This window comes from Saimiri boliviensis, chromosome 11, assembly GCF_048565385.1.
Source record: "Saimiri boliviensis isolate mSaiBol1 chromosome 11, mSaiBol1.pri, whole genome shotgun sequence".
NCBI classification, from domain to species: Eukaryota; Metazoa; Chordata; class Mammalia; order Primates; family Cebidae; genus Saimiri; species Saimiri boliviensis.
In genome coordinates, this window is record NC_133459.1 from 50,793,850 (window position 1) to 51,082,207 (window position 288,358).

Genomic DNA, 288,358 nt, shown 5'->3' on the forward strand with positions numbered 1-288,358 from the left:
GATTTGAAATTTTGCCTCTGTAAGTTCCCATGTCTTGTCTTCTCCCAGCCACAGTGGTTCCTGAACACTGGTGAGCCCAAGATTTTCAGTTAAATTTACTTCTAGATAACTGGTCACCTGTGAAATAATTTAGCATTTAACGCATTTCAAACAACAGTCAGTCTGCTGAACACTGTTTCTGGGATTAGTAAGTTTGTAATGATGTTTCTTTTCTTTTTTTGAGATGGAGTTTTATTCTTGTTGCCCAGGATGGAATGCAGTGGTGAGATCTCAGCTCACTGCAGTCTCCACCTTCCAGGTTCAAGCAATTCTCTGGCTTCAGCTTCCACAGTATCTGGGATTACAGGAGCGTGCCACCACACCTGGCTAATTTTTTATTTTTAGTAGAGATGGGGATTCACCATATTGGTCAGTCTGGTCTTGAAATCCTGTCCTCAGGTGATCCACCCAGTTTGGCCTCCCAGAATGCTGGGATTATAGGCACAAGTCACTGTGCCTGGCTGGTTTCTGTTTTTATAATGCTAAAATAATAATAATGGCAGTGGAAATTCAGGGATCGTATGTAGTCAGAAGAGCTAAGGAGAGAAATGCCATTTTAGAGCCTGGGGAGCTGAGGCAGAGAAGAAATGAATCCATCTGTGGAACCGAATCAGGTGCAAGCTCCCAGGATCTGCCAGTCTTAAGTCGCTTGGTTTCATCCTGAAAGCAGCTGCCCATACTTAAGGGGCAAAGTTTTAGGAGCTGCCCACAAATATTTGGAAAACAAGCCTTCAAAATTCGGAAGCAATAATGCAGATTTCAAAATGGTGCTATGAGAAAGAAAAAATGTTCAAGTCACAGGAATTTGCCTTTTAATTGTAAGCAAGACTTACTGAATTTGCCTTTTAATTGTAAGCAAGACTTACTAAGAAAATTTAATAGTTTATTCAGTTCGATAATACAGAAGAAAGTGTGCATTGCATGATATCAAAGAACTGAAAATTTTAAAATGATTGGGGTTGTAGCTGGCTCCCAACTGCAGGTGAGTTACTAACCTACAATGTTTGGTTACTCTATTTGTGCTTTTTTGTTTGAGACCGAGTCTTGGTCTGTCATCCAGGCTGGAGTGTAGTGGTGCAATCTTAGCTCACTGCAACCTGTTTTGTGGGCTCAAGCGGTTCTTGTCTCAGCCTCCCTAGTACTGGCATTACAGGTGCCCACTACCATGCCCAGATAATTTTTTTACTTTTAGTGGAGATGGGGTTTTACCATGTTGGCCAGGCTGGTCTTGAATTCCTGACCTCAGGTGATCCACCCGCCTCAGCCTCCCAAAGTGTTGGGATTACAGGCATGAGCCACCCCATCAGGCCTGATTACTGTATGTGGATAAATCTCAAGATAAGGTGAGGCTGGGACAGGCTCCTCCCACTACCAGTGACCCATGCATGCCTTTGGCTACAATAAAGGCCTTTTAAGAACCTCAGTCTCCAAGGGTAGTGGGAGGCTTTGTTTTGCCTTCTCAGCCTGGAGGTTCTGTTTTGCAAAGAAGCAGACTGGAATTGAATGGGTTGCAAAGGAGAAATCTTTGGATCCATAGAAACCTTCCTATCTATTAAAATAGGCCATTTCCAGCAGAGGCCTGAATTTAGAAACTGCTAGGGCTGTCTGGAACTTTGGAGGATAACCACAGTGTTCCCTAACCCTCTTAGGAAGCACTGGTTGGATGCACACCCTAAGGGGAGTAGGTTGGGTCAGGAACCCTTCCAGCCACCTTTCTTTGCTCTATGGGTCATCTAATGAAGGCTGACTGTCCCCCTTTTCATTTTAGATTGAAATGATTTGCTGTCTCTCACACAGGTGACTGGAATTAAGTATTAAATTATATCTCACATCTGTTGAAGTTTTGGTAGCTCACTTCTGATAAGATTGGCCAGAGGTATCCTGGGGAAAAAAGTCACTTGTGTGTAGTTCCCACTATGTGACCCACTAAAATCTTTCCTTTTAAGGGCAGGGAAGCATGATCCAGCCCTGTTATGGCCCAAAACGACACACACACACCAAGGCTCAATTCTTGAGCTGTGTTTATGCAATACTCTAGTGATCAGTAAGCTGAATGTATTTGCTTCAACCTTTTTTAAAGGTGATCTTGAGGAATGCTTTGTTGATCTTGAATTAATGCTTCAAAAAGGGTGTTGGGAAAGATGGGGTATTTCTAAGAAATGTGGAATATTTCAGTTTTGAATATTAAATCTATTACCACTACAAACCCCTTCATAGTCTCCATCCATTCAGAAAAACAAAGCCAAAGGAGAATTTCTTAGAAAAAACTAAGTCCTCCAGGTAACGAGCTGAAGAGGAAAGGCTTTCCCTGCCCTCTCAAGAGGAAGGTAGCAGCAGTTTGTCACGTTACTGCTACCCTAGCTTTTAAAAAGTGACAGGGAGCAGGACTTTGATGGATATTCTGTGTAGTTGAGTATAAAATCCCTACAATGAATTAGATTTAGTTTCCTAAATAAATAAAAATGGCTACATAAAATTATATGTATATATTTTCCTTCCAGTTAACAGTCTTTTTTCTTGGGTGGACCAAACCCAAGATCCAACCTTCCCCTTACTTCCCACCAAGTAGTACCAAAAACAACTTTCCTCCCCCACTAAGTCCTTAGGGAAGCAGGAAGGCTGGCGCAGCAGCTGTCAGGGACAAAGGCACACGCAGAGCTGGGGCAACAGAGGTGTCTGGGACAGGCTAGCACTGGCCCACAGGAGTCATGGAACCCTGACCCCACCCTCAGGGGAGGTTCCCAATCATCCTCAAGTTCTCCCATCCCAGTTATATCTTTTAAAGGCACATCTAGAAATGGCGCAACTGGAGGCAGATGTAAGCTGCACACAATTGCCACGCAGGAATTAAGGGGCTGCAGGACTCCATGGCATACAGCAACAAAGGTGTCCTTGCCCTCATCCAGACTGGGGGCAGGGGGAGACAGAGGGGAGATGGGTGCCTGGAAACCCAGCCTCTTTCTGTAGAAGCCCGAGAGGGGCCAATAACAGGAAAGACCAGGGTCGTGGTCAGTAGTGCACATGCTTAACAGGTCTTTGGTGCTTGGGTAGCAGCATCTCTCTTATGTACAAAAGCTTCTGAAGCCAGCAAAGCTGGGAAAGTCAACTCCTCCACAGTCGCGGCCTGACTTCTCTCCTGGTGCTCACCATCGGCTATACAGGGGTGCAAAGCACAGGAAGTCAGTCTAAACTGTAGTGAAGACGTGAAGATTTTAGAAAGGTTTCCTGACGACAGCTAAACCTTGGAAGGTTACCTTCTCTTCCCAGTTGTACTGAGGAACATCAGAAACTCAGCCCATTAAGCCCTAACAGTTTGGCCTCTTGGTCTTTCTCAAAGATGAGAAACTCCTAGGTTTTCTTTTCAGATACCAGTTGAAGATACGGAGTAAAAGGGGGCAAAGGTTCTGGAGGCCCAGAGAGCTGCCCACCTCACAAGCCCCTGGGATCCAGGACCAGCCAGTTCTCAGTGACCGTCTGCATGTCCTGGCCACTCAGAGGCTCCCGCAGCCTCACCTTCACCTCCAGCTTTCCCCCGGTGGGCTTCCTTCCATCTAGGACCTGTGAGAACCACAGAGAGGGAGATGGTAACTAAGGGGACACAGAACGGGGAGAGGCTGGTCCCTACATTCCCAGGAAAGATGTGAGAGGAGCTAAGATGTCCCGTGGTGTGAACACAACAGTCTCCATTCCTGACAACCCTATCCTCCCAGTGTTTGGAGGAGGAGGTGGTGGTTTTAGGTAAGTCTTATTTTAAAAAATAAAAAATAATCTAGACAGGCATCCTAGAGCTCTGTTCACTTCATTTTCTCCTCAATCCCCACAGCAACTTCTGGAAGAAACACTGGCTTGAAGAAAGCCGCCTTCCACTGACCCCAAACCCTCACTTCACAGATGGCCAAAAGAGAAGTAGATGACGCTGGCAGAGTCAGCACTAGAGCCCCATGCCCAGGGTTCCTTCCCATTCAACACAATACTCCTCCTCCTGGGCAGAAGATGGGGCAGGTAGGATGCAAAGCAGTACAATAGGCCCAAGAAGTCCAACCACTCTCAGTGGCTCTAATAGAGACCACGGCCCACATAAGAACAAGTCATCCAGGCAGTGGGGGCAGGTGTGCTGCAGTGGGAAACGTCCATCAGTAAAGGGCTGGTCGTGGCTCTGCCAAGGATAGACCATTTGAGCTTACAGAACCCCCTTTCCTCTCAGACCTGAGTTTCCTCATTTGTCAGTGGCAAGCTTGTATAGTCCTTGCCTGTGGAATCCTTCAGTTCATGGAAACTTAAGGAGGCTGCCTTCTGTTGGGTCCCTCTAGAAATTTCTCAGACCTTCTGAACCTCTCCATCTGTGAAATGAGGATTCCACCTACTCTAAGCAAACTTGTGAAGAATTTCAAATTAAGTAATGAGCACAAAAACCTACAACACGTGTGGTGTTCAGTGCATACTGGCTCTTCTCGTACCAAGCTCTTTGGCTTGCCCACACCCCAGGCCCTACCTCCACAATTTCTCTGATCTCACACTCATTCTCCAGCCGCTCCAGTTTCAGGTGTGCTGTGCCAACCAGCTTGTCGCTTCTGAAGAAGGACCTGGGGAGCCAAGAGGCAGCAGGGGATTGGACTGGGCAGGGAAGGCAGAGACGTGCTGGCTGAGCTTATACAGGGGCAGCAGTCACAAATGCTCTTCCCTCCTCCCGGCCCGTGTGGCAGTGTGACCCATGGGAGCCTCACCCCTTGTGGAAGATCTCAAACTTGATGCCTTTGCTCTGGATCACCCTCTTGAAGCTCCGGTGGTTTCGGTTGATGTTTAGTTTGAAGAGTTGATCAAATTCTGGAAAAGTGGGAGAAAGCAAGGAGGAGCTTGGCTATTGGGATTTCACGAGGAAGTAGAAATAGAGGCCCTGAAGTTCGGGGTGACTACCTCCAAAGGGTGGTAGACCATTGAGGTCCTGGCCTTGGAAGTGAGGTTTTTTGTTTTTTTTTTTTTAATTACTCTTTTTAAGCATAGATTATAACAAAGTAGGAAAGACTTGGAATTGGGATACAGAATTCCTGGGTTCATGTACCATTTCTACCACCTCCTTGCCATGAGGCCCCAGGCAAGTCCCTGTACCTCTGCATGTTTCTCCAACAACACAAGAGGCATGTTAATAGCACCTTTAACTCCCAAGTGGGGTGGATCAAGTAAGGGCACAGAAGGGAACCCGTTCTGGAAACACCAGTGCTGCCCACATACTTTGAGAGGGAGGAGGAAGAGATCCGCGTGTGGCCCTCACCTGGAGAGTTTGTGTTCTTCACCACAGCTGTTTTGCTTTTTTGAGCCTGCTCCTAAGCAGTGAGGAGAGAGAAGTCAGGACAGTGAATAAACACAGAGGCACACAGGGCAGGCACTGCAGCCAGGCCTCCCAGGGATGGGAAGAAAGCACAGGGTCCTGGAACGTAACGTGGGTTTCAGAGCATCTACTTCTACCTGAACCTCACCGAGTTAGGGTAGTGAAACTCAAACCGCACAAAAGCATCCAGGTCATCAGGAGTCACCCCTGGGAAGGAGAAAAGGGAGTAGCATCAGAGGGAGTGGTCAGGAGCCTAGCACTTGGGGTGGAGTGTCCGGGCAAGAGCCTCCTGGAGTAGGAGCAGCCCTTGGGTTACCTGGAGGGGCTGGTAGGTTCATTCCCCGGACAATGATCAGATGCATTTCTGTGCTGTTGAGTTCTGAGAAGATCCTAGAGCCAAGAGGAAAGGAGGACATGCTCAAAGTGAAGGACAGTGGTGGAACAAGGTCCCTACTTCCAGGGCCTGTCTGCCCAGGTGGGTGGTGACAGAAGGGGCATGGGCCCAGGGAGGGAAGCCAGAGCTGGTATGCAAACCTTGGTCTCGTGACTTCTGGTCCAGAGCTCTTTAAATAGCACCCAGACAGCTGTGCGCTCTTCACTGGCAGGCACCTTGCCCTACTCCTCGGCAGCCCCAGTGCCCACAAGAGGTAGGGCCAGGCTTAGGAAGCCTCACTAAAGGGGTATAAGTCTCTGGCCTGGGCTCCCAGCCTCCTGCCCCTCCCTGCCTGGAGCCCCTGTTTCCCTAGGCCTTGGTACCTCACAGTCTGGAATGTCTTCAACTCAAAGTGGTGGCTGGGAGGGTCGAGGCCCTGAGCCTGGGCCAGCTGCAGTATCTCCAGCTGTTTCTTGCAGTCTTGAGCAAGCTTCTCAAATCTAATGGGGATGGGTACACCAGCATAATGGTGCATTTTCTGCTCCCTACCCCAGGAGCTAAGCCCCAGCCCTTGCACTTACCGGGTGGTCTCAACCACGTTGCCCTGGTGCATGAACTGCTTGGAGAACAGCAGGCACTTCTGAAAACAGGGACCCACAGTGACTCCCGAGCCCAGAGCAGGACCTATCTTGGTTGGCATTCAAGGATTGATTCTCAAAGCTTATTTTCCTTTGTAGCTTCACTTCTCTTCTGACACAACACATCCCCCAGAGCACTACTCCCAAGTCCCACCACACTTCTCTCCCTACACTTGGTATTTCCTCTTCTGAGGACAGCCATTCCTCATATTAGCAACTCTTTCTGTCAAAACCTAATTCAAACATCCCCTCAGAAGGCAGACTTTCCAGAACAGGCAGCAGTTCAGATAGATACATAAACAAACATACACACACATCACAGCCTTCTTTCCCTCAACTCTTACCGTTTGAACTCATAACCACCCCAAAAAAGGGGTATTATCATCCCAACTCATAGATAAGGAAAATGCAGTTCAGAGAGGAAAGTGCCTTATGCAAGTCACATAGTAAGTGGAAGAGCTAAGAATCTGAGTCCAGAGCCGTGTGGTCTGAGCTCCAGGCCTTCCTCCACAGGGGGCTGTGGGCACAGAGGGGAGGAACAGAAGAGGGGCCTGCTGACCTCTTGTTGCTCCAGAAGCATTTTTTGCAGCTGGGCATACACCTCCTCGGCCTTCTGGGAGAGTCGCAGGTCCTCGTGGTGGATGAGGATGAAGTCACCCTCCTCATCCGTCAAGGGTGAAGGCACCTACCCAGGTCACAAGGCCCCTCGGGCCCCAAGAGTCAGATTACTCCTCTACCGAGTCAAACAAAGGCATGAATCCAAACTAAACAATTCTTCAGCTTCTCCTAAACTCCAGTGATGGCAACTCATCGCTTCCCACTCTATCCTAAGATAACACTCTGCCTCCCACGGCCTAACCTTGCCTTGCCATCTCTGACAACGGGCAGCCCACTTTCCCTTCCCCTGGCTGTGAGGTAGAGGGGCATAAGCAAAAGGCTCTTTCCCAGCTGTCATTATGTCCTGTCCAAATCCCACCTCATCCCAGAAGCTGCCTTCGTTCAGTCTGTCAAGCCTGCCCCCAACCTTCTCCACCTGAGAAGTCCTGGTGGTTAACCAGGTGGGACTCACCTTGGATAGATCAATGGGTCTGCCAGCTCGGGCCTGGATGATCTGAGCCTCAAGACGTTTGGCCACTCGCAGATGGGCTTTGGCCTGCTCCAGGTCCTGGCTTCGCTTGGCCTGCAGGGCTGCCCGCTGGTACTGCAGTTTCCGTGCCTCCAGCAGTGCCAGCTGCTCCCGCACTGAAGGGAGGCCACTGGTTAGGGCCACACCTGCCCTCACCAGGCCCTCAGTTCTTCACCCTGCTTGTCCCCAACTCACCAGATGGACTTGGTGACTCCTTAGAACTTGAGGCCTTGGGCTCAGGCAGGGGCTGGGATGAAGGGACTGCAGGCCGTGCAGGTCTCTTGGCCACTGGGGCCTGTGCTGGGGGTTCGCCCTGCAGGTGCCCGGGAGGCTGTTAGGAGGGGATCTACTCCCTAGCATGGCCATGGCAGCTCCCAGACTTGGGCTGTCTTTCTAATGCTGCACTAAATCGCTGTGTAACCTGAGATGGGTAGCTTCTCTTCCTGGGTCCTAAAAGATCTGAGAGCTAGAAGCAGCCTCAGAAGCTCTCACAGCTAGCCTCCCCAAACAGGAGAAAGACTGTAGGGTAATGCGGATAGAGCCAGAGCTCTGGATTCAGAAAGACCTTGGTTTGGATCCTAGCTCTGCTATTTCCTAGCTAGGTGTCCTTGGGTGAGTTTTTTTTCTCTATACAATGGGAGAAAAAATATGTACCTTACTGGGCTTCTAAGTATGGACAACAGGGTCTGGGTTTACCCCTCACCTGCTGTTCTCCCCACCAGCCCTGGAGTCAAGCCCTCAGCCAAACCTCATCTTCATCTTCATCAGCCGGGGCTGCATCCTCTGCAGAGGCCAGTTTCTCTGCAGCTGCCAATGTTGCTGCCACTGTGTCCTCCTTAACACCCATAGTGGGCTCCAGGCCAGGGATGGGGGGAAATCCTGCGGGAGAGAGACAGAAGAAGGAGGGGCAGGGGAGCAGCCTCAGAGAAGCACAAAGCTACCCTGGCTCAGCTGCGGCATGGCTGGGATAGGTGGCTCCATAGCAGGAAGGCACACGCATGAGAAGTCATCCCCACTCGCCGTCCCCCAGTCCCTTCTTGCCCAGGGACCACCTCCTTAACAGAGCCCCTAGGCCATGCCCCACTCACCTGGAGGAACAGGCAACTCAGCAAAGTTGACTTTCCGTCCTGCTCGGTGTGCTCGAATAGCATCTTGATATTGCTACGAGGGAAGGAAGGGAGGTCAGCAGCAACCCGCACAGCACCTCAACCCCCGCGACCCCCACCCCGCACCATGATACACAGTAGGGCAAGGAGAGGGAGACTGGTGGAAAGACAGAAGCCCTGGGAGAAGAAAAGAGCCCTGAGGCAGCAAGAGCCCCAGAGGGACAGACAGATGAAGGTTCAGAAAAGAACAGGGCTAGCCAGAAGACCAGGGAAACAGAGCACCCAGCCAGGGAAGAGACCACACGGGCCGGGGCTGCACAGCTGCAGGCCCACCTTGGCAATGCGCTCATGCATTCGCGCCTTGCGCTCATCGCCACCACTCCGGGCCTGGAGGCCCGCCTCACAGTACTTGTTCAGTCTCTGTTGCAGGGCATCCAGCACTGTCTGTGACTCTGTAGGGGCCACTTGAAGGGGAGAAGAAAGGAATGGGCATCAGCTCAGCCTGCCCCTGCAATGCCCACAGGTCCCCACGCCACAGTCCCACCATCCTGCCCTACCTGGGGTTGCCGGGACGTCAGGGGCCATCACTGGTTGCACTCGCTCCACGGTTGGGGCAATGACTGAGGGTGCTGTGGGGGCCTGAGAAGCCTGCCAGGGATTCAGATCTGGGGGACCCAGAGCAGAAGTATAGGTACTCCTTCCCAATCCCACCCAAGCCTGAGCAGATCCCTGCACTGTCCCCATACTGACCCTCAGGTGCCGGGGGCATGGCACTCAGATCCACCGGCTGCCCCTTCTCCAGGGCCTCCAGGACAGCACCAAATCTCTGCAGAAGTCAGAAAAGCAAGTGTGGGTGGAAGCCAGAGGGCCCCAAGAGCCTGAGCTGAAACAACCGCCCCTCAAGCCAATCTCACTCAAGCCCAGTCTAGCTCCCTTTCTGAGCCTCAATTTCCCCCATCTATAAAATGAGGTGTGGGACACAAGCCCTGAGCCAGATGCCATACCTTCCCAATCCTCATGAGCTCTCGGGCACGGTCTAGATCTCCAGCCCGCTTGGCACTGAGGGCAGCCACTTGGTACTCTCTCTGTCGGGATGACAGTAGGGCCCGAGGGTCTGGGTCTGAATTGGGCTGGGCAGAAATGCCAGGGAGGCTGGTCTCAGGTTGGGAGGGGTTGTCTATAGGAAAACAAACAGTCCACAGAGAGCACATGAGGATCACAGAAGAACATGCCCACAGACCTCGCTGACCTGACAACATCCTGGGGAGGGTGTCACCAATGGTAATGAACATGGTGGCAGGCTGGGAAGACAGCTGTGAGCTAAAACCTGGGAACTAGGACAGGATTTGGGCATCTGTAATACCTGACTCCAAGACGGGGGGAGCTGGAGGGTCTGCCTCAGGTCTTCTGTTGGCTGGTTCCTCAGGGACCGGGGGCCTCTTTCCTAAGGCCACTGGTGGTGGGATCTCATCCTCATTGATCTTTCTGCCTCTTCTCACAGCGGCTAGCTGTGACTCCAAGGTCTGAGGGAGAGAACTGGTCCAGAAACCCAGCCAGCCATCTCAGCCAAGTCCCTGCTCCAAGACAAGCCAGGGGTGGCTCCTCCAACCCCCAAAGTCTAGTGGGGTAATTTCCCCTCCACTGGGGCAATCTCCACCAGCTGCCTTCCAGGCAGCCCCCTCCCCTGCCCTGCTCCCAGCCTGGCCTGACTCACCTTCAGGCCACGGTCACAGCGCCTGGCTTTGGCCGCTTCGCCTGCCTCCTTGGCGCTGGCTGCAGCCTCCCGGTAGTTGCGAATCCGTTCCTCCAGCAAACTGTGTAGCCCCTTAGATGCTCCGGCCTATGAACAATTCAGCTAAGGGCCTGGCTACTCCAAGGCCTGCTAGGCCTACCATTCTCCTTGTGCAGAAGCTGCCCCAGAAGATGGAGCTCTGGGACTCCAGGAGAAAGAAGAGCCTAAAAGTCTCAAGGAAGGAAGCAAAGGCTCACTGGAGAGGCATAGGCCATGGCAGAGGCAAATACAGAGGCCCAATTGGTGGAAGCCAGGAAATGGCTTCCGGGGGTGGTCTGGGAGAACAGAGAGGCCTTTGAGGCTGGCGGCCACGGAGGAGTTTCTTGTGCTGTTTCTGCTTGGGGCAGCTGCTGGAGGAGGGTCCTGGAAAGGGTGACTGCAGCCTTGCTGTGCAGACCAGGCCACACACATTATATCTGGGCACACAGAAGCATCAGAGGCACAGAGCCCCTCCTCCAGAACCCACCTGAGCTGCTGGGGCTGAGGCTGTCAGGATGGCTGTCTGCACTGGAGGTTCAGTGTCTTCCAGGCCCTTCTCCTCAGAGCTGCCTGGATCAGCTGCCTCATCACCATCCAGGGGCTCAGTCTCCTCTTCCACACCTAAGACCTCCTGTAGCTCCGTCTAGGGAGACAAAACACAGCCCAGAGCTTGTGGGCCTCAAGACAGTACCCACAACACAACCTGAGAGCAAAGGACCCTCTTTCCCAGCAATATTGCCCAACATTAGTCACTGTGCCTGAGTCCCCTTCACCAAAACATTTCTTTAATCTGACTGAGGATAGCCTTGAAAACAGTAATGACTCCAAATCTGCGAATCCCCAACTGCAGAGCTTAGACCAGAGGTCAAAGAGACATGCTGCCCACTGTACAGCCAGGAGGGGCAGGCCCTCATTCAGAGTCAGAGAACAGAGGGGCACCGCCGCCCTCCTCTCCACTGCTCTCTCCTCTGCCAGGCCTGAGCTTGCCACAGGGCCCTGGGATACCAGCCTGGCAGACGCACCAGCAGCTCTGCATCTTCCTCCAGCCCTTCCTCCTCCTCCTCCTCCTCCTCCTCCTCCACATCCTCCACATCCTGCATACAGTCTGCTGCCAACTTCTCAATGTGGGCCATGGGCAGGGGGGCTGGGGGAAGAAGGTCACGGCAGGTCAGCACAACTCAGATAAGGTCTGGGATCAGTAATGGAGGGGCTTGGTAGATCCACCCAGGCAGAAATCCCCCGTCCCTCCCACAGCAGAGTCCCACATGGAAAACTGCCCTTCCTTATAAGACCCAGTTCAAAAGACCCTCAGGAGGGAAACCTTCCCGGGCCCCCCACCAAGCAACGAGCTGCTCCTTTCTCTGCACCTCCACCTACAGTAGCCTGACATGCCATCCACTTTCTCCAACCACACCTGTCACATCTGTAAAGATTTTCAAAGTCCAATTGAGCTTCACAACAAATCTGCAAGATGGATAATATCCCCTTTTCATATATTAAATAAACTGAGAAACTTTCAACATTAATTTTCCTGTCATTGCAATCCTACTAAGCGGCAGAGCTAGGATTCAAACCTAGTCTTGTGCCACCCCAAAGCAGGAGCAGTGAGTCCCTTCCCAGGTCCTCCCATTATCCTCAGCTCAGGGACACACCGAATGGTGGGGGATGAGTGGAGGGATTCTCTCTCGAGAGTTCCAGGTGAAAAGAGGAAGATTTCGACCTCCTGATCCTCCCAGGCCTAAAGTCTCTGTTCTCATATGGGCTGTGGAGGGAGATTCCACTTACTCATTATACATAATTTCCATGTGCTTCCTATTTACTCAGTTCAGTCTGGCTAACTGGGCCCCTACTCTACACCAGTACCCTGGCTAGGGCTAAGGATGGAGACCTGAGTCAGTCTGAGAATCTGATTTATCCATAATGAGGAGGGGCCAGCCCAGGCTATGACACAAGGTGAGGAAGCAGGGCGGGGCTGCCTCTTAGCAAGAAGGCTGCAGAAGGCACATGGGTACTGGAAGGACAATGGGATCAGGCTGGCTCCCTCCAGCTGCAACGGAACCCCTCTACCACCAGCCTGTGCCCATCTGGTCCCAGCCCCAAGCCCAGTGCGGTGTCCAAACTCACCCTGCCCCTTGGGTGCTGGCTTCTTGCCCGTGGGTTGTGCTTCCCCTGTGAGGGCCAGCAGCTCAGCCTCCAGGTCCTCATCATCTTCAGCCTCATCCATGCCCAGCAGCATGTCCTCAGGGCCAAACTCCACAAAGAGCCCCAGCTGAGAGCAGAGTAGGACTCTTAGGTACCACACAACAAGCAGGGCAGAGCCCAGCTCCAGAGCCAGACTTGGGCTCTCAATGTCCCAATCAGTGGCTCCCTCAGTCTGTGAGGCCCAAAATGTGCAAAAAGAAACTGAGGCCTTCAACATTATTACTCCTTGAGACACTTAACTCCCTAGGGACTCAACAAAAAAACCCAGTAAGACCATATTACCATTATTAGTACTAACAGCAATAGCTGCCATGCCCTGTTCTTAGTGTTCTATGTGATTATCTTAACTATCCCAGTTAATTCTCACAATTCTGAAGGGTAGGTCGTATTTTTAAAAACTGTAAAACACATACAACATGAATTTTAACATCTTAACCATTGTTAAGGGTGAGTTCAATGGTATAAGAACATTCACACTATCCTGCTACCATTGCCATCATTCATCTACAGAACTCTTGTCATGTTGTAAAACACACTTTCTACCCATTAAACATTAACTCCCCTTCCTCCCCTCCTTCCAGCTTCTGGTAAGCACCATCATTCAGTTTCTATGAATCTGACTACTCTAGGTAGAGGTACATCCTGTGTTTTTTGTTTTTTGTTTTTAAGACAGAGTCTTGCTCTGTCACCAAAGCTGGAGTACAGTGGCACTATCTTGGCTCACTGCAACCTCCGCCTCCTGGGTTCAAGGGATTCTCCTGCCTCGGCCTCCTAAGTAGCTGGGACTACAGGCACATGCCACCACACCTGGGTAATTTTGTATTTTTAGTAGAGACAAGGTTTCACCATATTGGCCAGGCTGGTCTCAAACTCCTGACCTCAGGTGATCCACCAGCCTCGGCCTCCCAAAGTGCTGGATTACAGGTGTGAGCCACCGCACCTGGCCCACATCCTATTTTTATCCAATGTTCAGATGAAACTGAGACAGTCTGAAATTTAAAACAAGCTCTTTGTGACTTGAGTCTATGCCCTTTATCTCACCTCCTTTCTTACCTGCCTTTTTAAAGACATTAAAAATGGACTAAGAAGTCTTGAGACGTAGGCCCAGAAGAAATAAAGGAAGAAAACTGGAGAGGAGACCACCCTGTTCTTCCACTTGGGCCACAGCCATCTCTGTCCCTAGGCAGTAAAGTCTTCCCACTGACTACAGCCCTCACGCCCTGGCATCCCTAGCTAACAAGTGAAGTTGTGATGCTAGCTGAGGAATCTGAGAGCACTGATGTCCCTCCCATCAGAACATTCTAAACTTTGGAGATTCCTGAACTCTCTCCCCACTTGTGTGTGGCAGGGACCAGAAGGAGGGTGTCTAAGGACTCTGCTACCTCCAGGAGGCACTGCTCCAAGTCTTTGAACTAATGGGGAACTAAATGTGATCCAGTATGCCTAAGCTGTCTAGAGACCCCCACTCCCAAACTGACCCAGGAGCCTAGAAGGCTAAGTTCCATACCTGCTTGGCAGTGGCCACGCCTTGGCCACTGGCCTGAGGGCCCTTCCGAGGTCTTGGCCCTGGCATCGTGGAGGCCTAGATACCTATCTGGTGGAAGAGTTACAGAGATTCAGGCTGGAGTAGCCCATAAGCACCGCCGCCAACAGTGCTGTTTGTGGTAAGGTGCAGATAGTAAACTCCCAAAGAAGGCAATGCTGAACACCAAAGGATGGGTTATTTTTAATGAAAGCAGTGAAGCAGCCCAGGCCATCGGAGGGATGGGGATCACTGTTAATGGGTTTACTGGGGAGTGTTCTGAATGAACTCAAATTTAAAAAGCACATTCAGGGAAGTAACTCTAGGTTCAGGGTGGGTGGAAGGCTGCGTAGAATTCAGAAAGGCTCCAAAACTGTGCTGTTATGAAGCCATAGGTGGCTATTTAATTTTAAATTTCAATGATTTAAAATGAAATAAAGCTAAAAATCCAGTCCCTCAGCCACAAGACACATTCCAAGTGTTTAACAGCCATATGTGGTGAGGGGCTACCACCAGACAGCGCAGACACAGAACATTCTCATCATCCAAAGACATTTCATCAAAGCTCCATCTCACAGCTGTACTCTGGAGAAAGCTGGCTCAGCATTCTGATTCCCATAAAGATCTCAGTCATTCACAGGACCTCCTGTGTCAGACCCTGTGCTGGGCACTGGGAGTGCAGAAACGAATCTAACACGGTCTCAGCCCTCAAGGACCATTTACATGGATGGTGGAGGAGGACTACACGGGCTTGTCCCAAGGGCCACGGGTGACCTGAGCTGCCCCTTCTTCAGCACTGGGAGAAAAGGGACTTCGAGGCGGTGACGCCTGGGCTGAGTCACGCAAAGGAGCTGGGGGAAGGAGGGGACTAGAATTCCAAGCCGAGGGAACACCTGATGGCTCTGAGGTGGGGACCAACTTGGCCTGCGCAAGGACACCTGAGGCCTGGTATGACGGGGATAAGCGGTGAGGCCCGAATACACAAGCCGGGGTAGGAATGTGAGCAAGCGGCACAACAGGAAAACCTCTAAGCCGAAAGGAGTTTGGGCATTATTCTGAAGGCGCTGGGAAAGAAGTGGCGGGATGGTATCGGTGTTTCAGACACCCGACTCTGGCAGCAAAGCGAAGGTGCACAGGAAGCAGGGGGAGGAGGCAGGAAGCCGGCGCATCTCGCCACAGCCCAGGCCGGCTGGCCGGCGGCGGGAAGCGGGCGGAGGAGCTGACTGGACGCGGGTGCGCGGCCGGGCGGGCGGGCGCTGGGGAACTCCGAGGGTCCGATTTCGGAACTCGGGGGAGCCGCACGGCCCCGGAAGTGACCCCTGCACAGGTGAAAGCGAGGCGGGTCAGACACTCCAAGGCTGCGGCCCAGATGCCAGAGCCAGGCCTCAGGAGAGGTGGGACGCGGAGTCCGTAGCGGGAGGCGACACCGGACCCCCACTCCCCCGCCGCGGGGCGCGCCGCCCTGCCCTGCCCACGCCGCCTCTATCTCCCCCGCGGTCCACAGAGCTCCCCACGCCAAGGGGTGGGGACGCGGCATACCTCGCGGTGGATCCGAGCCAAACCCCGGCCTTCTCCCACCCGGCACCGCCCTGGGCTCCCGTGGGCCCTGGGCCGCCCCGGTAGCGACAGGAAGCGCCCGCCGGGGAGGCGGCTCGCGCGCAACACGTGACCCCACTGGCCGGCGGCTGGCAGTGCGCATGTGCACGGCTACGCGGGCCTGGGGCTCCGACAGGTGATATCAGGGCGGGGTTCTCAGCGCGCAGGCGCCTTCGGGCAGGTAGCGCGGGACAGCAGCGCGGGGCAGTTCCGCCGGGGCGTCCACCGGCTGGCGCAAATGAGGTCGCTCGGCCCAGACTTCGCCCGCTGGCAGCCTCTCTGACGAACCTCCTCCTTCACTCAGCCCGAGGCGCTGGGCATTCGCGCGCCGAACCTAACCCACTTCCAGCCCTCGCCCCGCCCCGCCCCGCCCCGCCCCGCCCCACCGGGTGAGGGGCGGGGCCGGTCCAAGCTCCGCCCTAGAAGCGAGACAGGGGCGGGGCTCGCCTGCTTGCCCGTGTCCTTTAAATCTGGGGAAATGGAAATGGGGCCCACCACATTTTTCTTAATAATTCAGCACCTTAAAGTATTCTTTTCCTGTCCGTTGAAAACTTCAGACAGGCAGAACTCGCTGCACATCTTAAATACTTGAGAAAGTTAACACTAAATTCTCACCTACCCTTATGCACAATCAAATGGCGTGGGGTGTATTAAGGAGAGAAATGGAGTGTGCTCGTTTTCTGCCAGGCTGTGCCAATTACTTTTCATAATGAAGCTTATCCAGTTCTCAATCCTGCAAGATGGACATGTCTCTAGAAGAATGGAGGCTCAGAGAAAATAATTTGCCCAGGGAAATACAAAACCAACCTCTTTAGTATCAGTAAATATGCTTTAGTCTAGTTTTGTAAGGAGCGCAGATTTCTCCCTGCAGCTTGCAGAGTGCAGTTAACAAGAGATTGAACTCAGGAGTCTGAGACCAGTCTGGGCAACACGGCGAAACCCTGTCTCTACAAAAAATAACAATAATTAGCTGGATGCAGTGGCGCGTACCTGTAGTCCCAGATACTGGAAAGGCTGAGGAAGGAGAATCGCTTTAGCCCGGGAGGTCCAGGCTGCAATGAGCTGTCAACTGCACTCCAACCCAGGTGACACAATGAGACCCTGTCTCAAACCAAAACAAAAAAAACCGAGTGAGGAGTAATGGGGAAGTGGCCTGATTCCCATCTAAAGTAACCGCTTAGATTTTGGTGGGGAAGAGAAGGTCTTAAAAGGAAAATTTGATACGGAAAGCATGCAAGAATTACGCAGAGTACAACATCTGCGTGTCTTGTTCTGGTGCCTGTCTTGGGTCCCAGCCCACCTGGAGCATGGGCTAGTCTCATCTCCAGAATGGCCCCGCTGTTGACAAGCCACCTTGAAGTAATCTTCGGAATTCTGCAGTTAGGTCTCTAGGCTTGGTTTGTCTATCTCAAGATTAGCCCTTGGAACTTCTAAGAAGGCAGATAAATACTACCATACAGTAAGATAAATGTGAAGGGAATATATACAGTGAGAAAGGGAGGGATGTGGGGTCTATTTTAAGACTAAGGGAAAAGGCATTTACAGTTTGCTTCACGGTTATATCTTGAAACCCAAGAGAAAGGAAGAAAGTTTTAAAACGTAATTTGAAGTTAAACTGCTCAATTAGTTTCTAAAACATTGCTATCTCCCTCCTGCCTATGCCTTGAACTTTTAAATTATGTTTTGTAGTTAGCAGTTTCAAAGTTTCAAAGATCTCCCAGTTTACTTGGACAAAGGGTTTTTCTATAGCCTGGTTGCTTACTTTACCTTTTTTTTTTTTTTTTTTTGAAGGGGTCTCACTCTGTCACCCAGACTACAGTGCCGTGGTGTGATCTCCGCTCACTGCAACCTGTGCCTCAGGCTCAAGCAATCCCCTCACCTCAGCCTCCTGAGTAGCTGGGACCACAGGCACACACCACCATGCCCAGAATTTATTTATTTCGATTTTTGCTTGAGACAGGTTTTTGCTATGTGTCCAGGCTGATCTCAAACTCCTAAGCTCAGGCCATCCACACACATCAGCCTCCCGAAGTGCTGGGATTACAGGCATGAGCCACTGTGTCCTGCCCTTTATCATCTTTAGATTGAGGTTTCACCATCCATATTTGTGATTCCCTTAAAAATTATTTAGATTTTTTTTTTTTTTTTTTTTTTGAGACGGAGTTTCGCTCTTGTTACCCAGACTGGAGTGCAATGGTGTGATCTCGGCTCACTGCAACGTCCACCTCCTGGGTTCAGGCAATTCTCCTGCCTCAGCTTCCTGAGTAGCTGGGATTACAGGCACGCGCCACCATGCCCAGCTAATGTTTTGTATTTTTAGTAGAGACAGGGTTTCACCACATTGACCAGGATGGTCTCGATCTCTTGACCTCGTGATCCACCCGCCTCGGCCTCCCAAAGTGCTGGGATTACAGGCTTGAGCCACCGCGCCCGGCCCTAGATTTTTATAGTGAAACATTTAAGATATACACAACGATATATAATATCTAACATTTACTAGAATGCAAGTTCCAGGGGCAGAAATTTTTTTGTTTCTTCTCCAAAGTTATCTCGGGTCTACAGCAGTGCATGGGCACTCAATAGTTCCTTGTGTGTAAATTAACATGACTACATGGGCATCTATTAGCAGTTTAAGAAAAACAACACAGTTGAAACTACCTGTACATCTCCCATATTGCAACACCTTTCTTTCCCAAAGATGTATCCAGTATCCTAAATTTAGTGTTTATTATTCCTGAGCATTTCTTTCTATTTCTGTGTAGGTCTCCTTAAGAAATACATAGTATTTTTTGCAAGCTTTTAAACATTATATCATTGATTACGTACAATGTAATTCTTCAACCTTTTTCTACTCAACCCTGTTCCTAAGTTTGTAAGTTCGTTCAAATTGATATGTATACTGTACTTAGTTAGCTGGTTTTCATTTCTGTTTATGATTCCATAGCATGAAAATAAGTCACTTTTCCAATGGCTTACCGTTATAGAGTGCTGTGAACTTTTTGTATATGACTCTTGGTGTATGTATGTGAATTTCTCTAGGGCATATACTTAGGAATGGAATCGCTGGCTGTATTAGGGTTCTCTAGAGGGACATAACTAATAGGAGAGAGAGAAAGATAAATATGAGAACTTATTAACTCACGTGATCACAAGGTCCCACAATAGGCTGTCGGCACGCTGAGGAGGAAGGAAAGCCAGTTTGAGTCCCAAAACTAAAGAATTTGGAGTCTGATGTTGAGGGTAGGAAGCATCCAGGACGGAGAGACATAGGATGGGTGGTTAGCCACAATGGCAGCTTATTAGATGGTACCCACTCAGATTAAGGGTGGGTCTGCCTTTCCCAGCCCACTGACTTAAATGCTAATCTCCTTTGGCAACACCCTCACAGACACACCCAGGATCAATACTTTGCTTCCTTCAATCAAGGTTTCACTCAGTATTAATCATCACACTGGCTGATATGGTTTGGCTTTGTGTCCCCACCCAAATCTCATCTTGAACTGTAATCCCATAATCCCCATGCGTCCTGGGAGGACCTTGTGAAAGACCTTGTGAAAGGTAATTCAATCATGGTTTTCCCCAATGCTGTTCTTGTGACAGAAGTGAGTTCTCATGAGATCTGATGGTTTTATAAGCATCTGGCATTTCTCCTGCTGCCCTGTTGAGAGGTGTGTTTCGCCTTGATTATAAGTTTCCTGAGGAGTCCCCAGCCATGCGGAACTGTGAGTCAATTAAATCTCTTTTCTTTATAAATTACTGAATCTCAAGTATTCCTTCATAGGAGTGTGAGGACAGACTAATACACTGGCTCATACAATTTCTTGCATTTCCTGTGCTAAGATTCATCAAATAATCTTTAAAAGTCATTCCACTCCCTTCAGCAGGGTGTTTGGGTTCCAGTTGTTCTGTATAATCATAGAAAGGTATTCTAATAGATGTGAAATTGTTTGGTTTGCATGCCTCTTTTACTGTTTCCGTTTTCTTGGTGACTAGTGTTTCTTCTTCTTTGGATGACTTATGTACCCATTTTTTCTTTCTTTCTTTTTTTTTTTTTTTCCTGAGATAGAGTCTCGCTCCGTTGCCTAGGCTGGAGTGCAGTGGTGTAATCTCAGCTCACTGCAACCTCCGCCTCCTGGGTTCAAGCAATTCTCCTGCCTCAGCATCCCTGAGTAACTGGGATTACAGGTGTGTGCCACCACCCCTGGAATTTTTGTATTTTTAGTAGAGATGGGGTTTTGCCCTGTTGGCTAGGCTGCTGTAAAACTTCTGACCTCAGGTGGCCCACCTGCCTTGGCCTCCAAAAGTACTGGGATTACAGGTGTGAACCACTACACTTGGCCCATTTCTTCTTTTTCATTGCAGAAGTTTTAAAAATATACAGATATTGATCCTCAATCCATTATATGTAGCTATTATATATGTGAATATACATATTTCTGCTAAATGATTTGAGAATGAATTGCAGACATAACACATCACTTAGAATATTTCATTATGAATCTCCTAACAACAGCATTCTCCTATATAATCACAAATTTATCACCATCATGGAATTTAACACTTACAAAGACTATTGTCTAACATATAGTTCATGTTTAGAATTGCTTATATTTCCTAAATCCAGGACCCAGTCAAGGTTTATACAGTGCATTAAGCTCTCATGTCTCTATTCTTCTTTGGTGTAGAATAGTTCCTCCTCCATGGTTTTTTTTTTTTTTAGACAAAGTCTTACTCTGTTGCCAAGCTGGAGTACAGTGGTGCAATCTCGGCTTACTGCAACCTCCACCACCCAAGTTCAAGTGATTCCCCTCCCTCGGTCTCCCAAGTAGCTGGGACTACAGGCTTGCCCCACCATGCTTGGCTAATTTGTGTGTGTGTGTGTGTGTGTGTGTGTGTGTGTGTGTGTGTGTGTATTTTGTAGAGACAGAGTTTCACCATGTTGGCCAGGATGGTCTTGATCTTCTGACCTCATGATCTGCCCACCTCAGCCTCCCAAAGTGCTGGGATTACAGGCATGAGCCACCGCGCCCAGCCCCTCCACGTTTTATGATTTTTTTCTTGTGATATTAGTACTTTCAGTGACTGAAACATTTGCTTTGCAGAATATTTCTCCCTTAATTTAGATTTGTCTGATAATTTCCTCATCAATAGATTTAGGACAAGCATTTCTTTTTTTTTTTTTTTTTTTTTTTTTTGAGACGGAGTTTCGCTCTTGTTACCCAGGCTGGAGTGCAATGGCGCGATCTCGGCTCACCGCAACCTCCGCCTCCTGGGTTCAGGCAATTCTCCTGCCTCAGCCTCCTGAGTAGCTGGGATTACAGGCACACGCCACCATGCCCAGCTGATTTTTTGTATTTTTAGTAGAGACAGAGTTTCACCATGTCGACCAGGATGGTCTCGAACTCTCGACCTCGTGATCCACCCGCCTCGGCCTCCCAAAGTGCTGGGATTACAGGCTTGAGCCACCGCGCCCGGCTAGGACAAGCATTTCTGATAGGACTAGTACATGAGTGAGGCTGTTTGTCTCAGTACCTCAAATGAGGTTTATTGAGACAGAGCCTTGCTCTGCCACCCTGGCTGGAGTGCAATGATGCAACCTCTGCCTCCTGGGTTTAAGATATTCTCCTGTCTCAGCCTCCTGAGTAGCTGAGACTACAGGTGATGCTATCACCCTCAACTAATTTTTGTATTTTTAGTGGAAGCGGGGTTTAACCATATTGGTCAGGCTGGTCTTGAACTCCTGACCTCAGGAGTACAGTGAGCCATGATCTTGCCACTATACTCCAGCCTGGGCAACAGAGCAAGACCCTGTCTCAAAAAACAAAACCAAGCAGACCACAGTCTTTTTCGTTGTGAAGCCCCTTTACTCTTCTTTCATCGCATCTGCCCGCCTTGGCTTCCCAAAGTGTTGGGATTACAGGCGTGAGCCACTGCGCCAGGCCTCAGTACTTCATGAGGTTTTAGATATCCATTGTCCTGTTGCTGGTTTCCATATAAATACTAGAATTAATTGCAAAAGTCATACAAGAACCCTTGCCAAGATTTTGATTAGAATTGATTTCTATCTAGAGATTACTTGGACCTCTTTATTAGATTTATTGCTAGGAGCTGGACATGGTGGCACACACCTGTAATCCCAGCTACTTGGGAGGCTGAGGCAGGTGGTCAATACTGGAGTGAGCTATGATCCATTATAGCACTCTAGCCTTGGTGACAACGAAAAAAAAGAAAAGAAATACATATATATATAATTAAATCAATTGATTCCTAAGTACCTTATATTTTCTGTCATATAGAAATCTTTTGTATTTAAAGATTTGTTTTGTTTTATGGTAAATGGTACCTTTGTAAAAACTACATTTTCTAGCTATTTGTGGCTAGAGATTACTTATTATTGATATTATTTCAGGTAGTTTTTTAAATTTAGTTTCTTTTTTATAAACTAAATTTTGTTTTATATTATTTGAGACCTAAGACAGATAATGACATACAGTAAGAAGCCCTCCTCTAACCCCTAACCCTGGCCATTTGATTCTTTCCAGAGGCAATCAGCGTAATCAGTTTCTTGCATACTCTCTGAGAACTATTTTACGTAGATACAACTAAACTGTATACTTATATTTTATATATCTTATCATTAAATAAATGGCAGGGCTAGTAATAGAAATAAATGTCAGATGGAGGAACTATTGTATGAAGGACAGTTTGGTTTCAGAATCAGATGCTTGTAATGATTATAACGTAGTAACTTCACGAACACTCAGGAAAAAGCAAATTATTTAATGGAAAATTCCAAAATACATCAGAGCCATTTCCATTCAATATACTTGGTTACAAATATTCCATGTGCTTAGAAAAATGAAATCAGATTCTTTAAAAAGAGTAGACTAGCTGGGCAACATGGTGAAACCCTGTCTCTACAAAAAATACAAAAAAATTAGCTGTGCATGGTGGCATGTGCCCGTAGTTTCAATTACCTGGGAGGCTGAGGTGGAGGGATCATCTAAGCCTGGGAAGTCAAGGCTGCAGTGAGCCAGGATGGTGCCACTGCACTTCAGCCTGGGCGACAGGGCAAGACCCTGTCTCAAAAAACAAACCTCAGCAGACCGCAGTCTTTCTCCTCATGAAGCCCCTTTACTCTTCTTTCAGCGCATACAGCACGTCGTCCTGGCTGACATTGAGCCGCACCCGAAGGAGCAGATCATTCCTGCTGGGCTCCACAAGCAGGAGACGACAGGAGCCCAGGCGAGAACACACGGCCATGGTCTCCGACATGGTGGGGTACGGCAGCCCCTCCATTCTGCACAGTGCCACATGTTGACTGTATATCTAGACACAAATAGTAAGGCAAAGGTTAAGAGGAAATACAATCCTGGGGCTTTTTCTGTTCATTTCTTTCTTGGTTTGGGAAAATCAGACACATGGCACCCAGGATATGAAATACTCCAGAAGGCATCAATGGGTGCTCCAGTGGTACAAATGTGGAGGCAGAATGGAATGCTAGCCTTGGAATCAGAAAACTATAGGCCTGAATCCTGGTTCTACCATTTGCCTAAATATGTAACCCTGGGCAAGTTACTGCACTCTTTGAGCCTCAATTTTAATCTACAAAATTTACTGTACATCTCTTGTGAGTTAATGGATATAAAATGACTAGTAACTCACTGGTTATACAAATAGTCCTGTCTCAAAGGGCTGAGAGTTCCACAATTGAGATGGTCAAAATTCAAGTCAAATTTTGCTACGAGGCCCCTTTCCTTATCAGTGAGTAAATGCCAAGGCATGGCCCTTGGAAAAGCACAAAGGCCCAGAGAGAAAACTGAATAAAGAAATAAAGGGAGGCAGGAAGATAGCTGGAAACAGAAATTCCTACCCTAATGTTCCCCACTGGGTCAGGGAAGTCTGAAGCATTTCTGGTCACTTTCCATTCTAAATATCTATGAGTCCAGCTGCCTGCCCCAGCCCCAAGACTAGGAGCTTGTTAGGAACAGGGATGTTAAATTAACCAAATCAGCTCGGAGTTCAAGGATCTATCACAGTTAATGGCACACTGCAGATGTTCAGGAAATGTTTACAAACTAAAATGAAAGTCACTCTCTGCAGAAGAGCTATCTCATACTGTAGGAGGAGAACAGTAGTTGCCAAAACATGACCAGTAGCTAAAATTTTAAGTAAGAATTTACAACCATCCCCATAAATAAGTAACTGAAAGGAAAATGTTTTCCAGACTTATTTTAAAGAAAGATGTCTAAAACGTACATACACAGACATATGCACTCCCAAGTACACACTCATAAACACCTTTAGCAATTCATCTTCCAAGGCAGCCAATTACCTAGGGATACCAGTCTTAAGTAAACTAACAAGGCACAGGCCTTAATGATCCCTCTAACTTGATCTAATTGACCTATGCCAATTACGTGATTAGACTCATCTGTGATTTATTCTCAAATATGGCCTCATTCTGAAAGCCTTGGCTCCACTACAACATAAGCTATATTGGGGAATAAATTTGGCTTGCTCATCTCATTCTTTGAACAATGTCTGGCACGTAGTAGGCCTTCCACCTAACTTGCAGAAATCAGTCGCTAAAAGTCTCTTCTCATGCAACTCAATAAAATGTCACATTAAAATAGGTGCTGGTTTGACATTCTTTCACATACTCAAGGTGGCACAAAATAGAGACAAACTGTTGTAAGTTAAAGGAAATTTCCACATATTTTAAAAGCACAAGTCCAGAATCTAGGATTTGAAAAGAGGAGATCACCTGTTGAAATGTGGCTTCCTCTAGTCCTGATCGATGGAACTCTGCAAGGATGGCTCTCAGGAAGCCCTGTTCCAGAATGGAGGAATTTCTTAAAGGAAACGAGGGGAGTGAGTTTTTGTTAGTGGCTATAACCCCACCCCAGAGGAAAGCCAAAGAAAGCTTTTCTGTGTCTTTAGAAAACAGAGAAAATCTGGAAAATACTTTATCCTATATTATTTGGCAAGGTTCCCCCGACCCCCACACTCTCAAACTGATACAGAAAATGTCACTGTGGAAGTGAGGGAACATAGCAACTACGTCTGGAAATATCCTCATCACTCAGAAATACCCATACCCTCATTTCATGACCTGAGCGCATCATTCAGTGTTGAGAAAAGTAGTTGCTTTCTTTTTTTTTTCTGTTCCTATCTTAGCACTTTTACACCCTAAACACCTATAGTATAGCTCAGCAAATATTCTATTATCCTAGGGTTACATTTCTGTCTCCCAGACTAGACAATGTCCCTACAAAAAAGAACTGTGTCATCGGTACGTGCAGGTTGAATGAGTAAAAGCTGAGAAAGGGAAACATGTTTCCACAGCCTTCCAGGAAGGCTCAGGAAGTGGAGCATCTTACTTGATGGCCATGATGTACGATGACGAAAACATCTCATCAACAGCTTCCATTGAGTGGGCTATGGTAACCAGGCCAGGAGAGTTAGGCTTCTGCTCGGAGAACTGACAGATCTCTGTGGCACGCCTGCAAATGTCCAGGCAGCGTCTCGCGTCTCCAGAGAGTGCTGCTACCTACAGTAGGCAATATTTTATTCCTGAGGCCACCTTAGCCCTGAAGAACCAACAGGTTCTGTGCTCAACTAAAAAGAAAAGGTAGTGCTGGCAATGGACGTAAGCCTAAAGTTAAGTACTTAGCCCTGGCAGGCAACCTTGAGGAAGAATATAAATGAATTATTATATTGTGCATGGGACTCTAATCTTCTAGTCCAAACCTCTGTCTTGGTTTTACAGTTAACTCCACAGTGGACAATGCCAAGATTCTCAGCTTTACCATTCAGGAAATGAAGTTTAAAATCAGAGACCTTTAGTTCAAGATTACTGAAGCATCTGGAAACAGAGTTCTCACTCCTTGCATAGAGAAAGATGTGTGCCCCCAGAAGGAGCCAGCCAAAGCCAAGAGGCTGGAGTGGATTGTATCTGGAGGTAAAGCCATAGCCAGGACCCCTTACAGCACATGGTGAAATTGGGGTCAGCTTGGTCAATGGCTAAGAGGCCCAGAATCAAGAATGGAGGAAGGGGCTGGGTGCGGTGGCTCACACCTGTAATCCCAGAACTTTGGGAGGCCACGGTTACCTGTCAGGAGTTTGAGACCAGCCTGGCCAACATGGCGAAACCCCATCTCTACTAAAAACACAAAAATTAGCCAGGGTCAGGTAGAGTGGATCATGCCTGTAATCCCAGAACTTTGGAGGCCTAGGCAGGTGGATCACTTGAGATCACGAGTTCAAGACCAGCCTGACCAATATGGTGAAACCCCATCTCTACTAAAAAATATAAAAATTAGCCAGGTGTGGTAACACGTGCCTGTAATCCCAGCTACTGGGGAGGCTGAGGCAGAAGAATCATTTGAACCCAGGAGGCAGAGGTTGCAGTGAGCCGAAATCATGCCACTGCACTCCAACCTAGGTGACAAACCTAGACTCTGTCTCGAAAAAAAAAAAAATCACTTTTCAAGTAACTCAAGACAGAAACATGACTATTGGCTTATATTTTTCCCTTCCTCTAATCCCATACATTGAACTGGTAAGGGTGTCCTGTAGACATTCCCGCTTCGTCAGTTCTCCTGCCTTTCCATCACCACCTGTACAGCCTGTGACGAGGCACCTTGTGTGGTGAATAGCAGGGACTCAAGAACTACTGCAGGGGCCTCAGGACAAAGTGAAAGGAGAACTCTGGGAGCTAAGGAAACACCTAAACCAGTCTGACCCCAAGGGTATCGGTGAGCCTTGATGACCCTATGCATCCCTCGGGGCTGCTGGTGGGGCAAGGGAGGCACAAGAAAAAGCCGAGGCCCAGCCAACAAGGAACCTAACAGGATACCCCTGCATGCACCTGACCTCCACTACAGCCTCAGTACAGGTTGAGTGAGATAAATCATGCAGAAGGGATGGCAGAGGAAACCACCTGCTTTAACTTTGGTGCTAGGTGGGTGTGGGGCACACACACAAAAAACCTGCCTTTTTTTTTTTTTTTGAGATGGAGTTTTGCTCTTGTTGCCCAGGCTGGAGTGCAATGGTACAATCTTGGCTCACTATAACCTCCAACTCCTGGGTTCAAGCAATTTTCCTGCATTAGCTTCCTGAGTAGCTGGGATTACAGGCATTCAGCAACATGCCCAGCTAATTTTTGTATTTTTAGTAGAGACAGCGTTTTACTATGTTGGCCAGGCTGGTCTCAAACTCCTAACCTCAGGTGATCCACCTGCCTCAGCCTCCCAAAATGCTGGGATTACAGGTGTGAGCCACCATGTCCAGCCAAGTTTTTCTTTTTTCTTTTTTTTGTTTGTTTGTTTCAGAGACGCTGGAGTGCAGTGGTGTGATCATGGCTCACTGCAGCCTCAATCTCTTGGGCTCAAGCAATCCTCCCACCTCAGCCTCCTAAGTAGCTGGGGCTATTGGCGCACACCATCGCACTGGGCTAATTTATTTATTTATTTTTGAGACAAAGTCTCACTCTGTTACCCACACCAGCATGCAGTGGCATGATCTCAGCTCACCACAACCTCTGCCTCCCAGGTTCAAGCAATTCTCCTGCCTCAGCTTCCACAGTAGCTGAGACTACAGGTGGACGCTGCCATGCCCGGCTAAGGTTTTGTATTTTAGTAGAGATGGGGTTTCACCATGATGCCCAGGCTTGTCAAGAACTCCTAAACTCAGGCAATCCGCCTGCCTCGACCTCCCAAAATGCTAGGATTACTGGCATGACCACTGTGCCTGGCCTCATTGGGCTAATTTTTAAATTTTTTGTAGAGATGGGGTTTTAATATGTTGCCCAGGCTGGTCTTAAACTCCCGGGCTCAAGTGATCCTCTTACCTTGACCTCCCAAAGTGCTGGGATTACAGGCATGAGCCATCTCACCTGGACACTCCCCTGAGTTTTTAGAACTGTAAGCCCTCACTTGGATTTGTAGCCCAAATTTATGTTGTCTTTCCTATAATCCTCAAGTGGAGAATTTTATTTAAAAAATGGTAACAGTTGGTAGTGCCTCTAGATAACTAACAGAAAAAAAATTTTTTTTAATGAATTCAACTTCAACCCCGGCCCCAATTAATTCTCAAATAAAGGAGCATTCTGAATCCCATGCATATAGTAAAAATAAAATAAAAAGCAAGACACAAAAACAAGAAAGCAAGGCCATCTATGCATGGGAACTGGCAGAATCAATGGATATCAGAATCAGACCCCTAAAGACTTCAGATATCATAATTGTAAGATACAGAATATAAAACTGATTCGACCAGGTATGGTGGCTCATGCCTGTAATCCCAGTACTTTGGGAGGGATGAGGAGGTCAGAAGTTCAAGACCAGCCTGACCAACATGGTGAAACCCCATCTCTACTAAAAATACAAAAATTAGCTGGGATGGTGGTGCATGCCTGTAATCCCAGCTACTCAGGAGGCTGAGGCAGGAAAATCACTTGAACCCAGAAGGTGGAGGTTGCAGTGAGCCAAGATTACACCACTGCGCTCCTACCTGAGCAACAGAGTGAGACACTGTCTCAAAAATTAAATAAACAAAATTAAATTAAATTAAAATTTTAAAACCCAAAATTCTGGCTGGGCGAGGTGGCTCATACCTGTAATCCCAGAACTTTGGGAGGCCAAGGCGGGTGGATCATGAGTTCAGGATGGAGACCATCCTGGCTAACATAGTGAAACCCTGTCTCTACTAAAAATACAAAAAATTAGCTGGGCATGGTGGCACGTGCCTGTAGTCCCAGCTACTCGGGAGGCTGAGGCAGGCAAATTGCTTGAACCCAGGAGGCAGAGGTTGCAATGAGCCAAGATTGTGCCACTGCACTCCAGCCAGGGCGAAAGAGCAAGACTCCATCTCAAAAAAAAAGAAAAAAGAGGATGTTAAGAAACTAACTTTAAGATGCCTTAGATCAGGAAACAACAAAGTGTGGCCCACCACCTGTTTTTATAAATAGTTGCACTGGTTGTAATTCCAGCACTTTGGGAGGCCAAGGCGGGTGGATCACCTGAGATCAGGAGTTCGAGACCAGCCTGGGCAACATGGTGAAACCCTGTCTCTACTAAAAATACAAAAGTAGCTGGGAGTGGTGGCACATGCCTGTAATCCCAGCTACTCGGGAGGCCAAGGCAGGAGAACTGCCTGAACCCAGGAGGTGAAGGTTGCAGTGAGCCAAGATTGCGCCATTGTACTCCAGTGAGACTGTCTCTAAATAAATAAATAAAATAAGGGTTTACTGGAACATAGCTATGCTCATTCATTCATATATTGTTTGTGACTATGCAAAGGCAAAGATGAGTTGCTGTGACAGAGTTTTTTTATGGCTGATTCTGGCCTGCAAAGCCTAAAACATTTTCTACCTAGCCCTTTAAGAAAAAGCTTGCTGACCTTTGTCCTAGATCCTTCCTCTATTTCATACTGCTGGGTATACATACAGCCACTGGGGCCTTGGCAATTTGTACTTAATCTATCAAACTCTTTGCCCTAGAGATTACCCCTCCACTACAATGAGCAGCGAGCCAAGATGCAACATTGCACTCCAGCCTGGGTGACAGAGTGACTCTAGCTAAGGAAACAAAAAACAAAAAAGTATGGCATAAAAAAAGGATCATTAGTAGACAAGAAAGAGCCTCTTAGATTACGCATAAGAGCAAAAGTGAAAAAGTCTACCCATAAAATGCCTAGGTAACTTTGAGGATCTTTCCTGGATAGCAAAGCTTGGAGACAGGCACAAAGTGGGCTCACCTCTCACCCTAGTCCCTAATATAGTAGCCAGCTCCGATCAGGAGTCATGTGCTGCTGCTACAGCCATTCAGGGTGAAGAGTGTGTCAGCAAGAGAAATACGTTTATAATTCTTTTACGTGCTGAAATACTTGTAGATGTATGGTTTCTTTCTTTCTTTCAGCTTGAGGCAGACATTTAACCCACTTTCTTCCTCAGTAGCCGGGGAGACTAATCTGTGGTGAACTCTCAGGGGGCATTCTCCTAGTAGACTTGGAGGGGAGGGGCATCCAATACCTCCTATCTAGCATGGAGTGTGTGCCTTGCTGGGCATGTTATAGAGATGATCTTGTTAAATTTTCACAATGACCCTATGAGGTGAGTACTCCCATTCTTCTTCAGAGAAGAAAACTGAGGCTCAGGAAATTTTTAAGTAACTTTCCTACAAACTTCTGCATACCTAGTAAGCGTTAGAGCCAGAATTTAAACCAGGTTAGTCTACCTGACTATACTGTCCCTTTCATTATGCAAAACTGCTTGCTCCCTGAATCAATTCATGTTAGTTTGCATATAAACCCACAATACTTATGGCCCTCTAATCAATCATAAAATAAAAAGGCTAAGGAATTTCTCAGAATCTGTCTCTCTTTTTTGATATTTTTACAGGACTTTCTAAATTTCTCTCTATCCTCAGAGCACCCAGCATAGGACCTCATACCCAGCAGGTACTCAGCAAAAACGTGCTGACTGATTTATGGGTGCAGCTGGTGACTTACCTTCCTGGCTACCAGCTGGATGGCATCATCCTCAAAGGCCTTTAGATGTTTGAGCCGGGACCTTAGGATCTGCTGCAGCTGACTATATGTATAGGGCTGGAAGGACATCCTGGTAAGACCCTAGGAAGCCAAAACGACAGAGGAATAAGTTCGTTGATTGCCCATTGGTTATCCAGGTGGAAAGTCACCCAATCCGATTACCAAGTCACATATAACAATGTACACATTTCATACCTAGACAACCACTGCCTTCAACTACTCTTTACTGACAATGGCCAGTGGTGTCCTGTAGGGCAGTAGTTCTCAAACTATTTTTTCGTTTCTTTTAAGGACCTTTGATTCTATCGGAATCATTTGGAAGTAGATAAAAGCTGAGGTGCTTTAATTGAAGTGCATGAGAGGATCTTCAGATCTCTGCTATGCATTTTCACCACACCTGGCTTCACTTACCAGGCTCTTCATGATTTCTTGGTGTGCTTCCAGCTGAACTGCAAGGCCCATGAAGACAGACATTTCGTTCACCTGGTTTATTGAGCTATTCTAAGCGCTTAACGCTGCCTGGCAGGTTGTAAGTGCTAAAAACATTTGTTAAATTAATTAAACCTCCAGGGCTGGGTGCAGTTTAAAAGTGCACATGTAGCAGAACACTAAGATAGGATGATTGCAGAAAATCATGCAGTGGTGATACATTCCTCTTCAACATAGAAACTATAAGCATTGCAGAAATCACATTTCTTAATTTCCCCATTTATTTTAGTTTTCATTTTTGCAGAACTTCTGTTTTGGGGACAGTCTCGCTCTGTTGTCCAGGCTGGAGTGCAGTGGCGCAATCTCAGCGCACTGCAACCTCTGCCTCCAGGGTTCAAGTGAGTCTCCTGCCTCAGCTTCCTAAGCAACTGGGATTACGGGCATGCACCACCACACCGTCTATTTTTTGTATTTTTAGTAGATGTGGGGTTTTACCATGTTGGCCAGGTTGGTCTTGAACTCCTGACCTCAAGTGATCCACCTACCTCAGCCTCCCAAAGTGCTGGGTTTACAGGCATGACCCACTCACTGCACCTGGCCCATTTTGGCCGAACTTCCTGGCCAAGCTTACAAATCTGTAAGAACAGCATGGGAACTGCCCTAGAACTTACCAGTCGGCTGGACACCCGGTTCATCATGATTCGCTCTGGCAGGTCCATTGTGTTGGCAATGGCAAGGACCACAAGCCGGGCCTTCTTGTGAGTGGGCCAGTCAAAGAGATTGTACATTACGTCTTGTTTGTGAGTCCACAGAAGGTCAAGCTGCCAGGGAAAAGGAGAGAGGTACACAGTCAATCACAGAGACTGAGCTGGGCTTCAGAATGAAGACCTATAACCATTGCTTTAGCTGCATGTTTCCCAGGTCACATCAACACAGCAGCAAGGCAGTCCATTGACACATGCCTCTCAGCACCAGAAAATGGGCTCAGAGGAATGCAGAAGGGAGCCAGGACTTTCCTCCCCACTACCCAGTACTTGCTCCTGAATCATAAACACAGCCCCGTTTCTTCTGTCCTCCCATGGGCACCTCACCTCATCCACAAGCAGGATGGTGGTTTCCTGAGGAGACCCTCGGGTGCAGAATCGCTTTGCCAGCAGTTCTGCCGCATGGTTGGCTGTTGCTTTTTGGCCCGTTAGCTTCTGCATTAGGGGAAACACAGTTGTGAGGAACTGTAAGGCTCTTACACCTCTGGGCTTAAAGTTAAATCTGTAAACGGAGGGAGGCATTTAGCCTGAGAACTTCAGAATCCTATATTCTGCCTCTAGTCTTAACCTTAACTTGGAAGGACAAGAGAAGGCACCAAAAGATAAAAAAAAGTATATGAGTTTGAAATGCAAATAAGTCATGGGCTGGACCAGAAACACCCTTAAAATCACAATTACATAATTCTGTAACTGGATGTTACTTGCCTCAAAATAGCCCATGAATAAAAGAGCAAGGCTCAACCTCTGGGCTGCCATGGACCCCTTTTCCATGTTGTCACACTGCTACCTATGAGTTCACAGTTTTCACCATGTGGATAAGTACTGGCTTCCTGGCTTGCAGTCATTATCTAGCTCCTAGACTTTGAAGTTCTTGAGCGTAAGAATTCTGCCTTCCTTGCCCTTCAATGCCTGTCATATTATGAATATGCAATATAAAGAAAATTAAGTAACTCTTTCCTTTTTCATGTGCCACTAAGAAATTATTTCCAAAAAGCCTAAACAGTTCTGCTTACCTGCAAGATTTGCACATAGACTTGGTGGGGCTCTGTCAGCTTCATGCCATTGACCTCAATGTACTGAAAGGGAGGAACATCATTGGCTTGGGCTGCCTGCTGCAGGCAGCGTATCACCTCATGCACAGTAGCAGTCTTTCCTGTCCCAGGGACACCAGAGATGTACATGCACCTAGAGCAAGAAGGGAAAACCCATGGGGTAGATCTTAGCCAGCCACTGTACTCTGTAATCAGTGAGGAGTGTGGGAACGTACAGAGGGAAGGACCAAGGCCCTTGAAATGCAGAGATGGAGGTAGTGAGGACCATCCTTGGAAGCTGGTCAGAGTAGGACCTGCTTATATTGAATCATTCATTCCACAAGCAATGCTATATGCAAACTGCCTACTGAAAGAAGGCCAGTTTCTTTCTTTTTGAAGGCAACATTTCTGTTCCTATGGAATTACTTTGGTAAAAAATACTTCAGAAGCTTTAGGCTTTAGCAATGATTTGGTCTATTCTGCTGATACTGGAGAAAGCCTGGGTGGCTGAATTGTAACACCTAAGGCATTGTACCAGCAGGGGCCTTATTCTCCAAACTACCCTGCCTGTCTTACATGACTCACCCTCCGGTATGGTCAAGGAGTTTGCTTTCCACAAAGTTGTAGATGTCTTGGAATTCCTGTTCCCGACAGGGAAGAGACTCAGGTACAGCAGAAACGTGCAGCCTACCATTGATGGTAAATTGAGAAAAGGAATACTTTAGGAACATTCCCGAAGCATTTACTCATTAGTCAATGGAAAATGATTACAGTTTCTTGTCTATGGTTTCTACATGAAAACTCAATCTCAAATGCCAGAGAATACATCCATTCTCAAATCCCTCCATTTGGCCTCAAAATCCTTGGCCTCCATTTCTCCATCCAAATTACATGGGTTGACCTCATTCCACATGAGATTCAGATTTTGCTTGATTTCTGACAGGATCCAGATTTATGTATCTTGAAAGTCTCCATATGGTTCTAAAGGGTACCATACCAAGAGGCCCTGTCCTGACGAATCATATTCTATCCCTGCAGAAATGATGGCAGTAGACGGGAAGGTCGTCCTCCCAGGGCCTGTTCACATTGGCTCACCTAGATGCTGCTTGAGAGGTTTCTTTTTTCTAAATATACACATTCACTTTACTTCCATAGGTAAAAGTGTAGGCACACAGTGTATCTATCTACCTTTCTTAGGTAGACCAGTGACTGCTCATCACTCTCATTTTATATGAATGAAAGCAGATACCCCACTGTTCATGCCTCTCTGAAAGGGGACTGAGAGCAGCAGTACCTCAGCCGGGCTTTCTCCAGCACACTGGCTGGCTGTTGGGCAGCCAGGTTTCGACTACGGATCTGAGGAGTGGCACAACGTGGTGTTCTAGGCTTGGGCTGTATTAAAAACAGAGAACATATTTCAAAAGGAAAAAGCAAAACACCATCCAGGACACACCAGAAAATGTGATTTGTGCTGATCTGATAAAAGGAGTGAGGTGGTGAATTCCCCCTTAGTTCCTTCCTGCATAAAGGACCGTGACTCTCCCTCTCTCACCTCACATTGCATAAACTTTGTTCATCATCCAGTTTCTTTTTCTAATTTATATATAGTATCAGCTTTTATAACAATGTCAGTCTGAGGAAAGAATTAATAAACGTTTGGATTAAATACTATTTAAAAGTAAAATATTATCTTGAAAGACAAGAAATGTTTAAGAAAACCTAACTACTCTGCCCAAATACAGAGTAGAAGAGGAGACATAAACTAGGTTTGATGCATCAGATCTTCCTCTGGGCTTATTTGAAGATATAGTCAAGTGTCAGCCCAGGACTTCCATGGCCTACAGTGCAGGACTTGGAGAAACCTTGGCAGATTTTTCCACTCCAAGGTCACTGCTTAGTCTAGTCTAACAGCCCTGTATCTTCTTCCTTGGTCACGGCTTTCTAGAGCAGCCTTGCTGCTGCTACACTCATCTTCATATATTTCTACAAAGCATTCCCTTCTATGGGTCATTTCACTCTACCCACCCTTTGCTTTTAGCCTGGCTAGAGAGAGAACAATCTCCCCACTTCCTCCTGAGGCAGAAAGCACTTAAACTCTGTTTAAAAGGCTTTACAGGGCGGTGCAATGACTCATGCCTGTAATCCCAGCACTTTGAGAGGCCAAGGTAGGAAGACTACTTAAACTCAGAGTTTAAAACCAGCCTGGGTAACACAGAGGTGAAAGCCCCTTCTAAATTAGCAAGGCATGATGGCACATGCCTGTAGTCCCAGCTACTTGGGAGGCTGAGGGAGAAGGATCGCTTAAGTCCAGGAGATCGAGGCCAGAGTGAATTGAGATTGCACCACTGCACTCCAGCCTGGGCAACAGGCAGAGCAAGACCCTGTCTTTAAAAAAAAAAAAAGTCTTCACATTTAAGCTGAAGGTAGCCTATGCCTTATATCCCTAATTTTGGGTGGGAGTCACAAGATACAATCAAACCAGAGGCTTGTTAGGAACCAGGACACACAGAAGGAAGTAAGTGGTGGCAAATGGGCATTATCACCTGAGCTCTGCCTCCTGTCAGAGCAGCAGAGGCATTAGATTCTCATAGGAGTGCAAACCCTATTGTGAACTGTGCGTGCAGGGAATCTTGGTTGCATGATCCTTATGAAAATCTAATGCCTGTTGATCTGGGGTAGAACAATTTCATCCTGAAACCATCGTCCCACCCCTTGCCATCGGCAGAAAATTCATCTTCCATGAAAGGGGTCTCTGGTGCCAAAAAGGCTGGGGATTGCTTATCTACTGGATTCCTTTCCTTAAAGATTTTTCTTTTTTCTTGAGACAGAGTCTCACTCCAGTCCAGGCTGGAGTGCTGTGGTGTGATCTCAGCTCACTGAAACCTCCGCCTCCCAAGTTCAAGTGATTCTACCACCTCAGCCTCCAGGGTAGCCGGGATTACAGGCACCTGCCACCATGCCCAGCTAATGTTTGTATTTTCAGCAGTGACAGGTTTTGCCATTGTTGGCCAGGCTGGTCTTGAACTCCTGACCTCAAGTGATCTGCTCATCTTGGCTGTATTACAGGTGTTGGTATTACAGGTGTGAGCCACTGTACCCTGCAGTTTCTTTGATTTCAACGCAAACCCAATCACATCTTCATACGGAAAAAATGGACATCAGCTTTACAAAGTCTTCTAATTAACATTTCTTAATATCGTTCCAAAGAGTAAGATGCACCATCAATTTAACCTTAATTCAAACATTTCTCAAGCCCACTTGAACATGAGAAGACCCTGGTCTGAATCTCTTTTCGATGTTCTACTCAAGTTCCACAGGAAGCAGAAAAGATGTCTATTGATCTCCTTCCATCTTGCTGCAGCACACTTTGTTACCAATATGTAGGTAGCACTCCCAGTTTCTCAGGTGTATCAAGAGGGACAACAAAACTAACACTATGGCTCAGAGGCCAGACATACGACACGATACCCACTCTGCCAGTGCTCCATGGAAATGCAGAGAGGAGTGGGTCTTGTACTTCCCTTAGGGAATTTGGCTCTTGGCCATCTGTTTCTGTACCATAAAAGGAACTTAACTCAAAAATCACTCTCTACTAGATTTGCTTTCAGTCCTAGTGTTCACTTAGGTCCTTTTCTCCATGAATATTCCAGAAAGAATAGTTTGAATATAACAGACCTGTCCTCAGATTCCACAGGTGTTACTAACCTGTGACCTCAGCATTTGTAACTTTTAAACTTGTATTAAGAAAAAAGAAAATACAAGAGAGGGATGCTACACTGGAAAATAAACCTAGAAGAACCTTACACTTTTCTTTGGTGTCTTCGTGGGGGTCTTTAAGAATGACTTCAAAGATCGCAGGTTCCTGGACCCAGTTCTGGATGTTCTCCTTGGAAGGGGTGGTGTGGAAGCCTTCTCGTCTTCACTGCTAGAGTCTGAAATCTCTGCTGCTGGTAGAATCTCTTTCTCTTCTTGGTCACTTTTATTATTACCTAAAAACCTGAATGGTAGGGATATATTTTCTGACACTCAGTCTAAATAAGAAGAACTCCATAATGTCAGTGTGGATTACATGTATTGCAAGGTCTCTCCTGTGCCCAGGCAACATGAGTGCTTGCTACTGAGACACTCTGTTATGACCATTTTTTATATTATTGTATTAAACCCCTCAACAACTTTGTGACATATATATTATTATATTTTGTAGATGAGGAGTTTCAGGCTTAGAAAGGTAAAGTTGCCTTTCCAAGGTTACACAGATAGTAAATGACAAAGCCCAGGTTCAAATCCAGGTCTGTCAGAATCCAGGTTCATGCTCTTAGGCACCCTATCCCACCACCAGTCCTGCTGGACACAATGATTAGGGATGAGAGCCACCTAAGCCCAGGAAGTATTTCTTGCCCCTTCAAACTAATACAATTATTTGAAACCAAACATAATCCCAGATATGGTAAAAGGTAAAAGGTCAATTTCAATGGATCGACAAATAAACAGCATAAGATGCTTTAAGAGACAAGATTATAGATATCAGAGATGGTAGCAGTGTTTCTCTGCCTGCCAAGGAGTAGTCTTACCGGAGCTGCTGCCTAATCCGGTTCATAGTCAAGAGAGAACTCTTTCTGTGGACACGATGGGGAGTAGGGGTGGCTTCATTCTGAGTTTCTGCTTCTTTTGCATACCTGCAAGAAATCATAGGTAGGTCACAGGAAGCAGTTTCGGATACCAGAGATCTGTAGCAGATACCAGAAGATAGTCAAGTGGCCTGATTGGCTCCTAGTCTTTCTATATCTACTTTGAAAAGAGCCAAACTTTCTTTTTGCTAAAAAGTTTATAATTGAAGCTTGACTCAAACCTCAAGTTCAAAGTCTGCCTTAAGCTAATTTAAATCAGATTCACCACCTCCCCAACTAGACACCAAAATATACTACTCCCAGGCAGAGGTGCATGTCTTTTTGTTTCTGATGCATGTATGAATTTACTGTCCACACAAGCTCAAGGTCAGCAGAAATGCAGCTACATCTTCAATATAAAGCATTTACTGAGCAACCTATTATGGACCAGGTGCTTAAGTTTCTAGGTTGCAAATAGTACAATTTGTAACTTCTGGCTTCTCACATATTTATTTGCACAGCCAAGTTTGTTCTAAATGTCTTATCTTTTTCTATAGTATGTATTTAAGAATAGTCTCCAGTTAAAAAACAAGTGCTAGCCAGAGCAATAAGTCAAGGGAAAGAACTAAAGGATATCCCAATTAAAACAAAGTAAGTCAAACTGTGACTGTTCACCACTGATATGATCATATACCTAGAAAACCCTAAAGATGCTGGCTGTGGTGGCTCACGCCTGTAATCCAGGCACTCCTGGAGGCCGAGTTGGGTGAATCACGAGGTCAGGAGATCAAGACTATCCTGGCTAACACAGTGAAACCTTGTCTCTACTAAAAAATACAAAAAATTAGGCAGGTGTGGTGACACACACTTGGAGTCCCAACTACTTGGGAGGCTGAGGCAGGAGTATTGCTTGAACCCAGGAGGTAGAGGTTGTGGTGAGCAGAGATTGCGCCATTGCCCTCCAGCCTGGGCAATGAGAACAAAACAGTGTCTCAAAAAAACAAAAAACACCCTAAAGACTCACTTAAAAATCTGATACATTGCTGAAAGAAATCATACATGACACAAACAAATGGAAACACATCTCATGTTCATGGATGGGTAGAATCATTATTGTGTAAAGGACCACACTGCCAAATGCAATCTATAGATTCAATGTAATTTCCATCAAAATACCATCATCATTCTTCACAAAACTAGAAAAAACAATCCTAAAATTCACATGGAACAACAAAAAGCCTGCATAGACAAATACGAAGCAAAAAGAAAAATCTGGAGGCATCACATTACCCAACTTCCAACTATAACTTCAAGGATATAGTTACCAAAGCAGCACAGTACTGGTATAAAAACAGGCATGTAGACCAAAGGAACAGAATAGAGAACCCAGAAGTAAAGCCAAATACTTATGGGCAAATGATCTTTGACAAAGCAAACAAAAACATAAAGTGGGAAAAGGCCACCCTATTTAACAAATGGTGCTGGGACAACTGGCATACCACATGTAGAAGAATGAAACTAGGGCCAGGTGTGGTGGCTCACACCTGTAATCCCAGCACTTTGGGAGGCTGAGGTGGGTGGATCACCTGATTTCAGGAGTTTGAGACCAGCCTAGCCAACACTGTGAAACTCTGTCTCCACTAAAAATACAAAAAATTAGCTGGGCATTGTGGTGGTACCTGTAATCCAGCTACTCAGGAGGCTGAGGCAGCAGAATTGCTTTTACCTGGGAGGTGGAGGTTGCAGTGATCTGAGATTGTACCACTGCACTCCAGCCTGGACAATAAGAGCAAAACCCTGTCTCGAAAAAGAAAAGGAAGAACAAAACTGGACCCTCTTTTCATCTTATACAAACATCAACTCAAGATGGATCAAAGACTTAAATCTAACACCTGAAACCATAAAAAATCTAGAACATTGGAAAAAGTCTTCTAGACATTGTTAGGCAAAGAATTCATGACTTAGCCGGGCGCGGTGGCTCAAGCCTGTAATCCCAGCACTTTGGGAGGCCGAGGCGGGTGGATCGCGAGGTCAAGAGATTGAGACCATCCTGGTCAGCATGGTGAAACCCTGTCTCTACTAAAAATACAAAAATTAGCTGGGCATGGTGGTGCGTGCCTGTAATCCCAGCTACTCAGGAGGCTGAGACAGGAGAATTGCCTGAACCCAGGAGACGGAGGTTGCAGTGAGCCGAGATCACGCCATTGCACTCCAGCCTGGGTAACAAGAGCAAAACTCTGTCTCAAAAAAAAAAAAAAAGAATTCATGACTTAGAACCCAAAAGCAAATGCAACAAAAACAACAATAAATGGGACCTAATGATACTAAAAAGCTTCTGCACAGCAAAAGAAATAATCAGCAGAGTATAAACAGATAACCCACAGAAAGGGAGAAAATATTTACAAAGTATGCATCCAACAAAGGACTAATATCCAGATCTACAAAGAACTCAAATCAGCAAAACAAAACAAAACAAAAAAACAAATAATCCCATCAAAAAGTGGGCAAAGAGCTGGGCACGGTGGCTCACACCTGTAATCCCAGCACTTTGGGAGGCTGAGGTGGGCGGACCACTTGAGATCAAGATCAAGAGTTTAAGACTAGCCTGGCCAACATGGTGAAACCCTGTCTCTACTAAGATAACAAAAATTAGTCAGGCATGGTGGCAAGTGCCTGTAATCCCAGCTACTCAGGAGGATGAGGCTGGAGAATTGCTTATACCTGGGAGGCAGAGGTTGCAGTGAGCCAAGACCGCACCACTGCTCTCCAGCCTAGGCAACAGAGCAAGACTCCATCTCACAAAAAAAGAAAAAAACAAAAGGAAAAAAAGTGGGCAAGGGACACGAATAGACAATTCTCAAAAGAAGACACAGAAATAGTCAACAAACATATAAAAAAAATACTCAACATCACTAATTATCAGGGAAATGCAAATTAAAACCATAATGAAATACCACCTTATTCCTGTTAGAATGGCCATAATATAAAAAATCAAAACATAATAGATGTTGGTGTGGATATGGTGAAAAGGGAACACTTCTACACTGCTGGTGGGAATGCAAACTAGTACAACCACTATGGAAAACAGTGTGGAAATTCCTTAAAGAATTAAAAGTAGAATTACCATTTGATCCTGCAATCCCACTACTGGATATCTACCCAAAGGAAAAGAAGTCATTATATGAAAAAAGACATATGCATGTTTATAGTTGCACAATTCACAATTGCAAAAATATGGAACCAACCTAAATGTCCATCAATCAATGAGTAGATAAAGAAAATGTGGTATATATACACCACAGAATACTACTCAGCCATAAAATGCAATGAAATAATGGCATTTCCAGCAACTTGGATGGAATTGGAGACTGTTATTCTAAGTGAAGCAATTCAGGAATGGAAAACCAAATATCCTATGTTTTCACTTATAGGTGGGAGCTAAGCTGTGAGGAAGCAAAAGCATAAGAGTGATATAATGGACTTTGAGAACTCAGGGGGAAGGATGGGAGGTGGTCAGGGATAAAAGACTATACATTGGGTACAGTGTATACTTCTCAGGTAATGGGTGCACCAAAACCTCAGTAATCACCCCTAAAGAACTTATCCATGTAACCAAAAACCACGTGTTTTTCCAAAACTATTGAAATAAAATTAAACAATGAAAAACTGCTTTTAAAAATGACTGTTAAATGTGGCAAAAAGCCACAGGAACTAATGAAATTCAAAACTGGATAGCAATGCAGGTTTGGGAAGTTATCTTCTACAGTAGTGATCCCCAAATAACAACTCAGTATATTGGAATCATCCGAAGAGCATTTCCAAACACAGATTCCTAGGACCAGTGCTCGGAATCTGACTCAATAGCTGTGGGAAGAGGCCTAGAAATCTGTATTTTGGGAAAGCTTCCCGATAATTCTGTGACATAGGTTTTTCAACTACTGCTCTAACTTTTTTGACTAAGACCCACACACTTCACATTATGCGAAGTATTTCAATTTGCTCTGTGGGTAATGCCCCTGGTCACCTCTTTTCGATGTTTTCTGGTTTCAGAATCACGGATGGCACCACTGAAGAGCTCCGTCCCCCCCTGATAGGGGTAAGGGTTCTCTCGTCTCTAATGTCTATGGTTTTCAAAGCTGGAATTCGGGTTCTCAGGATCATGCAACGTTCAGGTGAAGCCTTCTTGTCATCCTCAGTATAAGAGAGTCCATTCTCTCTGGTTTTCTCTGGGGCTTTCGGAGCCTGAGACAAGGTCTGAAGTTTATCAGGCTGAGATCTCTTAGAAGGTGAGGTTATCTCAGAGAAGGCCACTTTCCGTTTTGTTCTTCCTGGAGAATCCAAGGAGGCACATGAAGCCTGCTGGGACATCCAAGAGTTACCTAAGCGCAAGAGAAATCACCACATACAATGTGTAAATTTTTTACCTAACAACATACAAACCCCCAATCTCATTACAGCCAAATCCAGCCAATGAGTAATACATAAGGTATGAGTTATGTATATCATTCCAGGCTTTCTTTCTCCAGCCCAGGTAGCTCTAATAATTTTCCATCTCTCACCTAAATTTTAGGAGTGATTTTTCTAGTTAGAACCATAAGTCAACTTTTTTTTTTTTTTTTTTTTTTTTTGGAGACAGAATTTGTTTGTTGCCCAGTCTGGAGTGCAATGGCGCAATCTCTGCCTCATGGGCTAAGTGATTCAGCCTCAGCCTCCCCAGTAGCTGGGATTACAGGTATTTGCCACCACACCCAGCTAATTTTGTATTTTCAGTAGACAGGATTTCTCCATGTTGGTCAGGCTGGTTTTGAACTCCCGACCTCAGGTGATCTGCCCACCTCAGCCTCCCAAAGAGCTAGGATTACAGGCGTGAGCCACCACGCCTGGCTCCGTAAGTCAACTTTTAAGTCAGCTTTTGTAGATAAATGGAGTAAGTGTTCTCTTGTCTCTAACAGGTTTCCCTGAAATAACCTATCAGAACAGTGGGTCTCAATCGGGGTGACATTGCACACCTTCAACCCCAACTGAATGACATGTGAAGAAATTTATACTAGAGATGCTATCAAGTAACAATGAGGCCTAGATTTTTTCTTAACCCAGATTATATTCTGCCAATGGAGAGAAGAGGGGTTCCTGGGGGCAATCCACTGGGTTCTGCGAATACAAAAACCGTGTGGAATTGCTCCTCCCTCACGAGGACCGCAGCACCAAGAAACCCAGCTGTTCATTCACAGATACCAACTCCGCAGTTAAAATGGCAGGTGTGTGCCAGGGGGAAGAGGAAACAAAAGCTGAATGAGGCTCAACACTGGTTCCAATGCATAAAACACTCTAGTCTAACAGATGATATACATGACTGCTTATTTTATTACATAAAGGGAAATAAGTGTCTGGAAGCACCTAAGTGCTCACAAAGATGGCTTTTGAAATACATCTTGAAAAAAAGGTAAAATTTCAACAGAGTTGAAAGGGGAAGGAGAGGGGACATATGAGGATATAAAGGAAAAAAAGGCAATCCCCTTCATTTCTTTTTTTGAGAGAGTCTCCTCTGTTGGTGAGGCTGGAGTGCAAAAGCACAATCTCAGCTCACTGCAACCTCTGCCTCCGAGGTTCAAGTGATTCTCTTGCCTCGGCCTCCTGAGTAGCTGGGATTAGAGGCGTGTGCTACACGCTCAGCTAATTTTTTGCATCTTTAGTAGAGACAGGATTTCACCATGTTGGCCAGGCTGCCCAGACCATCCCTTCATTTCTGAAGGTGATATTACAAATTAGTTAATATTTTTGCTGCATTTTCTAAATGTTTTATACATTTATATTTGGCTCCTAAAACAACAGTATACTAAAGAGCTATCAAGAATATAAGTAACTTATACTTGAAGATCTTGGCACCTACACAAAAAATTCAAAAAGGATGAATGACATAAAAAGATGAGGATGAGCTCTCAGAATGGCTGTGGAGAGGGAGTTTCAGATACACTGTAAGGGGAAAAAGCAAGTTGGAAAAGAATATATTCAGTATGCTATCCTATTAGGTAAGAAAGAATGAAAAGTAAAAATATACGCATATCTGTATGTAGGTGTTCATATATGTATACATATCTGCTGATTTTTCCAAAACCAAAAATAGGAAAGATAAACCAGAAAGGAAAACAATTAATTAACATACAGAGGCCAGGCGCAGTGGCTCATGCCTGTAATCCCAGCACTCTGGGAGGCCGAGGCAGGTAGATTACGAGGTCAGGAGTTTGAGACCAGCTTGGGCAACATGGCGAGACCCTCTTGCTATGAAAAACTAAAATAAAATTATCCAGGCATAGTGGTGCACACTTGTAGTCCCAGCTACTTGGGAGACTGAGGCAGGAGGATCACTTGAGCCCAGGAGGTCAAGGCTACATACAGTGAGCCGTGATTGTGCCATTGCAGTCCAAGCTGAGTAACACCACAAGACTCTGTCTCAAAAAACAAAAACAAAGAAACCCAGAAAATAGAGCCAAATGCAGTGAGTGTGCCCCTGTAGTCCCAGCTATGGGGGACGCTGAGGCAGGAGGATCACATGAGTTTGATCACTTAGAGTTAGAGGGTATAGTGGACTATGATCACTAATTCAATATGGTCCCACAAATTAACATTTTATCACATAATCCTTTAGCCCTAGTATTGCCCACTGTGATCCATTCCACAACTTACTGGTAAGCTCCAGCCTCTTCCTTGCTCTTGGGGTGACAGGATGGGTAGGAGTTTGGCGAGATTTGGAGGCAGAGTGCCTTGATTCAATCCTTTTGGCCACATGTTCTGCTGGGGTCCAAGCAGGGCTTTCTGTACTCTTAATCTTGGCTCCCACGGAATTCTGGCACTTGGCTGCACCCTCTTGTGGTTTATTCAACTCTGCAAATAGTTCTGGGGACAGTGGCCTGAACTTCTTTTCATTCCAGGATAGTTTCACAAAGAGTGTCTTCTCATTTTTCAGATCCGCTGGTACCACATCATTTGGGGGTAAAAGTATCACCTGAATTTAGAAGTACAGGTGAGTGGGAAGAGATGAACCCCAAAAGAGCCAAGGAGTATTCCATCAGAGCTACAGTTAAAAACAACTGAGTTCACATCTGTACCTGAAATGTTACCTTTCCAATCTAAAGCAGCATAGACATGGCATAGCATACTGCTAGAAAAACACGTAAGAATAATGAATATTTACTGAGTATTTACTCATTTAATCATTAACGGCTTTAAAAACAGCAATGAAATATATAAATTATTCCTTTCATTTCACTTTTAAAATGTTTATTGGCTTCACTTCTTAATTCCTATTACTGTTACCCTAGTTCAAATATGCATCATCTCACTCCTGGGTTATTTTTACAAATTCCTCCTGGCTGGTATCTTATACCCTACATTGCTTTCTTTTCCAGTCCATTCTGTTCACCTATGCCAAGTTTCCCCACAAACTAATCTAGACACGCTTCCCTGCTTAACAGTCAATAATGGCTCCCACTGTAGCAAGACCAAATTACTAGTTTTTCAATGCCTTCTAAAATCTGGCCTCATTTTACTACAGAGTGCTCAATACTCCTGCCTCGCACTCCTTCAGCTTTCTCTCCTTCACTCATTTAGCTCAGAGATAAATTATGATAATCATGGCAGATGAGAGTCTCAGCCCTAATGCTCAATGAACCACACAACCAGCATACAACCACACCTCACACCACAATCTAATCCCATGTTGGGGAGCCTGAAGTCACTTCAGGAAAAACCCATAGTCTCCTAACCAGTGACCTACTTCAGCCTACAAACCAGCCGCTCATTAGCACCTGATTTATTATCAAATCCAGTCACACAAATTTGTCTGTAGCAACTAGCACTCTTTGTACTGATTTACTCATGGTGAAGTCCTTGTTTAAGCCAGCATGTTCAGCCTCACAATGCTTTATGGATGCCACAGTCATAGCTAAACATAACATCCCCTTGAGATACATCTTCTAATTCCTGCTCATCCCTTGGTCACAATCCAAATATCACTTCCTAGGCCGGGCGCGGTGGCTCACGCCTGTAATCCCAGCACTTTGGGAGGCCGAGGCGGGTGGATCACGAGGTCAACAGATCGAGACCATCCTGGTCAACATGGTGAAACCCCGTCTCTACTAAAAATACAAAAATTAGCTGGGCATGGTGGCGCGTGCCTGTAATCCCAGCTACTCAGGAGGCTGAGGCAGGAGAATTGCCTGAACCCAGGAGGCGGAGGTTGTGGTGAGCCGAGATCGAGCCATTGCACTCCAGCCTGGGTAACAAGAGTGAAACTCCGTCTCAAAAAAAAAAAAAAAACCAACAACAAATGTCACTTCCTGCAGGAGGCTCCTAACACATAATATGTGCTCTCAATAAATATTTGTTGAGATGAAGCAGACAGGCAAGCACAGAAGATGACAGGAAATAATGCATTCCCCATGGGGTAAATTAAAGCCAGTAATATTTCTGGGGTCACGCAGTTCAGGAGGCAGACATAAATAAGCTTCAAGGTAGAACCAAGGATTGTGGCATCACCTACCCGAACAGGGCCAATGATGGTCTCAGCATTAACACTGCTGTTGCAGGCAGGGTAATCATACCAGAATATTTCCTGTGCAGCTGGCTTCCGGCCCAACAAATGCTGTTTACGGACAGGGATTTCACAGAATCGGACAAACCACTGTACCCGAGCATGTTTCTTAGGAGGATCAGAATCTAGGAGGAATTTGGTGGAAAGGGAAAGGTTAAGACAACTCAAGGACATTTTACTGAGCAATTCCTGTGTGCCAGACACCATACTTAGAGCTTGACATGTGTGGGGTTTTTTTTTTTTTTTTTTTTTTTGAGAGTCCCATCACCCAGGCTGGCGTGCAGTGGCCAGATCTTGGCTCACTGAAACCTCTGCCTCCTGGGTTTAAGCGATTCTGCCGCCTCAGTCTCCTGAGAAGCTGGGATTATACACATCTGCCACCATACCCAGCTAATTTTTGTATTTTTAGTAGAGACAGGGTTTCACCATATTGGCCAGGCTGGTCTCAAACTCCTGACCTCATATGATCTGCCTACCTTGGCCTCCCCAAAGTGCTGGAATTACAGGCATGAGCCACCATATCTGGCCAACATGTGTTATCTTTTTTTTTTTTGAGACGAAGTCTTGCTCTGTTCCCCAGGCTGGAGTGCAGTGGCATGATCTCGGCTCACTGAAACCTTTGCCTCACTGGTTCAGGAGATTCTCCTTGCTCAACCTCCCGAGTAGCTGAGACCACAGGCCTGTGCCACCACGCCTGGCTAATTTTTATATTTTTAGTAGATGGGGTTTCACCATATTGGCCAGGCTCGTCTTGAACTCTTGACCTCAAGTGATCCACCTGCCTTGGCCTCTCGAAGTGCTGGGATTACAGACGTGAGCCACTGAGCCTGGCCCAACATGTGTTATACAAGGTAGATACTACAGCTATCTCCCTTTTCAGGCAACAAAATCAAGTGACAGGGAACTTAAAGAATTTGTCAAAGGTCATATGACCAACTGCAGCAATCAAATTCCAGCCCACACACCTGCTCTTTTGGGGTTGCTTCATTTTCTAATGGTGCTATCACCCAGCAAAGGAATGACAAAAGGGCCTCTGAGAGGAGCTACTCTAAACACAGGCACTGAACAAAATAAAAATCATAGCAAGAATTACAGCATCAGACCAGGCATGGTGGCTCACATCTGTAATTCTAGCACTTTGGGAGGCTGAAGTGGGCAGATCACTTGAGGCCAGGAATTTGAGACCAGCCTGGCCAACATGATAAGACACCGTGTCTACTAAAAATAAAAAAATAGCCAGGCGTGGTGCCAGGTGCCTGTCATCCAAGCTACTCAGGAGGCTGAGGCAGGAGAATTGCTTGAACCTAGGAGGTGAAGGTTGCATAAGCCAAGAGCGCACCACTGCACTTCAGCCTATGCACCAGAGCGAGATTCTGTCTCCAAAAAAGAGAGAGAATTACAGCATCAACCACTGAGATGACTTTTGGCAAATGCAGGCTTGTAATCTTCAGCTTTATCATTATAGTATAAAATTAGTGTCACTCCATACCAGCATTAGCTACAACTGAAAGGACACTCATTAGTGCTGCCATCATCATCATCATCATCATCATCATCATCATCATCATCTCTTTTTAGCTTTCTTCAGAGAAAGACTAAAGCTATCCAATGGAGCACCAAGAGAGGATTCTAGAATCCATACACCAAAGCCCGTAATTCTGATGTGCTGCCCCTACTGGACATTAGTTTGATGAGGTCTTCCCCCATACTTCAAAGTATGTTAAAGAAAAAGTATGTCAAAGATCCTCCTTATCTGTGTGCAGTAGTCTCCCCTTATCTGCTGAGGGTATGTGTCAAGACCAGTAGATGCCTGAACCTGCAGATACTACCACTAACTCTGGATATGCTATGCTTTTTCCTACACATATATACTATACAGCATGGATACACTGGACAAAGGGATGACTCACATCCCAGTTGGGACAGCATGAAATTTCACCACATTACTTGGAATGGCATAAAATTTAAAGCTTATGACTTGTTTATTTCTGGAAACTTCATTTAATATTTTTGGATTGCGATTGACGTTGCAGAAAGTGAAACCACAGATAAGGGGGACTATAGTCATGTAAAACATCTTTATCCACTCAGTCTATCAGTTCCTTCTCTTGGGCATACAGACTGCCACAGGATTACCTAATCACCAACCCATTCTTCTGTCTCTTGAAAGAGGCAGTTTTTCATGGTTTCAAATTGCTGTCTTCCTAATCCTCCTTGTGAAGCTCTGCCCCGCTCCCATATTTCTGTGTTCTCTTGTTTTGCAGAGGGTTACAAGGTCAACAAATCAGCTACGGCTTTGAATGTGGGCTTGTAGGCTCTAGTTGATGCCACCTTCTCTTTTGCTCCTCCAGCCTAGGGGCAGTAGTGGCTTCCTGCACTTACTCATCTCATCTTTTCTTCCAGCCTTTCCAACACTAACACACAAGTTCCTCTGGGTAAAACACCTTAAGTGTTTTTGTTTTCCCTAACTGAAATACCAACTGCTATACTTTCCAATTCCAACTTACCTCTACGTTTGTAACGAAGTAGCACTTGCAAAATTTATTACTAACCCTCATGCCAAAATTAAAGGACACATCTCTATGACAGTGCAAATTACCTGTTTTTTCCTTTTCCCTTACTCCTAAATTCATCCATTCTCTCCAGCAACCCCCCCAATTCTGCTTTAATAGCCAAACTTATTCCCCAAAATAATGAAAAAGCTAAATTATTGAGCCTTCCAATTCCATCTTATTCAATACTGCTTTGGTGAGTACAGAAGTTTTCTAGATGGAAGAAGGTGCAGCTAGTTCTCACATGATCCCACCTCAGTATAATATGCCCTACAAGCTCCTGTGAACAAAAGAACCCACAATCTCCCCATCTCCCAATCATTCATGACAAGGAAAGGTTAATTATTCCATCCCAAACTCACCATCTTCGAACAACTCAAGCAATTTAGCAACAAATGGGTTTTCATCATCATCCCCTTTAATCAACACAAACTGTCCAACCTGGATGTTAATCTCGGTGGAACAACCTTCTGTTTTCACACACATTTCTCTAGGAAGTAACAGAGCGGCATATTAGGAAATAACTTAAAGCAGGTCAAGCTCTTCAGCCCCCTAGGCACAAAGGAGAGGGCTCTCTAATCCCCTGATTTCTTTCTGCTGACCAACTCTCCTACTGGGAAACCAATTCACCCAATTATACGTAAGAATAGCCAAAATGGGTTGAATGAATTGTTTCAGCTGAGTAAGGAATCCAAATATCTTATTAAGAACTCCAACTCAGCCGGGCGCAGTGGCTCAAGCCTGTAATCCCAGCACTTTGGGAGGCCGAGGCGGGTGGATCACGAGGTCAAGAGATCGAGACCATCCTGGTCAACATGGTGAAACCCTGTCTCTACTAAAAATACAAAAAATTAGCTGGGCATCGTGGCACATGCCTGTAATCCCAGCTACTCAGGAGGCTGAGGCAGGAGAATTGCCTGAACCCAGGAGGCAGAGGCTGCAGCGAGCCAAGATCGTGCCATTGCACTCCAGCCTGGATAACAAGAGCGAAACTCCGTCTCAAAAAAAAAAAGAACCCCAATTCCTCTAAGTTATTGACAAGAACAACAAATGCTTCCCAAGGCTGCCAAGCTGCCCAATAACAATGTCAATTGTCAGAGATCTCCAGAGCTGGAAAAGACATAGTAACAACATCTATCATCTCGTTATCATGAAGAGTTATATAGAACTCACCTTTCATAAAATTTTATGAACCTGTCATAATTTTTTGCCCCATCACTAACTGCTGTATCTATCTATCTTCTTGCATCAAACAAAACCCCTCCTTACCATCTTCTAACCTCCTGTTCATTCATTGTCAATCTGTAGTAATTAGAACAGACTAGTTACAGTTGACTGTTTAGCTTGAGAAGCTCCATTTCCAGGACAACCAAAGGACCTCATCACTCACCTATAGGTTTGGTAGCGCAGTTTTCGATCCAACAACGGGCTGCCAACCCATGAATGAGTTTTTCTGGTCTTCAGCCTTGTGGGGTAGTGTGCCATGGCTCCTGTAGAAGAGACCTAACTCTGAATTACCATGATAAATATTTGGTATTTATTTGACAGATTCTAAGACATACATAGTCATTCCCTACCTTCAAATGAGTTCAGACTTATTTTCTGCCCTGCTACACTCCCATACATTTTAGACTAAGAAAATATTTTATTTGAAGTCATGGTCTATGAAGATTACACATAGGCAATTTAGCATCATCTGGGTACGTCTTGTACTATGCCTTATCTCTTCCCACCCAGGAAAACAGAAAGGTCAATTCCTAAGAAATGAAACTATAACATGTAGAAATACTTAGAATAAGGCACAACAATAGGTGTAAAACATCTAACAAAGTGAAATTAAAAGAGTGATACATGGGTTGCAAGTGTCTTCATGACACTTATGAAATGCACACAGGGATAAATCAGAAATGCGAAGGCTGGGTGCAGTGGCTCACCTGAGGTCAGGAGTTCGAGACCAGCCTGGGCAACATGGTGAACCCACATTTCTACTAAAAATGCAAAAATTAGGTGGGTGAGGTGGCAGGCACCTGTAATTCCAGCTACTCAGGAGGCTGAGGCAGGAAAATTGCTTGAACCCGGGAGGCAGAGGTTGCAGTGAGATGAGATTGTGCCACTGCACTCTAGCCTGGGCAACAAGAGTGAAACTCCACATGGGGGGGGGGGTGGTGGGGAATGGGAAGAAATGCAAAAAAATTAAAAGTAAAATATAAATGCAGTAAAGGACAATGAATATTGCAAAGAGTGTAGTGAAACTACTGGTATTCTGGCTGTTCAGGGAGGACGGGCTCCCATAGGGGTTTCCTGAGCTGAATGTTGAATAATTAGTAGATATTGATAAGACAGAATGAATTCCAACGAATGTAAGGACGCAAAGACATGCAAGTAGAATTTGCGGAAGTGGCAATGGGTTTTATCAAGTGTATCACTGCACTTACATTAAAAAAAAATTACCAGTGTTACTAACCTGTACTGCCTTGGCAGTTGGAAGGGGTATTTTTTTCTTTGCAGCCGACAGGTACTAGATATAAAGAATAGCTGAAAAGAAATGCTTGTATTAAAATACATAGAAAAAGGACATTTTATTGATGCAAATAAAAATGTAAAGTCCAAACAATCCTCTTTGATAGAATTATTTAGAATTACTAAAACAATAGAATTAGAATAACATATCAACATCCAAATCAAACAAGCTCATTTTCTAAAGTTCAGTGGCATTATGTCCTACATTCTATTTGGGAACATTTTGACCCATTACATTTTTGGCTTTTAATAAAGGTATTTTTAAAGTAAGCTTTGAGAAAATTAAAAGTAAAGAGAAAAGATATTGAACTTTAGAAAATAAACTGCTTAGAAAAGATGCATGAATGATTGCTATCAAGTACATTTAGAGTGCAATTTACAGCATAGTACTATTGTGAAAGGCAAATAAATCTTGGGACCCCAAAATCAATAAGCCAAAAGGAAAAGTCAAGCTGTAAGTGCGTCAGGCAAACCTGCTTTCCATTTTATTCCCAAATAAGATAGCTACAAAGATTTAAAAGAAAAACAACAACAACAACAACAACTACATACCTCCCTCACAATCTGCCCACGAATTCAAGATCTTTACCCTATAACAGTTCTATTAAATTTCATCCTGGCAATGTAAATGGATAGCTTATCTTCACAGGTGAGGGAGAAAGGAGAGAGGACAGAGGACAGACAAAACTCAAAGTCATCCCTCAGCATACCTGAGACAAATACATAGCCAATTGCTTCCTCTGCCCTATTGTTTATGTAAAAATGCAGATTCAGAGTCAGACTAAGGCAAGCTTGTCCAATCTACAGCCCAGGACAGCTCTGAACGTGTCCCAACACAAATTCGTCAACTTTCTTAAAACACTATGAGATTTTTCTTTTTCTTTCTTTTTTTTTTTTTAAAGCTCATCAGTTATCATTGTTTTTTCTTTCTTTTTTTTTTTTTTTAGAAAAAGTTTTGCTCGTCGCCCACGCTGGAGTGCAGTGGCGTGATCTCGGCTCACTGCAACCTCCGCCTCCTAGGTTCAAGCGATTCTCCTGCCTCAGTCACCCAAGCCTCTGGGATTACAGTTGCCTGCCACCGCACCCAGCTAATTTTGGTATTTTTGGTAGAGATGGGGTTTCACCATGTTGGACAGGCTGGTCTTGAACTCTTGACCTCAGGTTATCCACCCGCCTTGGCCTCGCAAAGTACTGGGATTACAGGCGTGAGCCACCGTGTCCTACCTAGTGTCAGTGTATTTTATGGAAGAAGAAAATTCTTATTCCAGTGTGGCCTAGGGAAGCCAAAAGATGAGATACCCTCGGACAAGGGCATAAGTGACTACTCTTCTACCCTGCTCTCACATGTAAATTGTGTATTCGGGAAAGGCTGATCAAAGATCCAAAGAAATGCAACCTTTTGTCTCTTATCTACCTGTGACCTGGCAGATAAGAGCCCCACTTCGAGTTGGACAGAACCAATGTAGAACCTTCTGGACAGAACCAATGTACAACTTACACATATGGATTGATGTCTCATGTCTCTCTCAAACTTTATAAAACCAAGCTGTGCCCTGACCACCTGAGGCATGTGTCATTAGCACTTCCTGAGGCTGTGTCATGGGCACATCCTTATCCTTTGCAAAATAAACTTTTTACATTGATTGAGGCCAGGCACGGTGGCTCATGCCTATATTCCCAGCACTTTGGGAGGCTGAGGCAGGCGGATCCCTTGAGCCCAGGAGTTCGAACCAGCCTGGGCAACATGGAAAAATCCTGTCTCTACAAAAAAATACAAAACTTACCCAGGCCTGGTAGCACACTGGGAGGATCGTTTGAGCCCAGGAGGCGGAGGCTGCAGTGAGCCAAGATGACACGACTGCACTCCAGCCTGGGTGACAGAGTGAGACACTGTCTTAAAAAATAAACAGAAAACTGTCTCAGATACTTTTGGGGTCACACTATTAAAATCAATCTAATTTTATTCTATTATTTCTTTATTTTTTTTGAGGCAGTTTTGCTCTTGTCGCTCAGGCTAGACTGCAATGGCACGATGTTAGCTCACTGCAACCTTCACCTCCAGGGTTCAAGCAATTCTCCCGCCTCGGCTTCCTGAGTAGCTGGAATTACAGGTACCTGCCACCACACCCAGCTAATTTTTTGTCATTTTAGTAGAGATGGGGTTTCACCATGTTGGCCAGGCTGGTCTTGGATGCCTGACCTCTGGAGATCACCCACTTCAGCTTCCCAAAGTGCTGGAATTACAAGTGTGGGCCACCGCACACAGCCTCAATCTAATTTTAATTAAGTACAGTGTAGAAATGATCAAATAGCAAAGATCAATGAATAAAAGCAAGTAGAAGACTTGTGCTCAAGTAAAAACTAAATGTGGATTCATAAGATCCAAATATCTTTCAGTAAAAATCAGAAAAAGTGTTTGAATCTAAATGTTTGGGTTGGCATGGTGGTTCACACCTGTAGTCCCAACATTTTGAGAGGCTGCAGCAGGAGGATCACTTGAGGCCAAGAGTTTGAGACCAGCTGGGCAACAGCATTTTTCCCCATCTCTATGGAAAAAAAAAAAAAAAGTCAGCCTGGTGTGGTCGTGTGCACCTGCAGTCCCAGCTACTGGGGAGGATCCCATGTGTCCAGGAGTTTGAGGCTGCAGTGAGGCTTGATTATGCCACTGTACTCCAGCATGGGCTAAAGAGTGAGACACTACCTCAAAAAAATATGGTCTGGATTTAAAGGAATTGAGGACAGTTTTGTTTTTGTTTTTGAGATGGCTCTTTTGCCCAGGTTGGAGTGCAGTGGCACAATCATGGCTCGCCACAGCCTCAAACTCTTTGGCACAAGCAATTCTTCCACCTCAGCCTCTTCAGTAGCTGGGACTACAGGCACACACCACCATGTATAGCTAAATTTTTGTATTTTTTTGTAGAGAAGGGATTTCACCGTGTTGGCTAGCCTGGTCTCAAACTCCTAAGTTCAAATGATCTACCAACCTCAGCCTCCCAAACGACTGGGGTTACAGGTGTGAGCCACCATGTCCAGTGAAACAAATTTTTAAATAATAAATAAACAAAATGTTCAAGGAAATACATACACTAACATACCTTCAATAAATGTTCCTTTTACTGGGCAATGTGGCATGGAACTGTCAAAGGTAAACTTGGAAGTTTTTGCCTTTTCCATAATCAGGCAGTATATGCTATTGAGATACAGATAAAAAAGTAAATCACAGTACCCACTAAGCCCTTTTGTCTAAAAAAAAATGGGGACACATCACTAAGAATACTTTGCAGCAAACTGGTATCTCCCAGCAAACTTTCTACAATTCTTGAATAATTTACCTGTAGGATAAATGGCCTTGTCTTTTTTGGGGGGTGGGGTGGGGGAGGGAGGGGGACGGAGTATCACTCTGTGCCCAGACTGGAGTACAACAGCACAATCTTGGCTAACTGCAACCTCCACCTCCCAGGTTCAAGTGTTGTCCTGCCTCAGCCTTCTGAGTAGCTGGGATTATAGGCGCCCGCCACCATGCCCAGCTTCTTTTTGTATTTTTAGTGGAGATGGGGTTTGACCAGGTTGGCCAGTCTGGTCTCGAACTCCTGACCTCATGTGATCCACACTCCTTGGCGTCCCAAAGTGCTGGGATTACAAGTGTGAGCCACCGCACTTGGCTCCCTTATTTGTCATTTTGACTTTGACATCTTATTTCACTGGCTTAGTAATCTCATTCTTTCAAACCAAGAACTGGCATATGAAAAGGACTGTTTTCATACCTATAAGGTACTCATTTATACCTAAGGGCATCAAATTCATGCCCTCAGTGCTTTAAATCCAGACCATATTTTAGTTTATTAAGTTCTTCAAAAACTAAGCCAAAGTAAAAATTTAACATTCCTTTTCTAGGAGACCATGGACTGTGCTCAATGAGACAGGGTTCCTGGAAGGAAGGCCCATGACCTGGACCACATAACCTGCCTTGCCTTTATTGCTGTGCTCCAGGCCTGCTTTTCCAAATTTCAGACAAACCAAGGTGCTGAGTGTCCTCAGACTTACTTACACAGTTACTGTTCTCCCTTCCGGTACCTTTGCAGGGTTGGCTCAGGTCTCAGCCCCAATGAAACTCCCTCAGAGGCCTTCAATGACATCCAGTGGAAAGTGACCAACCCTTCCTTATGCCACCCCTCAGGGTCATGTTCCATTATACCACCCTATTGTCAAAGCAATAACCATTAAATTATTTTCCTATTTATTGTGCTTCTCACATTAGAATGTTATCTTCCAAAGGGGCAGGAGCCTTGGAACCTTGTCTAGCTTGTTCATAATTGCATCCCCAGGGCCTAGGTCAGGACTTGGCACATAATAAGTAAATGAACGACTGGATGAATGAACTGGTTTTAAAAATCATCAGGATAATACCAAGTGTGGTGAGAATGTAGAGCAGCCACAACTCTCATTCACTGCCAGGAGGCATGTACACTGGTACAACCACTTTAGATAACTGGCAATATCTACTGAAGCTAAACATATGCATACCCTATGACCCAGAAATTCTAACACAATAGATCTGACAGAAATACATATATATCATCAAAGACATGAACCAGAATATTCATGCAGCGCTATACAGCAACAAAGACCAACTACAACTGCACATGACAATGTGGGGAAAATATCCCATAATGTTATTGAGCTAAAGAAATTAGACACCAAAAGAATATATACATTGATTCTATTTGTATAAAGTTTAAAAACAGGTAAAAGTAATCCATGTTTTTAGAATTCACAATAGCTTAATCCCAGCAGTTTGGGAGGCTTGCTTGAGGCCAGAGTTGGAGAAGCCCCAATAGAAGGTAACCTGGGTAGATGAAAGGGGACACACCAGGGAGGGGAGTGCTGCCGGGATGTTGGTCATGCTTTGTTTCTTGAAACTGGGTGCTGGTTACATGAGCATGTTTTCTTTAACAACAACAAAAAAAAGTTCAAAAAATTAATCAGGAGTCCCTCTGAAGAGACAGCATAGGAGATCATAGCAGATGTCAGGCATCTTGTGTGTTACTCCACTTTCTTACCCTCCACCCAGCTTAATAATAACTATTTGCTAAATGAAAAGTAAATGTTATTATCACTTTAAGGTGACAAGGTGATAACTTGTCCTAACTTATACAGGACAGCACAGCCTTAACTCAAACCCCAAACAGCCAGATTCCACTAACTGTGCTCTTAACTACTTCACCTTATGACCCTGTGTGAAACTGGATAATGTTAATATGTAACTGAGAACTTGTGTTTGGTGTACTTATTACAATAAATCAGGCTTCCCAGCCACTAACTGAGCATTGCGGATTGGGTCTCAGTTTGCTTACCCACAAAATGGAGAGAATAGAATCTTCCTTTTATTCAACCAATGTTTACTAAGCACCTATCCTGTGCCAGGTACTATTTTAGGATAGTGGAAGATTAAGTGAGAAAATACAAAATGATAAATCCACTTTCCCACTACCAAAATCCCTTGTATTTATTTGTAAGGTACAGTGTTTTTTTTCTTTTTCTTTCTTTTTGAGATGGAGTCTCGCTCTGTCACTCAGGCTGGAGTGCAGTGGCACGATCACGGCTCACTGCAACCTCTGCCTCCCGGGTTGAACGATTTTCCTAACTCACTCAGCCTCCGGAGTAGCTGGGACTACAGGTATGCGCCACCACACCTGGCTAATTTTTTGTATTTTAGTAGGGACTGAGTTTCACCATGTTGCCCAGGCTGATCTCGAACTCCTAAACTCAGGCAATTCACCCGCCTCGGCCTCCCAAAGTGCTAGGATTACAGGTGTGAACCACCGCGCCCGGCTGGTACAGTGGTTTTAATGAATATTATGGAACTCACATAAAATTCAAGCAAAATTTTGCATTCAATTTCGGCGTATTCACAAACCTTCTAAAGTCCACATATTGTCCTCCATTACAGTTAACAACTGTTGCAGAAGGACTGAAACCATTATGTCACATTGGAAACTCCTTTGGAATTTCCGGCCCACCTAAAATTTTTTTGGAAACTCCTTTGGAATTTCCAGCCCATACAGCAGGGAAGAGGGTACTATTATTCATGTGTTACAGCCAACTAGAATCGTATTTAATCATTGCAGTTTCACAAGTAGACCACGATAGGAATGCTTTTTCCAATTGTCACAGCAGAAGATCCTTCAATTCCGAGGTTAGACAAGAGAGGTAGAAAAGGGGCCACCAAACTTCTCTTCTGAAAAGAAAGTGAATGAGAGCCCAGCAGTTAGGAGGCGCTCATCTGAAAAAAATACCTGGGTAGGAGCTCAGACTGCTTAGTCATGAAAAGCGACCTAAGTAAAACACGTCTCTCTCTGGGAGCAATTACTACGTCCGAAAAATGGGTTAATAACCTCTGCTCCGCCTTCCTGTAGGGCTTCCTACACTATAGCTCAAAGGAGGAAATAAATGGAGTGCTTTACAAATGCAGATAGAGGGAAAGTCATCACTGAGCCTTAGGGCACGGAGGGCAGGAAAGCCTGTGCTTCTCTGCTGTTGGCTTCCGCCTTCCTCACTGCAAACTCAGTCCCCGGCAGCGCGAGAAGCCTTTTAGGAATCGGGATGTGGGACAGAGGAACGCTCCTAACAGCTCAGAACAGTGCCTGGAACTGTACAGGCGCTTGGTATATGTCCGCTGAATGAGTCAATGAGTGAAACTATAGAGAACATCCTCATTTACGAGGTTCCGGCGCGACCTCCCCGAGACCCTCGCAGCCTGCGGGACGCCACACTTACCGGGCTCCAAAGCTTCTTCCGGCTGGCCGCAAGTCCTCCGCTTCCTACTGCCTCCGCTTCGGGAGCTCCGGGGGATGCAGCACCTCTAACCTGGACCAGCAGGGCTCCTTCTACAGCTACGAGCCGCAAGCCAGGTCCAAAGCATGCGACTCGCTAGAAACGGAAAGAAGGTGGAAGGAGAAAAGAAACTTTCGCGCCAATCGGGTGGCCCCGCCCCCAGGCCGTCCCTTCGTTACGTCACCAATTAGATCGCGCCTCCCTGCCCCGCCCACCTAAGGGAGGTTACTTATGTCCGGTAACTTGCAGCAGCCATCATTGTAGATCCGATTGGCGAAGCGGAAGGCTGAAGGTCTTTGCGCCGCGGTACTTCCGGTTTCAAGATGGTCGCCTAATCTGTGTAGTGAAACTTCTTCCACCTTTCTCCATCCTCTAGGTTTTTTTTGAACCTGGATGTGACGCATTAAAAGACTCGACGGAAATAGAATCAAAGGCATTCTAAAATGGCTAACCGTACGGTGAAGGATGCGCACAGCATCCATGGCACCAACCCTCAATATCTGGTGGAGAAGATCATTCGAACGCGAATCTATGAGTCCAAATACTGGAAAGAGGAGTGCTTTGGACTTACCGGTAAGCGGAAGCGCGCGGAGCCCCTCTCGGCCGCTTTGTGGCTAGTTTCTTCTGACCGGGCGCCTGTAGGGCTAGTAACTGGCCTCTGGAGTGGTACTGGAACGGAGTATGTCGATCATTTCAGAAAAATTTGAGTGCCTGCTTAGTCTTGTGTTGAGTCGGGGACACAGATGAGTCTGATAAGGTCATATTCTGACGGGTGTCTTCAGTTGGATTCTGTGAATTATTTCATAGTTAATGATTGCCGGCTGGGTTGCAAAGTATTAAGCTCAGGGATCCGAATATAACTCTTTGTACACAGTGTACTGAAGGTCTTTAAGGATCTAACGTTAGTAGGTCTGAAACCAAATTCGTGATCTTACTATCCTTAGATTTGGGCCAGTTGCAGTATTTCCACTATCATGTCCTAATAGAAACATCATTGCTTCACAGAAGTCTTCCAGGTAGTCTTTCGATTTGAATTCTGGCTTTAAACCCATGTCCTGTGACAATCTGTGGACCTTGAGCAAGTCACTTTACGTTTCCTGGCCCTCATTGTCCTTACCTGGAAAACGAAACATTGCTACAGCTTTCTTCATAACTTGTTACAAAAGTTGAGTGATATAATATGAAAAGCTTAGCAGGGTACCTATTTTATTATCCATTCTCAATGTATGTTAGCTGCTGTTGTTACTGTCATTAATACACATTTGTTCTCGTATTAAACTGTTGATGAGTATTTAGGAGAACCAAAGCTTGAACTAACTCTCCACTTCCTACTAGGAAGAGCTTAACTCTAATATGTCACTCTATTTGGTTTTGTTTTTTAGCTGAACTTGTAGTTGATAAAGCCATGGAGTTAAGGTTTGTGGGTGGCGTCTATGGTGGCAACATAAAACCAACACCCTTTCTGTGTTTAACCTTGAAGATGCTTCAGATTCAACCTGAGAAGGATATCATTGTAGAGTTTATCAAAAATGAAGATTTCAAGTGAGTGCAATGTTCACTAGCTAATATAAGAGGTTTAATTTTGGCGGTTCAAAATTGGGCTTTGGTTAAGAGGGGTGTACGCAATGTATCTCATTTCTACAGAGTTCCACTCCAGATTTTTGCTCTTGAGCCCTTGACTTTGTATTTTTTGTTTGTTTGTTTTTTTTGTTTTGGAAACAAGAGTCTCACTGTGTTGCCCAGGCTGGATTGCAGGGGAGATCAACTTCCTCTTCCTTAGTGATTCTCCTCCCTCAGCCTTCCAAGTAGCTGGGATTACAGGCATGTGCCACCATACCTGGCTAATTTTTGTATTTTTAGTAGAAACAGGGTTTCCCCATGTTGGCTTGGCTGATCTCGATCTCCAGACCTCAGGTGACCTGCCTGCCTTGGCCCCCCAGAGTGCTGGGATTACAGATATGAGCCACCACACTCGACCAAGTTTGATTTTTATCTGTTCTGATTGTATTAATCTTCTTCTTTACTGGCTCAGTCTTGAGAATTTTTCCCCTGAAAAAAGGATTTTACAAATTCACTAAATATATATTAAGCAAAAGTGAGTGCCTAATATGGTGGTAGGAACTAGACATTCAGGGGTGTAAATAAAACAACAAAAGGTGATGGTTAAGAGATGTTAGATCTGGGTTCACATCCAGATTCTGTTGCTCATTAACTGTGACACTGGAGAAGTTACTTAATTTTCTAAACTTTATTTTGCTTATCTGTAAAATGGTGACAGTAATGTAAGAGTGAAAGAAGGTTGTGCATGCATATCTCTGAACATAGTGCTTGCTGTATAGTAAACACCTAAAAAATGTCAGCTTGTTTTATTATTATATTACCATTGTCACAGAATTCACAGAAAAGTATAGGAGGCAGACATAATAGCCTTTTTTTTTTTTGAGACGGGAGCTTCGCTCTTGTTGCTCATGCGGAGTGCAATGGCATGATCTTGGCTCACCACAACCTCTGCTTCCTGGGTTCAAGTGATTCTCCTGCCTCAGCTTCCTGAGTAGCTGGGATTATAGGCATGTGCCACCACGCCGGCTAATTTTTATTTTTAGTAGAGACGGTTTTTCCATGTTGGTCAGGCTGGTCTTGTAACTCCCAACCTCAGGTGATCCACCTGCCTTGGCCTCCCCAATTGCTGGGATTGCAGGTGTGAGCTACCTCGCCCGGCCCATAATAGCTTCTTATGTGCTTGTCTAAGGCCTTTGCATATAATAATTCATTTCACTTTCACAACAGCCTTCGAAACTTTTAATCCCTATTCTACAGGGGAGGAAACTGAGGCACAGAGATTAAGTAATTTTGTCCAAGATTCAACACCTAGTAAATAGCAAATCTGGCCTCAGAGTCCATATTCTTTGCTACAGTATTCTGCTTCTCATATAAAGAAACTTGAGTTTCAAATGCCTCCTACTCAAGTGGAAATTTAAGTAGTTGGCTATAGGAAAAAGGGAAAAAGAAAGACTCTTATAAAGCATTAACAGCTAGAAAATACCTAACTTTTGTTAGGCACTTACTCTGTGCTATATGCTATACTTAGTACTTTAAATGCATTTCTTGTTTAATATACCAAGCCATAAATTAGGTAGCATTATCTCCATTTTACAAGGATTGAGAAGACACATAATTTGACCAGTAGTGTAACAGAATTAGTAAATTATGGAGTCAGAATTTGAACCCATATGCCTTTTTCCAAAATCAGCATTTATGTTTATGTGTTCTTGTTCTTGTATTGTTATTAAATGTATCTTCTACTTTCTGTTTTTAAATTCAGTATCTGTCCGGGCATGGTGGCTCACACCTGTAATCCCAGCACTTTGGGAGGCTGAGACAGGTGGGTCACTTGAGGTCAGGAGTTGGAGACCAGCCTGGCCTACATGGCAAAACCTAATCTCTACAAAAATACAAAAACAGGCCAGCCACAGTGGTTCACACCTGTAATTGCAGCACTTTGGGAGGCCAAGACAGGCAGATCACCTGAGGTCAGGAGTTTGAGACTAGCCTGGCCAACATGGCAAAACTCTGTCTCTACTAAAAATATAAAAATCAGGCCGGGTGTGATGGCACATGCCTGTAATCCCAGCTACTTAGGAGGCTGAGGCAGGAGAATCACTTGAACCCAGGAGGTGGAGGTTGTAGTGAGCTGAGATTGTGCCACTGCACTCCAGCCTGGGCAACAGAGCAAGATTTTGTCTCAATCAATCAATCAATATTAGCTGGGCATGGTGGCAGGCGCCTGTAATACTAGCTACTTGGAGGCTGAGGCAGGAAAATCACTTGATCCTGGGAGGCGGAGGTTGCGGTGAGCCAAGGTCACACCGCTGCACTGCAGGCTGGTGACAGCAAGACACTGTCTCAAAAAATAAATAAATAAAAAAAATTCATTATTTTGTTTGATTCTTAGAGTGATCCTGTGAGGTAAATAGGTTTTATTTTAGTTTTACTGATGATATAGTTGAAAGTTGATCAATATGTATGATATTCCAACCGCCATAAATGGTAGCATGGGAACTTGAACCCAGGTCTCCATATTTTAGCTGTCTTCCTTCTGCTGCATTCTACCTCTACAATTGCAGCTTTCTTATCTGCCAAAGAGAAGAACATGTTTATCCACTACTGTCATGAGAAAAGGTAGTTGTAAAACGCAGAAACTTCTAGGGTGACCTGTTGTTTCACTGTTATTTGTCTATCAGGTATGTCCGCATGTTGGGAGCACTTTACATGAGGCTGACGGGCACTGCAATCGATTGCTACAAGTACTTGGAGCCTTTGTACAATGACTATCGAAAAATCAAGAGCCAGAACCGAAATGGGGGTGAGTATGGTGCTAAGTCTCCTGATTGTCATTTTTAAGCCAGTTTTTAATTTCACCAGTACCTCTACCTTTGCGTTGTCATAACAGTGTGAATGCTTCTCTTCATCTACATTGTTATTGTCTTTATGCAGGTTTTCCCCTCCCCTCATGTGAGAGTTGAGCCTGACCACTAGCTTCATGTTGGCCTTACCCAGCCTGCCTCTGTCTGCCTCCCTTTCCAAATGCATCTTATGTTAATTCCTGCCTTGCAATATATGCCCCCTTTATATGTACTCCATCCCAAAATATCTAGCTGCAGAACAGCTTCTCCGTAAAACGCTCCCAGCCCTCCCAAACAAAATCAGTTTTCCATATTTTACATCTTCACGGTTATTTCTGCCGGCCTCTCCTCTAGCACTATACTTCATGCTGTAGTGTATAGACTAAGTGTACTCATTATTTTTTTTTTTTTGAGACGGAGTTTCACTCTTGTTACCCAGGCTGGAGTGCAAGTGCACGATCTTGGCTCACTGCAACCTCCGCCTCCTGGGTTCAGGCAATTCTCCTGCCTCAGCCTCCTGAGTAGCTGGGACTACAGGCACGCGCCACCATGCCCAGCTAATTTTTTGTATTTTTAGTAGAGATGGGGTTTCATCACATTGACCAGGATGGTCTCGATCTGTTGACCTCGTGATCCACCCACCTTGGCCTCCCAAAGTGCTGGGATTACAGGCGTGAGCCACCGTGCCTGGCCATGTACTCATTTTTATACAGAAATCCCACTGAAAATAAGTATATCCAAGAGAGGCAGCTCCATACCTTTTACAAAGACATTACTTAACGTACTAAGGAGGGATTCCAGGTAATGCAGTAAAAACCTTTTCTCAATTGGTGTCATAACAGAAGATAGGAACATTTACCTTTCCCCCCACATGTATCATTAAACAGTAGACGGTTAAGAATTTGGGGCCAAGCATGGTATCTCACGCCTGTAATCCCAACACTTTGGGAGGCCAAGGTGGGCAGATAACTGAGGTCAGGAGTTTGAGACCAGCCTAGCCAATATGGTGAAACCCTGTCTCTCCCAAAACTACAAAAACTAGCTGGGTGTGGTGGTGCACACTACTCATTCTATAATGCTCCTCATTCTACAATGCACAAGCCAATCCTCAGACAAAAATTTCTGACCCAAAATGTCAACAGGTTGAGAAATTCTTAGTTTTACATAATAAAATAATGAATAACTTCCCCATGGCCATGACCACATCCATCTTGTTCACCATGATATTTACACCACATAGCATAGTATGTGACATGTCAGTGGCACTTAGTATGTATTTATTCAATGAACAAATTAGTAAGTTTATAATACCACATTCTTTTTTTTTTTTTTAAGATGGCATCTTGCTCCGTTGCCCAGGCTGGAGTGCAGTGGTGTGGTCTCGGTTCACTGCAGCCTCTGCCTCCCAGGTTCAAGCAATTCTGCCTCACCCTCATGAGTAGCTGGGATTACAAGTGCCTGCCACCATGCCCAGCTAATTTTTGTATTTTTAGTAAGATGGGTTTCACCATGTTGACCAGACTGGTCTTGAACTCATGACCTCAAGTGATCTGCCTGCCTTAGCCTCCCAAAGTGCTGGGATTACAGTTGTGAGCCACCATGCCTAGCCAGTTCTCAAAAGCGATTACTCCATATGCCATATAAGCTATATGCTCTAGATTCAGAAACATTGTGGGTTCATATGAGAAATTTTATTTGAATTATATGATCTCTTCAAAATCAGGCCTACATAATTCAGGCTGTTTGTGTTTGCTTTTGTGTTTGTCTCCTAACTGAGACATCTTCATTCATCCCTTAACCTCTTCTAAAGAGGCCTAGCACATAGATTTGCTGATATGAGGTTTTAACACTTTTTACTTTTTGGCATCTAAATCTGTTACTTCCAAGTTGTTTGAGCTAATTTTTTTTTTGTTGCAGAGTTTGAATTGATGCATGTAGATGAGTTTATTGATGAACTATTGCACAGTGAGAGAGTCTGTGATATCATTTTGCCTCGGTTACAGGTAAGAAATGAAAGTCTCTTACCAGAGTCACCCCTTTCTTCTTAGATAGGCGGACAGACAAACACATATACACAGCTAAAACATTGAAGCCTGTGGATCTTATGGGTCCTCTTAATAAACAGTCTTCCTGTCTATGAGAAAGATAGTGGATTGGGAGTGACAGGAAAATAGATAAGATATTTGAAGGGTAGGGCTCTAAAAGTGAATAGTTAAGGAAACTGTCTTTCCCCATCCTCTTGTAGTTCATAAACATGGTGATTGGGGGGTTCCCGTGCATGTGAGATGTGCCTCCCTCAAATCTTATAACGTCAGCACATTACCCGTCTATCATGGGAAAAAAATTTCTTTAGGGTGTTATGTCAAGGATATTGTAGCTAGAATAGGCATTTTTTAACTTCATGAACAGCTTTTTTCAAACTAATCTTCATGAAAAAGCCAGGATATAAAACAGATAAAAAGAGAGCCAGGAGTGGGAGACTGAGCCCTTAATTCCTTAAACTTGCCTTTTATCATCCTGCTTCCCTTTCCTAGTGATAATCGATTATCCATGAGGCATCTTTTCAGGAATGGGTTTTATAATTTTAAAACTGCTATTACAAAATGCAAAGGAAATACAGGTAAGGTAGCTAGTCTAAAGAGAAAGGGAATGGGCTAAAATGCAGAGGCAACTGAATAGGAAATTAGGAGGCCTGAGTTTCTGTGTTATTACAGCCCACTAGCTGTAGGATCTTGTCTTAATTTCTCTATCTATAAAATGGGGAAATGAGACTACCTCTGTGGTCTTTACACTGCCTTGTGGGGCTCTTTTAGAGATACTGACAGGAAGTGAAGATAGCCCTACATATTCCAACCAGGTTAGTTCCTTTTCCTCTAGGTTATATGTTGGGTTTGAGCAGTGAGATTTTGTTTGAACAGAGGCTTTTTTGCTTATAAATGGCTTGAGGTTTAATTGTCTGTATATCCAAAGTATAAAATTTGATGAGTCATTTTTTGTTTTTTTGAGATAGAGCCTCACTCTGTCACCCAGGCTGGAGTGCAGTGGTATGCAGTGCCTCTACCTCCTGGGTTCAGGCAGTTCTCATGCCTCAGCCTCCTCAGTAGCTGGGACTACAGGCAGGCGCCACTGTACCAGGCTAATTTTTGTATTTTTAGTAGAGATGGAGGTTCACTGTGTTGGCCAGGCCAGTCTTGACCTTCTGACCTCAGGTGATCCACCCACCTTGGCCTCCCAAAGTGCTGGGATTATAAGTGTGAGCCACCACACCCAGCCTCAGGTTGCCTTTTTTTTTTTTTTTTTTTTTTTTTTTTCTTTTTTGAGACAGAGTTTCGCTCTCGTTACCCAGGCTGGAGTGCAATGGCGCGATCTCGGCTCACCGCAACCTCCACCTCCTGGGTTCAAGCGATTCTCCTGCCTCAGCCTCCTGAGTAGCTGGGATTACAGGCACGTGCCACCATGCCCAGCTAATTTTTTGTATCTTTAGTAGAGACGGGGTTTCACCATGTTGACCAGGATGGTCTCGATCTCTTGACCTCGTGATCCACCCGCCTCAGCCTCCCAAAGTGCTGGGATTACAGGCTTGAGCCACCGCGCCCGGCTCAGGTTGCCTTTTTAAATACTCTGAAGTGCTTGCTTCCTTTTAGATAGAAACCAAAGACGATAATTTAAAAATAAAAGGTCACACATGATATGGTTCCTTTTATATGGTATATCCAGACTAGGCATAGAGACAAAAAGGCAGATTAGTGATTGCCAGGAGATGCAGAGTGAGGAATGAGCATTGATTACTTAAGGGATATGAGGTATTTTGGAGGGATGATAAAGTTTTGAAACTTTAGTTTGGTTGCACAACACTGTGAATACAATAAAAGCCACTCAATTATACATTTAAAGTAGTTGTATTATGTGAATTTCATCTCAATTTTTTAAAAAAGATGAAAGAGATCAGAAAAACTTCAAAGTCAGGAATTGAATGGATACAAGTATGTGATAAATGGGTGAGATTAATTTGCTCAAGGCAGCAAACCTGCTGGATAAAAGTATTTGGTAGATGGATGTTTATGCTTAAATGAAGAACATCATCTCTTCCTCCACGTTGACCCAGTCATAATCTTATAAAATAAAAATCCTCAAAATGGGTGTGATACATCTCTCCTGTTCCATATTGGCACTGTGGAGTATGTAGTGGAAAGAGTAAGATTGTAAATTTGAAAACCTACTCTGAAGGCCCAATTCTCATAGCAAGAATCTTGCTATGTTCCCTAGGCTGGTCCTAAACTCCTTGGCTCAAGGGATCTTCCCACTTCAGTCTCCCAAGGAGCTGGGACCACAGGCATATGCCACCACGTTTAGTCATTTGGCATTTTTGAAATCAGTTTTGCCTCTCTGATCCTTAGCCACTCAAACATTGCTAAGCCATATCCCAGAGTAAAATGGAACCAGTTCAAAATGCACAAGTCTGAACAGAACCCTAGATCATGGGTCTAATGGAGATTTGATGGTACTTTAGGGCTGGGCCTCTTGTGCTAGAACTACCAGCCATGAACTTATTAGCCCTTGGACTTTCTCCGTGTATGAAGCCTTTATTTTTGGTTCTAGGCTGTATCTATAATGATTGATATTCCCATGAGTTTATAATGTAAGATCACAGGGAATACAGCCAATAGAAGATGAAGCTGTTCCCTTCAGGTTTGTATTTATGTTTATAAGAGAACTTGAGTTTCTAGATTCTAGGTCTGTTAAACTTACTAGGAAAATCTTGAATGCCTTTGAAATGAAATTGCCTCAGCTGTTGCTCCTTGGGGCCCTGAAGCCCAGTGGTGAGGTTTCAGGCAATGGCAACAACTCCTAACTCTGATTACTTTCTGTGTAGAAACGCTATGTATTAGAGGAAGCTGAGCAACTGGAGCCTAGAGTTAGTGCTCTGGAAGAGGACATGGACGACGTGGAGTCCAGTGAAGAGGAGGAGGAAGAGGATGAGAAGGTCAGGCACCTAAGACTTTGAGAGCTTTAGGGAAGAGAGTTACAGAAAATGGGAATGGTTTTTTGTTTTTAGACTTTTTTTTGAGACTCTCGCTCTGTCGCCAGGCACCAGGCTGGAGTGTAGTGGCACGATCTCGGCTCACTGCAACCTCCGCCTCCGGGGATCAAGCAGTTCTCCTGCTTCAGCCTCCAGAGTAGCTGGGACTACAGATGTGTACCACCAAGCCCAGCTAATTTTTCCATTTTAGTAGAGACGAGGTTTCACTGTGTTGGCCAGGATGGTCTCGATCTCTTGACCTCATGATCCACCCGCCTCAGCTTCCCAAAGTGCTGGGATTACAGGCATGAGCCACCGCGTCCGACCTAGACTTTAACTCTATTGTCCAGGCACGGTGGCTCACACCTGTAATCCTAGTACTTTGGGAGTCCAAGGTGGGCGGATCACCTGAGGTCAGGAGTTCGAGACCAGCCTCAGTAACATGGTGAAACCCTGTCTTTACTAAAAATACAAAAAAATTAGATGGGAGTGATGGTGGGCACCTGTAATCCCAGCTACTCAGGAGGCTGAGGCAGGAGAATCGCTTGAACCTGGGAGGTTGGAGGTTGCAGTGAGCTGAGATTGTGCCACTGCACTCCAGCCTGGGCAAGAGCAAGACTCTGTCTCAAAAATATATTTTTTTAATTCTTTAACCAAAGAATTAAAGGTAGTACCTCAGCTCTACCATATACTAGTGGTATAATCTTACACAAATTTAATTCTTTAATTCTTTAACCAAAGAATTAAAGAATTAAATCTTGGCCAGGCGCGGTGGCTCAAGCCTGTAATCCCAGCACTTTGGGAAGCCGAGGCGGGTGGATCACAAGGTCAAGAGATCGAGACCATCCTGGTCAACATGGTGAAACCCCGTCTCTACTAAAAATACAAAAAATTAGCTGGGCATGGTGGCAACTGCCTGTAATCCCAGGAGGCTGAGGCAGGAGAATTGCCTGAACCCAGGAGGTGGAGGTTGCGGTGAGCCGAGACAGTGCCATTGCACTCCAGCCTGTGTAACAAGAGCGAAACTCCGTCTCAAAAAAAAAAAAAAAAAAAAAAAAAAGAATTAAATCTTACACAAATTTAATTCTTTAATTCTTTAAGAATTAAAGGTAGTACCTCAGCTCTACCATATACTAGTGGTATAATCTTACACAAATTAAATTGAGTTTTCTCCAATGTAAAGTGAGGTTAATGATACTTTTCTCCCAAGACTGTTAAAAGTATTAAATAAGATGATAAACATAAAGCCCTTAGCACATGTTTTGCACATTATAATTGCCTAATAAGTGGTGCCAGCTATTAAATACTTGGAAAGAAGTAACACTTGTTATAATTGCCCCTGTCCTCAGTAATAAGCCTTGTTTAGGAGGGGGAAAATGTCAACTACATAGTCATGTTCTTTCAGTACTAATTACAATGCTGAAAAGTTGAAACCAGCCAAGCTGCCCAGTTGTTTCAGGAAGCAGCCAGATAAAACTTCTGTTTTTGTTTTGTGAGACAGGGTCTCACTTTGTTGCCCAGGCTGTAGTACAGTGCCACAATCTTGATTCATTGCAGCCTTGGCCTCCCAGGCTCAAGCTGTCCTCCCACTTCAGCCTCCCGAGTACCTGGAACTGCAGGCACATGCCACCATGCCCGGCTGATTTTTGTATTTTTTTGTAGAGATGGGGTTTCACCATGTCTGCAAAACACACACATGCATACACACGCACGCATACACACGCACACATATTCACTCACACACACTCTCTGCTTCTGTTCCTATATAGCTCATAATAAGTTTTGTTAGTTAATAGGGTAAGTGCTTCCCTCTTTGTAGTCAGATCACTGTGCTTTAAAGTCACTTGGAGACAGACTTTGGGACAAGATGTGGAGCAAAGTATAATTAGTGTTTCTAGTGGCTCCTTATGAGCTTGTGCCTATCAATGACCCAGCCATCTTGTTTCCAGTTGGAAAGAGTGCCATCACCTGATCACCGTCGGAGAAGCTACCGAGACTTGGACAAGCCCCGTCGCTCTCCCACACTGCGCTACAGGAGGAGTAGGAGCCGGTCTCCCAGAAGGTAAAGCCTTAGTCGTTGGCCTTTTCCCAGGAGATTCTGGCACTGTAGCCTAGAAGTTTGGATTTTAGAGAAGGAAAAATGACAGCCTGTGGAGAATGTTTGCCCAATATATTAGTTATCTCATTGGCAGACAACAATAACCATTTGTTTTGTTCAGAACTCTGCGGTCAGTGATTTATGCAGAGCTTGGATAGGCAGTTTTTGAAGTACCTGTTTTGTTGTTAGCTGTCTGCTGGCTGCTATGGGATCGCCTTAGCTAGGATGACGGGGGAAGTTTCTCTTCTCTTTATCATCCTCCAACAGGATAAGATGGGCATCTTTTCACGGTACTGGCAGAACTCAAGAGCAAACAAACCTACTCATGCAGATGTTTTTCTTGTATCTGCTTTTATCACATATGCAAATATCTCATTAGCCAAAGCAAGTCATGTGGCCAGTCCTAAAGTTAGAATGGGAGTGTGCTAGTGTTACATGACAAAAGACATGGATACAGAGAAGGGTGAAGAATAAAATTGGGGCCGTTTTTGCAATCTGCAACATCCAGTGCGCCAACCTAAGCTTTCTTCTTCCTCTCTTTATAGGCGAAGCCGATCTCCCAAAAGGAGAAGGTAGGCCTTCAGTCATTTTGATAAAGGACTGGGCTTTGGGGAGTGGGGATGGTATTAGTGTTCTATGTATATTGCTAACCAGATCCAGTAGTCTGACCAGTCTTTTCTACAGCCCCTCCCCCCGTCGAGAAAGGCATCGGAGCAAGAGTCCAAGACGTCACCGCAGCAGGTCCCGAGATCGGCGGCACAGATCCCGTTCCAAGTCCCCAGGTAGGACTTGGACCTTTTGCCACAGGTTCTCTTAATAAAGAAATGTAAAAGGAACAGTTAGCCTCCTGCAGTATAGGAGTGCCTGACTGTACTGCCTAGCAGAAAAGGAAATGGACATAGAATTTGAAAATTAAGGTTCACAGCTTGTCACTTTTATAAGCTTTGCTGATAAGGTTTGCTTCTGTTTTTTCATCTGACAGTACAGGAATAAGATCTAACATAGTAAGGAAAACCCAATATGATGATTGTGAAATGAGCCATAAAGCCCTTGAATGTTATTTGTATTTGAACTAGTTTCGTTACTACTGTCTGCTCCCTCTTCCTTCACTAACTTCACTAATTCAGAGAGTTGCTACCGCTAAGAGGTGTCCCCTGCATAGGGCAAAAATGGCAATGGCAGACATTAGGGAGGTGAGAATGGCAGTTTAATAAGAATTGAAGGGTAGGATCTCATACAGTGGCCTTTTGTTTTCCAGGTCATCACCGTAGTCACAGACACAGGAGCCACTCAAAGTCTCCTGAAAGGTAATGAATTGACCTCTATTTTAACTTTATTCAGAAATGAAAGTCCCAGTTATAACTAATTGGACCTGAAATTTTGTTTTGTTGGGGCATATTAGGAATTCTCCTTACTTACACGACGAAATTGGTCTAATTGCTTTGAGAATTACTGGGGTTAGATACCCTTTTTTTTGCATTTGTTGTTGCCCAGGCTGGAGTGCAATGGCGTGAACTTGGCTTACTGCCACGTCCGTCTCCTGGGTTCAAGCAAGATACCCATTTCGTTTTGTTTTGCTTTACAGGATTGCAGCTTTGGATAATGGATGAACTTTGGTCTTAGAAGACATGGAGTTTAGTCCCAACTTTTATTTATTTATTTTTAATTATCATTTTATTCATTATCCTTCTGTATCTAGAATAGTCCCAACTTTTAAAACTTAACAGTTGAGTAACCTTGGACAAATCACTTTCATTTAATAAGATTTCATTAGAAACCCCCATGTGCCACATACTGTTGGGTGCACTGTTAACCTCTGAGAGGTGATTTCCTCAACGGTAAAATTTGGATAGTAATGCCTGATTCAAAAGTGTTGCTCTGAATAAAAAAAACACCAAGTAGGTTAATGAATATGGAGTGTTAGCTCCATCCCCATTAGTGTCAGCATGCCAAGGTCCTTCTCAGGAGTCCTTGCCCAGATCCTTAATGTAATTATATGTGTTGCCATTTCAGGTCTAAGAAGAGCCACAAGAAGAGCCGGAGAGGGAATGAGTAATGGACTCGGTTTGGTTGTAGTCCACATGGCCTCCTATGGATATGAGGATCTCTGTCTATGTGGAAGGCTTAAGAACTCCCCAGGCAGCTACAAGAATATTTGTTTTTTCGTATAAAGATTCTCAACCTTTATTTTTAATGAAGGAGGTGCTGAGTTTTGTATCTCTTTTTAATCATCATTAACATCACTTTTTGACCCAACTAACCTTGACTGTATTCAAACTTATGAGGGTAGAAAGGATCTGTAGGTTGAGGATATGAATGACAAGGAAAGGATGTGGCCACCTGATGACCCTTCCCCTTTTTATTAAACCAGACACATCTGTTTCCCATTTCTCTGTCATTTAGTTTTTGGTTTGCTGTGGTTGGAACTGCTTTGAGAATCCTGGGATTTGTGGTGCTGCTATTATTCAAAGATATGGGTAAAACATAGTAGCTCTTAACTTTTTTCCAGCAGCAGCAAGTGGTGATAAACATGAAAACTGGTTAGCAGTTTTAAAGAACAGAATGCATTCAAATGTAAGGCTTCTTCTGGACCATTAAAGCCAGTTTCATCGAACAGTTCAACAGAGTGGTACTTACCCTTTATACAGCCCATTTTTTCATGATTCCATTGGTTCTTGCCCACAAACCTAAAATCCAGGTTAAGCTATCCAGCCTTTGTCATATAAGCATTGACATTATACAGGATTAGTCATTAGCAGTAGGGTAACAGGATTGAAAAAGATTTGATGGAGAGGAAAGTATTAGTCATGGTTTTGATCTAAATTGCTAGACAAGAGTGCCATTTACAAAGTCAGAAAATAACAGCAGAAAGACAAGCTTTTAGAGGGGCAGAGAATTAGAGGATTGTGCTAGTATGAAAGTGATGCATTAAATTTAACAAGTTTGAGACAGCTATGGTATAGCTTAAAAAAAAGCCCATAAAGTTGGAGATAGGGACCAGAGTTTAACATAGTGGTATAGGCCAGAATAGACAATATTTTAAGTAATTGTGGAATCTGTCAGTAAGACTGCACAGAGAGTGTTTATATCAGAAAAGCACACAAGAGAACCATAGGCAACACTGGTGACAGGAAGAAGTACTTGAATGACCCATTCAGAAAGACAGGAGAATTAGGAGAGTGTAGGTGAAGGAAGCCAAGGGTCAAGAATGCAGAAGCAAAGTAAGGACTAAAAAGTCGCCATGGACATTGATAATCAAGAGATGAGGTATTTGCTAGAAGAATTCCTTTTACCAGTACTTAACTCCCTTAAAAAAAAGTGACTGACTTCCTGCAACTAGTTCCAGCAGGAACTGTGAAGACCGACTGCCCTACAGGATCAAGTTTTTCTTGGAAAGTTTTATCTGGTCATAGGTAAACATTCAATGCATTTCTATTGCCTGCTCTTGAACTGAAAGACTTCTGCAGCAATATTAAAGGTTTTTAAAATCTTACTTGAGCTTTCATATTCTTAAGTGATTCTTTTCATAACATCTGAGTTAATAAAAGTTTTCTGAAAGAGCTCTTTTGGTTTCTGATACAATATAGGACTACCTTTTAAAATTAAATATAGCCATCGCTACATAAATGTTTTACAGTATCCTAGCAGTTATTTCTTTATGAAAGTAATTTAGATAGAAATGTCTTTTGGCTAAATGACCATGGACCAACCAAGCTGTCATCTTAATACACCCTTAAAACTTTAAATTAGGCTGGGCGCGGTGGCTCATGCCTGTAATCCCAGCACTTTGGGAGGTCGAAGCGGGCAGATCACCAGGTCAGAAGATCAAGACCATCCTGGCCAACATGGTGAAACCCCGTCTCTACTAAGATACAAAAAATTAGTTGGGCGTGGTGGCACCTGCCTGTAATCCCAGCTACTTGGGAGGCTGAGGCAAGAGAACTGCTTGAACCCAGGAAGCAGAGGTTGCAGTGAGCCAAGATCACATCACTGCACTCCAGCCTGGCAACAGACCAAGACTCCATATCAAAAATAAAATAAAACTTTATCTTAAAATATCATTTAAAGTAAAAATAAACCAACACACAAAAAAGACAACAAATTTAGTGAAAGAAAGAAATCTCCCTAAACATTAAATAAAATATACTTGTTTAGACATGGTAAAATGTGAGGTACCACAGCCAACCAATAGCAGGAAGGAGAATGTCCCTATTCTTTAATTGGGAGGTAAGAGTAAAACTTGTTGGGTATCTCTAGATGCCGTTTTGATAAAATTACACAGGAGATGGAGCTTAAGGACAAACCTTGCTGTAAGGCTATTCATCTATGTGCTTGCCTATGAACAATGCATTTTAAACTTTTTGACTACAGCATACATTTAAAAAGTTATTTTGCATCTTAACTGTATATACGTATCTATATTCTGTACTAAGACAAATTTAAGGAAAGGATTATGCAAAGTAAATTCTCGTATTTCCTACTCGGTAACACTTTTTAATGTTGGATGCAAATATTAACTTATTACATCTGATATTAATATTGGATGCAAATATTAATTTATTGCATCCAAAACTTAATTGATTGTACTTCCAATAATTTGAAATATACTGCCTTAAAAGCTTTGCCATAGGGCACAACCACTTTTTAATACTACAAAATTAAGGGAAATATGTTCCGAGGGGCAGAAGAAATAATGGATTTGGTGAGAAGGTTGCAATATAACAACCCAACTTAAAATTTATTCCTCTAACCTCTCTTCCTGTGATTCTTAAGTAGACTGACTGAAGTTTAAGCATTATTTAGAAAATTGTCACAGATTGCCCACTCTCTCGAACAGGTTAATCTGAAATTCTTCCAGGACCCAAAAAAGACAACAGACTTAAAAACACATACACGCATATACACACAGGTTCAAAAGTGATTAAGATATGGAAAATAAGATCAGTGGAGTTTAAAGGCCTTATTAGAAACCACAAAACAGCACAGAGAAAATAGGCTGGAAGAAATAAAAAAAATGGAAAATAAAGAGAAATATGTAGATTAGAGAAATATTCTCATGATTTAAAAAGAATTGGGGTCAGGATGGTTTCAGATCTTATAAAAAGAAGGCAATGAAGCAAAAGGCTCCAAAGGCTTGAGAAAAGGTGTGCCAGACATTTTATACTTTGCCAAAGTTGTCTTAAACTACAAAGGCTACAGATGTTCTAAAGTGTGTAAGAACTTTAGAAGTACAAATCATGAGCCTCTGGGAAAAAAACTGCCCAATAATGAAATTCAACTAAAGAAGAAATGAATCAAATTAAGGACTTAAGAAAGAATCAGTAAAAGGAATGTTAGTGAACATGTCAGAAACTTTAAAAATAATGGGCAATTATTATAAGGTCAAAGTTAAATATTATGAACACTATACAGAAATAAGAGTATGAAGGTTTCATCCTTCATAGCAGGACTCTCAGTTTAAAACATACATGAGGCCGGGCGCGGTGGCTCAAGCCTGTAATCCCAGCACTTTGGGAGGCCGAGGCGGGTGGATCACGAGGTCGAGAGATCAAGACCATCCTGGTCAACATGGTGAAACCCCGTCTCTACTAAAAATACAAAAAAAAAAAACTAGCTGGGTGTGGTGGTGCGTGCCTGTAATCCCAGCTACTCAGGAGGCTGAGGCAGGAGAATTGCCTGAACCCAGGAGGCGGAGGTTGCGGTGAGCCGAGATCGCGCCATTGCACTCCAGCCTGGGTAACAAGAGTGAAACTCCGTCTCAAAAAAAAAAAAAAAAAAAAAACATACATGAAACTAGAAAAAAAAATAGCATTGTTACTGTTTTCCATAATTGTCCTTAATTTTAGGAGGAATCTTACAAGACTAGATTCTCTTGTGGGAAAAAAGTAAGTTGAGCATTTCTTCAGTTTCACACTTGTTTTCCTTTTAATTTGCCATATTTACGAAATACAGCATCTGAGTCCATTTTCATAAAACTATTTGTATATATGTGTCTATATGATTAAGGGATAGTTGGAATGAATGAAGTTCACAGGTAGTACTTCTTTCTGGCTGATGAACTTTTGAGTGATTTTTATACTTTGTGCTTTTACATAATGCTTATTTTCTTTTTGCAATAAACATGTTAATTTTTACAAAGAAAAAAATGGGTTGCTGAGAGTTAAAAGCTTTCTTATAAGCCTACCAACACATTTTACATATTGTTTGCTGGAAGTACAAATTGATAACCACTTTTATGAAAGGCAGTTTGGTAATATGTAGTAGGAACCTTAGAACTTTTGATCCTTTTACCCGGTAATCCCACTTACGGGAATTCACTCTAATAGAGTAATTACATGTACACACAAATAGCTTTATCCCATCATTTTACATACTACATATATATGAGAAAAACTGGAAACAGCAAAAATGTCCATTTGTAGGGGATATAAACAAATATGTTATGTTACACAATACATCATAAATATTTGTATTTTTAATAATCCTAATGTCAAGGGAAAATAATCTCCATGTTATTAAACAAAACGTTTAAAAACAATTTGGTCTTAAATGTGTGTGTTCTCCCTGTATAACATTGATAATTTTCTACTTAACTGCTTTACAATTGAATCTGAACTCAACTGACTGCAAACCTAAAATCTGAGCTTCTACTGTATCAATTTTAAACTATATTCTCTTTTTCAACTTAGAGCAGTTTTGCCAATTGTTGAACACTGGCAGTTACTGAAGTAGGGGCAAATGAGATGCTGAAAACTAGTATCTGTAACACCATCAACAAAAGTAAAATCTAGGTTATTGGTTACTAGGTTGTCAGTTAAAAGCTTCTGCCAAGTGGTATTATATTGCCTTCCTTAAGAAAGGCTGAGGGGTAGGGGCATTTTCTATTATTGCAAGTTGTTTTCATTTTAATGAATATTTCAAATACTATCCTCCCTTGGTATCTGGTAGGGGACTGGTTCCAGGACCTCCCGCAGATACACCAAAATCTGAGGATGCTGAAGTCCCTGATACAAAAGTGTAGTCTGCATATAACCTATGCACATCCTTCTTTATACTTTAAATCATTTCTAGATTACATATAATGCCTCATACAATGTAAATTCTGTACGAAAAGTTGTTGCATTGTTTAGGGAATAACCAAAAAACTGTGCAAGTTCAATACAGACACAATTTTTTTTTTGTATCTGCAATCCATGGTTGGTTAAATCCATAGATGCAAACCCCAAGGATATGGAGGACCTACCATATGTACAAAAGTAAAGAGAGTAATAAACACCCCTGTTATATATCATTACCTGTTCTCCAAGACGTGGAAGGATGTGAAGTATTGAACGTTAATTTAAATCTTGAATGCTCCAAGTCATTTTAACATAAATGCATAGTTGGGTCAGGTTATCTTCTTAAAACAAATGATCTAAATCCACCACTTAAACAGGATTCTGAAGGATGCTGAAGCTTTAATAAGAAAAAATAGTAAATATACCTGACTTTAACTCAGGGCTATAAATACAGCACGAATACCCTCAACCTCTTGTGATTTCAAATATCTTCCATGCTGTGAAATATGGCAAGGGCCCAAGCAGTCTCCTATTTAAGTAATGTGTATCACAGGGAGCAAAGCAAAGATAATACACTGTCCCTAAAATACATTTTTATCTACTTATTCTGCACATTTCCATATAGATCTATGGCATCATTTAGCTTAAGACCCCAGGTAACTGGATGGACTAATTAAGGGCCCAGAGAAAATTACCTCACCTCACTGCTAAAACAGCTGAAAAATTATGTCACCAACAACTCGAGTCTGAATTCCAATACCCAATAATAATTAATCCCGAGTATTACTAGTAAACAATTATCATCTTGACAAGTGTGCTTACCAGGTAGAAGTATAGGATTCAAAATGAACAGAGTCTGGGCCAAGAGTGGTGGCTCAGGCCTGTAATCCCAGCACTCTGGGAGGCAGGTGGATCACCTGAGGTCAGGAGTTTGAGACCAGCCTGACTAACATGCTGAAATCCTGTCTCTACCAAGAATACAAAATTTAGCCAGGCGTGGTGGTGTGTGCCTGTAATCCCATGTACTCAGAAGGTTGAGGCAGGAGAATCGCTCAAACCCAGGAGGTAGAGGTTGCAGTGAGCCAAGATCATGCCACTGCTTTGCAGCCTGGGTGACAGAGGCGCTGTCTCAAAGAAAAAAAATAAAAGACTTACCTTCCCTCCACTCTAATTGCCAATATTAGTCTCCGTGTTTTAAAACTCTCTTCCCAAAGACGTTTCAATTCAGACTGCAGCATATAAGTATGCTTTTTGGAATTTATCACTTTGTGTTTCAGTTTTCACTTTCAAAGATAAAATGGAGATGGCTTCTGCTTTTATCAACCTCATATGGGTGTTGTGAAAATCCAACCAAATAGAACATAAAATGATACTTGAATCTCTAAAACTAAAATCTGTGATTTAGAATGCTCTATTCACTGAAATTAAAACAAATCTTGTTACACAGTATTTCCATCATCTATACAACAGATGAATTAACCAAATGTGATTCTTGTCAAAAAGATTTATTAACTTAAAATAGAAGTACTTCAAATACAGACAAAATCAACTTTCCGTTCAAGTTTGAATGTTCAATATACAAGTATGGAAAAGAAAAAAATCTGAATCTTCATGTTGTAATTTTATTTTATTTTTTTACTTTTTAAAAAGTTTTTGGCACTACAAGGTTCTGTAAAGAATAGAAGTGACAAATTTAAAACACATGAAATTCTTTCCTAACTCTTAAGAACAATATATAAAGTCTGAAGCAACCAAAGTATGAATACAGCTAATAGAAAATAAAGAATGTAATTTTTTAAATTCTCTCTTTATACAATTCATCAAGGTTAAACAAAACATAAAATTCCCTTAAAAATAGGGTAATAAAATAGATGAAATTTGTATCACTCATTTTGGTGATACTAGTAAAAACTATAGTTCATATTTATATACAAATAATACAGTCTGTAAAAACAGTCTTAGAATTTAAATAAGCTATCTAAATGTGTTAAAATTTAAATCAGGACCTGATTTGTTTTGCTTTCCATTAAATGTCACTTTTTCTGCTGAATGTAACTGACATTGAGGTACGGATACCCTTGAGACAGCAGGATTGGCTGGTTGCTGTGCATCGGTAGACCAGCTGAAAGAAAATGGACTCGCATTACTCCGACACGTTTCCTCTTGGTGGGTGGGGACAACGCTCTCTACACCGACGGGTGGCACATCTGTCTGTTGGATACAACACAGACAGGAAACTGAAAGGCTTGTGCCTGTTTATCTGACAGCACCTTAGAATTAACTTTTAACTAGCTTTCTTTTTTTCTATTTATATACTAGGAGGAGATTAAGCATGCCAAAACATTTGAGAAGGTAGGGAAAAAAAGGAAGACAGAAGGAAATACGTGTATGTGAAAAAAGAAGAGGACACGAAAGATGGAGAGGAAGAATCAAAGAGAAAAAACTCACTAGAGAGGAGCTGCAGACTCTCCCCTCCTAAAAGACCTTATGACTAATAGTAACTTCCCTTATCCCCAGTTATTTGCTCAAGAGAAGAACCCAACCATAGTCAAGGCACTGCCACTCTATACTAAAGGGATGCCCCAGTAGTATATGGGTGGTTTAAGAAGCTTAAATAGGCCAGGCACGGTGACTTACAGCTGTAATCCAGCACTCTGGGAGGCTGAGGCAGGCAGATAATGAGTTCAGGAGTTCAAGACCGGCCTGACCAACATGGTAAAACCCCCAGCTCTACTAAAAATACAAAAATTAGCCAGGCGTGGTGGTGTATGCCTATAATTCCAGCTACTCAGGAGGCTGAGGCAAGAGAATCATTTGAACCCAGGAGGCAGAGGTTGCAGTGAGCTGAAATCGCATCACTGGACTCCAGCCTGGGCGACAGAGCAAGAACTCCGCCTTTAAAAAAAGAAGGCTTAAATATAACAAGCCTGAGACCATACTAGGTACCTCCCCTTTAAGTTATCATTTCATTCACTTGGCATTTCCTGAGTGCCTGTTTTAACTTCTTAAAACTCCTCATTTAACTATACTGACTCTGACCCCAAGTGTTCTGAAACAAGTTAACAAGGAGCTGAAGGCCAGACTCAGACAATGCCTGTAAGAACAAATACCTCTGAAACAAGTAGGTTAGATAAAATTTCCAAGTTTCTAGGAATTCTTAGTTTATAATATTCATTATCCAGTCAAAGCCATTATTAGTACTGCAATAGCACCAGCAGAACATAATACATTTAAATGTCATTCATGTCCTACACTAAATAAATCTGATTAGGTCTTCATTCCCTTAAAAATGTTTCAACAGGCCAGGTGCAGTGGCTCAAGCTGTAATCCCAGGACTTTGGGAGGCCAAGGCAGGCAGATCACGAGGTCTAGACCAGCCTGGCCAAATGGTGAAACCCCGTCTCTACTAAAACTACAAAGACTACAGGCCTGGTAGCGGGCACCTGTAGTCCTAGTTATTTGTGAGGCTAAGGCAGGAGAATCGCTCAACCTGGGGAGGCAGTGCCACTGCACTCCAGCCTGGGAAACAGAGCAAGACTCCATCATTAGATCCTCATTGCTCAGTAAACCAAGTCCAAACTCCGTAATATGGTCAAACCTACTCTCTCTAGTCTCATCACCATCTTTCTCATATACCTCCATCCTCCAGCCCTATTTTCTGTCCTTCACTATGCCAGGCAAATTCAGTGACTACATACATTAATCCCTCAGCTAAGCATACTCTTCCTCCTCTCTAATCTCTAGGCAAAAAAACATTTCTGCATCTCTTTCAAGATCTAGCTCAACTGTCAAAATCTTGTGATTATTAATAATCTCTTATATCCATATCCCATTTGGATTTGCTAGGGCAATGTTAACTGATTCATCTGAACTCCTTTTCTATTTAACATGTCTGGTTTTCCTAATAAGATGTGCATCAAGTAATGGAGATTTTGTTTTACTCTTGCTTGAGCAACAAGCACCTAGCACTGTCTGACATACAGTATGATCTCTCAGTAAATATTTACTGAATTCATGAATTTTCATTCCCAGATCCTGGCCTTCACTAAGGCTCTCTATCCCAGAATAAAACCCACCCAAATGGATTAACTTATTTGTAAGCAATGGTACCTTGAGTATAGAAAGGTTTGTTGGGCTGAAATCGGGCATTTCCCTGATGCATGAAGTTTTGATGCAAACCATAAGGCCACGAAGCTGGGACAAGGGGGAAATGGGGACGTGGTGCATGTTCCCAAGGAATTGGAGGAGTCAGTCCTCGAAAGCCTGGCTCTGCATTTCAACAAGAAAGGAAAAAGACATTTAAAATCATTAGTTCATTCATTGAAATATCCCTTCATTCCACAAAGATATATTCAGTACCTACCAATGGCTAAGAACTATGCTAAATGCAGAGAATACCAAACAAAAAAAATTTTTTTTTTTGGAGACAGTCTCACTCTGTCATCTCAGCTGGTGTGCAGTGACATGATCTCAGCTCCCTGCAACCTTTGCCTCCTTGGTTCAAGCAAGAATAAAGCATTGTTATTTGCTCAAATTATTCATAAGAGACATACAAGAAGATATATATATACAATAATACATAATAATTGCTAGAACAGGCAAAATGTTCTGTAGACAGGGCTAACCCAGTCTTTGAAGGTTAAAGACAGTTTTCCTAAGATGATTGACTAATTAGAGTTTTTCAAAAAAGGAAACATCTAGGCAAAATGCGGGAGCGGGGAGCACTGAGAGGAGCATTTGAGAGAGTATCATGTATAAAAGCCTGAAAGCACAGCAAGTTTCAGGAACTGCAGAACAATCCGCAATTGGGACAGGTAGGTGGGGATATACATTTCAAAAAACCTTAGTATATCAAGTGAAGGAACTTAAGATTTTACCCTAAAGACAGTGCCAACTATCCCAGAATCAATTATATCCTGGCCTAGAAGGAGATCCCATTAGAAGCTTGAGGCATTGGGGTGTAATGGTTGAGAACTTTGGCTTTGAGGCCAAACATGTCTAAGCTCAAATCTCATTTCCTAAAACTACTAAGGTTCCATTTTGAACCTCAGACTGTTATGAGGTTTAAATTGGATAACCAAAAGAAAGTAGCTTGTACAAGATCTAGCATAGAGATAGTTACTTAAAAAATACAAGTCCTGCCGGGCGCGGTGGCTCAAGCCTGTAATCCCAGCACTTTGGGAGGCCGAGGCTGGTGGATCACAAGGTCAAGGGATCGAGACCATCCTGGTCAACATGGTGAAACCCCGTCTCTACTAAAAATACAAAAAATTAGCTGGGCATGGTGGCGTGTGCCTGTAATCCCAGCTACTCAGGAGGCTGAGGCAGGAGAATTGCCTGAACCCAGGAGGCGGAGGTTGCGATGAGCCGAGATCGCACCATTGCACTCCAGCCTGGGTAACAAGAGCGAAAACTCCGTCTCAAAAAAAAAAAAAAAAAAAAAAATACAAGTCCTATTCTTTTTATGGCTAACTATCCCCCAAAATCTTTCTATTTCCCTTTAAAATATATCTTTAAGTACATTTTTTGAAGTACAGTAACCAGTTTATCTTCTAGATCATTTCTGGTGGCTTTTCTCATTCAAAGTCACAATGAGCTAGGGAATAACTAAAAGACGCTGCCCTTATTCACTAAACTTCCTAGCAGAAACTCAAATTAGGAAGTAAGGGATAGGAAAGAGTAGGCTGCAAAAAAACTAGAGCCCATGTGAACTGCATTTTTTTTTTTTTTTTTTTTGAAACGGAGTTTCGCTCGTTACCCAGGCTGGAGTGCAATGGCGCCATCTCGGCTCACCGCAACCTCTGCCTCCTGGGTTCAGGCAATTCTCCTGCCTCAGCCTCCTGAGTAGCTGGGATTACAGGCACGCGCCACCATGCCCAGCTAATTTTTTGTGTTTTTAGTAGAGACAGGGTTTCACCATGTTGACCAGGATGGTCTTGATCTCTTGACCTCATGATCCACCCACCTCGGCCTCCCAAAGTGCTGGCATTACAGGCGTGAGCCACCACGCCCAGCAATGAACTACATTTTTGTAAACTGAATTGTCTCAGGAGGTAAGCAAAACAGCTACATCACTGTGAGTTCATAAAGCCAAGTTACAACTAAGGGCTGAAGCTGAAGTACTTTAGGTTTCCAAAAATAAACGAAACTGGGTATATCCAGAATTAGGTCAAAGCCAATGAGAAATGATGTTTTAACATGAAAGGATATTTTAAAAGGATATATTCCAATTACCTTGCAAGTTTTTCATAACCCAAAATTTCCTTAAAATGAGCAATACAATCTCATTAAAGATAATTTCAAAAATTGGGGGGGGGGGGAACTCACATAATCGCCTTCTCTAATACAACTATGATGATTATTTTAATATATTTCCATTTAGTCCTTCAGGTTCTTTTTTTTTTTTTTTTGAAACAGAGTTCACTCTTGTTACCCAGGCTGGAGTACAATGGTGCAATCTTGGCTCACAGAAACCTCCGCCTCCCAGGTTCAAGCAATTCTCCTACCCCAGTTACCCAAGTAGCTGGGGTTACAGGCATGTGCCACCATGCCCAGCTAATTTTGTATTTTTAGTAGAGACGAGGTTTCTCCATGTTGGTGAGGCTGGTCTCGAACTCCCAACCTCAGGTGATCCGTCTTGGCTTAGCCTCCCAAAGTGTTGGGATTACAGGTGTGAGCCACCCTGCCTGGCCCCTAATCCTTCCACTTTTAACACAGTGTAACTGTGTTAAATGCAATATTAATTATGCAATTTTAATTATGAATTGGGTAGCTATACAACAAATAATGTTTATTAATAGCTTATTAGAAGTATCATAAAAAGGATTGGCTGGTCCGAGTGCAGTGGCGTTTACAACTAATTGATCACAACCAGTTACAGATTCCTTTGTTCCTTCTCCACTCCCACTGCTTCACTTGACTAGCCTTAAAAAAAACAAAATAAAATAAAAAGAAATATTATAAAAAGGATTAATATATCTAACACAGCAGGCTACTAAAGAGAAAACTAAACACACTACTAGAGAGAAAAAGACAGACCAAAAAAAAAACAATTTTTTGCCTCTATTAGTTCAGTCTAATGGGTTATGCAGATGAGTAAACAGACAAGTTCAGCACAGTAAGACAAATGTAATCATATGGATATTAAGGAAATGAGAAGGACTTCCTGAAGACAGAGATTTAAATTTAAATATGGAGGATGAGTGAGTTAGCCAAGCTTTGAGGCAACATAGAAGGACGTGTGAGTGAGCAGTGGAGGTTAACGGAGAGGACATTCTAAGCAGAAGGAACAACTTAGATACACCACCAGGGTTAAGAGACAGTACAGTATGTTTGTGAAACATTAATTAGTTCATTGTGACAATAACACTCAGAGTAATTAGTGGCAGGGAGAAGGAAGAATTTTGTTCAAAGGGCAAAACACTGGGTCTGTCTTCATGGTTATATAACTCAGTGACTATCACAGTGCATGCCATGGCATATACACAATAAATGTGTTAAATGATATATGAGAAGGACACATGAGAAGGACCACGTGTGCCATATATCTTTTCATCTTAGAAATCTAATTAAGTTTCCATATTCTGGCATTTTTGCTCAGCAAAATACCTTATTTGCATTGTTCCAAAAAAAGCTGGAGACAGCAAAATAATGGATACTGGCCACAATTATCAATGGCAGCTAAGGCTATTAAGTAAAAATTGATGAACATAATGGATAAAACAGGCTGATAAAACCTAATTCACAAATCAATCTTAAGTCACTAAAATAGTAATAACCAGACAGCAAGCTCCTTCAAAAGTGAAAAAACTGGAAATACATGGGACCCACCAAGCAGTATTCTTACCAACAGAAAACAGCCTGAATATAATCAAGTCTCTGAATCTAAATACCAGTTTACAGGAACTACAGGGACCGAGGTACACATTAAATGATGCCACAAAGATATAAGCAGCCAACTCCAGAATATGGGAAATCCTACAGTCTCTTCAAAAAATAGTTAATATTGAAAAGAATATAGAAGCGGCAACTGCTATAAAGGACAGTTAAGAGTTAAAAATCAAATACACAGTTTGAATCTTTATTCAAATAAATCAGTAAGAATAATACTTTTTTAGGCTGGGCAGGGGGGCTCACGCCTGTAATCCCAGCACTTTGGGAGGCAGAGGCAGGCGGATCACAAGGTCAAGAGATTAAGACCAACCTGGCCAACATGGTGAAACACTGTCTCACTGAAAATACAAAAATTAGCTGGGCGTGGTGGCAAGCACCTATAGTCTGAGCTACTCGGGAGGCTGAGGCAGGACAATCACTTGAACCCAGAGGCAGAGGTTGCAGTGAGCCGAGATTGCGCCACTGCACTCCAGCCTGGTGACAGAGAAAGACTCCTCAAAAACAAACAAACAAACAAACAACAACAACAAAAAACTTTTTAGACAAACAGGAAAAAATGAACAAGGACTGGATATTAGATGATACTAGGTGTGGTAATGATCTGATTTTTTTTAATGCTAAAACCAAAGTTAAAAAGCAAATTTGATCCAATGTTTGAGATTTGATCAGTCAAGCCAAAATTATTATTATATATATTTTGTGAGGCAGAGTCTTGCTGTCACCCAGGCTGGAGTGCAGTGGTGCAATCTTGGCTCACTGCAACCTCCACCTCCTGGGTCCAAGTAATTCTCCTGTCTCAACCTCCTGAGTAGCTGAGATTACAGGTGCCTGCCACCATGGCCAGCTAATTTTTGTATTTTTAGTAGAGACAGGGTTTCACCATGTTGGCCAGGCTGGTCTCAAACTCCTGACCACAAGTAATCTGCCCACATTGGCCTCCCAGAGTGCTGGGATTACAGGCATGAGCCACCATTCCCAGCCAAAGGAAAAAAAAAATTATTTTTAATTTAAAAAAAAATTTTTTTTTAAAAGGAGTCTCACTCTGTTGCTAGGCTGGAGTGCAGTGGTGCAATCTCGGCTCACTGCAACCTCCACCTCCTGGGTTCAAGCCATTCTTTCGCCTCAGCCTCTTGAGTAGCTAGGATTACATGCATGGGCCACCACGCCCAGCTAATTTTTCTATTTTTAATAGAGACGGGGTTTCACCATGTTGGCCAGGATGCTCTCAATCTCTTGACTTCGTGATTCACTGCAAGTGCTGGGATTACAGGTGTAAGCCACCGTGCCCAGCCGGCCAAAATTATTTTTAATGGTAAGGAGTCAGATAAAAGACAGCAAATTATTGGTAACTGTTAAAAGTTGGTTAATGGGGAGGGGGTCTCTTTTATGTATGTTTCAAAATTTCCTTAATAGTTCTTTTTTATTTTTGAGACAGAGTCTCACTCTGTGTCCAGGCTGGAGTGCAGAGGCGCAATATCGGCTCACTGCAACCTTTGCCTCCCAGGTTCAAGTAATTCTGCCTCAGCCTCCAAGTAGCTGGGACTATAGGCACAAACCATCACATGCTGTATAAAAATACTTATTTGTATTTTTTAGTAGACATGGGGTTTCACCATGTTGGCCAGGATGGTCTCAATCTCTTGACCTCATGATCTACCCACCTCGGCCTCCCAAAGTGCTAGGATTACAGATGTGAGCCACTGCACCTGGCCTCCATAATAGTTCCTAAAAATAATTATCACTAAAAAGCTGAGAATAAGCCAGGTGCAGTGGTGTATACCTGTAGTCCCACAGCTATTCAGGAGGCTAAGGCAGGAGGAGCGCTTAAGCCCAGAAGTTCAATGTTACAGTGTGCTAGATTGGACTGTGACTAGCCACTGCATTCCAACCTGGACAACACTATGAGATTTTTGTCTTTCTCTCTATATATATGTAGGTGGGTGTGTCTTTTTTTTTTTTTTTTTGAGACAGTCTCACTCTTTTTGCCCAGCCTGGAGTGCAATGGTGTAATCAACTCACTGCAACCTCGGTTTCCCTAGGTTCAAGCAATTTTCCTGACTCACCTTTCTGAGTACCTGAGATTACAGGTGTACACCACCACACCCAGCTAATTTTTGTAGTTTTAGTAGAGACAAGTTTTGTCATGTTGCCCAGGCTGGTCTCGAACTCCTGGCCGCAAATGATCTGCCCACCTCAGCCTCCCAAAGTTCTGGGATTACAGGTGTGAGCCACTGTGCTAGCCTGTGTGTGCACGTTTAAGTGTGTATAAATATTTATATTATAAATATGTATATTTTTAAGCTGGATATAAAACAATTTATGGCATGTATCAATTATTTTCTTAAATAGGCAATTTTTTTTAAATGACTGAATGGTAATATATCAAAATATTTCCTAGTATTTATGTCTAGGAATTGAGATGACAGATGATTTATTTCTCAAATACTCTACAAGGAAGATGTATTATTTAGATATCAGAAAAAAACTTTTAAAAATGTTAATAATATTTTTTCTTTTTAAAATAATTGTTCCTTAATGAGAAATAACAGTGTCTAGGGCAAGCAGCACAGTTTTGAACAAAGAAATTAGTTTAAATCTTGGACCTACCATTATTATTATTATTTGGTTTCCTCGTTTTTGTTTTTGTTTTAAGACAGCGTCCTGCTCTGACACCCAGGCTAGAGTGCAATGCTGTAATCTCAGCTCACTGCAATCTCCACTGCCTGCATTCAAGTGATTCTCCTGCCTCGGCGTTCCAAGTAGTTGAGATTACAGGCACTCACCACCACGCCTGGCTAATTTTTGTATTTTTGCTAGGGACAGGGTTTCACCATGTTGGCCAGCCTGGTCTTGAACTCCTGACTTCAGGTGATCCACCCAATTCAGCCTCCCGAAGTGCTGGGATTACAGGCGTGAGCCACCATACCCAGCTAAGGTACCATTATTAACCATGACGGTAAGACAATTAAGTTACTTAACTCTTCAATTTCATCAACTCTCTATATAACAATACCTACACCATACAGGGTGGCAGTGAAAATTTTTAAAAACACTAAAATAATAGCTATTATTTATGTGTATTACACCTCATTTAACATTTACAACAGGTAGGTTAGATGCCCTATTTTACAGATAAAACCAATGCACAAAGAGATTAAGTAATTGCCCAAGCTACATAATAGATGGTAGGGTCAGGATTCTAATCCAGGCAGTCAGAATCCAGAGTCCATACTTTTAATCTTTATCTTATCCTGTAGTATGCCTCCACAAATACTGCTTTCCTTGTTTTTCCTAACATTGTTTCTATAGACAAACAGATTACAAAAGAAGAAAACGAAAGGTTACCTGAATTCCCCACTGCACCACTGTTCACCAGGGAATTTGGAGCCACAGTACGTGGCCAGTGTCCATCGTGAGATGTGTTAGGAATTGCCACAGGTCTAGCAGCAGGCTGTGCAAAGATGATGCTGGGATCATTCAGGCCAATATTATTGGGGGCACTGCCTGGTGCAGAGTGGATCACTGGACCATGGATGGGCCAGGATGGACCAGGGATCTGGAGAGGGTGCATTGGCAACAATCCCATATTGTGCATGGGAGAATACTGAGTTGGTGGTGACTGCGGAAAGTTATACAGTGGCATCTGGACCTGATGGGGAGGTTGAGCTCCCTGCTGAGGTGGGCCAAGCTTAGGTTGGGATCCTGGCTGAGATGAAGGCTGGGTAATAGCAGCTGACTGGGAAGAGTTCTGTGGAAATGGCTGAGGCTGAGGAGAATAAGACGGTGATTCAGACTACAGAAAAAAAACACACACACACATTTTAAAATTAATTTTAAAACATCTTAATTTTATAAAAGTAGAGATAAAAATACAAAATTTGAAACTTTATAAACAGAATTCTATGATGTATATCATAACAAATAATGAGATCTTCCAGAGGCACTCAAATCCCCATCTCAAGTAGATACTACCTCACAAATCTCTGTATTGTCCAAAGAAAAGAAAGCCCAGACATGGTTCCCATCGGGCAGAACACATATTTCCCATTGCGAACTCAAGAATTCCATCTAAACATCTCATACTCACTTTCATTTAGTCCCTCCCCAAGTATTAACTGTGTCAATTATGTACTTAATACTGTTCTAGGTAATAAAAATGTAATACTAACAAGTATGCCCTCATGGATCTTAACGTTTATGGGGGATGAGGAGAGCAGGTGAAGATTACATAAGCAATCACAATAAGTATAATAAGTACTATGATACAGAATGTGTAGTGTATAGTTGTCCCTCAGGATACGCAGGGGATTGGTTCCAGGACCCCCACAATCCTCCTATACTAAAGTCCCACAGTCAGCACTGCAAAACCCACATAAACAAAAAGTTGGCCCCCCGAATACTTAGGTTTTGCATCTTGAGACTACTGAATTTTGCAACCACAATGTGTTGGAAAAAAATTCATGTGTAAGTAGATCAATGCAGTTCAAACCTGTTTTGTTCGAGTTAACTGTATAATGAAATCCCAGAGCAGGAACACCTAAAACCACTTTAGGAGGAGGAAAGGAATCAAGGAAAGCTTCCCAAAAACCTTTAAGCTGAGACTCAGGGTAAAGAAAAAATCAGTCTGATACAAGAATGTAGAGATAAGGGGAGAAGAAGAATGTTCAATTTGATTGAAGGTCTAGAGGTATGAAAACACATGCCTTTTTAAAGTAATTGGAATCTGAAAGAAGTTTAATATTACTGGAGTATAATGGCAGGGTAATGGCTGAGGCTGAAGACCTAAATATGGGCAAGACAATGAAGTGTCTTATAAGCCTTGTAATTTAGACTGTCTCCTAAGTGCAGTGGTAAACCACTGAAGGTTTTTTTCCCTTTTTTTGAGACACAGTCTTGCTCTGTTGCCCAGGCTGGAGTGCAATGGCATGGTCTTGGCTCACTGCAACCTCCTAAAGCGATTCTCCTGCCTCAGCCTCCTGAGTAGCTGGGATTACAGGCGCACACCACTATGCCCAGCTAATTTTTGTATTTCTAGTAGAGATGGGATTTCACCATGTTGGCCAGGCTGGTCTTGAACTCTTGACCTTGTGATCTGCCCAACTCGGCTTCTGAAAGTGCTGGGATTACAGGTGTGAGCCACCGTGCCCGGCCTTTTTTTTTGAGACAGAGTCTCACTCTGTCGCCCAGGCTGGAGTGCAGTGGTGCGATTTCGACTCACTGCAACCTCTGCCTTCTGGGTTCAAGCAATTCTCCTGCCTCAGCCTCCCGGGTGGTTGGTACTACGGGCTCACACCACTACGGCCAGCTAATTTTTTCTATTTTCTTTTAAGTAGAGACGAGGTTTCACCATGTTAGCCAGTACGGTCTTGATCTCTTGACTTCGTGATCTGCCTGCCTCGACCTCCTAAACTGTTAGAATTACAGGCATGAGCCATTGTGTCCCGCCACTGAAGCGTTTTAAACAGGTCAGGAACATAGTCAATCTGCACTTTGGAAAGATTACTGTGGTTTAGTAAGAATAAAATAGAGAATTTTTTTTAAAGGCCGATGAAAGACAGGCTTGGCACAGTGGCTCAAGCCTATAATCCTAGCACTTTGGGAGGCTGAGGTGGGCAGATCCCTTGAGCTCAGGATTTTGAGACCAGCCAGGGCAACATGTCGAAATTGCATCTTTACAAGAAATAAAAAATCAGCCAAGTGTGGTGATACATGCCTGTAGTCTGAGCTACTCGGGAGGCTGACATGGGAGAATCACCTGAGCCTGGGAGGTTGAGACTGCAGTGAGCTGTGATTGTGCTATCACTCTCCAGCCTGGGCAACAGAGCAAGACCCTGTCTCAAATATAAATGTATGAATAAATAAATAAATAAAACTAAAAGGCTGCTAAGACTGATTAGGAGGCTGCTATATACAGCAGTCCTGAGATGACAGTAGTCTAGGCTAAGGAAATATAAACAGGGATAGAGGGAAGCAAATGGCTGTTAAGATTTTTTTTTTTATTTTTTTGAGACAGAATCTCGCTGTGTTGTCCAGGCTGGAATGCAGTGGTGCAATCTTGGCTCACTGCAATCTCCGACTCCCAGGTTCAGGCAATTCTCCTGCCTCAGTCCCCCAAGTAGCTGGAATTACAGGTGTGACCCACCATGTTCAGCTAATTTTTTTGTATTTTTAGTAGAGATGGGGTTTCACCATGTTATTCAGGCTGGTCTCAATTCCTCACCTCAGGTGAACCGCCCACCTAGGCCTCCCAAAGTGCTGGGTTTACAGGAGTGAGGCACCATATTCAGCATTTTTCTTTTTTTTTTTGGAGACGGAGTTTCGCTCTTGTTACCCAGGCTGGAGTGCAATGGTGCGATATCAGCTCACCGCAACCTCCACCTCCTGGGTCCAGGCAATTCTCCTGCCTCAGCCTCCTGAGTAGCTGGGATTACAGGCACGCGCCACCATGCCCAGCTAACTTTTTGTATTTTTAGTAGAGACAGGGGTTTCACCATGTTGACCAGGATGGTCTCGATCTCTTGACCTCGTGATCCACCCACCTTGGCCTCCCAAAGTGCTGGGATTACAGGCGTGAGCCACCGCGCCCGGCCATATTCAGCTTTTTAAAAGGCAGAAACAGTAAGACTTAGTGACTGGATATAGAGCTTGAAGGAGTGGGAAAAGTTTTGGAAATGAGATAGAAAATAGATTATTCAATGAGATATAAAACACAGGAAAAAGAGGCAAGATCTGGGGGTTGGAAGGAAAGATTAACTACATTTTAGACATGTTGAGGTGCTAATTATTAGAGATCAGAATAGCAATGTCCATTAGATATTCTCTTTCCAAAAGCACAGGTGAGAAAAATGTGAGGACTAGAGGCAGAAAATGAAAATTAGGGCAGCATAGAAAAATGGTTAGAACATAAGTTTTGGTGACAGAGAGCCTGAGGGTCCATGTTCTGATTCCAGGTGTCTATTGACCTCAGGCTCAAAACTTAAAACTCAGTTCCTTTACCTATAAAAGTAAAATCAGACTTTGCCTCAGGTTTTTGAGAAGATTTTGAGGTTTTAAAATAGGAATAGGATCGAAGAAGAATGTTCAGGGGTTTCAACTGAGGGTAATTTTTAAATTAAGCTAAATAACAATGTTAAAAACTGTTAAAGCCTGGTAATGATATTTATTATTTTCTGTATTTTTGAAATATAATCACAAAGAATGAATGCATGTATAGCACATAGCTTACACTCAACAAATGTTAACTACATTAAATGTGACTGTTGTTTATGAAAGCATCAGGCACACAATAGGTATTCAAGTGTTTAAGGTGAGGGTGGAAAATTTCCTAAATGTTTTCCAAAGATTCTCCCTAATATTCTTCAAATACTCTAAGAGTTTTTTCTAAGACACAAATCATATTAGATTTAGCATGTTAAACGATTAACAGATTTGAAACCAGAAAGACCTCGGTTTGATTGTATAATCTCTTTTTCTCAGTTTCCCAATATATAAAATTTGATCCTACTAATACCTAATACCTACCACCTGACATGGCCACTCGAAAGATTAAATTTGCTAAGTGTAAAGCACTGAACATTATGTCAGATTTAGAGTGTTATTTAGAGTAATTATTAATTAATCTAAGAAGTACAAGGTGAAAACAGACTTACACAAAGGTTAAAAGCAACTCAGGAAACTTAATATTAAACTTATGAGTGTGGGCTGGCCACAATGGCTCACATCTGTAATTCCAGCACTGTGGGGGGCTGAGGCAGGTGGATTCCCTGAGGCCAGGAGTTCAAGAATAGCCTGATCAATATGGTAAAACCCATGTCTACTAAAAATACAAAAATTAGCTGGCTGTGGTGGCATCACCTATACTTCCAGCAACTCAGGAGATGGAGACAAAATTGCATGATCCCAGGAGTAAGGCGGTTGCAGTGAGCCCAGATCGCACCACCGCACTCTAGCCTAGGCGACAGAGTGAGACTCTGTCTCAACAAAAAGAAAAAATAAATAAAATAAACTTATGAGTCTGAATTCTCATTCAATATTATTTTTTTACAGGGTGTATTTCACTAGGTATCACTATGCCAAGCTATGAGAAGACACAAGTTTCACATAAGCAAAATGCCATGTATATACTGCCTTAACAATACTACATGCCTAAAACATCTCAATTTTTATGACTATTTTTATTTTTATTTTATTTATTTTTTTTTTTTTGAGAAGGAGTTTCGCTCTTGTTACCCAGGCTGGAGTGCAATGGCGCGATCTCGGCTCACCACAATCTCCGCCTCCTGGGTTCAGGCAATTCTCCTGCCTCAGCCTCCTGAGTAGCTAGGATTACAGGCACGTGCCACCATGCCCAGCTAATTTTTTTTGTATTTTTAGTAGAGACGGGGTTTCACCATGTTGACCAGGATGGTCTCGATCTCTTGACCATGTCTATTTTTATTTGTTGTTTTTTTTTTTTTTTGAGTCACAGAGTTTTGCTCTTGTTACTCAGGCTGGAGTGCAATGGCGCGATCTCGGCTCACCACCGCAACCTCCGCCTCCTGGGTTCAAGCAATTCTCCTGCCTCAGCCTCCTGAGTAGCTGAGATTACAGGCACGCGCCACCATGCCCAGCTAATTTTTTGTATTTTTAGTAGAGACGGGGTTTCACCATGTTGAGCAGGATGGTCTCGATCTCTTGACCTCATGATCCACCCGCCTTGGCCTCCCAAAGTGCTGGGATTACAGGCGTGAGCCACCACGCCCAGCCCCCATGTCTATTTTTATTAATCGCACTGATATCTTTCCATTAAGCAAAGTCTGAAACCTCAAAGTTATTACCTTATTTTTAATTCATCTTATTAGGTAGTTATTTTACAATTGAAGAGTAGGCTCATTTAAGTTAAGTAGCTTGTCTATAGACAAGAACCCAGATCTACATTATTCCAAAAGGAATACCCATTCCACCTATGCGCCTAGTAAGGACATTTATACAAAGCACGATGTAATCTGGAAGATTCTATTTCCCAGCCTGAGAGAAAACACTATCACTCAAAGACTAACACATTGACAGACAGAGTACTTACACATTCTGAGGACTGTCTAGTCCTTATGGACTGATCACTCTGCTGCTGAGCTGAACCAGCCACCTGTTGAGCATTTACAAGGTTGCGGACCAGCTGGGCTGCTAAGAGAAGGCATCACAAAGAGAATCAAGAGATAAGGAAAGTAGCAGAGAAATGACAATAAGTAAACTCCCTTCTTATGTAGAAGAATCTCAAATATCTCTCCAATTTTATAAACTTAACGACTTTTAAACTACAAGTATATTAGTGAAGGACTTGTAGCAACTGAGCTACTTTTAAAAGCCATTTTTCAATCTAGCAAATCAAGAAAAAAATACACTGATCCTAGAGACAAGAATAAATGCTTTCTGGCTGGCTGCAGTGGCTTCTATCTGTAATCCTGGTACTTTGGGAGGCTGAAGTGGGGAGCTCACTTGAATCTGAGGTCAAAGCTGCAATGAGCTATGATGATACCACTGGACTCCATCCTGGGCAACAAGAGCAAGACTCTCTCTCTCTCTCTCTCTCAGACACACACACACACACACACACACACACACACACACAATTTCTGCAATAAGAATCTGAGCAACTGGAAATCACCACTTCTAAAACGTTCTTTCTTTTCTTTCAATAAACTCTTCCTTGGGTTACTATTTAATTCTCAAAATTCTTTGTGAAATACAACATGAACAGATATCCCTCTCTCACAGCAGCAGTGCGAAAAAATATAATTTCTCCAATACGTTTCTAGGAAAACAAAATCTCTTGTAAAGAATGTTATACTGATAGCGAGAGAAACAGATGAAGAGTCTGACTCAAATCCAAAAATTAGGCCAGGTGTGCACCTGTAATCCCAGCACTTTGGGAGGCTACGGCAGGTGGATCATCTGAGGTCAGGAGTTGGAGACCAGCCTGGCCAACATGGTGAAACCCTGTGTCTACTAAAAGTACAAAAATTAGCCTGGCGTAGTGGCAGGCGCCTGTAATCCCAGCTACTCAAGAGACCAAGACTGCGCCACTGCACTCCAGCATGGGTGACAAGAAGGAAACTCTATCTCCAAAAAACTTAAAAAAATAAATCCAAAGAATACTTACAGCGAGATAAAACAGAATACAACAAGACTGTGGAGATCTTGAAAATAAACTTATCCAAGTACTATTCAAAGTAAAAGCCTCACTGTCTAAATCAGGCGTCCCCAAACTTTTTACACAGGGGGCCAGTTCACTGTCCCTCAGACCGTTGGAGGGCTGCCACATACTGTGCTCCTCTCACTGACCACCAATGAAAGAGGTGCCCCTTCCTGAAGTGCGGCGGGGAGCCGGATAAATGGCTTCAGGGGGCCGCATGCGGCCCATGGGCCGCAGTTTGGGGACGCCTGGTCTAAATTTTATCTCTTTATGCTCAGTGAGTTGGCAAACGGTAGCAGCAAAAAAAATAATAATAATAACAAAATAAAAACAAATAAATTTTATCTCTTTAAGAAATTATAAGGGCATGGTAGCTCACGCCTGTAATCCCAGCACTTTGGGAGGTCAAGGCAGTTAAATCACAAAGTCAGGAGTTTGAGACCAGCCTGACCAACATGGTGAAACCCCCTCTGTACTAAAGAAGAATACAAAAATTAGCCAGGCGTGGTGGTCCAAAATCATACAATTAGGTTTGCAATAGAGAGGAATAAGGATCCTTTAGCATGACATCAAAATAAATGACTTCATTTCTATTAGAAACTGTTTGGCCTTTTCTGTTTACCTGCTACACTGCTATTCCTCTGACGGGCCAGCTTAACCTCTGGGCACTCCCTTCGTACATGTCCAGCATCTCCACATATAAAACATCTGAGGTCTCTGGGGTCTCTAAAGTCTCGAGTGTCGTGGAGGTCTCGGGGGTCAGTGTCTCGGGAGTCTTTCTCTTCTTCATTCCCTTCCTTCTCTTCTTCACTGTCTTTCTTCTTTAGTCTAAACAGTAAACTGCTGATACCAATAATGTGGGGCTAGGGACTTGTAAATTAAGTAAGTCACAGACAAACTAAATTATGCAGGACTCTCACAATATCAAAAAGACTAACATGCCCATCATTTCACGCATCTTTTTGAAGGCAAGGGAACAAACATTTATGGCATACCTGCTCATTTGGCAGAAACTGGGTTTTCCAGTAGTTTTGTAAAACAACATTATGTTAAATTTTTTTAAATATCAAATTTTAAACCTTTAACAATCCTTATAGGTTGATATTTATTACCTCAAGTTTTAAAAAGAAACTGAGGTTGGCCGGGTGCGGTGGCTCAAGCCTGTAATCCCAGCACTTTGGGAGGCCGAGGCGGGTGGATCACAAGGTCAAGAGATCAAGACCATCCTGGTCAACATGGTGAAACCCCGTCTCTACTAAAAATACAAAAAGTTAGCTGGGCATGGTGGTGCGTACCTGTAATCCCAGCTACTCAGGAGGCTGAGACAGGAGAATTGCCTGAACCCAGGAGGTGGAGGTTGCGGTAAGCAGAGATCATGCCATTGCACTCCAGCCTGGGTAACAAGAGCGAAACTCCGTCTCAAAAAAAAAAAAAAAAGAAAAAGAAACTGAGGCTAAGAAAAGATAAGTGTCTTGACTAAATTTAACAGTCAGTAAATAGCTATGATGGAAACTGGAAGTTTGTTCTGTTTCAAAACTTCCAAGTTTTTATATTACGCCAGACTTGATGACAAAAGAAAGAGACCTTCCTGACCTATCGTAGTATACAGAACCTATACTATAATTCGTAGATATATTTTTGAGGAGGTACATAGATGAACATTCCCTAAGATCTTTAAGCATAACTCACAGCATATATCTCAAGGATTCCATTAATTGCATTTTAATTATTGGTCTGCATGACTGAGATCCTCAGCAAGAACCCAATATCTTGGTCACTTTTATTTCTTGGCTTCTAGCAGTTTCCAACGAATAGTAGGTGTCAATAAATGCTTCTTCGATTTAAAAAAAAAAAAAAAAAAAAAAAACAACTGACTGGGCATGGTGGCTCAGGCCTGTAATCCCAACACTTCGGAAAGCCAAGATGGGTGGATCATGAGGTCAGGAGTTCGAGACCAGCCTGGCCAACATTGGTGAAACCCTGTCTCTACAAAAGATTTAAAAAACTAGCCAGGCATGGTGGTGTGTGCCTGTAATCCCAGCTACTCGGGAGGTTGAGGCAGGAGAATCGCTTCAACCCAGGAGGCGGAGGGTACAGTCAGCCGAGATTGCACCATTGTACTCCAGCCTGGGTGACAGCGTTGAGACCATGTCTCAAAAAACACCTGAGTGAATTAATAAATAAATGAACAAATGAATGTTAGAAGATATTATTATCCCATACATAAATCTTACCATATTATAAAATTCCACTCAAATGAACATTTACCTTAGGTATAATTTAATATCCTGAACTTTCTCACTTAAACATTTCTGAGCATAATTATAGCTACAAATTGGCCTCTGATTTATTTTCCTCAAAATGTTGATATATTCATTTGCCAACCTTTTCCTTTTAGGGCAGTCTTTCATGTAGTGGCCTATTTTTCCACACACACGGCAACATCTATCATTGGGAGCGAGTTCTCCATCTGTTAATACTCTGGAATCAAAGAAGTACTCCTAGGGAGAAAATGCAGTTTCACTAGAAAGAATCACTATAAAATATTTTAAATTCAAATGGAAAGACGACCAAGATGAAAACATCGTTTATTTTTACAAAGAAAATAAACAGCAACAAATAGTTCATAACTAAAACCATGATATGAAAATAAGATTCACAATCATCATCACAGTTGCTAATAGTACTAACCAAATTACATCCGCATGACATTATACAAAGAAGCTATAGGTGAATAAGAAAAACCGCCGGGCGCGGTGGCTCAAGCCTGTAATCCCAGCACTTTGGGAGGCCGAGGCGGGTGGATCACGAGGTCGAGAGATCGAGACCATCCTGGTCAATATGGTGAAACCCCATCTCTACTAAAAATACAAAAAAAAAAAAAAAAAAGAAAAAAAAAAGAAAAACCTCAATAAAGTAGATACTATTTTCACCCTCACTTTATAGATGGGAAACCTGAGATTAAGAAGTTCAAGTAATCTGCCCATAGTAAAAAAAAAAAAAAAAAAAGTTAAGTCTCAGATAAAAGATTTAGAGCTAAGTCTGTCTCACTACAAAACTTATGCTTTCTGCTATATTGGGTTACTTCTGGAAAGGAATTCTCTGTACAAAACTGCCTGTAGGCTCAGCCCAGTGACTCATGCCTGTAATCCCACCACTTTGGGAGGCCGGGGCAGAAGGATCACCTGTGATCAGGAGTTTGAGACGAGCCTGGACAACATACATAGTGAAACCCCATCTCTGCTAAAAACATAAAAATTAGGCCAGAGGCAGTGGCTCACGCCTGTAATCCCAGCACTTTGCAAGGCCGAACTCAGAAGTTCAGGACCAGCCTGGGCAAAATGGCGAAACCCCGTCTCTACTAAAACTACAAAAATCAGCCAGGTGCAGTGGCAGGTGCCTAAAATCCCAGCTACTCAGGAGGCAGAGGCAGGAGAATGCTTGAACCCAGGTTGCAGAGGCTGCAGCGAGCCAAAATCATGCCACTGCACTCTAGCCTGGGTGACAGAGTGAAATTCTGTCTCAAGAAAAAAAAAAAAAGAACACAACCACAAAAATTAGCTGAGCAAGGTGGTGTGTGCCTTTAATCCTAGCTCCAGGAGGAAGAGAAAGGAGAGTTGCTTGAATCCAGGAGGTGGAGGTTGCAGTGAGCCAGATCATGTCACTGCACCCTAGCCTGGGCAACAGAGAGAGACTCCATCTCAAAAAACAAAACAAAACAAAAGCCTATAGACCCAGCTACTCAGGAGGCTGATATGGGAGGATCACTCGAGGTCAGGAATTTGCGGCTGTAGTGCATAATGACTATGCCTATAATAGCCACTGCACTCCAGCCTCAACAGAGTATCGAAACCCTGTCACTAAAATATAAAAATAAATAAGTAATGCCGGGCGCGTGGCTCAAGCCTGTAATCCCAGCACTTTGGGAGGCCGAGGTGGGTGGATCACGAGGTCAAGAGATTGAGACCATCCTGGTCAACACGGTGAAACCCCGTCTCTAGTAAAAATATAAAACATTAGCTGGGCATGGTGGTGCGTGCCTGTAATCCCAGCTACTCAGGAGTCTGAGGCAGAAGAATTGCCTGAACCCAGCAGGCGGAGGTTGCGGTGAGCCGAGATCGCGCCATTGCACTCCAGCCTGGGTAACAAGAGTGAAACTCCGTCTCAAAAATAAATAAATAAATAAACAAATAAATAAGTAAATAACAACAACAACAAAAAAAGCAATTCTCTGGTTTATGTGAAATATGACTGAACTGCTGGGTAAAGTGCCTCATGCCTGTAATCCCAGCACTTTGGGAGACCAAGACAGGGGAATCACCTGAGGTTGGGAGTTCAAGACCAGCCTGACCAACATGGAGAAACCCCGTCTTTACGAAACATGCAAAATTAGCCAGGTGTGGATGCCACAGGCCTGTAATCCCAGGTATTCAGGAGGCTGATGCAGGAGAACTGCTTGAACCCAGGACGTGGAGGTTGTGGTGAACTGAGATTGCGCCATTGTACTCCAGCCTGGGCAACAGGAACAAAATTCCATCTCAAAAAAAAAAAAGGGCCGGGCGCGGTGGCTCAAGCCTGTAATCCCAGCACTTTGGGAGGCCGAAGCGGGTGGATCACGAGGTCAAGAGATCGAGACCATCCTGGTCAACATGGTGAAACCCCGTCTCTACTAAAAATACTAAAAATTAGCTGGGCATGGTGGCGTGTGCCTGTAATCCCAGCTACTCAGGAGGCTGAGGCAGGAGAATTGCCTGAACCCAGGAGGCGGAGATCGTGCCATTGCACTCCAGCCTGGGCAGCAAGAACGAAACTCCGCCTCAAAAAAAAAAAAAAAAAAGAAAGAAAAAAAAAGAAATATGACTGAATTTAGACTTGATCTTAGCCAAACTGTCAAGAAGCAATATATAATTGGATTTAATACAGCTTTTTAAGAACATGTAACATGTGTTATGTAAAGAAGAGCAGAAGTAAAGAAAAGGTAGGGAGCCAAAAAGAAGTAAATAATTTTCCCAGGTCTTAGAACCAGACTTATTTTTGCTTTATCTTTGCACCTTGCTTATCCTTCTAGGCTTTAACTTAGTTTTGCACTGTCACAAAGACTAGTTGGTCTTAAATGATGTCCATCCTTCTAGAAAGCAAGAGAACATGTCCGCTTAGCTGTCTTCAAATCTACCTAAACTCAAGGGTAAAAGTATAACGGACATGCCCAATAGGACAGCTATATCTTTAAAAAGACAGTAACAAGTATTGGTGAGGATACAGAACAACTAGAACCCACATTTTGCTGATGGGAATGTAAAGTAGCACAGCCACTTTAGAAAACAGTTCCTTGAAAAGTTAATTTATCAAAATAACACAGCAATTACACTATTAAGTATATACCAAGAGAAATGAAAACATACATTCCCACAAAAATTTGCATACAAATATTTACAACAGCATTATTCATAAAAAGCCAAAAAGTAGAAACAAATGTACAAAAACTGATGAATGAATAATGAAATATGGTCTATCCATACAATAGAATATTTTTCAGCCATAAAAAGAGAATGAAGTACTGATATATATATGGTACAGCATGAATGAATCTTGAAAACATCATGCTAAATGAAAGAAGTCAGTTTCAAAATGTTACATATCATATGATTTCTGAAATGTCCAAAATAGGCAAATCTACAGAGACAAAAAGTGGATTAGTAGTTTGAGAAGAGGGGAAGAGAGGGAATGAGAACTGACTGCTAATAGGGACAAGCGTTTCTTTTAGAGACGACAAAAATGTTCTAAAATTAAATTGTGGTGATGGTTGCACAATCCTGTATATAATAAAAAACACTGAATTGCACAATGAGTTGTACATAATGTGGACTCTATTCCAATGAAGCTGTTTGGTTTGGTTTGTTTTTTAGAGACAGCATCTCACTATGTTGGCCAGGCTGGTCTTGAACTCCCAACCTCAAGCGATCTTCCTGCCCTGGGTTTCCAAAGTAATAAGATTATGTGAATGAGCCACCATGCCCATCCTGTATTTTTTTTTAAAAAGATGAGAGATATAATTCTTCATTACTACTGATAAATCAATATAACTAACTAAAATCACCATCCTATTTTTTTGCCGGGACAAAATAAAGGTCTTAATTTACCCAGTTGCTTAAGACAGAAACCTAGGAAGCATCTTAACTTCTTCTCTTTCACCCATTACTTCTAATTAATGACCAAGTTGTATCCATTCTATTACTGAATATCTCTTGAATCCACTTTTCTCTATCCTTACGCCCTAGTTAGGGTGGTCTACACCTGAGGCGAGCAAACTTACTCTGTAAAGAGTCAAGTAGTAAATATTTTAGGTGTTGTGACAAAATTGAAGATGTAATATAGGTACTTATATAATAAGAGAAAACAAATTTCCACAAAAAATTTTACTGAAGAAATGTTAAATATGCTAATAGTAATAATTAGATACAATTTTTTTTATAAGTTGACTAATAAGAATATAATTATTTTAGAGGCAGATAATAGTTCACTTAATTGGAGTTCAAAGTTAGTATTCCCTATCATTCAAATTGGTAGCAACTGTTCATCTGTAAATGCTGATCTGCCATTACATTTTATGTATTTTAACTGAAAATGTTTTTCACAGATGAAGAGGTTGAAGATACAGAGCAGAGAGAATAATCTAGAGTACATATGTAAAAACTAATCTTTCATAAAGGAAGGATACCTGCAGATGCAGGCAGATTTATAGATCTAGAAGCAGAAAGCTAAAGGACTATTTGATACTATGTACTGTCCCAGAGGAAAAGCATCTACTGGAGTGAGAAGGGGAGAGGTAAAGGGTGGGACAAAGTGCAGGCCATACTGCATTTTTTTTGTTTTGTTTTTTGAGACAGAGTCTCGTTCTGTTGCCCAGGCTGGAGAGCACTGGCACCATCTCAGCTCACTGCAACCTCTGCTCCCGGGTTCAAGCAATTCTCCTGCCAAAGCCTCCCAAGTAGCTGGAACTACAGGTGCACGCCACCACACCAGGCTTTATTTATTTATTTAATTTTATTTTTAGTAGAGAAACTAAAATTTTTTTTTATATTTATCTTTAAAAACAAGGTTTTTATTTTATTTTATCTTTAAAAACAAGGTTTCACCCTGTTGGCCAGGCTGGTCTCAAACTCCTGACCTCATGATCCGCCTGCCTCAGCCTCCCAAAATGCTGGGATTACAGGCGTGAGCCACCACACCTGGCCAGCATACTGCATTTTGAGTAAAATAAGTAAATTTGAAATATTTCTAATAGAATAGGAGCTAAAGGTAACTAAAGAAATACAACTGTCAGACAGCATTGAAAGTCCAGTTGAGGCTGGTTAAACATTTATGATTGTACTATATACTTAAAACTGTCTAGCTTTTTGACTTTTATCCATTAGTGAACAGCTACCCAAGCAGAGCCACATGGTGGATAGCAGAATTCATATGAGGCAGAATACAGAGAGTACCCAGGAAGGACAGTGGCACAAAGGAATTTAAGGTATATGCTAGATGGCCGGCCACAGTGGCTCACACCTATAATCCCAGTACTCTGGAAGGCCAAGGTGGACAGATCACTTGAGGTCAGGAATTTGAGATCAGCCTGGCCAGTGTGGTAAAATCCTGTCTCTACAAAAAAATCCAAAAATTATCTGGGCGTGGTGGTGTGCGCCTGCACCTATAATCCCAGCTACTCAGAAGGCCAGCGCAGGAGGATCATTTGAACCCTGGAGGTAGGGGTTGCAGTAAGCTGGGATGACACCACTGCACTCCAGCCTGGGTGACAGAGTGAGACTCCATTTAAAAAAAAGAAAAAAAAGGGTATATGCTAGAGACCAGACAAAATCTAAGTTAAATGGGGAAGAAAAATGACAGAAGACAGCTGATGGACAGGGACAAAATGGATCAATATATAAAAGGATGTAATTATGTAGAAAAATAATTGAAAGAACAAGAAATATACTTCTCTTTATCTTTCATTAATTTAAGGAAATAAGGCAAATATATCTTCTATGCTATGATAATCTCAGTAACTAGAAGTGAAATAAGTATAAGCATGAAAGACTACGTACAAGAATATTTTCGACAATACAGGTTGAGTATCCCTTAATATACAGGATGCTTGGGGTCAGAAGTGTTTTGGATTCTGGAATATTTGCATTATATTTATGCCAGTTGAGCATCCCAAATCAGAAAATCTGAAATCTGAAATGCTCCTATGAGCATCTCCTTTCAGGGTCATGTGAGTACTCAGTAAATTTCAGATTTCAGATTTGGGAAGCTCAACCTGTGTAAGTTATAACACTGATATAATGAAGATAACTTAAAAGTCCATCAAAAGAAAAGTTAGATAAACTAGTATATCCAAGTTATGGAATACTATATACTGACTTTGGAAAGAGAATAAAGGAAATAAAAAAATGATTAGCAGTCTCATGGGCCCCTTCTGCTAGGCCCCAAATGACATTCAAGACCAAAGACTTTGATATTTATATGTAACTCAGGGCTAATTATAATATATTGCATTATTAAGAATTACTAAAAATTTGTATGCATAAACTAAAATTGGCACATTTCCAGTTTACTGAGGACTCTAATTTAGTATTCTACTAAAAAGTCTCAGCCAGGCACAGTGGCTCACGCCTATAATCCCAGCACTTTGGGAGGCTGAAAAGAGTAGATCACCTGAGGTCAGGAGTTCAAGACCACAGTGACCAACATGGTGAAACCCTGTCTCTAATAAAAATACAAAATTAGCTGGGGGTAGTGGCACATGCCTGTAATACCAGCTACTCGGGAGGCCAAGGCAGGAGAATCGCTTCAACCTGGGAGGCAAGATCGCACCACTGCAACAGAGCGATATTCCATCTTTAAAAAAAAAAAAAAGTGCCACTACATGGTGTTGAGCATGATGGCTCATGCCTGAAATTTCAGCACTTAGGAGGCCAAGGCAGGAGGATCACTTGAGCCCAGGTGTTCAAGGCTGCAGTGAGCTATGATCGCACCACTGCACTCCAGCCTGAGCACCAGAGAAATACCCCGTATCAAAAAAACAAAAATAAACAAAAGGTCTAACTGCATGCAACACTTGCATATATAAACACAAATAGTTGGAATTCTCATAATTCTCAAGTAAAATGCTTTGACAGTATATTTGTTTTGATCTGTTTTTCATTGTTTCTATTTCAATTAAAATATTAGTAAAATCAGGGCAGGCACAGTGGCTCATGCCTGTAATCCCAGGACTTTGGGAGGCCGAGGCGGGAAGATCACCTGAGGTCAGGAGTTCAAGATCAAACCTGGCCAACAGGGTGAAACCCTTGTCTCTACTAAAAATACAAAAATCAGCCAGGCATGATGGCAGCCACCTGAAATCCCAGCTACTCGGGAGGCTGAGGCTGGAAGAAAGAGAATCACTTGAATCCAGAAGGTGGAGGTTGCAGTGAGCCAAGATCTCACCACTGGAATACAGCATGGGCAACAGAGCAGGACTCTGTCTCAAAAAAAAAAGTAAAATTATTGTTTAGTTCTTCATTTTTTAGTCATTTTGTTCTTACATTTTTTGGGCACTGTTTCAAATTTTATTATTTTATTTCTCTCCATTGTAATTATTATCACCCCCATAAGAGGATAGAAAATAGAAAGTATCTGAGAACCAGTGCTCCAAGGGAAGAAAGACTTCTCTCTGCTTTTCTTATTCTACCCTCAAGAAAGTAGACACCTGAAACTGGACTGAACAAGTTCAAGAATATTCACTATGCAATGTAAATGCATGTTTGTTGTGATGGTTAATCTGAGTGTCAATTTGACTGGATTGAAAGATACAAACTATTAATCCTGGGTGTGTCTGCATCAGTGTTGCCAAAAGAGATTAACATTTGAGTCAGTAGGCTGGAGAAGGCATGTCCACCCTTAATCTGGTGGGCACAATATAATAATCTTCCAGCAAATATAAAGCAGGCAGAAAAACGTGAAAAGGCAAGACAAGCCTAGCCTTCCAGCCTGCATCTTTCTCCCATGCTGGATGCTTCCTGCCCTCAAACATCGGACTCCAAGTTCTTCAGTTTTGGGAGTCGAACTGGCTCTCCTTGGTCCTCAGCTTGCAGACAATCTACTGTGGAACCTTGAAATCTTGTGATCAATACTTAATAAACTCATATATATCTCCTATTAGCGCTGTCTGTCTTAAGAGAACCCTGACTAATAACATTTGTTCTCTTTCTTGAGATTTCTTCTAAGTCTCTTGCTCTGAAGTTGAAACCTACTGTAGTCTCCCTAACCATAAGAAAGCAGGCAAAAACCAGAGTGAGACAAAGGGGAATGTGTGACACTCTGCCACCCAATTCAGGCAAAAGGAAACTTCTCCGTTCCATGCCATCTAATTCAGCTTACCAAAGCTATACAAAAACTAGAGAACTCCCCACAAATAATAAAGTCTTTCTCTGCTTTTGTCTTCTCTATGTACATTTTCACCAAGATTTCTAAAGATAAATAAGGAACAATGAGCAGCACCTAAAATTCAACAATCCAGAGTCTTGATTATCTAACTCTCATTCATTCAACAAATGCTTACTTGGTACATCCAATGTGCCAAACACTATGTATGTACTGGAAATAGAAAAGTGAACCTTACAGATGTGAATCCTGTCTTCATGGAGTTTACAGTCTAGTGGAGAAGACAGAATTTAACAAATAGTTTCAACAAATAAAATAAAAAATATGTATATCTCATTATGGGCTATGATAAATGCAATAAGAAAAAATACACAAAGCTATGACCATCTCTTTCCCTATATCAATTGGAAACAGGATTAAGTTTCTTGTTATATTTTAAAAAAGAAAAGGTTCACAATTCATATAATGTAAACTTACAGCTTCTCTGCCAATGAGTGGATAAAAAGGGGTACCAAAAAGTTTCCTTCCATTGATAAATGCTTTCATGATGAAATTGGTCACTATTAAAGAAAGAAGAAAACAATAAAAATGCAAACATTAACGTGTCAAAGTTTTAAAATCAGAGAATCTCTATATTTAAAACTTACTCTTTCTAGAAACTCCAGCACCAAGGTTATGATTCAAGTCAAAAGGGTCTATAAAAGAAATATATCAATTATTAAGAATTACATTCACTGTACCATAAAAATGTACTTAGTAGACATTACTAAAGTCTAATACTTAAATGTACTCAGAATATACAAATCAGCAAATCATTCCTCTAAAATTACAGATTAAGGGATGAAAACTGATACAAGTCAAATGGAAGAATATTCCAAATCCTAATGTATTTCAGTTTCCCCCTCAATTTCCTTGGCTAAATTTTGGTTATTCCTGAATTAGTATCAGCTTAAATAATTACCTTCAATTGCAATGCACTTGGATGTCCACTGCTTCTCAAAAGTTGTCAAAAGCTTTTTCTGCCGAATGCTAATTACATATTCCTTGAAATCAAACTCTTCAGTATAGAAACGAAGCAGTCCCAACCAAAGCTCCCCTAATGATTCTGTGTTCTTTCCAAGTGAAGGTAAACGCTTTTTCTACATATAAAGAAAAAGAAAGGAACAATGTCTATACAGTACTATCCAAAATATGGACAGCAAACCCAAGTAAAATTATTAAATTATACAAATCCTAACACACATCAGTGAGCATTCTATAACATAAAGACTATTTTTAAATTACCAGTTCTTCTGTTTTATCAAAGAAAAAAGCATTCCATCCATCAACCATTCTCTGTGGAATCTGTTTTCCATCAAAGATCTGCATAAAAAAATTAATTGTATTATTAGATTTCAAGTGATCCAACCCAAAGGCCCAAATACTCTGGTATCATTTTAGAATTTACCTAAAAGACATACTGAAATACTTCTTCCAAAAAGAACATGTTAGAATGATGGTATAATTTGATGCCAAGAAACTAATGAATAAAACGTATTAGCAAGACCAAAGCTGGAAAAGGGTATATTAAGAGCATCAAACTCCAAATGATACGTTTGATGTTATCTGATGTTACCTACTTGGCCTATCAAAACACATGCAGTCCAAGAATACTGAAGCAAAATGAAAAAAAGAAAACGAAAACAGCAGTTTCATCAAAGGATCATAGATATAAAAATACAAAACAGATAATACCTACTGACTGTGCACCCAAAGAAAATCAACAGAACTGTTTTGGGACCTAGTATCTTTAATCATTTATCTGTATCAGGTAAGGCTAAAAAGCAATTGAACAATCATTTTTTTTAAATAGAAAATTAGAGCTGGGCACAGTGGCTTACGCCTGTAATCTCAACACTTTGGGAGGCCAAGGCAAGTGGATCACAAGTTCAGGAATTTGAGACCAGTCTGGCCAACATGGTGAAACTCCATCTCCGCTAAAGATACAAAAAAATTAGCCAGGCGTGGTGGCACGCGCCTGTAATCCCAGCAACTCGTGAGGCTGAGGCAGGAGAATCACTTGAACCCAGGAGGCGGAGGTTGCAGTGAGCCAAGATCACGCCACTGAACTCCAGCCTGGGCGACAGGGCGAGACTCAGTCTCACCAAAGGAAAAAAAAAAGAAAGAAATTAGAAAGCTTTCCCTTACATTTTGATAAAGATTATAAACCTTATTAATTATAAATGATAATTCACTGTCCTAAGGAAGGAGAAGAAAAAATGCTATTTTACAAGAAGAAAAGTATCCCATAAGATGACTGTGTAACTGACTTCAATAATACTGGGCAAGACCATCATCTCCCTAAATGCTTGGTTTTTCTAGTAAAAATGAGAAAAGACTATATAAATTAGCTAGTCAGTAGTTTATAAATGGAAAAAACATACCACACTATCTTTTCTTTACCCTCTACCCCCACTAATGGGTCCCAGACTATATATAGTTAAACTAGAATATCATTTAAAATCACTAGATAAGGTGGGCTTGTTCCAATGGCCTTTTCCATTTTTGAGGTGACAGTGATTGATACTGGCCCCTCCAATTTTGTTCTCAGATTTAAGTTATTTGTGGCTTATTTGTGAAACCCAGAACCCTACTAGACCAAAGCCACGCAGAGAACACTTAATATATGTTTACTGAATGAATATATTTACTACATAAGTATGTTACACAGAGATCAAGATTCCAGGGACTAGGGCTAGGAAGTTGCTTTTTTATATTTAATTATTACTTAAATAGATACAGTTTACCAAAAGTCACCTGGCATATATTCTGATATTTCATAAATCAAAAAAGTGAAAGACTGAGGCCAGGGGTGGTGGCTCACGCCTATAATCCCAGCACTTTGGGAGGCCGAGGCGGGCAGATCACCTGAGGTCAGGAATTCAAGATACACCTGGCCAACATGGTGAAACCCCATCTCTACTAAAAACAAAAAATTGGCCAGGCGTGGTGGCTTGTGCCTATAGTCCCAGCTACTTGGAGGCTGAAGCAAGAGAATCGCTTGAACCCAGGAGGTGGAGGTTAAAATGAGCTGAGATCACACCACTGTACTCCAGCCTGGGTGACACCGTGAGACTCCGCCTCAAAAGCAAAAAAAAAAAAAAAAAGTGAGAGACTAGCAATTAATTACAGCTATTAATATCTGAAACAAAAGACAAAGGACCTCTGACCTCAAGAAAGAAGTGAAGAAGCCAGGAGCAGTGGCTCACACCTACGTAATCCCAGCACTTTGGGAGGCTGAAGTGGGTGGATCGCCTGAGGCTGGGAATTCGAGACCAGCCTGACCAACATGGAGAAACCCCATCACTACTAAAAATACAAAATTAGCTAAGCATGGTGGCACATGCCTATAATCCCAGCTACTCGCGAGGCTGAGGCAGGAGAATTGCTTGAACTTGGGAAGTGGAGGTTGCGGTGGGCCGAGATAGTGCCATTGCACTCCAGACTGGGCAAGAAGAACAAAACTCCGTCTCAAAAAAAAAAAAAAAAAAAAAGAAACAAAGAAAGAAGTAAAGATATTAAGAGGCTGAAGTATATTATTTTACCCTTAAAGTTTCAGATGCTATTATAGGTATTTAATGTTTTATAAAAATATATTTATTTCCTAGATATTGAAATAAACAAGTTACCTCTTTAAAACCCTGTTTTCAGATAATTCATACTTTGTTCAGAGTAACAACAGTCCAACTCTTTAGATCTTGATTGTTTTTAAGAGACTTCATACTTTTAACTAAAATCCATGATCAAACCCAACTATGTTGGCTGATAACGCAGTGGAGTAGGTCTGTGACCCTTGGAAAGCTAACTCATCACTCACTTGGCCTATTCTTTTGAATTCTCATGTTTTACTAGGTTTAATTCTCCCCACTCTGTTTCAGCCCTCAGAAGTACTAATGCTATCCACTCTTTTACATACACAAACATAGACACACACTCTCTCTCTCTCTTCCTCTCCCTGCTGTCTCTCTGTTCTCTCTCTCATTAAACACAAATCATCCTCCACTTAGCACTCACTCAGTCCTCCCTCTAAACAAATAAGTCAATCATAAGGATCACCAAATAAGTCAATCATATTTACACAAAGAATGAGCCTAAACATTTCCACATTTCTTATCTTATTGTGATATTCTAATATGTACTGCTATATATAAATTGTTTTTTTTTTTTTCTTTTTAGACAGAGTCTTGCTCTGTCACCCAGGGTGGAGTGCAGTGGCACAATCTCAGCTCACTGCAACCTCCACCTTGCCAGCTCAAATCATTCTTGTCTCAGCCTCTTCTGAGTAGCTGGGATTACAGGCGTGTGCTACCATGCCCAGCTAATTTTTATATTTTTTAGTAGAGAGCGGGTTTCACCATATTGGCTAGGCTGGTCTTGAACTCCTGACCTCAAATAATCCACCCACCTCGACCTCCCAAAGTGCTGGGATTACAGATGTGAGCCACAACACCCAGCCTAAATTGTAATTTTTCAGTTGCAGTAAAATACACAAAATATAAAATTTACCATAAGCATACACTTCTGTGACATAAGTATAGTCACACTGTTGTGCTACCATTACCACTATCCATTCACAGATTTCTTTTTTATTTTATTTTATTTTTTAACTTTTTTTTTCTTTTTTTAAAGACAGGGTTTCACCATGTTGGTCAGGCTGGTCTTGAACTCCCGACCTCAGGTGATCCGCCCACCTTGGCCTCCAAAGTGCTTGGATTACAGGCGTGAGCCACCACGCCCGGCCCCATTCACAGAACTCTTATCATTTGGTACAATTAAAACTCTGTATTTATTAAACTATTACTTCCTATTTCTCCCTCCTTGATTCCCTGGCAACCAACATTCTATTTTCTGTCTCTATGAATTTGACTATTCTAGGTACCTCATATAAGTGGAATCAAACAGTATTTGTCTTTCTGTGACTGGATTATTTCACTTTGCATAATGTCCTCGAGGTTAATCCATTAAGTTGCCATTTTTAAGCTGATAAAGGTTGAAAAAATTTTTTCATAAAATCATGTGTGAAGACCCCCAGATCTGTGTTGGAATTAATTTTTATGTGAAAATTTGCTTTTACTTATGATGATTTCCTAGGGTACAGTAAAAATCTTCTGCCTAGGAAAGCTCCCTTTGACCTAAGAACTTTGTATTGCTGACCATCAAAAAATTGCTCTTAGCTGAGCCATAGTAATGCCCAGCCACTTAAGTTTAATTACAAATGAAAGCAGACATCATTAGCTTCATTAAACATATCTTTACACTTAAAAGATGATTGATGCCTATGGACAATACTTAAATGACACCAGAGCAATGGACAATGAGGTCCCATATGACAACCACTAAAAAAGGCCATAAATAAAAATCCATGTATCATCAATCTATCTACATCTCAAAGTCCCTCGAAATCAAACTTCATTATGATAGGAAACATTTAATGAACTGTCTCTCATTTGATCAATATAAGCAGATGTCAAACACATAATGAAAGAATTTTGAAAGCTGAATATAGTAGTCCTACCTAGATTTTTCCAATAATAATATTAATGATGCTGCTAATGATCATAAATCAAATAGTAAAAATAATAAAAGCAAGTGCCATTTATGAATGCCTACTTTTAGCACCTACTACATTCAAAAGCATTCAACATTTCTGTTCCTCATATCGACACTGAAATACCGTCATTATTACATTTTTAATGATGATAAAACTCAGACTCATGCAGATTGTTGAAGGCCAAAATGTTAGAATTAGGATTCTGACTAGTTACCTCTGCCTTCAAACACCATGCCCTGCTATTTCCATTACATCATGCTACTACCTCAGTGACTCCTAACCCATGAGTATGGAGAGAATATAGACAAATCGCCAAGAAAACCAAATTAGTGGTCCATTTTTGTTAATCACAGTATCCTGACAAAGTGGCAAATGACATTAATAGAAAAACAGTAAATACGATCCCCTATTTAAAGGCTAAGCAACGACTGGAATAATACAGAGAGTAATACTGGCCTTTGCAGGCCTAATTAATTTATGGTAAATTTTAAATATCCTCCAGTGAACAAATTTGTTAAAAAACAAATCACTCCTAGACAGCCTAATTAAGAAAAAAAGAGAAGGTATATAAATTACTAACAACAGAAAAAGAGGACATTAATACTTATCTCATGGACATAAAAAATTTTTTTAAAAAATACTATGAGCCACAATTTTGATAACCTAGATGAGATGAACCAATTCCTTAAAAGACACAATATGCTGGCCGGACGCAGTGGCTCATGCCTGTAATCCCAGCACTTTGGGAGGCTGAGGTGGGCAGATCACCTAAGGTCAGGAGTTCGAAACCAGCCTGGTCAACATGGTGAAACCCTGTCTCTACTAAAAATACAAAAATTAGCTGGGCATGGTAGCAGGCACCTGTAATCCCAGCTACTCCAGGAGACTGAAGCTAGAGAACTGCTTGAACCTGGAAGGCAGAGGTTGCAGTGAGCTGACATCATGCCACTGCACTCCAGCCTGGTGACAGAACTAAGACTCTGTCAAAAAAAAAAAAAAAAAAGACAAGACAATATGCCAAAACTCACACAAGAAACAGAAAATTTGAATAGACCTGTATTAAAGAAACTGAATCAATAATTAATAACCATCCAAAAGAGAAAGCACTAGGCCTACATGGGTTCACTAATGAATTTTACCAAACATTTAAGGAAGAAATTAAATCAATTCTCAAAGAATTAATTAGGAAGTATTCCTTCTGCCTCATGTCTTTCAGAAGACAGAAGCAGAAGGAATACTTCCTGACTCATTCTATGAGGCCAGCATTACCCTAATACGTAAACCAGACAAAGACATTATAAGTAGAGAAAACTACAGACTAATCTCTCATAAACAAAGATACAAAAATCCTCAACAAAGTATTAGCAAATCAAATCCAATAATGCACAAAAAGAGTTCTACAAAGCAGGTTCCACATCTGAAAATCAACTGATGTAACTGTGATATTATAAACTATATATTTGGCCTCCAAACCCATTTCCTGACATACAACTCATAACATCCTTGGAATCTCTAGAGAGATGTCTTTTTGTATGCAAGCAAGTTGACTACTGGCTGATAACCCTTAGGCAGCTTTAAAATGGAGGCTGGTCACCAGAAAGACCAAGGCATGATTACAGGGTTGGGACTTTCAGCCCTATACCCCAACCTCTGGGGAGAGAAGAGGGGCTAAAGGTTAAGTTGATCACCAGTGGCCAACGGCTTGGCTTACTCAGTCTTGCCTATGTAATGAAGCCTCCATAAAAACCCAAAAGTCTGGGTCCAAAGAACTTCTTGATAGCTGAATACATGGAGGTTCCTAGATGATAGTATGCCCTGACAGGGCATGAACGTTCCCCATCCCTTCTCCCATACCTTGCGTTATGTATTTCTTCATCTATATCCTCTGTAATATCCCTTATAATAAACCAGTAAGCCTAAGTAACTGCTTCTCCAAGTTCTGTGAGCCACTCTAGCAAATTAATCAAATCCAAAGAGGAGGTCACAGGAACCCAAACTTTAAGCTGGTCAGTCAGAAGTTCTGGAGGCCTCAACCTGCAACTGGGGTCTGAACTGGGAATAGTCTTGTGGGACTGAGCCCTCATCCAGTGGAATCTGATGCTACAGATGGTGTCGGAATTGAATTGGAAGACACCCAACTGGTGTCCAATGCAGAAGTGTCTGCTTGCTTGGTGTGTGGGGAAAACCCCCACACATTTAGTCACAAGAGAAGTCTTCTGTGATTACTGTTGTTGAGTAAGAGAATAGAAAAAACATTTTGGGGTCTGGGCAGGGTGGCTCACACCTATAATCCCAGCACTTTGGGAGGCCAAGGTGGGTGGATCACCTGAGGTCAGGAGTTTGAGACCAACCTGCATGGCGAAACCCTGTCTCTACTAAAAATATAAAAAATTAGCCGGGTGTGGTGGCAGGTGCCTGTAATCCAAGCTACACAGGAGGCTGAGGCAGGACAATCGCTTGAACCCAGGAGGTGGAGGTTGCAGTGAGCCGAGATTGTGCCATTGCACTACAGCATGGGCGACAAGAACGAAATTGTATCTCAAAAGAAAGAAAAAACATTTTGGGTTTGAATGTGTGTTTTCTCCTCTGTAACCCTTCACCTCAACAGGCTAAAGAAGAAAAGTCACAGGTTAATAGATACAGAAAAAGCATTTGACAAAATCCAACACCTATTCATGATAAAAACTCTCTGTAAACTAGGAATACAGGAACATTTCCTTAGCTTGTTATAGAAATCTACAAAAACCCTACAGCTAACATCATACTCAAATGGTGAAAAACTCAAAGCTTTCCCTTGTAAAATCAGGAACAATACAAGGATGCTCTCTTTCACCAATCCTTGTCAACATCTGGAAAGTCTCAGGTAATGGAATACTGGAAGTTCTAACTATTACAATGAAAAAAGAAAAGGAAATAAAAGGTATACACATTGGGAATAAGTAAAACTGTTCACATAAGACATAATAATCTATGCATAAAATCCAAACTGAAAAAAACACTCCAAGAACTAATAAGCAATTATAGCAAATTTACAAGACACAAGATTAACATACAAAATCCAAATTCTTTCTTAGATGCATGCAATGAACAAGTGGAATTTGAAATTAGAAATACAATAAATACCATTTATAATAGCACCAAAAAATGAAATACATAGGTATAAGTCTAATAAAATAAATGCAAGGTCTACCTGTGGTAAACTATAAAACTCTGATAAGGAAAATAAAAAAACTAAATAAATGGAGAGATATTCCATTATTATTGACAGGAAGACCCAAAATTGTCAAGATGTCAGTTCTTCCCAACTTAGTCTACAGATTCAATTCAATCCCAATCAAAATTCTAGCAAGTCATTTTGTGGATACTGACAAACTAATTATAAAGTTTACACAGAGAGGCAAAAGACTCAGAATAGATAACACAATATGGAAGGAAAGGAACAAAGCTGGAGGACTGACACAACCCAACCTCAAGACTTATTATAATGTTACCATAAATAAAGAGAGTATGGCATTGCTGAAATAATAAACAAATAAATCAATGGAACAGTAGAGGGCCCAAAAGTATACCCACATATAATCCACTGGTCCTTCAAAAAGGAGCAAAGGTAATACAATGGAGAAATGATAGTCTTTTCAATAAGTCATATTAAAACAAATGAACATTCACATGCAAAACAACGAATCTAGGCACAGATTTTACACCCTTCACAAAAAATTGACTCAACCGGGCATGGTGACTCACGCCTGTAATCCCAGCACTCTGAAAGGCTGAGGTGGGCAGATCACAAGGTCAGGAGTTTCAGACCAGCCAGGCCAACATGATGAAACCCTGTCTCTACCAAAAAATGCAAAAATAAGCCGGGTGTGGTGGCAGGCACCTGTAATCCCAGCTATTAGGGAGGCTGAGGCAGGAGAATCGCTTGAAACCAGGAGGCGGAGGTTGTAGTGAGCCAAGACCATGCCATTGCACTCTAGCCTGGGTGACAGAGCAAGACACCATCTCAAAAAACAAACAAAAAAACCAAAACTCTTAATGGGTCATAGACCTAAACATAAAATAAAACTTCTGGAAGATAACACAAGAGAAAATCCATATGACCTTGAGTATAGTGACACAACACCAAAGCCAAGAGCTATGAAACAAATAATTGACAAGATGAACTCAGTAAAATTGATTTTCCATCTGCAAAAGATAATGTCAAGTGAATGAAAAAACCAAGCCACAGACATGGAGAACATGGTTGCAAAACACACATCTGATAAAGGACTATTATTCAAAATATACAAAGAACTAAACTCAACAGTTGGAAAATAACCTGTTTAAAAAATGGACCAAAGACCTTACTACTTCACCAAAGAAAACAGAATAGCAAATAAGCATATGAAAAGATTTCCACATAATGTCATCAGGGAGATGCAAATTAAAACAACAAAGAGCCAGGTAAGGTGGCTCACACCTATAATCCCAGCACTTTGGGAGGCCAAGGCAGGCAAATTACTTGAGCCCAGAAGTTCGAGACCAACCTGGGCAACATGGAGAAACCCTATCTCTAAAAGTATACAAAAATTAGCCACGCATGGTGGCTCATGCCGGTAGTCCCAACTACTTGGGAGGTTGGCGCAGGAGGATCACTTGAGCCAGGAAGTAGAGATTGCTGTGAGCAGAGATTGTGCCACTGTAATCTAGCCTGGGCAACACAGGAAGACCCTGTCTCAAAAATAAGCACATAAATAAAACAAAATATTAAGTTGGTGCAAAAGTAATTGGGGTTTTGCCATTAAAAGTAATCTCACACTTTGGGGGGTGAGGTGGGCTTGAGCCCAGGAGTTCAAGACCAGCCTGAACAACATGGCAAAACCCCATTTCTTCTAAATATACAAAAAATTAGCTGGGTGTGGTGGTGTGTGCCTGTAGTCCCAGCTACTCAGGAGGCTGAGGTTAGGAGGTTAGCCTAGGAGGTTGAGACTGCAGGAACCCATGACTGCACCATCTTACTCCAGCCTGGGAAATGAGGGTGAGACACTGTCTCAAAAAAAGAAATAAATATTATTACAGAACTAAGAGAATGGCCACAATCCAGAACATGGACAAGTACTCAAACACTGGGTGGATGCGGAGCAACAGGCACTCTCCCACATTGCTGGTAGAAAAGCAAACTCATAAGGTCACTTTGGAAAACAGCTGGCCATTTCTTACAAAACTAAACACACTTGTATATATGATTCACCAATGTGACTTCTTCATATTCACTCAAAAGACTTGAAAACTATATACATACAAAAACCTGCACACAGATGTTTATAAGTTTTATTCGAAATACCCAAAATTTGGCAGTAACACAGATGTTCTTCCATATGTGAATGAGTAAACTGTAGTACATCCAGACAATGGAATATTACTGAGCACTAAAAAGAAATGATAGACCAGGTGTGGTAGCTCATGCTTGTAATCCCAGCACTTTGGGAGGCCGAGGCAGGCAGATCACCTGAGGTCAGGAGTTCAAGACCAGCCCGGCCAACATAGTGAGACCCTGTCTCTACTAAAAGTATAAAAACTAGAAGGTGTGAGCACATGCCTGTAATCCCAGCTACTCGAGAGGCTCAGGCAAGAGAATGGCTTGAATCACTTGAACACGGGAGGTAGAGGTTGCAGTGAGCTGAGATCATGCCACAACACTCCAGCCTGGGCAACAGAGCGAGACTCTGTCTCACCAAAAAAAAAAAAAAAAAAAAAAAAAAAAAAAAAGATTTAGAGGTTTGAGAAAAAAATTCTAAAAATTAAAAAACAAAAACAAACAAATGAGCTATCAGGCTATGAAAAGACATGGAAGAAATTTAAACACATATTACTGAGTGATGGAAGTCAATCTGAAAAGGCTACATACTATATGATAGAAAAGGTAAAACTATGAAGACAGTACAAAGATCAGTGGTTGCCAGGGTTGAGAGGAGAATGACCAGGCAAACTACAAAAAATTTTTAAGGCAGTGAAAATAGTCTATGTAATACTATAATGACATATATTGATATATCACTGATTATGATAAAATGTGTACATCATTATATATCATCCAAGCCCTTAGAAAATACAACATCAAGAGTAAATGTTAATTGCAAACCATGGACTTTGGGTGATTATATGTCAATGTAGGTCATCAGTTGTAACAAATATACCACTCTGGTGGAGTTAGTAATCGGGGAGGCTATGCATGTGTGGGTAAAGGAGGTATGTTGGAAACTCTACCTTTCTCTCAATTTTGCTGTAAACTTAAAACTGCTCTTAGAAAATACTTTAAACACACACCCAAACATACATCACCCAACATAGCAACTTAAAATCTTTGGCTAGAAAAGGATTTAAACAAAAATTTAAAATTTTGATTTCCCTTACGCTGTTTAAAAAAGGGAAGGAAATGCTGGTAAAACCATATATATTCATTAGAACTTCTTAAAACTTACTAAGGCTATCTGACATCTACTATATGGCTTATTATTTTGTGATTTTCTTTGCCGTAACTATCAAAGTTTATATGAAATCAGAATTTGTGACTTTCCAACCAATTCTGATGCTTGTCTCTTAACTGAAAATAGTCACCATTCTAAAAAATTAGAATTGGATCCTCCCTAACGCCTATAAATCTACTTTGTGCCAAGAATCAGGAGGAATAGATAGATGATTAATATTTCCTTTATACCAATTTTCGAGAGTATAAATTGACTATAGCAAGGAACTTTATGAGTCACCAATTCTGAGTGCATGAGTATAATCTGTTTCTTTCAATGTACATTCTTGTGTTTAATGCAATGAATATGACTTTAGAAGGCATAAGGAAGAATTTCCTTGGGTTCATTCTTAACCAAAATTTACAAGGTTGATCAAAGTACACATAAGAATCAATCAATCTTCGCTGCCAGGCAACAGGAGGGAAAATATTCTAGAAAGAAACTTGTGTACTTGTATCTTTAAGACTATAAAATATATGAGTTGATGGCTGGCTACAAGAATTTCACAGTCATTCACAGTACTATAGGACTGTAAAATTTAAAAATGTTACAAAAGATATTCAACATTTCCGTTCATCTAATATTCTTTTGGTAGTCTTATTCTCCCATAATAATTTTTTCAAAAATATTCATTAATTATAGCATTAATGGAAAGAGAAAACTTAGGACATCCATGATGGAAAAATCCTTCATGACAACATGAACCAAGCAAAACCTCCTGTATTTAGATCTACTGTTTTCACAAAAACTCCTTCACGGTTTTCTTAAACACCTACCTCTTGTAGAACTGGGATAACAGGTGGCTTTCTCTGCTGCAGAAAGTACAGCACCATAAGGATATATGCATATGAAGATAAACTTCCCCTGGAAGCATCCCCAATGTCACATCGCTAAAAAACAACATGATTGGAAACAAAACTTCAGAGTCTTACACCATGCAGAAATACTGAATATTCTGCCACATCATTTTTTTTTAAACCCACAGAACTGGGTAAAACTGGGTTAAAAACAAACTGCTATAGGCTGGGTGCACCATCTATAATCCCAACGCTCTGGGAGGCCAACGTGAAAGAATAGCTTGAGCCTAGGAGGTCAAGACCAGCCTGGGTAAGGTAGTGAGACTCCCTCTCTACAAACAAACAAAAAACTGCTATACATGATGTGGGGAAATAGGTACTCTCATACACTGCAAGTGAGAGTAAATTAATGCAAACACTATGAAGAATAGTTTGACAATATCACAATTACAAAAGCACATTTTCTTTGAACTAGAAATCCTATTCTAAGAATGTATCCTGCAAACATGCCAAAAATATGTGAAATAACTAAGAAGGTTTCTTTAATTGTAACACTGTTATAATAGCAAAAAATCAGAAATAATTTTAGGTTCATCAGTAAAGCACAGGTTTAAATAACTAAGGATTATTTACATAATGGAAAGGTATACAGACATTAAAAAAGAACAAGGTCCTTGATGATCTAGTAGTTAGGAAAAATATCTTTTTTAATAAACAAAAAATAAATGAGCTCAAGTTCAAGACCAGTCTGGGCAACATGGCAAAACCCCTTCTCTACAAAAAAATACAACAACAGCTAGGCATGGTGGCACATGCCTGTATTCCCAGCTACTCAGGAGGCTGAGGTGGGAGGATCAATTAGGCCCAGGAGGTCGAGGCTGCAGCATGCAGTAATCACACCACTTTATTCCAGCCTGTGCAACAGAGTGGGACCCTGTCTCAAAAACAAAAATAAAGGCTGGGCAAGATGGCTCACACCTCTAATCACAGCACTTTGGGAGGCAGAGGTGGGCGGGTCACCTAATGTCAGGAGTTCGAGGCCAGCCCATCTATAACATGGCAAAACACTGTCTTTACTAAAATTACAAAAAGTAGCTGGTCGTGGTAGCAGGCACCTATAATCCCAGCTACTTGGCAGGCTAAGGCAGGGAGAATTGCTTGAACCCAAGAGGTGGAGTTTGCAGTGAGCTGAGATTGTGCCACTGCACTCCAGCCTGGGTGACAGAGCAAGACCCCATCTCAAAAACAAAAAAAGAAAATTAAAATTTAAAAAAAGAGAACAAGGAAGTTAATCTACTAATAAGAAATTATCTCCAAAATCTACTGCTAGGTTAAAAAAAAAAAAGCAAAGTACAAGATAATATATTCAGTGTGTTTATATCTGTAATAAAAAGGAGATGGGAAATTTATGTATTTCTTAGTACTGGTATAATATATTTCTGGAAGGATGCAGGGAAACTCTTAACACTGGGTGTCTCCAGCAAGAGGCAATGATTGGCTAGGAGATAAGTATGGAAGGAAGATTTTCGATTTTCTACCGTAAGTTCTTTTAGACCTTTTGAATTATTTTTGTCAATCTTTGAGACACAGTATCACTCTTTTGCCCAGGCTGGAATACAGTGGCATGATCTCAGCTCACTGCAACCTCTCTACCTCTTGGTCTCAAGCAATTCTCATGCCTCAGGCTCCCAAGAATCTGGGACTGCAGGTTATGCCACCACAACTGGCTGACCTTTTGAATTCTGAACACATGACTGTGTTGGCTATTCAAACAATTTTAAACTTGAAAAAAATAAAAATAAAAATAAAAACTGGCTGGGCTCAGTGGTTCATGCCTCTAATGCCAACACTTTGGGTGGGAGGCACAAAACAGGCTGATTGCTTGAGCCCAGAAGTTTGAGACTAGCCTGGGCAATACAATGAGACTGTCTCTACAAAAAAGACAAAAATTAGTCGGAGGTGGCAGCGTCTACCTCTAGTACCAGCTACTTGGGAGGCTGAGGCAGAAGGATCACCTAAGCCTGGGAGTCTGAGGCTGCAATGAGCCATGATCATACCACTGAACTCCAGCCTGGGCAACAGAGTGAGACACTGTCTCAAAAAAAAAAAAAAAAAAAAAAAACCTGAAAGAATCTTCAAAGACTTCTTCCCTTGAGCAAGGATTTAGCTTACCTATATTTAAAGGGGAAAGAAGTGATATATTTTTTTAAGAAGTCTCACTCTGTCACCCAGGCTGGAGTGCAGTGACGCAATTTCACCTCACTGCAACCTCGACCTCTCGGGTTCAAGCGATTCTCCTGCTTCAACCTCTGAGTTGCTGGGACCACAAGAGTGTGCCACCAGGCCAGGCTAATATTTTTCTATTTTTAGTAGAGACTAGGTTTCACTGTGTCAGCCAGGATGGTCTTGATCTCCTGACCTTGTGATCCCCCTGCCTCAGCCACCCGAAGTGGTAGTTACAGGCATGAGCCACCATGCGCGGTAGAGTTATTTTATTACCAAAATTCTATGTAGTTATAACAAAACTATCATGTTAGAGTTACCTTGTTAGGTCAATCTAGAAAAGGAGGCATAAAAAGTCTTACATGTAGTATTTGCCTGAATGCTTTTCTAAGAAACACTCTTGTCTACAAAGACATGTATAGGAATATCTTTAAAAATATGCTTTCCAGCTGAGCACAGTGGCTCACGCCTATAATCCCAACACTTTGGGAGGCCAAAGCTGGAGGATCACTTGAGGTCATGAGTTCAAGACCATCCTGGCCAACATGGTGAAACCCCGTCTCTACTAAAAATACAAAATTTAGCCAGGCATGGTGGTGAGTGCCTGTAATCCCAGCTACTTGGGAGGCTGAGGCAGGAGAATCATTTGAACCTGAGAGGTGGAGGTTGCAGTGAGCAGAGATCGCACCACTGCACTCCAGCCTGAGCCACAGAGTGAGACTCTGTCTCAATAACAACAACAAAAGCCTTCCTATTAGAAAGAGAAAGCTTTATGAAATGAAAATCTGACCAAGTTTCTCCCCTACTAAAACTCTTCCACTAACATACTCATAAAGTTAATCATTTTACTGAGGAGCTGCCATAAAGCAGGCACTACATTGAACTAGGGAAACAGAGGTCCCTCTCCTCATCTAGTTTACACATTGAGCAAAAGAACAAGAAAACTAAATTCAATGTCTTAATAAGTGTTATAATAAGAGAAGCATAAGTTATTGTTGGTATTGTTTTGTTTTCTGGGTCAGAAAAATTTATCACTAAACTCAAATACATTTCTTAACCCAGAAATTCTTAACGAGGATGGTATACCAACTCCCATGCCCATGATTGAAAATCAACTGCATTGAGAAATTTTACTGCTAAGGAACTGACTAGTGAGTTGCACATGGGAATAGAGCACATACAGGAAAAAGACTAAGAGCCACCCTACTCTGACAGGTATCAATTCAACCTATGTAATACTCAAACTTTCTTTTTTAAAAGCTCGGATAAACAAAACTGAGACAGTATTTTTCACGAATCTGACATTAGTATGTTTCACTTTCATTATCATGAGCATTGGTACAAAGCAGATCATTAATTTTTTCATAAATACCTTAGCAAACACTTTCATAGTATATCCCAAATACTGCACTCTAGGATCAATAGCTGCATAAGTAGCTAGCATTCTTGTGTTATGTTGAGCCTGAAAAATAATTACATATTTGAAAGTATTTCAAATTTTTTAAAAATTAAACTACAAATTAGATTTTAAAATATAATACACTCCAAATACAAAATATACTAACGTAAAATATCTATTAATGAGTCACACAAAAATTGATCTTCAATCTTAAGGAAATATCAGGATGACTAATAAAATACTTTTTTCTTATACTGTTCACATTTGAAAGTTTTAAACACAAAGATAGAGTCAGTAATCTGTAAACTTTTAAAATGAAAAGTTTATACACGGCCCGTAAAGATAAACTTACCAATGTATTATATAAACTGATATCGCCTTCTAACCCACTTCGTCTGTGTTCAAATTTTACTATAGGCACTTTGGCAGTAGTTATAGGCAAAATGTTTCTTAAACCTAATTAAAAAAATCAAAAAGACTTCAGTAGGTTAAGTAACGTTCGTAATGCTAAAAAAATTTTTCTTTTGTTTTAAAGATAAGATTTAAAATTCATACCTGGATGTCTCTTAAGAATTTTTGCCAAATTTTCAATTATTTCCTTACAATTTAATTTCTAAAAAAACAAAATGAAATAAAGTTTGACTCAATTTCACCTTGTGAAAATTCTACTTTAGGCATTTAGCAGCATTTAAAATTTCCAGCCATAAAGCTCTATAATAACCTTGCTACTCCAAGTAAGTGATTCACAGACCTAAAGTATCAGCATAATCTGCAAACTTGATAGATATGCAGAATATGAGGACCTTCACCAATCTACTAAATCATAATCTGCATTTTAACAGGACCCCAAGGTAATTCACATGCAGATTAAAGTTTGAGAAGCACAAAGACAGGAGAAGAAAATGGTTTTCAGTAAGTGAATAAACAACTAGAGGTGAGTTTAGTGAGGGCAAAACAACAGTGATTAAGTACATAGGCTTTAAATTGAGACAAACCTGGACTCAAATGCGTATTGATTAGCTGTGTGACTGACCAGACGTTTAACGTCTCTGAGCATCACATTACTATTTTATAAAATTAAGATAATCATAAACTCCTGTCCTGCAGAGCTGTTGGGAGGATTACATGAGACATTTACCTAAAGCACTCAGCAATGAATGCCTGGCACAAAATAAGCCTTTAAATCTGTGAGTTATTTATTATTATTATGCTGATGTGGAAAAGAAAGATACTATTATCACCAGCACCTACTTCTCCAAGGAAATTCTTACTTCTGAAAATTTAAGTGTGCTACTGTTGTAAAAACCAGAGAGAGCAGAGTTGGTATGGTAATGATAATCATAATACATAATGATTATGGCATTATAAATTAACTGAAAATACCTGAGGGTATAAACATCAATCCCAAGAGTTATTATAAAGTCACTTGCATTTTTCCAACATGCTCTTTTTAGCTACATGAGAGCAGGAGCCATTGCAGCTAAACCAAAGGATTTCAAAGAAACCGTTACTAATTCACATATGATAAAATTAGCAAAGGAGGTAATTTTTCTCTTTATTATTCAAGGATACAATTACGCTTAATTTTTAAAGTTTCATTATGACTCATCTGAAAGAAAATGATTTATTATTTTCACTGTTTCAACTTCCCAATGTGAATGGCACAGATTATATATGATAGACAAACCCTTAGTGATTAGAAGTTTAATTAATAAATTTTACATAGAAGATATCTAAAACTCTAACCTCCTTCCTGGGTAAAAAAAATAATAATTTCCTATTCCCTCAATTCTGACTCTTCAGAATGGAGAAGGGCAGCCACTTTCTAAGTAAGTTAGAGCTCTAAGCAGAATTTTGCAAAGGAGAACAAATAAAATATTTGCAACTTTTCAGTTTCTTCATAAAACAACATGTTAACACACCAGAAGCAACTTCCTATAGCCAGAAATAAGGCATCACTGCCATCTGTACTCTGGGTCTAACAATTTCAAAACCACTTTTCAAAAGAATTTCAGAAAAGCACACTATTCTCCTCAATTCTTTTGTAACATAACAGAGGCTATACTGACACCACTACGGATGCCAGAAGCTGGGCCTCACCCCAATCTTGCAGTCCCTCATTTTGAAACACAAATACCAATAGCTAAGCTGGTAAAGGACCAGCTACAAGGATCCCCTCCTTTGCTAGTTGCCATTGAGAAGGCCTGGGACATTTCTTCCCTGTCCAATCAGTCCCTTTCTTCCCTGGAGCTTGGACAATCTCCTTCCCACTGTTAAGGCCTGGTAGACAAAAAGGGAAAGCTTAAGTACCCACTCTCACTGCTGAAATTGCACTTGGGGAAGGTCTGCTCCTGGCATCTCACGGTGGAACTCAGAAAGCTTTCAGTTTCAGAAAGTAGTGGTTAGGTTCTACAGTACTATTAGTACTATATTTCAGCTACATTATGGGTTAAAAAAAAATTACAGAGAGGCAGTGAGATACAATGGAAAGAGCATGAACTCTGGAGTCAGACAGACCTGGGTTACGAATCCCGGCTCCAACAATTACTAGCTGTGTGAACTTGGACAAGTCAGTTTATCTCTCAAAGCCTCAGTTTCCTCATCTGTAAAATGGGGGAAATAATACCTACCTCGAAGATGGTTGTAAAAATGAAATGAGATAATGTATGTAAAAGTGTATACTGGGAACTCAATAAATGTTAGTTCTCCTCCCCGCCCAAAATGAGTTTCTAAAAGCTATCTTAGCATTTATTTATTTATTTTTATTTATGACAGAGTCTTGCTCTGTCACCAGGCTGGAGTGCTGTGGCATGATCTCAGCTCACTGCAACCTCCACCTCCCAGGTTCAAGCAATTCTCCTGCCTTAGTCCCCCGCCCAAGTAGCTGGGACTACAGGCACGCCCCAGCACACCCAGCTAATTTCTATATTTTTAATAGAGGTGGGGTTTCACCACGTTGGCCAGGATGGTCTTGATCTCTTGACCTCATGATCCACCTGCCGTGGCCTCCCAAAATGCTGGGATTACAAGAGTGAGTCACCATGCCCAGCCCTTAGCATATCATTTATAACATTGCTTCTATGGAAAAAATTTTATGTGAGTGGCCAAAAATTAAAACTAGCTTTTAGAACAAAACCAATCATAAATTAGATGACCACCTGTATTTACTACCTATAGTGATACAAAGACATTATCTAATGGAAGAGATATGAGAAGACAAAGTGTGAAAGGTCAGTGTTGACTACAAAACTGAAGCATCAGCTTCTGATTGGGTCTAGTGAAAAAAATTCCAACCTTATATTATTTTTTCCCAAAATTCATTACAAATCACTTGTAACTCTCAGTGACATGGTTTTTGCATCATAAAATTACTGAAACACTAATCTTACTTAAGATTTCAGTGTCTTATAAATTGAAAATGTGATTGTTTATCTATTTCAAACACTCTTATTTTGCTCATGTATTTATACAAAGAGTGATACCACATTTTTATCAATATCACATACAAAAATAATAATAGAATCATCGATGGGAGAAACAAACTTCCATAACATTTCCCAAACACTCTTACCTCTGCATTTTCATGGCCTTCCAGGGTCATACAAATATCCAGATCACTATCACGAAATCCAAATCCATTCTTAGAAGAGCCAAATAAGCACAATCTTGCCTTTTCTAAGCAAAGGAAAACAAAGTCCAAAGCCTTATTATTTGCAGAGAGGAGGAGTCTTCCATTATCTACTAATAGCCTAATACAACATGCTTTTGTCCATTTCTATGATTTAAATTCCCTACCACTGGAAGAAATACGAGAAACTCCCAAACATATTGAGCTCAAGTTTCCATACCCATGTACCCAACTGCTCTTCCCAATTTTCCACAGACATCATAAATTCAACATGCCTAAACTATCAACTTCACCCCAAACCTATTGTTATTTTTATTATCCCTATTCTCAGCAAATAGTACCATCATGTACTCAGTTGCTCACATCAGAAATACAGGTACAATCCTTAATATCTCTCTCTCTCAGTGTCCACATCCAAACAATCACTAAGACTTTTAGCTTTTTCAGACTTATGTAATAAATCCAACTGCTTTTACTCATTCTCAACATCACTACCAATAGTTAAGATTAATATCTGAGAACTGATCTCTTAAAAATAAATTAATTCTTTAAAACCACAATTCAGGTAGGTTTACAAATATCACCTTAGTACATGATTCTCTTCCAAAAATAAGTGTTTAATCCACTTGGTATAAACTGTGATAGGATTAACCCTTCAGACTCATCCAATAACAGCTACCATTTCAAATAAGCTATGGTTTAATAGAGCTGCATTTTTCTTACTATTACTTTTTTATTTTTTAGAGACAGGGTCTTGCTATGTTGCCCAGGCTAGAGTACACTGACTATACACTGGTACAATCATTATGCACTACAGCCTTGGACTCCTTGCCTCAAGCAATACTCCCACCTCAACCTCCCAAGTAGCTGGGATGACAGGTACGTGCCACTGGGCCTGCCTCTTCCTATTAATTCTTAAGTAGACTACACATTTAGATAGGACATTTTATACTTTGAAAACCTCATTCCCCCATCCAGCTCTGATGCTCTACTTGAAATTTCGATGATAGCTGAGATGCATAGAAGAAACTATACTCAACAGCAAATAAAAATGAGCATGAGTTTTAAATAATAGAGACTTAGATTTGGTAATAATTTATACTCCTATAATCCCAGAGCCTCAGAAGGCCAAGGTTGGAGGATCATTTGAGGTCAGGAGATTGAGACCAGCTTGGGCAATATGGTGAGACTTCATCTTTGCAAAAAAATGTTAAAATAAAAAAGAAGGCAGAGTGTGGTTGCTCATGCCTGTAACCCTAGAACTCTAGGAAGCTGAGGGGGGTGAATCATTTGAGTTCAGGAGTTTGAGATCTGCTTGGAAAACATGGTGAAACTCTAATCAGCTGGGTGTGGTGGTACTATCCTGTGGTCCCAGATACTCAGGAGGCTGAGGTAGGAGGATCACTTGAACCTGAGAGGTCAAGGCTGAAATGAACCCTGATTACATGATCACACCACTGCAGTTAAGCCTGGGTGACAAAGCAAGATCCTATTTCAAAAAATATATATATGTCTTTTTTTGTTTTTGAGACAAAGTTTCACTCTTGTCACCCAGGCTGGAGTGCACAGGCATGATCTTGGCTCACTGCAACCTCTTGCCTTCCAGGTTCAAGCGATTCTCCTACCTCAGCCTCCCGAGTAGCTGGGATTACAGGCGTGTGCCACTACACCCAGCAAATTTTTTTTATTTTCAGTAGAGATGGGTTTCACCATGTTGGTCAGGCTGGTCTCGAACTCCTGACCTCAGGTGATCCACCTGCCTCAGCCTTCCAAATTGCTGGGATTACAAGTGTGAGCCACTGCACCTGGCCAAAAATTCTTTTTTAATAAAAAATTAGCCAAGCATGGTGGCACACACCTCTAGTCCTAACTACTTGGGAGGCTAAGGCAGAAAGACTGCTTGAAACTGGAAGTTTGAGCCTGCAGTGAGCTAAAACTATGCTACTGTACTCTATCTAGTCTGAGCAACAGAGTGAGATTGTCTCTAAAAAAAAAAAAAAAAAAGAATTTTTTAATTAAAAAATTTGTTTTGAAATACTTTTAAATGTAATATTACAGCACATAATGAATCATCTTGTAAAAGCAAAAAATCATTCTGATTATAAATCAACTATTTGTCCTTTTCTAAAATATTTGGCCACAAACTCTTGATTCTTCATCCCCATTCCCAAAACTTACTCTTCCTGCTCTTTGCCATCTCAGTTAAGGACCACCCAACTGTTACTGTTGAAGCAAAAACCTTGAAACCATCATTGATTTCTTTCTCTCACGTCTCACATGTTTTCCATCAGCAAACCCTGTTGGCTCTACCTTCAAAATATATACCAAATCTGACCACTTCTCATCTACTCCTCCAAATCACTATTATGTCTTATCTGGACTTACACAACAGCCTCCTAAATGTTCTGCTTGCTTCTAGTCTTATAGCCCAGAAATCTATTCTCTCAGATCATGTCATTTAATTACTAAAAATCCGCTAAAAGATTCTCATTAGGTACTCAAATTAAAATTCAAAGTCCTTCTACCCACATCCATAAGGCCCTAATGACTTAATCCCTAGACTACCTCTCTGACCTCAAATATCCATTACAATCTACCTAATACTCCACTCAAGTCACACTGACTTCCTGGCTATTCTTCAAATATGCCAGACATAATCTAGTCTGCTTCACTGACAATGTTTTCTCCTTGGATATTTATATAACTTGCTCCTTCATCTTAGACAGGATTCTGTGCAAATGCTACCTTATCAGAAAGACCTATCATAACACCCCATCACTTCAATTCTTTTATTTCCTACTGTTTAACAGCATGTATTATTTGCTGATACGTTATATATTTATCAGTCATCTATTTGTTTCCCCATCTGAAACATAAGCTTCATGAGAGGTTTCATCTATTTTACTAGCACTGTATTCCCAGCAACTAGAATAGTACTTAACACATAACATTCAATAAACATTTTTAAATAAATCAAAGACTACGTGACTACAGCAAAAACACAATAAATTTTTTAACCTATGACATACCATCATATTCTTTTTGAATAAACTTTTCCAAGCCAATTAAAATTTGCTCCCTGTTGTGTTGTTCAGAACAAGGTGGTGATAACTCATCTGGGTTTACAAAAAGAAAAAAGAAAAAGAAAAGTAAGAAAAATATAATCTGAAAACATCTTCAAGTTTTTACCCTAAAAATTTTACTTACAGTTTGTTCATTATTTGTTGACTTCTCTAACTTTAAAACCATAAATGTTACTGGGGAAAAGTCAGGGAGATAGCAGGACAAAAATTGTTTTTCTGTTTTAGCAACCCAGAAGAAGAAATGGAACAGAAAGATAATTTTTAAGATATATGTACATTTCATATGATCATTTCCCGTATATCTACAACCCTATTTACTTCTTCACTCTCTCCCATATCCATGCTTATTTTCCCATCTGTTAAAGACTGTATTCATGTTGCTACACTAGGCATCTGGCTCATTCAAATTTATTAACAGTTCCCTCAAATGCCTGGTCAAAATTCCTATCTTCCCTATAAATTGTTTTGCCAAATCACAGCATTTAATGATCTCTCTTTAGTTCCACTTCTTCAGTTTCTTGAACTGTGTGCCACAGTCTAGTACCTGATTTATTTTATCCTTTTGATTTCCTAGTTATTTCATTTATAATCATCTTATTTTTCCAAATCAGTCCATAAATTTCTTTCTTTTTTTTTTTTTTTTTTTTTTTTGAGACGGAGTTTCGCTCTTGTTACACCCAAGCTGGAGTGCAATGGCGCGATCTCGGCTCACCGCAACCTCCGCCTCCTGGGCTCAGGCAATTCTCCTGCCTCAGCCTCCTGAGAAGCTGGGATCACAGGCACACGCCACCACACCCAGCTAGTTTTTTGTATTTTTTTTTTTTTAGTAGAGACAGGGTTTCACCATGTTGACCAGGATGGTCTCGATCTCTCGACCTCGTGATCCACCCGCCTCGGCCTCCCAAAGTGCTGGGATTACAGGCTTGAGCCACCGCGCCCGGCCCCATAAATTTCTTAAGAACAAAGTTTTTTTCCCTATCTCACACTCATCTCAGAAAGTTAATGCAGTAACAGGAACAAAGCAGTAATTTATAAAGAATTTGTTATAGCTGGGCGTGGTGGCTCATGCATGTAATCCCAGCACTTCGGGAGGCCGAGGAGAGCAGATCACGAGGTCAAGAGATCAAGACCATCCTGGCCAACATGGTGAAACCCCGTCTCTACTAAAAACACAAAAATTAGCTGGGCATGGTGGCACATGCCTGTGGTCCCAGCTATGGGGAGGCAGAGGCAGGAGAACTGCTTGAACCCGGGAGGTGGAGGTTGCAGTGAGCCAAGACCATGCCACTGCACTCCAGCCTGGTGCCTCGTGACGGAGTGAGACTGTGTCTCAAAAAAAAAAAAAAAAAGGCCAGGCGCGGTGGCTCAAGCCTATAATCCCAGCACTTTGGGAGGCCGAGGCGGGTGGATCACGAGGTCAAGAGATCGAGACCATCCTGGTCAACACGGTGAAACCCCGTCTCTACTAAAAATACAAAAAATTAGCTGGGCATGGTGGCGCGTGCCTATAATCCCAGCTACTCAGGAGGCTGAGGCAGGAGAATTGCCTGAACTCAGGAGGCGGAGGTTGCGGTGAGCCGAGATCGCGCCATTGCACTCCAGCCTGGGTAACAAGAGCGAAACTCCGTCTCAAAAAAAAAAAAAAAAAAAAAAAAAAATTGGTTATAATGAATTAAACTAAAATTCAACTTTTTAAAAACAAATGCAGTTATCAGCACTTACAGAAGAAGGGGAGTTAAATAAATAAAATTCATGTAATTTGTTAATTTGTTTTTAGAGCAGTGAAACTATTCTGTATGATACTCTAATGGCAGATACATGACACAACGCACTTGTCAAAACCCACAGAACTTTGTAGCACAAAGAGTGAGCCTTAATGTATGCAATTTTAAAAAACCCATCTAGGAAGTCAGTGGATCTTAGGATGTAATACTGTGACAAAATAATCTAACTGTATTATAAATGTATAAAACAACCTCACATGAGGGACTGGGGGAAAGGTGCTGAGCAAAGTAAATTTGAAAATGAGTGGAATCTGTAAGACTAAGGGCAAAAGGAACCATACATAAGCACTGTACTCTAGTTAATAAAGTTGTTTCCCACAGGGGTATGGGTTAACAGTTCTGATACTGCTATATATATGTACTAAAATGGAACAATTTAAAATACAAGTAATAGATGTGGGAACCAGGTTTCTCACTGTTGGAGGGGAGTTTACAGATACGCATGGCTAAAATGAGCCATGTGGTGCCGGGTGCGGTGGCTCAAGCCTGTAATCCCAGCACTTTGGGAGGCCGAGGCGGGTGGATCACAAGGTCAAGAGATCGAGACCATCCTGGTCAACATGGTGAAACCCCGTCTCTACTAAAAATACAAAAAATTAGCTGGGCATGGTGGTGTGTGCCTGTAATCCCAGCTACTCAGGAGGCTGAGGCAGGAGAATTGCCTGAACCCAGGAGGTGGAGGTTGCGGTGAGCCGAGATCGTGCCATTGCACTCCAGCCTGGGTAACAAGAGCGAAACTCCTCCTCAAAAAAAAAAAAAAAAAAAAAAAAAATGAGCCATGTGGTAATGGGTTAGAGTCAGAGATACCATCATGAAATCATGTTTGGTTTAATACAGATAAGACAGCTACATATAGAAATATTTATAGTAAGCTTATATACATAGGTTCATATATACAGACATATTTTCTTGCTCTGAGATGGTCTCAAAGCAATGACAGCCTAGTAATAGCAAGCATACCTAGTATTCAGATCTCGGTTTCTAATATCATTTTCTAATAAAAGGAATTACAGATCCTTGGAGAAATGCCGAATTCTAGGACTAGGGCACAAAACATACATGAAGTGCATCTTGTAGTGCCAGAAAATAAGGAAGTATTAAAACCCAAACAAACAATAAAAACCACACACTGATGGATGTTTATCAAAGGGAACCAGAAGCCAAGTGAAATAGCTCCCAATGGCCAAAGCTGGAATAATTTCAACAAAAGAAAAACTTATAACCCAAAGTATCAAATATCTATGAGCCCACACTGAGATAAACAAATGACTAAATAAAAACAAATGCAATAAATTGTATCTTAATAAAGCTGCTAAAATACATGTGCCGTGATCCAGCCATTCTACTACTAAGTATTTAGCCAAGATAATGAAAGCGTATGTCCATACCCAGACCCATACAGCCAAAATTTTGAAGTGAGACAAATAGTTATCAACAGGTGAATGAATAAACAAATTGTGGTATAGCCATACAATGGAACACTACTCAGATACAAGAATAAATTAACCACTGATAGACAACAACATGGATAAATCTCAAAGTAATATACTGTGTGAAAAAAGCCAGACAAAAAAAAGTGTGACCAAAAAATAACACATTGTATATAATTACACTTATACAGAACTCTAGAAAATATAAACTATCGATAGTGACCAAAGCAGAAAAGTAGCTGCCTGGTGGGAGATGGAAATGGGGAAGAAGGAGGAGATTACAATGAAGCACTAAATGTTATAACACCAGAAATTTGATCTTACCTGGACACAGAAAGTAATTCATAAATGTTTGCTGAGTAAAGGTGACTCCCAGGTACTCCATAAACATTTGCTGAACAGAGATATGCAAGGCTTTCCCCATAATGTCTTTATAGCCTTATCTCTCTCTACTGCCTTTCTTATACCCTATCAAATCAAAGGCAATTATTCCCCCAAGAAAATATGCACTCTATGCTTTTTTTTTTTCCTTTTAAGATGGACTCTTGCAATGTTGCCCAGGCTAGAGTTCAACGGCACTATCTCGCCTCACTACAACCTCCACCTCCTGGGTTCAAGTCATTCTCCTGCCTCAGACTCCCAAGCAGCTGGGACTACAGGCATGTGCCATCATGCCCGGCTAATTTTTGTATTTTTAGTAGAGACAGGATTTCACTGTGTTGGCTAGGCTGGTCTCAAACACCTGACCTTGTGATCTGCCTGCCTCGGCTTCCCAAAGTGCTGGGATTACAGGCGTGAGCCACCACACCCAGCTACTCTATGCTTTCATGCATAATCTTCAGTGTTTAAAGATGCAGCTCAAGGTCTGTCTCAAATACCACGTCATTAATCCTGGTTACACTGATCCACCCCAGATAAATTAATTGTGTTTACACTGCGTTTCATTTACCACTACTATAGCATATAACATATTCTACTTCCAATTATGGCAATTTAAATACATGCTGTATTAATCCATCTAGAGCAGTGTTATCCAAGAATGTTGCAAGGATGAAAACATTCTCTATCAATGCTGTCTGTCCAATGCAGCAGTTACTAGCTACACGTAGCTACTGAGTACTTGAGATAGGTCTAGTATAAAACTGAAGAACTTGGTTTTTAATTTAATTTTAATTAATTTAAATTTAAAAGCCACATAGGCCAGACGCTACCATGTTAGACAGCTCATATCCATATTCTAAGCTCCTTAAAAGCAATATATATAGACTCTCTATTCCCCTTGGCATTTACTGTGATGCCCTGCACATACTAGTCATCTAGTAAATATCTGTACTTGGGTCTCCATTCAAAAAACTTCAGCAAAACAAAATATAAGCAAATTGTTTTTTAAATCAGAAAATAAATATTTAATATCTAAGAAAGAATCTTGTCCAAGTAGTTGTAGTAATAAAAAGACTTACCAAAACATCTTTTACATACTAAATCAAGTATTTCCCGAAATCGGTTTGTCATTGGCGGTAGAGGTTTTAGATCAATTTTCCTGAAATCCTCTGGGCAATCATTCTTTGAATGGCCATCCTTTTTGCAGATGCTGCATACTATCGTTGGTGGCTATACAAAGATTAAAAAAAAACTAATAATCTAATAAACTTTTGAGGGACTTCATCATTTAGAAAGTAGATCCAAAAAGAATCTTTTATGTAACTCAGTTTTGGTAACCTGTACTTTCAGGAAGTAATTTTTCTAAAAAACATGTTGTTAAAATGCAGTATTAGATATCAAAAAACCTTTTTGAGTCAACTACTTTTTCTTCCCCATTAAAATTATATCAAGGAGGGCCGGGCGCGGTGGCTCAAGCCTGTAATCCCAGCACTTTGGGAGGCCGAGGCGGGTGGATCACGAGGTCGAGAGATCGAGACCATCCTGGTCAACATGGTGAAACCCCGTCTCTACTAAAAGTGCAAAAAACTAGCTGGGCATGGTGGTGCGTGCCTGTAATCCCAGCTACTCAGGAGGCTGAGGCAGGAGAATTGCCTGAGCCCAGGAGGTGGAGGTTGCAGTGAGCCGAGATCGCGCCATTGCACTCCAGCCTGGGTAACAAGGGCGAAACTCCGTCTCAAAAAAAAAAAAAAATTATATCAAGGATTAAATTTACCTGAAAATGGAAGATGCAGAAAATACCAGGAGGTGCAGAAGGTATGGGTTAACTCAAACAGCTTCCAAAGGAAAATATATGCATTATGTTTTTAACTTACTGAGATCTAACAAAGTAGGTTATAAAGAAAGTTGCACCTTTCATTTCACCCCAAACATTTTCTATCTTCTGAATCAATCAATCACAGAACTCTCACTTAGTTGGTTCAATTTATTACATTAGTGCTTCAAGAGACCAAACTGCAGGCTGAACACTAAAAATAAATTAGCTTCATACAAAGAGTAACTTATTCAATAGCCACAAAATAAAATCCAAATCCTATATAGGCATTTTAAATGTATTTCAATGGACACCAAATAGTGGTTAAAACACAAAAATTTATGCCAACTCGATGAAACAGATATGGTTAAGAAACACCAATATTCTTTTTTTATTGTAATATGCCTAGATCCTAGAGTTAGTATCTTTCTCCAGTGTTAGCCTCAACATTTATACAATCAAAATCTCTGAAACAAATTGTATCAGGAAATCTCTCTTAATAAGAATGATACACTGTAGGTTAATTAACAGTACTGCAAGAATCTTTATCAGCTTTTCAAAGCTTTTTTTAAAAAACAACATATTTGCCGGGCACGGTGGCTCAAGCCTGTAATCCCAGCACTTTGGGAGGCCGAGGCGGGTAGATCACGAGGTCAAGAGATCGAGACCATCCTGGTCAACATGGTGAAACCCCATCTTTACTAAAAATACAAAAAATTAGCTGAGCATGGTGGTGCGTGCCTGTAATCCCAGCTACTCAGGAGGCTGAGACAGGAGAATTGCCTGAACCCAGGAGGCAGAGGTTGCGGGTGAGCCAAGATCGTGCCATTGCACTCCAGCCTGGGTAACAAGAGCAAAACTCCATCTCAAAAAAAAAAAAAAAAAAATGACATATTTAGGCAGGAAATTATTTTTTTTTTAATTAAAAAAATTTTATTTTTTTTATTTATTTATTTTTTTAAGACAGGGTTTCGCCATGTTGGTCAGGCTGGTCTTGAACTCCCGACCTCAGGTGATCCGCCCACCTTGGCCTCCAAAGTGCTTGGATTACAGGGGTGAGCCACCATGCCCAGCCAGGAAACTCTTTAAATAGTAAAAATGAAAACTGGAGAAATAGTACTTACCTTAAGTTTCCAGGAAAAAAAGTATAAAGCATAAGACATGAACATTAAAGTTATATAATTAAGTTTTTCTCAAACTCTGCCATTGATTTGATGCTTTCAATAGTCCATGTACCCTAAATAATGCAATCTAGATAAAATGCAACAGATGTATACTTATACAGAATGAAGAAATACTGCTTATTGTGAGGAGGAAATGGGGAGGTGTTGGTCAAAGGGTACACAGTTTCATTTATGCAAAATAAATAAGCTCTGGAGATCTCTACAAAGTAGGGCCTAAGATTAATAATACTGTATTACATTCTTCAATTTGCTAATGGAATATATCTTAAGTTCTCAAACCACAAAAGTAAAAAAAAAGGAGGGTACTTTTGGAGTTGACAGATAGGTTTGTGGCACTGATAGTGGTAATAATACATATACTATGTTCAAACACATCTAGTTGTAGACACTGAATATTTATAGCTTTTTAAATGCTAGTCATACCTTAATAAAGCAGATTTTTAAAAAAAAGGCAATACTATTTAGTAATTAGGTAAAATATCTTAAAGCTTTTCAGTAATTACCGATAAAACAATAAGCCTGGATAAGGCAAGATGACGTTCCAGTTTATTTTTTAAATGTTCTACTTGGCTTATGCATACTCTGTATAATCATTTTTCATGTGGATAATGATAATGATATTTCAGTTATGTGCAATGCACTTGAAGTAATGTGATTCAGCTAAAACTTTGTTTTATTCACAAAGTAATTACCACTTACTTTCTGTTCAATGGATTGTTTTCTATAATTTTATTTATTTTATTTTTTTATTTTTTGAGACAGAGTTTCGCTCTCGTTACCCATTCTGGAGTGCAATGGCGCAATATCGGCTCACCACAACCTCTGCCTCCTTGGTTGAGCCAATTCTCCTGCCTCAGCCTCCTGAGTAGCTGGGATTACAGGCATGCGCCACCATGCCCAGCTAATTTTTTGTATTTTTAGTAGAGACAGGGTTTCACCGTGTTGACCAGGATGGTCTCCATCTCCTGACCTTGTGATCCACCCACCTCAGCCTCCCAAAGTGCTGAGATTACAGGCGTGAGCCACCGCTCCCGGCTCCTATGATTTTAAATGATTTGGCTGGGTGCAGTAGCTCACAACTATAATTCCAGCAATTTGGGAGGCCACGGCAGGCCCATCAGTTGAGCTCATGAGTTTCAGACCAGCTTGGGCAACACGGCGAAACCCTGTCTCTACAAAAAATACAAAAATTAGCCAGAAATGGTGGTATGCACCTGTAGTCCCAGCTACTCAGGAAGCTGAGGTGGGAGGATGACTTGAGCCCGGGAGGCGGATGTTGCAGTGGGCTGAGACTGAACCCACTGCACTTCAGCTTCAGCAACAAAGCCAGACCTTATCTTTAAAAAAAAAAGTAAGTTCATACTATCTTACTTCAAAAGTAGAAAAGTTAGGACTGGCCAGGGGCGGTGGCTCACGCCTGTAATCCCAACACTTTGGGCGGCCAAATCACCGGAGATCAGGAGTTCGAGACCAGCCTGGGCAACATGGTGAAACCCATCTCTACTAAAAATACAAAAATTAGTTGGGCATGGTGGCATGTGCCTGTAATCCCAGCTACTCAGGAGGCTGAGGCAGGAGAATCACTTGAATCCGGGAGGCGCAGGTTGCTGTGAGCCGAGATTATGCTATTGCACTCTAGCCTGGGCAGCAAGAGCAAAACTCCATCTCAAAAAAAAAAAAAAAGAAAGAAAAGTCAGGGCTCCTGTAAGTCATACAGGATAAGCCAAAATCCAGAGGCTCAGTAGCAGAAACAGAATCTTTATTTTTTTGGCTCTTAATCTTAGTTTCCCTCAACTACCTTTAGTATACTTTTATTTCCCCCCTCTAAAAATATCCTTAAATAGAATATTATTAGAATTTACAAGCCTTGTTATATTTCTTAGAAGAAAAAAATTTATGTATAAAAATAAGCTTGAGGCCAGGCACAGTGACTCACACCTGTAATCACAGGACTTTGGGAGGCCGAGGCAGGCCGATCACAAGGTCAGGAGATCAAGACCAACCTGGCTAACATGGTAAAACCGCATCACTACTAAAAATACAAAAAGTTAGTTAGGCATGGTGGCGCACGCCTGTAGTCCCACCTACTCGGGAGGCTGAGACAGGAGAATCACTTTAACCCGGGAGGTGGAAACAGAGGGAAACTCTGTCTCCCAAAAAACCTTGAATGTGGCTTTTGTTGAAGAAAAAAAAAATACAAAATAAGCAACATTTAAAATGTATGCGGACTTTGCTAAGATCCTCATGAAATATCAGATGAATCCTTTCATATGTGCAGAAGTAAAGGAAACCAACTGGTAATAGAATGCTGAAATCTCAAGGCTTCCTATACATTATTTAAAGGCAACTATATGAAAAACAAAAAAGGTAAAATACATATCAAAATATCATTCCGAAACAACAGTCACCACTATATAAGTTATTTTTACATTTCTAAATCTAAAAAAAAAAAAAATACATATTCATACAACCACCACAAAACCTTATAGATTGTTAACAAACTGTATCCTACCTTGCCAGAGGTTAAAATAAATTTATCAAACACATAAGATAATTCCTGGGTGGAGAGGTTATCATCATCATTAAGGTCAGAAGCATCTTCTGTAGCTTTGCAGTTGCAAGAGGTAGCAGGTATGTCGGTGCACACACTCTGATGTGAACTCTCTGTTTCTAAATTTGACCTGCAGTCTGTTCCAGTAGATTTATCTGGGTCAGGGGACTTAGACAAATGAATGCAATTACATTGGCTGAGCTCTGTTTTTATACAAGTTTCTGAAGGTGCTAAACGATCTTGTTTCTTAACTGATTTTGGCTCTAATTCACTGTTTTTGCTGACAGAAAGAGATGAAGATTCCTGTTCACGGTCAGCAAAATCTAGTTCATTTACCAACAAATTGTTGTTGTCAATAATACATCTCTGTGATGTACATTCCATTTCATCATACTTAACAGGTTGCTCTCTTTCTGCGTTTTTTTTTTCTGTGCTTTCCCCAAGCAGAATGCAACCGTTGGTTGCCACGTTGTTAGACTTAACTGGTTTCTTATTGCTTATTTTCCCCTTCTCTCTTTTCTTGAAGTCTGCTGTAGACTTATTTCCACCCTTCCTCTGAGGACAGGCAAAATACCGATAAGCTGCCCTAAATCTCTCCACAACATATTCGTAAACCAGCTGGCTGTTTAAGCTCCGTGCAACATTCCTCTTGACTGAAAATGGATCTAGCAAAAGAGAAAATGGTAAATAGCCAAGTATCTACTAACAAACTACATTTCCAAGCTCATACAAGCAGATCTTAACTGATACAATGTAGGCAGAATATATTTTCCCAAGGGGTTTTTTCTAATCTAGGGTCCCAAAGAAAGTTCCTGAAAATGGGGGAAATACAATTGCAACATTTTTTTCCTTTCTTTCTCTCATACAATAAAAAACAAAAAGGTAAAAGAAACCAGACTAATAATAAGGTAACTAATAAGGGGATGGCTGAGAAGGCCAATTCATTAATTATAAAGTTTCAATGATGAAATTGTGGAAAAAGAATTTATGCTGACATACCTCACTCTACCCTACCACTGAATAAAAATTTTCAAGCTCGAGGACCCATTAATAATTTTCACCTCTTGTTATTTTTTCTTTTGAGATAGTCTCACTCTGTCTCCGAAGTTGGAGTGCAGTGGCACAAACTCGGCTGACTGCAACCTCCACCTCTCAGATTCAAGTGATTTTCTTGTCTGAACCTCCCAAGTAGCTGTGACTACAGGCACACACCACCACACCCAGCTAATTTTTGTATTTTTAGTAGAGGCAGGTTTTCACCATGTTGGCTAGACTGGTCTTGAACTCCTGACCTCAGGTGATTCCCCTGCTTCAGCCTCCCAAAGTGCTGGGATTACAGGTGTGAGCCACTGTGCTCAGCTCATAGTGCTCTTTAATATAGTTTATGTTCTTTGCAATTTAAACAAGTAAACAAACCTAAAACTTTCGAGGCTTCAACTTGAAAACAAACTAATTTTTAGATTTAACTTTAGTGAGATTAAAAAAAAATAAATGAAAGTACTAGGAAGAGAGAAAAGAACAAAAAAGTAAAAAAAAAAGAGACCGAAAAAAAAATTAAACAAAAATTTAAACTTTGATCCAGTCAAAAAATGACTACCCTGCAAAGTCTTGCAACAATAGCATCCTCATTATTAATAACATAACAAGTTTCTGAAAATATCTTTAAGCCTTAAATATAGGTAAGCCCCAGGAAAAAAGAACAGTGCCACCAGAAAGACAATACATATGCTCTCTACTACTGAAAATCTTTTGGTATTAAGAGGCTAGGCTTCAAACTGTTAAAGTTGAGGCGTCTATTACTTTTTGCTGCTATTTAAATCCATAGGCTTTAACAAGCTTTTCCTGGTTTCTTCCTCACTTCCCAAAGAAAATGAAAAAGGTGGCGGGGGTGGGGGGGAAAATCCAAAAAAATAGATAAATTACGGCTGGAAGACTTCAGAGCTCCTTTATTTATTATATATGAGAGTACAAGAAGTGTGTAAATGTTTGCATGTATATTTCAGAATATTTCTGGGTTGAACTCCCAGGGGAGAAGGCCAGCAGGAGTGAGGGAAGTGAACAATGTGTAGGCTCAACAGACTAAAATGGACATAAATTCAATTTTTTGCCTATAAAAGGCAAGTGAAATGCTGTGAAATTCAAATTTCTGACTAAGAATTGAGGAGCCACTCTATTATTTTCTGTATCTCCAAAGATCTTAATGGTCTTGGGATCTGATATGAAGCTTTGTCAACATCAATTTTTATTTCTCCCCTTTAGCTCTAAGCTACATTTATTAGATGAGGTACTTTAGAAGACAATGAAAACTTTCTCATAATCTTATGGCACAAATTTATTTAAAAAGATCTTACAGTATTCATAACTTACATTTTTCTGTATTTTTACAAGTTTGCATAAGTAAAAAATAAAGTGTTCAAAATTTTAAAATGCTAATTACTGACCTTAACCATGTATAAGCAAAAACTTTCAAATAAATACTAATTACACAAAATTATAATAGACTTGACAAAGAATCTAAATAATGGGGGCTGTGCGTGGTGGCTCATGCCTAAAATCCCAGCACTTTGGGAGGCCAATGTGGGAGGATCACTTGAGGCCAAGAGTTCCGGACCAGCCTGGGCAACACAGTGAGACCCCACCCCACAAAAAATAAAAAAAATTAGCCAGGCATAAAAACACAAAAGCCTATAGTCCTAGCTACTCAAAAGACTGAGATAGGAGAATCCCTTGAGCCCAGGAGTTTGAGGTTGCAGTGAGCCATGATCCTATCACTGTACTCCTGCCTGGGCAACAGAGTGAGGCCCTGTCTCCCAAAAAATTAAAAATGAAAAAATGACAATCTAGTGATATAAATATAGTACTATAAAGCCAAAGGATTATTTATAACACTGAATTAGACAACGAGTGACACGCAAAAAATAATCGCCAAATGAAATACAACACTTCATCTCACCTTCAATGGCTATTCGCCTTTTAGGCCAGTTTTTATTTTCTCTTGTTAAAATATCTCGTATCCGTACACATATGACATATTCCTCCAAAGCAAATTCCAGTGTGTAAAATTTTAGCAGCTCTAACCATAACTGTCCCAAGGATACCTGATTTGGTGTTTCCAATGTTAAAGGAGACTGGAAAAGAAAAAATACTTTTCATTTAAGCTTAACAAAACTATAAAATCAACAAATTTTCAGTTAGAGAAGACCCTGGAGATCATGTTTTCAAAAACTGAGGCATGAAGGAGTAATTTGCCAAAAACAGCCAGTTGGAAGCAAAGCTGGGAACAAAGTCCCAGTTTACTGACTCCTAGGAATTCTGCATTCTTTCCTCTTAACCAGTGATTCTCAACCTTGGCTGCACATTAGAATCATGTGGGTAGTAGTAAAATATACTAATATCTAAATTCCACACCACCCCCACCTTCCATACCCCTCCCAAGATTCTGATTTAACTGACTAGGCTATCCAGCATAGGCAAAGACATTTTTAAAGCTCCCTAAAGTAATTTTCATATGCAGCCAAGGCCGCAAACCACTGCATAACAACTACTACAACTCCTTTTTCCAATAATTACTTTTAAAACATAAGTAAACGCCCTGGCTTTCAAAAAAACTAATTCCTTCATTCAGCAAACATTTCTTTAGAACCTACTATGTCCCTGACATTATTGGGAATATTAATAAAATAATGAAAGTTCACACTTAAACATAATGTTTACCATGCACCATTCACTCTTCTAAAAGCTGCACATATATGAATAATTTAATTCTAACTATTCCATGAAGTAGATACTATAGGGTGAGGATTTGACTCAAGACAACCTGCCTGCTTGGTCCATGCCATCAATCACTATACTATACTGCCATGTAAATAAAGGAAGGCCCTACTTCATAGACTATTAGGAGGGGGAGAGATACTTTAACAATTATAGTAAAGGATACATGATGATAGGCCTCTAAATCATGAGGATCATAACAGAAGAGGTAAAACCTGAATTCCAAAGATTAGCTAGATGAAACCTGGCTGAAAGTAACCACCAGGCTGCATAAACACATGAAACAGTCATTCTCACATTCAGTTCTACAACAATTCACTGAGTGCCTACTATGTGCAAGACAGTGTTCTAGGCACTTGGGATATGTCTTTGGGGGGAAAAAAACCCAAAGATCCTTTCCTTCATGGAGCCTACTTTCCATGGAAAGACAATAAACATATTTAATAAGTAAATTACACAGTAACTTAAAAGAAGACGTACTATAGAAAAAAAGTCGAGTACACTAAAAGGGGTGGGAGTGTGGAAGCAGGAGAAGGTTACAGTGTTTAATAGAGTGGTCAGGATAAGACTTATTGAGAAGGTACTGTTTAAGAAAAGGGAAAAGTGATATAGGAATGGGAAACAGAACAAACACACAAAGAATGAGACCAGCTTTAAAAAAGAATGAGACAAAGATAGAGTGAGACAAAGAAAAGAGGAAAGCAAGGAGCTAGCCAGGAAAGACTGCCTTGTTATTGAAATGAAATGAGGAACAACTGAAGCATTTGATGGTGGGGAAAGGAAAGGGCATGATCTGACTTGAGTTTCAGAAGAACTATTCTGATTGTTAAGAACAGACTATAAGAGGAAAAGGTAGACAAGGGGAATCCTGTTGGTAGGCTATAATAGCATTCCAGGCCAGAGATGATGGTGGCGAGGACCAGGATGGTGTAATGAGAAGTAATCAAATTCGGATACATATTTAATAGAAATGACAGAACTTCCTGACAGACTTGATATGGGGTATAAAAAGGAGGTAAAGGATGACTCCAAGGTTAACTGAAAGGAGCATACTTTCAGTTAACTAAGCAACTGAAAGGATGCAGTGCAACCAAGTAAGATAGAAAAACTAAGTGTGGAGCAAGTTTGAGGGTAGAATCAGGAATTCAGTTTAGACACACTAAGTTTAAGACATCTATTAGATATCTAAGCAGAAACAGTAAATGGGCAGTTGGTTCTACAACTATGGAGGTCAAGAGAGAGGTTTGGCTGGAGATTTAAATTTGACAGTAATCATCATATAGATAGTACTTAAAATCTACAGAATTAGATGAGATTACCAAGGGAATGTACATACACAAGAAAAAGAGGATCATAAACTACAACACTTCAACTTTAAGAAATTAGAGAGGAAAAAAGAAACCAGCAAAGGAGACCGAGAAGGAATAATCAGCCATAGGACCAGTGTCCTCAAAGTCAAGTAAATAAAATTTTCAGAGGGAAGTATTTAACTGGCAAATGTTGCTAATAAATAAAAAATGACAGAAACTGAGAAATGAGCATTGAATTTAGTAATGTGGAGGTTACTGATACTGATGATACAAGTTTTGACAAACTGATGGGGTGACATCAAAGCCTGATTAGTGTGAGTTAAGGGGCTAACAGAGAAATCAAAAATAGTAAATACAGACAATTCTTTAAAGTTTTTTTTTTTTTTTTTTTTTTTTTTTTTTTTTGAGACGGAGTTTCGCTCTCGTTACCCAGGCTGGAGTGCAATGGCATGATCTCGGCTCACCGCAACCTCCGCCTCCTGGGTTCAGGCAATTCTCCTGCCTCAGCCTCCTGAGTAGCTGGGATTACAGGCACGCGCCACCATGCCCAGCTAATTTTTTGTATTTGTAGTAGAGACGGGGTTTCACTATGTTGACCGGGATGGTCTCGATCTCTTGACCTCGTGATCCACCCGTCTCGGCCTCCCAAAGTGCTGGGATTACAGGCTTGAGCCACTGCGCCCGGCAAATTCTTTAAAGTTTTACTGCAAAAGGGAGCAAAGGAATAGGTGGGAGGGGAAGTGATGTCAGATTGTTCTTATAGTGGGAGAAATAAAAGCATGTTTGGTTTTGCAGGGAACAAAAAATTGGTAATTTACGAGGGAATAATTGCTAGGGTGATGTTCTGGAAAAGACAAGAAGAGATGAGACTGAACATACAAGTGAAGAAAATGACTTTAGATAAGAACATGGGAAGTTCTCAGTGAAGGAATAAGCAAGATCATTGGCTGATAGTATTAGTGGTCTGAGGAGACAGCATACGGTAGTCCAGGAAAGTGGAAGAGCTGAATACAATAGGCAAGCATATCAGGAAACTACAAATTCAGTATAGTAGAACAATGATTTCAGAAATGTTCAGATTTCTGTAATAATGCACTTAGAAGACTACAAGCTTCTGGAGGACATAATCCATGTATATTCATCTCTGATTCTCTAGCACTCAAGATAATGCCTGCCACATAGTAGTAGGTCCTTAATAAATGAATGCTGAATGATCAAATAAGCAAAGCCACCCTCTCATAGAGCACAGCAGGGGCTTTATTTCTCCACCCAATCTGGCAACATTTCCATATGCTGAAGTCTGGTCAGAGCCCAACTCCTAAAGGAAATTTTCCTTGTCTAGATGAAAAATGACAGATTTATCTTGACATGACTCAAACAATACAAGTTTTCCAAAACAAGTTATAAATTCATTAGAGAATCTTGGTATTAAAAAACTAAACCAGATCAACCCCTCACTTTATAGATGAGGAAAATGAGGCCAAGAGGCTTGCTCAAGGTCAGTCAATCTACAATTAAAATAGCTTCAATCGAAGGCATTACAAATTCTACAGATAGAAAAGCCAAAAACAAAAATAAAAAGGCTTACTTTGCCATGTTTTTCCTTCATGGCATTACTTTGGTTGTCTGTTTCTGTCTTCTTGGTATCATCTTTTGGTTGGTCTGCCTTAGCTTTGTTTTCCTCAGCAATTGAGTTTTTCTCAGTTGCACTACTTGAATTATACTCCCACTTCACAAACTTCTCTTCTACTATGCCCTTCAGCTGAAAGTCATCCATTCTTTTTGGGTCAAAGCCTTCAATCTATATAAAAAGGCATTCCAAATTGGTAGTGGAAAAATTATTTTTTTAACAAAAAAAAGATGGACAAACAGACAAACCAGAATTCCAGCTTAAAATGTTTGAGCAGAACTCTCTGCAAGAGCAAACTATATATATATATATGTACATATATATATATATATATACACACACACACACATGCATATATGTATTACAAACTCATGCTTACCCAACTTCCAAGTAAGCAAGGAAGAAGAGGGGGTTTCCTCTGTTGTAGAAAAAACATCACCATTAAAGCAAAACAGTAAGAAGGGATTCCACCATCAGTTTGGGAGTCAATATAGCACAACTGCAAAATGAAGGGCAAAAAATTACTACCGTTTAGCTTTCTTAATTTTCATCATAAAAGTACCTTGTTTTTTTCCTACCCTAATCACTGTAAAAAGTTCAAATGACAATGAAAAATGTAAGGAGTAACTTGAAATATCATCACTCTAAAACAATCATTAAAATGTTGGTGACCATTTTTTCCTTTTTTTACTGCATATAAAGATACATATTTTTGTTAAAAGGAGTAATATTATATGTAGTTATTTTACTGTGCACACATTTTAAAAATATTTTCTCCTTATCTTGCCTCTACTTCTACTTCAATTAACAACCTTCTATGTATTCTTTCTAGGCCTTTTTCTATACTCAAATATAAATACACATACATTTCTATTTCCTATATACATATAGGGAGAAGTTTAAGTTTTTCATCATTATTTTAATAGACATCTCTCTGTATATTACTCTTCTCCCTTAACAATACATCCAGAAAGCCCCTTTAAGTCAATTAGCAAAATCTAACACATTACTTTATTTTTGAGACACAGTCTTGCTCTGTAGCCTAGGCTGCAGTGCAGAGACACGATCACAGCTCACTATAGCCTCAACCTCCCAGGCTCAAGTGATCCTTCCACTTAGCTGAGACCACAGGCATGCACCACCATGCTCAGCTAATTTTTTTACTTTGTAGACAAGGGGTTTCCCTATGTTGCCCAGGCTGGTCTTGAATCCTGGGGCTCAAATGATCTCCCCACCTCGCTCTCCCAAAGTGCTGGGTATTCGTAGGCATGAGCCACCATGCCCAGCCAACACATTCTTTTAAATGCTTAAATTACAGTCTATGATATGGATGGTTACACGATAGTTCCCCCATTCAAGGACATTCATATTTTGTTCCCAGTTTTCACCACTTTAAGTAATGCTGTAGCATTTATCCTTATACATATTTCGTAAGTACTGGTGCTTATTTCTATGAACTGTATTCCCAGGAATGTTTGTTAAATTAAAAGATGAGTGATATATTTAATCCTTAAATATGCTGAAAGACTGTTTTTGCAAAATCACCACAAAAAAATTGTATTTTCCAGCAGCAACCTATCAGTGTACATACTCCTCTTCCAACACTAGGTATTATCACTTAAAAAACAATTTTCAATGGGATGGGTGAAATGTAGTATCTGATACTTTAATTTGCATGTCCTTAACCCTAAAGAGATTATGAAATCTGTGTTATGTTTAACCATTTGGGATTTATTCTTTTCGAAATCGCCTGTTAAATATTTTGCCAGTTTTTCTACTTTCATGCAATACTTATCAATTTATAAGAGCTGTAATTATAGATAATAACCCTTTATGTCTAATACATAAAGATGCATTTGAAAGATGTTATTTTTCCCAATCTACTTTTTTCTTTTGATATTTATTATGTATTTTACTATATAAAATTTTTTAATTTTTACTATGCTTTAATTTTTAAATATGCTTATTTCAAACAGTCAGTCCTCCATATCAATGCGTTCTGCATCTGCAGATTCAATCAACTATGGATTGAAAAAAACTACCTTGCTTTTTCCTACCCTAATCACTGTAAAAAGTTCAAATGACAATGAAAAATATAAGGAATAACTTGAAATATCATCACTCTAAAATAATCATTAAAATGTTGGTGACCATTTTTTCATTTTTTTTAGTGCATACAAAGATACATATTTTTGTTAAAAGCAGTAATCCCAGCACTTTGGGAGACAAAGCAGGTGGATCACTTAAGGTCAGGAGTTCAAGACCAGCCTGGCCAACACAGTGAAACCCTGTCTATACTAAAAATACAAAAACTAGCCATGCACAGTGGAAGGCACCTGTAATCTCAGCTACTCGGGAGGCCAAGGCAGGAGAATCACTTGAACCTGGGAGGTGGAGGTTGCAGTGAGCTGAGATCCTGCCACTGCACTGCAGCCTGGGTGACAGTGAGACCCCACCTATATTTACATATAGCAAGGTGTGGTGACACACACATATCACCTGCAAATGATGTAGTCCCAGCTAGCTACAATATACTATAGAGGCTGAGGCTGAGGATTGCTTGAGCCCAGCAGTTTGAGTCCACCCTGGACAACATAGCAAGCCCTCCATCTCTAAAAACATATACAATTTAAAAATTTGTAAAAGGCCAGGTGCAAAGGCCTCATCTCTTTAAAACAAAACAAAACCAAAAAATGCCACATATGGTGGCACACACTAGTAGTCCCAGCTACTCAGGAAACTGAGGTGGGAGAATCCTTTGAACCCAGGTTACAGTGAGCTATGATGGTGCCACCACACTCCAGCCTGGGCAACAGAGTGAGACTCTCTGAAAAAAATTAAAATTTTACCTTAAAAAAATTAAAAATAGCAATACAATAAAAAATGAAAATTTAAAAACTATAGTATAACAACTATTTACAGAGCATTTATATTGTATTAGATATTATAAGCAATCTAGTGATGATTTAAAGTTTGTTGGAGTCTCTATGAAGGTTAGATACAAATAACACACAATTTGTATAAGGGATTTGAGCATCCTCAAATTTTAGTACCCATGGGGGTCTTGGAACTAATCCCCCTATGGATACTGAGGACAACTACACAGCTTCTAGGTATCCTATCATAGTAAAAAGCTTCCCATATCATTATTTACATAAACATACTCGAACATTTTTCTTCTAAAATTTTAAATTTTCATTTAAGGAAAATTTATTTTTGCATTTAGTGTGCTAAGAGTCCAACATTATTTTCTTCCAGTAAGATACAGTTGTGAACGCACTATTTAATAAAATATCCTATACACTAGATCATTTGAGCATTCTATTCTGTTCCACAGATCTACTTTTCTATTCCTATGCCAATGGCATAATCTTGATTAAAGCAGTTTTACAGCCACTCTAGCCTTCCTTTTTGCCCCTCCTTGAGTTTATTCCCACTTTGAAGCTTTGGACTAGCTGTCCCTTGGAGACTTTTCCATCAGATTTTCATGCAGCTAACTATTACTTGTCTGGGTTTAAATATCATTTCTTCAAAGAGTCTTTTCCTGACCATTCAGAGTAATATCATTCATTCTATCATTTCATTTTAGAGTTTAGTATTAAACTCTAGCAGATATTATTTATATATTTCTTTACTGTCTGACTCTTCCAGACGTATGTGTGCACCATGAAAGCAGGACTCTGTATGTCCTATTAGATGTTCCCAGCCTCTAGAACAGTATCTGAAACACAGAACACATTTAGCAAATGTTTGCTGAATGGATGGATTCGTTCAGATTTTGCTTTCATCTTTCAATAATATAATTTCTTCTTATATGTAACTTATTAAATCTCTTCCTTAGTGTTTTGTAATTTATGTTGCTGTCATGAAGGTAGGTATTTTTCCCCATTTCCATTCTAAGAGGTTATTTTTATGGCAGAGAATGGCCACTGACTTTTGTATATTTATCTTGTATTTAGTTATCTTACTAAATTCTCCTATTAATCCCAGTAGTCTTTTACTAGGGTGTTCTAGGTATACAATCATATTATTAGCACAAAGAGATAATTTTATCATTTTTCCAATATTTACATTAAATTATTTCATTTTCTAATTGCATTTCCTAAAATACCAAAACAATGTACAACATCAGTGGTGAACATCTCTACAACAGTCTTCATCTTAACATACACGGCTTAAATGATGTTTCTTATTGTTTTGGCTTTGTTTTTTGTGTGTTTTTTAATAAATGGTTGTCATAATTAACTATCATTTCCAGTTGACGTAAAAGTTTCTGTTAGGAAGAACATGCCCTTTCAGCATCTAGGATTTTTTTTTCTGCTTCATTTGTTAATATAATAAATTATGTGAACAAACTTCCTATATTAAACCATTCTTACAATCTTGAAGTAAATCATGTATATAATCATGGCATTTTAACCTCTGATACATGGATATATTTCATTTGCTTATATTTCATTTAGAGTGTAGCATCTATGTAAGATTGGTCTATACTGGATTGGCTGGGTTGGTTTTCAAATTATTGTTTGTTTTCTTCTGTAGACAATGAAGATTTTGGATAATAATAATATAATACGGAGTAATTATACTGTAGTATAATGTCTTGGTATATTTAAGATTACAACTCAAAAGATGACTAAAAACACTTGTCAAAAGGAGTTTGAAACATTTTACTAGAATAAACTATCACTTATGCAAAACACTAAGACAAAGGTAAACTGCCTAATGAATAAGTTGACTTAACCAAAAATTCCTTTGCAACTATAAAGAACTGTCAATATATTCTGCTAACATTACCAGACATCTCATAGATGAACAAGATTAAGGCAGTTTAAGAGAGAGCTCTGAAAACCAGTTTTAGATGTCAAATACTGCTAAAATGCAATTCTTATATTAACTACAAAAAGTGGCTCTAAGTCAGGTAACTTGACTAATAATAATGTACCGATGATGAGGCTACAGAGTTCTGCCACCTAGAGTTAATAAGCTTTATCTAGAAAACTATTTCATGTTCCTAAAATGCAAAGACTGTAACTGCTTAAGAGACAGCCAGAGAATCATCAACTGCAATCTCATGGTATCAGTTTTAAGAATAAATTATATACTAGAATTGTCCTGAACCCCAAATCATGGAAAAATATGGAGAAATGTGTGCTTAACTAGATAATGTATGATATGGCTTAAAACTTCAAGAAAAACAAACCTATTTTTAAAAATCTTCAGAAGAAAAAGATACTAGGAATTATTTCTAAGTTTCTTTTTTTTTTTTTTTTTTTTTTTTTTTGAGACGGAGTTCGCCTTTTTTTTTTTGAGACGGAGTTTCGCTCTTGTTACCCAGGCTGGAGTGCAATGGCGCGATCTCGGCTCACCGCAACCTCCGCCTCCTGGGCTCAGGCAATTCTCCTGCCTCAGCCTCCTAAGTGCTGGGATTACAGGCACGCGCCACCACGCCCAGCTAATTTTTTGTATTTTTAGTAGAGACGGGGTTTCACCATGTTGACCAGGATGGTCTCGATCTCTCGACCTCGTGATCCACACGCCTCAGCCTCCCAAAGTGCTGGGATTACAGGCTTGAGCCACCGCGCCCGGCTATTTCTAAGTTTCTTATTAAAAATTAAGAAAACCAATACCATGAAAAAACTTTCGTTGCAACTAACACGAATGACAAAAATGAGAGGCACATTATTCTGTTGGAAACAGAAAGGAACCACTCTACAATCAGTTTTGTAATATACGTTTCAGTGTCCACTGACTGGCATATTTAGAATCAATATGGATCAAATACTAATACACCATGAGCAACTTTTTCCAAGAGTCACTTTAGGAAACAATGTTTATAGGCCACATTTTTTTCCAGAATAAAAATAATGTATCTGAGTATCATTTATAATCTTCTAACACAGACTATTTATTTTATTGAATAGAATGTCTGGGAGAAAACTGACATGACTTTATGACCCCCCCCAAAAAATCAGAGCTTAATTTAAAAGCACCAACAAAGAAGCAGCTGTGTATTCCATTATCCTTTATATTTCTAGTATTTTAGAGCTTCAAGTGTATTCTTATGAACTATCTAATAATATTAACCAAAATATTCTCTCCAGGTGAAAAAAATTGAAACTCAGATAGGTGAAGTACCTTGCTCGAAGACTTAGCAAAGCCGGGTGCTACGGCTCACACCTGTAATCCCAGCGCTTTGGGAGGCCAAGGTGGGAGGATCGTTTGAGCCCTGGAGTTGAAGACCAGCCTAGGCAACAAAATGAGACCTCGCCTCTACAAAAAAAGTTTAAAAATTAGCCAGGCAAGGTGGCACATGCCTGTGGTCCCAGCTACTTAGGAAGGCCGTAGCGAGAGGACCACTTGAACCTGGGAGGTTGAGGCTACTGTGAGCCATGATCGCATCACTGCACTCCAGCCTGGACATCAGAGACCCCATCTCAAAAGCAAAAACACTTAGCAAAAAAAACTAGAGCTGGAATTGGTTTACTCCACTTCATAGCACTGATTTCCTATAGTATTCTAAGCATACAGTGTAAGATTAATGAGAGAAAGTAGTCACACTCCCTGAACCTATTTTACTGCCTCCACTCACTTCCATGTGTTAAAAATCTCCTTTCTGGCCAGGCACAGCACCTCACACTCTGGAAGAATGAAGTGGGAGGACTGCTTGAGCCTAGAAGCTCAAAACCAGCATAGGCAACATCATGAGACCCCCATCTCTATTTACAAAACGAAATAAACTCCTTTCTGAAGCAACTAGGTCATTTATTCATCAAATATTTACTGAGTGCCTACTATGTGATGACACAGTAAAATAAGTGGTAGGAATCAGCAGTGAATAAATAAAACATTAAAATCCCTGCCCTAAAAGAGTTTACAATTTCACAAAATAGACTGCAAACAAATTTATGTATGACAGGTAGTAATCAATGTGATCATAAACTTGATAAAAGTAAGAGAGTGAAGCATGCTAGATACTTAAGGTAAGAACATTCCAGATGAGGGAAACAGCAAATAGAAACGCCTTATGTATATAGGCTTTCTGACTTTCATACTCAGCCAGCTGGTATTGCCCCAAGCATGGGGGCAATTCTTTAAACAGAGCCCCAACAAAAAATTCCAAAGAGACTTCTCTATTTTTGCTATGAAGTTATCACTCTAACACCATTTCCTTCATCAGTTTTCTTTGTATACAACTGAGGATTTACTCATCACCAGTCTAACAAGTGATGAATATTCTACTATTAGGGCAAGAACACACAAACAAAATCTAAAATCTCTTTCTGGTCATTTAGACGGATACTGCTAATTAACCACTCCTATCACCACACCAAAGAAATAAACACAGGGCAACCACAGCCTTTGGTATAAATCAATTCTAATTTAGGAAACCTCAAATAATCCTCAGTAGTTGCCCAATCAGAAATTGGTGCATGTTATCAATGATTTACAAGAAAGAGAAGAGCATTCTTAGACACTGGGGGAAAAAATATGCCAACAAAAGAAACTTAACATATATACCACATCTTAAAACCTTACAAGTTTTAGTAAGAGTTAAAGTTTCACTTATAATTAGAACGAAAACTTATTAACAGGTTTCACTTATGAGTGAAAACTTGACCCTCATATGCCGATATGAAAGAGAACATTTCTATAGTTATGTAGAAGGAGAATAAAGCATGACAATTAAAAATTCTAAAATATACCAATAAGTGTACGCCTACAAAACTTTATTTTTATGTCCAAAAATTAGAACCTGCCACACTACTTTCTGTCTAGCACAGAAAACTATTTTGTCCCACATGTTATGATTAATGTTACATGTCAGTACAAGGAAAGGCCTAATTTTGAAGATTAAATACTTTGCCTTCCAAAAATATAAATAAATAAGTACTTTTCCTTTCTTCCACTTACCTTAGCCCAGTAGCGAAAGGCTAACACCAATGGAATAAAGACAGGTTCCATTTTGCCAAGAGCAGTAAGTAAATCAGTAGTGAGACATGCCATGTCATTTCCCGCACTCACTATACAAAGTAAACCACTGTGAATAAGAAAGAAACAAATTTCATTGTTATTAATACCTTTAAAAACAGAATACTTCAAATCCTGTGGCTACTCCTTCTAGTTACCATATTTTAATATTAGTACCTTAAAAGTCCTAATAAAAACAAACGTTTGTAAAAATTTAAAGCTAAAAACTACATGTCATTCCATTATTAGAGCTCCTTACAAATTAAAGAAAGAAGTTTTTAACGTTCATCTGTACTTCAGAAATAAATTTCAACCTCACTTAGTATTTAGAGTCATAAGAAATTAATTTCAAAAGCAGCATTATCAATGACCAAAATTGATATACATGAGAGACAGGGCACTGATCTCCTTCAATGTCAAATGGTACAAAGTAATTTCCTGGTTCATTCCTCTTGCTTTGTACATAAGAACAAAAAAGGAATACTGAATTGACTGGCTATACTTCTTGACTCTAGTTTTTCTTATCCAAACTTTCAAAATTGGACTAATATGTTATTTTCAGAGTAAAGATCAGACAAGATTTGCAGATTAACCCACAAGTCCACAAGTTATGCTTCTGTGTAAGTGAAAATAGCATCTACCTTAAAGAATAAATCTGAGGTTGTCACACAGAGGCAATTTAACGCAACGTGGCAAGAAAACAAAAAAAAACACCATTAAATGTAATTTTGCCTCTATTCCAACTACAGTTTTCCTCTAAATGATGTAACTTTGGACAAACTGATTAACCACTCCAGGTCTTAATTTTCTAGTTTAGAAAATAAGAAATCTGAACTACATTGCCATAGACTCATCTAGCTTTGAATAAGAAAATACCTTGATCTTAATAAATAAGAAATACAAGTTAATAATCAATAAAAGAATATCATTTCTGTATTGTTTCCATGTCTCCCATACTATTTTCAAATAGGATTTAGTTTTCTTTTTCAAAGGCACTTTGCTCTCTTAGTCTTATAGACATCTAACTAGAAAGGCAAGATCAGTCTTCAATTTAAGGTTGATCTTGAGTTTATTGAATTTAAATCAACTCATTCAATTTAAGTGAACTAAAAACTAAATTCAAATAGATTGTGAGATCCTTGAGAAGAGAGGCTTTTTTTTTTTTTTTTTTTTTTTGAGATACTCTCGTTCTGTGACCCAGGCTGGAGTACAGTGGCACAGTCACAGCTCACTGCAGCCTCAACCTCCCAGGCTCAGGCCATTCTCCCACCTCAGCCTCCCAAGTAGCTGGAACCACAGGCACACACACCCACCATGCCTGGTTATTTTTTGTAGAGACAAGGTCTCACTATGTTGCCCAGGCTGGTCTTGAATCCCTGAGTTTAAGTGACTCAAGAGAGGCTATTTCTTTTTTATGTCTGTATCCCTAGAGCAAAGTAGTACCTGCCTATAACTAAATGTAATACTCTTGGGTAGGTGAATGACTTAGAAAAAAAAAATTAAAGTTCTGCCTAGAGTATGTTATTTTCAGCTGGTGTTCTATATATTTCTTGTTCACATGCATTTGATAAACTTGCTATTTTTAGTGAACAGAAACTAGCTTAGTCATACTCATCCAAGGAGAAATCTAAAACAAAAACTTTCTCTCTTAGAGGTCATTCACTACAAATTTGGTTGTCGGGGTTTGTTTTGTTAAATATTTTTCTCTTCATCGTTACCAACCTTTTTCGATCTCTGCACACCACAACAGGAACTTTAGCGTGAAAATCGGATTCCACATCTACATATAATACTAATAAGAAAAAAAAAAGTAAGCTAATGTCAATCTCTAAAATATTTACTCTATGATAAACATTAAATAACAATTTCCTTCTGAAAATCATGCTCATTGCTTCTATGAAAAAATCTACTCTTCTTATTATGAGCACCAACCCAAAAGAATCTCTTACCTCTCTTGGTGTCGTTCGCTGTATATCACAAACCACAGGTATAGTCCCAAATACTGTCCAAAAATTATAATCACCTTAAGAAGAAAGGTCTTAACATCCCTAAAAGTTTTAATATTTCCAAGTAGATAATCTAGTCGAAGTTCTTAAACCCGTTACTCTTGAGAGCTAGTTTCACAGGAGCTGTGAAAGAAGGACCTATCATGTTTTGATAGTTTAGTTCTTTTAAATTATTGATATAAATGCAACCTAACTCTGCTGGCCACAATTTCCATTAGTATATGAAGAGTTTGCCTAAACAAAGCTGCTAAGGAAGGACTCACTGGATGAAGCACATTTCTACCCAGAAATTTTTCTCTATACCTCCAAGGGTAAGCCCCATGACATTAATGTCTAATCTAAATAAAAACAGACAGATTAACATCACTTATAATTCAAAGAAAATGTCTCAGTAGTACTTGTTGTAACGATTAGTCAAAAAACATGTGCGAAGACCTATATGTCAGAAATTTCATTATGCAGAGTCAATATGACAATGAGTAAGATGTAAAAAGGTCAATAAGGGGTTTGGAACACAAATGCATAAACAAATAAATACTGTCGGTGACCTGTAAAAGGCACAATAAAAACATAAAGGAAGAAATATTCAATTTTATAATCAGACTGAGTTTAATAAGCCTACATTGTATACTTAAGATGATCTACTTATGTATCCTGAGTGGAAAAGGCATATATTAAGTATTTGTGCTAGGATGATACTACTTAGGAAGTCTGAAGAGGTAAAATCTATGTCTACCTCTTATCTGTAGTAAACTTTAAAGTTTTTGAGCAATTAGAAACAAGTCTTTATTAAGAAAGAAAACTGTATTAAAATACCTTTATATGATAAACTGTACCAAACTCATTCCTAGAAAACTACTTTCCCAAGACAATGGCTAACAGAAAACTGATATATAAGAGCTGATGGTGTGGACAGAAAGAAAAAAGAAATTGACAATTCATATTAAAGCCAATGAGACAGTACGGCTTTAAAAAAACAAACAAAACAAAAAAAAAACTCTCTCTTCTAAGCCAAATTGCAAATATTTTTGCCAGATACTTCTGATTCTTATAATTTAAGGTAATAATAACAATCACAACAGCAAAAATATAATAAGTAGTGTATACCAGGTACTTTTCTAAACTATAGTTCAGTCTATCTAATTCTTACAACAACTTTCTCATAAAAAATATATGACATAACATTGCCATTTTGCAGATCAGAAAGCTAAAGTATTAACACAAATAATTTGTCAAAGGACACACAACCAGTAAGTGGCAGAATTAAAATCTGAGCCCAGGAAGTCTGGCTTCAGATCCCAAGCTTAATCTTAAGCATTTACTTTATAACAAGAAAAACAGTTAAGTAAAAACCAGGAAAATTTAGTAGACTGTAGTATATGACCTGGAACCTGGTTCAAGAATCTTGTAATTAAAAAAAAACTTTACCTATATGAACTGAGGTGTTTACAAAGGCAACCCAGACAGATAAAGCATTTTTGTAATACAATGACTCAACTATGCCAGCAGTTTAGTTTTAACTTGGATAGCCATATATAAAGAACATATATTTCTAAATGCAGCTTTAGAAAGGCAATTAAAAAAAAAATAAGGAAAAAGAACTCACCATTTTTCTTTAAGATCCCAAGTACTTTTATCAGAAGATCTGGATGATTCATCTAAAACAGTTTCAAATTAAATCAATATACTAATTTCAAAGTTCGGAAAGCAGAAGATTAGGAAAAACTCAATTTCGTTAAAGAACAACATTTAAGGCCAGGCGCGGTGGCTCACACCTGTAATCCCAGCACTTTGGGAGGCTGAGGTGGACAGATCATGAGGTCAAGAGATCGAGACCATCCTGGCCAACCTGGTGAAAACCCATCTCTAACAAAAATACAAAAATTAGCCGGGCCTGGTGGCACGCACCTATAATCCCAGCTACTCAGAAGGCTCAGACAGAACAATCACTTGAACCCAGAAGATGGAGGTTGTAGTGAGCGAAGATCAGGCCACTGCACTCCAGCCTGGGAGACAGAGCAAGACTCTGTCTCAAAAATAAAATAAAATAATAACAGTTAAAAATAATCATGCTCTGTGTTGTTTTTTTTTTTTTTTTTTTGAGACGGAGTTTTGCTCTTGTTACCCAGGCTGGAGTGCAATGGCGCTATCTCGGCTCACCGCAACCTCCACCTCCTGGGTTCAGGCAATTCTCCTGCCTCAGCCTCCTGAGTAGCTGGGATTACAGGCACGCGCCACCACGCCCAGCTAATTTTTTGTATTTTTAGTAGAGACGGGGTTTCACCATGTTGACCAGGATGGTCTCGATCTCTCGACCTCGTGATCCACCCGCCTCGGCCTCCCAAAGTGCTGGGATTACAGGCTTGAGCCACCGCGCCTGGCCTGCTCTGTGTTTTAAATAATGAAAACAGAATAGTGGTTTGGTTTTTTTTTTGTGGGGGGATGAGGTTTCTCTGGATTGCCCAGGCCACAGTGTAGTGGCATGACCATAGTTCACTAAAGCATAACTTCTGGGCTCAAGGAATCCTCCTGCCTCAGCATCCTAAGTAGTTAGGACTACAGGTGTGTGCCACCACACCCAGCCAGCTAATACCTTTTTTTTTTTTTTTTTTTTTTTGGTAGAGATAGGATCTCACTATACTGCCCGGGCTGGTCTTGAACTTCTCGCAGCAAGCATTCCCCCTATCTTTGCCTCCCAAAGCACAGGAATTACAGGTGTGAGCCACCTTGTCCAGTCATGTTTTACTTTTATGTGAACAAATCTCATTCACAGAAGTAGAATCTAGTAAATGATGTAGCACTATTATTCCAGCAACACTCCTAGAATTAATGGTTTCTTAAAGCAAGAAAAGGTTCCGGAATTTCCCATCAAAACAAAAAAGAAATGAGTTTACCAGATGACTGTGAAAAATAAATGGTTGAGATAAAAACTTAAAGGGATTGGCCGGGCGCGGTGGCTCAAGCCTGTAATCCCAGCACTTTGGGAGGCCGAGGCGGGTGGATCACGAGGTCGAGAGATCGAGACCATCCTGGTCAACATGGTGAAACCCCGTCTCTACTAAAAATACAAAAAATTAGTTGGGCATGGTGGCGCGTGCCTGTAATCCCAGCTACTCAGGAGGCTGAGGCAGGAGAATTGCCTGAACCCAGGAGACGGAGGTTGCGGTGAGCCGAGATCGCGCCATTGCACTCCAGCCTGGGTAACAAGAGCGAAACTCCGTCTCAAAAAAAAAAAACAAAAACTTAAAGGGATATAGACAACTGGCAGCTTAGTCAAAAGGCTTAGAGTAAAACATTATTTTATTCAACGAGCTTGTCAAATAGTTTAACGTGTTTTTTGCTATTTAAGGGTACTCAAGTCTGGTGTGGTGGCTCTCACCAGTAATCCCAGCACTTTGGAAGGCCAAGGCAGGCAGATGAGCTGAGGTCAGGAGTTCAAGACCAGCCAGACCAACATGGCGAAAACTCGTCTCTACCAAAAATACAAGTTAACCAGGCATGGTGGCATGGGCCTGTAATCTCAGCTATTTGGGAGGCTGAGACAGTGAACTCAGGAGGTGGATGTTGCAGTGAGCTGAGATCGAACCACTGCACTCCAGCCTGGGCAACAAAGTGATGCTCTGTCTCAAAAAAAAAAAAAGAAAGTATTTAATAACCATATATTAATTACAAAGTAAATGTATCAGACTAAAAACACCAAATTTTCACCCAAATCAAACCTCCCTGAACATGAACGTATTATTCAATTCAATTTAAAACATAAAATATTGATGTATTTTAAAAGATATGTCAATAAACAATGTCAGCAGTGATAAAACAATATTGTTCTAATACTGATAACAATATTAGAACAATATCAATATTTTTCTAATGACTCTAGGTACTACCTATTAAAAGTACCCATATGTACCAGATACTATATTAAAACACCTGACATACATTAATATTATCTCATTTAATATAAAAATTATTATTCCTGTTTTGGAAATGGGAAAACTGAAGCTCAAAAAGTTCAAGCAACTTGCTTATCACAGCCAAGATCTGAATGTAGGTATCTGATTTCAAAACTCTTACCACTTTCTATACTGCTTACCAGAAGTAATAACTATTCAACATGTTCAAATGTAAGCATTTTTCCCTTTTTTTCCCCAACTCTCCTCTTCTGCTTCCTTTTGCCCTTGTCCCTTTTTTCTTTTTTCCTGCTTATATCTGAAATCTAATAGTAATTTCCAAAAGCACTGTTTAGTCATGATGGTAACACTATACGAAACAGAATTTTATATTCCTCTATTCTTTCTCTACAAAGATAATTCATAAAATTACTAAATACTAGTAAAGAACCACACAGGAAAGACTCTTTTCTAATTACTTACCTTGGGAGGAAATTTTATATCTATATTAACATCACTACTTTTCAGAGCAAATTTAGTCAGAGACGAGCCATACAACCTAAGTGAACATTCTGGAATAAAGGAAAAACAAAGCATGAAACAGCATGCAAATATAAGAGATGCAAAAAAACAGCAACAGAAAAATTTCACACACTTCAGTTCTATGTCTTCCATTTCTAGTAAGACAATTATACAAGAATGACACCCTTTCTAACTGATCTATAAAATAATAAAAATGGTTCCCAGTTACGGAGTGCAGGACCAGAGAAGGGAGAGAAAAACTAACCATAGAAGTTTAGTGTTTAAACAAAATTTTACTAATAGTTCATTTAGAAATAGCTGAGAATATGTTTAGCATTCAATATAGAACAGTAACTAATGTACTAACTTAGCTATGACTACTGTCACAAACTACGTTTATTTATTCTTAAATACTTATATAAGAGCACTTTGAATGGGGAAAGGATCATAAACATTCAATGCCAATGCTTTTATAAAATACGAAGTGAAACCAAGTCAATTAATTCTGTAAACCTAAAACCCAAAACACTGTGGTTCTCAAGAGTTTATAGAAGAAAAACAAATAGCAGAAACATACTACTTACAGCTTTCACAGACTATTAAACATGTTATTCCAAAAATCAAAATAAGGAAATTTTAAAAGGATCTTACTAGAAGTCAATCTGAAAATAATATGCATGGGCCACATCAGGCAGATTTGGTTTCTTAGAAAGTTTAACTTCATCGTCAGTTGCAGATATAAAACTTTACTTTTCAAGTTGATAAAATGTCTGAAAGTCATTCAAGTAACTAAAACCATAAAAATTTCATTCCTTTTCTTATCATAGTAAATGCTTTTTACATGTAACTTAATAAGGATTTAATGTATTTTAGGTAAAAAGCCATATTATGATATAAATACTTTAAAAATTCCATTTTAAATTTCAATTTCATATTCTTATAAATCACAAAATGGATCTATATGAAAGTATAATTTATGAACTTTCCAAAATCCCTCTGGTGGGAAGAAACAAGTCTTATATCAGATACATTAACTTTAACCCTATACTTATGCAAAAATGACATGAGCTAAGCAAATAGTCCATATATAATATCTAAAATAAATCTGATACTGCCTTGTATCAAACAATAAGCTTTTTCTAAAGGCCCTGTTAAAAGTAAATTAATTTTTCCCCACCATCAGGCAATAGAAATTTAGTTCAGTGATTGTATGAAATGTTTATACTGAAAATAATGTTGACAAAATAGTCCATTCAGAAATCAGTGATACTGAAAAACTAAAATATTTGACCACTAAGAAAGCATGCTACATCTGGCATTTCTTTTTTTTTTTTTTTTTTAGACTGTCGCCTCGGCTGGAGTGCAGTGGAGCGATCTCAGCTCACTGTAACCTCCACCTCCCAAGTTCAAGCGATTCTCCTGCCTCAGCCTCCCAAGTAGCTGGGATTACAGACACCCACCACCACGCCCAGCTAATTTTATTTTTAGTAGAGACGGGATTTCACTGGTCTTGAACTCATGACCTCATGATCCACCTACTTCAGCCTCTCAATGCGCTGGGATTACAGGTGATAGCCACCGCACCCAGCCTACATCTGGCATTTTAAAAATCTTTTTTCTTAGTACAAAAGTGTGCTATGCCATAATTCTCAATTTCCTTGTGAAATATTTTCCCCCAAAATTCATTCATAAGACAATAAAATTTATCTACTTTTAAGGAGAAAGGAGAAGGAAAACATTAAGAAACACACCCTAGTTCAAAAGGAGTAAAGGGAAGAGTTTGGTGATTTTCAAAATCAAATATGATATGTATTTCTACCTGGTAAAAATGTCGTTATAACCTTTGACATTTCCTCCACAATTTCCTGACGGACCCTGAGGTCATCATCTGTTATTCCATGTTCTTTTGCTAATTCAATGACCGCAACACTTAAAGCAGCCAGGTGGGCAGGGGAAGGAGGTGGCAGAGAACGAAGCTCACTTTCTTCTTGTTTTTCCTATTAATGTTATGATTCACAACAATAAAAACAAAACAAAAAAAATTTCATTTTAATGTCCTTATATTTAGCAGGGGAAGACAGAAATAAATTAACTCAACAAATATTCACCTTCCATTTACCGGATACCTACAATATAGAAGTGAACAAAAGAGACAGAGACCTCTACCTTGGGAAGCAGAATTTTAAGAATGAGAGAGAGGTACTGTATGGGGAGGGGAATGCTACTAAATTTTTAAAAGTTTGTTCCACTGTATTATCTGCATAAATTGAGAAATGCTACATTAAAGCCAAGGCACCATAAGTATAATACTTACTTGATGATTTTGTTGCACCAAAGCAGACGTCTTAGATGTAACAGAAAAGTCTGGAATCATATCTCATCAGCATATACAGTATCAGGTTAAATGGTCACAGGAAAACTACCTGTCAACTATTTATCAGTGATTTTTCTTCGTGATTTTATCCAACACTATGCAAAATGTTCAAAAAAACCTCTATTCTGCTAAAAGTTTGAAAACCAATTTAAATCTAGGAGCTAAAGAGAGATTTTGTTACATATATGCAATGACTTTTATAAATTAATCTATTTTCTGATTATAAAAAATGTTAATTACAAAAGCTTCATAAAACATAGGAAAATGCAAAGAAGAAAATAACCCATAATCTCATATCCTACTACCTCCTTCATTTTTTAACACAATTGAGCCACAATTGTTCTCTTTTATTTATTATAAAACACGCATTTTTGGCCGGGCGCGGTGGCTCAAGCCTGTAATCCCAGCACTTTGGGAGGCCGAGGCTGGTGGATCACGAGGTCGAGAGATCGAGACCATCCTGGTCAACATGGTGAAACCCCGTCTCTACTAAAAATACAAAAAACTAGCTGGGCATGGTGGCGCGCGCCTGTAATCCCAGCTACTCAGGAGGCTGAGGCAGGAGAATTGCCTGAACCCAGGAGGCGGAGGTTGCGGTGAGCCGAGATCGCGCCATTGCACTCCAGCCTGGGTAACAAGAGCGAAACTCCGTCTCAAAAAAAAAAAAAAAAAAAAACACGCATTTTTTTTTTTTCCCCAGACAGAGTTTGGCTCTTGTTGCCGATGCTGGAGTACAATGGCACGATCTCAGCTCACTGCAACCTCTGCCTTCTGGGTTCAAGCCATTCTCCTGCCTCAGCCTCTCAAGTAGCTAGGATTACAGGCACCTGTCACCATGCCCAGCTAATTTTTATATTTTTAGTGGAGATGGGGTTTCATCATATTAGCCAGGCTGGTCTCCAACTCCTGACCTCAGGTGATCCAGCTACTCAGGAGGCTGAGGTGAAAATGGCTTTAGCCCCAGAAGTGGAGGTTGCAGTGAGCTGAGATTGCACCAAGTAGTCCAGCTTTGGCAGCAAACAAGACCCTGCCTCAAAAAAATAATAACAAAAACAAAAACAGACATACAGACCAATGGAATCAGTTACAGAGAGCCCAGGCCAGGCATAGTGACTCATGCCTATAAGCACTTTGGGAGGCGGAGGCAGGCCAACACTTGAGGTCAGGAGTTCAAGACCAGCCTGGCCAACATAATAAAACCCCATCAATACTAAAAAAAAAAAAAAAAAAATACATATATATCAGCCAGGCGTGGTGGCACATGCCTGACTGTTAGCTACTTAGGATGCTGAGCCGGAAAAATTGTTTGAACCTGGGAGGTAGAGGTTGCAGTGAGCCCAGATCGTGGCAACAGAGCAAGACTCTGCCATTAAAAACAAAACAAAACAAAACAAAACAACAAAACAGCAACAACAACAAAAAAAAAAAAAAAAAAAAACAGAAAAATGGAGAGCTCAGAAATAAACCCTGGCACGCATGGTCAAATGATTTTTTTTTTTTTTTTTTTTTTTTTGAGAGGGAGTTTTTGCTCTTGTTACCCAGGCTGGAGTGCAATGGCATGATCTCGGCTCACCGCAACCTCCGCCTCCTGGGTTCAGGCAATTCTCCTGCCTCAGCCTCCTGAGTAGCCAGGATTACAGGCACGTGCCACCATGCCCAGCTAATTTTTTGTATTTTTAGTAGAGACGAGGTTTCACCATGTTGACCAGGATGGTCTCGATCTCTCGACCTCGTGATCCACCCGCCTCGGCCTCCCAAAGTGCTGGGATTACAGGCTTGAGCCACCGTGCACGGCAGTCAAATGATTTTTGACAAGGATGCCAAGAGCACTCAATGGGGAAAGGACAGTCTTTTCAACAAATGTTCCAGGAAAACTGAATATCTACATGAAAAAGAATGAAGCTAAACTCTGACCTTAGATCATATACAAAAATTAACTCAAAACGGATCAAAGACCTAAATGTCAGAAACTAAAGCTAGGCCAGGTACACGGGCTCACAGCTGTAATCTCAATATTCTGGGAGGCCAAGGCAGGAGGACTGCTGAAGCCAACCAGTTTGAGATTAGCCTGGGAAACATAGTTGAGACTTCACCTCTACAAAAAAATAAAAAATTAGGCTGGGCACAGTGGTTCACACCTGTAATCCCAGCACTTTGGGAGGCCAAGATGGGTGGATCACCTGAGGTCAGGAGTTCAAGACCAGCCTGACCAATATGATGAAACCCTGTCTCTACTAAATACAAAAAATTAGCTGGGCATAGTGGCACATGCCTGTAATCCCAACTACTTGGGAGGCTGAGGCAGGAGAATCGCTTGAACTCAGGAAACAGAGGTTGCAGTGAGCCGAGATTGTGCCACTACAACCAGCCTGGGCAACAAGAGCAAAACTCCCTCTCAGAAAAATTCTAAAAAATTAAAATAAATAAAAAATTAGCTGGGCATTGTGGCATACACTTGTGGTCTCAGCTACTTGGAAGGCTGAGGCAGGAGGATCAATTGAGCGCAGGAGGTAGAGGCTACAGTGAGCCATGACTCCAGCCTGGGCAACAGAGACCTAATTTCGAAAACAAAAAAAGAAAACCCTAAACTTACAGCTAAAACCATAAGTAGGAAATGTAAAATCATAAAACTCCTAGAAGAAAACAGAAGGGAAAAGTTTCATGACATTGGATTTGGCAATTATTTCTTGAGTGTGACACAAAAGACATAAGCAACAAAAGTAAAAACGGGACAAAATGTAAAACTTTTGTTCATCAAAAGACACTGTTGACAGAGTAAAAAGAAAACGCACAAAATAGAAGAAAATATTTGTAATCATACATCTGATAAGGGATTAATATCCAGAATATATAAATAATCCCTTAAACTCAACAATAAGAAAACCCAATTCAAAAGCAAACAAAGGATTTGAACAGACATTTCTCCAAAGATAGTCAAATGGCAAATAAGCGCATGAAGAGATGCTAAATATCAGTAATCGAATCAAAAGCACAATGAAATGCCACATTATATCCATCAGGATTGCTATTACTAGTTGGGGGAACAGAAAACAAAAAGAGTTGGTGTGAATGTGGAGAAATTAGAACCCTTGTGCATTGCTGGTAAAGATGTACAATGATGTAGCCACTGTGGAAAATAGCAGGGCAATCCCTCAAAAACTTAAACATGAATTTACCATTTGATCCAGCAATTCCAGTTCTGGGTATATACCCAAAAAAAAAGGGGGGGGGGCACTGAAATAGGTATTTGTACGTCAGTGGTCACAATAACACTATTTACAGCAGCCAAATGGTGGAAATAACCCAAATGGCCATCTATGGATGAAACGGATTCACAAAACATGGCATGCAGATACGATGGAATATTACTCAACCTTAAAAAGGAAGGAAATTCTGATAGATGCTACAACATGGTTGACCTGAAGACATGCTAAGTGAAATGAGCACTAAAGGACAAATAATGTATGACTCCATTTATATGAGGACAATAGACAAGCACATAGAAACAGAAAATAGAATGGTGGTTACCAGGGACTGTAGGGAGAGGGGAATGGGGAGTTACTGTTTAACAGATACAGACTTTCAGTATGAAATGATAAAAAGTTCTGAAGGCAGACAGTGGAGATTACTGCAAAACAATGTAAATGTATTTAATGTCACTAAACTGTATACTTAAAAATGGTTAAAATGGTAAATTTTATCTAACATATATTTTACCGCAATAAAAAATTTCAAAAAGAAAACCTTCAAGGCACCAATAAGACAGTGCAGCATCTTCTTAACATGGAATATAAAGCAATATGGCCTCAACTTGCATTTTTAGGCCTTCCTTCAACCATTCCCTCCACCCACTCCAATATTTTTGGCAGACATCCACACTTAACAGTCACCAGTCTCCAAATATTGTATGTGCTACTGGGCCTCCATGCCTTTAATCATTTTGTTCCCTATGTGTACCCACCTGGTAAAACTAAGCATCCCTCAAAGTATAGCTTAAAAGTCAATATTCAGAGAACCCTTCTTAATACCTTTCCTTTCCAACATAATGAAATGCTCCATTTAAATCATGATTAATACTATCACCTAGGCTCTGAATTCCATCTTTCTTTACTACTCAGTAATCATCTTCTTCTTATTTTTGGTAAAGATGGCATTTCACTATGTTGCCCAGGCTGGTCTTGAACTCCTGAGCTCAGGAGATTCACTCACCTAAGCCTTCCAAAGTGCTGTGATTATAGGCATGAGCCACCATGCCCAGCACATTAAGTAAGCACTCTTCATCTCTACAGTAACAGCAACAACTATCATTATTTATTTATTTATTTATTTATTTATGTATTTATTTATTTTTATTCATTCATTCATTCATTCATTCATTCTTGAGACAAAGTTTCGCTCTTGTTGCCCAGGCTGGAGTGCAATGGTTTGATACTGGCTCATCGCAGTTCTCCTGCCTCAGCTTCCCGAGTAGCTGGGATTACAGGCATGTGCTACCACACCCTGCTGATTTTGTATTTTTAGTAGAGACAGGGTTTCTCCATGTTGGTCAGGTTGGTCTCAAACTCCTGACCCAAGGTTATCTGCCTGCCTCAGCCTCCCAAAGTAGTGGGATTACAGGCATGAGCCACCACACCAGGCCAACAACCACCATTTATTGAGTGCCTACTACAGACTTGGCATTTTGTCAAGTGCTTTACAGGTGTTATGTCATTTAATTCTCACAATATCCCTTCCCAGGTAGATACAACCAAAACCATTTTATACGTAAGAAAACTAAGGCTTACAGATGTTAAATAACTTCCTACAACTACGAGGTGTAACTGAGAATAAAATCTAGTTCTAACTCCAAAGCACATGCTCTTTCCACTCCATCTAACTCATTACAAATATTTATGGAACGACTATATGCCATGTACAGTGCTAAGCAATGGAGTTATAATGAGGAAAAAAAGAATGCACATAATCCCTGCCATCATGAAGCTTACAGTCAAAAGAGAGAAAGATTAATTAAACTAATATTTAAATTAAAACTGTGATGAGAATTTTACTCTGCCAAATTAAAAGGAAAAAAAACTGTGTGTCACTATTGTTACTACCAATCTTCCTTTCTCTTCTGCACAATTAAGTTTCCTGAAAGTTGAGTTGACTCTTTTATTTCCTCATCCCTCCTCACTCAAAACTATTTCTTTTTTATTTCTAAAACAGAAACTCTTCTTCCAAGATTATCAAAACCTCATTAGCTGCCAAATCTGACATTTTACATTTTTATTTATTTTTTAATTGACACAGTTTTGCTATGTTGCCCAAACTCCTGGGGTCAAGTGATCCTCCCACTTCAGCATCTTGAGTGGCTGAGACCATAGACACCAAATCAGACGTCTTTAAACTTTTAGATTACTTTTATCTGTATTATCTCACTTTCAACTACTATCTTGAAACTCTCCTTTCTTTTGGCTTCTCTAATACACTTTCCTCTTTCTATTTTTCCTATTACTCTCCTCATTCACCAATCTATTCACTGCACTTCCTCTACTAGTCCTTTAAATGTTTGTATTTCTTCATCTACTAGTCCCTTAAATGTTTGTATTCCTTGACCTTCTCTCCTTACTCCTTTGATGACCTCATCCACATCTATAACTTCAACTACTGAAGTTTACCAAACCTGAATCTCCAACTGCTAATGTAAGTTCCAGATCCTTATATTCAAATGACTGTGAGACATCTCTGCTTGAAATGTTCTGTAAGTGCCTCAAACTCAGAATATTATGAAACATTTTTCTTTTTTATTTCCACTAAGTAAACCACACCACAATCTATGATAACATCTCGAATCAAAACATCCTAGGCCTCTACTCCCAAAATTCTACTTCCTGAATCTCTCTTAAAGCTCAACTCCATTCTCACTAACTCAGGTCAGTATTCATGATAGCTTAACTAGATTATTATGAAAGGCTAACTGGTCTTCTCAAACAGACCCTTCTCAGGCTTCTTTCACACTGAGGCCAGGGTGAGTGACCTTGCAGAAATACACGTTATGTCCGGGCATGGTGTTCATGACTGTAATCCCAGAACTTTGGGCGGCCAAGGCGGGTGGATCATGAAGTCAGAAGTCCAAGACCAGCCTGGCCAACATGGTGAAACCCCATCTCTACTAAAAATGCAAAAATTAGCCAGGCATGGTGGCATGCACCTGTAATCCCAGCTACTTGGGAGGCTAAGGCAGGAGAACTGTCTGAACCCAGGAAGCGGAGGTTGCAGTGAGCCAAGATTACACCACTGCACTTCAGCCTGGGCGACTGAGCAAGACTCCATGCCAAAACAAACAAACAAACATGTTATTAACTCCATAATGCTCAAAATAAAATCCAAATACTCTAATACAGAATACACATGTGAAACCAAAACTCTACATCTATCAAGCAATAATTCCTCATGTTCCCCTTCTCCAAGCCTACGGCAACCACTATTCTGTCTGATTCCGACGACTCTACAAACTTCCTGTAAGTGGAATCATACACTATTTTTCGTTTTTTAACTGGCTTATTTCACTTAGCATAATTTCTCAAGGTTTATTCATGTTGTAGCATACTGCAGAATTTCAATCCTTTTTAAGGCTGAGTAATATTCCATTGTAAGAATACAGCACATTTTGCTTATCTATTCATCCATCAATGGATATCAGAATTGTTCCACATACTAGCTATTGTGAATAATGTTGCTATGAACGTGAGTGTATAAATATCTCTTTGAAACTCTGTTTTCAATTTTTTAAAGTATATACCCAGAAGTGACATTACTGGACCATAAATACTGTAGCTTTAAAAGGACCATCCACAGATCTCTGGATTTCTTTTTGTGCTGTTTTCTCATTTTAGTTACACTGTCCTGCAAATTCTAGCTACCTTGGACTTAGTGGACTCTAAAGTCCCTCCCTTCAACTGTGAGAGTCCACTGGGTTCCCTTCCCTGTAGCACAACCTAGAAACTCTCTCAAGCTACAGCAAACAATGGGCTCACATCATTCGTTTTTCATTCACTGACTGTCCTTTGTTGCCTGAAAACCACTGCTTCATATTTGTTTTTTTTGGTTTTGTTTTGTTTTGTTTGTCATTTCAAGGGACAAGTAAATCCACTGTTACGCTAACTTCACCAAAAGTAGAAGTCCTATATGGCTGCATTCAAGTTTGCTTTCTTTTCTGTAAATGTTCTATAATGTTCTAAAGATTCCCTATATGGGCTAAGCCTCCCTAATCTGAAAATCCAAAATGTGAAATGCTCTAAAATCTGAAACTTTTTGTACACCAACATGATGCTCAAAGGAAATGCTCATTAAGGTATAAGCAAATATTCCAAAATCTGAAAAAATCCAAAATACTTTGGTCCCAAGCATTTAGGATAAGGTATATAGCTGTAATTTTTTTTCTTTTTCTTTTCTTTTCTAAGTTTTTTTGAACTAGAGTCTCACTCTCTCACCCAGGCTAAAGTGAAAAGGTGTGATCTTGGCTCACTGCAGCCTCCACCTTGTGGGTTGAAGCAATTCTCATACCTCAGCCTCCCAAGAAGCTGGAATTACAGGCACATGCCCAAATAATTTTTATGTATTTTTAGTAGAAATGCCCCTAATTATTATGCATTTTTATTAGAAACAGGGTTTCATCACGTTGCCCAGGCTGGTCTCAAACTCCTGGACTCAAGTAATCTGCCTGCCTTGGCCTCCCAAAGTGCTGAGATTCAGACCTGAGCCATCATGCCCAGCCTAGGTATGATTTTCTTTTTAAGTTTCTTGCTTGCCTAGGTGAAACCCTGTCTCTCTCTATTAAAAACACAAAAATCAGTCAGGCACAGTGGCACGTGCCTGTTATCCAAGCTAGCTGGGACACTGAGGCAGGAGAATCACTTCAACCTGGGAGGCGGAGATTGCAGTTAGCCGAGATCGCGCCACTGCACTCCAGCCTAAACGACAGAGTGAGACTATCTCCAAAAAAAAAAAAAAAAGTTCCTTGCTTGCAATTCCGAGCTTCCTGGACCAGTAATAGGCATCTTCCTACATTTCTGGGAAATTCCTAATTATCATCACCTAAACTACTGCCTTCTCCCTGTTCTATTTGCTTCCGTTCGTTCATTTTTTTCAAGAAAACGATGTTGAGCACTGTGTCAAACACTGACCTAAGCAACTCACAAACAAAAATAAGTAATTAAATATGCCTTCTAGAATATTGCACTCTGAAGTCTAGAAAGGAAGAGAAAGCAGACAGACAGAATACAGTGTGTTAGGCTTTCTGATCAAGGTATGTGAAAGTTGTTATGGGAGCACAGAGGAGTATCCAACCCAGACTTGCTGAGAGGGTCAAGCAGAATATTTCTGAAAGAAGCTATATGAACTAAGACTTAGAGATAAGAGGTTACACAGTTGTTGCAACTTTAAAAAGAAAAAATTAAATAGCTAATTTACGAATATATTTTTAAAAGGATTTTATTCATATCTATGTCTATGGGATATTTTTATGGAAACAACTGAAAAATTACAAATTCCCAAAGCTTATAAGATTCTTACTGGTCTGCAGTTCTCCAGCTTTGTATCATACCATTTCCCCCCTCACTCTCTTTTTGTTCCAATCATACTAGACTTTCAGTTATTCATATACCATGTCTTTTCCTGCCTAAAGACTTTTAATTCATGCTACTTTTTGTGTAAAATACTCTCCCACTTAACCACTCACCTTTTTGCCATTTAAACTACTACTTTTTTTTTTTTTTTTTTTTTTTTGAGACGGAGTTTCGCTCTTGTTACCCAGGCTGGAGTGCAATGGCGCGATCTCGGCTCACCGCAACCTCCGCCTCCTGGGCTCAGGCAATTCTCCTGCCTCAGCCTCCTGAGTAGCTGGGATTACAGGCACACGCCACCATGCCCAGCTAATTTTTTGTATTTTTAGTAGAGACGGGGTTTCACCATGTTGACCAGGATGGTCTCGATATCTTGACCTCGTGATCCACCCGCCTCGGCCTCCTCCCAAAGTGCTGGGATTACAGGCTTGAGCCACCGAGCCCGGCCTTAAACTACTACTTTAAGGTTCAATTCAAATGTCACTTTCTCAGAGAAACCTCCCCTGTTCTAGATCAAGTAAAATATTCTCGTATACTTCCTTGGCGCAAACTTCCCCCTTTAACAAGACTCATTATATTTAAACCTTTATTCAATGCATGCCCTCATCAATCTTAGAAAATCTTAGGTCAAGAACCGCAACTATCTTATTCACACTGCCTAGAACTAGCACACAAGAAATCAATAAACATCAGTTGGATAGACAGATTGTACCTGACCACTCTCAACTTAGGAATCAACATTATACAGGGTGAACAAACTGGTCTCAAGAAGGTTCCTTTCTGATTACTTCAGATAAGGAAAGCAACCATAGCTTCCAAAGCTATCATTCCAGTTACTAATATAAGTTTGGAAAAATATTTCATTTTTAGTTTCACGAATAAAAAATATTTGATGATTTTACAATTTGAAGAATAAATAAAAGCATTTTTCAAAAAGAACTTACCAAAATATTTTTCTTATGTCGTTTCTCCTTTATATGTTTATGAGCTCCCTGGATATTTTCAATGTGTATTAAGCAAAGTTTGCACAGATACCGGCAATTGGTATATTCTGGTGATCGCTGAAGAGACAATTTAAAAAAAATCTATTTTATTCAGAAAACAGAGGTGTAAACTATTGACTATATAAGCAAATAATACTATTATTTAAATAGGCAGAAATAAACACTGAAGGTTTTTTTATTATTTTCTTCTTCTAAAGTAATAGTTTTTAATAAATGTATGTACCCAAGAGACAGTAGTCCTTTTTCAAAATAGTCATCATAGGAAATTACATACTAACTTCAATACAATATCTAACAACATCATGTTAATGCTAAGTTATGTTTAATATTCATCTAGTATCACCTGTAGAATCCAAGTTAAAAAAAAGCAGTCGGGACAGATGTGGTGGCTATGCCTGTAATCCCAGCACTCTGGGAGGACAAGGCTGGCAGATCACTTGAGCTAAGGAGTTGGAGACCAACCTGGACAACATGGAGAAACCCAGTCTCTACTTAAAATACGAAATTTAGCCATGCATGGTGGCACATGCCTATAATCCCAGCTACTTGGGAGGCTGAGACATGAGAATCCCTTGAGCCCAGGAGGCAGAGGTTGCAGTAAGCCAAGATCACACCATTGCACTCCAGCCTGGGGGACTGTAATCCCAGCACTTTGGGAGGCCAAAGTGGACAGATGACCTGAGGTCAGGAGTTCAAGGCCAGCCTGGCCAACAAAAAACCCCCGTCTCTACTAAAAATATAAAAATTAGCTGGGCATAGCAGTGCATGCCTGTAATCCCAACTACTCTGTAGGCTAAGGCAGAAGAATTGTCTTAGCCTGTGAGGCAGAGGCTACAGCAGCGAGCTGAGATCGAATCACTGCACTCAATCCTAGGCAACAGAGCAAGACTTTCATCTCAAAAAAAAAAAAAAAAAAAAAAAAAAAGAAAAGAAAAGTGGTCTTGCTTATTTAGTCTTAGTCCAATGTTGTCCTCAAATTGACTTCAAACTTAACTTGCAGCCATTCTGATTACTATTAAAAAAAAATTAAATCTGTCCTTGAATTGGGGATTTCAAAAGAATGGGCCACAAATATATGGAAGAAATTTCAAAAGTTGAGTTTCAAAAACACTCCAATCACAGTATCGTGGGAATAACCTCGAGGTCACTACTGAAGGGAATAACAATTCTGACACACTAAAGTATCAGTCACAGAACTTCACTCATACATCGTATACGTATTTTCAAAATACTGGTAAAACCTAGTAATTACTGAGTACCTGTTATGTGCCAGGTACTATGCTAGGTATTTGACGTAAACTTTGTCATTTTAATTCCCCTAATCATCCGATTAGATTTTCATCTTATAGATGTGAAAAAAGAAGCCCATACAGTCAGTACCTTTTATAAGGATATAGCACTATTAAGTGGAAGACGCTGAATTTAAATTCCTGTACATCTGACTCTGAAGCCAACATTCTACACAGAATATTACACCAAAAAAAATTACAAAAACACAGTAAACACACGTGGAATTTTTAAAGTTTCTAATGCCTTACACGGAAATTTCAGCAATGCTTAGTTTTATTTCAGATTGATTTGCAATATTCAACAGGCTTCAGCTTCCGACAAAAAGATTATTTTTAACTCAGAAAATTACATGATTTCTTTTAAATGAGAAACACTTTCCAAATTTAGCAACAGTCCTGCTATAGACTAAAAATAAAAACACAACCATCATTTATAGAGTTATCGATTAACCTTACAACAAACCTACAAGGATTCTCCATTTTATTGGCAAATTCAATCTCAGGGATTAAATAATTTGCCCAAGGCAACAAGTAAATAAGAAAAGTTGGGTCAATCTAGTTATTTCAATTCTTTTTTTTTTTTGAGACGGAGTTTCGCTCTTGTTACCCAGGCTGGAGTGCAATGGCACGATCTCGGCTCACCGCAACCTCCGCCTCCTGGGTTCAGGCAATTCTCCTGCCTCAGCCTCCTGAGTAGCTGGGATTACAGGCACGCGCCACCATGCCCAGCTAGTTTTTTGTATTTTTAGTAGAGACGGGGTTTCACCATGTTGACCAGGATGGTCTCGATCTCTCGACCTCGTGATCCACCCGCCTCGGCCTCCCAAAGTGCTGGGATTACAGGCTTGAGCCACCGCGCCCGGCCCAATTTTTTTTTTTTTTTTTGAGACGGAGTTTTGCTCTTGTTACCCAGGCTGGAGTGCAATGGCGCAATCTCGGCTCACCGCAACCTCTGCCTCCTGGGTTCAGGCAATTCTCCTGCCTCAGCCTCCTGAGTAGCTGGGATTACAGGCACGCGCCACCATGCCCAGCTAATTTTTTGTATTTTTAGTAGAGACGGGGTTTCACCATGTTGACCAGGATGGTCTCGATCTCTTGACCTTGTGATCCGCCCGCCTCAGCCTCCCAAAGTGCTGGGATTACAGGCTTGAGCCACCGCGCCCGGCCAACGTTATTTCAATTCTTTAACATAAAAATTCGGTCAAATCATTTCCTGTTGGAGAATGAATTAAGTCCTCAAAGAAAACACTACCTCTTCGTTTCAAAGCAACTACTACTTTACTTACCAAATATCTTCTGAGCTCATATTATACAGCAAATACTTTTCTAGGAGCTGGGGATAACAGCAGTAAATGAAACAGAAATCCCTGTCTGTATGAATTTACATTATAGTGTAAGAAGACAGGTAATAAACAAATGCACAAATATGCATGGAGTAGAAGGAGTTACTGCTTTTTAAAAGTAGAGACATCACTAAGACCTTATTGATAAAGTAACGTTAAGGAAGTAAAGAATTAAGCTTTGTGGATATTTGGAAAGACATATGTCAAGCAGAGGTAAAAGTGAATGCCAAGGCCCTGAGGCAGGAAGGTACCTAAAATATTATTTGAGAAACTACAAAAAAGTAAGTATAACTGGAACAGAGAGCTACTATGGGCCAGATCACAAGATCCCTTGTGAAGACTGGCTTTTATCCTAGTATGAGGGAAAGCCATCGGAGGTTTTTGAGCAGAGAATTACAAGATCTAATTTACATTTTAAAAGAATTATTTGCTTTCTATATTAAGAACAGAAGCAGGCCGGGCACGGTGGCTCAAGCCTGTAATCCCAGCACTTTGGGAGGCCGAGGCGGGTGGATCACGAGGTCAAGAGATCGAGACCATCCTGGTCAACATGGTGAAACCCCGTCTCTACTAAAAATACTAAAAATTAGCTGGGCATGGTGGCGTGTGCCTGTAATCCCAGCTACTCAGGAGGCTGAGGCAGGAGAATTGCCTGAACCCGGGAGGCGGAGGTTGCGGTGAGCCGAGATCGCGCCATTGCACTCGAGCCTGGGCAACAAGAGCGAAACTCCGTCTCAAAAAAAAAAAAAAAAAAAAGAACAGAAGCAGAAAAAGGTATTGCAATTATCAGCATAACACAATAACAAAAAAAGCGATTACGTTGGCTTAGTTCAAGATGAGAGTGGTGAAGGTGGTAAAACGAGTTGCTTTCAGGAATTGAAAGCATATATACAGAAGCTGGGTGTGGTGGCTCACGCTTGTAATTCCAGCACTTTGGGAGGCTGAAGCGGGGATATCACCTGACGTCAGAAGTTTCAGACCAGCCTGACCAACATGGTGAAATTCCATCTCTACAAAAAATTTGAAACTTAGCTGGGCGTAGTGGTGGGCGCCTGTAATCCGTACTTGAGAGGCTGAGGCAAGAGAATCAATTGAACCCCGGAGGCAGAGGTTGCAGTGAGCTGAGATTGCGCCACTGCACTCCAGCCTGGGCAACAAGAGCAAAATTCCATCTCAAAAAAAAAAAAAAAAAAAAAAAGCTGTGAGAAGCAATTTGGTTAAAAAACTAAAATAAATAAATAAATAAAAAGGCATATATACTGAATATCTAAAGCCGTGTGTACTGATGCGGTCACTTAGGAAGTCATAAAATCAATCATATGAATCTTTCAATTGTCAAATGTTAGTAGACAGAAAGGCATGTCTACCAAGAAAATATTGGTATTAGGACAGCATGATGGCTCACGCCTGTAATCCCAGCACTTTGGAAGTCCAAAGCGGGCAGATCACCTGAGGTTGGGAGTTCAAGACCAGCCTGACCGACATGGAGATCACCCTGCCTCTGCTAAAAATAAAAATAAAAATAAAAAATAAATTAGCTGGGCCTGTAATCCCAGCTACTTGGGAGGCTGAGGAAGGAGAGTCACTTGAACCTGAGAGGCAGAGATTGCAGTAAGACAAGACAGCACCATTGCATTCAAGCCTGGGCAACAAGAGCAGGACTCTGTCTCAAAAGAAAAAAATATTGGTATTACATTACACTGAATGGAGAGTCGGAAGGCCTCGGATGACATCTCAACTGACCTTGGATAAAGATCTATCACTGCAGTCTAATTCTACCTCCTTATTTATAATAATAAAAACTGTCCTACCTGGTAAAATAATTCAGTTTGACAAGTAGCTCATATTTATTTACTACTACCTACCAGGTCTTGTGCTAAAAACTTTACTTGTATCATCTTATTTAATCCTCATAATAGTCCTATGAGCTAGGTGTTATAATTGTTATCAACCCCATTTTACTGATGAGTAAACTGATGTTTAAAGAATTTAATAATTTACCCAAGGTTATCCAACCAAAAAGTGGCAGAGTCAGACCCAATGACTCCAAAATCCATGCACTTGACCACTGTGCACGCTCTGTAATTACCAACCAAGTGCCTCGTGCAAGGCATATTAGGCACGATATCTAATCAGACAAAACTCTCCTCATCATAAACTTTCTAGCTTCACAGAAGAAACATAAGAAAAATATTTAAACATTTCTTTTATTATAGTTTTATTTTACTATTAAGTAAACTGACTAGTTAATCTTTAACTTTCTGCAAACAAGCTAGAACAAAGATTTCTGGGTATTTCCAACTCAATATGTAACATTCAACCACAAGAAAATTTACCCTTCTGATCTAATGGTTTAGACTAATTTCTCCTTTGTTACAGAGGAAACATCTATAGTCTACATCTTTATTCTTCAATTAGATAACCTATGCAAACACTATGAACCAAAGGACCTGAAGATATTAAAAAAAAAAAACCTGGGAATATTCTTAATGAGTACCAAATTTAGTAAAGAAAAATGTTCATTAAGAGTACAAGCTGATTGTGGTAGTGCATGTCTGTAGTCCCAGCTACTTGGGAGGCTGAGACACAAGAATCACTTGAACCGGGAGGTAGAGGCCAAGATCACACCACTGCACTCCAGCCTGGGAGACAGAATGAGACCCTGTCTTTAAAAAAAAAAAAAAAAAAAAAAAAAGAGTACAATGAATTTGCCCGAGCACTGGGGCTCACACCTATAATCTCAACACATTGGGAGGCCGACGTAGGTGGATCACTTGAGGTCAGGAGTTTGAAGCCAGCCTCGGCAATCTTGTGAAACGCCATCTCTATAAAAAATAAAAATAAAAAAAACTAGAAGGCATGGTGGCACATGCCTGTAGTCCCAGCTACTTGGGAGGCTGAGGTACCTGAGCCTGGGAGGTCAAGGCTGCAGTGAGCCGTGATTAGATCACTGTAATGCAGCCTGGGAAACCAGAGTGAGAGATCCTGTCTAAAAAAATAAAAATAAATAAAAAAACGAGGCCGGGCGCGGTGGCTCAAGCCTGTAATCCCAGCACTTCGGGAGGCCGAGGCGGGTGGATCACGAGGTCAAGAGATCGAGACCATCCTGGTCAACATGGTGAAACACCGTCTCTACTAAAAATACAAAAAATTAGCTGGGCATGGTAGCGCGTGCCTGTAATCCCAGCTACTCAGGAGGCTGAGGCAGGAGAATTGCCTGAACCAGGAGGCGGAGGTTGCGGTGAGCCGAGATCGCGCCATTGCACTCCAGCCTGGGTAACAAGAGTGAAACTCCTTCTCAAAAAAAAAAAAAAAAAAAACAGGCTAGGCACAATGGCTCACACCTGTAATCACTTTGGGAGTCCGAAGCAGGCAGATCACTTGAAGTCAGGAATTCGAGACCAGACTGACCAACATGGTAAAACCCCGCCTCTACTAAAAATACAAAAATTAGCCGGGCATGGTGGTAGGCATCTGTATTCCCAGCTACTCAGGAGGCCAAGGCAGGAGAATCACTTGAACCCAGGAGGCGGAGGATGCAGTGAGCTGAGACCGTGCTACACACTCCAACCTGGACGACAGAGCAACACTCCACCTCAAAAAAAAAAAAAAAAAAAAAAAAATTTATATATATATATTAAAGAAAAAAGAATACAATAAACTGAAAATAAGAAGTTTGGAGGGCATGAGAAATAAAGAGGTGGCAGAAAGAAAAGGGATTAGAGTTATCTATGTTGGTACTAGCACAGTGACTTTCCATCATAATTGACTATATAAATTCAACAACAAATAAAATGTTTTCCAATGCTTCTAAGCTTTATTTTCACCCTAGACTACTGTTTCCTACTATTAACCATCAAATACCCACCTATTCCATCCCAACTTCTTCCTTCTTTCAAGAACTGATGTTTCCTGCTTCATTCCTAGGTAAATTCCTAACCAGTTCTCTGCTTATTTTTCCACATTTCCTGGATATACGCAATTTACCTACACCATCCTTCTCCTACCTAAGTGGTCAATTTCTAGCCATTCCTTGAGACTCAGCTCCAATGTCACTTTATTTTTTTTTTTTTATAAAGACGGGGTTTCACCATGTTGGTCAGGCTGGTCTTGAACTCCGGACCTCAGGTAATCCGCCCGCCTTGGCCTCCAAAGTGCTTGGATTATAGGCATGAGCCACCACACCCAGCCCAATGTCACTTTTTTTTTTTTTTTTTTTTTTTTTTTTTTGAGACAGAGTTTCGCTCTTGTTACCCAGGCTGGAGTGCAATGGCGTGATCTCGGCTCACCGCAACCTCCGCCTCCTGGGGTCAGGCAATTCTCCTGCCTCAGCCTCCTGAGTAGCTAGGATTACAGGCACGCGCCACCACACCCAGCTAATTTTTTGCACTTTTAGTAGAGACGGGGTTTCACCATGTTGACCAGGATGGTCTCAATCTCTCGACCTCGTGATCCACCCGCCTCGGCCTCCCAAAGTGCTGGGATTACAGGCTTGAGCCACCGCGCCCGGCTCCAATGTCACTTTATAAAGCATTCTTCAAATTTATGCCTTTATACTCACAATTCAAGTTGGTCACTCTGTCTATGATCTCATTTTCAAAACATACTATTATTATCACTATTATGTGCTTATGTGTTTCTCTCTAATTAGTGAACTTCTAGAAAAGCAATCATGTTTTTAAAATGTCAGGTACTAGATCACGGCACATAAAAGACACTCAATCCCAGCCTATAGGAATGAAGAAAAAAAAAGGCACTCAATATTAATTTTGACAATGGACAAAATTACAAAACCTAACACGCAGGGCTGTTATGAGGATTAAATAAGATAACGCAAGTAAACTTCTTGGCACAAGATCTGCTATGTACTAAATAAAAATGAGCAGAATTAAATTATTTTACCAGGAGGTCAATCTTTATTATATTATAAATAAGGAGATAGAATCAGGTTCCAGTGATAGAGATTTATCCAAGGTCAGTTGAGATGTCATCCAGAAATAACTACTCATTTCAGAGGAAAAGTGAGGACTAAGTAAAGACAGAACTAAGTAAAAGGCCAGGCGCGGTGGCTCAAGCCTATAGTTCCAGCACTTTGGAAGGCAAGGGTAGGTGGATCATTTGAGGTCAGGAGTTGGAGACCAGCCGGGCCAATATGGTGAAACCACTTATCTACTAAAAACACAAAAATTAGCTGGGCATCGTGGCAGGCGTCTGTAGTCCCAACTACTCAGGAGGCTGAGACAGGAGAATTGCTTGAACCCAGGAGGCGGAGCATGCAGTGAGCTGTGATTGTTCCACTGCACTCCAGCCTGGGTGACAGAGCGAGACTCCACCTCAAAAAAAAAAAAAAAAGCCGGGCGCGGTGGCTCAAGCCTGTAATCCCAGCACTTTGGGAGGCCGAGGCGGGTGGATCACGAGGTCGAGAGATCGAGACCATCCTGGTCAACATGGTGAAACCCCGTCTCTACTAAAAGTGCAAAAAATTAGCTGGGCATGGTGGCACGTGCCTGTAATCCCAGCTACTCAGGAGGCTGAGGCAGGAGAATTGCCTGAGCCCAGGAGGCGGAGGTTGCGGTGAGCCGAGATCGCGCCATTGCACTGCAGCCTGGGTAACAAGGGCGAAACTCCGTCTCAAAAAAAAAAAAAAAAAAAAAAAAACTAAGTAAAAAAGCAAATTGCAAAAAAGACTTCCTTTCAACTAGGATCTTGTAAAACTAGCTATACAACCCAAACTCTCTCCTATATTATGGTCCTACTCCTTGATATTCCTTTCTCTTTTCATGTGGGGACTACTCTGCTATAAGTTCTATTAAGAATCCAGGATTGGCCAGGCATGGTGACTCACGCCTGTAATCCCAGCACTTTGGGAGGTTGAAGCGGGTGGATCACGAGGTCAAGAGATCGAGACCATCCTGGTCAACATGGTGAAAACCCACCTCTACTAAAAATACAAAAAATTAGCTGGGCATGATGGCGCGTGCCTGTAGTCCCAGCTACTCAGGAGGCTGAGGCAGGAGAATTGCCTGAACCCAGGAGGCGGAGGTTGCGGTGAGCCGAGATCGCGCCATTGCACTCCAGCCTGGGTAACAAGAGCGAGACTCCGGCTCCAAAAAAAAAAAAAAAAAAAAGAATCCAAGATTATCTTCTTCAATCTAGACATAATTTCGTTTTTCTAAACTACACAAAATCATACCATTTCTTTCCTTATTTATCAAGAATTATGATCTATTTCCTTGTATGCATATTCACAAATAACCCAAGCATCTATCTGTCAGTAGTTTGATTTGTGATTTTTTTTTTTTTTTTTTTTTTTTTGAGATGGAATCTTGCTCTGTCATCCAGGCTGGGAGTGCAGAGGCGCAATCTTGGCTCACTGCAACCTCCGTCTCCTGGGTTCAAGCAATTTTCCTGCCTCAGCCTCATAAGTAGCTAGGACTACAGGTGCTAACCACCACACCTGGCTAATTTTTGTATTTTTAGTAGAGATGGGGTTTCACAATGTTGGTCAGTCTGGTCTCAAATTCCTGACCTCAAGCGATCTGCCCACCTCCCAAAATGCTGGGATTACAGGTGTGAGCCACCAGGCCCAGCTGTGATTTGTGATTCTTTCCTTCAAAACCTAGCAGTGTTTTTATTGAGGCCAAGAATGTGTATTTCTAGGTTAAGAAATTAATACACAGGAATAAGATACCAATGGCCATGATAGTTCCCAATACATAGTAAATATTCAATAAATATAGGAAAGGAGAAAAAGGAAGAAGTCTAGTGTATTATGGCATTTGCTATTTTATTTCCACCAATCTGAATGAACTTTTAACTTCTTTTTTTTTTTTTTTTTGAGGCGGAGTTTCGCTCTTGTTACCCAGGCTGGAGTGCAATGGCACGATCTCGGCTCACCGCCGCCTCCGCCTCCTGGATTCAAGCAATTCTCCTGCCTCAGCCTCCTGAGTAGCTGGGATTACAGGCACGCGCCGCCATGCCCAGCTAATTTTTAGTATTTTTAGTAGAGACGGGGTTTCACCATGTTGACCAGGATGGTCTCGATCTCTTGACCTCGTGATCCACCCGCCTCGGCCTCCCAAAGTGCTGGGCTTACAGGCTTGAGCCACCGCGCCCGGCAACTTTTAACTTCTAATGGGAAGAAACTGCCATTTTCACTAACATATCCCCAGTGCCTATCATAATACCTGGCACAAAACAAGCACTCAGTATCTGATTAGTGACTATATCAGAGGTCAGCAAGTTTCTTCTGTAAAGGGGCAAAGTTACATTTTGGTAGACATTTTACGCTTTGGCAAATAAATATCATATGCTTTTCAAGGCATATAAGCTCTGTGGCAACTACTCAACTCAAATTTCCCATCGTAGCATGAAAGCAGCCACAGATTATATGTAAACAAACAGGCATGGCTATATTCCAATAAAATGTTTACCAAAACCAGTGGTGGGGTTAGATGTACTTTAACACATCCAAAAACAAAAACAAGGGGTAGACTATAGTTTGCCAACTCTTGGGATGAATTAATTAAGTCAGACTCATAGATAATAAGTAACTGCTGAAAAAAGAGGCAAGGAAGAAAAGAGAGGGAAAGAAGAAAGGTAGAAAAGAGGGAAGTAGGAAAGATGAATGCTACCTCTGTTTTATGAACAAAAGAAAAATAAAAAGAGCTCTACTTGGGGAAAAAAGTTAGGAAACACACATTTCCCTCCGAATAACTAAAACAACATAGCATACTTTTTCAAGTCGAAAGATGTGATCTCTTTCTAAACGTTCTTCTGCTTGTTTCAACCCCAGCCTCTGCTCAGGTGTCAGTGTAGATTCATCTATGACAGTGGCATTTTCTAAATAGTCCATCTCTGAAGAATTTTCTTTATTAGATTCATCATTCTTCATTTTACCTAGAAAAGAAAGCAATCACTCAGTTATCATCAGAACTGAAAAATTTTTAAATTTTTAATGGAAAACAGACATTAAACTTATACACAGAAAAAATATTATTTCCTTATATTTTCCTTAGGAGAGTATACAAATTGGTATACACATATAAATTATAGGCAAGATATATACATGGTATTAAAAGTCACAAAGAAAATCTTCATGGGTCAACTGACTAGCTTGTTCTTCCAACCTACCCATCAAGAGATACGTAACTGAGACATTACACAAAGCTAATATAAAATAATCATCCTGTAGACTCTCTGAAGTCAATCTGATAAAAAACTGGAGTCCCACTCAAAGATTAATCACTGAACTAAATTCACTAACATATGTATACTCCAAACCACAAACCCACACAAGCCTCCTTCTTTCCTTCCACTGAACTCAAGGGTATCTCCACTACATCAATGGTTTTACTTTGCTTCTCTGCCTCCTAATTAGATTGTAATCTGAGGCATAGACTGTTTTCGCCTTTGCATCTGCAGCATCCAGCAATATGTACCTAGCCTAGAGTAGGTTCCCTATCAGTACGATATTTAAAATATAAACCAAATCACGTTATTATCTTGCTTAAAACACATAAAAGGCTTTTGAAGGGTTCAGAATAAAATTTAAACTCCTTAGCATATTACACACAGTCCCTTGCCCTCATGAAGGCAGTAAAAACAATAATTATAAATTGTAATAAATGTTACAAAGGAAAAAAGCAAGGAACTGAGAGGGAGACCAACTTTAGATATGGGAACCAGAGAAGGCTTCTCTGAGTAGGTATCTTTTTTTTTTTTAGGCAGAGTTTCGCTCGTTACCCAGGCTGGAGTGCAATGGCGCAATCTCGGTTCACCTCACGCCTGTAATCCCAGCACTTTGGGAGGCCGAGGCAGGTGGAACACGAGGTCAAGAGATTGAGACCATCCCAGTAAACGTGGTGAAACCCTGTCTCCACTAAAAATACAAAACATTAGCTGGGCATGGTGGTGCATGCCTGTAATCCCAGCTACTCAGGAGGCTATGGCAGGAGAATTGCCTGAACCCAGGAGGCGGAGGCTGTGGTGAGTAGGTATCATTTAAACCAAACCCTAAAGAAAAAAATCTAGCTAACTTGCCTGTAACTCTAACCTCAGATCTTGCCACAACACTTTTCACTTCATATTAAATGTGCTAGAATGAACCACCAAAGCTGCTTCAAGTCTCAGTGTATTTACATATGCTATTCCCTTCTCCATTGATGCCCCCCCAATTAATAATATTTACCTGTCCTTCAAATTTTAGCTTAAGCACCACACCACTTGTTTTATAAGCCACTCTGACATTCTCTTATTCTATTACCCTCTATTATCTCACATTTACAGAGTAATGGAATTTGTATTCATCTATCTATCTCCTACATTAAATGATGGATTCCTTGATGCTAATGACCAGGTCTTACTTTCACCTTCAGATTTTAATATAATGCCTAGACCAGAGCTAACACTCTGTGTCATGTTGAATAACTGAATCTGAATGTATCTAAAAGCATTTCCAAAAAGAAATGCTCATAGATCATCAACAAATCTCTCCATTCTGTCCTCAAAAGCCAACTGCATGCCCTCTAGAGGAACCCTGACACCGTTTTTTTTTTTTTTTTGAGACAGTCTTGCTCTGTTGCCAGGCTGGAGTGAAATGGTGTGATCTCAGCTGATTACAACCTCTGCCTCCTGGGTCAAGCGATTCTCCTGCCTCAGCCTCCAGAGTAGCTGGGACTAAAGGAGCCCGCCACCATGCCCAGCTAATTTTTGTATTTTTAGTAGGGAAGGAGCTTTTATCATGTTGGTCAAGATGGTCTCAATCTCTTGGCCTCATGATCTTTCCACCTTGGCCTCCCAAAGTGCTAGGATTTCAGGCATGAACCGCAGTGCATGGCCCAAGATACCTTTCAATAGCACTTATTTTCTGAACAAATAAATGGTATACTTCCAGAGATGGTGCATTTCCTACCACAAGAGTACAGGAGTTTCTTTTTTTTTTTTTTTTTTTTTTTTTTTTTGAGACGGAGTTTCGCTCTTGTTACCCAGGCTGGAGTGCAATGGCGCGATCTCAGCTCACCGCAACCTCCGCCTCCTGGGTTCAAGCAATTCTCCTGCCTCAGCCTCCTGACTAGCTGGGATTACAGGCAAGCGCCACCATGCCCAGCTACTTTTTTGTGTTTTTAGTAGAGACGGGGTTTCACCATGTTGACCAGGATGGTCTCGATCTCTCGACCTCGTGATCCACCCGCCTCGGCCTCCCAAAGTGCTGGGATTACAGGCTTGAGCCACCACGCCCGGCAGGAGTTTCTAGAATAGGAAGGCAAACTCAGATAAGGATGTTATAAAAGGACTCAAACACCAGAAGTGTGGCTAGGTTACGTAAGTGTTTCTTAAATTACAGTTGAAGGAATACTGATGCACCATAAGCAATTTGCAATTATGTCCTAATATTTGGAAAAATGATTCAGTTTTTTAGAAACCATTTTATTATGAAAATGTAAGAAAAGATGAAATTCTAGTATTATTTCTACTTTTCATGAAAAAAGGTAACAGGAAGACATAATAATATAACCTTCTTCTCTTTTCTATATGTGTAACTGGCATTGTATGACAAGGCAACCAACATCAGCAAATCTTGTAAAACTACTGTTTCTGCTAATATAAAGAATTAGAGAAAGCTACATATCTTCTTTAAAAGTCAGAAATAAAATTATTTAATTTTCTAGAAAATAAAATAGTATCAGGCAGAATATCCTAAATCATGTTCCAAAGACACTAGTTCATTGTATGTTAATACTCTCACAAAACAAGAATTGAAAACCTGTATCCACACAAAAACTTGCACATGAATGTTCAGAGAATATTCACAATAGCCAAAAATGGAAACACACCAAGAATTTATTATTGATGAATGGGTAAACAAAATGTGGTATATGTATACAATGGAATATTATTCATAGTCAGCTCAGGCTGCCACAACAAAATACTACAGACTGGATGGCCTGAACAACAGAAGTTTATTTTCTCACAGTTCTGGAGACTGTAAAGTCCAAGATCAAGGTTCCAGCAGGGTCACTGCCTCGTGAGGGCTCTCTCCTCAGGATGCAAATAGCTACTTTCTTACTGTTTGTTCACATGGCCTTTTCTTATAGGACAGAGGTTCTCTCTTCTTTTTAGAAGGCCAGATTAGGACATCACCCTATGACCTCATTTAACCTTATTTGCCACCTAAAGGCCCTGTTTCCAAACACAATTACATTGGAGGTTAGGGCTTCAACATACGAATTTGTGAGGGAATATAATCCAGTCCATAGCAACAGCCTTAAAAAGGAATGAAGTACTGAGATATGCTACAACATGGATAAACCTTAAAAACATAACACTAAATGAAAGCCACAGAAGACCACATACTATATGACTTCATTTCTTAGCTTCTGGGCTGAGGGGCTTTCAGGCTACTTGGTGCCAGGGGGCTGTCTGACTTCATTTCTATGAAATATTTAGAACAGGCAAATACATAGAAATAGAAAGTGTATTAGTTGCCAGAGACTGGGGAAAGTGGTGAATGGGGAGTAACACTTAATAAACATGGGGTTTCCTTTTGGGATGATGAAAAAGTTCTGAAATTAGACAGTAGTAATTATTGTACAACACTCTGAATGTACTTAGTGTCACTGAACTGTAAACTTTAAAATGGTTAAGATGGTAAATCTTACATGTATTTATCACCAAAAAAAATTAAATATGCAGTTAGTATACAACATATCAATTCCACTTCGAAATATATATCCAGAAAAAATGAAAATACACATCCACACAACTTTTACATAAATGTTCAGAACAGCATTCTTCAGAATAATCAAAAGATGGAAACAATCAAAATATCTATCAACTGATGAAAGGACAAAATGTAATATATCCATATAATGGAATATTACTTGGCAATAAAAGGGAATGATGTACCAATACATGCAATAACATGAATTAACCTTGAAAAAAATATGCTAAGCCAAATAAGCCAGGTACAACAGGCCACATGTTGTATTATTTCATTTATATAAAATAGACACATCTACAGAGAAAAAAAATAAATGCATAGTTGTCAGTGGGGAGAAGGAGGTAATGCATAGTGACTGCTAATGGGTATGGAGTTTCTTTATGGAGTCATGAAAATGTTCAGAATTATATAGTGATGGCAGCACAACTTTGTGAATACACTAAAAATTACTGAATACTTAGATTTTTCAAATAAAAAAATAGACTCAACAGCATGACAGAATTATATACTTTAAAAGGATGAATTTTATGACACACAAATCCCAACTACTTGAGAGGCTGAGGCAGGAGAACTGCCTAAACCCAGGAGACGGAGGCTGCAGTAAGCTGAGATCGTGCCACTGCACTCCAGCCTGGGTGTCAGAATTGAGACCTTATCTCAGAAAAAAAAAAAAAAAAAAAAAAAAAAAAGGCAAAGGAAGTTTAAGAGAGCTAGCCATATGGACATTTGGGGAATGAGTGTTTGAGGCAGAGGAAAAAGCAAATGCAAAGGTCCTCAGATGGTTATCTACCTTCTCAGTTGAGGAAATTCAAGAAAACCATGCAGATGTAGCCTAGAGAAAGGGTGAGAAGTAAACAAATGAGGGCAAGGCAGAGAAACTGGGGAGTGTCACAGATCATGTAAGGCTCTACAAGCCACTGTAAAAACACTAGCTTTTACTCTGATGGGAAACATTCTAAACAATAGTAATGTGATCTGACTTATTTTAACAGGATCATTCTGGTTGGTATACTAAAAACACAATGAAGGGTGATAAAAGTGAAGTAAGATGAGTTGGTGCATGCTGCTCAAAAGCATAATCTTGACCAGCAGCATCAGCATCACTTGGGAGCTTATTAGAAATCCAATTTCTAGGCCGGGTGCGGTGGCTTAAGCCTGTAATCCCAGCACTTTGGGAGGCTGAGGCAGGTGGATCACAAGGTCAAGAGATCGAGACCATCCTGGTCAACATGGTGAAACACCGTCTCTACTAAAAATACAAAACATTAGCTGGGCTTGGTGGCGCGTGCCTGTAATCCCAGCTACTCAGGAGGCTGAGGCAGGAGAACTGCCTGAACCCAGGAGGCGGTGGTTGCGGTGAGCCGAGATCGCGCCATTGCACTCCAGCCTGGGTAACAAGAATGAAACTCCATCTCAAAAAAAAAAAAAGAAATCCAATTTCTAAGGCCTCATCCTAGGCTTTCTGAAGCAACAAACTCTGGAAATGAGGCCCAAGACTCTGCATTTTAATATGATTTCCAAACAATTCATATGCATATTAAAGTTTGAGAAACCCAGATCAAGAATACTCTCCTGAAATATTCACCTGGCTCATTCAACTCTTTCCTTCAAGTATTTGCTGTAATGTCACTTTCTCATTGAAAACTTAGCTCCACTGCTACCAATAGCAGCATAACTTTCCTATTTCATTTTTCTCAAAGGATTTAAAATCACCTTACTTAACTTACTATTTTTCGTATTTATTGTGTTTGTTCTCTGTTTCATCCCACTAGAATATTAACTCCATAAGGGTGGAAATATCCGTTTCATCATTTCTATATTCCTAATGACTAGTTCAGTTCCTGGCATGTAGTAACACCAAAAAAACCAAAAATTTATTGAATAAATGAATGAATGGCAAAAAGCAAAATTATGTAAATGCTATGTGGGAGCTAAAGTTAGGCCTAATGGAGAAGACTGAGATTAATCAAAGTCCAAATAAATAATGATCTAGCCAGGTGTGGTAGCTCACCCCTATCATCCCAGCACTTTGGGAGGCCCAGGCGGGCAAATCGCTTGAGGTCAGGAGTTCAAGACCAGCCTGGCCTACACAGTGAAACCTCATCTCTACTAAAAATACAAAAATCATCAGAGTATAGCAGCACATGCCTGTAGTCCCAGCTACTCAGAGGCTGAGGCACAAGAATCACTTGAGCCTAGGAGGCAGAAGGTGCAGTGAGCTGTGATGGTGTCACTGTACTTCAGCTTGAGCAACAGAGCGACCCTGTCTCAAAAAAACACAAAAAGACAGCCGGGTGCAGTGGCTCACACCTGTGATCCTAGTACTTTGGGAGGCTGAGGCAGGCAGATCATGAGGTCAGGAGTTTCAGACTACCTTGAACAACATGGTGAAACCCCATCTCTACTATACAAAAATTAACCACGTGTGGTGGCACCTACTTCTAATCCCAGCTACTAAGGAGAATGAAGCAGGAGAATCGCTTGAACCCAGGAGGCCGAGATTGCAGTGAGTCAAGATCATGCCACTGCACTCCAGCCTGAGTGAGACTTCATCTCAAAAAAAAAAAAAAAAAAAAAGAGATAATGATCTAAAGATTGTACTGTATTTATTTCAACAAGAATCAATCTAATATGAAACCATTAATTCAAATATTAATTTGGATGGGAAAAAAAAGAAGTGCTAAACAATTATGTGTAAACATGACTTAAAGGCTGGGCAAGGTGGCTCACACCTGCAATCCCAGCACTTTGGGAGGCAGAGGTGGGTGGATCACAAGGTTGGGAGATCAAGACCATCTAGGCCCACATGGTGAAACCCTGTCTCTTCTAAAAACACAAAAATTAGTTGGGCATGATGGCATGTGCCTGTAATCCCAGCAACTTAGGGCACTGAAGCAGGAGAATTGCTTGAACCAAGGAGTCAGAGGAGGTTGCAGTGAGCCGAGATAGCGCCACTGCACTCTAGCCTGGCGACAAAGCAAAACTCCATCTCAAAAAAAAAAAACAGATTTCAAGGCAAATATTATACATATATTCTACATTAATTTAAAGAGAAATATTTGGCTGGGCAGGGTGGCTCGCATCTGTAATCCCAGCACTATGAGAGGCTGAGGCAGGTGGATCACAAGGTCAGGAGTTCAAGACCAGCCTGGCCAAGATGGTGAAACTCTGTCTCTACTAAAACACAAAAATTAGCCGAGTATGGTGGCAGGTGCCTGTAATCCCAGCTACTTGGGAAGCTGAGGCAGAGAACTGCTTGAACCCAGGAGGCAGAGGTTGTGGTGAGCCAAGATTGTGCCACTGCACTCCAGCTGGGGCAACAAAGCAAGACTCTGTCTCAAAAAATAATAAGAAGAAGAAGAATTCTTTAAAAATGAGAAGCACTTACGTATGAAAAATGACTGTATACTACAAATCATTCTTATTAATTTGTTAAACCAAGTTTCCCAAAAGAACGTCTACTTGGTCTACTAGCTTCCTTAAGCTAACTTCCTGAAACTAGTTCAACTTGGTCTTCGTGTTAACGAGTGAAAACGGCATTTAACTGGAGCAATACAATAAGTGATAGTCACTGCCATCGCATGGCTACTGTGTCCGGGACTACATGAAACACTCTACTGGATTATTTCACTTAATCTTTATAACATAGGTAGCAGCATCTCCACTTTTTTTTAAATGAGGAAACATATTTTTCACGCATAAGCAGTTTATCGAAAGTTAAAAAGTTATTAAGATGCTGGAATTCGGCCGGGCGCGGTGGCTCAAGCCTGTAATCCCAGCACTTTGGGAGGCCGAGGCGGGTGGATCATGAGGTCAAGAGATCGAGACCATCCTGGTCAACATGGTGAAGCCCCGTCTCTACTAAAAATACAAAGAATTAGCTGGGCTTGGTGGCGCGTGCCTGTAATCCCAGCTACTCAGGAGGCTGAGGCAGGAGAATTGCCTGCCAGGAGACGGAGGTTGCAGTGAGCCGAGATCGCGCCATTGCACTCCAGCCTGGGTAACAAGAGCGAAACTCCGTCTCAAAAAAAAAAAAAAGAAGTTGGAATTCAAAACTCATGCAATTTCACTCCAGAACCCATATTCATAACTATCTCCCTATGTCAACTCAATTTTTTGTTGTCTTTTAAAAAAATTTTTTTTTTGGCCAGGGTGGTGGCTCACGCCTGTAATCCCAGCACTTTGGGAGGTCAAGGTGGGCAGATCACCTGAGGTGAGGAGTCTGAGCCTGGACAACATGGCAAAACACCATCTCTACTAAAAATGTAAGAATTAGCTGGGTGTGGTGGTAGGCGCCTGTAGTCCCAGCTACTGAAGAAGCTAAGGCAGGAGAATTCCTTGAACCCAGGAGGCAGAGGTTACAGCGAGCCAAGATCACGCCACTGCACCGGACGCCAGAGTGAGACTGTCTCAAATAAATAAATAAATAATCTTTAAATCAGGTTTTCACTAATTCAAATAACAAAACCTTTAATTAAGTCTTTTTTTTTGAGACCAAGTCTCACTCTGTCACTCAGGCTGGAGTGCAATGGCGCAATCCTGGCTCACTGCAACCTCCGCCTCCTGGGTTCAACTGATTCTCCAGCCTCAGCCTCCCAAGTAGCTGAGATTACAGTTATGTGCCACCACATCCAGCTGATTTTTGTGTTTTTAGTAGAGTTGGGGATTTCACCACATTGGCCAGGCTGGTCTCAACCTCCTGACCTCAGTTGATCCAAAGGCCTCAGCTTCTTAAAGTGCTAGGATTACAGGCATGAGCCACCGTGCCCGGCCAATTAAGTGACCTTAAACACCACTATTTCCTGGCCAGATGCAGTGGCTCATGACTGTAATCCCAGCACTTCGGGAGGTCAAGGTGGGGGTATCACTTGAGGCCAGGAGTTCAAGACCAGCTTGGCCAACATGGTGAAACCCAGTCTCTACTAAAAATACAAAATTAGTTCGGCATGGTGGCATACACCTGTAGTCCCAGCAGATGCAAGAGGATCCCTTGAACCCAGGAGACAGAGGTTGCAGTGAGCCAAGACTGCACCACTGTGCTCCAGCCTGGGTGACAGAGCAAAACCCATCTCAAAAACCAAACCAAACAAAACCAAACAAAACACAACCATCACTATTTCCTAACTTCAATCATTCCGATACCATTGTTTAGATTTTCCCGTAAATAAACATTACCAGTATTATCACTTACTTGATTCTGTCTCTAAACTGACTTAGTTTTTAAATTTGTCCTTGTCCTCAGCCTTATTATACAATTATGAGACTGAGACACATGAAGGGAACCCTATTAAATTTTTTTTAGTCTGTTGATATATATGATCATCTGTGTGCCACAAGAAATAAAAAGAAGCTATTTCTGAATTATTTACCAGTGTTTCTCAATGTGTGGCAGATGATTCAGAAATAGGTTCTTTTTATTTCTACATCAAGATAAGGCTGTATTCTTTCAGCCCTGAAAACACTAGAAAAAAAAGATTACAAAAAAAATTATTTAAACAAAATCAGGATTAAAGTTACTCAAAACAGACAACATTTCTAAACAATTAAAACTAAAATCAGGATCCCACAACAAAATGAATTTACAACAGTCCGCAAGTAAACTCTTAAGTGTCCCAACCAATCTTTGCTTCCAGTCCTGTTCCTACCAAAGAATTTCCTGCATTATACTAAAAAAGATTTTTTTTTTTTTCCACTCTTGTTACCCAGGCTGGAGTGCAATGGCGCGATCTCCGCTCATCGCAACCTCCGCCTCCCGGGTTCAGGCAATTCTCCTGCCTCAGCCTCCTTAGTAAAGCTGGGATTACAGGCACGTGCCACCATGCCCAGCTAATTTTTTTGTATTTTTAGTAGAGACGGGGTTTCACCATGTTGAGCAGGATGGTATCGATCTCTCGACCTCGTGATCCACCCGCCTCGGCCTCCCAAAGTGCTGGGATTACAGGCTTGAGCCACCGCGCCCAGCCTAAAAAAGATTTTTTTAAAAATCTGATCATAGGCCTAGCTCAGTGGCTCATGCCTGTTATCCCAGCACTTCAGGAGGCTGAGGCAGGCAGATCACCTGAGATCAGGAGTTTGGACCAGCCTGGCCAACATGGTGAAACTCTGTCTCTAATAAAAGTACAAAAATTAGCCAGATTGGGCCAGACACAGTGGCTCACACCTGTAATCCCAACACTTTGGGAAGCAGAGGTGGGTGGATCATGAAGTCAAGGGATCGAGAACATCCTGGACAACATGGCAAAACTCTGTCTCTACTAAAAATACAAAAATTAGCCAGGTGTGGTGCCAAGCACCTGTAGTCCTAGCTAGTCAGGAGGCTAAGGCAGGAGACTGCTTGAACCCAGGAGGTGGAGGTTGCAGTGAGCCAAGACTGTACCACTGCACTCCAGCCTGGCGACAGAGCGAGACTGTCTTAAAAAAAAAAGAAAAATTTAGCTGGGTGTGGTGGCAAGTGCCTATAATCCCGGCTACTCAGGAGGCTAAGGTAGGAGAATTGCTTGAGCCTGGGAGGTGGAGGTTGCAGTGGGCCACGACTGTTCCACTGCACTCCAGCCTGGGCAACAGAGCCCAAAAAAAAAAAAAAAAAAAAAAAATCTGATCATAGCATCACTTTACTCAAAATTCTTTCACGCCTGTAATCCCAGCACTCTGGGAGGCTGAGGTGGGCAGATCACAAGGTCAGGAGTTTGAGACTAGCCTAGCCAATATGGTGAAACTGCTTCTCTACTAAAATTATAAAAATTAGCCGGGCACGGAGGCAGGCTCCTGTAGTCCCAGCTACTCGGGAGACTGAGGCAGGAGAATTGCTTGAAACCAGGAGGCAGTGGTTGCAGTGAGCCAAGATTGTGCCACTGTACTCCAGCCTGGGTGACAGAGCAAGACCCTATCTCAAGAAAACAACAACAACAAAAAAAACCTCTCCAGCAGCTTCTGAAAATACTCATGATAAAGTCCAAACTTTCTGGCATGGCTTAGAAGGCCTGGATATTCCTGTGTTCCTTTTCAGCTGCATCTTTTGCCATTCTTAACCTCAACTTTCTGCTCTGGCCATACTAAGTCTCAGTAATACTCAACCTCCCAATTTATATAACCCATTTTCTCAAGGCCTAAAGTCTACATCTCACTATTTAATCATGTGCTCTCTGAACTCTAATTATGTTTTTGGCACTGAAAATCATTGTTTATCTGTATCACCCATCAGACTGGAAGATTCCTTGAGGTTTAGGGCTGTGGTATTTTTTGTTTTGGTTTTCTACCGTAAACAAATGCTTGATATATATATATATATATATATATAAAATATATATATATACACATATATATATATAATGTATATAATGCTTCATATATATATATATATATATATATATATATATATATATGAAGAAGAACTCAATACATACATATTTGGTAAATGAATGAGCAATACATTTTCAAGACCAGTTAAACAGACTGTGTATGTGTATGAGCATATGTGTATCAACTAAATACACTAAATTATTATTTGCTCAGTCTTTGTACCTACCATAATAAATGAAAAGGTGTTTTTTAGTTTCACCAAGTATCAATCTAATAAAAAACCACTAATTCAAATAGCATTCATTTGAATGTTTTCATATGGGGGAAAAAAGTGCTAAAAATTATGTACAGCCATGGCTTTTTGTAATTAAAATGGTTAAACCAGGGATACTCTAAGGAACATTAATACACAAAAAAATCCCTCCAAAAAATGACTTGTGGGATAATCTAATTTGTACTTACTCAAATCGTCCGATACATCTTCAATTCCTGAAGCACTATCATCAGAATCACCAGTATTATCTGTACATGTTTGTTGTTTCTGAGGTCGTGGTGAGTTTTGCAGAGCATATTCTTCTCCCTCTACAGCTTCAATATTCACTTTGTCCACAGAAGTAAAGGAGCTTGGAATTTTTTCCCCAATCTGTTGTAATTCTGTCTTCTGTCTCATGTCTTTCAACAGTAAACTAGGTCCCTTTTCTGCTTCTGGTGGTGAACTCAGCGCCTTTTCTGACTTCATCTGAGAACTGGTTGCTTTTTCTGCTTTCACTGAATTAGGTGACTTCGGTGATTTTTCTGCTTTTGCCTGTAAACTGGTTACCTTTTCTAATTTTGCCTGTGAAATGGGTGCCTTTTCGGCTTTCACCGGTGAATTAGGAAATTTTTTTGCTTTGCAATGACTTTGATCTCGAAGGACTACCCCCAAATCTTTAGGGCCGGGAAGGTTGGCAGCATTTACTTTACATGATTTAACTTCTGTTTTTTCTATACACATATCATTTTGCTTATTTTTTTTACTACTACTCCTATTTGGAGAGCTGTTCCCAATTTCTTTTATGGACTTATCATTTCTAGCTTTCAACATTTGATTAGCTATAACTTGAACTGTTTTGTTTTCTTCACAAATAACATTCTTCTTTGGTTCATGATTTTCACTTTTTAAGATCTTAGACTCTTCCATTATTTGAAAATCTGCTTCTTTCCAATTATGATATTATAAAGTGGCAGATCTCCAGTAGTTTAAATTGCTTCAAATCCAGTTTAGGCAAGCACACTATTAGGTTAAAAGAAAGAAAAATCTGTTATTTAAAGTGGAAAAACCATATTTTTATGGTTAGACATTAAACAACATATTTTAAACTTGTTCTAAAAACTAAAGAAACAATTAAAAAAAAAAAAAAAAGCTATATGAGAAGGAGTTACAGTCCACTAGGTAAATAGTAAAATGCTCAACAATGGAATTCTAATGTAATTATGGTAATACAGCACCAAACCAAAGAATTTTAGAAGTAAAGGTCGTTTCACATTCCTTTAAGAATTTCAATAGAAACCTAAAACTTGCAATTGAATATATCACAATTAACATAAAAGGAAACAATTTTAAAAAACACATGCAATCTTGGCCGGGCATGGGGCATGTAATTACAGGCTCACGCCTGTAATCCCAACACTTTGGGAGGTCAGGCAGGTGGATCACCTAAGGCTGAGTTGAGACTACCCTGATCAACATGGTGAAACCCCATCTCTACTAAAAATACAAAAACTAGCCAGGCGTGGTGACAGGCACCTGTAATCCCAGCTACTGGAGAGGCTGAGACAGGAGAATCAGTTGAACCCAGAAGGCAGAGGTTGCAGAAAGCCAAGACTGCGCTGCTGCACTCTAGCCTGGGTGACAGCAAGACTCTGTCTCAAAAAAATAATAATGATGTTGAGGCCGGATGCAGTGGCTCACACCTGTAATCCCAGCAATTTGGGAGGTCGAGGCAGGTAGATCACTTGAGGTCAGGAGTTCAAGACCAGCCTGGCTAACATGGTAAATCCCTGTTTCTACTAAAAATACAAAAAATTAGCAGGGCGTGGTGGCACACACCTGTAATCCCACCAACTGGAGAGGCTGAGGCAGGAAAATTGCTTGAATCCAGGAGGCAAAGGTTATTACAGTGAGCTGAGATCGCACCATTACACTCCAGCCTAGACAACAAGAGTGAAAGTCTGTCTCAAAACATAATAATGTCAAAAAAAAAAAATGATAGAACTCTGAAGTCAATTAGAACCCATTTTGTCCTATAATAGGAACAATTACATTAAGAAACATTAAATTTATCACACAGCACAAACTATAAACAAATGAAAATAATGCATCTTATTAAATTATTTCTATATTAGAAATAACTGATTTTGGCCAGGCAAGGTGTTTCACGTCTCTAAGCTCAGCACTTTGGGAGGCTGAGGTGGGCAGATTACCTGAGTCCAGGAGTTCAAGACCAGCCTGGGCAACATGGCGAAATCTGCCTCTACAAACAAAACAAAAATTAGCTGGCCATTGTAGAGCATGCCTGCAGTCCCAGTTACTTAGGAGGCTGAGGTGGGAGAATCACTTGAGACCATCAGGCAGAGGCTGTATGCAGTGAGCCAAGATGACACCCTCGGCATTCCAGCCTCGGCAACAGTGATACTCTGTCTCAACAACAACGCAACAAAAGTGATTTTATGAAAAAATCTGATTTTTTTACAATTCACTTTGCCCTATACACCTTAAATTCAGATCTGTTTCTAAACAAAGATTAATAATATGAATAAAATTAGAGTCCTTCTGCCAGCAAATGGAAACTGCATGGAATTAAAATGTACCAACTTTGATTTTACTTGATTTGCTAAATTACAAACTTAGGTAAACATCTCTAATCATATAACTTCACATCATATAAACACAAAAACTTACCTAAAATAAAGAGCTTACTCTTAATTTTAATAATCACTCACTGTTGAGAAATGCTACCTATATGATTGCTGAGAAATGCTGAGTGTACGATAAAATATATTGTTTGCTAAGAAGAATGATGGCAAGGGAAACCTGCTGCCGCTGCCGCTGCCCCCTGCCCCCAAGCAGAAAACTACTTGGGACATTCTAAAGTGGCAGGACAATATATATAAATAACATACACCAGTTAGAACAATTCTTTAAGCACAGGACATCTGACCCTGCCCCCGTGGCTCCCTGTGGAGAATACTTTTTAGTTTGTCTGTGATCAGTGGTTAGTGGGCACCAGCTGCCTACTTGGTATATTTTTGTGTTATGAGAAAATACCAAACATCTGTTTGTTGTTGTTGTTTTTTTTTTTTTTTGAGACAGAGTTTTGCTCTTGTTACCCAGGCTGGAGAGCAATGGCACGATCTCAGCTCACCACAACCTCCGCCTCCTGCGTTCAGGCAATTCTCCTGCCTCAGCCTCCTGAGTAGCTAGGATTACAAGCACGGGCCAGCGTGCCCAGCTAATGTTTTGTATTTTTAGTAGAGACGGGGTTTCACCATGTTGACCAGGATGGTCTCGATCTCTTGACCTCGTGATCCACCCACCTCGGCCTCCCAAAGTGCTGGGATTACAGGCATGAGCCACCACGCCTAGCACATCTGTTTGTTAATAACAATCAACTGTTGAGAGAGAATAAATGCATGGGTCAGAGTCTACTTGGGGCCCTCAGCCCAGAAGGCTGTCAGCCCCTGAGACTCTCAGCTCTGAAGGCTGTTTGTTGCCCTCCCCCACCATAGACCCACTTTGCTTTTCTATCTGGGTGTCTGCTTCTCAATTCCTTCAGTGTCGCATGGGTAGGGGTCTCTATGGCCGCACTGGTCTCAGTAGCTCACTGCAGGCTGGAACTCCTGACTCAAATGATCCTCCTGCCTCAGCCTCCCAAGCAGAAAGAATACAGGCACACACCACCATACCTAGCTAATTTTGTTGTTGTTGTAAAGACAGAGTCTCATTATGTCAAACTCCCAGCCTGAAGTGATCCACCCATCTCAGTCTCCCGAAGCACTGGTATTACAGGGATAAACCACCACACTCAACTAATAATTCTTCTTTGTAGTACAGTCCTCTCCATCCTCTGCCTTGCTTGCCCAGAGTAATAATGTCTTTTACTTAATAAATATATTAGGTTCTTCTTTCTAAATTATTATTGTAGGAAATAAGAATAAATAAAAGGTTCCTCTTCAAAGCTTTCCTCCTAGTTTATTATGAATAAACAACAGTTTCTTCAAAGGTTAGTTTACTTTAAAGCTTTTGCTAATAATCTCAAAGTAGCTGTTAGTCATAATAAAGAAATAAGTGCATCCCATGTTCTTGTTGGACAAGCCCAGGCAAGTCTTACATCATAGCTTATTCCCCTTCCTTATTTTGAAATGTTATCGCTTCTCTAAGCATTCCTCAAGTTACTTCCTCTTTTGCTTTGTTCTCCTCTGCCTTTACCTCTTTAGAAAATTTCCAAGTTTTTAGCCAATCAGGTCAAGCATAGAATGTGAGAGCCGGTTCCAGCCAATGGAAACTGGACATAGCATTAGCGCAACCGCGTCAGGTTATGAAAGTTCTAAATGTCCCTGTCTCCCTTGTTCAGGTGTGCTCTCGTGGCAAGACTGCCAGGGAGTTGCATCCTTCCTGCAGGAAGTAAACCAGCCTTGCTGAGTAATCTATTGTCTCAATGTAGATTTTTTCCTGATGTTATAAACCAGTTTCCAACAATCATAATAAAAATTAAAGTCAAAACTATACTAGATATGGTGTCAGTTGGAGTATAGCAAAGTAAAACACTTTTTCAATAAAAAAAAAAAACAAAAACCTAGGCCGGGCGCAATGGCTCACGCCGGTAATTCCAGCACTTTGAGAGGCCAAGGTAGACAGATCACAAGGTCAAGAAATCGAGACCATCCTGGCCAACATAGCGAAACCCTGTCTCTACTTTAAAAAAAAAAAAAAAAATTAGCTGGGCGAAAAAAAAATTAGCTGGGCGTGGTGCGTGCCTGTAGTCCCAGCTACTTGGGAGGCTGAGGTAGAAGCACTGCTTGAACCCAGGAGGCGGACGCTGCAGTTAGCTGAGCTCGCGCCACTGCACTCCAGCCTGGCGCCTGATGACAGAGCGAGACTACTCTGTCTCAAAAAAAAAAAAAAAAACCCACTAGATTTTCACCATTAATATTCTGACTAAATTTTCTGGTGAAAGCTACTGAAACTTACAACTGTAAGGTCCAGCACAGTGGATCACACCTGTAATCCCAGCACTCTGGGAGGCCAAGGCAGGTGGATCATGAGGTCAGGAGTTCGACACCAGCCTAACATACTGAAACTCTGTCTCTACTAAAAATACGAAGGAGGCTAAGGCAGGAGAATTGCTTGAATCTGGAGGCAGAGGTTGCAATGAGCCGAGATCTCGCGCCATTGCACTCCAGCCTGAATGACAAAGCGAGACTCCATCTCAAAACAAAAACAAAAACAGGCCGGGTGCGGTGGCTCAAGCCTGTAATCCCAGCACTTTGGGAGGTGGATCACAAGGTCAAGAGATCGAGACCATCCTGGTCAACAAGGTGAAACTCCGTCCCTACTAAAAAAATACAAAAAGTTAGCTGGGCATGGTGGTGCATGCCTGTAATCCCAGCTACTCAGGAGGCTGAGACAGGAGAATTGCCTGAACCCAGGAGGCGGAGGTTGCGGTGAGCCGGGATCGCGCCATTGCACTCCAGCCTGGGTAACAAGAGCGAAACTCCATCTCAAAACAAAAACAAAAACAAAAAAATCTTACAACTGTAAAAGAATGCTTTTGCTCCTTTTATGTAAATATATTTAATTAATACATTTTGCTTTTATTATTCTTGATAAGGTGTTGTACGTAACTGTCAAAAGAGTTGTCAAAATGCATGACTATTTCTAAATTCTTGTGAGAACTGCTGCAGGTTCCTCACTTTAAAAACTAAAATGAGCTTATTTCAAAAATTGAAGCCAGGTGCAATGGCTCACACCTGTAATCGCAACACTTCGGAAGGCTGAGGTCAGAAGTTCAAGACCAGCTTCGACCAAAATGGAGAAATCCCATCTCTACTAAAAATACAAAGTCAGTTGGGCATAGTGGTGCATGGCTGTAATCCCAGCTACCCGGGAGGCTGAAGCAGGAGAATTGCTTGAACCCAGGTGGCAAAGGTTGTGGTGAGCCAAGGTCCCACCATTGCACTCTAGTGGGCAAGAGCGAAACTCTATCTCAAAAAAAAAAAAAAATTAAAATGAGCTTTACTTCTAAAAGATTAGTTTTACCTTGTTAGTTACAAAAGTATCTTTAATTTTTTTTTTTTTTTTTTTTTTTTTTAATGGAATCTAGCTCTGTTGCCCAGGCTGGAGTGGAGTGGTGCAATCTCGGCTCACTGCAACCTCCGTCTCCCAGGTTCAAGTGATTCTCCTGCCTCAGTCTCCTGAGTAGCTGGGATTACAGGCACCCACCACCACACACAGCTAATTTTTGTATTTTTAGTAGGGACAGGGTTTCGCTGTGTTGGTCAGGCTGGTCTCAAACGCCTGACCTTGTGATCCACCTGCCTTGGCCTCCCAAAGTGATAGGATTACAAGCGTGAGCAACTGCACCCCGCCATATCTTTAAATTTTTAATGTTAATCTACTATGGTGATTCTTTAATAATTTTATTGATGTCATCTGACAAAAGCCATTAACAATAAAGATCTGAAAAACAATGTTGTTACACAATTTTGTTTGTAAAACTTTTCAATTTATTCATCCACGCAAAAAATACTCCATAAATCAAGTTTGTACATATAAACAAAAGCTACAATTTTTTTTTTAATCTATATACCTAATATAGGTAAGTGCTAGTGGAGAATTCTAGGCTCAGAAAATTGCCAGGTTTTCACTTGGAGTAATCTTTTTTTTTCTTTCTTAAGACATGTTCTTGCTCTGTCATTCAGGCTGGGGGGCAATGTGGCACAATTATGGCTCACTGCAGCCTTGACCTCACTGGGCTCAAGCAATCCTCCCACCTCAGCTTCCTGAGTAGCTGGAACTACAGGTATGTGCCACCACACCCAGCTAATTTTTGTATTTTTTTTGTAGAGACGGCATTTCACCATGTCGCCCAGGCTGGTTTTGAACTCCTGAACTCAAGCAATCCTCCTGCCTCAGCTTCCCAAAGTACTGGAACTACAGGCCTGAGCCACTGCATCAGCCACTCTGAGCAATGTTTCATATAATTAAAAATACATTTAAATTGCTAATAGAAGGCTGCAGTGAGCCGAGACCATGTCGTTGCACTCCAGCCTGGGTGACAGAGTAAGACTCCATCTCAAAAAAAAAAAAAAAATGCTAATAGGAATATACGTTATGAAAAGAGTGTATTTTGTCATCATCCTCATCTTTACCTTTTATTTTTTAAGGGTACACAGTAGGTGTATATATTTATGGGTTACAAGAGATGTTCCAATACAGGCATGCCATGTAAAACAAGCACATCATAGAGAATGGGACAGTCATCCCCTCAAGCATTTATCCTCTGAGTTATAAACAATCCAATTACATACTTTAGTGTTAAATGTACAATTAAGTTATAATTAATGACAATCACCCCTACATCTTTTCTTCTAAGAGTGGCCAATGTCTTATTGCCTCAAAAATGTTATCACAAAATTGCTATTTTCAACTTTTTCTTTGAAGCTATCAAGAGTAAGAAATTTTCCCCAAAAAGCTGTAATTCCTAGAAATGAATTTCTTTCTGAGGAGAGTGTTTTGAATTTAAGGCTCAGCCAGGCACAGTGGCTCACACCTGTAATCCCAGCTCTATGACAGGCTGAGGTAGGCTGATCTTGAGCTTGCAAGTTCAATACCAGCCTAGGCAATATGGTAATACCCCATCTCTACAAAAAATACATAAATTAGCTGGGTGTGGTGGTGTGCGCCTGTAGTCTCAGCTACTTGGGAGGCTGAGGTAGGAGGATGGCTTGAGCCCAGGGGAGCAGAAGTTGCAGTGAGCTGAGATGGCACCACTGCACTCCAGGCTGGACGAAAGAGCCAAATCTTGTCTCAATAAAAAGAAAAGAAGGCTCACTGTTTCCCCTGCACACTCTATTTGTTTGAACCAAATAAAAATTATAGAAATCAACCCCAAATCATGGAAAAAAATAACATCAGAACTACCTTCTAGTTCTTGGTTACATATTTAGAATGCAGTAAATGGGTATTAAATGAAATTCTAACCTTAAATAACCAGTTATATCTTATCAATTATTAAGAAAATACAAATAATTTTTTTTTTCAGAGCCAGGGTCTCCCTGTGTCACCCATGCTGGTGCGCAATGATGCCATTCTGACTCACTATAGCTTCTAATTCCTGGGCTCAAGTGATCCCCCCAGCTGATATGACTGGACTGGGGGTGGGAGGCACACTTAATGAACCACTGCTGTACGGAGTGATCCTGAAAGCTGAAGTGAAGGGAACCATTCTCTTCTGTACAGCCTTACACACAGTCAGTAATCTGATTCCTGTCAGTCTCCCCATGACATTCTAAAGTCCATGAGATAAGAAATCATTTCTGATTTTGCTTATCATTACATCTTCTGGGCCTAACACAGTGCCTGATACAAAGTATTAGGTGCCAATCAATGTGTTAGATGGATTTTTTTAAACTAATCGGAATTATTTTAATTGTTCACACTTTAAAAATATATGGAATCTAAAAGATGCTTAATTGCATCATACTTTATGTTGTCTACAATGACAGGGTCTACAGACCTGTCTACAAAGACAGGTCTCTCTTTCAGAAAGTCTTCCATAATCTACTCCTCCACTCTCCTACCCAGGGCGAGCTTAGATAAGTAGGTCTCTTGTTAATGAACTCTTCTTTTCTCACAGCACTTAGCACTTAAACTTATTTATGTTTTTACTTCCTATTTGAATAGTAGAAACTGTCTTTTCTAATTTGCTTTTTTTTTTTTGAGACAGAGTTTTGCTCTTGTTACCCAGGCTGCAGTGCAATGGCGCAATCTCGGCTCACTGCAACCTCCGCCTCCTGCAATTCTCCTGCCTCAGCCTCCTAAGTAGCTGAGATTACAAGCATGCACCACCATGCCCAGCTAATTTTTTGTATTTTTAGTAGAGACGGGGTTTCACCATGTTGACCAGGATGGTCTCGATCTCTTGACCTCGTGATCCACCCACCTCGGCCTCCCAAAGGGCTGGGATTACAGGCTGGAGCCACCGCGCCCAGCTCTAATCTGTTTTTAATAAAACAAAAATACATTTGCATGGTTGAAAAACAATACTCTCCTACCAACTCCCAAATTTCTCTCCTCAGAAGCAACGACCTACTTTCAATTATTTTGATTTATCTCCATATTTCTAAGTAACATGTTTAAGATGATACTTTTTGTTTTGTTTTAGCTTTTTTTTTTTTTTTTGAGACATTATCTCACTCTGTCACTCAGGCTGGAGTACAGTGGCATGCAATTACGGCTCACTGCAGCCTTGACCTTCTGGGCTCAAGTGATCTTCCTGCCTCACCCTCCAGAATGGCTTGGACTACAGGCATACACAACCACACCTGGCAATTTAAAAAATTTTTCTGTAGAGACAGGGTCTCACCATGTTGCCCAGGCTGTCTCGAACTCTTGGGCTCAAGCAATACTCCTGATGTGGCCTACCCAAGTGCTGGCATTACAGGCATAAGCTACCGTGCCCGGCCTTAGCTATTATCTGCTAACTTCCTGTATGAAAAATAATGGCTTTAGCCATCTCAAACATTCCCCCTAAAAACATAGATAACTGTGCAACATAAGCACCTCCCCACCCAACCACCATCCTCCTAGGATGATTTTAATAAGATGTACCAAGATTATTCATGGTTAAGCCAACTATACTATATATAGCACAGAGTTTCCTAGATGTTCATAAAAATTCACTTTCTCCTTTTTCCTGAGCACATGACTAGTTCCCAAAATCCTCTGGTGTGGCCTTATGATAAAGTTCTCACCTCCTTAATGCTCTCTTTTTCTTCTCATTGAATAAAATTCTCAACCACCCAGCTTCAGTCATTCAACCAACCATTATGTTCTAATTCAGACCAGTGAGTCTCAAACTTTTGTGTACAGGAATCAACAACTAAATGCAATTCTGATTCAGTAGACTGGGAGTGGGTTCTGATATTCTGCATTTCAAACAAGCCCAGGTGATGTCCACTTGGCTAGTTCTTGGCCATACTTTTGGTGGGACAACAGGATCAATGTAACTTGGGCCCCTGAATAACTACATGGAACAAACTACTAATCTAGATACCCTGACCACTTACCCAGCAACCCATATGAGAAAGTAATAAAACTTTTTGTTTTTTAAGCCATTCTATTACTGGATCTGGCTTTTGACTTAAGAAATATACACACTTAATCACATTTCCCTTTTGGTATACTTTCTCAGTTTTACCTGAAATTAATCACTTCCTCATTTTTCTTAAGCTTTTTCTACATATGTATCAATAATTCATTGACAGAACTATAAATATTCTCTCAGTAAAATCAAAAACATCAAGTAATTTGGTTTTGTTGTTGCTGTTCTCTCCTTGGATATCCCTTCTTGGAAGCTTTCTGGTCATTACTATACTTTCACCACAGCTGTTGTTATACTCAGACTTCCTTTCACTATCATCCTACCAATTCCCTTCCACTCACTCACGTTGACTCTTCTTTTTACCTCTTCCATGATTTATTCCCTTGTTTTTGGTGGAACACATCCTCCAGCAGCTTTCTAAGAAAGGAAACATGAGGCGAGGCACAGTGGCTCACAGATGTAATCCGAGCACTTTGGGAAGCCAAGGCAGGTAGATCACTTGAAGCCAGGAGTTCGAGACCAGCCTGGCATGGCGAAACCTCGTCTCTATTAAAATACAAAAAAAAAAAAAAAAAAATTAGCCAGGTATGGTGGCACACACCCGTAATCCCAGCTACTGGAGAGACTGAAGCACAAAAATCACATAAACCCGGGGGGATTGCCGTGAGCTGAGATTGTGCCAACTGCACTCCAGCCTGTGCAACAGTGTGAGACTCTGTCTCAAAAAAAAAAAAAAAAAAAAAAAAAAGGAAGAAAATATGAAATACATTGAAGAAAACAATTATGCACCACTTCCGATATTTCATTCTATGTAGAGAGATACCCATTATCATAACATTCCTGACCTCTTTCCACTCCCCTCATTCATTCCTTACCTAAGGAGATGAGGTAACATTTCATCAGTGAGTTTGGGAAAATAATCCACGTAAAATTTAGCCTCATCCCCTCTCCTTCCTCTTTGGATCCTGCTGTCCACAGGGAAGAAAATCTACCATTCTGTTCCATCATACCCTAACATTTACAGACATAAGCCTCGCATAGGGTCTGCAGTTGTTCAGCTCTGCCAGGTCCTGATAGGTAAGTCTATCTAATTCTGGCATTGAGTATTTGTAAACCAGATGAATATAAGCTGTCTTCTCTAAACTGAACATTATCAAAAATAAAATTATAAAACTAAATAAAAATAAAATTATATTCTGGTTTCCATATGCTTCCTTTGTTTCACCCAATTTATTTAAAATTCAGGAAAGCAAAGGGGGTGCTATTTATTGGACCCCTGTAAACTCCAACAGGAGGTAGATTTTATAAAACTGCATATCTGCAATGTCTTTATTGTATATTCATACTTCATTTAGTTAGGTATAAAATTCTAAGGCCGGGCATGGTGGCTCACGCCTGTAATCCCAAGCACTTTGGAGGCCAAGGCGGGCGGATCACCTGAGGTTGGGAGTTCAAGACCAGCCTGATCAATATGGTGAAACCCTGTCTTTAAAAAAAAAAAAAACAAATAAACAAATAAAATAAAATTCTAGGTTAGGACCAGGCACAGTGGCTCATGCCAGCAAACCCAGCACTTTGGGAGGCTGAGGCGGAAGGATCATTTGAGCTCAGGAGTTCACAACATGGCAAAACCCCACCTCTAAAAAAAAAAAAAAAAACACACACACACACAACACAAAAATCAGCCAAATGTGGCAGCGCATGCCTGAGGTCCCAGCTACTTGGGAGGACTGAGGTAAAACAATCACTTGAGCCCAGGAGGTCAAGGCTGCAGTAAGCTGTGATGGCTCCACTGAACTCTAGCCCGGATGACACAGCGAGACTCTATCTCAAAAAAATCAAATAAAACTTTAAGTTAGAAATCGTTCATTCAAAATGTTATAGGTTCCTTTTCAATAATTTCTAGTTTCTAGGACTACCACTAAGAAAATTACGCCATTCTTATTCTCTATCTTTTTTATTGACCTGTTTTTTTCTCTATGGAAACTTCTAGGATAATCTCTTTGCGTTGGTATTCTAAAATTTCTAAGTGATAGGTCTGCTGTAGACATCTCCTTGTTCATCTTGTTGACTAGTCAGCTGGCTCTTTTCATCAGTAATTCACATCATTCACTTCTGTAATTTTTTCTTCTATCTACTATAAATTCCTCTTTTTCATCTTTTCTGTTCTCTTTGTACTGATCCTATTAATTACACTTAAGCCCCCTAAACTGATCCTCTAATTTTCTTATCTTTTCTCTCCATTTTTCCATCTTTCTTTTTGTTCTCCTTCCTAGGTGATTTCCTCAACTCTATCTTCCAACTCTTCTATCATATTTTTTACTTCTAAGAACCCTCATTCTCTATTCCTTTTTACAGCACTCTGATCTAGTTTCATAGTTACAATCTCATATTTCTAAAGACTACTAACATTCAGAATGCTAAAATTTTTTTCAAACTCCTTTCTGCTTTCTGTATTTACTGTTCTTGGCATTTTGTTCCCTGAGCAATATTGTTCATTTTCTTCTCTACCAAGCATACCAACATATACATAATAGGAGTCACAGAAAGAAGAAAGAGAAGGGTGTAGAAAAAATATCTGAAGAAATAATGGTCAGAAACTTCCCCAATCTGATGGAAGACATGAATACATACATCCAGAAAGTTAAATAAACTTTAAGAAGAATAAACTCGAAGAAATCCACATTGAGTCACAAAGTCAAATTGTCAAAACCAAAGAGAACTTTGAAAGGAGCAAGAGAGTTTAACTCATTAAACACAGAAGTTAACAGCTGACTGCCCACAAGAAACCATGGAAATGAGAAGGCAATGCAGTGACATATTTGAAGTCCTGAAAGAAAAAAGCTGTGAACTAAGAATTTTCTAGCCAGTAAAACCACCCTTCAAGAATGAGGGAGAGATTTTATTTCCAGGTAATATAAAAATTATATTTCCAAGTAACATAAAAACTGAGAAAGTTCATTCTGCCCTAAAAGAAGTGCTAAAAGAAATTATTCACGCTGAAATGAAAAGACACTAGACAATAACTCAAATCCATAAGAAGAAATAAAGAACACTAGTAAAAATAACTACATAGGTAAATGTAAAAGCCAGTATTATTGTAATTTTGGTAACTCTTGGTTTTTTCCCCTTTACATGATTTAAAAGACAAATGCATAAAAATTCATTACAAAGCTATGTTAAAGGGCACATACTAGATAAGGAGGTAATCTGACAATAAAAATATAAAGGGGGAGAGAAAGATGAGTAGGAGCGGAGTATATGTACTATTTAAACTAAGTTGACATTACTCAAACTAGGCTGTTACAAATTTAAGATATTAATTATATTGTTTTCCCCAAGGCATCCACTAAGTAAGTAACACGCACATGAAATCAAAACAGTATTCTAATTCTATAAAAAATCAACTAAATACGTAAAAAGGCAGCATTAGAGGAACAAAAAGCATAAAAAACATATGGAAAAGAGGAAGCTAAATGGCAGAAGTAAATCCTTCCTTACCAGCAATTGCTTTAAATGTAAATGAATTAAACTTTCCACTTAAAAACAGAGATTGGCCAGGTACAGTGGCTAACGTCTGTAATCCCAGCACTTTAGGAGGCTGAGGCAGGTGAATATGTCAGGAGTTCATGACCAGCCTTGACAACATGGTGAAACCTTGTCTCTACTAAAAAGACAAAAAAATCAGCTGGGCGTGGTGGTAGGTACCTGTAATCCCAGCTACTTGAGAGGCTGAGGCAGGACAATCGGCTAAACCTGGGAGGCAGAGATGGCAGTGAGCTGAGATCGTGCCATTGCACTCACCTGGGCAACAAGAATGAAACTCCATCTCAAAAAAAAAAATTAAATTAAAATAAACAAAATAAAAAGAGAGACTGGCAAACTGGAAAATATATGATCTATCACCTATCTACAAGTTTCACTTTAGATACAAAGGAGCAAAGAGGTTTTAAGAAAAGAATGAAAAAAGATATTCCATGCAAACAGTAACTAAGAGAGAGCTAGGGGCTAAATTATTATCAGATAAAATATACTTTAAGTAAAAAAAGGATACAAAACACAAAGAGGGGCCGGGCGCGGTGGCTCAAGCCTGTAATCCCAGCACTTTGGGAGGCCGAGGCGGGTGGATCACGAGGTCAAGAGATCGAGACCATCCTGGTCAACATGGTGAAACCCCGTCTCTACTAAAAATACAAAAAATTAGCTGGGCGTGGTGGCGCGTGCCTGTAATCCCAGCTACTCAGGAGGCTGAGGCAGGAGAATTGCCTGAACCCAGGAGGCGGAGGTTGCGGTGAGCCGAGATCGCGCCATTGCACTCCAGCCTGGGTAACAAGAGCGAAACTCCATCTCAAAAAAAAAAAAAATTAAAAAAAAAAAAAAAAACACACAAAGAGGGACATTATATATTGATAAAAGGTTCAATCCAACAAGGACATATAACAGTTATATACACCTAACAACGGTGACCTAAAATATAGGAAACAAAAGTTAGCAAAATTGAAAAGAGAAATTGTTCCATAATCATACTCAGAGACTTCAATACCACACTTTTCAATAACAGAGCAACCAGAGAGAGGATCAAAACGGAAATAGAGGACTTGGGTAACACTAGAAAATAATTTGATGGCCATGCATGGTAGCTCACGCCTGTACTCCCAGCACTTTGGGAGGCCAAGGCAGGTCGATCACCTGAGATCAGGAACTCGAGACCAGCCTGGCCGACATGGCAAAATCCCATCTCTACTAAAAATATGAAAATTAGCCAGGCATAGTGGCACACACCTGTAATCCCAGCTACTTGAGAGGTTAAGGCAGGAGAATCACTTGAACTCAGGAAGCAGAGGTTGCAGTAAGCTGAGACTGGGCCACTGTACTCCAGCCTGGGCAACAAGAGTGAAACACTCTCAAAAATAAATACACAAACTAACTAACTAGACGAGTCAGGCACAGTTTGCTCGCCTTGGCCTCCCAAAGTGCTGGGGGTATTTTTAGTAGAAACCTCATCTCTACTAAAAATACAAAAATTAGCTGGGGGCCAGGCGTGGTGGCTCAAGCCTGTAATCCCAGCACTTTGGGAGGCCGAGGCGGGTGAGTCACGAGGTCAAGAGATCGAGACCATCCTGGTTAACATGGTGAAACCCCGTCTCTACTAAAAATACAAAAAATTAGCTGGGCATAATGGTGCGTGCCTGTAATCCCAGCTACTCAGGAGTCTGAGGCAGGAGAATTGCCTGAACCCGGGAGGCAGAGGTTGCAGTGAGCCGAGATTGCGCCATTGCACTCCAGCCTGGGTAACGAGTGAAACTCCGTCTCAAAAAAAAAAAAAAAAAAAAAAATTAGCTGAGTGTGGTGGAACATGCCTGTAGTCCCAGCTACTTGGGAGGCTGAGGCACAAGAGTCACTTGAACCTGGGAGGTAGAGGTTGCAGTAAGCCAAGATCGCACCACTGCACTCAAACCTGTGCAAAAGTGAGACTCCATCTCAAAAAATAAAATAAAATAATTAGACTTAACAGATTATATATAAAGACTCTATCCAACATCAACAGAATATATGTTCTATCCACAATGGGCACATAACATGAAAGACAAATAAATGCTCTGTTTGGGCAACTGAGGGGAAAGAAAAAAACAGCTGGGTACAGTGGTTGATGCCTATAATCACAGCACTTTTGGAGGCCAAGGTGGAAGGACAACTTGAGTTCAGGAGTTTGAGACCAGCCTAGGCAACACAGGAGATTCCATCTCTACAAAAAAATTAAAAATTGGCCAGGCACCTTAGTCCCAGCTACTCAGGAGGCTAAAGTGGGAGGATCACTTGCACTTGCGAGGTGAAAGCTACAGTGAGCTGCAATCATGCCACTGCACTCCAGCCTATGCAACAGAACAAGACAAAAAGAAAAAAAAAAAGAAAGAAAAAAGGAAGGGAGGGAGGAAGGGAGGGAGGGAGGGAAAATAAAAGAAAGGAAAGAGCAAAGAATCCTATCTTATCTTTCCTTTTTCTTTTTTTTTTTTTTTTTTTTTTTTTTTTTTTTTTTTTTGAGACAGAGTTTCGCTCTTGTTACCCAGGCTGGAGTGCAATGGCGCGATCTTGGCTCATCGCAACCTCCGCCTCCTGGGCTCAGGCAATTCTCCTGCCTCAGCCTCCAGAGTAGCTGGGATTACAGGCACGCGCCACCATGCCCAGCTAGTTTTTTGTATTTTTAGTAGAGACGGGGTTTCACTATGTTGACCCGGATGGTCTCGATCTCTTGACCTCGTGATCCACCCGCCTCGGCCTCCCAAAGTGCTGGGATTACAGGCTTGAGCCACCGCGCCCGGCCATCTTTCCTTTTTCATGTTACTTTCCTGAATTAACCAACCACTTACTTTAAAAATGATAATGGAGAAGGAAATGGAAAGATAGTGCAATTCATGCCTCCTTTCCTTTCATTCCTGCCTTTTCACCAAGTTAAAGAGAGTGGGTGAGGTGACTTACACCTGTAATCCCAACAGGGGGCGGGGCGGGGGTGTGGACAATCCTCCCACCTCAACCTCCCAAAGTAGTCCTGGGATTATTACAGGTGTGAGCCACCACACCCAGCCTTCCACTAGTTTATACAATTTGTAGATAACTAAATTTGTACTGGGTTGGGAAGTTACAGAATCACTATTTCAATATAGTAAGGAACACCGCAGTAATCATACTGGTGAAGGGAAAGGATAAAGCCAAAAAGAGGCTTTACAGTGAAATTAGGGATAGATTAGGAAAATTAGAAACATAAAAAATACATATAGGCCGGGCGCGGTGGCTCAAGCCTGTAATCCCAGCACTGTGGGAGGCCGAGGCGGGTGGATCACGAGGTCAAGAGTTCGAGACCATCCTGGTCAACATGGTGAAACCCCGTCTCTACTAAAAATACAAAAATTAGCTGGGCATGGTGGCACGTGCCTGTAATCCCAGCTACTCAGGAGGCTGAGGCAGGAGAATTGCCTGAACCCAGGAGGCGGAGGTTGCGGTGAGCCGAGATCGCGCCATTGCACTCCAGCCTGGGTAACAAGCGAAACTCCGTCTCAAAAAAAAAAAAAAAAAAAAATACATATATAGATAATTCTGAAGATTTTGGTTAGAAGAATCATTTTGGGCCGGGCGCGGTGGCTCAAGCCTGTAATCCCAGCACTTTGGGAGGCCGAGGTGGGTGGATCACGAGGTCAAGAGATCGAGACCATCCTGGTCAACATGGTGAAACCCCGTCTCTACTAAAAATACAAAAATTAGCTGGGCATGGTGGCGCACGCCTGTAGTCCCAGCTACTAGGGAGGCTGAGGCAGGAGAATTGCTTGAACCCAGGAGGCGGAGGTTGCAGTGAGCCGAGATAGTGCCATTGCACTCCAGCCTGGGTAACAAGAGCGAAAACCCATCTCAAAAAAAAAAAAAAAAAAAAGAAGAATCATTTTGAATCATATGAATAGGAACTATCAAGGAAAGTAGAGACAAGTATCACTAGAAGATAAAAATTAAGGAAATAAATTATTAGATACAATCAATGTTATGCTTACAACTGCCCAATACAAATGTCAGGAATTACACCAAAGTATCAGTAAATATAAAGGAATGACCTAGAGATTCCTAGATTGAAATGACAACGTAAGAAATATAGGACACCAGTCTTACAAGAGAACAAAGAATAAACAGTAGGTAGTAAACTACAGATTCAATTTCCTGGCTTTGAGAAAATAGGTATGGGGGAAGAAGCAATGTTCGAGACATTACCCACCCACATTAATATCTAATATACTGAATATACTTAATATAAACTGGCCCAGTGTGGTGGCTAATGCCTGTAATCCCAGCACTTTGGGAGGCTGAGGCGGCAGATCACAAAGTCAAGAGATCGAGACTACCTTGGCCAACATAGTGAAACCCCGTCTCTACTAAAATATAAAAATTAGCTGGGCGTGGTGGTGCGTGCCTGTAGTCCCAGCTACTCAGGAGGCTGAGGCAGGAGAATTGCTTGAACCCTGTAGGTGGAGGCTGCAGTGAGCCAAGATCATGCCCCTATACTCTAGCCTGGAACCTGGCAACAGAGCAAGACTCTGTCTCAAAAAAAAAAAAAAAAGAAGTAAAATTTGTACATCAGGCCAGGTGCAGTGTCTCACACCTGTAATCCTAGCACTTTGGGAGGCCAAGGCGGGCAGATTACTTGAGGTCAGAAATTTGAGACTAGCCTGGCCAACATGGTGAAACCCAGTCTCTACTAAAAATACAAAAACTAATCCCAGCACTTTGGGAGGCTGAGGCAGGTGGATCACAAGGTCAGGAGTTCAAGACTAGCCTGACCAACATGGTGAAACCCTGTCTCTACTAGAAATACAAAAATTAGCTGGGCATGCCTGTAACCCCAGCTACTCAGAAGGCTGAGGCAGAAGAATCACTTGAACCTGGGAAGAGGAGGTTGCAGTGAGCCAAGATTATGCCATTGCACTCCAGCCTGGTGGACAGAGTTAGACTCTGTCTCAAAAGACAAAAAACTTCTACATCATATCACTTCTTTATTTCTTTTTTGTTGTTGTTTTCTTTTTTAGTTCTTCCAAATTTAGGTTGTCACCAATATTTATTTATTTATTTATTTATTTTTGATACGGCGTTTTGCTCTTGTTGCCCAGGCTGGAGTACAATGGCACGATCTCAGCTCAACGCAACCTCTGCCTCTTAGATTCAGCTATTCTCCTGCCTCAGCCTCCCAAGTAGCTGGGATTACAGGCATGCACCACCACGCCTGGCTAATTTTTTTGTATTTTTAGTAGAGACAGGGTTTCTCCAAGTTGGTCAGGCTGGTCTCAAACTCCTGACCTCAGGTGATCTGCCCACCTCAGCCTCCGAAAGTGCTGGGGTTACAGGCGTGAGCCACCACACCTGGCCCATATCACATTTTTTAAAAATCTGAAAATGGATCAAAGACCTAAATGAAGAAGCTAAAACTGCAAAACTGTTAGAAGAAAACATAGGAATAGATCTTCATAATCTTGGATCAACAATGATTTTTTAGGTATGACACTTAAAGCAGAGAAAGTAAAGAGATAAATGGGACTTCATCAAATTTAAAACTTTTGCATTTTAATGAGCATACTCAAGAAAATGAAAAAACAGTATGGCAACTCCTCAAAAAATTAAACATAGAATGATCCAACAATTCCAGTTCTGAGTATATACCCAAATAACTGAAAGCAGAAACAGGTATTTGAACATCAACATTCAAAGAAGCATTATTCACAGTAGCCAAAATGTGAAGGCAACCAACATATGCACCAACAAATGAATGGATAAACAAAATATGGGACATATATATAATAAACTACTACTCAGCCTTAAAAAGGTAGAAAATTCTGACACATTCTATGACATGGATAAACTCTGAAGACATTAAACTATATGAAATAAGCCAGTCACAAAATAACAAATATTGTATGATTCCACTTACATGCAGTACCTAGAGTAGTCAAAATCATACAGAAATAAAGTAGAATGGTGGTTGTTAGAGGGTAGGAAGCAAGGGAAATGAGAATCTATTGTTTAATGGGCAGAGTTTCAGCTTGGGAAAACGAAAATGTTCTGGAAATGGATGGTGGTGATAGTTGCACAATAGGGTAAATATATTTAATGTCACTGAATGTATGCTTAAAATGAAAAAAATATTAATGAACATTCATGCAAAAATCCACAACAGAATACTAGCAAACATTCAGCAGCCCAGTCAAAGGATTATATACCAAAACTAGATGGGATTTATTCCTGGAATGCAAGGGTGGTTCAACATATGAAAACAGACCAATGTAACAAACCATATTAACCAAACAAAAAGAAAAACCACATGATCATCTCAATTGATGCAGAAAAAGGATCTGACAAAATTCAATACCCTTTCATGATAAAAAACATTCAACAATCTAGGACTAGAAAAAAACTACTTCAATATAAGAAAAGCTATCTAAGAAAAACCCACAGTAGATGTCAAACTCAATGGTAAAAAATGAAAACCTTTTCCTCTAATAACAGACAAGGGAAGGATGTTAACTTTTACCATTTCTACTCAACCCAGTACTGGAAATTCTAGCCAGAGAAATTAGGCAAAAGAAATAAAAGGCATCTAAATTGGAAAGGAAGAAGTAAAATTATCTGTTTGCAAATAATATTTTATATGTAGAAAACCCTAAAGATTACACACACACACACACACACACACACACACACACTCTCTCTCTCTCTCTCTCTCTCTCTCTCTCTCTCTGTCTCTCCAACTAACAAATGAATTCAGCAAAGTAGCAGGATACAAAGTCAATACACAAAAAACCAGCTGCACTTCTAAACACAATAAATAATCTAAAGGGAAATTTTTTAAGTTCCATTTACAATACCATCAAAAACAATAAAGTACTAAGGAATTACATAACCAAAGAAGTGAAAGACATGTACAATGAAAACTACAAAACAATGGTGAAAGAAATTTAGAAATATATCAACAGAAACATTCTGTGGTCATAGACCAAAAGACTAATTTTTTTTTTTTTTTTGAGGCGGAGTCTCGCTCTATCTCCCAGGCTGGAGTGCAATGGCGCAAACTCAGCTCACTGCAACCTCCACCTCCCAGGTTCAAGTGATTCGCTTGCCTCAGCCTCCAGAGTAGCTGGGATTACAGGCACCTGCCACACGCCCAGCTAATTTTTGTATTTTTAGTAAAGACATGATTTCACCATGTTGGCCAGGCTGATCTCGAACTCCTGACCTCAGGTGATCCACCCACCTCGGCCTCCCAAAGTTCTGGGATTACAGGCTTCAGCCACCATGCCTGGCCTTAATATTGTTAAAATCTAAAGATGTAATGCAATCCCTATCAAAATCCCAGTGACATTTTTTGCAGAAATACCAAAATCAATCCTAAAATTCACATGGAATCTCAAGGGACCCCAAATAGCCAAGAGTCTTGATAAAGCAAAGTAAAGCTGGAGGACTCATACTTCCTCGTTGCAAAACTTACTACAAAGCTATAGTAATCAAAATAGTAATGATATTAGCATAAATACAGACATATAGACCAATGGAATCACACAGACCAGAAATAAACCCCTCACATATGTGGTCAAATAATTTTTTAACAAGGATGACAAAGCCATTCGATAGGAAAAGGACAGTCTTTTCAAAAAATGGTGCTGGGAAAACTGGTTATTCATCTACAAATAATTTTTGACCATAAACAAAAATTAATTCAAAATGGATCAGATCTAAGAAACCTAAACTTGTAACTTAAAACCATAACTAAAAAACATAAACCTATAAAACTCTTAGAAGAAAACAGAAGCTTCATGACATTGGATTTGGCAACTATTTATTATGACACCAAAGGCATGGGCAACAAAAGAAAAAATAGACAAATTAGACTGCCTGAAATTTTAAAACTTTTATTAATCAAAACACACTATCAACAGAGTAAAATGCTGGCCAGACCAGGCATGGTGGCTCACCAGAGGCCAGGAGTTCAAGGCCAGCCTATGAGACATAGTTGAGACTCTGTCTCTACAAAAATCTTAAAATTTGAGTGTTGTAGTAATGTGCCTATAGCCCCAGCTACTTCCAAAGGCTGAGGTGGGATGATCTTTTGACCCCAGGAAGGTCAAGGCCGCAATGAGCCGTGATTGCACTGCTGCACCCAGCCTAGAGGACAGAGTAAGACTTTGTCTCTTAAAAAAAAAACAACAGCCGGGCGCGGTGGCTCAAGCCTGTAATCCCAGCACTTTGGGAGGCCGAGGCGGGTGGATCACGAGGTCAAGAGATCAAGACCATCCTGGTCAACAAGGTGAAACCCCGTCTCTACTAAAAATACAAAAAAATTAGCTGGGCATGGTGGCACATGCCTGTAATCCCAGCTACTCAGGAGGCTGAGGCAGGAGAATTGCCTGAACCCAGGAGGCGGAGGTTGCGATGAGCCGAGATCGCGCCATTGCACTCCAGCCTGGGCAAGAAGAGCGAAACTCCGTCTCAAAAAAAAAAAAAAAAAAACCAACAGAAAAGAAACAGAGTGAAGGCCCAGCATGATGGCTCACATCTACAATCCCAGCCTTTGCTTCCCACCTTAAGCCATCCATTTTGGGAGGCCAAAGTGGGTAAGAGGTTGCTGTGAGCCGAGATCATGCCACTGCACTCCAGCCTGGGCTACAGAGCAAGACTCCATCTCAAAAAAAAAAAAAAAAAAAAAAAGGTAACCCACCAAACAGAGTGGAAGAAAATGTTTATAAATCACGTATCTGATAAGGGACTAATATCCAGAATATAGAGCAACCCAAAAACTGAACAACAAAAACAACCTGATTCAAAAATGGGCAAAGGGCTTGCATAAACATTTCTCCAAAGAAGATATACAAATGGCCAGAAGAACATGAAAAGATGCTGATTATCACTAATTAGGGAAATGCAAATCAAAACTCCAATGACATACCAACTCACAACCATTAGGACAGGGCTACTATTAAATAAATAGAAAATAACAAGTGTTGGCAAGGCTGTGGAAATATGAGAACCTTTGTGCACTGCTGGTAGGAATGTAAAATGGTACTGCCATTATGAAAAACAATATAGCAGTTCCTCAAAAAATTAAAAATATACTCAGTGATCCTAAGATGTCAAAAACAGTAATAAAAAAAAAAAAAAAAAAAAAATGGGCCAGGTGCGATGGCTCATGCCTGTAATCCCAGCAGTTTGGGAGGCTGAGGCAGGCAGATCACTTGAGCTCTGGAGTTCAAGACCAGTCTGGGCAATATCGTGAAAACTGCATCTCTACAAAAATACAAAAATTAAAAAAAAAAAAAAAAAAAAAAAAAAAAGCCAGGTGTGGTTGCAAGTGCCCATAGTCCCAGCTACTCAGGAGGCTGAGGTGGGAGGATGGTTTAAGGTGGGAGGCAAAGGCTGCAGTGCCAGGCTACTGCACTCTACCTTGGGAGACAGAGCCAGATCTGGAGGGGGCGGGAGGGAGGGAGGGAGGGAGGGAGGGAGGGGGGGTAGGGGAAGAAAGAAGGAAGAAGGAGGAAGACCACCATATGATCCAGTAATTACACTTCTGGGTATATACCAAAAGAACTAAAAGCAAGCTCTCTAAGAGATGTGTACACTCATGTTCACAATAGCATCATTCACAATAGCTAAAACACAGAAATAATCTAAGTATCTAGATAAGCAAAGGGATAAGCAAAATGTGGTATATCCATATAATGGAATATTATTCAGCCTTAAAAAAGAAGGAAATTCTACAATACGCCATGTTAATGAACCTTGAGAACATTATGCTAAGTAAAATAAGCCACAAGACAAATACTGTATGATTCAAATTATATGAACTGAATTTAGAAAGTGGTCAAAATCGTAAAGATAGTAGAATGGTGGTTGTAAAAAGTAAGGGAAGGAGGGAATGGGAAATTATCATTTAATGGGTACAGAGTTTCAGTATTTTTGGTTTTTTGCCTTTTTTTTTTTAAAGATGGGGTTTCACCATGATGGCCAGGCTGTTCTTGAACTCCTGACCTCAGGTGATCCACCCACCTCAGCCTCCCAAAGTGCTAGGATTACAGGCGTGAGCTACCACGCCCAGCTAGAGTTTCAGTTTTATAAGATGAAAAGCGTTAGAGATGAATGGTGATGGTGGCTGCACAACATTATGAATGTATTTAATACCACTGAATGACACACTTAAAAAAAAAGTTAAGATGATATGTTGTGTTATATATATTTTACTTCAATTTTTAAAAATTGGAAACAAGGTTAAACGGTTAATTTTGTTATGTACATTTTCCCACCATGTTTAGAATCTTTTTTAAATGAAACTGTACTCTATTTCATAAATAGACACTCTATAAAATGAGAAAGCATTTTTGAAAATCATGTATCTAAAAAGTATCTAGGCTGGGTGAGATGGCTCACACCTGTAATCCTGGCACTTTGGGAACCTAAGGAAGGAGGACCATTTGAGGACAGGAGTTTGAGACCAGCCTAGGCAACACAGTGAGACCCTGTCTACAAAAATCAATCAATCAACCAAAAAAATTAGCTGGGCATGGTGGCGCCCACCTGTAGTCCTAGCTACTCAAGTGGCTAAGGCAAGAAGATCTCTTGAGGCCTAGGAGGTGGAGGCCAGAAGGTAGAGCTGCAGTGAGTTGTGTTTGCGCCACTGCATTCCAGCCTTGGTGACAGAGCAAGACTGTCTCAGAAAAAAAAAAGTGGGGGGCATCTAGTATCCAGAATATATTAAGAGTTCTTAAAACTCAACAATTTTTAAAAAAAAAAAAACGGTAAAGGTTTTGAATAGGTATCTTTCCAAAGGAGACAGACAAACGCACAATAGGCACATGAAGAGATGCTCAACATCTCATCAATCATTAGGGAATTGCAAATCAAACTCACAATGAGGTAGTGAGGTAGTAGGTCAAGTGTCACCTACTAGATGACGGTGAGGATGTGGAGAAATTGCAACCTTCCATACACTGCCACTGGGAATGTAAAATGGTACAACTCTGGAAAACAGTCTGGCAGTTCCTCGTAAAGTTAAACATAAAGTTTATCAAAACACCCAGCAACTACAATTTGAGTATATACCCAAGAGAAATGAAAATGTACATCCACAGAAAAACTTTTATACAATGTTCACAGCAGCATTATTCATTACAGGCAAAAAGTGAAAATAACTTTTTGAGCCGGGCACGGTGGCTCAAGCCTGTAATCCCAGCACTTTGGGAGGCTGAGGTGGGTGGATCACGAGGTCAAGAGATCGAGACCATCCTGGTCAACATGGTGAAACCCCGTCTCTACTAAAGATACAAAAAAATTAGCTGGGCATGGTGGCACGTGCCTGTAATCCCAGCTACTCAGGAGGCTGAGGCAGGAGAATTGCTTGAACCCAGGAGGCGGAGGTTGCAGTGAGCCGAGATCGCGCCATTGCACTCCAGCCTGGGTAACAAGAGCGAAACTCCGTCTCAAAAAAAAAAAGAAAAGAACTTTTTGCCTATAATGAATATAAATGCCTATAATGAATACAAAAATGTCCATCAAATGATGAACGGTTAAACAAAATGTGGTATCTCCATAGAAGGTAATACTGTTCAGCCATAAAAAAAAAAAAAAGCTAATACATGCTACCTTGAAAACATTAAGTTTAGTGAAAGAAGACAGGCACAAAAAGCTACATAATGCATAATTCCTTGTATATGTAATGTCCATAATTTCTAGAGATGTAGCTTAGTGGTTGCCAAAGGCTTGGAGAAGGAAGGAATGGAGAGTAATTGTTAATGGGAACTGGGTTTCACTACGGGATAACAATATTTCAGAATTAAATACTGATAGTTACAGTTACATAAACTTCTAAATATACTAAAAGTCACTGAATTACATCTTTTATAAGTGTAAATTTTATGGTATTGTAAATTATATCTCAAAGAGAAAAGGGAAAAATTAATACACTATTACACATTACATTAGCCATCAAAGCAATAAAGTTTTAACATACCACTCCAGACCAGAAAATAAAAGAAAAGACAGATTCTGTCTTAATATTACCATGAAAACAGTTTGCCTCAGAGACATCGCTCGCCCCCGTCCAAAAGGTCCCCAAACATAGTTTGAATACCACTGGCCTAAAGGAATACTTAGCACATGAATAGCACTTAAAGAACATTTACTGACTGGTCAATTAAATTATTTAAACTACAGTGGTAAATACTTAATAATTACATTATTAAACTACACACTGACAAAATGCAATCAGGTGTAGTAATTCTTTATCATTCACACTTTGCATACTTGCAAAATATTTTTGAAACCTACAGAATTTAACACTCTGAACACAAAATTTTGACACCCTAAGCTTGAAGGTACAACACAGTATAGTGGCGAAGAGCTGTGACTCTCGACTCAGACACTTTGAGCTTAAATCCTGACTGCAGCAAACTAGCTATGAGATCTTGTCCAAGGTACTCAATCCTTCAACACGGACTTTCCCCATCTGTAAATGAGGATAACATAAGAAAGGCTGTTTTGAGGACTAAGTTAACACTTCAAAGATCTTGAAAAAGAAATTAGCATGCAGTAACTATGCAGTAAGTTATCTATTATCATTGTAAATCAAATATCCACTAAAGCAATCAGATTGTTGTGTGATTAACAAACATACCTGGCCGGGTGCGGTGGCTCAAACCTGTAATCCCAGCACTTTGGGAGGCCGAGGGGGGTGGATCACAAGGTCAAGAGATCGAGACCATCCTGGTCAACATGGTGAAACCCCGTCTCTACTAAAAATACAAAAACATTAGCTGGGCATGGTGGCACGTGCCTGTAATCCCAGCTACTCAGGAGGCTGAGGCAGGAGAATTGCCTGAACCCAGGAGGCGGAGGTTGCAGTGAGCCTAGATCGCGCCATTGCACTCCAACATGGGTAACAAGAGCAAAACTCCATCTCAAAAAAAAAACAAGGCCGGGCGCGGTGGCTCAAGCCTGTAATCCCAGCACTTTGGGAGGCCGAGACGGGTGGATCACGAGGTCAAGAGATCGAGACCATCCTGGTCAACATGGTGAAACCCCGTCTCTACTAAAAAATACAAAAAATTAGCTGGGCATGGTGGCGCGTGCCTGTAATCCCAGCTACTCGGGAGGCTGAGGCAGGAGAATCGCCTGAACCCAGGAGGCGGAGGTTGCGGTGAGCCGAGATCGCGCCATTGCACTCCAGCCTGGGTAACAAGAGCGAAACTCCGTCTCAAAAAAAAAAAACAAAAAAAAAACAAAACAAAAAAAAAAAAACACCTATTTCTTTTAGAAAGTACAAGATGCGGCCAGGTGAGGTGGCTCAGGCCTTTAATTCCAGCAATTTGGGAGGCCGAGGCGGGCAGATCACCTCAGTAGTTTGAGACCAGCCTTATCAACATGGAGAAACTCCATCTCTATTAAACATGCAAAATTAGTCCGGTGTGGTGGCGCATGCCTGTAATCCTAGCTATTCAGGAGGCTGAGGCAGGAGAATTGCTTGAAACCGGGAGCTGTAGGTTACAGGTAAGCCAAGATTGCACCACTGCACTCCAGCGCTCCAGCCTGGGCAACAAAAGCAAAAATCCCATCTCAAAAAAAAAAGCATTGAAAGCACAAGATTCTTATATAAAGATTAGACTTTGCCCATCTATACTGGTGAACGTCAAACCTGCATGAATAATTTCTCCTTCCAGCCCACGCTCTTCAGCATCTTAACCTACAACTTTCTAATGCTAAACTAGAAAACAGTCAACTAATCCAACAAACAAGGGGAAAAACTTCCTGAGTAGTGTAACAAGGTAATTTCCCCCAGAGGTGTCTTTATCTCAATATAATTCCCTAAAAAATTTAAAGTTCTTGAACAGAAAGACTTAGACAACAGAATCCTCAAGATAAAGTCTAGAACACAGGGAGAAGAGAGAAGAGTGGTATGAAAAAGAAGGCTTGCCTATCCACTAAAAACAGGTAGACTGTTGGCAAGGAAGCCAAGGAGAAAGAAATACAAGACTTGGAGTCCAATAACATAGTTGTAATCACAGCTCAACCACTACCTCACTTGGTGATCTCACAAGATAAAAATGCAAACACCTTAATATAACATACACGGTCCCACACAATTTGCTACTTCCAATCATTTATCTCACCATTCTATCCATATCAATTCCTACCACACTGAATTTCTTACTCTCCCTCGCTCTCCAAGGCTCATTACAATTTATCATCTTTGCATGTTATTCCCTAGGTCTGGTAAGACCTCCAGTCTATCCTCCTCTCCACCTAGCAAACTCCTACTCACCCTTGAAGAGCTAGCTTCTTCCCTCTCAACTCCCACAATCTAGTGTGTTGTAATTTACTGTATTATATGTAGACTGATACCAATGCAAATGTTTGATGAAATGAATGTTTAAATGAATGAATAACCAATCGGAGGCAGTTTCCCATTCTAAATAATTGAGAAAATAATACATCTGAAAAGCAACATCACATATACATTAGGAAGACAGATCTGCTTTGAAATCTAATTCTATGATCTTCAGCAAATTACTAACCTCTGTGAGTCAGATTCCTTGCCTATAAACAGGTTTCAAAGGGTTGCTACACTAAAGTTAAAAAAAAAATGCATAAATAGTCTAGCACGGTGCCTGGAACAAAACAGGCACGCTAAAACATTTTGGTTCCCTTCTCTCTCCCCTTCTTCAACTCATTAATTATAGATACCCAATAAGATGATTTGAGATAAAAATATCTTGAACAACATAGGACACCACACAAATTTCTCACTTGAGGAAAAAAAATCCTAAAGTTAAATCTTTGCATTTATATACCCGTACTTCTTTTTGTGTTTGTAAGAAATACTCTGGAAGAAAAGCCAGAACCTGCTGCTTTCAGAGTGTGTGGTTTATTTGAATATAGTCTATATAAAATAAAGATTTTTTTTTTAAAGAAATACTCTGGAGAAATGCTGGTTTTTAAACATTTCCCCAAATTATGTAATTATTTAGGATTCTAGAACTAAATTCAGGATCATTTGTCTTTTTTAGGTCTTTCTAGAATTCTTTTTTAGTGCATATTTCTATCTGCAGCAGTGGCTTTAACTGAATTTTTTTTTTTTTTTTTTTTTTTGTTTTTTGAGACGGAGTTTCGCTCTTGTTACCCAGGCTGGAGTGCAATGGCGCGATCTCGGCTCACCGCAACCTCCGCCTCCTGGGTTCAGGCAATTCTCCTGCCTCAGCCTCCTGAGTAGCTGGGATTACAGGCACGCACCACCACGCCCAGCTAGTTTTTTGTATTTTTTTAGTAGAGACGGGGTTTCACCATGTTGACCAGGATGGTCTTGATCTCTCGACCTCGTGATCCACCCGCCTCGGCCTCCCAAAGTGCTGGGATTACAGGCTTGAGCCACCGCGCCCGGCCTTAACTGAATTTTTTAAACTTGTTTTAATCAATTAAAGTATTTGCAATTTATTTTAAAAAGGAACACCTCTTGAGTTCTGTTTTGTCAAACAAAAAGTTCTGGCATCAACCTTAACAGGTAAGTATTGTTTTTTTGTTTTTTTTTTTTTTTTAACAAAAACAAAAACAAAAACAAAACAGGGTCTCACTCTGTCACCCAGACTGGAGTACAGTGGCAGAACTGTGCCTCACAGCAACCTTGAATTCTAGGGCTCACCCAGTCCTCCCATATCAGCTTCTGGGACTACAGATGCACACCACTACACCAAGCTAATTTTTTTATTTTTTGGTAAGAACAAAGTCTCACTATGTTGCCCAGGCTAATATTGAACTCATAGATAGGCTCAAGCAATCCTCTCGCGTACACTTCCTAAAGTGCTGAGATTACAGGCATGAGCCACCTGGCCAGGCCCTACAAATTAAGTGTTGATTATTTTGTTTCTCTGAAACTAGAAGCCTTCTACAATGAATAAATTCAAACACCTTTCTTGACCCACAGATCCTGATAAAACATTTTGTAGAGAACACAACATGGTACTTATTTTGTGTGTCAAGGTTAACTTTGAGATTTAAAAAAAAAAAATTCTAATTACTTAATCTGACTAAAATGAATCCGCTGAGAACAAAAATTCTCGTTAAACAGCTTTGTTAATCAGACAAATTTATAATTATACATTTTGATTCTAAAAGGTCTGAAATTAAAATATAGACACTGTATTGTTCTAGCTCCATCAACTAAAAATAAATGTAATTTTAGGTGTGACTTAGAATTTGTAAAATTGAACTAAACTTATATGCATTACAATATCTTGTTAATTTAGCTGTATTACTAATAACTTGGCTTACGACAATGAAAATACTTTAAATTTCCTTTCTATATTTAAATGTTTGCTGGATTTAAAACATCAACTGTCATTAACTTTCACTTCCATTTCTGAATTATTTTAAGAAAATTTCATTTTTCAATTTCCACACTAGCCAAATGAAAAACTGCAAGAAGCAGGAAAATTTATCTAAAAGGGTTTTAAAAGTAAGCTTTTAAGTTTATAAAAATATATTTTTAAAGCATAAAATGACTTAAAATTTTGCCGGGCGCGGTGGCTCAAGCCTGTAATCCCAGCACTTTGGGAGGCCGAGGCGGGTGGATCACGAGGTCAACAGATCGAGACCATCCTGGTCAACACGGTGAAACCCCGTCTCTACTAAAAATACAAAAAATTAGCTGGGCATGGTGGCGCGCCTATAATCCCAGCTACTCAGGAGGCTGAGGCAGGAGAATTGCCTGAACTCAGGAGGCGGAGGTTGCGGTGAGCCGAGATCGCGCCATTGCACTCCAGCCTGGGTAACAAGAGCGAAACTCCATCTCCAAAAAAAAAAAAAAAAAAAAAAAATTCTTATCTTCCCCAAAGTATATGGTTTCTAAGAAGCACTCTTAAAAAATGTTTATGAAAGCAACATAGCACACTAGACACTAATACGTTTATTACCTTAAGCACAGCTTTTTAATCGAATCGATATTTCATAATTTTACAAGTTGTGACTAATCAGTACTACGATGCCGTGTAGTGACATACATGAGTTCCGAGCCTGAAGAAAATTTCAGCACACATACACACACACAAAGTCGGCTTTTCTTTTTAAACCATCCCACAATTCAACACCTCTGTATGGCATTCTCTCTAAATTATCATATCCGGTTGGGATTATCCAATTTTATTAGCTAACAGTTCTCATTACTTTAAAAACAGAAACAGGATATGTTCTGTTTCATCAAGTCTACAAACATTTCGCTGCTACAAGACTGGAGGGAAAAAAAAAAATTGGAAATAAAAGATATGATCCATTAGAACTAATTACTAAATGCATGCCAACAATACACAATTCGAATTGCAGTTCTAGGCACAATTCATGATCATGAAAAGGCAGGTCAAATGTGTAAGGAACTGCTTTTACCGAAACGAAGAAGAAGATATACCGAATCTAAGATCTCATACAAAATTCATCTAAGACTTAGTAATCTTCTGAAAAGAAAATATTTAATCAACGTTGTTCATGTAACAGTAATTCATCCCATTCAAATACGACTAGAAATCCCGCTGGTGTGTTTCTTTCAGGTCAAAACATCTCATTCTTTCGCAATCCAGATGCCAACAGGATCTAAAACCCTTCGCAGAGGCGTGCAACACACTAGGAGAGCGAAGTCTGTTTACAAATACGAATCTCAGTTACCCACGTCAAAACCGCGCATTACCACCTTCCGACTGGGGGGCGGGGGAGAGGGAAGGCGGGCTTGCAGGAAACGAAATCCACAGACACCTCTGCCTTCTCCCTACGAGGACGAGCGCCGGGGAAACCTTCAGTATGTATTATATGCGTGTGTACATTTATACACATTATATAGTCACCTATATCTAAGCAAGGGTAAAAGAAAAGGTACACATGACAGGGAATCGTCACTGGACCCAAGAGAAATGTTCAAACCAATCCCGCTAACTCAAAATCCGTCCCCGCTGGTCTACAACAGGTTTCGGTCCGGGACAGGGAGCCCCAGCCACAGTGTGGAGTTCGTCCCCAAAGCGCCCCAATGCCCTCAGGCCGCCCAGGCCGCCGTCCCTACCTCCCTTATCTCAGCCTTCCCCTGGGACACCCGAAGCCCGTTCCAGGAAAGAAAGAAGTGTCAGGCCCCAAGGGGACGGCGGAGACGCTCGGAGGCCGGGCCCCCGACACCTGCGAGGCGCGGCACCTGAGGAGGGCGAAGCGGGGGCCGCCGGCCTTCCCGAGCACACCCCCTCGGCACCGGGCGCAGCGCCGCGGCCGGAACCTCGTACCTGCGAGGCCCGCGAGCTACAGGCGCGCGCGACGCCTCCTCATCTCAGTGGTTCCCGCTCTCCCTCCGCCTCCTGCTGCCGCCGCCGTCGCCGCTGCCGCCGCTGGAGGCCGAGACACGACGAGCTCAAGACTCCACCGCCATGTCCGCCGCGCCGCGAACTGCATTGTGGGGGGGAAGGGATGGGGAGGGGGAAGAGGAGGGAGAGGGAGAGGGAGAGAAAAAGGAGGACCCGCTGAGGGGAGGGGGCGAGAGAGAGGGGCAGCCGGGGGAGAGGGGGAGGAGAGGACGGAGCTTGGAATGGGGTCCAGGCCCGGGAGGGGAGGAGCTACGCGCAGAGGAAAGGGTTCTGGAGTGTCCCCTCCCTTCGTTCCGGGGCCCCCCCAAGGCACCGTTTACACCGGGGCGGGGGAGGAGAAACAGCACTGGGGGGAGGGGGCTCTTGGTGACCGCGAAGAAACAATGGGGAGAGGGCCGAAGTGGGAGGACCGCGCACTCACACCGACGCGGAGGGAAGAGAGCGCGCGCGAGACACTCGTTAGCTGGCGAGGAGGGGGCGGGCCCCTGGCGGAGAGGCAGGGAGCCACCGGGGGCTCCTGGGCAGGGGCGGGGCCACCTAGCGGAGGTCGCGAGGTCCCACAGCCCGCCCGGGCGTCGCGGGGAGCCGCGCGCATTCGCCTGCTTGCCTCGAGGGGCTGGGGGTGGCCGGCACCCACGCTCCGCCTCCTTCAGGTTCTGGGGCTCTGCGGAGGCCCCGGGGCTTGAAGCGGAGCCCGAGAGCTGCCTCGGCGCCTCGCTCCCCGGGCTGCTCCCCCTGGGGAGGAAGGCCGGCCTGGGATGGGTACCCTCTGGGCTGGCACTGGAACTGGGCCCGGCCAGAGCCTCGGCGGAATTAAGGCCTCCGGTGCGGGCTTCGGGGCAGCGGCCGGGAGCGGGACAGAGAAAGCCCCCGGGGGTCGACCCCCACCCGTCCACCACGGCCTCCAGCCGACCACAGCTGGGTATTTTTTACTTTTAAAAGGCGGCTAGTTCGGGAGTTAAGGAGCTCAAAAGAGAAATCTCGGGAGCACTCCTCCTCCCACCCCCAAAAGAGATTTTAGAAATCATTTCTTTAGTTGCAGGCGGGCATAAAACCAACTACCACCAATGGGTCCTCTCCTCCCGTTGCTTTTAACATATTACATAATTTTTTAAAGTCACGGGCAGAGCAGACTTAGGGTTTTGTTAGTTTTGTTTTGTTTTTTTTCTAAAGACCCCAGCCTCAGATTATTCAGCCAACCTCTGACCTCAAAACGGGACACAGCACACAACCTGTGTTCTGTTCCCAGCCCGTTGAATTTGACACATGCTAGGCAGGAAGAAGGTTTGACAAGAGTGGACGAGTGGACGTAGGGTTGAACGGAAGATGCTAAATCTTAAGTATTTACAAGATAGTGCCTTATAAATTTTCTTATAATGTGACTCAGGCTGGAAGTGGTTAGAGGTTGCAAAGGGACGCTCCACTTAACGGTACTGTTGCTCCCATTTACAGATGAAAAAACTAGGATTCAGCGTTAGTGCATTTTACCCCTATCTGGCTGATGCTACAAGGCCGAGGTATAATGGATAGAGGACTGGATTTCAAATCGAAAGATCCCTACCTGGTTTTGGCGAGTATCAACATGATGCCTTTGAGCAAATGAACCCTCTGAGCTTCCTCATCTGCAAATTGTTAATCTGTATCCCTGCTTCACTTGACTAGCTTAAAAACAAAAAAAAATCGCTACTTCAACGGGCTGATGTAAGGAACTCAGCAGGAAACAAAAGTGAAAGCCTAAAGTCCATAGAGAAACTAAGAAGATACCAACATGCCCTTCAATTTAGTGATATCAATGGTGTCCTTAGAACAAGTTCAATTGAGTACACATTTCCTGGTTACTTAAGAGCAAAGCATTGTTAGACGCCTATGGAAACAAAGACAAACCACTGATTCTTGTCTCCAAAACGTTCACCACTGAGCAAGGCAGGTGACTACAATAAAAGCAACAGGTCGTGTTAACAAAGGGCTGGGCAAATTCAGAGGACAGTGTGATAAATTCCACTTTGGTGAGACTTCAGCGGAAGAAGTAGAAGCTGGACCTTGAAGATTTGCCTGCTGTGTGCCGGACACATGTCTGTGATTCAGAGGACAGCATTGAGTCTGGAGTGTGCAGAAGATAATGAGTCTGGAAAAGAAAGCTGAGGCCAGACTCAGAATTTCAGTGCCTCTCTGCCCTTATCCCCTCCAGATAACTCTCCTCTACTACCTTTCTTAATCCCCAAGACCTAGCTCAACCTCTAGCTTCTTTATTAAATCTCCCTGATTACCACCCTTCCTCTGCACTCCACTGAATGTGATCCGTCCATTCTCTGAATTCCGTGACCCCAATAGATTGTACACTTGAGCACAGATACTTAACAGATATTCTTTACGATACCTACATTCTTGTTGAGTTGGAAATTTTGGCAACTGTAATCTTGTTTATCATCACAGCTAGAGCAAGTATTGTTCTGACACAAAGAATAAGGAAATTTATGGAGTATAAGGTGTAATTCATGTCCAGGGTCATACGGTAAGTCACAGGCAGGACTAGAATACCAGCCCTGTATTCTTTCCATTGAACCACAAACAGGTTTCTGAGATATAAAATGGTAAATGTCTGACTGCTTTTTAAAAATACTCCGAGGACCTACACTTTGAAGGGAAATCTCATGCTTGTGGTTAAGCCACCGGTCTGGAAGTTCTGAAAACTTAGTTTCATCCAAACCCAGGTGAAAATAACTTGCAGCAAAAATGTTAATTCATTATGTCTCATGAGGAATACAATTACTCAGTGGATCAATATTCATATTCTGTTGTCTTCTTAGGTGAATAAGAAAACTTAATAACTAATAATATTGAATGAAAAGGTGACTTGGTAAGTAAAATCATGACAAGAAAGGTGCCTAATCCCAGCACTTTGGGAGGCTGAGGTGGGCAGATCACTGAGGTCAGGAGTTCAAGACCAGCCTGGTCAAAACCATGAAACCCCATCTGTACTAAAATTCCAAAAATTAGCCAGGCATGGTGGCAGGTGCCTATAATCCCAGCTACTCACTTGGGAGGCTGAGGCAGGAGGATTGCTTCAACCAGGGAAGCAGAGGTTACAGTGAGCTGAGATCATGCCTTAGCACTTCAGTCTGGGTGACAGAGCAAGACTCCATCTCAAAAGAAAAAAAAAAAAAGAAAGAAAGAAAGAAAGGTGCCTAAGTCTGTTCAATCCAAGTTCTGCTGTTTGATCATAAAGGGTCCTGTATGCCACTGGGAAAAAAAAAAAAAGCAGACTTTATATTGTAGTTATTGGGGAATCACTGATCACTTGTAAGCAAGAGAGAGATACAATTAGACCTGCTAAGCTGTTTCTCTGAGCCCCATTTTTTTTCTGTGCACTTGATTCCTTTAAGAAGAGAGACTAGGCCGGGCGCGGTGGCTCAAGCCTGTAATCCCAGCACTTTGGGAGGCTGAGGCGGGTGGATCACGAGGTCGAGAGATCGAGACCATCCTGGTCAACATGGTGAAACTCCATCTCTACTAAAAATACAAAAAACTAGCTGGGCGTGGTGGCACGTACCTGTAATCCCAGCTACTTAGGAGGCTGAGGCAGGAGAATTGCCTGAGCCCAGGAGGCGGAGGTTGCGGTGAGCCAAGATCGCGCCGTTGCACTCCAGCCTGGGTAACAAGAGCGAAACTCTGTCTCAAAAAAAAAAAAAAAAGAAGAAGAAGAGAGACTATAGACTCTGGGTGATAATGATCTCCAGTAAAAAAAAACAGTGCATCACACCCATGATGTGGTCCAAACCAAGTCTCCTTCACCTTTGTATTTTCAGCATGCAGCATAATCCTGAAACATCGAAAGCACTCAGAAATTGCTTGTTGACACTTTAAATTGTCTATAAAGCACAAGATATGGTCAGTGTTTAAAATTGTGATTCTTGCAAAGACCATGACAATGCCAAAGCTCTTAAGGTATATACTCACCTCAAGACGGTGTAAAGAATTTACTTCTCTTCATCTGTTTTCCTTCCTAAAAGTAAGATAAAATGTGTAAAAATGCCTATTTCATAGTAAATATTCCACAAAAATGAATTCCCTTTCTTCTTAAAATTTAGTTTCTTCTTTTGAATATCAGTAAATGGGGGGGGGGGGATTAGTTTCTTCTCATCTGCCCCATTTGGATTTCATGTGCCTTTAGACTCACACTGGCACATGTGTGTACTTGCTACCTGTTGACTCCATTTACTCTGTCCTGAGGATTCTATGTGTGGAATTTTAAACAACAGCCACTCCCTGTAGCTTACTTCATTGAAACATTAGAAACAGTTTTTTTTAAGATGGCATTTTCTTTAAGTGAGTAATATTTTAGAATTTAAAAGGACATTAGCGTTCATACAGTTAGGGATATCAAGAACATATACACATGGTAGAAGATAATACTATGAAGTTAGACTAGGACCATATCATTTTTTAAAAAGTGAGCCTTTATTCTGAAGTTACTAGGCAATCACAGAACATCTGTAAACAAGGAGAGAGATGTTCAGACTTGCCTTCTACTGCAGGTGCTCATCTGACTTCTATTTGAACATTCGTAGCTATGGAGAGCTCATTCCTTACCAAATCTACCTATTCTAAGAATTAGAAGTGCTTCCCCAACTGAGCTGAATTTTTCTTTCTCTGATACATATTTGTTGGTAATCCTAGCCTCAGGAATAACATCAGCCTTCTTTTTCTTTATACATAAAAACAAGGGAGCCAAGCATGGTGGTTCACGCCTGTAATCCCAGCAATTTGGGAGGCTGAGGCAAGATGATCGAGGCCAGGAGCTTGAGATCAGCCTGGGCAATATAGTGAGACCCCCATTAAAAAAAAAAAAAAAAGACTGGGTGCAGTGGCTCACACCTGTAATCTAGCACTTTGGGAGGCTGAAGTGGGCAGATCACGAGGTCAGGAATTCGAGACCAGCCTGGCCAACATGGTGAAACCCCGTCTGTACTAAAAATACAAAAATTAGCCAGGCGCGGTGGCAGGCGCCTGTAATCCCAGCTACTCGGGAGGCTGAGGCAGGAGAATCGCTTGAACCCAGGAGGCAGAGGTTGCAATGAGCCGAGACCACGCCATTGCACTCCAGCCTGGGTGACAGAGCGAGACTCCATCTCAAAATAAAATTAAAAATTGGCCAGGCATCATGGCTCACGCCTATAATCACAGCACTTTGGGAGGCCGAAACAGGAAGATCACTTGCAGTCAGAAGTTTGAGACCAGCCTGGCCAACATGGTAAAATTCCATCTCTACTAAAAAATATAAGGGTTAGCCGGGCGTAGCACACAGCTGTAGTTCCAGCTACTCAGGAGGCTGTGGCAAGCTACTCATGCCACTGCCCTCCAGCCTGGATGACAGAAGGAGACTCTGTCTCAAAAAATAATAATTAATTAAATTAAATTAAAATTTTAACCAGGAATGGTGGTGCACATCTGTAGTCTCAGCTACTTGAGAGACTGAGTTGAGAGAATCACTTGAGCCCAGGGGTTCAAGGATTCAGTCACTGAATGTTCCTCTGGACTCCAGGCTGGGTGATAGTATGGGACCCTGACTCTTAAAAAACATGTAAAAGAAAGAAAAGGGTGTGAACCAGATGAACTAGGGCAGGAAAGGAGTATAAAAATCCATAATTCTTTTTTATTTTCATTTATTATTATTATTATTATTTTGAGATGGAGTTTCATTCTTGTTGCCCAGGCTGCAGTGCAATGGCATGATCTTAGCTCACTGCAACCTCCGTCTCCTAGGTTCAAGCGATTCTCCTGCCTCAGCCTTTCAAGTAGCTGCAATTACAGGCTTGCACCACCATGCCTGGTTAATTTTTTGTATTTTTAGTAGAGATGGAGTTTTACCATTTGGTTAGGCTGGTCTCGAGCTCACTGATCTCAGGTAATCCGCCCGCCTCAGCCTCCCAAAGTGTTGGGATTACAGGCGTGAGCCACCGCGCCCAGCCCAATTCTTTTTTATTTTTTTGAGACAGGGTCTTACTCTGTCACCCAAGCTGGAGTGCAGTGGCATGATCACAGTTTATTACACCCTTGACCTCCTGGGCTCAAGCCATCCTCCCACCTCAGCCTCCCGAGTGACTAGGACTACAGGCACACATCACTATACCTGGCGAATTTTTTGGTTTTTGTAGAGGTGGTGGTCTCACCATGTTGCCCAGGCTGGTGTCAAACCCCTGGGCTCAAGTGATCCTACAGCCACAGCCTCCCAGAGTGCTGGGATTACAGGCATAAGCCACCACATCTGGCTCTAAAAATCTATAATTCTGACATGAACTTCCTTTAAATCCACTAATCTACCTTCCTCTAAGTCAAATCTCTCTCTTTTTTTCTCTGAAACAAAAATGAGATCCAACTCCATTCTAAACGATCTCCCTCTGACCAATTCTAATGTACTAGAACAGTCTTCAGTCTGATGCATCTTTGGACTCCACAAAATGTAACGTCCTCTTTCCGAAAATAAATTCTCACATATATGGTCAAATGATTTTCAACAAGGATGCCAAGACCATTCAATAGATAAGAGACAGTCTTTTCAGTAAATTATGCTGGGAAAACAGAAAACCCAGATGCAAAAGAATGAACTTGGCCCCTGACCTTAGATGATATACAGAAATTAACTCAGATGGATCTATGACCTAAATATAAGACCTAAAACTATAAAACTCTTAGAATAAAACATAGGGCAAGAGCTTTACAACATTGGATTTGGCAATGATTTCTTGGATATGACGCCAAAGGCACAAGCAACAAAAGAAAAAATAAACAAATTGGACTGTATGCAATGTAAAACATTTGTTTTTCAAAAGACACTGTAAGAACTGGGAACACTGGCATGCACCTATAGTCACTGCTTCACAAGAGGCTGAGGTGACAGGATGGCTTGAGTCCAGAAATCAGAGTAGGCAACATAGCAAGACTTATCTAGCAAAGAAATGAGTAAGGGAAAGAAGGGAAAGAAGAAAAGAAAAAACAAAGATACAATCAATGGAGTAAAAAGGCAACCCGCAGGATGGGAGAAAATATTTGTAACTCAGCAACAACCACCAAAAAAACCCAATTAAAAAATGTGTGAATAACTTGAACAGATATTTCTCCAAAGACTATATAAGGTAATGGTCAGCACTAATCATAAAGGAAATGTAAATGAAAACTATAATGAGATCCCACTTCATACCCATTAGGATGGCTACTATTAAAACAAAAAAAAGTTGAAGACCAGCCTGGCCAAGATAGGGAGACCCCCATCTCTACCAAAACACAGAAAATAACAAAAGTTGGTGTGAATATGGAGAAATTGGAGAAATACATTTCCACCAAGAGTGTATTTTTGTACACTCTTGGTGGAAATGTAAAATGATAGTCACTGTGGAAAACAGTATAGTGGTTTCCTCAAAAATTAAACATAGAATTACCAGCTGGGTATGGTAGCTCACACTTGTAATCTCAGCATTTTGGGAGGACAATACAGATCACTTGAGGTCAAGAGTTCGAGACTAGTCTGGCCAACATGATGAAACCCTATCTCTACTAATACTACAAAAATTAGCCAGATGTGGTGGCACACAACTGTAGTCTCAGCCACTTGGGAGGCTGGGACACAAGAATTGCTTGAACCCGGGAGGTAGAGGATGCAGTGAGCCAAGATTACACCACTGCACTCCAGCCTGAGCGACCAAAAAAAAAAGCAAGAAAGAAAGAATTATGCGATCCAGCAATTCCACTTCTAGCTTTATACCCAAAATAATTGAAAAATAATTGAAAGCATGGTCTCAGAGAGATATGGGTACATCCATGTTCATAGCAGAATTATTCACAGTAGCTAAAATATGGAAACAATCCCAAGTGTCCCTTGGTATATGACTGGATAAACAAAATTGATATATCCATACAATGGAATGTTATTCAGCCTTAAAAAGGAAGGAAATTCTGCAATCTGCTACGACATGGATGAACATTGGGATGTTATGGTAAATGAAATCAGCCAGTTACAGAAAGATATATACTGTATGATTCCACTTTTATGAGGTGATTATCATAGTCAAAATCATAGACACAAAGTAGGGTGGTGTGCCGAGGGGTGTGCGGAGGGGAGACTAGGGAGTTATCTTTTAACTGGCATAGAGTTTTCAGTTTTATCAGATAAAGAAAGTGGGCTGGGTGCAGTGACTCATGCCTATAATCCCAGCACTTTGGGAGGCTGAGGCAGGAGGGTCTCTTGAGGGCAGGAGTTCAAGACCAGCCTGGGCAACATAGCAAGACCCCATCTCTACAAAAACAATTTAAAAAATAAGCCAGTCATGGTGGCATGCGCCTGTAGGCTCAGCTACTTGGGAGGCTGAGTCACATGGATCCCTTGAACACAGAAGTTGGGGCTGCAGTAAGCTCTGATTGTGCCACTGTGCTCCAGCCTGCATAACAGAGCAAGACCCTGTCTCTAAAAAAAAATTATTAAAGAAAAAATGCTGAGATGGATGATGGTGATGGTTGAACAACAATACGAATATACTTAATATCATTGAACTGTGTACTTTACAATGATTGACATAGTACATTTTTTTTTTTTTTTTTTTTTTTTTTTTTTTTTTTTTTTGAGACAGAGTTTCATTCTTGTCTCCTAGGCTGGAGTGCAATGGTGTGATCTCGGTTCACTACAACCTCCGCCTCCCAGGTTCAAGTGATTCTCGTACCTCAGCCTCCCTGGTAGCTGGGATTACATGTAAATGACACCCAGCCAATTTTGTATTTTTAGCAGAGATGGGGTTTCACCATGTTGGCAAGGCTGGTCTTGAACTCCTGACCTCAGGTGATCCACCCACCTCAGCCTCCAAAGTGCTGGGATTATAGGTGTGAGCCACTGCACTGGTCAACATAGTAAATTTTATGTTATGTGTATTTCTACCACATTTTGGGGAGGGGCGCAGAGTATTGCTCTGTCATCCAGGCAGAGGCACAATCACAGCTCATTGCAGCCTTGATCTCCCAGCTCCACAATTTTTTAAGTTTTTGAAGAGAAGACAAAGTCTTACTATGTTGCCCAGGTAGGCCTTGAACTTCTGGGCTCAAGCAATCCTCTGGTCTTCGCCTCCCCAAAAGTGTTGGGTTTACGGGCGTGACACTGCACTTGACCCTCACCACAATTTTTTAAATTACAGGAAAACGTTATGCAGTCTGATGAGTTCTGGAGCTATAAAGTTCTCTCCCTTCAAGGATCTCTCAGAAATGTAAACAGATATGTAATTGCCACAAATGTAATTGCCTCATTGAAGACCTCTATAAAGTATTATGAGTACACAAATAAGAGATAATTGATTTTGCCAGGGAGAGAATAACTTTAGTAGGGAAAGAATGATCAACAAAAATTTGGGGCCTGTGCTACGGCTCACACCTGTAATCCCAGCACTTCGGGAGGCCAAGGCGGGCAGATCACTTGAGTCTAGGAGTACAAGACCAGCCTGGGCAAAATGGTGAAACTTCATCTCTACTAAAAATACAAAAAAAATAGCTAGGCATGTAGTGGCATGTGCCTATGGCCCCAGCTACTCAGAAGGCTGAGTTGGAAGGATCATTTGAGCCTAGGAAGCAGAGGTTGCAGTAAGCCAAGATGGTGCTACTGCACTCCAGCCTGGGTGACAGAGTGAGATCCTGTCTCAAAAAAAGGAAAACAATAGTAAAAGACATTTGAATCTTGAAGGGTGAGTGGACTTAGCCAGGCAGAGAAAACAGAATTCAAGACTCAGAAGAGAAAAGGGGCAGGGCACGATTCAGGAACCTACATATGTTGGCATACAGGACGGGGGAGCACGGTATAGGAGATGGTACTGAGGAGATGAGTGGGGCAAGATCATGAGGCCAGTAATACCATACTAAGCACTTAATGCTTAACTGCAAAGGTAGTCCTTCAAGGGTCTTACCTAGGATAATAACGTAGTCATCTTTGGATATTTAAAATATGCTGTTTTCTTCTAGAGAGAAACAGCAGTATGTGGAAAAGAATAAAAGAGCCAGCCAGGCGTGGTGGCTCACACCTGTAATCCTAACACTTTGGGAGGCTGAGGAGGGCGGATCACGAGGTCAAGAGATCGAGACCATCCTGGCCAACATGGTGAAACCCCGTCTCTACTAAAAAATACAAAAATTAGCTGGTCATGGTGGTGCACGCCTGTAGTCCCAGCTACTTGGGAGGCTGAGGCAGGAGAATTGCTTGAACCCAGGTGGTGGAGATTGCAATGAACTGAGATTGCGCCACTGCACTTCAGCCTGGCACCTGGCGACAGAGCAAGACTCTGTCTTAAAAAAAAAAAAGAATAAAAGAGCCAAACTGAAAGCAGGGGAAACAGTAAGGGATATTGTTGCAGAAAATCAAGTGAGAGATTATATAAATAGAAGCAGTAGTCCAGCGAGGTGGCTCACACCTGTAATTTCAGCACTTTGGGAAGCCAAGGTGGGTGAATCACTAGAGGTCAGGAGTTGAAGACCAACCTGGCCAACACGGTGAAACCCTGTCTCCACTAAAAATACAAAATTAGCCAGGCGTGGTGGCACACACCTGTAATCCCAGCTACTTGGGAGGCTGAGGCACAAGAATTGCTTGAACCCAGAAAGCAGAGGATGCAGAGCTAAGGTTGCACCACTGCTCTCAAAAAAAAAAAAGAAAGAAAGAAAAGAAAGCAGTAGGAGTGGGGAAAAGGGCAGATTAGAGAGTTATTAGTGATATAATCAGTTAAGACTTAAATAATTTATTGAATGTGTTGTGAGTGGTGGAGATGAAGGTGGAGATGCAGAAGAGGTCATTCTCCTCCTGGAAAATTTCACTAGTGCCAGTTCTTAACAACTAGTAGTGGCTGCTGGTATGCAGTTTAGAAAAAGAGCCTAAAGTTCAAGATAGGCACAGAAAATGCTTGTAATCCCAGCTACTTGGGAGGCTGAGGCCGAGAATCACTTGAACCCAGGAGGCGGAGGTTGCAGTGAGCCAATATCACGCATTGCACTCCAGCCTGGGTGACAGGGCGAGGCTCGGTCTCAAAAGGAGGCAGAAGGAAATTGTCTTGCCCCTTTCACCATGTGAAAGTGCAGCAAGAAGGTGCCATCTTTGAAGCAGAGAGTAAGCCTTCTCTAGACACTGAATCTGTTGGCACCTTGATCTTGGACTCTGTGGTCTCCAGAACTGTGAACAATACATTTCTATTTTTTATAATACCCAGACTAAGGTATTTTGTTGCAGCAGCCAAACGGATTAAGACAGAGAGCTAGTCATGACAGATGATGTAGTTTGGATCTGTGTCCCCACCCAAATTTCACCTTGTAGTTCCCATAATCCCACGGGTCATGGGAGGGACCCGGTGGAAGGTAACTGAATTTTGGGGGCAGTTACCCTCATGCTGTTCTTGTTACAGTGAGTGAGTTCTCATGAAATCTAACGGTTTTATAAGGAGCTTTTCCCCCTTTTGCTTGGCACTTCTTGTTGCTGCTGCCATGTGACAAAGGATTTGCTTCCCCTTCTGCCATGATTGTCTAAGTGTCCTGAGGCCTCCTTGCCATGCTGAATTGTGTGTCAATTAAACCTCTTTCCTAGCCAGGTGTGGTGGCTCACTCCTGTAATCCCAGTACTTTGGGAGGCCAAGGCAGGCAGATCATGAGGTCATGAGTTTGAGACCGGCCTGGCCAACATAGTGAAACTCCATCTCTGCTAAAAATACAAAAAGTAGCTGGATGTGGTGGCCAGCACCTGTAATCCCAGCTACTCAAGGGGCTGAGGCAGAAGAATCACTTGAACCCGGGAGGCAGAGGTTGCAATGAGCTGACACCATGCCACTGCATTACAGCCTGGGCAACAGAGTGAGACTCCATCTCAAAACAAACAAACAAACAAAAACACAAAAAATTAACCGGGTGTGGTGGCACACACCTGTAGTCCCAGCTACTTGAGAGGCTGAGGTAGGGGAAGGACTTGAACCCGGAAGTGGAGGTTGCAGTGAGCCAAGATCATGCCACTGCACTCCAGCCTGGCAACAGAGCAAGACTCTGTCTAAAAACAAAACAAAACAAAACAAAAACCTCTTTCCTTTATAAATAACTCAGTCTCAGGTATGTCTTATCAGCAGCATGAAAACAGACTAATACAGCAGGTATGGCAATATGTGTAGTGAAATTCCTTTTACTGGATGCCTTCTGCATGTTGTGGGGCTGAGTATGATTGCTTAAAGGTGCGAAACTAGGTGGTTGAAATCATAATTATTTTGGCCTCTTTTCATTTCACCTTAAATCATAAGCATTTCTCATCTTGTTCTACTAGCTTTCATAAATACATGTTTTACCAGCGATTAAATTTCTTTTCTTTTTTTTTTTTTTTGAGACAGAAATATCACTGGACAACAGAAGTATCGCTCTGTTGCCCAGGCTGGAGTGCAGTGGCACAATCTCGGCTCACTGCCAACTCCGCTTCTAGGGTTCAAGCCATTCTCCTGCCTCAGCCTCCCAAGTAGCTGGGATTTCAGGGACCCATGATCATGTCGGCTAATTTTTGTATTTTTAGTAGAGATGGGGTTTCACCATGTTGGCCAGGCTGGTCTTGAACTCCTGACCTTCTGATCCACCCGCCTTGGCCTCCCAAAGTGCTGGAATCACAGGTGTGAGCCACCGTGTCCGGCCCATTTTATTTCTTTTAAAATTTATTTGTTTTCTTTTTTTCAGCTGTTTACTCTTAAATCTTTTGTAAAATTATTTTTAACTTACCTCAATGCAAGAATGAAAAACTTTTTTAATTTTTTTTTTTTCTTTTTTTTGAGACACAGTTTTACTCTTGCTGCCCAGGCTGGAGGGCAAATGGCATGATCTTGGTTCACCGCAACCTCCGCCTCCCAGGTTCAAGGCATTCTCCTGCCTCAGTCTCCCAAGTAGCTGGGATTACAGGCATGTGCCACCATGCCCCGCTAATTTTTTATATCTTTATTAGAGATGGAGTTCCTCCATGTTGGTCAGGCTGGTCTCGAACTTCCAACCTCAGGTGATCCGCCCACCTCAGCCTCCCAAAGTGCTGGGATTACAGGCGTGAGCCCAGCCTAATTTTTTTTTTTTTTTTTTTTTTTTTTTTTTTTTCTGAGACAGAGTCTCCCTTTGTCACCCAGGCTGTAGTGCAGTGGCACCATCTTGGCTCACTGCAAACTTCATCTCCCAGATTCAAGTGATTCCCATGCCTCAGCCTCCCAAGTAGCTGGGATTACAGATATGCACCACCATGCCTGGTTAATTTTTCTTTTTCTTTTCTTTTTTCTTTTTAAGACAGAGTTTCGCTCTTGTTGCCCAGGCTGGAGTGCAATGACATGATCTCAGTTCACCACAACCTCTGCCTACTGCGTTCAAGTAATTCTTCTGCCTTAGCCTCCCGAGTAGCACAGACTACAGGCATGTGCCACCCTGCCCAGCTAATTTTGCATTTTTAGTAAAGACAGGGTTTCTCCATGTTGGTCAGGCTGGTCTTGAACTCTTGACCTCAGGTGATTGGCCTGCCTTGGCCTCCCAAAGTGCTGGGATTACAGGTGTGAGCCACTGTGCCCGGCCTAATTTTTGTATTTTTTAACAGAGACGGGTTTCACCATGTTGGCCAGACTAGTCTCAGACTCCTAGCCTCAAGCGATCCACCTATCTCAGGCTCCCAAAGTGCTGAGATTATAGGCATGAGCCACCATGCCTGGCCTAAAAAAATTATTTTTAGCAAAATAACTTTTATGTTTATAAATGTTTAGTTCCCTGATGTTTTTAAACTTTTAAAATGAAACTTTTTTCTGATTATAAAAGTATTAAAGGTCTTTTACAGAAAATCTGGAAAACATAAAGAAAAAAATAATGATAACAATCCGTAACTCCATTATTTTAAGATCACCAATTTAAATAACTTTCTGCCATATTTCCTTCCAGTCTTTTTTTAAATGCCTTTTAACATGGTTGAGATTATATTTTGTCTATAATTTTTTACTTAATGTTTTGCTGTATTTTTCCATATCCTTAAAAATGCTTTATGAAGACAGTTTTAGCATCTGCAAAATATTACATTAAGAGAAGATGCCAGAGTTTGCTTAACCAGTCCTTATTGTTGGGCATTTAAGTTACTTCTAATTTTCTGCTATTATAAATAATGCTTTTGCATAAATGCATAAAGCACTATAAGGTTATTTCCTCAGAGAAAATTCTCAGATGTGGGATTTCTATATCAAGTAGTGTGAAAATTTAAAAGGTTCCTGATATGTACTGCCAAATTGCTTTTTAAGAGGTTTGTACTAAATTCCACTTACACTATTACGTGGGAGAGAAAACCAACTAAACATTTTTAAGCTTTAAAAATGATAAGCTTCTCAGAATCTCTGGGCAAGGGCTGTAGCATCTACACATGTATTTTCCTTTGAAAAATAAATATTGCCTGGTAGCATAAAGTCTCAGATTTTGATGGGAGGGGTTCACATACTTTACTTCCCTTGATGTCCCCAAGAACCTGAGAAACATACCATTTAATCAGCTAAATACCCCCACCTTGCAAGCTAACAGTATTATTTTTATTTTTATTTTATTTTAAATATGTTTTATTATTTTTAAAGACCATGTTGGTCAGGGTGGTCTCGAACTCCTGACCTCAGGTGATCCGCCCGCCTTGGCCTCCAAAGTACTTGGATTACAGGCATGAGCCACCACGCCCGGGCTGCTAACAGTATTTTAAAGAGAAATTTCCTTAAGGTTATACAACATCAACAAACTGTCTTGCTGGGTCTCTCTGAAGTTCCCCAGAGAATAAGATCACTCACAGCTTTGGAGGGAGGACTTCTAAGGGATCCCTGAAGGGATCGCCAGTTCTAGCAGATGGTGTATGCAGCTCTAAATTTTTCTTGTTTGGACAGTCTTTGGTCTAGTTCCAGAGATCCCAGCCTTAGATCGCTCTCAACATTCCTCTGGGGCCCTCCAGCATCCAATCACAAGAGAAATTGTAAGCTTCTCACCTTCTCTTTCATCCATACATGCTCCAGCTCCCACCACTTCATTCTCTCTCTCTCCTGTTCTTGTTCTCCCTAGCTTCTCTTTTCTTCTTCTCCCCCAGCTCTCTCTCTTCTCTTGCTAAGTGTGCCCTCCTGAGTCTATCTTGTAAATTTCTTTCTAAGCTTTACTTTTAATATTTTCCCTTTCTCTCTTCTCTGAGTCTTTGTGTAACTTTTGTCTCCCCCCACACATGTCCTTCTAATTGTCTCAGACTTTTAGTCCTTTCCTCCTCTCCAAAGAGGACACCGCTGACCTTTCCTAGGAGTAGCCTATCTCTTTTTTGTTCCCAAACCTCTCTCCCCTGGGCTCTTCTATTCTCTTCAAATAGCACACATACCATCCCTGAATTTGCAGGAGTTTCTTTCTGCTTTTTTCACACCAAAGATAGCTGCTTTTTTTTTTTTTTTAAACACCATGTTACCAAGGGCTAATCTTAGTAGACCACTGTTAATCCCTCTAGACCTCACCATGACTTCCTTCTGGTATTTATCCTTATCATATACTTGAAGAAAGGATCACTTCTATTATCACCATATTTTCCTCTTTATCCAAATCAGGATACATGAGCGCACAAGTCTAAGTCTACTTATAATTACAATAAGATAGGATATTTGAAATCTGGGCTGTCCTCGGAAATCTGGGACATAATGTTGCTATAAATGCCACCTATCCAGAATCCAGCTCTCAAGCAGTTTCATAAGCAAAAACTCTGAACATCCTCAGCCTTGTCAGGAAGTTTGTGTTCTGTATATTACACTCAGACTGAAAAAGGTATTCCTCTCATTTTGTCCATTCTGGGAATCAGAATTTTAACTGCACATGAGGTAGGGTCTAGCCATCCAGGTTGCTATCTAGAAATCAACACATTGGGGGATTCTTCACAAAAAGCTTCTGTGAGTTTTTACGAAGCTCACACAAATCTTTCACTGAGGTCAGGCACGGTGGCTCACACCTGTAATCCCAGCACTTTGGGAGGCCAAGGCAGATGGATTATCTGAGGTCAGGAGTTCAAGACCAGCCTGGACAACACGGTGAAAACTCATCTCTACTAAAAATACAAAAAGTAGCCAGGTGCCATGGCAGACACCTGTAATCTCAGCTACTTGGGAGGCTGAGGCAGGAGAACTGCTTGAACCCAGGAAGCAGAGGTTGCAGTGAGTCAAGATCACACCACTGCATTCAAGCCTGGGTGATAGAGTGAGACTACATCTCAAAAAAAACCAAAATACAAAAAACTCTTTCACTGAGAAAGGTGAAACCCAAGTCTGAAATGAGAGCAAGCACATGGTTTACCACCCATTGATTGATTTATGCAGAAATCTGTATAAGGATCTCCAAAGGCGACTTAGTAGGTTCTGTTTTAAACTTTCAGTTCCTCTTCGTTAGAACCTTAAGGAAACCTCTTAACCGAGATGAGTTCCTCTGATCTGAGCTGGACTTTCCTTCTTCCACTATCCAAATTCTGCCGATTCTTTTATGTCTGGGATATTCATCTAAGTCATCATGGTTGTATATGCTCAAGATTCACTTTAAGTACAGTCTTAATCTTATTTCTGAGGAAGTTTGCTTTCTCCAGTAGGTCTGCAAAACTCCCACTTCTTATTTCCTATTGCCTCTGAAATGGTCTTTCTCCTTGTGAATTAATATGGCCCTGCCTACTTCTAGGTAATCCTGCTTTTGTCATGTATCTGTATTACATTTTCTGCCCACTTTTGTCCTCTCCTACAGTGAAGGGAGCATTTTAAGCTTTTTTGTTTCCATAGAAGAGTAACTTGCTGGTTGGAAGATCTGGGTTTAACATGGACCCCCAGAGAATCACGGAAAGCCTGAGACATCCTGTGTAATCCAATAAATATCCACCCACTCCCACCCCCACCTTTGCTGGATACAGCAGCTGAGGAAGTCAGAGGGAAAGAGTTTTTTTGTTTTCGTTTTTTGTTTTGAGACAGTTTTGCTCTTGTTGCCCAAGCTGGAGTGCAATGGCTCAATCTCAGCTCACTGTAACCTCTTTCTCCCCGGTTCAAGCAACTCTCCTGCCTCAACCTCCCGAGTTATTTTTAAGCATTTTATGTTGCTCAGTCTTGTGAAGACTGCACATACTGTAGTGTTCATGCACTTTTCTCCCAGTAGTGACTTTCGCTCTTGCATTACATATACTTGCAACAAGCTTGGATATTTAGTTTCCATGTCTACAGCAGATCAAAATTAACAACTAGTGGATGGGGGTTGGGAGGACAGAATAAGATAGTTAAAAGCACAGATTCTGGAGTCAAACTGAGTGTTTGAATCCTGTGCTTCTGCTTTTTAACTGTATGACTTTGAATGAAGTATTTAACCTTTTGCTTCAATTTCCTCATCCGTAAAATGGGAATAATAATAGCTATTTTGCACAGTCATAAATATTAAATAAATTAATATATATGAAGTCCCTGCAATTGTAAGCACTGTGAGTATAAAGAGGGCAGAGGGCACGCTGGGAACAGTACTGATGAGATGTAGCAAAGAAGCAAACAAACCACAAAAAAGCAGTGAAAACAGAGCAATCTAGGATCCAACTGTGTAAGGCAGAGGCTCCCAAACTTTCTCAGCTCAAAGGCACCTTTAGTGTCTCAGTAATTTTTTTCATCGTGCCTCTTCCATGCCCACCACAGAAAAACCAAACTAATAATTCTGTTTATTAAGTAACGTCCAAACAACTTAATCAGTATTTATATCCCAATAATTTACTAATCATTTGATATAATAATGGATACAAGTTTTTATTCTTTGTTTTCTTCTATTTTTAAGATGGAGTTTTGCCCTGTCATCTAGACTGGAGTGCAGTGGCACGATCTCGGCTCACTGCAACCTCCGCCTCCTGGGTTCAAGCGGTTCTCCTGCCTCAGCCTCCTGAGTAGCTGGGATTACAGGCACCACCACACCCAGCTAATTTTTGTATTTTTAGTAGAGATGGGGTTTTGCCCTGCTGGCCAGGCTGGTCTCGAACTCCTGAACTCAGGTGATCTGCCCACCTTGGCCTCCCAAAGTGCTGGGATTACAGTCACCATGCCCAGCTTTTTTTTTTTTTTTTTTTTTTTTTTTTTTTTTTTGAGATGTAGTCTCACTCTGTCACCCAGACTGGAATGCAGTAGCATGATCTCGGCTCACTGCAACCTCCACCTCCTGGGTTCAAGTGATTCTCCTGCCTCAGCTTCCTGAGTAGCTGGGACTTTAGGTGTGTGCTGCCACACCCGGCTAATTTTTGTATTTTTAGTAGAGATGGGATTTCACTGTGTTAGCCAGGATGGTCTCTATCTCCTGACCTCATGATCCACCTGCTCTGGCCTCCCAGAGTGCATAAGCCACTGCGCCCGGTTTTTTGTTTTTTCTTTTTTTATGGAGTCTTGCTCTGACACTCAGGCTGGAATGCAGTGGCACAGTCTCTGCTCACTACAACCTCTGCCTTTTTTTAGAGATGGGGTTTTACCATGTTGGCCTGGCTGGTCTCTTAACTCCTGATATGAAGTGATCCACCGGCCTTGGCCTCCCAAAGTGAGGCACTACACACTACAGGGTCTGGAGGCAGGGAACATGAGGCCAATTCACGCTGATTTCCTAGAACTAAGTAAAAGGAAAACTCCAACTTTCCATACCCATGTAACAAAAGGATCAGAGGCTACTCCCTTTGCATCCCCCACTTTTCTGTGTGGCAGATGAAAAACTGAAAGTACCTCTGATTGGTCCCTTCCCACGACCAACCAGTCAGGCTGGTCTTGGGCCAAGTCTTCATTTGCATAGAATAAGTTTGTAACTTCACTTCAGCCTCTGATTGGTCACTTTCTGCAACCAATCAGATGTTTTCATGGGTGTAACTTTGTAACTTCACTTCAGCCTCTGATTGGTTGCTTTCTGCCAGCCAGGTCAACATGGCAACCAATCAGATTAATCACAGGCCACTACTTCATTTACATAGGTTGTACCTCAAGTAACCAATGGGAAGCCTCTAAAGGGTCTGCATTTCAGAAAATTCTGTAACCAGGCTTTTGAACCCCTATGCTTGGCTTGCTCCCACTCTGTGGAGTGTACTTTCATTTTCAGTAAATCTCTGCTTTTGTTGTTTCATTCTTTCTTTGCCTTGTTTGTGCTTTTTGTCCCGTTCTTTGTTCAGGAAGCCAAGAACCTTGGCACCCTCCACTGGTAACAAAAGTGCTGGGATTACAGGCATGAGCCACTGTGCCCAGCAAGTTTTTATTCTTAAATATTCATAATTATGTGCTAAGGGATATATGTACCTGTTGAGCAATTCCTTTCTCAAACTTTGGGATCACATTGTATACTTGTACAGTCATTTCTTGTTCCACAGTGATTTTCACTTGGTACTTGCTTTTTATTACAGCAACCTCTGAAAACTCAGCTTCAAAAAGACACATCATCATCCAAGGGCATGTTGAAAACTTGAACACAAGCTCGTGTGGTGGCAGACATATATTGAATATCACTGTGTTTCTCTCTCTCTCTCTTTTTTTTTTTTTTTTTTTTTTTTTGAGACGGAGTTTCACTCTTGTTACCCAGGCTGGAGTGCAGTGGCGCGATCTCGGCTCACCGCAACCTCCGCCTCCTGGGCTCAGGCAATTCTCCTGCCTCAGCCTCCTAAGTAGCTGGGATTACAGGCACGCGCCACCATGCCCAGCTAGTTTTTTGTATTTTTAGTAGAGACGGGGTTTCACTATGTTGACCAGGATGGTCTCGATCTCTCGACCTCGTGATCCACCCGCCTCGGCCTCCCAAAGTGCTGGGATTACAGGCTTGAGCCACCGCGCCCGGCTCTCTCTCTCTTTTTAAGATGGAGTCTCGCTGTCTCACCCAGGCTGGAGTGCAGTGGCACAATCACAGCTCAGTGCAACCTCTGCCTTCTGGGTTCAAGTGATTCTCATGCCTTACCCTCCCAAGTATCTGGAATTACAGGCGAGCGCCACCACACCCAGCTGATTTTTGTAGGGTTTTTTTTTTTTTTTTTTTTTGAGACAGTCTAACTTTGTCACCAGGCTGGAGTGCAGTGGCACGATCTAGGCTCACTGCAACCTCCGTCTCCCAGGTTCAAGTGATTCTCCTGCCTCAGCCTACCAAGTAGCTGGGACTACAGGCTCCTGCCACGCCTCGCTAATTTATGTATTTTTAGTAGAAATGGGGTTTCACCGTGTTGGCCAGGATGGTCTGGATCTCTTGACCTTGTGATCCGCCCACCTTGGCTTCCCAAAGTGCTGAGATTACGCTGGGCACGGTGGCTCAAGCCTGTAATTCCAGCACTTTGGAAGGCCAAGGCAGGTGGATCACGAGGTCAAGAGATCCAGACCATCCTGGACAACATGGTGAAACCCCATCTCTACTAAAAATACAAAAAATTAGCTGGGCATGGTGGCGCGTGCCTGTAATCCCAGCTACTCAGGAGGCTGAGGCAGAAAAATTGCCTGAACCCAGGAGGCAGAGGTTGCAGTGAGCCGAGATCACGCCATTGCACTCCAGCCTGGGTAACAAGAGCAAAACTCCGTCTAAAAAAAAGAAAAAAAAAAAAAAAAAAAGGGCTGAGATTACAGGTGTGAGCCTCCGCTCCTGGCCGATTTTTGTAATTTTTGTAGAGACGGAATTTTACCATGTTGTTCAGACTGGTCTGGAACTCCTAGCCTCAAGTGATCCACCTGCCTCAGTCTCCCAAAGTGGTGGGATTACAGGCATGAACCACTGCGCCCAGCCTGCATTTCTCTTAAAATGTCAGAATATCCTCTAGGCCCTGTGAATTAGCTAGGACACCCCAGCGCTACTAGAAGGACAGTTAGGGAACCACAGGTATAAAAGGGAAATTCTCTAACAAACCTTCAGGATATTAACACAGAACATTACAGAATACTGTAATAAATAGTAGTCATGATGATAACCTCTTCACCTGCATTAACCAGCCCTAGTTCCAGGCTGTCTTGGGGGAAGTAAAATGATATGAGAAAATGGCCCTGTTTAATGCTAAAATGTGTGCAGAGAGCAGGCCTAAAAAGGACACCCCACAGATGGAGAAAAGTTCACGGGAAGAGAAGCAGAAGCCCTAGGGTGAACAGAAAGGAGAAAAAGGTGGCTGCCCCTGCTCCTAAGGAGGATATGGATGAATGTGAGCAGGCACTGGCGGCTGAGCCCAAAGCCAAGACCCCTTTGCTTACTTGCCCAAGAGTACCTTTGTGTTGGATGAATTTAAACACAAGTACTCAGGTGAGGACATAATGTGGTGCTGCGGTATTTTCAGGAGCACTCTGATAAGGATGGTTGAACTGAGTATTGCTTTCCTGAGGAGCTCACCCTGACCTTCTGGAGTTGCAATCTCATCGCTGGAATGTTCCAGCAATTGAACAAACTGAGGAACAATGCCTTTGTTAGTGTCATCCTCTTTGGAAGAAACAATATCAGCTCCATTTCTGGAGTCTGAGTTTTCACAGGCCCCAAGGTTGCCTTGACACTGAGTCCAGATTGGCAGGTGGACTTCGAATCATATACGTGGCAGAAACTGGATCCTGGCAGCAAAGAGACCCAGACACTGGTTTGTGAGTGCTGTTCCTGGAAAGGGGCCTTCTAGCAGGTGGGCTAAGCCTTCAATCAGGGCAAGATCTTCAAGTAAACAGCTCTTGCCATTGCCTTGCTGCCTGTACCTGTTCTTTAAGGAGATGGGGATCATTAAAAGAAACTGAATATTGAAAAAAAAGTTTAAGGTCAGTTTCTTCTATTTATGAAGACTGAGAAATACCAAGTGCCTACTTAACAAGATTGTCACCCAACGTTATTAAAATTTAAAATAAAAATATTGGGCCAGCCCAGGTGCGGAGGCTCACCCCTGTAATCCCTGCACTTTAAGAGGCCAAGGTGGGTGGATCACAAGGTCAGGAGATCAAGACCATTCTGGCTAACACAGTGAAACCCTGTCTCAACTAAAAATACAAAAATTAGCCAGGTGTTGTGGTGGGAGCCTGTAATCTCAGTTGCTCAGGAGGCTGAGGCAGGAGAAGAGCTTGAATCTGGGAGGTGGAGGTTGTAGTGAGCCAAGATCACGCCATCGCACTCCAGCCTGGGTGACACAGCAAGACTCTTCCTTAAAAAAAAAAAAAAAAAAAAAAATTGGTTCAGGAGTGGTGGTTCATACCTCTAATTCCAGCAATTTGGAAGGCCAAGGAGGAAGGATTGATTGAGGGCAGAAGTTTGACACAAGCCTGGGCTGCAAAGCAAGATTCTGTCTCTACAAAAAAATATAAAAAATTAGCTGGGCTGGTGATTTATGCCTATAGTCATAGCTACTCGAGAGGATGAGACAGGAGGCTCACTTGAGCCCGGTAGTTTGAGGTTGCAGTGAGCTATGATTGCACCACCGCACTCCAGCCTGCGCAATAGAGTAAGACCCTCACTCTAAAAAATAAATAAATAAAATTATTGTACTTTTAGCTACACTAAAAACATACAAGGTCATTTTCAGGCCCCATCCTTACCTCAAACAAAAAACAAAGAACACAAAACTTAGAGTCACATAGATTTGGATTCAAACTGAGACCCACTGCTTTCCATGATCTTGAGCAAGTCTCTCAATCTTTCAGATCACCTTCTCATAAAAAATCAGGACCATAATTCTCACCTCTTAAGTTCTTATGGAAAGTAAAAGAACTTATAAAACATACCTAGCAGAGACCCTGGAACGTAACAGGTGCTGAAGACCTTGCCATTTCCTAAACATGCCTTAGACTTGCACCCTATTAAGCCTTTGCAATATAGTGCTTCCTTGGCCTGATAAACCCTACTGCTTTTGTCTGCTGCCAAACTCTGTTCATTCTGCATCACCCAACTTAAATACATTCTTCCCTCTGAAGCTTCTCTTGGCTTCTTTGGAGAGAGTGAGTCACTCTCTCTTGTTCAGTTCTGCAGCGTTTACCACTATCGCCTCACTTAATCACATTGTGCTGTAATTGCTTATTTATGAATCTTCTCCCTCACCAGATTTTATGGTCCTCCTCCATGGCTGAAGCCACATATTTTCACAGCACCTAGCATGGTACTTGACCTTCAATAAATGTTTTGATGAATGGAGGAACAATTAGTTCTAGGCACTATTCCAAGTGCTTTACAAATATTAACTTGCTTAATCTTCACAACAATTCTGTGAATTATTATTATTTCTGTCTTACAGATGAGGAAAATGACACATAGAGAAGCTATGTAATTTGTGTAAGGTCACTCAGCTACTAATTGTTAAAGCCAGGATTCAAACCCAAGCAGTTGGTGTGAGTCCAGGCTTTTAACCAACACACTATAATGCCTCCCAGTGAACAAAGGAATGAACATTACAAACAAATTTGCTTTTCCCAAATGTCTTGCTTTCTCGGGTTTTGAAATGGCTCATCCATTCATTTAACGAACATTTCACTTAGAGCTTTCTATGTGTATAATTATCACACTAAACACCAATCTCTAATTGCTTTCCCCACCCCGGCCACACCCCACCCCACCAAATCTCCACTGCTTGCCCCCAACCTCGACTGGTTTGTGAATTTCTTTGTTTTGTTTTGTTGGAGACAGAGTCTCACTCTGTCACCCAGGTTGGAGAGCAGTGGCATGATCATAGTTCACTGTAACCTGGAACTCCTGGGCTCAATGGAGCCTCCTGCCTCAGCCTCCAGCCACCAGCCTGAGTACCTAGGACATAAGGTGCCCATCATCACACCTGGCTAATTTTTAATATGTTTTTGGAGAGACAAAGTCTAACTATGTTGCCCAAGCTGGTCTCAAACTCCTAGCCTCAAGCAATTCTCTCACTTCATCCTCCCAAAGTGTTGGGATTATAGACACGAGCCACTGTGCCCAGTCTTCTTTCAGTCTCTTGAATGTGTTGTGCTGTCTCCCAGCTCTGGACCCATGACTGCCACATTACCTAGCTAACTTGTGCTTTTTCTTCAATTCTCAGCTTAAATTGCTTCCTTCTGAAAGACTTCCATTAGCCCCCTAAAGAAAGTTAGGTACACCTGCTCTGGGATTCCCAGGGCACTTGACACTTTGCTCATCGTAACATTTTTCATACTTACTCATCTTGCCCATTTGCTTGTCCACCTTCTGCACTAGACTATAAGCTCTACGAGAGCAAGAACTGAGTCTATCCAGGTTATCACTGAATCTGCAGCACCTAGCCTGATGTCTGGCATATAGTAGGTACCTCACAAATATTTATTGAATGACAGATTGAAGCACGAGCAAGACAAAATCTCTTAAGTCTAGTGGGAGGCCAGGCACTGTGGTTCATTCCTATAATCCCAGTACTTTGAGGCCCAGGCAAGAGGATCACTTGAGGTCAAAGGTTCAAGACCAGCCTGGGCAACATAGCCAGACCCATCTCTACAAAAATAAATAAATAAATTAGCTGGCATGGTGATGTGTGGTTGTAGTCCTAGCCATTCAGGAGGCTGAGGTGGGAGGATCTCTTGACCCTATGAGTTGGAGATTACAGTGAGCTATGATGGTGCCACTGCATCCTCGTCTGGGCAATAGAGCAAGACCTTGTTTCTTTTTTTTTTTTTTTTTTTTTTTTTTGAGACGGAGTTTCGCTCTTGTTACCCAGGCTGGAGTGCAATGGTGTGATCTCGGCTCACCGCAACCTCTGCCTCCTGGGTTCAAGCAATTCTCCTGCCTCAGCCTCCTGAGTAGCTGGGATTACAGGCACGTGCCACCATGCCCAACTAATTTTTCATATTTTTGGTAGAGACGGGGTTTCACCATGTTGACCAGGATGGTCTCGATCTCTCGACCTCGTGATCCACCCACCTCGGCCTCCCAAAGTGCTGGGATTACAGGCTTGAGCCACCGTGCCCGGCCCATGACCCTGTTTCTTAAAAAAAAATAAAGAAGTTTAGTGGTGGGGGGGTACCCTAGAGAAGATATGGGAAAATAAACACTTGTAGTATATTGTGATAAATGCTATAATGGGATATGCCAGGGTCCTTCAGGGACACAGAGGGAAAGATTTCTAACTCTACTTAGGGTAAAGTGGAAGGGGGAAAGTTCAGCAGAGTCTTAAAGGATGAGTTAAAGTTGGAAAGAAAGATGTAGTATTGGCTGGGTGCAGTGGCTCACACCTGTAATCCCAGCACTTCAGAAGGCAGACATAGGCAGATCACCTGAAGTCAGGAGTTTGAGACCAGCCTGGGCAACCAGCCTGGCCAACATGGTGAAACCCTGTTTCCACTAAAAATACAAAAACTAGCTAGGAGTGGTGGAACATGCCTGTAGTCCTAGCTACTCGGGAGGCTGAGGCAAGATAATTGCTTGAAGCTGGGAGGCAGAGGGTGCAGTGAGCCGAGATCACACCATTGCACTGCAGCCTGGGCCACAGAGCAAGACTCTGTCAAAAAAAAAAAAAAGATAAAGGAACAAAGGAAGGGAGGGAGGGAGAGAAGGAGTAGTATAGAGGTGAAAAGCAAGAACTAGCAAGAATTGTAATAGAAATTGCTTTGTAGCCTAAATGGCTAAATCATGTTTCTGTGTCTAAAAATAACATTAATCTAAACTTAGTCTTACAATTGACTGGTCTAATAAGAATTTGGAAGCAATATGAAATAAAAGGCAATATGATGGAATAATGTCATTTCTTAATTATCTCTCCTATAAATTCCCATGAAAATCTATTCTTTATTATCATATTTATCATGCTGCACTGCCACTGCCAAAGTGTGTCTATCCTACCTGATTGTGAGCTTTTTAAGGCCTTGGATTAAAGAGCATTAAGATCTGATTCGATTCTATGTATTCCTCATACCAAGAACAAAGCCAGGCCCAGAGGATCTGTGAATACTCCAGCATGGACACAAAGTCCTAAATGAACTGACCTCCAACAATCTCCGTTTTGTCTTGTGTCCCATACTCTGTGGTTCAGCCAATAGTAAACATCTTTCAGTTCCCTGGGAAAAGTTTGGCTTCTTAAAGCCTCTAGGCCTTCACACATGCCAATGCCACTCCCATTGTCTCTTCCCACCCATTTCCCAGCCCTTCATCTAACTAACTTTTTTTTTTTTTTTTTTTTTGAGATGGAGTTTCGCTGTTGTTACCCAGGCTGGAGTGCAATGGCACGATCTCGGCTCACCGCAACCTCCACCTCCTGGGTTCAAGCAATTCTACTGCCTCAGCCTCCCGAGTAGCTGGGACTACAGGCATGAACCACCATGCCCGGCTAATTTTTATATTTTTAGTAGAGAAGGGGTTTCACCTTGTTGATGAAGATGGTCTCTTATCTCTTGACCTCGTGATCCACCCGCCTCGGCCTCCCAAAGTGCTGGGATTATAGGCGTGAGCTACCGCGCCCGGCCCATCTAACTAACTTCTAATCAGCTTTCAGCTTAAACATTACTTGTGAAGGAAGCTTTCCCTGACCTGAAGACACAGTTAGACTTTCCTATTATATGGCCTTTAATGCCCTGTATTTTTCATTGGTGTCATTTATCACACTTGTAAATACTTAATCATTCCCTCTCCTTTAGAAAATGTTTCATAATTCAGCACTTGGAATAGAGCACGTGAGACAGATGCTCAATAAAAATTATCTTGAATAAGTTATTGAAAAAAGTGAATAAAGTGCTACTGTGTGTTTTTAAGTATGATTTTAGTGGCCCATTTTCCAGGCATCTCTATGTGGTATCATGGTAGGTTGGAATTAATTAAAATCATTAAATCAACTAGAGCTGGGTGCAGTGGCTTACACCTGTAATCCCAGTCCTCTGGGAGGCCAAGGTGAGCTGATTACTTGAGGTCAGGAGTTTGACACCAGCCTGGCCAACATAGTGAAACGCCATCTCTACTAAAAATACAAAACAAAAAAAAAACTAGCTGAGCATGGTGGCACACACCTGTAGTCTCAGCTACTGGGGAGGTTGAGGCAGGAGAATTGCTTGAACCTGGGAGGTGGAGGTTGCATTGAGCCAAGATCGTGCCACTGCACTCTAGCCTGGGTGATGGAGTGAAACTCTGTCTCACAAAAAAAAAAAAAAGAAGAAAGAAAAAGAAAAATCAGACTAATCAAACCAGTGAATCGCCATGTAGTGATTTAGTACTAGAACCACTTCCCATGCCCCATTAAGAATCAAGGTTGTGAGCTCCGTGAGGATAAGTAACTCTGAGGGGTTAAAAAAAAAGAATCAAGGTTGTGGTCAGGTGTGGTGGCTCACACCTGTAATTCCAGCACTTTGGGAGACCAAGGCAGGAGAATCACTTGAGCCCAGGAGTTTAAGACCAGCCTGGGCAACATAGCGAGACCTGTCTTCATTTAAAAAAAGAAAAGAATCAAGGTTGTTGCTCTGCAGAGCAAGTAGTTGAGGCAACAATGCCTTATCCAAGATTTAGGTGGCCCTCTGTTCACACGACTTTCTTCCCTCTACTTATTTATTTATTTATTTATTTTTTGGATGAAGTTTCACTCTGCTGTCCAGGCTGTAGTGCAGTAGGGTGATCTTGCCTCATTGCAACCTCTGCCTCCTGAGTTCAAGCGATTCTCCTGCCTTGGCCTCCTGAGTAGCTGAGATTACAGGTGCCTACCACCAGCACGTCCGGCTATTTTTTTTTCTTTTTTGAGCTGGAGTTTCACTCTTGTTGCCCAGTCTAGAGTGCAATGGCATGATGTCGGCTCACCACAACCTCTGCTTTCTGTGTTCAATCGATTCTCCTGCCTCAGCCTCCTGAGTAGCTGGGATTACAGGCATGAACTTCCTTGCTCAGCCCACGTCCAGCTGTTTTGTATTTTTAGTAGAGACGAGGTTTTGCCCTATTGGCCAGGCTGGTTTTGAACTCCTGACCTCAAGTGATCCTCTCGCCTGCACCTCCCAAAGTGCTGGGATTACAGGCACAAGCCACAACACCCTGCCTTCCCTCTACTCTTTCTGGTGATCCTCTCCTTGCTACCAAAATTCCTTCCTAAGCTTACATTTGTTTCTTAAAGATGAGGTTTTGCTATGTTGTCCAAGCTGTACTCAATCGCCTGGGCTAAAGCTATGCTCCCCTCAGCCTCCTGGGTAGCTGGGATTACAGGCATGAGCCACTGCACCTGGCTTTACTTTACTTATATCAGCTTTCACCTCATCTCTAGCTCCAAATCCTCCTCTTCCTGGATCTTCAAAGGCTTGCCCCATCCAGCCAGTACCAGGAGTCACCTTTCCTTCACAGCCTTTCCTGGGCAGCAGAATATTATTGCTTCTGGCCCCAGACTATCTTACTCAACACCTCTTCAGATCCTACCAGCCTTTCTTACTAGTGAGCTCTGGCATAAGCCAAGAGGCTGGGTGTGTGGAGGAGCCAAAGAAAGTACAGTTCCTACCCTCAAGGAACTCCCAGTCTATTGAAGACACACAGGGTATTTCCTCTTTCATAAGTGGTATAAGTAAAATTTCGATGCTGCAAAAGAAATAGCACTTGAAGATAAGTCCTCTTAGCAAGGCAGTTTACTTCTACAGAAGGGTGCAGAGTATGGATGGAATGGTGGCTGCACGCTTGGACAAGGGGGGATGGGTGCTTATGCCTGACAGGGGTCGTCCCTACTGCTGTGTCATCCCCTATTGGCTAGGGTTAGACCACACAAGCTAGACTAATCCCAATTGGCTGTTTTAAAAAGAGCAGGGGTCTGAGCTGGAGTGGCAGGGTGGGTGTTTTGGCGGGAAGGACAGTTATGGGCATGTCAGAGCAGGTAGTCAGGGGTGATCAGGTGACCAGGATGAGTCGGGATGGAGCCGAGGGGAGGGAGGGCAGATGTGAACTGCTAATTAGAACTGGTGGAGAAGGTTGTTTACTGGAATTACAAGGAAGTTAAACTTTAAAAGAGAGATTTAAAGAATAAGAGAACATACTGACATTCTGATTCTTTGAAGAGAAACTTGGGGTTCATTATAACTTAAGGGAGTTTAGAAGAGTTATCATCCTTGAGTCTTCCTTTTCATTTAGCACACATCCAATCCCTCTCCAATTCTTGTTCTACTTCTTTTTAGCACTTGCACCTGTCCCTTTGTCTCCATGCCCACCATCACTGTCCTGAGTTAGACCTCATAAACTTTCTTCTGGACTATTGCAACAGACTCCTAAATTACCTCCTTGTTTCTACTCTCAAATGTCATTCAATCCATTTTCTACAGTAACCAGAGTGATTTTCTAAAAACACAAATCTGACCACATCCCTCCTGTGCTAAAAACCTTTGACAGCATCTGTTACTCTTAGAATAAAGTGCAGGCATAAAGGTCCTTTACAATCTGCTGACCAACTCACCTTCCTCAAGTTTGGCTTGGGTTTTGGCAGTTGTTCCATGGGAAATCTACGCAAAGGAATAGGGTAAGGCCTTATCACAAATGTTCATTTTGGCATTGAGCTATATGTTCCATTTTAAAATGAAATATTCCAGGTATACAAAAAATTATACGAAACAATACAGTGAATACTGTATTCCCATTACCCACCTTAAGAACTAAAACATCACCAATAAAATGGAAGACCCCGGGTACTCCTCCCCGATTGTCTAATCCGCTCTTCTCCAGCATCCAGAGGCGTCCACTGTCCTGAATGTTTTTTCATTCCTATGTGTGTTTCTAGGCTTATCACATGTATTTGTACCCCTGAAAAATAGTGTTATTTTGTATTCTTAAATTCTTTAAAATAATTTTTTAAAGAGTTGCAAAAACAGTACAGATAGTTCTATTTATCTTTTACTCTTTTTTTTTTTTTTTTTTTTTTTTTGAGACAGGATCTTACACTGTTGTCCAGGCTGGAGTGTAGTGGTGAGATCATGGCTCATTGCAGCCTCAACTTCCTGGGCTCAGGTGATTCTCCCACCTCAGCCTCCCAAGTAGCTGGAACTACAGGCACGTGCCATCACATCTGGCTAATTTTTGTATTTTTTGTAGAAGCAGGGTTTTGCCATGTTGCCCAGGCTGGTCTTGAATTCCTGGGCTCAAGTGATCTGCCCATTTCAGCCTCCAAAAGTGCTGGAATTACAGGAGTAAGCCACCACACTCAGACCCAGTTCTTATAATAATGCTAATATATTATACGATTATGGTATAATCATCAAAATTTAGAAATTAACATTTACACAATAGTATTAATTAAAGTCTTTATTCGGATCTCACCAGTTTCCCCACAATGTCATTTTTCTAATCTTGGATCCAATCTGGGGTCTCCCATTGCATTTTGTTTGTTTGTTTGTTTTGGGACAGGGTCCAGCTCTGTTACTGGAGTGCAGTGGTGCAATCATGGCTCATTGCAGTCTTGACTTCCCTGGCTCAAGTGAGCCTCTTGCCTCAGCGCCCCAAATAGCTGCACACACCACTACATGCCTGGCTAATTTTTGTATTTTTTGTAGACACAGGGTTTCTCCACTTTGCCAGGCTGATCTCAAACTCCTGAGCTCAAGGCATCCATCCACTTCAGCTTCCCCAAGTGCTGGGATTCCAGGCATGAGCCATTGTCCCCAGCCTCACCTTGCATTTTATTGTCATTCTCCTTAGTCCCCTCCAATCTGTGATGGTTCCTCCAGTCTTGACTTTTCTGTTGTAATTTTGGCACATTTGAAGAGTACTGGTCAGATATTTTTAGAATGTTCCCCAATTTGGGTTTGTCTGATGTTCTCGCATGGCTAGGTTGAGAGTATGGAGTTACGGGGGAAATATCACAGAAGTTATGTGCCCTTTTCAGCGCATCATTTCAGGGGGTGAACCGTAGCAATATGCCTTATTACTTGTCATATTAACTTTAATCAGGTATTTAAGATAGGGCTGCCAAGTTTTTCCCCTATAAACTCACTATTTTCTTTTTGTAAGAATAATATTTGAGGAGACACAATTTGAAGCTATACAAATATCCTATTTTGTCTTAAACTTTCATCCACTAGTTTTTCTTTCCTTCTTTTTTTTTTTTTTTTTTTTTTTTTTGAGACAGAGTTTTCACTCTTGTTACCCAGGCTGGAGTGCAATGGTGCCATCTCGGCTCACCGCAACCTCCGCCTCCTGGGTTCAGGCAATTCTCCTGCCTCAGCCTCCTGAGTAGCTGGGATTACAGGCACGTGCCACCATGCCCAGCTCATTTTTTGTATTTTTAGTAGAGACGGGGTTTCACCAGGTTGACCAGGATGGTCTCGATCTCTCGACCTCGTGATCCACCCGCCTTGGCCTCCCAAAGTGCTGGGATTACAAGCTTGAGCCACCGCGCCCGGCCCCTTCTTTTTTTTTTAAAGACAGGGTTTCAACCATGTTGGTCAGGCTGGTCTCAAACTCCTTACCTCAGGTGATCCAGGCGCCTCAGCCTCCCAAAGTGCTGGGATTACAGGCGTGAGCCACCGCGCCCAGCCATCCATTAGTTTTTAGCATTCATTGGTTGAGTTTGCTTGCTGTCATTAATATTATTATGTTAATGGTGATTTTCTAATTCCCTATTCCTTTTATTTTTATTAATTGAAATTCTTCTCTAAAGAAGAGCTGCTCCTTCTCCTGTTTATTTATTTAATCATTTATTTTTAAAATTTTTTATCTACTTTTTTTTTAGACAGTTTCACTCTTGTCATCCAGGCTAAATTGCAGTGGGATGATCTCAGCTCACTATAACCTCTGTCTTCTGGTTCAAGTGATTCTTCTGCCTCAGCCTCATGAGTAGCTGGGTCTGCAGGCACCCACCACCGGTAGAGACAGAGTTTCACCATGTTGGCCAGGCTGGTTTTGAACTCCTGACCTCAGGTGATCCACCCATCTTGGCCTCCCAAAGTGCTGGGATTACAGACATGAGCCACTGTGCCAGGCCTAATCATTTATATCAATAAAGGCTCAGTGATATTTATTCTATTCTTTTTGAGACGGAGTTTCGCTCTTGTTACCCAGGCTGGAGTGCAATGGTGCCATCTCGGCTCACCGCAACCTCCGCCTCCTGGGTTCAGGCAATTCTCCTGCCTCAGCCTCCTGAGTAGCTGGGATTACAGGCACGCGCCACCATGCCCAGCTAATGTTTTGTATTTTTAGTAGAGACGGAGTTTCACCATGTTGACCAGGATGGTCTCGATCTCTTGACCTCGTGATCCACCCGCCTTGGCCTCCCAAAGTGCTGGGATTACAGGCTTATTTATTCTATTCTTTGCATTATAATCCAATACCATGATTATTTATTTTGTTGCTCAGATTGTTTCAATTTTGGTCATTAAGAGCTCTTTCTAATGGTTTCTGTGTGGGGCTTTTTTTTGGCATCTTCTCATCCTGGCATCACAAGCTGCTTTAGGTCTCATCTTGTATTTTCCTTGCTTCAACCTTGGAATCAATAACTTCTCCAAGTAGCCCTGATTCCTATTATTGAATACTGTTATTTAGCAACCAAGTCCTGGGTACTAGGTTTGATCATTGCTACTGGGGTCTCACTGCTTCTAGGCAGTCAGGAAGCAGAGCTAGGAAATATTTGTCTGTGTACTGACTCACAGACATATATATTCACATCTCTATTTCTGTATCTCTGTGTGTGTGTGTGTGTGTGTGTATGTGTATATAAATATATACACACATATATATGTGTGTATATATATGTATGTATGTATATGTGTGTATGTATATATGTATGTATATGTGTGCATTTAAATATATATGTGTGTATTTAAATATATATGTATGTATATATATGTATTTAAATATATATTTAAATATATATATATATAAACCTATACATACACACATATATATTTAAAACATGAGTTGGTAAACAGGCATGGTGGCGGATGCCTGTAATCCCAGCTACTTGGGAGGCTGAGGCAGAAGAATCACTTGAAGCTGGGAGGCAGAGGTTGCAGTGGGTGGAGATCAAGCCACTGAACTCCAGCCTGGGTGATAAAGCAAGATTCTCCCAAAAATAAAAACAAAACAAACAAAAAAACATGAGTTGATACTGACACTTTGCATGTTTTGTAACTTACATATATGATTTCATACTATAGTTTTCTACAGCTTTTTTTTGTTCAACATTTGCTTTTGAAATTTAACCTGGTTGATATATATAATTCTAGTTGTTCATTTTAACAATTGTGGTTTTTGTTGTTATTTTATGAGAGAGAGCTGGCTCTGTAGCCCAGGCTGAAGTGCAATGGCCTTATCTGTGCTTACTACAACCTCTGCCTCCTGGGTTCAAGCGATTCTTGTGCCTCAGCCTCCTGAGTAGCTGGGATTACAGGTGTGTGTCACCACACCTAGCTAATTTTTGTATTTTTTAGTAGAGACAGAGTTTCCCTATGTTGCCCAGGCTCATCTCGAACTCCTGACCTCAGGTGATCTGCCTGCCTCGGCCTCCCAAGTGTTGGGATTACAGGCGTGAGCCACTGTGCTGGCCAGCGATTATCTTAAGAGTAGCCTTGTGTTTGAATCATCCTGTGTGTTATTCCTAAGAGCTATAGAGCTACCAATTGTAAAGATTATTGTCAGTCACGCATAGTTATTTGTAGGTGGTATACAGTTTTCTAAGGAAGGAGGAAATCTGGTTGCCCAGCTCTCACTCTAGGGACATTACAACTGTCACATTCATATGGTGACCCTCTCTTGTGAAGAACCCAGTAGGAGAGTTCTGTTAAATAGCCAGCCACCCTATTCCTCTACTCACAGTTCTTTGTGAATAATACTTATATAGCTGCATCCATGTGGAGTTAAAAAAAGAGGAGGGTATCTGTCCGCTTTTATGCTTTCCCCCAACCCCACTAGAAGTGACCAGAGGCTCCCACTGAAAAGATGGATGACCCATGGGCACCAGTTGATAATGGCAAGGCAGTGTCAAGCTAATGGGCTTACCCTCTAGATTTATTTTTTTTTTAGACAGAATCTCACTCTGTCACCCAGACTGGAGTGCAGTGGCACAATCTCGGCTCATTGCAACCTCTTCCTCTGGGTTCAAGCGATTCTTCTGCCTCAGCCTCTCAAGTAGCTGGGACTACAGGCATGTATCGGCTAATTTTTGTATTTTTAGTAGAGACAGGGTTTCACCATATTGTCCAGGGTGGTCTTGAACTCCTGACCTCATGATCCTCCCACCTCGGCCTCCCAAAGTACTGGGATTACAGGCTGAGCCAACACCCCCCAGCCTAGATCTATGTTTTAAGTCCCATTATCATACTACACTGCTGAGGGAAGAGTATGGATGGGGAATTCAAAAGTTTGAATTCCAGTCCTTGCTGAGACACCAACGCACTGTGTGACCTTGAACAAGTCTGAATATCCAGTTGGCCAATGTGTACAATGATAGCATTGGTTTAGAAGACCTTGAAGATAGACTTCCACTCTAAACTTCTATAAACCATCAGACTTTCACCAACTGCATCCCAATCACAGAAACATAACAAGGCACTATTATTATTATTATTTGAGGCAGAGTCTTGCTCTGTCACCAGGCTAGAGTGCAGTGGTGCAATCTTGGCGCACTGCAACCTCTGCCTCCTAGGTTCAAGTGATTCTTCCACCTCAGCCTCCTGAGTAGCTGGGACCACAGTTGCGTACCACCATGCCCGGCTATTTTTTTTTTTTTTTTTCGTATTTTTATTAGAGACGGGGTTACACCGTGTTGGCCAGGATGGTTTCCATCTCTTGACTTCATGATCTGCCCACCTTGGCCTCCCAAAGTGCTGAGATTACAGGCGTGAGCCACCGCACCCAGCCAACAAGGCGCTATTATTATACATTCACTTCTGGGATGGAAAAGAACCTTGAGAGTTGAACTGAAGGTGGTTTTTGTAGTCCACCACCCCTCAATAACTGGAAGTCCTGCTACAGCCTTCATAAACAGTTCTTCAAACTCAGTTTTTATGCAACTTTCTGCTCACAGCCCATATAAAATTCAAACTTCCTGCTCTGCTTGCTCATTCATAAATCCAGTCGGGGAAATATAGACTGACAACAGTGACAAGACTCATTATCCCCCTCATGATACAGTTGAGAAACATGAGGTCCAGAGAGTGAGGCTTTTCCTCAGGTTGCTCAGCAGATTTTAGATAAATAATAAATTCTCCAGCAATACCATCAAAAGACAGATTAATCCTGGTTATTATTGAATTTCAAAAATAAATAATTATTTCCTCTAACAGAAAAAGCAAATTACATATCAGAAGGCAAAACAGCCAGATTGTAAGCTCTGGATCTTTTTAGAGATGGGATCTCACTATGTTGCCTAGGCTGAAGTGCTGTGGTTATTCCCAGACACAATCATAGTGCACTATAACCTCAAACTCCTCAGCTCAAGCAATCCACCTTTGCCCAGCCTCTGAGTAGCTGGGACTGTAGTGTGTGTCACTGTAACCAGCTCAGACTGTAAACTCCAAGAGCAGAAGCCACAGCTTCTCTCTCTTTTACCATCTCCTACATTTGCCTAGCACAGGGCTGGGAAGTTCTAGAAACTTCTTTTTTTTTTTTTTTTTTTTTTTTTGAGGCGGAGTTTCGCTCATTACCCAGGCTGGAGTGTAATGGCGCGATCTCGGCTCACCGCAACCTCCACCTCCCGGGTTCAGGCAATTCTCCTGCGTCAGCCTCCTGAGTAGCTGGGATCACAGGCACGCGCCACCATGCCCAGCTAACTTTTTGTATTTTTAGTAGAGACGAGGTTTCACCTCGTTGACCAGGATGGTCTCGATCTCTTGACCTCGTGATCCACCCGCCCCGGCCTCCCAAAGTGCTAGGATTACAGGTATGAGCCACCATGCCCAGCCTAATTTTTGTATTTTTAGTAGAGACGGGTTTCACTATATTGGCCAGGCTGGTCTTGAACCGACCTCAAGCAATCCACCCAAAGTGCTGGGATTACAGGAGTAAGCCACCGCGCCCCACCCAAGAAACTTCCTAAAGTGACTGGTGATGTGAACAAAAGAAGGAATATATACAGTGTATGGGAATATGTCTCTGTATTGTGGAAACTTGTGCTCAGTCTCTGTCCTCATATTAGGAGGCTGGGGTACCTGGCCAATGATGTCTCCAATTCTGGGTTGGATGCCAGGTGCCAAACAAAGTGCCTCATATTGAAGGCTTTGAGAACAGGTACCTGGGATAGGAGGTGGCAAGGTGTAATTCTTTTTTATTTTCTATTTTTTTGAGACAGGATCTTGCTCTGTCATCCAGGCTATAGTGCAGTGGCATGATTCATGGCCCACTAAAGCCTCAACCTGCCAGGCTCAAGGCAATCCTCCACCTCAGCCTTCTGAGAAGCTGGGACCACAGCCACCACACCTGGCTAATTTTTTAAGGGAGATTATAATTCTTAGTTGGCTAACACTCCTTTGTCCTTCGGGTCTCAGATGTCATCTTTGCAGAATATCTTCCCTGATGTCTCCTGACTCCCTATGAGAATCAGTTCCTCTCTTGTAATCCCAGTGTCCCCTCTTCTTTCCTCTATCCTGGCCATTATCACAGTGCATTCAAATTGTCCACTTACTCACTTGTCTCCAACCAAACCAGACCTGGAACTCTCGAAGGCAGATGCTCTGTTTTGGTCACCTTTGTATGCTCAAGGCACAATATTACAAGTTCAATAACTATCTGTTGAGTATAGAGGACACTTGCAGTTCTGAGTGCCCCACATCTGAACCTCTTCTCTATGTTGGGAGACTACTTATGGGTCTTGGTGAAAGACAGAAAGCCTAATACAGAAGCAGAAAATACAAGATGCTCATTTTCCTAGCCTCCCTTGCAGATAAGCATGTACCCACCAATTGGTTGTATCCACCCGAAACTTTGAATCAGAAACTGATGACCATCAAGAATCCATTCTTATGGCAAGTAAAAGCAGCAGCAGGTACAGGTATTGATCAACTTACCACCTATACAACTTACGACCATTCGACTTTACGACCACAATCGCTAGCCACGACTGCTCCGTGTCTGGCAGCGCAAACGTTGCCCAGCTGGGCGTACGACAGTGCGGACCAGCTTCTGGCAGCACTACCATCTCCGCGTGCACCATTTCAACTGTACATATAGCCTACTCAACTTACGACCAAATCGTGTTACGACCGGTCCGCGGACCCGACCGTGGTCGTAAGTCGAGCACCAGCTGTATACGGAATTTCCAGGGGGCAGTGGCAACATGCAGGGCCCAGAGAGGGTAGTGGCAATGGTCATGTAGCAATCTCTCCAGTCTGGTTTGGTGGTGTGATTTAGATTGTGGGCTGGGTACTCACTGCCTCGCCTCTCTGGTTCCAGCCTGTTTTCCAAGGTTTCCCTGTGATTCTGTGAAATCTTCGTGCCCTTTGAGTATATTTTTCTGCTGAAAGCTGTAAGAGTCCATTTCTGTTGCCTACTACTTAGAACATTGTTATAGGATGAATTGGGTCCACCCCCACCTCAAAATTTGTATGTTGAAGCCTTAAGCCCTAGTACCTCCAAATGTGACAGTATTTGAAGAAAGGCCTTTGAAGGGTGTGATTAAGTCAAAAAGAGGCTTTTAGGATGGGTCCTAATCAAATCTGACTGGTGTCCTTATAAGAAGAGGAAATCTGGACACACGAGGAGATGCCATGGGGTACACATGCACGGAGGGAAAACAGTATGAAGAAACATAGATAAGAAAGTCACCTGCAAGCCAAGGCTTCTCTCCTTGGTTAGACACCTTGATCTTGGAATGCCAGCCTCTAGAACTGTGAGGAAATTAATTTATGTTGTTTAAACCACACAGTCTATGTTATTGTGTGATGGCAGCCCTAGAAAACTGATACAAACCCTGATGACATTTAATGATTGAATCAATGGATGAATAAATTATTTCCTGGTCAGTCACAAAGCAGGCTTTGGAATAAGATTATAATATGTAAATAGGGCAAGACAAGAAGGAAGAGTCAAGATGCGAAGCCAAGCAGGACCCTAGGAAATCATGGACTTGGAGGTGCAAAGCAGAAGGTAAAACTGGAAGCCTAGGGGAATTCCCTAATACTAATGAAAGTCTTTATATGGGCCCCAAGACTGAGAGTCTTGGAATGAATATGTAGGCTATAACAGAGAGATCCAAGACTTCAGCAGCAGAGATCTAGATTCAAAATCTCACCCCATCACTTACTCAATGCATAAGTGGGCAAATTAGCTTTCTGGACCTTCATTTTCTAATCTGAAGTGAAGATGAAAAATAATACCTTTGAGCCAGGTGCGGTGGCTCACGCCTGTAATCCTAGCACTTTGGGAGACTGAGGTGAGTGGATCACCTGAGGTCAGGAGTTCAAGACCAGCCTGGCCATCATGGTGAAACCACATCTTAAAAAAAAGAAAGAAAAAAGAAAAATAGTACCTATTTCATAAAGTTGTTAGGATTAAATTAAGTAAGAAAGATGACTAACATCTGACAAGTGTTAAATTCCTTTCTTATTTTTCCCCTGGGCCGGGGGAAGAGAGAGGAAGTACAGACCTAGTGAGAAGGAGGCTGAAGAACTTCTTGGGCCAATGTGCAACGTTCAAAGAGTGTGATGAGCACAGACATGCTCTGGATACATAGTTCGGGTGACAGAAGCCAGAGTCTAGGCAGTAAGTGATACTAATAAGAGTCTGGGTCAGTGCAGTGGCTCATGCCTGTAATCCCAGCACTTTTGAGAGGCCAAGGCAGGAAGAATACTTGAGCCCATGAGACTGAGACCAGCCTGGACAACATAGCAAGACCCCATCTCTATCATTTTTTTAAAAATATAGAACAAAAAAGGAGTCTAATGTAGAGGAATATTGTGGTTCTGGGTTCTCTGTCTGCTCATGGCCATATGCTGGCCAGCTGCATAAGGAGCAAGATCCAGCCCCACTCTCTACCTGGGTTAGGATTAGTAAGACTTACACAGGCTGATGACCATGGTCAGAAGTACTAAGCAGGAGAATTTCAGGTAAAGACCAGTTGTGTAAATTGAACCAGAGCTCACACTTGGTCTATCCCAAACCAATCTAATTATTGGCCCTGCCTGCTATTAGAGATAAGGCTGTCTGCCCCCATGTTGGCCAGGATTGGTTTAAAAACTGGGCAGAGCTGAGCCTTTGGTTCAAGAGTAGAGCAGTAATAATGGTTAAAACTTACTAGCAGGCCGGGCGCAGTGGCTCGTGCCTGTAATCCCAGCACTTTGGGAGGCCGAGGCGGGTAGATCACAAGGTCAAGAGATCCAGACCATCCTGGTCAACATGGTGAAACCCCGTCTCTACTAAAAATACAAAAAATGAGCTGGGCATGGTGGCGCGTGCCTGTAATCCCAGCTACTCGGGAGGCTGAGGCAGGAGAATTGGCTGAAGCCGGGAGGCAGAGGTTGCAGTGAGCCGAGATCGCGCCATTGCACTCCAGCCTGGGTAACAAGCAAAACTCCGTCTCAAAAAAAACAAACCTTACTAGCAATTACTATGTCCCAGGATTTCATATACCTTCTCTCCCCACCTCATCATAACCCTTGGAGGTGAGAACTGTTATTTCCCCCAAATTTTTTTTTCAGAAAAGGAAATTGAGTTCCAGAGAGGTTAAGAAACTTGTCCAGAGCTATGTAGTTAATAAGTGCCAGGGCTAAGAGTTTGATAAATCCCAACGTTTGCCAGCTGAAGAAAATAAGAGGTTTTAATTGTTGATGCTGTAACTAAATTTCTAAAAAGGAATTTTCTAATATCACACCAGATCCCTTACAAGCACAGCATACCTCCTAGCATCTCAATAAGGGGCCCAGCCTCAGACCTTTGATACTTCTACCAGAACCCCATGAAACAGAGGGCAGCACTATGGAATATTTTCCACAGGAAACATCTGCCCAAATATTTCAGAGACTGCAAAGTGTCCCAAGAGGGAGGGGGGAAAGCTGAGACCAATCACAAGAATGGTGATAAGTCCAGGTACCAGGTGGACTGAAATGGAGAGAAAACGCAGGCTTCCTGCTTTCCGCTCCCTGTGGAAGCATGCTCTGGTAAAATAAACTCTTTCCAAGACTTGGGTTCCCAGGTTAGTGATCTGGTTTTCTTCTCGTAGAAAGTGAGCTGTCTCTCAATCAAGAGGAGGGGGAGGGGGAAATTATTGCCAATTATTCCAAATAAGTAAGCAGGAAGATTCAGACATTTCATGTCTTTACAATTAAAAGGCTTCCACTTTATTCTCAGAGTCAGTCACAGTCCGGCCACAGCATAGACATTCTTTCTTTAATTGTTTATAGGAGAATCAATTTTAAAAGATTTTTTTAGGCCGAATGCAGTGGCTCACGCCTGTAATCCCAGCACTTTGGGAGGCCAAGGTAGGCAGATCACCTGAAGTCAGGAGTTGGAGCCCAGCCTAGTCAACATGGTGAAATTCCGTCTCTACTAAAAATACAAAAATTAGCCGGGCATGGTACACAGGCCTGTAGTCTCAGCTACCTGGGAGGCAGGAGACTCACTTGAACCGGGAGGTGGAGGTTGCAGTGAGCCGAGATGGTGCCACTACACTCTAGTCTGGGCAACAGAGTGAGACTGTCTCAAAAAAAGAAAAAGAGAAAGAAAATTGCTACCAGGAAACAGTTTTTTTGTTTTTTTTTTTAATGAATGTCTTTGAGTGGAAATAGCCTGCCGTCTTCCTGAATGTACTGTTGAGACTCATTGTTCCTCATATTTCGACTTCACATGTAGTTAATGAGAAGTGCTTCCCCATGTGCCAGACATTGAGGAGCCAGGGGTATGAATCCACCCTGATCCTTGCCCTTCAAGGGCTTCCAGACTGGGGATAAAATAGACTGGTACTGGCAGATGGTACAAGGGAGTGAATAAAAGTTTAGTGAAAGTGAGAAGGTCTGAGGGAAACTGAGCACACAACACCCAGTTAGAAGGTTCTCAATTGTAATTTAGGCACCCTGAGTGGGAAGAAGTAGGAAGTTCTTTAGTCTTCTCCTGAAAGTGATGGAGAAAAAAAAAATCCTCTTTATATAAAGGGGAATTTTCTTTTTTCCTTTTTTTTTTTTTCCTTTTCTTTTCTTTTCTTTTGAGACAGTTTCACTCATTGCCCAGCCTAGAGTACAACGGCTTGATCTCAGCTCACCACAACCTCCGTCTACTGAGTTCAAGTGATTCTCCTGCCTCAGCCTCCTGAGTAGCTGGGATTACAGGTAAGTGCCACTACGCCCAGCTAATTTTGTATTGTTAGTAGAGACAGGGTTTCTCCTTGTTGGTCAGGGTGGTCTCAAACTCCTGACCTCAGGTGATCCGCCCGCCTCAGCCTCCCAAAGTGCTGAGATTACAGTCATGAGTCACCGTGGTCTTTTTTTTTTTTTTTTTTTTTTTTAGACAGGGTCTCACTCTGTTGCCCAGGCTGGAGTGCAGAGGCGCGATCTTGGTTCACTGGAGCCTCAAATTCCCAGGCTCAAGCAGTCCTCCCACCTCAGCCTCCCAAGTAGCTGGGACTACAGGTGTGTGCCACCATGCCCTGCTAATTTTTCATTTTTTTTGTACAGACAGGGTTTTGCCATGTTGCCCAGGCTGGTCTCAGACTCCTGGGCTCAACTGATCTGCCTGCCTCAGCCTCCTGAAGTGCTGGGATTACAGGTGCGAGCTACCGCACCCAGCCAAGGGGAATTGTTTTCTCCTTGTTCTTCTCTTCAGGCACTGCTATGCAACCTATCTGTCCATTCATTCAGCCAGCACTAACTATGGGCCAAGTACTGTGATAGGCATTTATATGCATTTTCTCATTCAACCTTCACAACAATCCTGTGAGGTTGGAAGTATTGCTCCACTTGACCCTTGGAAAACTGAAGGCAAAGAAGGTTAAGTAACTTACTCAAGGTCACAAGCTACTATGTGGTTCAACTGAGATTTTCCCTTAGTCTGTTTGTTCCTGAAAGCCTGGGCACTCTCCACTATAGGAAAAGCCACAGAGTTCTTAGAGATTAGACAGGATTCTCATCTTTGAACAACTCATTCTTTAGTGGAGGAGAAAGTCACAGAAAGTTTGTTCATTTATTCAGTTATCCAACAATATTTATTCATTTATTTATACAGGGTCTTTCTCTGTCACCCAGGCTGGAGCGGAGTGGCACATTCACAGCTCAGTGAAGCCTCGAACTCCTAGGCCCAAGCAATCCCTCTGCCTCAGCCTCCTTAGCAGCTTGGACTACAGCTGGGCATCACCACAGCTGGCTAAGTTTTAAAATTTTTTGTAGAGATGGGGTCTTGCTATGTTGCCCAGGCTGGTTGCAAACTCCTGGCCCCAAGCGATTCTCCCAGCTTGGTCTCCCAAAGTGCTGGGATTCCAGGTGTGAGCCACTGTATCCTCCCTCACTATTTATTAGGTGCCCACTATTCACTAGTTGCTGTTGCAAAGCAGAGTCAGACATAGTTCCCTGTCTTCAAGAAACTTATAGTTTTCAGAAGGTAGATAAATACAAACAAAATATTACAACTCAGATAAATGATAATATAATGTAATAAATCCTCTCTAAGAAAAAACATTGTAAGGCTTCAGGGAACAGGAGAGGATAGAAGTCTCCCTGGGACATGGCTCCACAAATGAGAAGGCTTATGTTTCAGTGGAGACTTGAAGAATGTGTAAGAATTTGTCATGAGAAGCATCTTCTGCTTGTCTAAATGCACCATGCTGTCTTGCCTCTGAGCCTTTACACCTGTTGTTTCTTTCTCTAGACCAGTTCCCTCTTCCCCTTTCCTGACCTGAGTAAAACCACGCATCTTTTTAGAATCAGCTGGAGTGACACTTCCTCCTGGAAGCCTTCTTTCACATGCCGTTTCCCCATTCTACATGCAGATTACAGACTTAGTGTCATGGCTTTCCATAGAACTGTGTATGTATGCAAAAGTTGGAGGTGGGTAGAGTTTTTATTCTTTATATGAGAAGAAGTAAGAAGTTCAGTGTGGCTAAAGCATAAGGTACATGGCTCACAATAATATTTGTGGAATACATGAATGAATGGATGAATGCCTGAAAGAACTGTAATTTTAAGGCAGGAGAATAGGCTCTGGAGGTAGGGAACCTAAGGCAGATTCACACTGACTTCCTAGAACCAAATCAAAAGGAAAACCCCAACTTCCCACACCTAAGTAACAAACGGACCGGAGGCTACTCCTTTTACAAACCCCCTGCCTTTTTTTTCCTGTGTGGCAGATGGAAAATTGAAAGTATTTCTGCAGCCAATCAGACATTTGCATAGGAGCGTAACTTTGTAGGTTCATTTCAGCCTCTGATTGGTTGTACAACCAGAAAACCAGATCAGTAACCTGGGAACCCGAGTCTTCCGAGTTTCTTTTACCAGAACATGCTTCCTGAGGGAGCAGAAAGCAGGAAGCCTGCTCTTTGTTTCCTCTCAGTTTCAGTCCACCTGGTACCTGGACTTACCACCATCCTTGTGATTGGTCGCAGCTCCCCGCCCCTACCCTTCCTCTTGGTACACTTTGCAGCCTCTGATTGGTTGCTTTGTGCAACCAATCGGACTAATTGTGGGCCAAGTCTTCGTTTGCATAGAAGTGTAACTTTGTAACTTCATTTCAGCCTCCGACTGGTTGCTTTTCACAACCAATCAGACTGACTGCGGGCCACTACTTCATTTACATAGAGTGTACCCCAAGTAACCAAAGGGAAACCTCTAGAGGGTATTTAAACCGCAGAAAATTCTGTAAAGGGGTTCTTGATCCCTGTGCTCAGGCCTGCTCCCACCCTGTGGAGTGTACGTTCATTTTCAATACATTTCTGCTTTTGTTGTTTCATTCTTTTCTTGCTTGGTTTGTGGGGTTTGTCCAGTTCGTTGTTCAAGATGCCAAGAACCTGGACACCTTCAACTGGTACATTTTCACCCAGGAAAGTAGGCTTCAACCAGATTATTAAATCTCTCCTAAACCCACATCCCATGCCATTTGAACTTTTTCCACCCCGTTCCACTTGTCTCTACCTGGCTGCCTCTTAGTCATTGTTCAAAATATTCCCTTGTCTTGGAACCCTTTTCTGACAGCCTTCCTTTCTTCCTGTAGCTTGAGTCAAGTGCTTACAGACCTATTGCGCCTTTTGGGGATCAGTGAGGTCAGGCAGAGGCTCTGGAGTTCTGGTGCTGCTGCTCTACAGATCAAGGCCCATCAATCCCAAATTTCAGATACCAACTTGGAGAGTCAAGATTATCTTTTCTCCCAAGAGAAGCTGCCCCTGCCCCCCGCCCCCCGCCCCCGAGCCTCTGGGCCCTTGTTATTGCAGCGCCTACTTCAGGAAAAGCTTTGATGGGGAAAGCAGCAAGGTGACCACAATAGAGTCCAGCTCTCCACCAGTGGGCACCTCAAATTCAACTTTTCCAAAATCAAAATAGTAGAAAAACTCAGACAAACCTGGGTTTGATTCTGGACTTTACTTGTTTTCTGGACTTCAGGCAAGTTACTTCAACTCTCTGAACCTTGGTTTCTTCCATGAGAGCCAGGAGGTTTTCGAATAGGGGAGTGCAGGGATCCGATGCCCGCTTTAAAACACTCTTTTTGCAGCTGTGGGGGGAGGGGGTCGGGGGAGAGGAAGGGCTGGAGGGGAGGAACCAGAGGCTGCTGAATAGAAGTGTTTCCAATTACCATCAGACAGGCCTCGGCAGCACACTCTCCACTGTGACCTCAAAGCCAACTTCATGCTGTTGCCTAGCAACTCACCTGCATCACCCAGAGATCTGAAGCTGGGGCCCCACTGAGGATGGAGAAATGACCAGTTAATTACAAAGGCTCAGGGGAATCATACATCAGTTCATTCCTTAAATTCTCACTGGGCTCCCACCAACTACCAGGCCCCATGCTCGATACCAGGGACTTAGAGATGAATAAAACCCTATCTCATTCCTCAGAGAACTCACAGTGTAGCAGGAGGGACAGATTTCTTCATTCATACAAGAAATATGTATTGAGTGTCCATCAATAGTACAATGGTTAAACAAGTTGTAGCATATTAGTACAATTTAATAGTATACATATGGCATGAGAATGAACAATCTACAATTACACATAAAAATATGGAATATTGATTAGTGAAACATATGATAAGTGAAAGAAGCCAAATAGAAAAGAGTACATTCTGTATGATTCCATTTAGATAAAGCACAAAAACAGGCCAAATTAATCTATGCTTTCAGAAATCAGGACTGGGGGCTTGACTGGAAATAGCACGAGGAGGCCTCTGGAGTCCTGGAAATATTCTGTTTCTAAATCTGGGGGCAGGGCAGGCGCAGTGGCTCACGTCTGTAATCCCAGCACTTTGGGAGGCCTAGGCGGACGCGGGAGGAACACTTGAACCCAGGAGACTGAGGCTGCAGTGAGACATGATCACACCACTGCACTGCAGCCTGGGTGTCAAAGCAAGATCCTGTCTCAAAAAAAAAAATTGGGGGGGTGCATGTTACATGATGTGTTCACTTTGCAAAGTTTATCAAAGCCATATGCTTACAATATCTTAACTTTGCCGTATGCATATTATATGTCAATACAAAGGTATTTAAAAGAAATATTTTTGAATACATATCATGTACCAAACCCTGAGTATTAGGCAAACAGAAATTTACATGGTAAATTTGCATGGTAAATACACAGGGGTGTGGGGGCACAAAGAAAGGACTCCTCATCAGAGCCAGGAGCAGTGGCTCATGCCTGTAATCCCAGCACCTTGGGAGGCTGAGGCAGGCAGATCACCTGAGGTCAGGAGTTCAAGGCCAGCGTGGCCAACATGGCAAAACCCTGTCTCTCCTAAAAATACAAAAAAATTAGCTGGGCATGGTGGCATGTGCCTGTAGTCCCAGCAACTTGGGGAGGCTGAAGCAGGAGAATCGTTTGAACCCAGGAGGAAGAGGTTGCAGTAAGCCAAGATTGTGCCACTGCACTCCAGCCAGGGTGACAGAGGGTGACTCTGTGACTCTGTCTAAAAAAAAAAAAAAAAAAAAAAAAAGCTGTCCCAGGAGTCCAGGTAAGAGAAGCCAAGGCCCAAAGGAAGGTAGAGGCCAAAGAGAAGAGGAAGAGATTTTTAGAAATCAATTTCAGAACTTATGTGCTTTCCTTTTATACATATTAACAGAAAAAAAATCCATAAGAAAGCATGGCTTATTATATTTTATTTTTCAGCTTTAGGTACAGAGAATTGAAGTAAACATATTTTTCTCAATTCATAGCACACTGTATCCTTTGGCCTCAAAGGCCTCTTTCTTTTTTTACCCTCCTCCCATATATATATATAAATTTTTTTTTACAAGAGATGAGGTCTTGCTCTATCACCCAGACTAGAATACAGTGGCCATTATAACTCACTGTAGCCTTGAACTCCCAGGGACAAGTGATTCTCCCACCTCAGCCTCCCAAGTAGCTGGGATTACAGGCATGTGTCACCACACCTGGCTGAAATTTCTTTTTTTTTTTTGAGATGGAGTCTCGCTATCTGTCAACCAGGCTGGAGTGCAGTGGTGCGATCTCGGCTCACTGCAACCTTAGCATTCTGGGTTCAAGTGATTTTCCTGCCTCAGCCCGAGTAGCTGGGACTACAGGTGTTTGCCACTATGCCCAGCTAATTTCATATATATATATATATATATATATATATATATATATATATATTTTTTTTTTTTTTTTTTTTTTTTTTGAGACAGAGTTTCGCTCTTGTTACCCAGGCTGGAATGCAGTGATGCGATCTCGGCTCACCGCAACCTCCGCCTCCTGGGTTCAGGCAATTCTCCTGCCTCAGCCTCCTGAGTAGCTGGGATTACAGGCACACACCACCATGCCCAGCTAATTTTTTGTATTTTTAGTAGAGACAGGGTTTCACCATGTGGACCAGGATGGTCTCGATCTCTTGACCTCATGATCCACCCGCCTCGACCTCCCAAAGTGCTGGGATTACAGGCTTGAGCCACCGCGCCTGGAAATTTTTTATATTTTTAGTAGAGACGGGGTCTCACCGTGTTAGCCAGGATGGTCTTGATCTCCTGACCTCGTGATCTGCCCACCTCAGCCTCCCAAAGGCATGAGCCACTCCGCCCGGCCCTGGCTAAATTTTAAAAAATGTTTTGTATAGATTCGTTCTCACTATGTTGCCCAAGCTGGTCTCAAACTCTTGGCCTCAAGTAATCTTCCTGCCTTGTCCCCCACAAAGCACTAGAAGTATAGGCATGAACCACTGCACTGGGCCCAGCTTACACCCTTTCATTCCCTTTCCTCTCCCTATCCCTACAGACAACTCTTCTAATGTGTTTATTGTGTACCCAATTATATTGTTCTTATAAAATATGCATTTTCATTCTGTGTGCACCTATTTTACATTTATATAAATGGTACCAGGTTATATATATATCCTTCTGTATTTTACTTTTGCACACCACACTATATTTTTCACAATCTATTCCTGCTGCTACAAGTATCTTTAGTTTGTTGCTTCTACTGCTCTCCAGGATTACAGAATTGGATTGACAATACAATGCTACTACTGTATTTGACAATCTAAAGTGCTTTACCATGGAGTGGGGAGATTTCAGCGGTAACCTCTGTCTCTCCTGGGCAGGCGTCCCCAACTTTTTACACAGGGGGCCAGTTCACTGTCCCTCAGACCGTTGGAGGGTCGCCACATACTGTGCTCCTCTCACTGACTACCAATGAAAGAGGTGCCCCTTCCTGAAGTGCGGTGGGGGGGCTGGATAAGTGGCCTCAGGGGGCCGCATGCGGCCGTGGGCCGTGATTTGGGGACGCCTGCTCTTGGGTTTAAACTAAGGCGAGTCCCTTCCCCTATTTAGGTCTCAGATTCCCCATTTGTAAAATCAGAGGTGTTTTCTACTTCTAACCTTTCATGCAACTTCCCTTATTTTACACACAGGAAAATTTGGTCCAGAGAGTGGGAGTGACTTGATCAAGGTCACACAACAGTTATCAACAGTTCAATTCAATTTAGCCCGCATTTATTGAGTGCCAGGCATGGTGCTAAGTGCTTTAGATACTTAAATAACTAAGCCCTGCTGAGTCCTTCCCCGCTAGGGCCTCTATACAGAGCTGTGTTAATTTTCCAAGAGCAGGTGCAGAGATACCCTTTGGGCACCAGTCAAATGCAGTAAAGATATTAATAGGATGTAGCCTTAGATAGAATCTAAGGCAGCACCTCCACCACTCTAATCGGCCCCAAAATATTCCTGGCCTCAAGAAAAGAAGTTGGGTACACTGCTTCCTATTTGTAAAAGCTTATTTATTGCCATAGCATTTACCAGTAATTACTGGTCCAATATAGTAAGATAAATCACCCTTGTCTATCTACATGCATAATATTACACAGCAGTAACTATAGCATGAATAAAATTTTATATTCTACTTTTTACAAATATTTGTTGTTGCACCATATTAACAGCTACTGTTGATAATTTACTCTGTGCTGAACATCAAGCACTTTACATATGATAGCTCATCTAATCTTCATTTCTATGCCACGGGGTAGAAGGTACTACTATTATCCACATTTTATGTGGATATATGTGTATGTATATTTTTTGTGTGTGTGGAACATTCAACTGACATGTATTTATGTATTTTTGAGATGGAGTCTCGCTCTCTGTCACCCAGGCTGGAGTGCAGTGGTGCGATCTTGGCTCACTGCAACCTCTGCCTCCCAGGTTCAAGCGATTATCCTGTCTCAGCGTCCTGAGTAGCTGGGATTACAGGTGCACGCCGCCATGCCCGGCTAATTTTTTTTGTATTTTAGTAGAGATAGGGTTTCACCATGTTGCCCAGGTTGGTCTCGAACTCCTGAGCTCAGGCAATCCACCCACCTCAGCCTCCCAAAGTGCTGGGAATCCATATTTTAAAGATAACAAAACAGAAGCATAGTTATGTTATTTGTCCTAAGTCAGTGAATTTCAAGCATTTTGAATGAAACCCACAAAGTATAGTTTACATTGCATCCTGGATCACACATGTGTGCTTCACAATACTACACTAACCCTTACTGTATAGAACATTCTCTGACTTTTTCTATTCAATTTTTTTTCCATGATAGTCTGAGCTACTAAGTTGATTCTATGACTTACTAATGGGTTGCAACTCTGTTTGAAAAACAATGCCCTTGATAATATACATACCACAATCATAACAAAATTACACAAAAATTAAAATCATAATACTCTTTAACGTGAACTTTCATGTCCTGAGCACCCACCCTGTACAAGGTCCCACGCTGCAGGTAGTGACAGGTTTGAGTCAAACATGGTCCTGCTACAAATTCCTCAAAGTAACATTCAGGTAGATAGGCAATGACATCACAGCAGTGATTGTCAATCCCGGCTGCATCTTAAAATCACCTGGGGAATTTTTAAAATACATAGTTCTGAGACCCTATCCCCAGACTTCCTGATTCAGTTGATCTGAGGTGGAGCCAGGACATTAGCATTTTTAAAAAGCTCCCCAAGTGATTCTAAGGTGCAGCCAGTATTGTGGATCATTGCAATATAGCATGATAAGTGCTACGTTAAATGAAAGCATAAATTGGGCTCAATGGCTGGCGTCTGTAATCTCAGTTACTTGGGAGGCCAAGACAGGCCAGGAGTTCAAGACCAGTCCTGGCAACATAGCGAGACTCCCGTCTCTGAAAATATAGAAAAAAACTTAGTGGGGTGTTGTGGCCCATTCCTGTAGTCCTAGCTACTCGGGAGGCTGTGGCAGGAGGATTGGTTGAGCCCAGGAGTTGGTGGCAGCAGTGAGCTATGATCACACTACTGCAGCCTAGGTGACAGAGTGAAACACCGTCTCTAAGAAATAAAAAATAAGAAAAGGAAAGCATAGAATGGGGGCAACTACCTACCTAAATAAAGGTGTTGAGAAAAGCTGCTTTCTGAGTTGGGTTTCTGTGCTGGACACCTTCTGTCTGACTCTTTGGGTCCACTGCCCACCCTACTGTCTGCTTGGTACACTGAATCTGTACAGCTGACATCAATGGGCTCCTTTGCTCCCTGGCTTCCACTCAGGTACCGGCCAACATCCCTGAAGGAGACTGGTGAGAAAGAGGAGACAAATTAACTCCCTGGCTTCTTCCCTGCAAATTTTCCTTGGACTGGTTGTGATTCTCCTTTGAAAGTAACAGCTTCTTGGAGGCTGAGACATGAAAATCACATGAACCTGGGAGGTGGAGGTTGCAGTGTGCTGAGATAGCGCCACTGCACTACAGCCTGGGTGACAAAGACTGTCTCAAAAAAGGAATACCCCTTTCAAGATGGCTTGGTGTACAGGACTCTTTTTCCAGTTTCCATAATCTCTCCTACCTCTTCCCATCCATTCAGGTCAAGGGATGTTAACAGTTCAGATAGGTTCCTGAACTATCCCTGTCTTCTCCTACACCCCACCCCTCCACACACACATTGGAAATTAGTCCTTTTGTAAATAAACCTTCCTCACATTGCCCTAATCTGAGTGTCATCTGTTTCCTATTGAGGCCCTGACTGATAAAACCTGGAAGCCCTATAGGAATCTGCTGTAAGCACAAGGAAGGGAAAACAATATACGCAGCGGGAGCAGCATGAGGAATGGCAAAGAGGCATGGAAATGTGATTTTGTTTGCTTAATTTCCTTTATTGGTTGAAGGTTAAATTGCTAAATCCCATATTCCGGTCTCAGCCTTAATCTTCCTAGATTTATCAACAGGATTTTACTAATCACTCTCTTCATCTGGAACAAATTCATCACTTGGCCTCCAAGACATCACATTGTTTTGGGTTTTTTGGTCCTTCTTCTGGCTCCTCTTTTTCAGTGTCTTCTTCTAGCTCCCTTGTGTCTTCATCTCCTTGGTGCTGAATGTTGGAGTTCCAAGGGCTGTCCTTGATTCTCCTTTCTCTCTATTACAACTCACCATTATCATCCAGTACCACGGCTTTAAATACTCGGTGTGCTGTTCACTCCCAATTTATCTATGTATGTATTTTTGAGACAGTCTCGCTTTCTGTCACCCAGGCTGCAGTGCAATGGTGCAATCTCGGCTGACTGCAACCTCCACCTCCTGGGCTTAGGCAATTCTCCTGCCTCAGCCCTGCAAGTAGCTGGGATTATAGGTGCCCGCCACTGTGTCCAGCTGATTTTTGTATTTTTAATAAAGACATGGCTTCACCATGTTGGCCAGGCTGGTCTCAAACTCCTGACCTCAGATGACCCACCTGCCTTAGCCTCCCAAAGTTCTGGGATTACAGGTGTGAGCCACTGTGTCCAACCCACTCCTAAATTTATATCTTGCCTTAGATCTCTTCCAATTCCTTACTCATATATCCAATTGAACTAGAGATAGGAATGGTGTCTGAAGCCAGCTCCTAGAGTCAATTGTTATGTTTCCAAGACTTTTGCTAGCCTCTTGCTAACCACAGCCATCCCTAAAAATTAAATTATGTTTTTAAAATTAAAGGCATTATGTTAAAAAGAAAGATAATATTCAAAACTTATCACTTACTAATTGTTTTACTCTATTTTCTGTGCTCTCAAGTTTATTGGTGTCTATTTTATCTGTGTTGTGGAAATACTACATAATGGTGTGCCATTCTCATAGCTCTTCCTAACTCCATGTTCAGTAACATCATGTTGGAAGGTCAAAATCAACCAGAGTAGGGGTATTACACCACACATTAGCAAATGTTACCTATTAGGGGTTGATTTATTGTTTTGTTTATTGCCTAGACTTAAGAAAGTAATGAAAAAATGTTAATAATACAGACTAAATTGACAGTATATTATGTCTATAGCTATTACTTTGTGAATAACACAAAAATTAGTGTAAATATTCTTCCTGTATTGGAAACTACTCTCAGATTCCACAAAGAAGGCACTCATGTTATTGTCTGTGTTCTTGTTCTGGCATATATCTCTGTTGTTCCACTTTCACCTTACTATTAACGGAAATAAAAATAAGAACCAACATTAATTTTGGAATTATACATGTTCAGCAATTGCAATCATTAGTTGGCTATAGATACAAGAGTTTGGCAGACATCAGTTAAAACATTATGTGGGAATGAACTGGCCAATGGAATTTACAAAAAGAAGTACTACATATTTTATTATTTGTGAATTGTGTGCTATGCATCATTTATATCCATACACCTTATGATAAACTTATTACACACACACACCTTTTTCTTCTGGAAAGCCAATTTCTGAATGTTTCCCACTGACCTGACCATTGGCCAGGCAGTGTCTCATGCCTGTAATCCCAGCACTTTGGGAGGCCAAGGGGGACGGATCACAAGGTCAGGAGATCGAGACCATCCTGGCCAACATGGTAAAACCCCGTCTCTACTAAAAATACAAAAATTAGCCAGGCTTGGTGGTGCGCACCTGTAATCCCAGCTACTCACGAGGCTGAGGCAGGAGAATCACTTGAACCTGGGGAGGCGGAGGTTGCAGTAACTCGAATATAACATGTCCAAACAGAGCTCTTGATTTTCCATCCCGAACCAGTTACCCCCTACAAGCATCCTCATCCCAGTTAATGGCAACTCCATCCTTCCAGTTACTCTAACCCAAAACCTTAAAGTCATCTGTGACTCTTGTCTTTCCCTCATTCCCTATATTTCACATGTCAGGAAATACTTTTGCCTCTACTTTCTTTATTTTTTAAATTATTTGTTTATATTTATTTATTTGAGACGGGGTCTTACTCTGTTGCCCAGGTTGTAGTGTAGTGGCATGCTCTTGGCTCACTGCAACCTCTGCCTCCCAGGTTCAAGCAATTCTCCTGCCTCAGCCTCTTGAGTAGCTGGGATTACAGATGCGTGCCATCATGACCAGCTAATTTTTCTATTTTTAGTAGAGGTGGGGTTTCACCAAGTTGGCCAGGCTGGTCTCAAACTCCTGACCTCAGATGATCTGCCCGCCTTGGCCTCCCAAAGTGCTAGGATTACAGGCCAGCCACCACACCCGGCCTTATTTTATTTATTTATTTATTTATTGAGACAGAGTCTTGCTCTGTTGTCAGGCTGGAGTGCAGTGGCACGATCTCGGCTCACTGCAACCTCCGCCTCCCGGGTTCAAGCGATTCTCCTGCCTCTGCTTCCTGAGTAGCTGGGATTATAGGAACGCACCACCATGCCCAGCTAATTTTTGTATGTTTAGTAGAGATGGGTTTCACCATGTTGGCTAGGCTGGTCTTCAACTCCTGACCTTGTGATCCATCTGCCTCAGCCTCCCAAAGTACTGGGATTACAGGCGTGAGCCACTGCGCCCAGCCATTTAAAAATTTTTTTAAGAGACAGTTCTTGTTATGTTGCCCAGGTTGGTCTTGAACTCTTGGCCTCAAGCAATCCTCCTGCCTTGGCTTTCCAAAGCACTGGGATTTCAGGTGTGAGCCAGCAGGCCCAGTTGAAAGAGACTTTTCTACAACATAAGACTCACTGTGATACTCCCCTGCTAAAAAGAACCTTTATTTCTTGGTTTAAAGACCACAGTCTTTACTATGGCCTGCTAGGCTCTGTGTGATCTCACTCCTCTCTGCCTCTCCACCTTCCCCTCTCATCCTTTGTCCTCTCTGTTCCAACCAAACAAGGCTTCTTTGTTATTCAGTGCACCATGTTCCTCTCCCCTTCAGAACCTTTGCACTTGTACGTTGCTTCGTCCTGGCCAATTTCTACTCATTCTTCAGAGCTCCCTTTTTCTGGAAAGCCCTTCTTGGCCCTTCAGGCTAGGTTAGGTGGTACTAACCACAATAGCAATTTTAGAGCTATTTATAAATTATCTAATTCCTGTGTCTCCCTGGATAGAGACTATGCCCGTCCCGTTCATCCCTGCATTAAGAGACACCTAAAGCAAACCTTGGCATAGAACAGGTGGTCAAGAAGTGTTTGTTGAATGACCACAAGAGTGCTTAGCCCTTACCACGTTACACGGAATCTGCAGTTTACCTAGTTTCTCTCACACCTGTGAGATTCTGGACAACTAGTACAGGAGCCAACCCCATGCTTGACACTTCTCAGGCTCAGCAGGGGTGTTCTGAGCAGGGGAGACATTGTGATGTGCTGCCCAGATGCCCCATCACTGAGGACTTAGGACAGGCACCAGTTGCCATGAGTGCTGTCAGCACAAAGAACGTCAGCTTCTCCACAGACAGGGCCATCTTGGCCCTTGTCACACTCCTTGCAGGTAGCCCCACATCCAAAGACTGGTAAAGGCAGGGTATAAAGACCTGACCATTGGCCAGGCAGTGTCTCATGCCTGTAATCCCAGCACTTTGGGAGGCCAAGCGGGGTGGATCACAAGGTCAGGAGATCCACCTGGCCAACATGGTAAAACCCCGTCTCTACTAAAAATACAAAAATTAGCCCCGCTTGGTGGTGCGCACCTGTAATCCCAGCTACTCGGGAGGCTGAGGCAGGAGAATTGCTTGAACCCGGGAGGCTGATGTTGCAGTGAGCCGACACCACACCACTGCACTCCAGCCTGGCGCCTGGCGACAGAGCAAAGGTCTAAAAACAAACAACAACAAAAACAAAAAACAAAAGCAAACAAACAAAAATACTTGACTATCTTAGCTCAACTGATGGACCACTCTAGCTCCAGAGTCCCTGTAGGGTCAGCTAAGACTGTCTTGAGGCCTGCATGGAGCTCACTACTTTCCCCTTTTGCCACTCCTGTTCCCTCCCTTCCTTCCCATGCGTATTCCTATGCGTACTGACCCCTCATCAACATCCTACACGCCAATCTCCATCTCGGAATCTGCTTCCTGCGGACCTAACCTGCAACAGGCCCTCAGTCCTCTCTTCTCTCTCAGCCATCACTTTCAGGGAATATTCATTCGTTCACCTGAAGTTTGGAGGCACCATTCAACCGTTAAAGTGTTTCGTATCCGTTTTTCTATTACTTCTATCCTATACTGACTAGGTGGATCAGGAAGGGAGATTAGCCCCACTAAACATGTGGAGAAACTGAGGCCGGAGTGGGGGCGTGACCAGACCAGCCTAAGGCCGCTGCACGAATGAGAAGCTGAGCTCTCAGATTTTTGTCTCCGTGTCCCTGCCAAGTCTCTGCATCCTGGGACAAGAGGGAGGCTCACTGAAACGAACTCTGGTATCAGGGGACAGAATCCTGAAACCCTGGCTCTGAGGTCCGGTACGGGAGGGCGCTGCCCCGGGACAGACGGAGAAACGGAGGCCCAGAGCCAGTCACCCACCGCCTGCGGAGAACGAGAAGGGGGCGCGTCCCGTCTTGCGGGCCGAGCGGCGCCGTTGCCGCCTCCTCCCACCCCCCGTGCCGGGCCCGCCCGCCCCGTCTTCGCCCTCGCGACGCCGCCACCCCGGGAGCGAGCCATGGTGGTGGTGGCGGCGGCGGCGGCGGCGTGGCTGCTCCTGTGGGCCGCGGCCTGCGCGCAGCGGGAGCAGGACTTCTATGACTTCAAGGCGGTCAACATCCGGGGCAAACTGGTGTCGCTGGAGAAGTACCGCGGCTCGGTGAGTGCGCGGGGTCTGGCGGCGCCGCGCGGCGCGGCCGCATCCCGGTGGGGCCTGCTGGGGGCGCCCTACAGCCCGGACCCCTGAGCGGGGTGACTCCGAGGGCGCCCCGGCCGCGCGGCCGCCAGACCCCGGCCCCCGCCCCACTCAGCTGCGACCCCCGGCGCGGCGCCCCCATCCCGCGCCCGGCCCGCCCCGCGGCTACGTGGCACGGCCCTGGCGCGCAGGAACCCGAAGCGCTCGCAGTCCTAGCCCACTTCGCTACCGTCACCTTTGGGCAGCGGGGTCCACCCCTTCGCCGGGAGGCCGGCTACCACTGCCCAGCCTTTGCTATTCACGGGTGGAAAAAGTAGCATCTCACGGCCTTGCTCTCTGCCGTCCCCACTTTCCGCATCTGGAACGGGGAGTGGCTGATTCGGAGTCCGGTGAGGAACACTGTGGAGATGGATGTGCAGGGCAGATGGAGTTATTTCAGATGCCCGGAGACCTCACGCGGATCATCCCTGGGAGAGGGCACAAAGGCCCGGAGAGGGCAGGCGTTCGCACGAGGTCACACTACACTAGAAAGACAGAGCCTGGAAGAGAACCCCACCGCCACCGCCCTCCTTCCGGAGTCCTCTCCAGGCCAAGTCCTTAGATGGCAGCAGAGGGGGAGAGATAAGAGTCATCCAGGCTAACTGACCCCTCCTTACCAAGAGGGAATCGAAGCTCAGAGAGGATTTCGGAGAGGAAGAGTGGTCTGAGTTGAGTCTTTGAACACAAGTGGATTTTACCCAGACTAACCAGCAAAGAGCAAGAAGGGTGGGGAGTGGTGGGGCCAGGAGTTTCAGCTGTTGTGCTTGAAAGAGTCTAAAGCTGGAGGCTAAGAGTGGCGGAAGATGAGGCTGAAAAGGTTAGCAAGGGACCAGGCGGGACCTTGAACACTACATTGAGAGGCCTGGATGTCACATTATGTGCAATGAAGAACTCTGAGAGTGGGCCTCCTCAGGATGGACCTGGGGACTCGGGTGAGATGGCTGGGGAGTTGAACTCTAATGAACAGGAGGACCAGCATCTAGTTTTGGATGAACCACACAAAAATGGATGTCAGCATTCTCCTGGGAGCAACACCATCTTTAGTGAAGGCAGTACTCTATAAACCTTGAAATTTTCGATTATGCTAGGAGTGCCGGGGGTCAGTAATCCCTGTCCTGACTGTCCCCCACAGTGTCATGAGTTTCAAATAAGCTGACAGTGTAGGTACACTTAGTAAACTGTAGAGTGCTTTGCATCTGTGTTTGGCGGATCCCAGCAGGAACCTCATTCAGAGCTCAGGGAAAAGAACCAAGAACAGAGCCAGTTTCAATTCAGGCCTCCCATTCTCTCTCAGGAAGCTCACCAGAGAGCCCCAGGTAGCGCTTGACCAGCTCTGCTAGTTAAGCAGAGCACCTACTGTATACTAACTAGATACTAGGCCAGGACCTGGGGATACATTGGTGAATAAAACAGATACATTTCCGCTTTAATGGAGCTTACATGGGGTGAGGAGAAGAAAGAGACAATAAACAAGGAACTGAGAAATGCACAAGGTAATTCCCAGTAGTAATAAGAGCTAAAGCAAAAATAGAACAAGGTCACACAGCTAGTAAGAGAATTAGAATATGAACCCAGACAGTCCAGCTCCAGCATCTATGTCCTTACTTGCCAAGTTCAGCGGTAAGCCAGGGAACCATAAGTCCAGAGAAGCTGTAACTGGTACAGAGTTAACCCAAGCTAGGCCTGCTGCTAGGGCAATATGCTCATTCCTTCACTGGCAGACATTTCCTGGCTCCTACTATATGCCTGACACTGGGCCCAGCTTTAGTGACATAGCCATGGGCAAGACTGACATGGTTGATGCCTTCAGGCTAATTGGGACCATAGTCATTTGGACCAGTATGGATGAATGAGTGACCATTTGGGAATGTGTGGGGTTATGTATGTTCTGGTAGGCCTGAGTGTAGAGTGTGTGTGTGTGTGTGTGTGTGTGTGTGTGTGTGTGTGAATAGTTTGTTTCTTCTGTGTACAAATGAGTCTGTCTGTGCTTGTATATGTATATATGAAAATTAACTGTGTGTACTTCAGTGTGTCTGTCTGTTTTGGTTTCTAAGGACCAAGATTTTTGGTTTCAGGGATGGAACTAGAAGCCAGATTTTCCCCTGTCTAAAAGTATGGGCAGACATGCAAGGTGTGAGTTAAAAATAAGCAAGCTTTGGCCAGGCATGGTGGCACACATCTGTAATCCCAACATTTTGGGAGGCCGAGGCAGGCAGATCACAAGGTCAGGAGTTTCAGATCAGCCTGGCCAACATGGTGAAAACCCATCTCTACTAAAAATATACAAAAATTAACCAGGCATGGTGGCATGTGCGCCTGTAATCCCAGCTACTCAGGAGACCAAGGCAGGAGAGGCAGAGGTTGCAGTGAGCTGAGATCGTGCCACTGTACTCCAGCCTGGGCGACAGAGCAAGACTCCAGCTCAAAAAAAAAAAAAAAGCAAGCTTTAATTTTCTCGTTGCCCATGGATCCAGGAGCAGGGAAAAAGGGAAAAAGGGAAAAATGGAAGAAAAAAAAAAAGGAAGAGACTTATGAGTCCTAGTTTCTCACCATTCTAGGCAGAGTATAGTATATGCTGACCTCAGATTGAGGAGGTTGTTCTAATAACCAGTGGCCCCAGGCCCGTGCCTGGTCCTTTCTTACCTGGTGGAGGTAGAGTGCCAACATACAACTCAGTGGTTCAGTCATCTAGCCCAGTGGTTCTCAACTAGGGGTGATTTTTCCCTTTAGGGCACAATTGGCAATGCCCGGAGACATTTTTGATTGTCAAGACTAGGCATCTATGGGTTGAGGCCAGGGGTGCTGCCAAACATCTGACAATGAATAAATAGGACATCCCCCGAACAACAATTACCTGACCCAAATGTCAGTAGTGGTTTGGCTGAGAAAGGAAAATAGGACTAGGCTGCCCGGGCACAGGGCGGGGTTTAAAATCCTTTAATAATATATAGCAAGAAGCTGAAAACATAGCATTAGAGCCAAAATTCTAATTGCAGCATTATAATCAAGTTCTGTTAGCCAGCTTTATATTTATTGCCTAAAGGCTTTAATAAATTTAGGAATTAGTCTAGTGATCAAAGAAAGTGGTAGGCCAGACATGGTGGTTCATAACTGTAATCCTAGTACTTTGGGAGGCTGAATTGGTAGGATTGCCTGAGGGTAAGAGTTTGAGTCCAGCCTGGGCAACATGGAGAGACCTGTCTCTACCAAAAGCAAAAATTTAAAAATTAGCCAGGTGTGATGGCACGTGCCTGTAGTCCTAGCTATTTGGGAGGATGAGGCGGAAGGATCACTTTAGCTCAGGAGCTTGAGACTGCATAACTGATGTCCTGTTATGATCATGCCATTGCTCCAGCTAGAGACCTTGTCTCAAAAAAAACAACAAAAAAAGTGGTGTTGATTTACTGGAGAGGAGAGGGACAAAAAGGGATTGCCCTGGGGTTTCGAGGGTTCTTTTCTCAAGAAAACCTGTCTATGTTCCCATGCAGGTATTTGTGTTTATGTGCACACTTCCTCATTCAGCTGACACTGAAAACTTTTTCATATGCCAGGCCCAGAGATAAAGCGGTCATAGCTCCTTCCCTCCACAGGTTCACATTCTAGAAGGGAGACTGACACATATATAGGCAACCACAATGCTGAGTGGCGAGTGCTAGCTGACTGAGCCAAAAATTGAGCCCAGGTCTGCCTTTGTAACCCCTCTTATCAGCTCTCAGTGTGTATTCACCAGTATATGTGCCTCTGCCTGTGGATGTGCTGTGTGTGGGGGTGTATGTGTGGTGTTTGCTCATATATGTTTGAATCGTGGCACATGTACATACCTATTTATGTATATTATTATTGGTGAACATACGTTCACAGATGCTCCTGTATGTGTGCACACATTTATAAGCCCCTGGATGTTTGATTTCATATGTGCCGGTCTGTGTGCATGTGTCTGTGTATGTGTGAGAGCATTGCACACACATTTACATATGTGTACACTGTGTTCTTGTATGTGTGAGGCAGTATTAACTGTTGAGGGAGTCACATATGTGGACATGTCAGGGCACGTACAGGTTCATGCCTCTTCACTGGGTTGTCTGGGCTGTTTTGTTTTGTTTCTGTCATACAGGTGTCCCTAGTGGTGAATGTGGCCAGCGAGTGTGGCTTCACAGATCAGCACTACCGAGCTCTGCAGCAGCTGCAGCGGGACCTGGGTCCCCACCACTTCAACGTGCTCGCCTTCCCCTGCAACCAGTTTGGCCAACAGGAGCCTGACGGCAACAAGGAGATTGAGAGCTTTGCCCGCCGCACCTACAGCGTCTCATTCCCCATGTTTAGCAAGATTGCAGTCACTGGTACTGGTGCCCATCCTGCCTTCAAGTACCTGGCCCGTGAGTCCTGGTCTCTTCATCCTCTCACACCTCCCTCAGCTGGCTGAGGCCATGGCTCCTTGGGCAGCAGAAGCCACTGGCTGGGTGGGTGGCCTGGGGCCCCTTCCCCTTCCTGATCCTCTCAGGTGGACTGATGCTTTGCTCCAGCACTAATCTTTGAGGAGAGTGAAGGCAGGTACAAGCTGAGGGGTATTCCTGCCTAAGAATATCTCCATACCGGCCAGGCGCGGTGGCTCAAGCCTGTAATCCCAGCACTTTGGGAGGCCAAGGCGGGTGGATCACGAGGTCAAGAGATCGAGACCATCCTGGTCAACATGGTGAAACCCCGTCTCTACTAAAAATACAAAAAAATTAGCTGGGCATGGTGGTGCATGCCTGTAATCCCAGCTACTCAGGAGGCTGAGGCAGGAGAATTGCCTGAACCCAGGAGGCGGAGGTTGCGGTGAGCCGAGATTGTGCCATTGCACTCCAGCCTGAGTAACAAGAGTGAAACTCTGTCTCAAAAAAAAAAAAAAAAAAAAAAAGAATATCTCCATACCTGCTGCTTCTCACTTCTCCTTCAGAAGGGATCCTGTTTTAGACTTTTCTGGGATCCTGTTTTCACATTCAGGGGCTCCTAGAAGGAGACATTTGAGTCACTGTGAATTAGATGAGTTTATGGACTTATGATGGAGAAACCAAGGCATAGACAGAGGATGCCACCTGCCTGGAGAAAGCTGACCAAGATGGCGGACAGGCATCTCCACCCTTGGTCAGCAGTGGAGTCTTAGGCCATGGAGGGAGACCTTCTGAGCTAAAATACCAGATCTTAATATTTGAGAAATAGATCCCTTCTCCAGCTGCAGAAGCCTCAGAGCCATAGAATGGGGTCATGGGCTAAGCTTGTCATTATGACCCTGTTTCTTCCTTTAGGCCTTCTCCTCCTTTGGAGGCCCTATTTTTGCCTTTTCTCACTCCGTGCTTCCAGCGGCTTTTGTATCCCTTGCCAGCACCCCACCCTGCAACCCATTCACCTGGAGGAGTAAATGAGAAGCAACAGTGCAGCAAACAAAAGGTCCCTTACAGAGGCAGGTTTGCATTTTGCTCTGTGGGTCAGTCCTAATGTTTGTTTTCTTCTCTGTGTTCTTTTATTAGTTCCTTCCCAGTTCGCACAGTTATAGATCAAACCTGGCCTTGCTTTTAAAAGCACCTGGGGAGCTCTTAAAAATGCACAAGCCTGAGACCTACTGAAGTAGGGCCCAAGAATCTTATTTTAAGCACTCCCCTGCCCCCCAGTGATTCTGATGCAACCAGTCCACGGACTAACATTTGGAAACCATTAAAACTGAATTAGAGAATAGGGTGTAGACTATTCAGTAGTTCGAGGTCATTAATAAAGGAGGATTTGATACCACTTTATCAGATAAATCACACAATCCTAAAGCAGTCATTCTCAACCTTGGCCCATATTAGAATCTCCCAGAGAGCTTTTGAAAAATGCTGATGCCTGAGCCTCATCTGCAGAGATTCTGGTTGGAGTGGTCTGCAGTGTGGACTGGGCATCAGGATTAGCTGCCACCAGGGAAAGACGGACACCGAGAGTGAAGTTCCAGGAGAGGGTAGGCAGGCTAGCACGCTTTGCTTTCCTTCTTCCTTTTTCTCTAGAGACTTCTGGGAAGGAGCCCACCTGGAACTTCTGGAAATACCTTGTAGCCCCAGATGGAAAGGTGGTAGGGGCTTGGGACCCAACCGTGTCCGTGGAGGAGATCAGACCCCAGATCACAGCACTTGTGAGGAAGCTCATCCTACGGAAGCGAGAAGACTTATAACCACTGCCTCTCCTCCTCCACCACCTCATCCCGCCCACCTGTGCGGGGCTGACCAATGCAAACTCAAATGGTGCTTCAAAGGGAGAGACCCAGTGACTCTCCTTCTTCACTCTTATGCCACTGGTCCCATCATTCCTGTGTGGGGGGGGAAATTCTCCTATTTTGATTATTTGAAACTTACAGCAGCAAATAAGAACTCTTGACCGATGAATCACCAGCCAGTAAGAACCTCTTGCCAATGAAAATGTGTGGCAAGTAGAAGTATATCAAGCAATAATCTCCCACCCAAGGCCTCTGTAAACTGGGACCGATTCTTACCTCACAGGGCTGTTGTGAGGATTAGGGTAAAATATCTGTGAACATGCCTAGGCAGTGCCAGCCAAATAGGAGGCATTCAATAAACATTTTTTGCATATAAACCAAAAAATAACTTGTTATCAATAAACACTTGCATCCAACATGAATTTCCAGCCAATGAGAATCCAGGCCAAGGTTTGGTTGTTGTTTCCTCTGTGTTATTTTCTTCATTACAAAAGAAATGCAAGTTCATTGTAAAAATCCAAACAATACCTCATGATATAAAATAAAAATGAAAGTATCCTCCTCATTTCCCATAGTTTCGCTCCCTAGAGGTAAACAGTGTTAGCAGTTTGGCACAAAGGCTGCCAGGCCTTTGGTTTTTTTTAATCAAGCCAATCATTATTGTCCAATAAGAATTCACTGAGTGGCCAGGCACAGTGGCTTACTCCTAGCCAGGCACAGTGGCTTAATCCTAGCACTTTGGGAGGCCAAGGTGGAAGATCACCTGAAGTCAAGAGTTAGAGACCAGCCTGGTCAACGCGGTGAAACCTCATCTCTACAAAAATATAAAAATTAGCCAGGCATAATGGTGGTTGCCCGTAATCCCAGCTACTTGGGAGGCTGAGGCAGGAGAATAGCTTGAAATCAGGAGGTGGAGGTTGCAGTGAGCCAAGATCATGCCATTGCACTCAAGCCTGGGCAGCAGAGAGAGACTCTGTCTAAAAAAAAAAAAAATCCACTGAGTAATCCACTAGCCAAAAGTACACCTCAATAACAAATAGGCAAAGGAGATGAATAAATAATTCTCAGAAGAATATAGATGGATAATAAGAATATGAAAAGATATCTAGCCTCATTCAAGTTTGAAATATTTTTTTTAATGATAATACCCCTGGTTGGCAGAGATGTGAGGAAATGGGCATTCACATAAACTGTGGGACAATAAACTGGCAGAAGTGTTTGGAGGGTGATTTGCCAATACGTTTTAAAACAAAATGTTCATACCTTTTGTTTTGTTTTTGTTCTGAGACAGAGTCACACCCTGTTGCCCAGGCTAAAGAAGAGTGGCTTGATCATAGCTCACTGCAACCTCAGCCTCCTGAGTAGCTAGGACTACAGGCACACGCCACCATGCAGCATAGTGGGACCCCACCTCTCCAAAAAAAAAAAAAGAAAGAAAGAAAGAAAGAAATAGCTGGGCATGGCAGTGCATGCCTGTAGTCCCAGCTATCAGGAGGCTGAGGTGAGAGAATTGCTAAAGCCTGGGAGGTCAAGGCTGCAGCGAACCGTAATCATGCCACTACACTCAGCCTGGATGACAGAGGAGACCTTGTCTCAAAAAAAAAAGTCTGTTAGTAAATTATGGTACAAAGCAAAATTGTAAACTAATATTAAAATGAATGAATTGGGCCAGGCATGGTGGCTTACACCTGTAATCCCAGCACTTTGAGAGGCCACGGCAGGTGGATCATGAGGTCAGGAGTTCAAGACCAGCCTGGCCAACATGGTGAAACCCTGTCTCTGCTAAAGATACAAAAAATTAGCTGGGTGTGTGGCATGCCTATAATCCCAGCTACTCGGGAGGCTGAGGCAGGAGAATCGCTTGAACCCAGGAGGCGGAGGTTGCAATGAGCCAAGATCACCATTGCATTCCAGCTTGGGTAACAGGGAGAGACTCCATCTTAAAAAAAAAAAAAAATGAATGAATTAAGTCTCTATATGCTTCCATAGAAAGTTGTGCAAAAGTGTAAAAAGAATAAGTTGTAAAACAGAATGAACATATGCACATACCCAGAAAAGCCAGTATGAACAGGTGTGATGTTTTTATTAAAAATTTACAATGTTGCTGGGTACAGTGGTTTCTGCCTGTAATCCCAGCACTTTGGGAGGCAGAGGTAGGAGGATTGCTTGAGCCCAGGAGTTCAAGACCAGTCTGGGCAACATGGAAAGACTCTGTCTCTGCAAAAAAAAATTTTTAATTATCCAGGCATGATCACTCACACCTGTAGTCCCAGCTACTCAGGAGGCTGAGGCAGGAGGATTGTCTGAGCCCAGGAGGTTGAGTCTGCAGTGAGCTATGTTTGCCCCACTACACTCCAGCCTGGGCAATGGGAGTGAGATCCTGTCCCAAAATTTTAAAACCTTTACAATGTTAAGTAGGAGGGAAAGAGAGAGGGAAAAATTAGACCAAACTCTTAGTGGTGGTTGTCTATGAGGGGCTGAGTTGGGATAACAGGAGTCATTTTCATTAAGTTTCTGTAATGTTTTAATTTTGTATGTCAAATCCTATTTCACCTTTATATAAATATGAAAAGAGGCTGCTAAAAATTGGGGTGCAGCCTGGGAAACATAGTGAGACTTCATCTCTACAAAAAATCCAAAAATTAGCCAGGTGTGG

At 41.9% G+C, this 288,358-nt stretch overlaps 5 protein-coding genes and 1 non-coding gene across 23 annotated transcripts; 3 read left to right on the plus strand and 3 right to left on the minus strand.

The window, feature by feature from the left end:
- Positions 1 to 2,506: 2,506 nt before the first annotated feature.
- On the minus strand, positions 2,507 to 16,049 carry CC2D1B (coiled-coil and C2 domain containing 1B). 3 transcript variants are annotated; one of them, XM_010349056.1, is made up of 25 exons: positions 15,643 to 16,049; positions 14,089 to 14,175; positions 12,504 to 12,648; positions 11,402 to 11,523; positions 10,867 to 11,022; positions 10,323 to 10,448; positions 9,972 to 10,131; positions 9,613 to 9,785; positions 9,359 to 9,434; positions 9,166 to 9,273; positions 8,942 to 9,072; positions 8,591 to 8,663; positions 8,251 to 8,381; positions 7,698 to 7,815; positions 7,446 to 7,618; positions 6,936 to 7,061; positions 6,320 to 6,378; positions 6,122 to 6,238; positions 5,682 to 5,755; positions 5,514 to 5,572; positions 5,309 to 5,360; positions 4,764 to 4,863; positions 4,532 to 4,622; positions 3,468 to 3,597; positions 2,507 to 3,192 (listed from the first exon to the last, which is right to left on the minus strand). In XM_010349056.1, exons 2-24 carry the CDS (start codon positions 14,152 to 14,154, stop codon positions 3,469 to 3,471), a joined length of 2,565 nt encoding a protein of 854 aa, XP_010347358.1. In that variant the 5' UTR covers positions 14,155 to 14,175; positions 15,643 to 16,049; the 3' UTR covers positions 2,507 to 3,192; position 3,468. The 3 variants fall into 3 exon arrangements, with proteins under 3 accessions (XP_010347358.1, XP_074236918.1, XP_074236919.1); XM_074380817.1 differs by having other exon boundaries at positions 14,089 to 15,422; XM_074380818.1 differs by lacking the exon at positions 11,402 to 11,523 and having other exon boundaries at positions 14,089 to 15,422.
- A 4,125-nt stretch (positions 16,050 to 20,174) lies between these two features.
- Positions 20,175 to 57,867, minus strand: ORC1 (origin recognition complex subunit 1). Of its 4 annotated transcripts, none has more exons than XM_074380830.1 (19): positions 57,809 to 57,867; positions 57,523 to 57,675; positions 50,690 to 50,760; positions 49,616 to 49,715; positions 48,588 to 48,715; positions 45,623 to 45,798; positions 43,768 to 44,086; positions 41,108 to 41,462; positions 37,048 to 37,152; positions 36,281 to 36,473; positions 33,771 to 33,868; positions 33,062 to 33,163; positions 32,459 to 32,630; positions 31,773 to 31,880; positions 31,353 to 31,502; positions 30,214 to 30,333; positions 25,083 to 25,252; positions 24,467 to 24,554; positions 20,175 to 23,028 (listed from the first exon to the last, which is right to left on the minus strand). In XM_074380830.1, the coding sequence occupies exons 4-19, from the start codon at positions 49,708 to 49,710 to the stop codon at positions 22,834 to 22,836; spliced, it is 2,574 nt and encodes an 857-aa protein (XP_074236931.1). In that variant the 5' UTR covers positions 49,711 to 49,715; positions 50,690 to 50,760; positions 57,523 to 57,675; positions 57,809 to 57,867; the 3' UTR covers positions 20,175 to 22,833. The 4 variants fall into 4 exon arrangements, with proteins under 4 accessions (XP_074236931.1, XP_010347309.2, XP_074236932.1 ...); XM_010349007.3 differs by having other exon boundaries at positions 57,795 to 57,867; XM_074380831.1 differs by lacking the exon at positions 57,809 to 57,867 and adding an exon at positions 53,841 to 53,935 and having other exon boundaries at positions 57,523 to 57,714.
- Positions 57,868 to 57,957: 90 nt separating this feature from the next.
- PRPF38A (pre-mRNA processing factor 38A) lies at positions 57,958 to 71,287 on the plus strand. Its single transcript, XM_003921553.4, has 10 exons — positions 57,958 to 58,152; positions 58,962 to 59,121; positions 61,821 to 61,942; positions 63,900 to 63,985; positions 66,856 to 66,966; positions 68,952 to 69,064; positions 69,646 to 69,672; positions 69,785 to 69,882; positions 70,359 to 70,407; positions 71,114 to 71,287. Exons 1-10 carry the CDS (start codon positions 58,023 to 58,025, stop codon positions 71,154 to 71,156), a joined length of 939 nt encoding a protein of 312 aa, XP_003921602.1. The 5' UTR covers positions 57,958 to 58,022; the 3' UTR covers positions 71,157 to 71,287.
- TUT4 (terminal uridylyl transferase 4) lies at positions 62,377 to 225,576 on the minus strand. 12 transcript variants are annotated; one of them, XM_074380828.1, is made up of 33 exons: positions 224,414 to 224,457; positions 223,915 to 224,074; positions 202,463 to 202,645; positions 193,825 to 193,925; positions 192,198 to 193,008; positions 180,450 to 180,613; positions 170,023 to 170,139; positions 159,921 to 160,098; positions 158,063 to 158,151; positions 155,296 to 155,347; positions 153,406 to 153,475; positions 151,627 to 151,753; positions 144,092 to 144,211; positions 143,671 to 143,883; positions 139,955 to 140,129; positions 136,963 to 137,666; positions 132,533 to 132,683; positions 127,805 to 127,891; positions 124,719 to 124,822; positions 121,703 to 121,760; positions 121,500 to 121,603; positions 121,121 to 121,210; positions 117,505 to 117,618; positions 105,917 to 105,994; positions 105,594 to 105,771; positions 105,280 to 105,327; positions 105,110 to 105,192; positions 96,608 to 96,723; positions 94,845 to 95,065; positions 93,113 to 93,213; positions 87,397 to 87,817; positions 80,269 to 80,427; positions 62,377 to 78,280 (listed from the first exon to the last, which is right to left on the minus strand). In XM_074380828.1, exons 5-33 carry the CDS (start codon positions 192,913 to 192,915, stop codon positions 78,192 to 78,194), a joined length of 4,929 nt encoding a protein of 1,642 aa, XP_074236929.1. In that variant the 5' UTR covers positions 192,916 to 193,008; positions 193,825 to 193,925; positions 202,463 to 202,645; positions 223,915 to 224,074; positions 224,414 to 224,457; the 3' UTR covers positions 62,377 to 78,191. The 12 variants fall into 12 exon arrangements, with proteins under 12 accessions (XP_074236929.1, XP_074236925.1, XP_074236924.1 ...); XM_074380824.1 differs by having other exon boundaries at positions 87,397 to 87,844; positions 94,845 to 95,050; positions 224,414 to 224,456; XM_074380823.1 differs by having other exon boundaries at positions 87,397 to 87,844; positions 94,845 to 95,062; positions 224,414 to 224,456.
- Positions 64,216 to 64,315, plus strand: LOC120366260 (small nucleolar RNA U13). Its single transcript, XR_005580990.1, has one exon. It is a non-coding gene; the product is annotated as a small nucleolar RNA U13 (small nucleolar RNA).
- A 53,645-nt stretch (positions 225,577 to 279,221) lies between the features above and the next one.
- Positions 279,222 to 287,144, plus strand: GPX7 (glutathione peroxidase 7). 2 transcript variants are annotated; one of them, XM_039473995.2, is made up of 3 exons: positions 279,222 to 279,401; positions 283,591 to 283,852; positions 285,497 to 287,144. In XM_039473995.2, the coding sequence occupies exons 1-3, from the start codon at positions 279,261 to 279,263 to the stop codon at positions 285,658 to 285,660; spliced, it is 567 nt and encodes a 188-aa protein (XP_039329929.2). In that variant the 5' UTR covers positions 279,222 to 279,260; the 3' UTR covers positions 285,661 to 287,144. The 2 variants fall into 2 exon arrangements, with proteins under 2 accessions (XP_039329929.2, XP_074236935.1); XM_074380834.1 differs by lacking the exon at positions 285,497 to 287,144 and adding an exon at positions 284,765 to 285,485 and having other exon boundaries at positions 279,227 to 279,401.
- The last annotated feature ends 1,214 nt before the right edge of the window (positions 287,145 to 288,358 follow it).

Excerpts from the sequence above, each read along its gene's own strand:
- GPX7 (XM_039473995.2), top strand. The coding sequence starts at position 279,261 with ATGGTGGTGGTGGCGGCGGCGGCGGCGGCGTGGCTGCTCCTGTGGGCC. Across the intron at positions 279,402-283,590 it reads TGGAGAAGTACCGCGGCTCG|GTGTCCCTAGTGGTGAATGT; the intron begins GTGAGTGCGCGG and ends TCTGTCATACAG. Across the intron at positions 283,853-285,496 it reads TGCCTTCAAGTACCTGGCCC|AGACTTCTGGGAAGGAGCCC; the intron begins GTGAGTCCTGGT and ends CTTTTTCTCTAG.
- ORC1 (XM_074380830.1), bottom strand. The coding sequence starts at position 49,710 with ATGGCACACTACCCCACAAGGCTGAAGACCAGAAAAACTCATTCATGG. Across the intron at positions 48,716-49,615 it reads CTGCGCTACCAAACCTATAG|AGAAATGTGTGTGAAAACAG; the intron begins GTGAGTGATGAG and ends GTTACTTCCTAG. Across the intron at positions 45,799-48,587 it reads GCTTGAGTTGTTCGAAGATG|ATTCTGATCCTCCTAAGAAA; the intron begins GTGAGTTTGGGA and ends AATTCCTCCTAG.
- PRPF38A (XM_003921553.4), top strand. The coding sequence starts at position 58,023 with ATGGCTAACCGTACGGTGAAGGATGCGCACAGCATCCATGGCACCAAC. Across the intron at positions 69,065-69,645 it reads AGGAGCCGGTCTCCCAGAAG|GCGAAGCCGATCTCCCAAAA; the intron begins GTAAAGCCTTAG and ends CTCTCTTTATAG. Across the intron at positions 69,883-70,358 it reads ATCCCGTTCCAAGTCCCCAG|GTCATCACCGTAGTCACAGA; the intron begins GTAGGACTTGGA and ends TTTGTTTTCCAG.
- TUT4 (XM_074380822.1), bottom strand. The coding sequence starts at position 192,915 with ATGGAAGAGTCTAAGATCTTAAAAAGTGAAAATCATGAACCAAAGAAG. Across the intron at positions 158,152-159,920 it reads TATAACGACATTTTTACCAG|AATGTTCACTTAGGTTGTAT; the intron begins GTAGAAATACAT and ends CCTTTATTCCAG. Across the intron at positions 87,845-93,112 it reads CTAGACAGTCCTCAGAATGT|TCTGAATCACCGTCTTATTC; the intron begins GTAAGTACTCTG and ends TTTTTTCTGTAG.
- CC2D1B (XM_010349056.1), bottom strand. The coding sequence starts at position 14,154 with ATGCCAGGGCCAAGACCTCGGAAGGGCCCTCAGGCCAGTGGCCAAGGC. Across the intron at positions 11,524-12,503 it reads GCCAGCACCCAAGGGGCAGG|CCCCCCTGCCCATGGCCCAC; the intron begins GTGAGTTTGGAC and ends TTCTTCCCCCAG. Across the intron at positions 7,619-7,697 it reads GGAGTCACCAAGTCCATCTG|TGCGGGAGCAGCTGGCACTG; the intron begins GTGAGTTGGGGA and ends GCCTCCCTTCAG.